The following is a 288,358-nucleotide window of genomic DNA, read 5'->3' on the forward strand; positions in this document are numbered from 1 at the left end:
TACTGTACTGGAGCTCACCCAAATGGTAAACTATTACTACCCAGTTGGAAATTTCTGAAGGCCAGATAATGAACGTGAATAATTGTAAAAAACAACTTGCACACGTTCGCAACATTTTTCAATTACCGCAAGACAGCCCGAAGCAATGAAGTGTGGTCACTATTATGTTGCGGGAATTGCAGCAGCTAATTTACACACAGCAAGCTCCCGTTAATAGCAGTGAATTCATAGTCAGTTGTTGCTTGGAAATGTTGCTTGAGGGATATGTATTGAGCAGGACACTGGACAGAATACTGAGCCTTCCCTCAACGAAGTGCCAGATCTTTTCCTTCACCAGAAAGGCACCTTGATTTAATGTTTCCTTTGAAAGCTATTCCCTCCAACACTGCTGCACTCCCTCAGTGCTGTGGAAAGGGACTTGAACCTTCATACTCTGGTGTAAGTGAAAATCCCACAGAGCCACAACCTGAATGGAACAGGCTTTGATCATGTTGCGGAGATAGTAGGAACTGCAGATGCTGGAGAATCTGAGATAACAAGGTGTACAGCTGGATGAACACAGATGTGTTCAGAAAATTTTCTGATGAAGGGTCTAGGCCTGAAACATCAGCTTTCCTGCTCCTCTGATGCTGCTTGGCCTGCTGTGTTCATCCAGCTCTACACCTTGTTATCTTTGATCATGTTGAGACTGGCAATAAGCCGTTTCCTATGTAATCCAAGCATGTCTCTAGTTGTAGAACACACATTGCTGCTGTTGAGACCTTGCTGCACATGACTTTGTTCTCCTATTTCCAACAATGATGAGTGAATGTACTTCGACAGCACTTCACTGGGCTGTAAAAGCATTCGGCAGTTCCCGGAAGTCATGAAAAATCACGGGACGTGTGTCATTTACTCCAATAAAGGATTCCAGTTTGCAGTTTCTGAAACGTTCCACCAGGGGGAACCTATTTCTTCTCAAGCCACTTTGGCCGGAACAATGACCACTTCAGCGATGAGGTTTCCGAATGGTAGGCTGTCGGGTCACCCATGCAGTGAGGTTAGAGCTGAGGGAGCTGAATGATGCCCGTGGGTCTAAATTATAAAAATCCAAGCAACAGGTACCAGGGGACTCAGTGACAGCTGCCAGCCTGTTCCCCAAGACACTGATGCAAGCACTCAAATTTTATTCACTCAAAACCCATTCACAGGCACAGACAAAAGCATGCCCTCAGTAGTTAAATATGAATGTTCATAAATGGGCAAGCAAAGTGAGGAATATACAAACAAATGCAACTGACAGACCAGTTCATCAAGCCTGTTCCACAGTATAAGGGTTAAAAAGGAAGCCAGGATGGTAAATGACTTGGAGGGTGACATGCAACGAGTGACGGGGCTGCTTTAGCTCACTTGGCTGAATGGCTGGCTCACGTTGCAGAGTGATGCTAACAATACAGTTCAATTCCTGCAACAGCTGAGGTTACCATGAAGGATTTCCCTTCTCAGCCTTCAGGTTCAGCTACTACCAGCAGAGCATTTCTAGTGATAGAGCTGCCTTATTTTCCTGTAAGATTATGGCACCTTTAGCTCACCTATGCATCTGCTGCTCTTTCTATCTGGGTAGTCGAGGTTGTGAAGGAAGCCTTGACTTGCGGATGGTACACACACTGCTGCCACTCTGCATTGATAGTGGTGGGACTGCATGTTTAAAGTGGGGGGTTAGGTGCCAGTCAAATAAGCTGCTTTGCACTGGATGGTCTCAAGTTTCTTCGGTGTTTTTGGACCTGCACCCATCCATGTAAGTGGGTAACCAACGGCATTCTTTGGTTTTACTGTTTTGTTTCAAACAATGACAAACAAAAGTATTGCATTTATATAGTCCTTTTACTGACCAGATGCCCTAAATGGCTACATGGCGAATGAGGTACTTTTGATGAGCAATCACTGATGTGCTTCAGGAAACACAACTATTCATTTGCACTTAGTAAGGAACCAGAGGAAGAGAAGAATAATCAAATAAACTTGTTTTAAAGAAGGCACCAGAAAGCAGGACTGGGAATGCTTCTGTTTTTAGTATTACATACACCAGTATTATTTTCAGCACAAAATTAAATCAGTCAGACCACTGGCTATCTATACAGGTCTCCTTCCAACTCTTTTTGACTCATCTTATGAGATGATGTTTTATTCCTTTCTCATGCACTGACCTTTCCCCTGATTTACATTTATCAAATGCACCCAATGGTATTGAGCTCCTCATTCTGACCACTACCTGGATAAAAATACTCCTCCTGAATGTCTTCTTGTACTTGTTATTTATTTCATGTAAGGATCCTAGTTCTAGCCTCCTGCCCCAGCAAAATGAAAAGGAAACATCTGCTTCATGTGGGCTGTATCAAACCCTTTCATAATCTGAATGATGCCCATCGAATCACACTTTAGTATTCCCATTGGAAAGCTAAAGACACTTTGGAGAAAATTAGGGTAATGTTTATCAGTGATGGTGAGCCTGAGAGTATTATACGGTGATGAGTAGGAAATGCTATCTTCAAAACTTGGGAGGAACACAAGGAGGATTGAGGTGCAGATGATGAGGAACAATTGAATAAGGTCATGGAATAGGAGATGAGGTTATGGTCTAGACAAGGAACAACCCTTTCGCTCAAAGAAAGATGACTGTGATTGTTTCGAGAATATGTTCAGAAGCTGGAATACTTTCAAGATACTTTCAAGGATGAAGAGCTTCAGTTACTGCCAAACGCTGAAGATGCTGGGGCTGATGCTGGGTGGGGGGGTTGATAATAAGGATGGTGATAAAAAAGCCACATTGGGACAAGGATCGAGAGCCAGAGGGCATGTAAGCTAATTGTGACAGAAACAAAGCCGGCATGGGGGATAACAAGATTGATGGATAGGATATGGAAAGCACTGCTCCAGGGGATGGTAGAGGCAGGGTAAATGGAGGCTTTGAATCATTTTCTGAAAGGGAACAAAAAAGCAGGGCTAGAAGGAGTGATAATGGAAACTGCAGATGCTGGAGAATCCAAGATAATAAAATGTGAGACTGGATGAACACAGCAGGCCCAGCAGCATCTCAGGAGCACAAAAGCTGACGTTTTGGGCCTAGACCCTTCATCAGAGAGGGGGATGGGGTGAGGGTTCTGGAATAAATAGGGAGAGAGGGGGAGGCGGACTGAAGATGGAGAGAAAAGAAGATAGGTGGAGAGGAGAGTATAGGTGGGGAGGTAGGGAGGGGATAGGTCAGTCCAGGGAAGACGGACAGTCAAGGAGGTGGGATGAGGTTAGTAGGTAGGAGATAGAGGTGCGGCTTGGGGTGGGAGGAAAGGATGGGTGAGAGGAAGAACAGGTTAGGGAGGCAGAGACAGGTTGGACTGGTTTTGGGATGCAGTGGGTGGAGGGGAAGAGCTGGGCTGGTTGTGTGGTGCAGTGGGGGGAGGGGATGAACTGGGCTGGTTTTGGGATGCGGTGGGGGAAGGGGAGATTTTGAAGCTGGTGAAGTCCATATTGGTACCATTAGGCTGCAGGGTTCCCAAGCGGAATATGAATTGCTGTTCCTGCAACCTTCGGGTGGCATCATTGTGGCACTGCAGGAGGCCCATGATGGACATGTCATCTAAAGAATGGGAGGGGGAGTGGAAATGGTTTGCGACTGGGAGGTGCAGTTGTTTATTGTGAACTGAGCGGAGGTGTTCTGCAAAGTGGTCCCCAAGCCTCCGCTTGGTTTCCCCAATGTAGAGGAAGCCACACCGGGTACAATGGATGCAGTATACCACATTGGCAGATGTGCAGGTGAACCTCTGCTTAATGTGGAATGTCATCTTGGGGCCTGGGATAGGGGTGAGGGAGGAGGTGTGGGGGCAGGTGTCGCACTTCTTGCGGTTGCAGGGGAAGGTGCCGGGTGTGGTGGGGTTGGAGGGCAGTGTGGAGCGAACAAGGGAGTCACAGAGAGAGTGGTCTCTCCGGAAAGCAGACAGGGGTGGGGATGGAAAAATGTCTTGGGTGGTGGGGTCGGATTGTAGATGGCGGAAGTGTCGAAGGATGATGTGTTGTATCCGGAGGTTGGCGGGGTGGTGTGTGAGAACGAGGGGGATCCTCTTTGAGCGGTTGTGGCGGGGTCAGGGTGTGAGGGATGTGTTGCGGGAAATGCGGGAGACGCGGTCAAGGGCGTTCTTGACCACTGTGGGGGGAAAGTTGCGGTCCTTGAAGAACTTGGACATCTGGGATGTGCGGAAGTGGAATGCCTCATCGTGGGAGCTAGAAGGAAACAGGCCAGCGCTGACACTGAGCAAACGACTTCAGACACAGACACAGTGGGCTGAATGGCCCCCTCTTCGCTTTAAAAGTGTGTGCCCCCATGTCCAGCATGGAACTTCCCACGTATTGATCCAATACCCTCCTGAATTTGCTTCCAATGCTCGACTAGACTCTGCTTTCAGATCCAGGCGAAATAAACCACAGATTAAACCTCTCCTCTAGGCCCTTATCAAACACCTTCAATCTGGATTCTCTGATCACAGATCCCGCCCCCCCAACCCAATCCTGACCATTGGAAGCAAATTCTCCGTAACACCCTCTTCATAATAGAAGTTATCGCCTTGAAGTTGCGTGACAAGTGAGTTAACTGCAGGCTGGCTTCCAGCGTGAATGAGCAGTAATTGAGAAATCCTCCTGCTGCTGTGTAATATATATAATATACAATATATATAATTGGGACTTTGTGGCTGTTTCTGACACTGAGTGCAGATGTTGCTGGGTTCTGGCCAGCAGTTAGTTCAGAGGCAGATGTGAGTTAAGGTTCAGTTCCCCCCCACCCCCACATACTTTGGGATCTGCAGAAAGCATCAACAGGTCTGTGTGTGTGTGTTTGCAGACTTGGCCCAGATAGACAGAGCTCTCACTCCCTCTCTCCAGTATGAAGCTGCTGAGAGTTGGCCGGTCTACCCTCCAGCTCCTGCTCCCATCCCGGGGAGCTGCTAACTCCCACCGGCTCAGGGCTTGCTGCACTTTCATTGTCACAGCCTACATGCCCGAAGCGGCGGCTTTCCCCGGGGTCAGGGATTACACCGGGCTCCGCGATCACTCGGTGCAACAGCCCGACAACTTCTGGGGAGCCCTAGCCCGGGGCAGACTCTCCTGGATCAGCCCCTTCCACACGGTCAGCGACTGCGACCTGAGCCGAGGGATCATCCGCTGGTTCCAGGGAGGGCGCCTCAATGTCTCAGGTGAGTGGATCCCACGGACACTGACCCCCCCTCCCCAAATTTTCCCCTTCCATGTCGCCCTCCCCCCATCTTTCCCCTCCCTCCAAACTTCCCCTTCCCCCAAACTTACCCCTCCCTCCAAACTTCCCCCTTCCCCCAACTTTCCCCTTCCCCCAAACTTACCCCTCCCTCCAAACTTCCCCTTCCCCCAAACTTACCCCTTCCATGTCAACCCCTCAAAATTGCCCCTTCCCCCAAACTTACCCCTTCCTCCCAAACTTTCCTCTTCCACCTCTCTGCCCCTAGACTTTCCGCTTCCACTGCTCCACCTCCAAACTTTCCCCTTCCATCTCTCCTCCCCCACACAATCTTTTTCCCTTCCACTGCTCCACCAAACTTTCCACTTCCATTGCTCCCCCTTAAACTTTCCCCTTCCGCCTCCCCCCACTCCCCTCGCCATTCCACTTCCTCCCCTCTCCCCCTTCCATTTATCCCTCCTCCTCTCCACTGTCTCTATTCACCCCCTCCATCACTAACCCTCCACCTCACTTCCCCATTTTCCCCTTCCACAATCCCCTTAACTCCCCTCGCCCCACTTCCTTTCCATCGCCCCAGTTCAATCTCCCCTTCTTCCCTGCCATTTCTCCACTCCACTTCTATATAATTCCACTGCAGTCCTCATTGCCTCTTCTTTTCCTCCCTGTCTACATATTCTCTCTCTCTCTATCCTCATTCCTTCCTCCACTCCTTTTCATCCCTCTTCCATTCGTCCTCCCTCCTCTGCGCTCTCCTCTACCCACATTTCCTGCCCACTTTTCATCCTCTCTATCCCCTTCCTCTTCTCCTCCCCTCCCGCTTGCCTCCCTCTCCCTTTTCCCGTCTCTCTGTTTCCTTCCCCTTTAGTTTCTTTTTAAATTTACAATGCCATAACTCAGATATCAAAACAAAATCTGAAAGTTACAGGATTGGTTGGAAAGTTGTTGACATGCATTTAAATGAGGCTTTAAAAAAACTTGAGGTGAATAGCTCATTGTTTTACAAAGCAAAGAGTAAAAAGTTGTAGTGAAATCAAAACAAATTGTTGTATAAGGTATCCTTTGAGATAGGGAGGTAGACACTGAAAAAAAGATAGTTTAAAAAGACAGAACCATCTAGATTAGTGCATGGGTAGTAATGAGGTTTCCATGAGGGAGAAGCAGGTCATTCAGAGGAAATGAGACTTGTAACATCAGCGTACAGTTTAGCAGTCTCCAAGACAGTCAGGGTAGAAGAAAAAATGCTACAGGTGTCTCAGAAGTTAGTAAGAGTAAAGTATCAGAAGATGTTACGATGTCAGAAAGGAAGAGATTCTGTAAGGTTGTTGAAGACATTAGGTTAAGGAACATGTTACAAAATAAATGAGCTGTGTTGACAATTTGTTTAATAGTCTCAGGAAGAAATATTACCTAAAGAAGATAGCATATAGTGAATGCAGACATTTGCTGGAAAGAAACCAGATTCAGCTGTGCCAGTTGAACGGGGAACTTTAATGAGGTCTGAGTATCTGTTAAATTGTTGCTGAGAGTAAAAAGTGTTAAGTTTTTATTTCTGATATTTGATACAAGGCTGTTTTACTTAGTTCTTCAAGTAAAGTAGTTTGGCTTAGTGTTCTTTCTGAGAGTAATGAACCTTGATGTTCATCTGTTAGAAGTTCATTAGCAGCCTCTTGTGCTTTGATTGACCACCATCATAAACAAGTTTCAAAAATAAAAGTTAGGTTCTATCAAACCAAGTTTCTCTTTGGAATCTACCTTGTCCAGCACTAACATCAACTGTGATGGTAACAAAGTAGAATTTCATCAGGGATAGAGGTAAGTTGTATTCAAGAATGATCTAAGAAACTATAAAAATGAGTTCATTGGGGTAGTGATCATTAACAAGGAAATTATTATGAAGTACATTGCAGCATTTGGAATTTCAAAATGGCTTTGTCTGTTGCAGAGACTTTTCCGGGGGTGGAAAATGTGACAGTGAATTATTTGAAATCTTTGTCTAACATTATACTGACAAAATGACCAAATAAATGAAAAAATAAAGTACAAGCAGAACGTATCAGAGACAACAGGAACTGCAGATGCTAGAGAATCTGAGATTACAAGGTGTAGAGCTGGATGAACACAGCAGGCTAAGCAGCATCAGAGGAGCAGGAAAGCTGACATTTCGGGGCTAAACCCTTCATCAGAAAAGTGGGAGGGGAAGGGGAATCTGAACTAATTAGGGAGACAGGGGGAGACAGATCAAAGATGGATAGAGGAGAAGATAGGTGGAGAGGATACAGACAGGCCAAAGAGGCGGAGATGGAGTGTAGTGTGGAGTGTAGGTGGGGAGGTAGGGAAGAGATAGGTCAGTCCAGGGAGGACGACAGGACAAGGGGCGGGATGAGGTTAATAAGTAAAGTTTGCAGACGACACAAAGGTCGGAGGTGTCGTTGACAGTGTAGAGGGCTGTTGTAGGCTGCAGCGGGACATTGACAGGATGCAGAGATGGGCTGAGAGGTGGCAGATGGAGTTCAACCTGGATAAATGCGAGGTGATGCATTTTGGAAGGTCGAATTTGAAAGCTGAGTACAGGATTAAGGATAGGATTCTTGGCAGCGTGGAGGAACAGAGGGATCTTGGTGTGCAGATACATAGATCCCTTAAAATGGCCACCCAAGTGGACAGGGTTGTTAAGAAAGCATATGGTGTTTTGGCTTTCATTAACAGGGGGATTGAGTTTAAGAGTCGTGAGATCTTGTTGCAGCTCTATAAAACTTTGGTTAGACCGCACTTGGAATACTGCGTCCAGTTCTGGGCGCCCTATTATAGGAAAGATGTGGATGCTTTGGAGAGGGTTCAGAGGAGGTTTACCAGGATGCTGCCTGGACTGGAGGGCTTATCTTATGAAGAGAGGTTGACTGAGCTCGGTCTCTTTTCATTGGAGAAAAGGAGGAGGAGAGGGGACCTAATTGAGGTATACAAGATAATGAGAGGCATAGATAGAGTTGATAGCCAGAGACTATTTCCCAGGGCAGAAATGGCTAGTACGAGGGGTCATAGTTTTAAGCTGGTTGGTGGAAAGTATAGAGGGGATGTCAGAGGCAGGTTCTTTACGCAGAGAGTTGTGAGAGCATGGAATGCGTTGCCAGCAGCAGTTGTGGAAGCAAGGTCATTGGGGTCATTTAAGAGACTGCTGGACATGTATATGGTCACAGAAATTTGAGGGTGCATACATGAGGATCAATGGTCGGCACAACATTGTGGGCTGAAGAGCCTGTTCTGTGCTGTACTGTTCTATGTTCTATGTTCTATGTTCTAAGTAGGAAATGGGGATGTGGCTGGATGTAGGAGAAGGGGATAGGTGAGAGGAGGAACAGGTTAGGGAGGCAGGGACGAGCTGGGCTGGTTTTGGAATGTGGTAGGGGGAGGGGAGATTTTGAAGCTTGTGAAGTCCACATTGATCCCATTGGGCCGCAGGGTTCCCAAGCTGATTATAAGTTGCTGTTCCTGCAACCTTCGGGTAGCATCATTGTGGCACTGCAGGAGGCCCAGGATGGACATGTCATCTGAGGAATGGAGGGGGAGTTGCCGAATTTTCGATGAAGTGCCTAGGCCTGAAACGTCGGCTTTCCTGCTCCTAAGATGCTGCTTGGCCTACTGTGTTCATCCAGCTCTACGCCTTGTTATGTCTACAAGTGGAATGTGTTTCCTCAGAATCTGCTAGGAAGGGGGAGATGTCTCCGGACAGTTAAACAAATTGTTTTTTGATTGTTGATGAAGAAGGTCAAACCACTGGAGGTTCTGAATATTTTGTTTTAAAGGCCAATTCTTTCCTGATTCTTTAATTGAGGAGCAACCAAAGAAAGATTTTGAGCGATACTGGTGTAAGTCAATTGTTGATGCGAGGTGCTGATATAATTTGTCTTCCACATGGGATAATGAAGCAGGAATATTAATTGGATATATACACTAAGGTTACAAACCAGTACCCTTATATGGGGTTAGTTAAGGAGTGATATAGTAGTTGGAGTTGGAGTAGGAAGGAACCGATTCAAAACTGGTTCAACATTCAAAATTGAACTGGTTCAAAAATACTGGCATCACTGAAGGTGGTGGAACAACTCGCGGTCATATTAGTAACTACAGGAACAATATCCTGGATTGTTTTCCGGACTGTATTGTGACTAGATCTCAGGCACATAGAATTAGACAGGAAGAGAAAGACACTGTGAAAAAGGGAGATGAAATGGAAATTCGGTTATCTGATTTTGTTTTTAAGATTGAGTAAAGCAGGGGAATTTAAATGAGCCTGAGGCGGATGTAGTTAGCCCCTCTTCTTTGATAGGAATGTTACAGATTGATAAAAATCTCTTCATTCAGATCGATCAGCATTCTCAGAAATTAAATCAGCACCAGTATCTGTGTGTTATCATTTGAAAGAAAAAGGTTCACTGAGCAAATGGGCACCTTCAAATACTCCCTGATGAGGGTTGTGCAGTAGATCACATTTGATCCTACCAGAGATCCTCCAGCTCTGCCATTTACTGCCAGTACCCCAAAACTCTCCAGTTCTGCATTTGTCTTCCCTCCTTCCAGCCCCTCCTCAAACTTCACCTCTGTCTCAACATTTAGGCCTGAATGGGTCTCTGTCAAATGTGAAATGTTGCTGCAAAGCACCATGGGATGTTTTATTGTGATGTGAAAGTGCCAGTGTTGGACTGGGGCAGACAAAGTCAGAAGTCACACTACAGTCCAACAGGTTTATTTGAAATCCTCCTTTGAAGGAGCAGCGCTCCAAAAGCTTGTGATTAAAAATAAACCTGTTGGACTATAACCTGGTGTTGTCTGAGTTCTGACTATGGATTATTGTGATCTGGGGCTATATAAAGCTAAATTGTTGTTGTTAATATGCAGTGGCCGTGAGCGTGAATCCTACAGGGACAATCTGAACTGAATTTGTCCAGTGGAAAACCAGCAGGGTTGAGCTGTCACTGAATTGCCAATCAACTCTCCTCTGAAGCAACCAGCAAGCAGAGTTTCGGGCAGAGTGTAACACTAGTGGACCAGCCCCCCTGTGCCTGGCAATGTGCCATTCAGCTATCTGTCCAAAAGAAGCACAATGTTGTATGAGATCGGGAAAGTGAATGAACTGACGATTGTATTTGGAAATCACGCGACATAACCCTTCTAACAGGCTGTCCTTTCATATGTTTCACATGCTGAATTGCACCCATTAACTGCTTGCAATGACTTAGGCATTTAGTGATCGGAATAATTTATTTTCAGATACTGGTTAGTTTTGGGTTTAAAGTGTAGGAATATTGGCCCCGGATCCTCAGTTCTTCTGATGTAGCATTGCAAGAATATGCTTAGAATTGGTTTCATGGCTCCAGGGACTAGTGCAAAGCTTTCTAATATCAGGGGAAGGTAGGAGGTGAAGTACACCATCCTCAATCTGTTGTTCATCCTGTTTCTGATTTTGGCTATTGGTATACTAGGGAGAAGCAGTCACCAGGACGCTGGTACACTTCCAATACAATCACACATTCAGTTTCCGGCAGAAGTACTTTTGTGAATGATCACCCTCCTCACTCCAGCTCTGCCCATCTCCAGAAGAGGAACCATATAGGAGATTTCATCCTGCCCACTATTTGGAGTGAAATTTCATACACACAACCGAACAGCTCCCAATGTCTGTTGTGTCTGTTTGAACCAGCAGCTTGAGATCACTATAGTAGAAGTGTATATTTAACTGTTAACAATTGCCTCTGTATTCACTTATACAAACAAGCAGCTTCGTTCAAAAGGTCAAATGTACCTTGTCAACACACAGGCTGTAGATCGACAGATAAAGAAGCAGCTAAATGATAAATTCTTATCAACAGCTTCAAAACATTTTTAAACAGTGCGAAACTTGTAACTGTTGATGTTGAAATGGATTTGCATATACTCGAACAAGCAAGGCAGGAAGTTAGTTAATAGAGTCATAGAGTCACACAGGACAGAAACAGGCCATTTGGCCCAACTCGTCCATACTGTTCAGGTTTCCTAAGCTGAACTGGTCCCATTTGCCTGTTTTTGGCCCATATCCCTCTAAACCTTTCCTATTTGTACCTGTCCAAATGTCTTTCAACTGTTGTAATTATAACCGCTTCTACCACTTCTCCAGCAGGTCGGGCCATGCATGTACTGTTTGCGGGTACAGCAATCCATTAGGAAGACACCGAATCAATAGGTTCTAACAGTAGACTGTAATAGTCTTGGTCAGTTCCTCCACATACTGTTGATGGAGACAATCATAGAAATTTTACGATACAGGAGGCCACTGGCCCCATCGTGCCACCAGTGGCTCTTCAGGTGAGCGTCATCACCTCGTGCCAATCTCCTGCCTTTACATTCTTTTTATCCAATCCAAAAAAAAAACAGACATTGCCGGAAGTTCTCAGCAGGTAGGGCAGCATCTATGGAGAGAAATCAGAGTTAATGTTTCGGGTCAAGTGACCCTTCCTCAGATGCTGCCAGACCCGCTGAGATCATCCACCAATTTCTGTTTTTGTGTCTGATTTCCAGCATCTGCAGTGCTTTCAGTTTTTCTTTTAATCCAATCATCCCGTATCCCTCTTAGTACTAGACAAGTTTGTATTCCTACCTTTAACTGCACATTTATGACCAGATATAACAGCCAGTATCATGGGATTTTGACAATCTGTGCTGATAGGTTGTTGTCTATATAACAGTAAAATCTGGAGCACAGAATCAAAGATAAAGTCACTATTGCCTAAGCAGACCATAGGACAGAATCACAGAGACTTACAAACCAGGAACAATTCTTCATCCCAGCTTCTGGGTTTCTGCCAGCCACTCCAGTTTCCTCCCACAGTCCAAGGATGTGCATGTTAGGTGGATTGGACATGCTAAACTGCCCAGAGTGTCAGGGATGTGCAGGCTGGGTGATTTGCCATGGGGAATGTGGGTTATGGGAATAGGGAATGTGTCTGTGTGGGATGCTCTTAGGAGGGTACATGCAAACTCGATGAACACACTGTAGGCATTCTATGATTCTCTAGCTTGTTGCCTTTCTGTATAAGCACAATCCTGCTAATATTTCTATTTATCAAACAGCAGTCTTAATTGCCTTGTAACAGAGTTAAAAACCTTTATTGCAGCAATGACTTTCTGCACAGAATTTCACTTCTTGAACCACCCACTGCAAATCCTTTAAATCTATTGATAAATATTAACAACCGTTAGAAACCATCTTCCCCTATATCCTTGAGCCACTGGCCCAGGTTCTCTGGTCATAGTGAGGAAGAAGCAAATATTGTTGTTTGCTACCATTGCCCCACTAAAGCTGTCAATTTCTAGAGTCAGTATTTATTGCGCATTGCTAATTGCTTGTTGTGAGAAGCAGCCTTCTTGAACAACTGCCAGTCCCAATGGTGTGTGTTTCACAGAGGAACTTGCAAGTGGTGGTGTTCAGAAATACCTGCTATCATCTGACTTCACATGTACCTTTCAATGATCTGCATATTTGTAACTCAGAGTCCCTACTCCATTGGTGACCACACCTGGCAAAATCTGAAGAAGGATCCCGACCCAAAACATCAACATTTGTGCTCCTCTGTTGCTACCTAACCTGCTGTGTTCCCCTAGCTCCACACGGTGTTATCCCTGCTCCAGCATCAGCAGTTCTTACTATCTCTGATAAAATGTATTTCCCTATTCATATTTACTGTTTAAAGAAATAGGTTTTTATTCCCCTATATTTGTAGAAGTGGTACACCGGTATGGTGATGTCATCTATTTGGGCAGTTTACTAAACTAGGCACTGGAATTAAGCTGAGCAAATGCTCATATGGTAGAAATAGTCTGATTGTACAGTTTTATCCTGAATTATAAATTCCTTTGTCCACTGAATTACAATCTCATAGTTTGAAACTCTGGCCAGGCTTGTATCTCAGTGCCATACTGAGTGAGCACTGCGTTATTGAGACATCCTCTGGACATGGTGCTAAATCCAGGTCTTACTGTTTCTTGTTGCTGTTAACTACCTCAAGGGGCTACTCAAAGCAGAGTGACTGCTAATCTGAATCATCTGTTTCCCCTCAACCATTGTGATTAACCTCGTACCAAAGGCAAAATGCTGTAGCTGCTGCAAATACCTGGATAAATGCGAGGTGATGCATTTTGGAAGGTCGAATTTGAAAGCTGAGTACAGGATTAAGGATAGGATTCTTGGCAGCGTGGAGGAACAGAGGGATCTTGGTGTGCAGATACATAGATCCCTTAAAATGGCCACCCAAGTGGACAGGGTTGTTAAGAAAGCATATGGTGTTTTGGCTTTCATTAACAGGGGGATTGAGTTTAAGAGTCGTGAGATCTTGTTGCAGCTCTATAAAACTTTGGTTAGACCGCACTTGGAATACTGCGTCCAGTTCTGGGCGCCCTATTATAGGAAAGATGTGGATGCTTTGGAGAGGGTTCAGAGGAGGTTTACCAGGATGCTGCCTGGACTGGAGGGCTTATCTTATGAAGAGAGGTTGACTGAGCTCGGTCTCTTTTCATTGGAGAAAAGGAGGAGGAGAGGGGACCTAATTGAGGTATACAAGATAATGAGAGGCATAGATAGAGTTGATAGCCAGAGACTATTTCCCAGGGCAGAAATGGCTAGTACGAGGGGTCATAGTTTTAAGCTGGTTGGTGGAAAGTATAGAGGGGATGTCAGAGGCAGGTTCTTTACGCAGAGAGTTGTGAGAGCATGGAATGCGTTGCCAGCAGCAGTTGTGGAAGCAAGGTCATTGGAGTCATTTAAGAGACTGCTGGACATGTATATGGTCACAGAAATTTGAGGGTGCATACATGAGGATCAATGGTCGGCACAACATTGTGGGCTGAAGGGCCCGTTCTGTGCTGTACTGTTCTATGTTCTATGTTCTATCTAAATCTGACATGAAAGGCGGAAATTTCTGGAAATGTTCTGCAGCTTTCAGATGGAGGAAATCATATCTGGTGAATGTGCAGGAAATCTTTGAAGGTGCACCACTTGTAGCCTCATCCATCGAAGATCTAAATGGTCAACTTCTGCTCAGTAAGAGTGAAGGTGTGAGTGATATCTCAATGTGATTGAGTATCTGCAAAGGGTATTGCTGGGAAAATGGTTAGCTTTGTTTGCTGTTTATGATAGGATCTTTCAAAAGTGTCGTAAAAATAGATTTTTTTATTCTTTTGCGCAATAAACTTATGATCTTTCCTTAAAAGTACAATGACTGTCTCATGTGAATAAATCCAGTGGCTGGTAACCACATTGCAAAAATAAAATTTATGGTGAGGAGAGAAACAGAATTTAAAAACACTTCAGATCGCAGCTCTTCCTTTAGCTGCAGGTGTGTACCTCATTTCTGCTTGTCAGCTTTTAGTGTTTGCAATTACCACAGTAATCTCCATGGTGTTCAGAACTGTGCTTCAATATAACTCATTTTCTTTAATAGGGAGTGGGCATCATTGGAAAGGCCTGCAATTGTTGCCTGTCCCTAATTGCTCTTGATCTGAGAGACTTTTTGGAGCCACTTCAGAGTGTACTTAAGAGAGAACCACATTACTGTAGGTCTGTAGGTCAGACCAGGTAAGGATGGCAGATTTCCCTCCCCAAAGGGCATTAGTGAATCAAGTGGATTCATACAAGAAGTGATAGTTATCACCAAGACTGACTTTTTAATTACTGAGTTTATTATTTGAGATACTGTGATGGTAGCTGTTCCCAAACCTATAGCCTGGTTCTCTGGATGGCTAATTCAGTGACGAGACTGACCTTCTCTGCAACCCTCTCGCTCACAATTGACTGTGTACTTTGGGAGAACCCATGTCGAGGTCAGAAGGGCAGGTCCATTATAACAGAAGGAAAACTTTTAGTTTGTTGGAATTTTAAAGTCATCAGAGCTGTTTTTAAAAAAATCTTACGCCCTCTTAGCACCTCAAAATGATCAAAGTCAGAGAAAAATGATTGAGTCAGCCCTTGCATGAGTGTCGGGAAAAGCAGCAATTGAGAATATCACTAAAATGTGGTAAATAAGTATGGATACTAGAAATCTGAAACAAGAACAGAAATTGCTGGAGAAATTCAGGTAGTCTGACAGCATCTGTGAAGAGAAAGCAGAGTTAGTGTTTCAAGTCCAGCAAGCCTTCATCAGAATTTCAGATGGAGGGAATCACATCTGGTAAATGGACACCACTTGCAACCTCATCCATCCAGCATCCAAATAGTCCATGTCTGCTCCTATTTTGTAACTCAGTAAGAAATATCAAAGTGAAAATGTGAGTGATATCTCAATATGGGGTTGAGTGTCTGCAAAGGCTATTGCTAGGAAAAATGAGTAGTTTTGTTTGCTGTTTATGGTAAGGTCTTTCAAAATTGCCATAAAAATAGCTTTTTTTATAATTTTGTGTAATAAACTTACATTATTTTCTTAAAAGTAGATTGACTGCCTCATGCGAATACTTTCAGTGATTGGTGATCAAATTGCAAAAATAAAGATTACAGGGTATCAAGCCAAGTCTTGTTGTGGAACTTGACCTGCCCACTATTGCCATCAGCTGGGATCATAACATCGATTGGCCCCTTTTCTTTCCACTTTACCTTCCTACAAAACTATCAGGTACTTGTTCCAACAAGGATTAATCCTTTCCTTTGTGATTTCGCACAAACAGTGAACTGCGTAGACCGCCATGTCCACACCTCTCCAGACAAGGTGGCTTTAATCTGGGAGAGAGATGAACCTGGTGCTCAAGTGAAGATTACCTACAGGTCAGTGTGGAGACAGGCATGTTAAGATTATTAGAGTTGGTAACAAACCCAGAGATTTGAAATGCGGAGTACTTTTTTAAAAACGATGGCTAAGTTGCTAAATGTTCAAGGGCTGGCCATGTACAGGGTGTGAAGAATGTTAGCACGCAGGTCCAATAAGCAATTAGGGAGGCAAATAGTATGTTGGCCTTTATTGCAAGAGGATTGGAATACAAAATGATGAAGCCTCATTACAAATTTTTTGTTATTCATTCTCTGGCGAGGCCAGCATTTATTATCCGTCCCTAATTTCCCAGAGGGCAGATAAGTGTCACCTATACTGCTGTAGGTCTGAAGTCAAATATGAGCCAGACCAGGTAAGGGTGGCCGTTTCCAGATGGGTTTTTCAATCAGCAACCAATTCATGGCCATCATTAGACTCCTAATTGCAGATTTTTATTGAATTCAAATTCCACCAAATGCTGTGGTGGGATTCCAACCTGTGTCCCCAATACATTAGAGATAACAAGGTGTAGAGCTGGATGAACACAGCAGGCCAAGCAGCATCAGAGGAGCAGGAAGGCTGACGTTTTGGGCCAAGACCCTTTTTCAGAAATCTGAAGGGTCTAGGCCCAAAATGTCAGCCTTCCTGCTCCTCTGATGCTGCTTGGCCTGCTGTGTTCATCCAGCTCTACACCTTGTTGCCTCAGATTCTTCAGCATCTGCAGTTCCCACTATCTCTGTCCCCAGTACATTACTTGGGATCTCTGGATTAACAGTCGAGCGATGATACCACTGGGTCGCTGCCTCCCCCAGGCTCTTACAAAGTCCTATCTAGAGCACTGTTTGCAGATTTGCTTTCTATCTTTGTGGAAAGGTCTACTTGTCTTGGAGAAGGTATAGCGAGGGTTTACTAGATTGACAGCTACGACATGCCTAGGTTTAATTTCGAGACTCAGAATGAAACTCCAGTTTGCTGCTTGTTCATCCAGACTCTCATCTGGGATGCTGGGCAGCTATCCACCATGACCACCAGGTTAGACTGACAATTTGAGGCAAATGATAGGAGCAGCAGTAGATGACCAGAGCTTGTTCATGTGTATGGCTGATCTTTAGACTTGGTGCCACTGCACAGAGGTCCTTGCAGTAGCAAACACTTCTGCCTGTGGTTCATGGGAGAATCCAGTGAATGGGGCGCTGTAGGAACATAGTGCATGGACGAGTTTGGGAAGAGAGTATGAGAAACCTCCCTTGGGCTCATGGAGAGAACATACTGTATACCCTGGCAAAACCGACCCTGAGCTGACATCTGTTAACACTCAGCCCGAGAGGGTTGTCCTGTGTTGAATGGCCAAGCAAATTGGGGCTGACATTTGCCAGAGTTTTAGAAGAACGTGAGGAAACATGACAGAGGCATGCATTGGTCTGACTGGGGCTTGATAGGGTAGTGCCAGTGCTTTAGGACTGAGATGGGAAGATGTTAGTTCACTTTGTGAACTTTTGGAGTTTGGAGGGTTCGTCAACTGTCCCAAAATGACCAAGCACCTCAGGAAATTGGCATCAATCTCCCGGTGGCTAAAGAGAGTGCTCTGGGAGGCTTTAAACTGCAATATCATGGAATAACTTGCCAAGGCAACTTTGCTTATCTCTTAGACATAGTAGGAACTGCTGATGCTGGAGCCTGAGATAACAAGTTGTAGAGTTGGAGGAACACAGCAGGCCGAGCAGCATTGGAGGAGCAGGAAGGCTGACATTGTGGGGCAGGACCCTTCTTCAGGGATCTTTTCTGAAGAAGGCTCCAGACCCAAAACGTCAGCTTTCCTGCACCTCTGTTGCTGCCTGGCCTGCTGTGTTCCTCCAGCTCCACACTGTGTTATATCTTCTCCTCTGTGCCATCCCTCTTGCAGGTAGCACATGCTGCACATGTAGATGGACCAGGCTTTTGCCCTTAGTGCTTGTGGTGTCAATGGCCACAGACTTTGGGTGCTGTCCCTGGATATCACTGAGATTCAAAACTGAATGCAAATGACAATTGTTGAACTTAAGCTTTCCAACTGATTATTCATCTAATTATGACTTTGAATCTCTGAACCAATGCTGAGAATTACAGAGCAATAGGTTTTGATTTATTTGAACGGTGTTTAGATTTGCTTTTAATTCATTTCCGGGATGAGGGCCTCGCTGGCCAGGCAGCATTTATTGCCCATTACTAATTGCCCAGGGGACAGTTAAGAGTCAAACACATTGCTGTGGGTTTGGAGTCACATGTAGATTGCTAGACCGCAGTTTCCTTCTCTGAAGGACATTAGTGAACCAGATGCTGTTTGTTTGTATCCTCAACGGTCGGCATTAGATTCATAAAAACCAAAAGAACTGTGGATTCTGTAAATCAGGAACAAAAACAAAGTTGCTGGAACAGCTCAGCAGGTCTGGCAGCATCTGTGAAGGCAAAGACAGAGTTAATGTTTTGTGTCTGGTGGCCCTTCCTCAGAGCCCTTCCTTCATTATACTCTTAATTCCAGATATTTATTGAATTCAAACTCCACCCTCTGCTGTGGCAGGATTCAAACCCAGGTCACTGGTTATCTTGGTGATATTACCTTGGTAATTAGCAGCCAAGCGATAATACCATTAGGTCATCGCCTCCCCTGATTAGAGACTGAGATCGCCAAACGTCCCTCCCCCCTCCAAGCATTGCTGTTTCTCCAGCATATCAGACTGTACTTTGATCATCCACAGCTCGTGAATAAAATTTGTTTTTTAAAAAAGAATCTGTTGATTTTGGCAGGTTTTTAATCTGGTGAGGTAAGGGTTAACACATGAAAAACACGGAAAGCTATAAAAACTCAGCAGGTCTGTTGCATCTATGGATAGAGGAACAGAGTTAATGTTTCAGATCCAGTGTGACTTCTTCCCAGGAAGACTCAAAACATTAACTCTGTTTCTCCATCCATGGTTCATTCTCTTCTGGGTGATGATATCTCCAACAATACACCACTCACTGAGCACTGCCAGTCTAGTCACTGAATTGTGGTTTGAAACCAAGCCTTTCTGATTTCTGTTCTGAGAGTGCTACCTATTGATTGTAACACCTCAGTTCATGCCTTTGTACTTGTCCAAATGAAGTTGCCAAGCAGTCACAGACAATCTTTTCAACTTCAGTTTCGCCCCAGTGTGTGAGAAAGGCTCGTGTCATGTCAGCCATTGCAATTGCTGTACACGAATGGCAGGCAGCAGATTATCACATCATTGGTCTCAGGTTACAGGAAGACCCGCTGGGCGTCCGTGGGAAGGTGGTGAGAGGTTCACAGGTCACTGACGTCTTAATTCTGTCTGATCAGGCAGCTCCTGGAGGTGACGTGTCGTCTGGCCAACACTCTGAAAAGGCAAGGTGTCCGCAAAGGTGATCGAGTGGTCATCTACATGCCAGCCTCACCAATCGCTGTGGCATCGATGCTGGCCTGTGCCCGAATTGGAGCCATACACACTGTGGTGTTTGCAGGATTCAGTGCAGAGGCTTTAGCTGATAGGATTCGAGATGGTGAGAGACTATCACTTTTATTTATCTTCCTTTTCCACACTTTCTTTATAAGTTCTGTCGGTTTAAGCTTTTTAACACTTTGCCTTTTATTTAAAGATAACTCTCGAGGGCCTATACAAAAACAAAGTTGCTGGAGAAGCTCAGCAGGTCTGGCAGCATCTGTGAAGGAAAAAAGAGTTAACTTCTTCAGAGGAAGGGTCACTGGATCTGAAATGTTAATTCTTTTTTCTTTCACAGATGCTGCCAGACCTGCTGAGCTTTTGCAGCGACTTCATTTATGTTCCTGATTTACAGCATTCGCAGTTCTTTAGGTTCTTCTTTAGGGCCTATTTCTTTGCTACTTTTTGCCAATGCCTCAGATTGCAAAGTAGGAAGCTATAACTAGGAAAAAGCTACAGAATTAGCACATGAGAAACAGGGAAACCTGCTAAAACTCAGCAGGTCCAGCAGCGTCTGTGGAGAGAGAAACAGAGTAAATGATTTGAATATTTCTGGAAAGAAGTCACATTGGATCCAAAACGTTAACTCTGCTTCTGTCTCCACAGATGCTGCCAGACCTGCTGAGTTTCTCTAGCACTTTCTGTTTTTATTTCAGACTTGCAGCATCCGCAGCATTTTAATTGAGGTGTTAGCACATTTTCTACAAATTGCAGTGGTATCTTCAGATGATTATAAATGCACGTGGAGTGGACATGAGAGAGAATTCTGACTTTTTTAGCTGTTGAAAAGGCAGGGTCAGTCTCAGATGGTTAGTCTCGTCAACTGTGAGTCGGAGATGAATGGACATTCATGGGCCCTTATGTCCAGAAGGAGTTGATGCAGCTCTTAGTGTCTGGAAAGGCCATTGACCTAAACAAGTTAGCTCAGTTTCTGTCTGTAGATAACAACTGCCCTGCTGAGTATTGCTGGCATTTTCTGTTTTTACTGAAATGTTCCAACATCTGTGGTGTTTCGCTTCAGTAAATGTGATGGCTGCAATGTCCCTTTATTCTTCAACAACAACAAAACCAGAAGTTGCTGGGAAATCTCAGCAGGTCTGTGAAGAAAAAAAATCAGAGTTAACGTTTCGGGTCCGATGATCCTTCTTCAGAACTGATGATAGCTGGGAAAATGTCAGTTTATCGGCAGAAAAAAAGAATCTTTATTCTTCTACACTTACAAACTTACACAATGGGATTATCAGGCGACCGTTCAGCCCCTCGAGCCTGTTCTGTCATTCAATGAAATTAGTCGATCAGTTTGTGTTTTGAGTTCCACATTCCCTGACTATCCCTGATATTAATTGATACGCCTACCTCCACCTTACAAGTGTTCAATGACCACCACCCCCCCCCCCCACCCCCCAACCTCCACTGTCTTCTGAGGCAGAGCTCCAAAGTCCCACCATTCCCTCGGAGTAAAAAAACAGTCATGTCTGACCTAAAAGGGTGACCTCTAATTATAAAACAGTCAGGACTCACCCACAGGAGGAAGCATCATTTCTGCATGCAGCTTGTTGATGGAAAGTGATGGCCTAGTGATGTTGTCATTATGCTATTAATTTTAACACCTAAGTCACATCCAGGGATCTGAGTTCAAACTCCCCCATGGCAGATGATTAGAGTTTGAATTCCATTAAAAAAAAACTGGACAGGAAGACAGGAGTTCATTCATGTCCAATTTAGGGAAAAAAATCTGCCAACTTTACGTGGTCTGGCCTACATACACCTGCAGATCCACTGCAATGTCGTTGACTGTGAGCTGTATTGACATCCTTGCTTAAATATGGATTTCACAATGGATTTTACTTTAAGGAGCTACAGGGTGAATTGAAAAAAAGAAAATAAGGAAGCAAAGAGGGATCACAAAATAAGTAATGACTGGTAAAATTAGGGAAAAATCCAGAGCTGTTTTATCAGTACATTAAGAGGACATGATGACTGTAAAAAATGGTTGGTCCTATCAGAGAAATACATGGTAACTTGTGCATGGAGGCAAAAGATGGGGTGGCGCGGTGGCTCAGTGGTTAGCACCAGGGACCTGGGTTTGATCCCAGCCTTTGGCGACTGCCTGTGTGGAGTTTGCACATTCTCCCTGTGCCTGCCTGGGTGCTCCGGCTTCCTCCCAAAGTCCAGAGATGTGCAGGTTAGGTGGATTGGCCGTGGGAAATTGCTCCAGAGTGGCCAGTGATGTGCAGGCTATGTGCATTAGCCATGAGTATTGCAGGATTGTAAGGATAGGGCAGGGGGATGAGTCTGGGTGGGATACTCTTTAGAGGGTTGGTATGGATTAGATGGGCCAAATGGCCGGCTTCCACACTGTAGGAATTCTAAGGTGTGACAGGATTCCATATTCCTTTGGCCTCACAAAGACGAGGGATGATGCAAACATTCTGGTTACAAAAGAGGAATGTGAAATCGCAGGTAAGATAAGCAAAATATGAAGGAACGTATGGGAGGAACTGCCCACCTTGAAGGTGGATAAATCACAGTGGCCCAATGAATTGTATCCCAGGCTGTCAAAGGAAGCCAAGGAGGAAATAACCTATGCCTGACAGCCATTTTCAAATTCTCATTCAGTACAGGAGAGATACCAGAGGAGTAGTAATCTGTTAAACATAATTAAAAAGGGTGAAGGGGATAGGGCAAATAACCATAGGCTGGTCAGTCTGAAATTATTATTGAGAGATAGAATTGACTGTCATTTAGCAAGACATGGATTAAACAAGGACAGTCAGTATGGTTTCAGTAAGGGAATGTTGCATCTTGCTAACTTAATTGTGTTTTTTTGAGGAAGTAACAAGGAGGATAGGTGAGGATAGTGTGGCGGATGCTGTCTCCGTGGATTTTACTAAGGCATTTGACAAAGTTTCACATGGTAGACTTGCCAGAAAAACTAAAGCCCATGGGATAATGGGAATGTGGCAAGTTGGATCCAAAATTAGGTCAGTGACAGGAAACAAAGGATAATGGTCAGTTGGCTGTTTTTGCAAAAGGAGAGTGGTTTCCAGCGATATTCCACAGGGATAAGTCTGAGGTCCCTTGTTGTTTATGCTATATATTAATTATTTGGAATTGATTGGGAAATCTGCAGATAACACAAAACTTGGTCACATCGTTGGTACAGGATGGCTGGATGATATCAATGATTTGGTTGAATGGGCAGAAAAGTGGCAAATGGAATGCAGGCTAGGAAAATGCAAGGTTATGCATTTGGGAAGAGCAAACTAAACAAGGGAAGTGATCAAGAGGGATAGAAGAAGTGAGAAACTTTGGAGCCCATGTCCACAGATCCTGGAAGGTGGTGGGGCAGGTGGTTAAGGTGATAAGGAAGGAATATTGGACATTTTCCTTCATTGTGTGAAGTGTTGAATAAAATGCTGGAGAGACACTGATGAGACTATGTGAGACACTGGCTAGGTCACAGCTAGCTTTTTAGTTCTTGTCTTTGCTTTACAAGGAGGACATAATTATTCTGGACAGAATACAGAAGAGATTTATGAGAATGTTGCTCAGCTTGAAAATTGCAGTGGTGAAGAGAGATTGTTTAGACTAGGGTTGTTTTCCTCAGAAGACTATAAGGTGACTCAAGTGAGGTGGAGGAAATAACCGGAGGCTTGGATAAAGTGGATGGGAATGACCTGTTTGCACCAGTAGAGTGGTCAATTCCCAGGAGACACAGATTTAAGGCAATTGGTAGAAGGTTCAGAAGGAACATGGGGAATAGCGTTTTCACCCAGAGTGTGATGGGGCGCCTGGAATTCGACAGTGAACAGGGATCACTGTGCTTGAAACGTTAATTCTGTCTCTGCGTTGATGCCACCTGACCTAATGGGTTTCTCCAGCATGTTCCATCTTTGCTATGGGCTTTCTTTGGGATTTTTCCTCAAGCCGTATGGCCCTGAAAAATGGGAGTGACATACAAACCATAAGCCACTTTTACTGTGTGGTCCTGTAATGGCTATGTTCTCATTTGTAAAGCACAGTGTGAGATTGTGATCACTGCCAACCAGGCCCTGAGGGGTGGACGGATTGTTGAGTTGAAGAAAACTGTGGATCAAGCAGTGAAGCAGTGTCCTTCGGTCAAACGGGTACTGATCACCATGAGAACAGACAACAAGGTCCCGATGTCGGACATTGATATCCCCCTGGAGGAGGTATGTGGCTGGGATGAAAAAGCTTGCTTATACTTTCTATTTGTTTTGTCACAGATCATGAAATATTTACACATTTCCCTTCGCAACTTCAGATGTACTAAACACCTAATCGCACCTTTAGGCTGTGTAGTCACCATCACAAAGCAGCAGTTTGTGTACAGTGTATTGTGATAATAGTCATGTGTTGTTTAGGCGAGGGATAACAGTAATAACCCTCCCCTCGCCGTTTCTTTTCCTCTCTGAAATAGAAAATCTTTCTTTCGGGGATATGGGCATTGCTGGCACAGCCTACCTTGATAGGCTTTGAAGCGCGGGTGGTGAGCCGCCATTTTAAAGATCTGCACGTGGTGTAGATCCTACCCCAGTGATCTGATGTAGCTGAGTGGCTTGCTAAGTCATTTCGGAGGGAAAGTATTGTGGTGCTTCTGGAGTCCATAAAATGGAGAAGCAAAAGCAGACTGTTCATCTTATTGTTGCAACTTAGCTACAAGGGGGACCTGATGATGTCAAATCATATAATCCCTACAGGGCAGATACGGGAGGCCATTTGGCCCTTGGAGTCTGTACTGATCCTCCAAACAGCAATGCACCCAGGCTCAATCCCTTACCCTATTCCTGCTAACCCTGCATTTCCCATGGCTAATCCACCCCGCTAGACCATCAGGAGCAATTTATCATATTTAATCCACCTAACCTGCACATCTTTGGACTGTGGGAGAAAACCAGAGCACCTGGAGGAAACCCACACAGACACGGGGAGAACGTGCAAACTCCATACAGACAGCTGGTCAATGCTGGAATTGAACTGGGGACCCTGGTAGTCTGAGGCTGCAGTGCTAACCACCAAGCCACCAGAACAACATTATTGCTCCTTTTTAAACAGCAAACCGATAGTTTCACTGTCGCCATTTTATTCCAGATTTAATTAATGAATTGAATTGAGATTCTCATAAGATTCCATAGTGGGATTTGAATTCTTACCTCAAGAGCATTGGTTCAGGCCTCTGGATTGCTGGTCTGGAAGCATTACTGCTCGACTACCATCCCTCTTTACACCTGCTCGAGCGGTTGAGCAAGAACTAGGTGTAATAATTCATCGAAAAAGATGGAAAACCCAACTGTGTAGCACACTGTCACTCAAGTCGGCCCCTGGTATGTGTTGCTATCCACGGAGCAGACTGTTTTCATTAGAGCAATGTTTAAGTCAGGCACCAGTGACAGGACAGTATGGAGGCCTGGAGTAAGGCACATGAATGTGTAAAGAATTAAATGTCCAATTGTGCATCTGTAAGGTGAACTCAGCCTGCACCATCATTGATTCTGCACATTGGAAAAGAACTGAGCCGAAAAGTTCCGGTTCAGGAATCAACCCTAAACAAGGGCCTACACTATATTCCAACAATTAGTCCCCCAACCTTAGACCACAATGACTCACAGAGTGGTTCATTGCTTCTGCCATTTTTCAAGTTGATATAACTGTTAATCACTTACAGAGTCAGACAGTTTGACTATTTTTTTTTGGTCAAGCTGCCGTTCTGTCATCTGGCTTCCTTCCGTAAGCGAACACGCATTGGCCGACCACATGGTGTTACCGACCACCCTCCCCCTCCTCCACCCCTCTGCTGTTGGCAGCAGCCATCTTTTGCCCAGTGAGTGGGCCAAAACCCTTGATGAAGATGGAGCAAAAGTGAGAGGCCTTTTCTGCGTGTGTGTGCGAAAGTCATAAGTTTCAAATAGGTTCATCACAGTATCTTTGTTGCTCCATTACTTTTATGTATTGCATGGCCAAAGAATGGTTTGTTTTCCAGGAAATGATGAAAGAAGAAGCAGTCTGTGATCCAGTTGCCATGGAGAGTGAGGACATGTTGTTCCTGTTGTACACATCAGGGAGCACTGGGAAGCCAAAGGGTGTGGTACACACGCAGGCAGGTTTCCTGCTGTATGCAGCTCTTACACACAGGGTGAGTAAAGGTCGAATAGGCAGTTGCCCTGAAACTGTGAGAGAAAATGTTGGAAATATGTGCTGAGGTCAGTCAGGGTGCATGAAGACAGGAGAAAGCTTCAAATTTAAAATGTGAATCCCTGACATCGGGAAAAACATTCATAGTCTATTCATCCTACTTCAATTCAGGGGAAGGTGGTGGCCCAGTGGTATTGTTGCTGGGCTGTTAATCCAGAAATCCAGATAATGTTCTGGCGACCAGGGTTCAAATCCTGCCACAGCAGATGGTGGAATTTGAACTCAATAAATATCTGGAATTAAGAGTCTAATGACAATATTGTTGATTGTTGGGGGAAGGAAAAACCCATCTGGTTCATTTATGCCCTTGAGGGAAGGAAACTGCCATCCTCACCAGCCTACATGTGACTGCAGACCCACAGAGATGCCGTTGACTCTGGGCTGTTAGGGATGGGCAATAAATGCTGCCTGGCCAGTGACACTCTCAGTCTGTGAATAAAAAAAAATTCCTGCTTTAAATATTCAATCTTTAGTAAAGAATTACAGTCACCAAAGTCCTACTGGACCATAGGGTGACTCTCTCATTATGGAGAGATGACCAGTGCTGGTTTAATATGAGGGTCACTGCACCTCAGGCGAGGGGAGATGTTGAGAAGGAGGGTCCTTCATGGTAACCTTAGCTGGGAATTGAACTCACCCTGTTGGAAGCCCTCCAACCAACTGAGCTAACTGCCATCCCTACCCCCTTGAGTTAGTGAACAACTAATTCAATTGGTAGACTATGGCTGTGGTACTGAGATTTCCAGAATTGGCAATGAGTCAACGGTGTCACAAACAAAATACTCTGGAATGTTGGAAATAAGAACAGGAAATGTTGGAGTGGGTCATACAGGTGAAGGCTCCATTCTTGTGTGTGGGGCTTCTAATGGTGGGATCTATTGCAAGTGGGGTTTAGGTTGGGGTATATTGTTGTGTAGGGGTGGCCTGGAATTTGGGTGAGGATGGAATGAGCAGGGCAAATGTGGGTGGGGTACACAGTTATGATGGGAATGGAAGAGATGGATTTTTGATGGACAGGGGAGGGGGCCAAAGGGTCTCTTTCTGTGCAGTAAAAACTCTTTGACAAGGACGGGGGGATAGAGTATAGAATGAGCAGGGTGTAATACAGCTGGGGCATTGAGTGACAGCTTGTTTTGCAAGTGGAGTGGAAGTTGTTGGGTTGGCAGAGGCTGAGGAAAATTCTTGAATTTATCATTTTCAGTAACTGCCTGAAATGCAGGACATCTCTGCGTTTAGAATTGTGAATTTCAGGGAAGAGTGGCTGTCAGCCCTTTGAGTGCTCAGCTGTTCATTTTAGCTGTGCAATGAATTGCATTGAGAGGGGGTCCTGGACTAAGAACAATGTCCATCTTGACAGTGTTCTGGTCTCATCAGTTGTTGAGTACAAATGAGCAATCGCAGAGCGGTTGTGGATGGTTTTTTATATTCATTCACAGGATGTGAGCATCACTGGCTCAGCCAGCATTTATTGCCTATTCTCAACAGGACAACCGAGAGACAACCAAATTGCTGTGGGTCTGGAGTCACGTTGAATCTGGCCCATGTAAGAATGGCACATTTTCCATTCCTAAAGGACATTTTTTTTAAAAGCAACTATTAAGCGGGGTTATGTTCCCATTAGGCTGGCATTTTATTCCATGTTTTCATTGCATTTAAATATCACCATCTGCCATGGTAGGATTTGAACCCATGTCCCCAGGACATTAGCTGGGGATCCGGATCCCTAATCTAGTGCCATTGGCATTACAACATCACCACCTACCCCACAATTCCACCCCTACCTTATACTATCATCTATATGCCTATCTAATAGCCGCTTTAATGTCCCTAATGAGGCCGACTCCACTACCCTCTCCAGCAATGCATTCTATGCCCCAACCACTCTCTGATTAAAGAACCTACCTCTGACGTCTCCCCTATATCTACCTCCACTCGCTTTAAAACTATGCCCCCTCATAATAGCTACCTCCACCCTAGGAAAAAGTCTCTGGCTGTCCACTCTATCTATACCTCTGATCATTTTGCACACTTCTATCAAGTCACCTCTCATCCTTCGTCGTTCTAAAGAGAAAAGCCTTGGTTCTCTCAATCTTACCTCGTAAGACGTTCCCTCCATTCCAGGCAACTTCCTGGTAAGTTTCCTCTGCACCTTTTCCAATGCTTCCACATCTTTTCTGTAATGAGGCGACCCGAACTGGACACAATACTCCAGATGTGGCCGAACCAGGAGTTAAGGAAGTACCGTGGGATCCTTTATGCTGGAGACACAGTTTAAAGATAGGGGGTTGACCAAATAGGACAGAAATGAGGAGAAATCTCTACACCCCGAGATTGGTGAGCCTGTCGGATTATCTGCCACACAGAGTAGTTGATGTCAAAACGTTGAATGTTTTCAAGAAGGAGTTAGATATCATTCTTATCCTTACCCAGTCAGTTCACCACCCCACTCCCTCCATGAGTCTCCAGACCTACAGCAGAATGGAGTTGGCTCTTCATAGCCTCGTGGTGACCCATTCAGTTCAAATGCAGTTGGAAACAGGCAACAAATAGCAGCCTTGCCAGTGATGCCCCATAACTCATGAGAAAAATATCCAAAGAACAGACATGTGTCCTTCATTTGATGCCACACCCAAAAGGCTACACTTCCAATAGTGTACTTTTCGCTCGCAGATAGACAGATCATGTCAGCTTACATTTCATCCTTAATTCTCCTGGCAGTAGGACTTGAGCTCACTATTTTCTGCTTTGTTAAGGAGAATGCCGGGTCAATGCTGATGCACTTTCTAGAGTTAATTAACAACAGAGTTGCAAAAAATGATTGAGGTTCAGCTTCTTTACTGGAACGGCAGTGATTGGAATGTTATTTAAAAATAGGAGAAATTGCCTGAACTAATAGCCAGAATTTTTTTCAGTGCTTTGTTGCTTTTAAGCCCCCATCTGTTTATATTATGAAAGCAAAGCATTATGGATGCCAGAAATCAGAGATAAAAACACAGTCCTAGAGAAACTCAACAGCTCTGGCAACATCAGTCAGAAGAGAAAAAGAGTTAGTGTTTTTAGTCTATTATAACTTTACGGAATGCTGTTCAGATTTCAAGCAGGCTGTGTACTTTTCTTTCTGCATTAGTGACCTTCCTGGTTTAATGCCTCCGTGTCAATACGCCTGGTACAGTTGCCGTAGAATTACTTCATATTTTTAGGATAAGATAATGTTGAAATTCTCACTTAGATTAAAGACGTCCACCTCCCAAGTCACCTTACATTGTTAATAATTCATGAGGTGTTTGCATGTGTATGGTAATTCGATCAAAAGGAATGAATTCCCTGGAGTTTGACCCAATTAATTTTTCAGTTTGCTGCAATAAAATGTGGATGTTTAACATTTACTCTGACCAAAGTGCAATGAACGCCTAAAGTTTAGGAATTGCCTGGATAAATCCACAAATCATAGAGATCATGGGAAATGATAAAAGGTAGAATCCCCACAGTGTGGAAGCAGGTCATCTGGCCCATCGAGTCCACACTCCAAAGAGTATCCCACCCAGACCCACTGCCCTGTCCCATCCTCATAACTCTGCATTTACCAGGTCTAATCCACCTAGCCTGCACATGCTTGGACACTATGGGCAATTTAGAAAGTGGGTCAACCAGCAGCATGTGATATAACACTCCCCATGTGCCTGGATGGATGCAGCTTCAACGACACTTGAGAGGTTCAAAGATCTTTCAAGAATATTCATTTCAGCAGCTGATTGAGTAATAATTATTTAATTCCTATCCATAAAACAAAACCATTGAGGTAAAATTGGCACGTCTGTCCTCGGTAAGTAAATACAGGTCAGCAATCCTGGGGACCAACTGGCTTTTCGCTGAAGAAGACTTTCAGCTTTTGGGTCCATTATAGTCTGTTTGAACCCTTTGGCAAAAAGTTTCATTTTTAGATGCATTCAGGTATGTTCAGGTTATGCGAAATCTTTTCCCAAAGGGTACAAACTCAACCCATCTACAGGTCCGTTTGGGTCCATCTCTGAAAAGATCTTCCATTTTTAGGTCATTTCAGAGATGGAGCCAAATGGACAGCTATGGGCCAGTTCAGGTAAGGACAGCAGATTTCCCGACCTCAAAGACATTAATGACCCAGAAGTTTGCAACAATCCACCGTTCTCATATGGTTACAATTAAGTTACATAATCATAAGCCATCAGGCCCATTGAATGCACACTGACCCTCCAAACAGCATCCCAACCAGATTACTCCCAAATCCTTTGTCCTTGTGTGTTGTGTGGTGCGCAGCAGGTGAACGATTACCCACCAACAGTCGTGTATTTTGGGCCCTAATGAGCTGTCAGCTACTTTGCTGCTGCAGTTGGAGTTGACCAGTGCAATCTAATGACTTAACACTTGTGATCATGTTAATTGCACAATTACTTGGTGAGACAGTGAGGCGGTGGCCAAATGGTATTGTCACCGGACTCTTAATGCAGAGACCCAGATAATGTTCTGTGGACCTGGGTTCAAATCCCACCACAGTAGATGGTGAAATTTGAATTGAATAAATATCTGAAATTAAGAATCTAATGATGACCATGAATCCCATTGCTGATTGTTGGGGGAGAAGCCCATCTGGGTCACTAATGTCCTTTAGGGAAGGGAAACTGCCATCCTTACCTCATCAGGCCTACATGTGACTCTAGAACCACAGCAATGTGGTTGACTCTTAACTACCCTCTGGGCAATAAATGCTGCCTGGCCAGCAATGCCCCTCATTCAATGAATGGAAAAAATGTACTGATTGCTGGCAGGAAAAATGCAGACCTTTTATGAAAATTGGAACTCCTAATCCAATATCCACTCCCTCATAACCATGAAACAGCTCTTACTGATGTGAGAATTCACCTCCACCTAGTGATGGAAGCAAAATTTCCTCCATATCCTTCTTGACCTGTCAGAACATTGGGCTCCACTAGCAATCTCCATTTTCTGCCAGCTGGATAGCACTGCTGTCAGGTGTGTCAAATCATTCATTCAATGGGAGGTGGTGGCCTAGGGGTATTATCTCAAGATTATTAACCTGGGAACTAGAATTCAAATCCTGGCACAGTAGTTTGGAAAATTTGAGTTCAAATTTTTAAAATCTGGCTTTAAGAGTTTAATGATGACCCTGAATCCATTGTCGATTGTCAAAAAAAACCATGGTTCACTACTGTTCTTTAGGAAAGGAAAACTACCATCCTCACCTGATCTGGCCTACATGTCATAATGTTGAGGTGCCAATGTTGGACTGGGTGGACAAAGTCAGAAGCAACATGACACCAGGGTGTCCAACAGGTTTATTTGAAGTTGAAGCACTCCAAAAGCTCGTGATTTCAAACAAACCTGTCGGACTATAACCTGATGCCGTGTGACTCTGACTTTGGCCTCCACGTGACTCCAGACCCACAGCAATGTGGATAAATCTCAACTGCCTTCTGGGCAATAAGATGGTCAATAAATGTTGGCCTAGCCCGTGATGGACAGGTTTTGTGAATAAATTGTTTTTAGAATGTCACGGCCAGCCATAACCTGAAATATTGTCACTTCCTTTTCCGGCATCATTATTTCTAATTGAGCATCTATACTTGGCTCGTTCCTGCTTCTCATCCACTCCTGAGGAACTTCACCTAAAAATATCAGTTTGACAGTGTATGTTGATGACAGTCTATTCTATTTCACCATCATTTCTCCACAGTTTCTCTGAATTATCACAATATGTGCCCAGCATTAATTACTGGATGTGCAGACAGTTGCTTCAGTTTAATACCAGGAAGAGTATAGCCATTGTTTTTGACCCTGCCTTTTCCTCCCATAATTCCAGCTCTCTCCCTGGCAATTGTCATAAACAGACAGTACAGTCTCTTGGCATCATACCTTTTGATAAATGTCTGACTGCACACTTGTACCGTCACCAAGATTGATGTTTTCCACATCCATCACTTTATCCAACATCGCCCCTGCCCAAGTTCATCTGCTGCTGAAAATCTTATCCATCTCTTCCTCGACTCTAGACTTGACAGTACAAACACCATCCTGGACAGCCTCCCACACTCTATCCTTGTGGTGACCCAAACCTCAGTAGCTCACCATTTGTCCATCTCCATTGTGCTCAATGACCTACATCAGCCCCCAGTCAAATGACATTTCTATTTCAAAATCTCCACCATTGTTTCCATGGCCCCATCTCTCAATCATCTGCTCCCATTCACAAAGCTCCCCGAAATCTTAGTCCTCTCTTAATTGGCGTCCCAGACTTTAATTTGCTCACCAATTGATGGTGGTGCTTCTCTTGCAGAGGATCCGAGCTCTGGAATTCCCTCCCTAATTCTCTTTGCTTTCCCACCTCTCCATTTAGACACTCCTGAGAATCTTCCACTTTGGCTAAGTCAGTTATCACCAGTTCTGATATCACTTCATCCTATGACACTTTGATGTTCCTGCAGTTTGTGTGGACAACACCAGTGAATGAACTGACTGACCATTGCATCATGGTACGAGGAGCAAAGCAAGTTGAAGAGTTAAAAGAAATATAGTGATAGGGGGATTGACAACTCCCTACCAACTGAGAACAAGACTCCTGAGAGCTGTGTTGCCTTTCAAATGCCAGGGCTCCAGTTTTCTCCACAGGACTGGCGAGGAAACTGCCTTGGGAGGGGGAGGACTCCGGAGTCACGGTGTAGGTACCAACGACATAGTTAGGACAAGGAGAAAAGTTCTGTTTGCGACAGAACTAGGCACTAAATCGCAGAGCAGACCTCAAATGTAATAATCTTTTGGATTGTTATCTGAGTCACGTGCAAATTGGCGTCAGGTAAATCAGAGTAAAGAGATAAATGTTGGCTGTATGGCTGGTGTGAGAGAAGTGGATTCCAGTTTATTGGGCACTGACAGCAGGGCTGGAGAAAGTAATGCAGCACCATTGGGACATCCACACGAAAACCTTGCTGAGACTGATTTCCTACTAAGCCATATAATCGCGGAAGTAGAGATGGCTTTAAATAAAACAGAGGGAAGAAGAAATCATGTTGGGGAAGTGTGAGTAAATTACAGCTCACTGTATAATCAAGGTAGTGAAAACGGTAAAGATGATCAACATAGGAACATAGGCTATTCAGCAATTTGAGCTTACTGTACCATTCAATATGATCATGGCTGATCAAACACTTCAATCATCCCATTCCTATATTCCTATACATCACTGATAATCAGAAATCTATCCATCTACCTTAAGCATCTCTCTACCTTAAACATACTCCAAACACACTCTACGTTAAACATTGATTGCATAATGTTCAGCAACATTTGTGAATCCTTAGGTACTGAAGCAGTCTGTGTGGACAATATCCAAGCTTGTGCTGACAAGGGGTAAGTAACATTTGTGCCACCCAAATGTCAGGCTGTGACCATCACCTACAAGAGACTATCTAATCATCACCCTTTGACACTCAATGGTGTTACCATCACTGAATCCCCACTATCAACATCCTGGGGATTGTCATTGACCAGAAACTCAATTGGACACACCACATTAACACAGTGGCTACAAGAGCAGGCCAGAGGCTAGGAAATACTGTGGTGAGTAACTCACCTCTTGACTCCCCAAAGCCTGCCCACCATCTACAAGGCACGAGTCAGGAGTGTGATGGAATACTCCCCACTTGCCTGGATGGGTGCAGCCCCAGCAACACGTAAGAAGCTTGACACTGTCCAGGACAAAGCTTGATTGGCACTACATTCACAAGCACTCACTCCCTCTACCACCGATGCTCATCAGAGGCAGTGTGTATTATCTACAAGATGCCCTGCAGAAATTCACCAAAAATCCTCAGACAGCACCTTCCCAGCCCATAGTCACTTCCATCTAGAAGGACAAGGGCAGCAGATATATGGGAACACCACTACCTCCAAGTTCCCCTCCAAGCCACTCACCATCCTGACTTGGAAATTTATCACCATTGCTGTACTGTCACTGGGTCAAAATCCTGGAATTCCCTCCCTAATAGCATTGTGGGTCAACTCATAGCAGGGGGACTGCAGTGGTTCAAGAAGGCAGCTCACCATCACCTTCTCAAGGGCAACTAGGGATGGGCAAGAAATGCTGGCCAGCCAGCGACTGGTGAAAAAAACCCACAAAGACTGAGCTTTTGCACCCCTCTGGGATAGAGGTTTTCCAAAGTTCACAATCCTCTGAGATAAGAAAACATACACCTAATCTCAGTTGTAGTGCACTTTGGTTCCAGACTCCCAACTGGGAAATCACAGGACAAACTGAAGAGGCAACATCTCACAGAGATAGCAGGAACTTCAGAAGTTGGAATCAGAGTCCATACGGTGTGGAGCTGGAGGGACACAGCAGGTCAGGCAGCATCAGAGGAGCAGGAAAGTTGATGTTTGGGTTCTTACCCTTCATTAGGACTTCCCGAATGGTGTAGACCTGAAATGTCGACTTTCCTGCTCCTCTGATGCTGCCTGACCTGCTGTGATCCTCCAGGGCAACATCTCATCTTTAGACTAGGCACTTTTCAACATTCTGAGCTCAATTTTGAGTTCAACACCTTCAGATTATGAACACACTCCCATTTCTTCCCTTTCTTTTAGCTTTACTTGTAATATTGCCACCATGTCCTCTCTCCCCTCACCCCCATCCCAGTGGGACTGTCTGTTCTTTCCAGTTTGACAGTTAGACTCACCATTGTTTTGCCATTCTCACATTCTGATCACTTCATCTGAACTATCAACATCCTTTCTCCATAAATGCTGCTCCCTCCAAATTTCACATCAGCTCTGATGAGGAGCCATCTCGACACAAAGCATTAGCTTGTTGTCTCTTCATGGATGCTGTCTGACCTGCTGTGATCTCCAGTTTTTGTTGTTTTCAGAACAGACTCCAGCATCTGCATTAATTTGCTCAATCACCTCACCTGCATCGGTCCTGTTCATCCGACTAAGTATTATTTATGTTTCAATGAGATCACCTCATCACTCTTATAATGCCCAGGCCAGTTTGCTCAATCTGTCTTCATAGAACAAGTCCCTCTATCCCAGGGACAGGACTGGTAAAAGCTCATTGCGGTCCCTTTATGTTGATGATATCTTTCCCAAGATAATGAGGCCAAAACTGCACATACAGTTTCAGTTGGCATCACAAAGTAGGTGAAGGCAGTTTGGAGTATTTCCGAAGTTCTAGTTAAAAGAGTGATTGCATCTGACACCTATCAGTTTCTCAAAAGCGTTAACATTTAAAGAAATTTTGTGGATTAATTAACTGGTTCAGAGCCAAAACCAAACAAAAAAGACTTGACTGGGAGATTGTGGTCGATTTTCAGTATATCTGCGATGTAATTATCTGCGATTGTAATGCGACTTGGTTTGTTTTCTCTTTTCTCCAGTATGTTTTCGATTACCACGATGGTGATGTGTTTGGCTGTGTTGCGGATGTTGGTTGGATCACTGGGCACAGCTACGTGGTGTATGGACCTCTGTGCAATGGAGGAACCACCGTGCTGTTTGAGAGCACTCCAGTCTACCCGAACCCAGGTAACACCACTGGAGGCTCAGTCATGTTGATAACACCCCTCATGTGTACACATCTTGCAGACAGACATGCAGACAGAGCTCTCGAAGAATATAGAGGAAGCAGGAAAGAACTTAAACAAGGGGTTAGGAGGTCTAAAGGGGGCCATGAAATTACCTTGGCAAACAAGGTTAAATAAAATCCCAAGAATTTTTTATATGTGTACAAAGTGCGAGACGAAAGCCAGGGAACAGATAGATCGACTCAAGGACAAAGGAGGGAATTTATGCATGGAACAGGAGGATGTGAGTGAGGTCCTTAATGAATCTGTTTGCATCGGTATTCACAAAGGTGAAGGACATGGTACATGGTAAGTCTAGAGAGGGGTATGTTGCTGAACTACGGCACGTCAATATAAAGAAAGGAAGAGGTGTTGGGTGTTTTGAAAAGCATTAAGGTAGACCTGATAGGACCTATCTCAGAATACTGAAGGAGATAAGGGAGGAAATTGCTGGGGCCTTGTATGAAAGTTTTGTGTCTTTTTAGTCACAGGAGACATCCTAGAAGACTAGAGAAATGAAGGGTCTAGGCCCGAAACGTCAGCTTTTGTGCGCCTGAGATGCTGCTGGGCCTGCTGTGTTCATCCAGCCTCACATTTTATTATCAGAGAAATGTTGTTCCTTTGTTTAGGAAGGGAAACAGGGATAATCTGGGAAATTGAAGGCTGGTGACCCTTACATCAGTGGTAGGGAAATTATTGGAGAAGAGTCTTAGCGTCAGAATTTGTTTACATTTGGAAAAATGTGGAATTTTTAGTGACAGGCAGCGCGGCTTTGTGTGGGAGAGGCCGTGTCTCAAAAATGTGAATGAGTTTTTTGAGGAAGTGACAAAAATGATTGACGAGGGCAGGGCGGTAATGTTGTCCAAATGGACTTTAGCAAAGCCCCTCTTGGCAGGCTGAAACAGAAGTCACATTGGATCTGCAGTGAGCTGGTAAAATGGAAACAAAACTGGCTTGGTCAAAGAAGACAGAGAGTAGCAGTGGAAGCGTATTTTTCTGACCAGTGGTGTTTTGCAGGGATCAGTGCTGGGGCCTGTGTTGTTTGTAATATACATAGAACATAGAACATAGAACATAGAACAGTACAGCACAGAACAGGCCCTTCAGCCCACAATGTTGTGCCGACCATTGATCCTCATGTATGCACCCTCAAATTTCTGTGACCATATACATGTCCAGCAGTCTCTTAAATGACCCCAATGACCTTGCTTCCACAACTGCTGCTGGCAACGCATTCCATGCTCTCACAACTCTCTGCGTAAAGAACCTGCCTCTGACATCCCCTCTATACTTTCCACCAACCAGCTTAAAACTATGACCCCTCGTGCTAGCCATTTCTGCCCTGGGAAATAGTCTCTGGCTATCAACTCTATCTATGCCTCTCATTATCTTGTATACCTCAATTAGGTCCCCTCTCCTCCTCCTTTTCTCCAATGAAAAGAGACCGAGCTCAGTCAACCTCTCTTCATAAGATAAGCCCTCCAGTCCAGGCAGCATCCTGGTAAACCTCCTCTGAACCCTCTCCAAAGCATCCACATCTTTCCTATAATAGGGCGCCCAGAACTGGACGCAGTATTCCAAGTGCGGTCTAACCAAAGTTTTATAGAGCTGCAACAAGATCTCATGACTCTTAAACTCAATCCCCCTGTTAATGAAAGCCAAAACACCATATGCTTTCTTAACAACCCTGTCCACTTGGGTGGCCATTTTAAGGGATCTATGTATCTGCACACCAAGATCCCTCTGTTCCTCCACGCTGCCAAGAATCCTATCCTTAATCCTGTACTCAGCTTTCAAATTCGACCTTCCAAAATGCATCACCTCGCATTTATCCAGGTTGAACTCCATCTGCCACCTCTCAGCCCATCTCTGCATCCTGTCAATGTCCCGCTGCAGCCCACAACAGCCCTCTACACTGTCAACGACACCTCCGACCTTTGTGTCGTCTGCAAACTTGCTGACCCATCCTTCAATCCCCTCATCCAAGTCATTAATAAAAATTACAAACAGTAGAGGCCCGAGGACAGAGCCCTGTGGAACCCCACTCACCACTGACTTCCAGGCAGAATATTTTCCTTCTACTACCACTCGCTGTCTTCTGTTGGCCAGCCAATTCTGTATCCAAGCAGCTAAGTTCCCCTGTATCCCATTCCTCCTGACCTTCTGAATGAGCCTACCATGGGGAACCTTATCAAATGCCTTACTGAAGTCCATATACACCACATCCACAGCTCGACCCTCATCAACTTTTCTAGTCACATCCTCAAAAAACTCGATAAGGTTTGTAAGGCATGACCTACCCCTCACAAAGCCGTGTTGACTGTGTTTGATCAAGCCATGCTCTTCCAGATGGTCATAAATCTTATCCCTCAGAATCCTTTCTAACACCTTGCAGACGACAGACATGAGACTTACCGGTCTATAATTGCCGGGGATTTCCCTATTTCCTTTCTTGAAGAGAGGAATTACATTTGCCTCTCTCCAGTCCTCAGGTACGACTCCAGTGGAGAGCGAGGATGCAAAGATCTTCGCAAGTGGCGAAGCAATTGCATTTCTCGCTTCCCAAAGCAGCCGAGGACAAATCTGGTCTGGGCCTGGCGACTTGTCAATCTTAATGTTTGACAAAATTTTCAGCACATCAGCTTCCTCTATCTCTATCCATTCCAGCATGCACACCTGCTCTTCAAAGGTTTCATTCACTACAAAGTTCGTTTCTTTCGTAAAGACAGAAGCAAAAAACTCATTTAGGGCTTCGCCTACCTCCTCAGGCTCCACACACAAGTTCCCTATGCTATCCCTGATCGGCCCTACTCTTTCTTTGATCATTCTCTTATTCCTCACGTAAGTGTAAAATGCCTTTGTGTTTTCCCGGATTCCTTCTGCCAAGCCTTTCTCGTGCCCCCTCCTGGCTCTCCTCAGACCATTTTTGAGCTCCTTCCTTGCCTGCATGTAATCCTCTCTAGCTGAACTTGACCCTAGCTTCCTGCACCTTATGTAAGCTACCTTCTTCCTTTTCACAAGAAGCTCCACCGCTCTCGTCATCCAAGGTTCTTTTATCTTACCCCTTCTTGCCTGTCTCAGAGGGACATATTTACTCATCACTCCCAACAACTGTTCCTTAAACAGTCTCCACATGTCTATAGTTCCCTTACCATGGAACAACTGCTCCCAGTCCATGCTTCCTAACTCATGTCTAATCGCATCATAGTTTCCTCTTCCCCAATTAAATATCCTCCCATTTTGCCTAATCCTCTCCTTCTCCATAGCTATGTAGAATGTGAGGCAGTTATGGTCACTATCACCAAAATGCTCTCCCACCACAAGATCTGATACCTGCCCCGGCTCGTTTCCGAGCACCAAGTCTAGAATGGCCTCTCCCCTCGTCGGCCTGTCAACGTACTGCGTTAGGAAACCCTCCTGAACACACCTTACAAACACAGCTCCATTCAAATCTTCTGCTCGAAGGAGGTTCCAATCAATATTGGGAAAGTTAAAGTCACCCATTACAACAACCCTACTGCGTGCACACTTTTCCAAAATCTGTCGACCTATGCTTTCTTCAATCTCCCTGCTGCTATTGGGGTCCTGTAGTAAACCCCTAACGAGGTGACTACTCCCTTGCTGTTCCTAATTTCCACCCATACTGACTCAGTAGGCAGATCTTCCTCGACAAAGGAAGCTTCTGTAGCTGTGATACCCTCTCTGATTAGTAGTGCTACACCCCCTCCTCTTTTTCCCCCCTCCCTATTCTTTTTAAATGTTCTAAACCCTGGAAGATCCAGCAACCATTCCTGCCCATGAGAAACCCATGTCTCTGTTATGGCCACAACATCATAGCACCAGCGTATGTAATATATATGATTTGAAGCAGAATGTAGGTGGTCTGATTAGCAAGCTTGTGGACTTCACAAAGATTGGGGAGCTACAGAAAGTGATGAAGATTACCAGAGCATACAGCAGGATGTAGATAGCTGGACAATGCAGACAAATGTGAGGTGATGCATTTTGGAAGGTCTAATGCAGGAGAGAAGCATACAGTAAATGGCTGAACCCTTCGAAGAATTAACACACAGAGGGATCTGGGGGTACAGACCCACAGTCCCTGGGAAGTGGATAAGGTGGTCAAGAAGGCAAAAAGCATGCTTACCTTCCTTGGTCTGGGCATAGAGTATAAAAATTGGCAAGTCACGTTATTGCTGTTTTGAACTTTAGTTTGGCCACATTTGGAATATTGTGTACCATTCTGGTCATCACGCTACCAGAAGAATGTGAAGGCTTTGGACAGGGTTCAGATATGGTTTACTAGGATGGTGCCAGGTTTGGAAAGGATTAGCTACGAGGAGAGATTGGACAGACTTGGTTTGTTTTCACTTGAATGTTGAAGGATGAGGAGTGACCTGATAGAAGTTTACAAAATTATGAGAGGCATGAATAGGGTAGAAATGTCAATTACAACGGAACTTAAGTTTAAGATAAAAGTGGGTGATGTGAGAGGCAGCTTTTTTGCACAGAGGAAGGTAAGTGTCTGGAATGTGCTGCCTCCTTAAAACGTGTAATCTAATCTGATCTGATATCTTTTACGAGACTTGCTGTCACGTTTCGTTTTATAGTGTGCCTGTGAAGCACTTTAGGATGTTTCATTACTTCAAAGGTGCTATATAAATATAGGTTATCGTTTGAAGTCCTTTCATGAAGCCTTCGCAGCATCTACAGCTTTTACAAAGTTTTCAAACTTTACGCTGAACCTTTGGGATGCCAGGACAGTGTTCGTTGTCCTACACACACTTCCCCAGTGTTAAACAGGAGCATTTGGAGATGATGCAGGTGGACGTACAATTGTACAGGGTGGCTTGGAGCAATCTGACTGGCTTCTGAATTATAACGTAACAAGCAGCTGACAAGTAAGCATTACAACCAGTCAATGTGAGCCTTGAATTGATGGCTGCTGTCTCACACCGGGGCAGATTCTGTGTGAATTCTTCGCAACTGATAAAAGCAGAGATAAGACGATTATGCTGGATATATAACTCAAATGGTTACTGCCTGATAAGGTTAGGGAGGGTCCTTTGAAACCTACAAAATGCATTTCATCCTAGGTAATGTGTAGCTGCAATTGAAAAATCTAAGGGAGCATTTGTAAAATCATATGAACAGATCAGATGAGGGAGAGGTAGAGTATTGCCTGACAGAAATTAGGTTAGAGGTAACTGGAGAGAGTGGAACCTGTGAGGTTCCCCTGTTTGGAATTACAGTTTGTGCATGGAGATCGTGAGGTTTTTCAGAATATTGGGCTAATTCTTACTTTTTGATGCCCAAGTGTCAGTTTCACTGAGTTTTTAGAGGGGTTTTTCTCCATGGGGCCCACTGCATCTTACCAAATGCCTTAACTGCAGTCCTCCAGTTCCTGTTGTGCAACTCTTGCTCCATCCTAGCTGCACCTAACCATGTGCTGTTCCCGGAACAGCTCATCATTCACCAACTGCCTGCCAAAAGACCACAGTCCTGGGTGCATGTGCCATACTGAAAAGGCTGCTCTGGGCACAGATGATACTGGGGCGGCACCGTGGCTCAGTGGTTAGCACTGTAGCCTCACAGTGCCAGGGACCTGGGTTCAATCCCATCTTCAGGTGACTGTCTGTGTGGCGTTTGCACGTTCTGTCCCTGTCCTTGCGGGTTTTCCTCCTATTTGCTCCCACAGTCTAAAGATGAGCAGGTTAGGTGGATTGGCTGTGCTTAAATTGCCCGTAGCATCCAGGGGTGTGTGAGTTAGGTGGGTTAGACATGGGGAATGATAGGTTACGGGGGATGCGTCTGGGTGGGATGCCCTTTGGAGGAGCAGTGTGGACTTGTTGGGCCGAATGGCCTTTTCCACACTGTAAACAGTGCCAACGGTTCTCTGATACCACTCCTGGTAGTGCAGAGGTGTCGTCTTCCTGGAGGAGGCCACCTCACCAGACCCTGGCAGGTTGCTCCATCCTGCCTGGGATAGTTTTGGCCTCCATGTGCCACAGGAGTGGCCAACCATGCCACAAGAAGGTGTTTGTTCTTTCTGCTACCTCACACTCACTCTACCACTGTTGCTGCACCTACTACCCACCATGCTCTGCCACTTCCACCGTTACTTATGTTACCTTCCCTCACATGGGCAGTGAATCAAACGGAGAAAGAAACCCATTTGACCCAGCAGTGACTCTGCGCAAGTATCCCTGAACATCGGAGATCGTTCTTAGAGAAATTAACAAACAGCGGACCTTGGAGAAACCTGTGTGGGAGAGCTCACAGCGGGGAAGCAGCGAAGTGGCTTTTTCATACAGAGGGTGGAGTGTGTATGGAATGAGCTGGTGGAGGCTGGTACAACTGCAGCATTAAAAGACGTAACACAGTGTGGAGCTGGAGGAACACAGCAGGCCAGGCAGCATCAGAGGAGCAGTAAAGCTGATGTCTCGGGTTGGGACCCATCTTCAGAAATTTCTGACTCCAGCATCTGCAGTTCTTACTATCTCTACAACATTTAAAAGGCATCTAGATGGGTGTATGAATAAGAAGCAGTTAGAGGGATATGGGCCAAATGCTGGCAAACAGAGCTAGATTTATCTAGGATATCTGGTCGGCATGGATGAGTTGGACCAAAGGGTCTGTTTCTGTGCTGCACATGTCTATGATTCTGTGACTATTTGACTTGTTCCCACCCAGCCTTCCAGACCACTCACTCTAACCCAATCCCTATTGCTGCCTACTCATTTGCTGAGAACACCTCCCCACCTTCCTCCTACCTGCACCAGGACCAATAACAGGCCTAAGGAAGTCCAAGCTAGAGGACATGGGCTTAAGGTGAGACACGGAAAATTTAAAAGGGACTGTGAGGGGCAACCATTACATACAGAGGTTGGTGCATGTATGGAATGAACTGCCAGAGGAAGCGGTAAAGGTGGCTACAATTACAACACTTAAAAGACTTTTGGACAGTTACATAAATAGGAAAGGTGGCCAAATGCAGGCTAGTGTGACTTGTTCAGTTTACTACACTTGCTTGATGTGGACAAGTTGGACCGAAGGGTCTCTTTCTGTGATGTATGACCCTATCTCACTCAATCCTTCGCTTTCTCTTATTCCAGAAGACAGGCCACAAGAGGGCAGAAAGCGCTTGCGTGGGTGCCCCACATCAGACCCCTCAACCCCCACCCCCAACCCCAAAGAGTAGAGAATCCTGGCCTTCACAAGAGAAGTCCTACAAGGGTCATCTGTGTTCCGCTAAATACCATTCTTCATTGCACTCGACTCTCACAGTAACCCAATTCTCAAGTTTTATTCATTGCACGCCATTGCTAACCACTGGCCGTGAAACCTTCTCTCCCTTATATCTTGCAAGTACCAGAGGGATGTCCACGGCCCCAGCAGAGAAAGAGCCTGCTGCCCGGAAACCCTCTGAGGGCATTGAGTACTGAGGGCTTGGAGGAAGCATCGACAAGGTAGCCTACTGCAGTACCCACCACCCCCCTCCCTGCCTCTCCTCCTCCCCCAAATATCGGCACCTTGGTGCGAACGTCAGACCTTGAGAGTGTGGGAACACAATGTAGTGAGCACCTCAGAGTGACAGGCTGGCTGAGGAAGATATGCCCCAGGCCGTTACCACTCGGAGGACTACCAGAGACCAGGCACCTGCTCAACCGCTGGCAGGAATGGGCCCTGAACTGTCAGCAATTGGGGACTTTATCCACATGCACAGGGAGGGAGAGGGATCCCGATGGGATGCCATAGTGATGGAAATGGAAGCTGCAAGGGGAGAGTTAAGGTTGGTAAAGTCATGAGGCTTGAGTGACCAAGTGGCCTTTCTCATCTGGCATTTGTCCATCTTCTCCCACTGTGATGTTGACACCAGCTTAAGTTTGAGGCTGAAACAAGGCCAGGCTTTAGGCCATGTATGTCTTTATTTTATATATTCCTCTGGCATTGACAAATCAGTGAAGCACTGAGCTGATTACTTCAGGTAACTGCTTACGCATTTGGAAATGACACATGATAGACATTAAGCTGCTGTTGAAGTCCCCATGAACTGCTTCCTGGGTGAAAGATCTAAAAGTGTTGCATGAGTAATACTGTGTATCAGTTTCTGGAAGCTCTCTGCACTATTTGTGACTGGAAGGCAGATTTGCTGTTTCCGTTCTCTGGTAGGGATCTGGACTTGGTTATGCATGGTGGAGGAAAACTGCTTGACAGTCTAACTATATCACTGTTGGCCTGGAGTCACGTGAAGTGTAAAGGTAAAGCTATCATAGTCTTACCAGACTATTGGACTGTTCTCTCATTAGTGAGAGAGACAGCTGGTGGTGATTTAACCTGAGGGTCACCACACCTGAGGTGAGGGGGGTGTGTGTCATTGAGGAGGAGAATCTTTCGGGGTAATCCTAGCTGGTACAGGAATTGACCTGTCTTTGCTGGTATCACTTTACATTGCAAACCAGTTGCTAAACCAACCCCCTTCCGGGTGGTCTAATGATAGGCCTGAAACCGTAGTTGACTGTTGTCAAAACTCTCTTGTCCTTTTGGGACGGAAATTTTCACATAGTCTGTCCTACACATGACACCAGACCCACAGCAATGTGGTTGACTTGAGACTGCCCTCTGAAACTGGCCTAGCAAGCCTAAGGGCAAGGGCAGTTAGGGACAGGCAACAAAAGCTGACCTGACCTATGACACCTCCATCCCATGAAAGGGTAAAGGAAAAGTGAAGGAGCCAGATAAATGAAGAGTTATCCAGTTGTGTGACAATGGTGAAGCAGGAGAGTAAAATGCTGTGATCAATCACATTCAAGACAGTAAGGAGGGAAAATCTGCCTTTTTCACTGTGGCGTTGAATCTTTTAATAGTGTAAGAGAACGGCACAGTGTATGGACGGCAGGGTGGCTCAATGGGCAACACGGTGGCTCAGTGGCTAGCACTGCTACCTCACAGCACCAAGAACCTGGGTTCGATTCCACCCTTGGATGACTGTCTGTGTGGAGTTTGCATATTCTCCCCGTGTCTGCGTGGGTTTCCTCTGGGTGCTCTGGTTTCCTCCCACAGTCCAAAGATGTGTGGGCTAGGTGGATTGGCCATGCTAAATTGCCCATAGTGTTCTGAGATGTGTATTTGGGATGGGTTTGGGTGGGATGCTCTGATGGTCAGTGTGGACTTGTTGGGCCAAAGGGCCTGCTTCCACACTGTAGAAATTCTATGATTACATGGTAGGGTGGAAATCTGATTGGAAGCATTCAAACATGGACTTTCAGGAATGATGGGCACACATTCAGGAGGTGACAGCATGTTTGAGCACTTTGGAGAGGAAACAGCGTGAAGGTGGGATGGATACTTACACTGAAGGTGCAGCTAAGGATTAGCGATTTTTGGAGAAGTCAGGGGAGACTTGAGAGAGAACCCTTAACAATATCAGATAATATGAAGATCAGAAGGGGAAGCCTGCTCAGGGGAATAGGATTGAGGAAGATTAGAAGAGTTTTGTGGACAGTGTAAGCTCAGGGAGGTCATGCCAGGAGATAAGACGGAAACTAGAGTTAATAGGAGGGTATGGGGAGTCTTTGGAGATAATTTAACCCAACTATCTGACGGAGAGAAGTGTGTGGCTGGGTCAGCTGATTGGATGGCCTCAATGCTAATGATTCAGAGGTCTGTGAGCTGCTTGCGCTTACCATTCTGTCTGGGGATGTCAGTGGAGAGGGGTTTGCCTTAGAGAAAAGAAGCTAGTGAGCAGATGGGAAAACAGTTAGTTATGTTCTACACGGCCCATTTAAATCTGGCAGTAAATGACTAAACCAATTGTCCACCATATCCTTTCTATTCCTTGGATTTGGAGGAGAGGAGATGACGGCCCTACTGACTGGGATAAATAGCCGAGATGAGAGATAGAAAGGAATGGCTCAGTGGAGACTGTGAGGCTGAGGCAAGGGTGCAGTTCAACTGCGCAGTGGCTACAGAAGTGTTGAGGTGAATGGAGGGTCAATTCTCTTAATGGCCCAAAGTTAAATCCTATACTACTCAATCACTCTTCTCACCAGGCATCATAAGCATTGATGTAAGAGAGGAGTTGATGGCAGTCTTGTGAGTTTGACCATCACAAAGTAATGAATGTAACACTGGAATGTTTGAGGAACCTAGTTCATATCAGGCATACAGGAGCTGCTGCAGCTGTGTCTCCACACTCCATTAACTCAGTGTTATTAACAGACGTGCTCGGACTGGCAATTTTCTTTGACAGATTTGCTGTCCATCTTTAGGGAAGGATGTAAATGTGTTGGAGGTAGCTCCGGACAAATACCTGGAATGGGAGGGGTTTGCCAGTTGCCTTATGAGGAAAGGTTGGAGAGCCTGGGCTTGTATCCTCTGGACTTCAGAAAAGTTATAGATATGAAACTCCTGAGGGGTCATGACAGGGTGGATATAGAACATAGAACAGAACAGCACCGTGGAGAGGATGTTTTCCCCCTCTGGAAGAGTCTAGGACTAGGCCATTACAGTTTAAAAGAAAATGGGCATCCATTTAAGGCAGAGATGAGAAATACTTTTCTCAGAGGATCAAGACCCAATTTTCCTCAAAAGGGAATGGAACGAGAGTCTTTTGATATTATTAAGGCAGACTATTGACCAAAAAGGGGTGAAAGATTATTGGCAGTAGGTGGGACTATGGAGTAGTCAAATTAGCCATGATCTTATAGAATAGGGGAGCAGACTTGAGATGTAGAGTGGCCTGCCCATGCTCCAAATTGATATGTCTTCGACTCACTCTCCAGAATGTTGAAACAGATCATTTTCCTTTACGTAAATATTTCCTGCTGTAGGTTCCTACTTGAGTGCGGAGACACTTCAGTTCGAGGTGAACGACAAAACTATTTTTTACTGGGTAAGAGTGTGAGTGTCAGTGACTCCATCCAACCCGATGAAGAATGGAGTCAGTGATTCTGAAGTCAGAGAGTGTGATCACAGAATGAGGAGTTATTTCTCAAATCAGGAGGAAGCTGCAGGGAAGGGGCTTTGTGTTCCAATCTCTCTCTTGCTTATTAATGAAACAAAATTCAGCTGCTCTAAGCTGGACCCAGAACCATAAAATTATGTACATTGTAGTCACTGATTAACATAATTATAAACTTGTTTATTGACTTTTGCCTCTGTACCTTTCTGGGGTCTAGGAATGACCTCTGGTGCTCTCATTTAGTTATCATACTGTTCACCCTTTCGACACATGCTAACACCTCAGTCAAAAGAACATGGAGGAATGTTAGATTTCTTCAGGGCAGTTAGGGCATCAAATATTGGCCTATCCCTAGATGCCCAACTTCCATGAACAAATATTTATCTAAAATGAATCAATTTGGGAGTTAGTCAGCGAATTAGCTCGGTATTGTTCACAACATTGATCACTGAGACTGATAAGGTATAGATTTTAGGGAACGAAATCCAGCTCTTTGTTAGAAACTCTCAGAGGTTTTCCATTCTGCTTCACCTGGTAACTGCTAGGGTCAGAGATAGTAAGAACTGCCGATGCTGGAGCCAGAGATAACACGGTGTGGAGCTGGAGGAACACAGCACGTTAGGCAGCATCAGAGGAGCAGGAAAAGCTGACATTTCAGGTCGGGACCCTTCTTCAGAAATGGGCTGCTAGGGTCATCCTGTTCCTCGGTGACGTGTGTTTTCAGGTCTGGTTGATAAAAGTGTGTGGGCTCAATGTCACTTTCCACTGCACCTTTACCTCCTTGTTTCACAAAGTGTAATTCATCAGGTTACAGCTAATTTTTGTGAACCATGAATGACTGTTTCCCTTTATGTCCTGAAGAGTAGATCCAAAGGATCTCCTAATCTTGAAGAGATGCTTTGGGGGTCTGGGTGGCGAGCTCAAAGCTAATTGACATTTGATGTGACGGAGTTATTTCCCCTTGTGGGAACATCTAGCAGCAGAGGAGGTCATCTCAGAAGAAGGGACCACCCATTTATGACAGAGATGAGGAGGAATTTCTTCCCCCACCAAGTTGTGAATCTGAGGAATTCTTTACAACAGAGAGCAGATGCCTACTTTAAAGTCATGCTCAGCAGGCATTAAAATTCCCACTCCACCCAATCCGGTGGATCACCCACATGGCGTGTTGAGTTAAAATTACCCCCTGTTTGTCAGTGAGTGAGTGGACGTTTTGGGGAATGAGGGGACAGTGGGTCCATTTGGTATCAATTTATCCACATTCCATGGATTTGTTTCAGGAGACGAGTTAGAGATTAAAATAGAAATTGTTGGGAAAGCTCAGCAGCTCTGGCAGCATCTGTGGGGAGAAATCAGAGTTAATGTTTTGAAATATTAACTCCGATTTCTCTCTGCCAATGCTACCAGACCTGCTGAGCTTTTCCAGCAATTTCTACTTTTAGTTCTCATTTACAACATCGGCAGTTCTTTCAGTTTTCATTTGACTGGTTAGAGATGTGGTCGATGATTAATTCTGAACACATGCATAGCTTAGCATTACTTAGATGGAATAGTTATGGCTCCCAAATCCACCCCCCATCAGTGCATGCTGTGTCTTGTTCAAATTGATAGAGATGAATTGCTGTAATAATTCAATGCTTTATGACAGTTTCATGTGAACAGCAGGATGCTGAGAGGTGAACTAGGTTGATTTTGACCTTTTCTGATTTAGCAGTCCCTATAGTCTGTTGCTGGCATGGGCTCAGTTACTATTGTGAGAGTCAGTGCTGGAGGGAATCAGTCTTCTGCTGTTTGCTGTTTGGTGCATTTGCTCCAAATGCAGCCAGCAGTTACTAGCTGCTTACTGTTACCCTCAACTCTCTGTCTGTGTGCTAAAATCTTCAAACTGGCCCTGCACTGTGTTTGTCAGGTGGGTAACTGATCCGCAATAACAACATTTAAATAGCACCTTTATCATAATAAAAGTTCCAGGACACTTCACAAGAGCAAAAGTGAAATGAAAGGACGCATCCACCGGAATGTTTTTGACTCACTCCCTGTGGAGCTAGCTGTCTTGTCATGGGGCAGCTGTAGAGAGCCCAGCCTTTTAGCTGTGTCATTCTTTGGTCCCAGTACATAATCTAGAACAGTAACCAACAGCAACTTGCATTTCTTCAGTGCTTTCAATGTTGAAAAATATTTCCAAAGACCAGCACAACGTCATAAAGATATCCATCCAATAGTTTGGGAATTCAGTTTGGCTGTGATCCTCCTGTAGTTGAATAGCCTGCAAAGCGCTCACTGTCAAGGCATGTGAATGAAGGACGGTTCTTTTGCTCTCCACCTGGTCCCCTGTGTAGGTCGTTACTGGGAGACAGTTGAAAGGTTAAAGATCAACCAGTTCTATGGGGCGCCCACTGCAATTCGACTCCTGCTGAAGTATGGAGATACCTGGGTGAAGTCACATGACCGGTCTTCTCTGAAAATGCTGGGCACAGGTCAGTACCTAACGTATGTGCTATGTGAGAGAAGGGTGTGTCTGGTCATTGGACCCTGGGCTGGCTAGTGCTACCCTGCTCTGAAAAGCGGCCGTGATACCAGCACATGCCGTGCTCAGCTAATCTCGCACAGAGCTCATCGGCAGGGGAGCTGTCTGCTGCCGGATTGCTTCAGCAACCCTGTCACTCGATACGTGTGAAAATGGACAGAAGATCATTCATTGTGACAGGAGGTAACTGCTGTCTCCTGTACTCTGACGAGAATTATTGACCCAGTATGACAGTGAATTCAGGCACTGAGGGCTTTAGCACCTGTGTTCCTGTAACCTGGCCTCTCGGAAGCTGATCCCCACTTCAGAGAATCATGCAACATAGAAGGTGGTCACTTGGCCCACTTTACCTGTGCTTAATCATTGAAAACATTCCAGATCAGTCCCTGTTCCCTGCACATTCCCTGTGATCTTACAGATTTTTCTTCCATTTCAAGTGTTTATGCAGTTCTCATTCAAAAGTTGCTAGCAAATCGAAAAGCCTTTCAGGCAGTGCCACATCATAACAACACACTGTATGAAACAGTCATGATTCTTCACAGCAGGGGTGGTAGTCTTTGGAATTGTCTACCCTGGAATGCTGTGGGAAGTCAGTCATTGAGTATGTTCAAGATGGCGATTGATAAATCGCTATCTCCTAATGACATCAAAGAGATATGCCGATAGTGTGGGACAAAGGTGTTGAGGTGGATATCTGCCATTGGTGGAGCAGACACAATGGGCTGAATGGTCTAATCCTGCTCCTGTGCTCCTATATTCAAACCTCCTTTAGCTGCTTTGACAATAACTTAAAATCTTTGCACTCTAGTGAGTGACAACGGAAACAGTTTCTAACTTTTTTTTTACCTTAATCAAAACTGCCCTCACAGAGTCATAGAGATGTACAGCAAACAGATCCTTCAGTCCAATTCGCCCATGCTGACCAGATATCCTAAATAAACCTAATCCCATTTGCCAGCATTCGGGCCATATCCCTCCAAACCCTTTCTGTTCATGTACCCATCCGGATGCCTTTTCAATGTTCTAATTGTACCAGCCACCACCACCTCCTCTAGCAGCTCATTCCATACATATACCATCCTCTGCCTGAAAAAGTTGCCCCTTGAGTCCCTTTTAAATCTTTCCTCCCTCACCTTAAATCTATCCCCCTCAGGTTTTGGACTTCCCTATCCTGGGGAAAAGACCTTGGCCTATCTGTGCCCCTCAAGATTTTATACATCTCTACAAGGTCACCCCTCAGGCTCTGATACCGCAGGCAAAATAGCCCCAGTCTATTCAGCCTCCCTGTATAACTTAAGCCCTGCAATCCCAGCAATACCCTTGTAAATCTTTTCTGATCCTTCTCAAGCTGAACGTCGTCTTTCCTATAGCAGGGAGACTAGAATTGAATGCAGCATTCTAAAAGTGGCCTAGTTAATGTCCTGTACAGTCGTACATGGCATCCAAGCTCCAATACGCAATGCACTGACCAACGAAGGCAAGCGTGCCTCATGCCACCTCGTCTACCCGAGACTCCACTTTTAAGGAATTATGCACCTGTACCCGTAGATCTTGTTTGCAACAGACCCCTACCATTAAGTGTATAAGTCCTGCCCTGACTTGCTTTCCAAAATGCTTAACCTCACATTTATCTAAATTAAACTTCATCTGCCCCTCCTCGGCCCATTGGCCCATCTGATCAAGGTCCTCTTGTACTGTGAGGTCGCCTTCTTTGCTGTTCACTACACCACCAACTTTGGTGTCATCTGCAAACTTGCTATCAATATCTCTGAAATTTACATCCAAATTGTGTATATATGATGTAAAGCAATGGACCAAGCAATTATCCATGTGGCACACCGCTGGTCACAGGCCTCCAGTCTGAACAACAACTCTCTACCACCACCCTCTGTCTTCTACCTTCAAGTCAGTTTTGTATCCAGTTGGCTAGTTCCTCCAAATTCCACGTGATCTAACCTTGCTAACATGCAGAACCTTGTCAAACACTTTGCTGAAGCCCATAAAGACATAAATACTGCTCTGCTTCCTTGTCACTTCTTCAAAAGACTCAATTAAGTTGGTGAGACATGATTTCCCAAGCACAAGACCATGTTGACTATCCCTAATCAGTCCCTGCCTTTTCAAATGCATGTAAATTCTGCCCCTCAGAAACCCTCCAAGCACTTACCCAATACTGACGCCAGGCTCAGTGGTCTGTAGTTCCCTGGTGTTTCCTTAGCAGAACAATGACACCACTTTACGCACCCTCTAGCCTTCCGGCACCTCGCTGCTGGCTGTTGATGATGCAGATATCTCAGTGAGGGGTCTAGCAATCTCTTCCCTAGCTTCCCACAAATTCTGGCAAATACCTGATCAGGTCCTGGGGATTGAGAAACCTTTGTGTATTTTAAGACTCCAGCGCCTCCTCCTCTGTATCATAGACACTTTTCAAGCCATCACAATTTATTTCCCCACATTCCCTAACTTCCATGCTGCTCCCTGCAGTAAATACTGACACAAAATATTCGGTTAGTATCTCACCCATCTCCTGTGGTTCCACACATAGTCAACCTCATTGATCATAATTTGGAAACGGTGATTACATCTCACCTTAATGATCTCTGCTTTATGAAGGCAAACTCCAGTTTCTAACATCTCATGAGACAACTGAAGTCTTTATACCCCTAGTTGCAAACTAATAAGTTTCTTTCAGAACCCCTTCAAAACCTCATCATGCTTTCTAAAGTCTAATGGCCTATTATTCTGGCTGAGGCCTAACCAGTATTCCATATTAGAGATAACAATGTGCACAGCTGGATGAACACAGCAGACCAAGCAGCACCAAAGGAGCAGGAAAGCTGACATTTCGGGCCTAGACCCGGAAATTTCTGAAGAAGGGTCCAGACCCGAAACGTCAGCTTTCCTGCTCCTCTGATGCTGCTTGGCCTGCTGTGTTCATCCGGCTTCACACCTTGTTATCTCAGATTCTCCAGCATCTGCAGTTCCGACTCTCTCTGAAACAGTATTCTATATTCATGGTTTTGGTTAAGATGTTGGGTGGCACAGTGACTCAGTGGCTAGCACTGCTGCTTCACAGCACCAGGCACTAAGGTTTGATTCCAACCTTGGGCGACTGTCCGTGTGGAGGTTGCATGTTGTCCCTCTGTCTGCGTGGGTTTCTGCCGGGTGCTCCGGTTTCCTCCCGCAGTCCAAGGATATGCAGGTGAAGTGGATTGGCCATGCCAAATTGCGTGAAGTGTCTGGGGATGTGTAGGTGAGGTGGATTGGCTGTGCTAAATGGCAATAGTGACCAGGGATGTGTAGGTTAGATGGATTGACTGTGCTAAATTGCCCGTGGTGTCTGCGGATGTGAAGGTTAGATGGATTGGCCATGCTAACTGACCAAATAGTGACCAGGGATGTGTAGGTTAGATGGATTGGTCTTGCTAAATGACCAATAGTGACCAGGGATGTGTAGATTAGATGGATAGGTCATGCTAAATGACCAATAGTGACCAGGGATGTGTAGTTTAGATGGATTGACTGTGCTAAATTGCCCGTGGTGTCCGCAGACGTGTAAGTTAGATGGATTGGTCATGCTAAATGACCAATAGTGATCAGGGATGTGTAGGTTAGATGGGTTGACTGTGCTAAATGGCCCATAGAGACCGGGGAGGTGCAAGCTAGCTAGGTTAGCCGTGGGAAATGTAGGGTTACTAGGTTAAGGGAGACATTCTTTGGAGGGTCAGTGTGGACTCAGTGGACTTAATGGCCTGCTTCCGCACTGTTGGGATTCTGTCATGATACTCATTTTGGAATGAATGAAATTAACTATCGCATTCCGTCTGTCCTTGATTTTTCAGTTGGAGAGCCCATTAACCCCGAGGCATGGGACTGGTATTATAGAGTTGTTGGGGATGGCAAATGCCCAGTGGTGGATACTTGGTGGCAGACAGGTAAGACAGTTACAAATTAGTCCTGTCACTGGACGGGCTATCGTGTGGACCACGCCAAAATTCTGGGGCCATGTGTTCAAATTCTACTATGGCAACTAGTGGAATTTAAGTTCAGTTTATGAAATCTGGTATATAAAACTGGTCTCAATCGTAGTGACCATGAAAGTCTCATTGATTGTTGGTAAAACTTCATCTGATTCAAATCTATCTTATAGAGAAGGAAACCTGCCTTCCCTACCCTGCCCAGTGTACATGTGACTCCACGCTTGACTCTGAAATGTCCCATCAAGCCACTCAGTTCAATGGTAATTCACGATAAACAATGAATGCTGATCCTGCCAGGGATGCCTACACTCCCATGAAAGAAAATAAATACTGTACACAGGTAGAATCTGTCATCATAGATACCATGTGATATCGATTGTCCAATGCATATGCTGCTTACCATTGGGCTATGGCTGTAGCCCAAACCTCAGTGTTGTCCAGATCTTTTTGCATTTGAAATGGACTGTTTCATTATCAGAGAAGGCTGCAAATAGTGCTGAACATTGGTGCAATCATCGGCAAACATCCCCACTTCTGACCTTACGATGGATGGAAGGTCATGATGAAGCAGCTGAAGGTGGTTGGGCCTAGGACACTGCCCTGAAGAGCTCCTGCAGAGGTGTGCTGCAGCAGAGATGATTGACCTCCCACAACATGACCATCTCCCTATGTGTCAGGTATGACTCCAACCCTCGGAGAGTTTCCCTCTGATACCCATTGATTCCAATTTTGCTAGGGCTCCTTGATGCCACACTCGGTTGACTACAGCCTTGATATCAAGAGCTGTCACTCTCACCTCACCTCTGGAATTTGACTCTTTTGTCCATGTTTGGGCCAAGGCTGTAATGAGGTCAGGAGCTGAGTGGCCCTGGCAGAACCCAAAATGGGCATCACTGAGCGGGTTATTGCTGAGCAGGTGCTGCTTGATAGCACTGTTATTGACACCTTCCATCACTTTACTGACATTTGGGAGCAGACTGATGGGGTAGTAATTGGCCAGGTTGGATTGGCCCTACTTTTCATGGACAGGACATACCTGGGCAATTTGACACATTTTTGGGTAGATGTCAGTGTTACATGTATACTGGAACAGCTTGGCCAAAGGCACAGCTTCAGAATGAAAGAAATAATTGCATTTGTAGAACATCTTTTAAAGACTTCCGGATACTTTACAGCCATCAGGGGAGTTGATGGTCAAGTGGTATTATAGCTGGGCAGTTAATCCAGAGAGCCAGATAATGTTCTGGCGACCTGGGTTCACGGCAGATGATGGAATTTGAATTCAATAAAATATCTGGAATTAAGAATCATGAATTCATTGTTGATTGTCAGGAAAAACCCATCTGGGTCACTAATGTCCTTTAGGGAAAGAAACTGCCATCCTTACCTGGTCTGGCCTACATGCGACTCCAGATCCACAACAATGTGGTTGACTCTTAACTGCCCTCTGGGCAATTAGGGATGGGCAATAGATGCTACATCGTCAGTGATGCCTTCACCCCGTGAATGAATAAAAACAAATCAAGTAGTTTTTGCCATGCAGTCGCGTTTACAACATGCCGGGCAGTTTGTGCACAGCAAGCTCCCACAGACGACAACATGATAAGGAGGAGGTAAAATTGTATCAGTGATAATGGGAACTGCAGATGCTGGAGAATCCAAGATAATGAAATGTGAGGCTGGATGAACACAGCAGGCCCAGCAGCATCTCAGGAGCAGCTCCTGAGATGCTGCTTGGCCTGCTGTGTTCATCCAGCCTCACATTTCATTATCAAGATGGAGGTAATCTGTTTTTGTGATGTTGATGGGGCTGTTTTCTTGCCCTGGGCCACCAGGGAGAGCTCACCAGCTCGATGTAGAGATGATGACTTCTACAGTTCTAAATGACAAGGGTTTCAGTCAACCCATTTACAAACCTACGTGGTATCTCAGACTGTTCGGAGGCTGTGATGAGGTAACTGTCTGATGGGCGCTCATTGGTGCTCATAAACGTCAGGAAAGGAGAGAACCACTCAAAGCCTGTTCAAATCATCTACCAGAGCTGAACTCCAATTAGTTATGAAACTGATCGCTCTTGAGAGACATAAGTCCTATTCTCCCGAATGTGTTCCTGAAGGATTACATGATTTTTTAAAAAAAAGTATGTTGAAAGCTGAAATATAAAATTAAAATCAATATGCGAGGGAGTAATTTCAATGTCTGAAGCTGTCTCAAAAGTTGTATGTTTTTTTAAAAATGCAACTTTTTGTTCCCTTTCCCACCTAAATTCCTTTCCTCGTTGATACCTTGCTGGGATGTGAGAATTGAGTGCTGTCTAGTTAGTGCGCATGTGAATGCTGTAATATGGAGCCTTCAGTGTTAGAATTTGTGATCTCTTTATACTTCAAGTTCTAACACCCGTCTAAGTCAGAAGTCACTCACACCAGGTTATGGTCCAACAGGTTTATGTGAAATCACAAGGCTTTGAAGCGCTGCCCCTTTGTCCCTTCACCTGACAAAGGAGCAGTGCTCTGAAAACTTGTAATTTCAAATAAAACCGTCGGACTGTAACCTGGTGTCGTGTGATTTCTGACCTTGTCCACCCAATCCAACGCCAATTTCAGTGCTTGGGTTTCTGCCAGTTGTGTGACTGCTAATCAGGGGGACCGCTGTATTATTCATGTATTATTACCACTAAAGCAGCGACAGAGACTTTCCTGAGGCTCTCTTCCCAACAAATAATTATGAGGAGCTGTTGGCTTGGCACGACATCTGGGAATGTCAGACAGAAAGCCTTATTGCATTGAGAGATACACAAACATGGCTATAAAATGCTGCAGTCACAGAGCGGGTTGTGGGGGCATGGGGAGTGGTGAGTGGTGATCTGTGCTGAGATGAGAGACCGCAGCAGCTGTCCAGAGCAGCTGTCTCTGTAACTAAAGTCACCAGCCTTAAAGGAACATCATCTTCCAGGAAGAATGTCTGGCTGGTTTCTTGGAAGAATTTGGGCCTGAACAGTGCTACTAAATGCCCACAGTGGGGAGCACAACAAACAAATCTGTGGGTTGTTATTTGATTATTTATTCAGGGGTCAGTCCAGCGTTTATTGGGTTGAGATGATGGAGGTGAGCTGCCATCTTGAACTGTGTAGACCTATATTGGAACATCCGCACTGACGTTAGGAGTGGGGATTCCAGGAATTTGACCCAGTGAAGGAACAGCGATATATTTCCAAGTCAAGATGCTCAGTGTGGCTCCCAGAGGAATTTTCAGATGGTGGTATTCCTGTGTTTTGCTGCTCCTGTGCTTCTAAATGAAAGTTGGTGCTTGCTATCCAGCATATAGGGGACCTTGTCTCCCACCCACTCAAAAAAATTCAAAGCCCGGCCAAGGGATTCAGCTTCAGGAAGAGAAACAGAAATGGCTGGAAAAACACAGCAGGTCTGGCAGCATCTCTGGAGAGAAAGCAGAGTTAACATTTTGGATCTGACCCCTCTTCAGCATCAGGAAGTAGGTAACTGACTGTGAACTATTGTCTGCCCTCTCCCCTCCCCTGTAATTGTCCCCCTCTCCCCTCCACACAACACCTCCACTTCTGGCAATGGGATCCGGTTTTGCTCCTGGACTTCAGGTGGGTGTCATACCGGCAGTAGCCACTACCTTCCCAGTGGGACTGTTACGCAATAGAGCTGCCAGCTTCTGGTTGACCATAGAAGCTGGGATTTCTGTCCTCTGATGCCAGGAAAGGTCCGGTTTAGTCCTGAGTCTCCCTGGGCCTGTTCCAGGCTCTGCAGCACCATGGTATACTGTCCTAGTATATCAGGTCCATCCTGTTATCACTTAGTTCAAGTAGTTTTCCCAGTACTTACACCAAATTTCTTTAAGTTCCTCACTTTTGACAGACCCTTCGTTCGTTATTATTTCCAGAATATTTCTGGATCTTCAACTTTGAAAACAGACACAAGATATTTGAGATAACAAGGTGTAGAGCTGGATGAACGCAGCAGGCCAAGCAGCATCAGAGGAGTAGGAAAACTGACGTTTCAGGTCTGGACTCTTCTTCAGGAATCTATATTATGGTTACTCTTCCTTTAGAGATCTTTCTAGTACAAGGCTATTAACTAATTGTTTCTCATCACACGATACTAGATCTAAAATACTTTCCCCAACATACTGATGTAGAAAACAATTTTATATTATACTCCATGAACCCATCTGCCACAATTACTGTCAATTTAAAATTTTGGTTTATTAAAGACTCCCAAGATTACTGTATTACCCTTATTACAAACACATCCGATTTGCTGGCTCATACTTTGTCCTACACACTGTTTGAGAGTCAACAAACAACTTTCACCAATTTCTGCCCTTTGCCATTCCTTAGCTCCAGCCAAACAGATTTTCATTCTTGATTTTCTGAGCTAAGATCCTATCCCTCTTTTGTCTTTATCCCCTTCTTTATTTATCTGGTTTATGCCACCTCCATTTCCATTTTGCCCATCTCTTGTGAAAGGCAAGTATCCTGACATATTTAGTCCCCGACATTTGTCACTGTGCAACCATGTCTCCATTGTAGATCAAACGCGTAAATTTCTGTACATGTGCACGTTACCTAATTCCACGTATTTTAGCTCTCACTACATTTTCCAATTGCTCCTGATATCACTGTATTCACTAACGTCCCATTATCGCTTTGCTCAAGTATCTGCTTTGCCAAAGGTTCAATCTTGTTCTCATCAAATCGACAAACAACTTCTTCATTATGCATGTGAATTGAAAATGATTTCATTTGATTGGCTGTTGGTCTCCTTTCCCCTTCCTAGTTTACATTTTACCCCCGAAAATGTTGCTGTTCAACATTCCCCTTGCTGTTCTTGAATTTACCTTTTGTTCAATTCTCCCAGTTTTTATTTAAAGCCCTGCCATTGTCCCTTGTCATTCGATTCACCAAGATGCTGGTCCCAGTCTGGTTTGAGTGAAGCCCATCTGAGTGGAACTGTTGCCTCTTCCCCAGTAATGGCACCAATGTCCCATGAAGCAAAGTCCCTTCCTTATACAACACTCCTGCGGCCACTTATTCAGACTTCTGACTGGGATCTAAAATGGCTGTAATCACAACCCTGACTGATGATAACTGGTGTGCAGCTCAGGTAGCCAATTCTGAGGTGATTATGTTTGAATTTCTTCTTTCTGCTTTGAGCCTTAATTCCTCAAACTTTCTCAGTGGGCCATCCTTCCTCGTTCCATCCGTGTCCTTTGACCCTATGGTGAACCGCAGCTGCTGGATTTTCCCTTAAACTCCAAATTCCTTTCCAGTCGCAAGAATTCGTGAACACTGGCACAGGGCAAGCAAGATTTGTACAGTATCTTTTTTTTTAATGTTTTGTTCATTCACGGGATGAGGGCATCACTGACCAGGCAGCATTCATTGCCCACCTCTATTTGCCCAGAGGGCTATTAAGAGTCAACTACATTGCTGTGGGTCTGGAGTCACATGTAGGCCAGACCAGGTAAGGATGTTAGCTTCCTTCCCTAATTGGTGAACCAGTTGGGTTTTTCCCAACAATCATCAATGGATTCACGGTCATTGTTAATTCTTAATTCCAGATATTTTTTGAATTCAGATTCCACCGTCTGCCGTGGCGGGATTCAAACCCGGGTCCCCAGAGCGTTATATGAGTCTCTGGATTAGCAGCCCAGCGATAATACCACTAGGCCAATGCCTCCACCTCTTCTCCTGACTACTGTTTCCTGTCACAGTTGTATTCTTTATCACTCGTCATCATGCTCCCTCACCCTGCATTTGTATACCCTCCTTCTTGGACTTGCTGCTACAGACTGTTTCTCCCTCCATTCTTCATTGCTTCCTCTCACCTACACATGTATCAAGTACCTCATATCTGTAGGTCAAAATCCATGTCTGGACCTCTGTTTTACCAGACTGATTAACAATCATACTGTCCATTGACCAACTCTAAAGCTGCATTTAACCTGGGATTGCTTCCCAGAACCAAGTCATGAAAACAGAAACAGCTGGGAAACTTCAGCAGGTCTGGCAGCATCTGCGGAGTGAAAGTAACCTTAACACTGCTTTCTCTCCACCCATGTTGCTAGACCTGCCGAGTTTTCCCAGCTATTTCTGTTTTCGTTTCTGATTTCCAGCATCCGCAGTTCCTAGCGTTTTGTCCTTGGAACCAGTTGGCTATAATTCACCACTGCTGCCCCGCCCCAACCAACCTTTGCACTCCACATTGCCTGCAACAATCAGGATTAAAGAAACAGAGCTTTGCCTTTCATAAGCATCTATCACAACCTGCAGATATCTCTACCAAAAGCCTGTTTTTGAAGAACCGCATTATTGTAACGTAAAGAGTGTCGCTTGAATTAATCTGTCATTTTGCACAGAGCAACGTTATAGTGGCCAGATCTATCTGTTTCTCGGTGATGTTTTTTGAGCAATACATACTGACCCGGACACCAAGCAAGTAATTGACTGCAGTACTTCCAAACAGTAGCATTGAAATTCTTGTCAACTCTTGAGAGTTAAGCATTCAGCAGTTTGCCACTAGAGTATCAGCCCAGACATTATGCTCAATTCTTAGGGACAGAAGTCGAGCCTGCACCCTTAGGGTGAGAATTCTGAGGTTGGTGAGCTAAGGAGATTGGCCTAATGGGGTGAGAAACAGTTGGTGTAATCCACATACCCTGTAACAGTGTGGAAATGGGGACTTCCCATCTGGATACATTTCTTTGCGAACAGCTAAGCTTAGCTGACTTATAACAAAATGTGGAGCTGGATGAACACAGCAGGCCAAGCAGCATCTCAGGAGCACAAAAGCTGACGTTTCGGGCCTAGACCCTTCATCAGAGTGCCAGAAATGCCAGCTTTTGTGCTCCTGAGATGCTGCTTGGCCTGCTGTGTTCATCCAGCTCCACACTTTGTTATCTTGGATTCTCCAGCATCTGCAGTTCCCATTATCTCTTAGCTGACATATGTCCTGATGTGATGCATGTATGTGGAAGGTTCTCAACCATTTCAGAGTACAGTACGATAGACACTTCCTGCTCTTCTGGAATGACCTTCCGCCTGTTTCTCAGAATTAATTCATGGGACATAGGCATCGCTGACTGGACCAGCATTTATTGCCCCACCATATGTGCCCTTGAGAAGGTAGCGGTGAACTGCCTTCATGAACTGCTGCAGTCCGTGCGCACTAAGTAGGCCCATAATGCCGTGACGGTGGGAGTTGCAAGATTTTGAGCCAGCAACACCAAAGGAATGTCGTTTATTTCCCAGTCGGTACTGATGAAGAGAGTGTTGTTGTTTTTTCAGAGACTGGCGGTATCTGTATCGCCCCTCGCCCCGCAGACAGAGAGGCGAAGATTCTCCCAGCTATGGCAATGAGACCCTTCTTCGGAATTGACCCAGTACTAATGGATGAGAATGTAATTAGAAAATGTTGACATTTTTCCTTTCATCCTTTGTGCCCTTTACCTGTGGACAGCAGTAAGTATCAAGATTTGCTCAATTGGAGAGGCCTTTTCCAGGCAGGCAAACTGGTTGGCGTGGATAAATGGGCTGAAGGGCCTGATTCCGTGCTGTATGAATCTATTTGGAATGGAGGCTTTAACTTCACTGCATCTGGCTGGGATTCAAGGGGAATATGTGGAATACCTGGTGTATAACTGCTTTGCCTTTCAGTCAGGGAAAAGTGTGGGAATAGCATCCCTGCGAGTTATCCCCTGAGAATGCTGTCATTTGCATTAGTCAATAGATATTGATCAGCTGTACCCAGGTCCAGTGCTGAAGAGCTCAGTGAAGCCTATTATACGTTGGAGAATTATCTGGGATACAAAGCACAGCCATTCAGCACCAACAGTTTGTGCTGCCTTAAACCTGTTTAGAGCCATTCCCAATACACCTCTGCCTCAGTGGAGTTTTAGCAGATCTCCCTGTTCCCTATTCTTTCATATACTCATACAGATTCTTCTGTGCCCCTGTTTTTGACAATGGAGGATTATTCTGAACTGCCATCACTGATTGCACTCTAGGGCCACTCTCCATAGTGTCAATGTCAGGTCTTAGGTAAGATTTCAGAATTCCATTGACCTTTGGTTTGTGCCTGTTCCAGGGTCGGAGATTAACAGGGAACAAAATCTCTGGATCGCTCTGCATCGCACAGCCATGGCCAGGGATGGCTCGGACGATCTACAATGACCATGACCGATTTGTGAGCACCTATTTTAAAGCCTATCCCAGTAAGTGGATGTGTTGAGTTAATAAGAAGAGAACTAGGAGCAGGAGTAGAATGATCAGTCCCTCTAGCCAGCTGCACCATTCAGTACGATCAGGGCTAATCTGATGTGGCCTCAGTTCCAATTTCCAGTCTTTGACTCTCTTGTCAATCGACAATCTGTCTTTATTTACCTTGAATATGTTCAGTGACGTAGTCTCCATTGCTCACAGGGAGAAAGCAATCCCAAAACACGAGCCACCATCTGAGATGAAATTCCTCCATCTTAAACCCCTGATTTTGAAACGGCGCCCCCTAGTTCTAGATTGCCCCAGGAGCAGAAGCATCCGACTCAATATCTACCATGTCAGAATCTTATATGTTTCAATAAGGTCATATCTCATTCTTCTCAGCTCCAGTGAGTTAGGCCAAAGCTGCTCAATCTTTCCTCACCATGGCAAGCCTTCATCCCAGGAATCAGCTGGTTAACCCCCCCCATCTCCAAACTACCTCCAGAGGAAGTACCTTCTTCCTGAAGTTACTAGAATAGCAGGATGGATAGAGGCATCTTCAGCTCTGTGTGATGGGACTGGAGAACCCAGGATCATTCTGCTTAGTTTCAGAATATTTGAGCGAGAATTAATAGGGGCTTTCTGAATTATGAAGGGACTTGACAAAGTAACTATCACAGTGTGAAAGGGTTTGAGAGAGTAACTGTCACAGTGTGAAGGGGTTTGAGAGAGTAACTATCACAGTGTGAAGGGGTTTGAGAGAGTAACTATCACAATGTGAAGGGGTTTGAGAGAGTAACTATCACAGTGTGAAGGGGTTTGAGAGAGTAACTCTCACAGTGTGAAGGGGTTTGAGAGAGTAACTGTCACAGTGTGAAGGGGTTTGAGAGTAACTATCACAGTGTGAAGGGGTTTGAGAGAGTAACTGTCACAGTGTGAAGGGGTTTGAGAGAGTAACTATCACATTGTGAAGGGGTTTGAGAGAGTAACTATCACAGTGTGAGGGGGTTTGAGAGAGTAACTATCACATTGTGAAGGGGTTTGAGAGAGTAACTGTCACAGTGTGAAGGGGTTTGAGAGAGTAACTATCACATTGTGAAGGGGTTTGAGAGAGTAACTGTCACAGTGTGAAGGGGTTTGAGAGAGTAACTGTCACAGTGTGAAGGGGTTTGAGAGAGTAACTATCACAGTGTGAAGTGGTTTGAGAGAGTAACTATCACAGAGTGAAGGGGTTTGAGAGAGTAACTGTCACAGTGTGAAGGGGTTTGAGAGTAACTATCACAGTGTGAAGGGGTTTGAGAGAGTAACTGTCACAGTATGAAGGGGTTTGAGAGAGTAACTGTCACAGTGTGAAGGGGTTTGAGAGAGTAACTATCACAGTGTGAGGGGGTTTGAGAGAGTAACTATCACATTGTGAAGGGGTTTGAGAGAGTAACTGTCACAGTGTGAAGGGGTTTGAGAGAGTAACTATCACAGTGTGAGGGGGTTTGAGAGAGTAACTGTCACAGTGTGAAGGGGTTTGAGAGAGTAACTATCACAGTGTGAAGGGGTTTGAGAGAGTAACTGTCACAGTGTGAAGGGGTTTGAGAGAGTAACTATCACATTGTGAAGGGGTTTGAGAGAGTAACTATCACAGTGTGAAGGGGTTTGAGAGAGTAACTGTCACAGTGTGAAGGTGTTTGAGAGAGTAACTGTCACAGTGTGAAGGGGTTTGAGAGTAACTATCACAGTGTGAAGGGGTTTGAGAGAGTAACTGTCACAGTGTGAAGGGGTTTGAGAGAGTAACTGTCACAGTGTGAAGGGGTTTGAGAGTAACTATCACAGTGTGAAGGGGTTTGAGAGAGTAACTGTCACAGTATGAAGGGGTTTGAGAGAGTAACTGTCACAGTGTGAAGGGGTTTGAGAGAGTAACTATCACAGTGTGAGGGGGTTTGAGAGAGTAACTGTCACAGTGTGAAGGTGTTTGAGAGAGTAACTATCACAGTGTGAAGGGGTTTGAGAGAGTAACTATCACATTGTGAAGGGGTTTGAGAGAGTAACTGTCACAGTGTGAAGGGGTTTGAGAGAGTAACTATCACAGTGTGAGGGGGTTTGAGAGAGTAACTGTCACAGTGTGAAGGGGTTTGAGAGAGTAACTATCACAGTGTGAAGGGGTTTGAGAGAGTAACTGTCACAGTATGAAGGGGTTTGAGAGAGTAACTATCACATTGTGAAGGGGTTTGAGAGAGTAACTATCACAGTGTGAAGGGGTTTGAGAGAGTAACTGTCACAGTATGAAGGGGTTTGAGAGAGTAACTGTCACAGTGTGAAGGGGTTTGAGAGAGTAACTGTCACAGTGTGAAGGGGTTTGAGAGAGTAACTGTCACAGTGTGAAGGGGTTTGAGAGAGTAACTATCACAGTATGAAGGGGTTTGAGAGAGTAACTGTCACAGTGTGAAGGGGTTTGAGAGAGTAACTATCACAGTGTGAACGGGTTTGAGAGAGTAACTATCACAGTGTGAAGGGGTTTGAGAGAGTAACTATCACAGTGTGAAGGGGTTTGAGAGAGTAACTATCACAGTGTGAAGGGGTTTGAGAGAGTAACTATCACAGTGTAAAGGGGTTTGATAGAGTAACTATCACAGTGTGAAGGGGTTTGATAGAGTAACTATCACAGTGTGAAGGGGTTTGAGAGAGTAACTGTCACAGTGTGAAGGGGTTTGATAGAGTAACTATCATAGTGTGAAGGGGTTTGATAGAGTAACTGTCACAGTGTGAAGGGGTTTGAGAGAGTAACTATCACAGTGTGAAGGGGTTTGAGAGAGTAACTGTCACAGTGTGAAGGGGTTTGAGAGAGTAACTGTCACAGTGTGAAGTGGTTTGAGAGAGTAACTGTCACAGTGTGAAGGAGTTTGAGAGAGTAACTGTCACAGTGTGAAGGGGTTTGAGAGAGTAACTGTCACAGTATGAAGGGGTTTGAGAGAGTAACTGTCACAGTGTGAAGGGGTTTGAGAGAGTAACTATCACAGTGTGAAGGTGTTTGAGAGAGTAACTATCACAGTGTGAGGGGGTTTGAGAGAGTAACTATCACATTGTGAAGGGGTTTGAGAGAGTAACTATCACAGTGTGAAGGGGTTTGAGAGAGTAACTATCACAGTATGAAGGGGTTTGAGAGTAACTATCACAGTGTGAACGGGTTTGAGAGAGTAACTATCACAGTGTGAAGGGGTTTGAGAGAGTAACTGTCACAGTGTGAAGGGGTTTGAGAGAGTAACTATCACAGTGTGAAGGGGTTTGAGAGAGCAACTATCACAGTGTAAAGGGGTTTGATAGAGTAACTATCACAGTGTGAAGGGGTTTGAGAGAGTAACTGTCACAGTGTGAAGGGGTTTGAGAGAGTAACTGTCACAGTGTGAAGGGGTTTGAGAGAGTAACTGTCACAGTGTGAAGGGGTTTGAGAGAGTAACTGTCACAGTGTGAAGGGGTTTGATAGAGTAACTATCATAGTGTGAAGGGGTTTGATAGAGTAACTGTCACAGTGTGAAGGGGTTTGAGAGAGTAACTATCACAGTGTGAAGGGGTTTGAGAGAGTAACTGTCACAGTGTGAAGGGGTTTGAGAGAGTAACTGTCACAGTGTGAAGGGGTTTGAGAGAGTAACTATCACAGTGTGAAGGGGTTTGAGAGAGTAACTGTCACAGTGTGAAGGGGTTTGAGAGTAACTATCACAGTGTGAAGGGGTTTGATAGAGTAACTATCACAGTGTAAAGGGGTTTGATAGAGTAACTATCACAGTGTGAAGGGGTTTGATAGAGTAACTATCACAGTGTGAAGGGGTTTGAGAGAGTAACTGTCACAGTGTGAAGGGGTTTGATAGAGTAACTATCATAGTGTGAAGGGGTTTGATAGAGTAACTGTCACAGTGTGAAGGGGTTTGAGAGAGTAACTATCACAGTGTGAAGGGGTTTGAGAGAGTAACTGTCACAGTGTGAAGGGGTTTGAGAGAGTAACTGTCACAGTGTGAAGGTGTTTGAGAGAGTAACTGTCACAGTGTGAAGGGGTTTGAGAGAGTAACTGTCACAGTGTGAAGTGGTTTGAGAGAGTAACTGTCACAGTGTGAAGGAGTTTGAGAGAGTAACTGTCACAGTGTGAAGGGGTTTGAGAGAGTAACTATCACAGTATGAAGGGGTTTGAGAGTAACTATCACAGTGTGAACGGGTTTGAGAGAGTAACTATCACAGTGTGAAGGGGTTTGAGAGAGTAACTATCACAGTATGAAGGGGTTTGAGAGTAACTATCACAGTGTGAAGGGGTTTGAGAGAGTAACTATCACAGTATGAAGGGGTTTGAGAGTAACTATCACAGTGTGAACGGGTTTGAGAGAGTAACTATCACAGTGTGAAGGGGTTTGAGAGAGTAACTATCACAGTGTGAAGGTGTTTGAGAGAGTAACTATCACAGTGTGAAGGGGTTTGAGAGAGTAACTATCACAGTGTGAAGGGGTTTGAGAGTAACTATCACAGTGTGAAGGGGTTTGATAGAGTAACTATCACAGTGTGAAGGGGTTTGAGAGAGTAACTGTCACAGTGTGAAGGGGTTTGATAGAGTAACTATCATAGTGTGAAGGGGTTTGATAGAGTAACTGTCACAGTGTGAAGGGGTTTGAGAGAGTAACTGTCACAGTATGAAGGGGTTTGAGAGAGTAACTATCACAGTGTGAAGGGGTTTGAGAGAGTAACTGTCACAGTGTGAAGGGGTTTGAGAGAGTAACTGTCACAGTGTGAAGTGGTTTGAGAGAGTAACTGTCACAGTGTGAAGGAGTTTGAGAGAGTAACTGTCACAGTGTGAAGGGGTTTGAGAGAGTAACTGTCACAGTATGAAGGGGTTTGAGAGAGTAACTGTCACAGTGTGAAGGGGTTTGAGAGAGTAACTATCACAGTGTGAAGGTGTTTGAGAGAGTAACTATCACAGTGTGAGGGGGTTTGAGAGAGTAACTATCACATTGTGAAGGGGTTTGAGAGAGTAACTATCACAGTGTGAAGGGGTTTGAGAGAGTAACTATCACAGTATGAAGGGGTTTGAGAGTAACTATCACAGTGTGAACGGGTTTGAGAGAGTAACTATCACAGTGTGAAGGGGTTTGAGAGAGTAACTGTCACAGTGTGAAGGGGTTTGAGAGAGTAACTATCACAGTGTGAAGGGGTTTGAGAGAGCAACTATCACAGTGTAAAGGGGTTTGATAGAGTAACTATCACAGTGTGAAGGGGTTTGAGAGAGTAACTGTCACAGTGTGAAGGGGTTTGAGAGAGTAACTGTCACAGTGTGAAGGGGTTTGAGAGAGTAACTGTCACAGTGTGAAGGGGTTTGAGAGAGTAACTGTCACAGTGTGAAGGGGTTTGATAGAGTAACTATCATAGTGTGAAGGGGTTTGATAGAGTAACTGTCACAGTGTGAAGGGGTTTGAGAGAGTAACTATCACAGTGTGAAGGGGTTTGAGAGAGTAACTGTCACAGTGTGAAGGGGTTTGAGAGAGTAACTGTCACAGTGTGAAGGGGTTTGAGAGAGTAACTATCACAGTGTGAAGGGGTTTGAGAGAGTAACTGTCACAGTGTGAAGGGGTTTGAGAGTAACTATCACAGTGTGAAGGGGTTTGATAGAGTAACTATCACAGTGTAAAGGGGTTTGATAGAGTAACTATCACAGTGTGAAGGGGTTTGATAGAGTAACTATCACAGTGTGAAGGGGTTTGAGAGAGTAACTGTCACAGTGTGAAGGGGTTTGATAGAGTAACTATCATAGTGTGAAGGGGTTTGATAGAGTAACTGTCACAGTGTGAAGGGGTTTGAGAGAGTAACTATCACAGTGTGAAGGGGTTTGAGAGAGTAACTGTCACAGTGTGAAGGGGTTTGAGAGAGTAACTGTCACAGTGTGAAGGTGTTTGAGAGAGTAACTGTCACAGTGTGAAGGGGTTTGAGAGAGTAACTGTCACAGTGTGAAGTGGTTTGAGAGAGTAACTGTCACAGTGTGAAGGAGTTTGAGAGAGTAACTGTCACAGTGTGAAGGGGTTTGAGAGAGTAACTATCACAGTATGAAGGGGTTTGAGAGTAACTATCACAGTGTGAACGGGTTTGAGAGAGTAACTATCACAGTGTGAAGGGGTTTGAGAGAGTAACTATCACAGTATGAAGGGGTTTGAGAGTAACTATCACAGTGTGAAGGGGTTTGAGAGAGTAACTATCACAGTATGAAGGGGTTTGAGAGTAACTATCACAGTGTGAACGGGTTTGAGAGAGTAACTATCACAGTGTGAAGGGGTTTGAGAGAGTAACTATCACAGTGTGAAGGTGTTTGAGAGAGTAACTATCACAGTGTGAAGGGGTTTGAGAGAGTAACTATCACAGTGTGAAGGGGTTTGAGAGTAACTATCACAGTGTGAAGGGGTTTGATAGAGTAACTATCACAGTGTGAAGGGGTTTGAGAGAGTAACTGTCACAGTGTGAAGGGGTTTGATAGAGTAACTATCATAGTGTGAAGGGGTTTGATAGAGTAACTGTCACAGTGTGAAGGGGTTTGAGAGAGTAACTGTCACAGTATGAAGGGGTTTGAGAGAGTAACTATCACAGTGTGAAGGGGTTTGAGAGAGTAACTGTCACAGTGTGAAGGGGTTTGAGAGAGTAACTGTCACAGTGTGAAGTGGTTTGAGAGAGTAACTGTCACAGTGTGAAGGAGTTTGAGAGAGTAACTGTCACAGTGTGAAGGGGTTTGAGAGAGTAACTGTCACAGTGTGAAGGGGTTTGAGAGAGTAACTGTCACAGTGTGAAGGGGTTTGAGAGAGTGGACTGTGGGAGGAAACCAGAGCACCTGGAGGAAACCAACGGAGACACAGGGAGAACATGCAAACTCCATACAGTTAGTCGCCTGAGGGTGGAATTGAACTTCGGTCTCTAGCATTGTGAGCCACAGGGCTAACTATTGTAAATGGAAAAGCCCTGGGCAAAATTGATGCATAGAGAGATCTGGGTGTTCAGGTCCATTGTTCCCTGAAGGTGGCAACGCAGGTCGATACAGTGGTCAGCAATGCAATACGGCATGCCTTCCTTCATCGGACAGGATACTGAGTACAAGAGTTGGCAGGTCATGTTACAGTTGTGTAAGACTTTGGTTTGGCCACATTTGGAGTACTGTGTGCAGTTCTGATCACCACATTACCAAAAGGATGTGGATGCTTTGGAGACGGTGCAGAGGAGGTTCACCAGGATGTTGCCTGGTATGGAGGGCGCTAGCTATGAAGAGAGGTTGAGTAGATTAGGATTATTTTCATTAGAAAGACGGAGATTGAAGGGGGACCTGATTGAAGTCTACAAAATCATGAGAGGTATAGACAGGGGGATAGCAAGAAGATGTTCCCAGAGTGGGGGACTCAATTACTAGGGGTCATGAGTTCAAGGTGAGAGGGGAAAGATTTAAGGGAGATATGCGTGGAAGGTTCTTTACACAGAGGGTGGTGGGTGCCTGGAACATGTTGCCAGCGGAGGTGGTAGAGGCGGGCATGATAGCATCATTTAAGATATATTTAGACAGATACATGAATGGGCAGGGAGCCGGGGGATATAGATCCTTGGAAAATAGGTGACAGATTTAGATAGTGGATCTGGATCAATGCAGGCTTGGAGGGCCGAAGGTCCTCTTCCTGTGCTGTACTTTTCTTTGTTCTTTGTTCTTTGCATTGCATAAATCTTTCAAAGAGCCAGCACAATGAGCCAGCACTTTCTGTGCTGTGAGTTATGATTATATATAAACTAGGAGCAGGGGTCGGTCGCTCGGCCCCTCAAGTCTGCTTCATTAAGATCGTGGCTGATCTGACTATTCAACATTCCTGCCTATTCCTAATAATCTTTCACCCCCTTTCTTACCAAGAACCTATCCACCTCTTAAAAATATTCAAAGACTTCCAGCAAGGAAGAGATTTCTGAAGACTCACGGCCTGCAGAGAACAGTGACCCCCTCGGCATTGATAGTCCCACAAGAGGATACATCCTCTTCACATTTACACTGTTAAGAGCACTCGGGACCTTACATGTTTCTGTCAGGTTGACACTTATCCTTCAAACCTCCAGCAGGTACAAGCCTGGCCTGTCCAGTCTCTCCTCACAAGACAATCTGCCCATTCCGGGTATTGGTCTGATGTGTACCATCTACAAGATTCACCACACATATCTATCAAGGCTCCTCAGACAGCACCTTTCAAACTCACAACCACTTCCATCCAGACGGACAAAGGCAGCAGATACATGGGAACACCACCCCCTGCAAGTTCCCCTCCAAGCCACTCACCATCCTGACTTGGAAATAGATCGGTCATTCCTTCACTGTCGCTGGGTCAGAATCCTGGAATTGCCTCCCTAAAAGGTATTGCGGGTCTGCCTACAGCAGGTGGACTGCAGCGGCCCAAGAAGGCAGCTCACCACCACCTTCTCAAGGGCAACTAGGGACAGGCAAGAAATGCTGACCAGCCAGCGACACCCACGAATTAATTTGAAAAAAAGCTTTCACTGATTATACAATAAACCCCATGAAGTATGGCATGGCTGCTCGTGAATTGCTCCAAAGCTGGCCTGCTTTAAATTGAGGTATGAGAACATTGGTGGAATAAGGAAGGGGCAATGATCTGTCATTGAGTCATTGAGATGAACAGCATGGAAACAGACCCTTTGGTCCAACTTGTCGATGCCAGCCAGATATCCTAAATTAATCTAGTCTCATTTGCCAGCATTTGGCCCATTATCCCTCTCAACCCTTCCAATTCATATACACATCCAGATACCTTTTTAAATGTTGTAATTGTACCCACCTCCACCACTTCCTCTGGCAGCTCATTCCATACACGCACCACCCTCTGCATGAAAAAGATGTCCCCTCAGGTCCCTTTTAAATCTTATCCCCCTCACCTTAAACCAATGCCCTTTAGTTTTGGACTCCGCTTCCCTGGGGAAAAGATCTCTATTTACCATATCCATGCCTCTTATGATTTTATAAACCTTTGTAAGGTCACCCCTCATTTCCAGGGAAAATAGCCCCAGCCGGTCCCTGTAGCTCAAACCCTCCGACCCTGGCAACGTCCTTTTAAATCTTTTCTAAACCCTTTCAAGTTTCCCAACATCCTTCCTATAGCAGGGAGACCAGAACTGCACACAGTATTCCGAAAGTGGCCTAACCTACGTCCTGTACTGCTGCAACATGATGTCCCAACTCCTACACTCACCACGCCGAACAAGATAGAGGAAGGTTGTGATACAGAATGTGAGAGAGTGCAGCATTGCCCGCAGCTTTGGAAGTGGGCCCCAATCTGTTGGATCCTGAAGATGGCTGTCCATGGGAGCTGGAAGGCAGAGACAGAAGGAACTGCACAAGATATTCAAGATCGATAAACACACCCACATCTCCTGCAGCAACCCAGTGAGCCGATGTCTAAACGATTTACTTCTGAATGATTTATCCAGATTTGTGACCCTCTTGATCCGTCTCTGTGTCAGTGAAGGGTCAGCCTCAATTGGGCTGTGGGATTTGGACAGAGTACTTTGTCTCGATTGAGCATGTTGGACGAGCTGGAAGATGACAAGCCCACTTGACAAAGCAAAGCTGTCACTTGATGTTGTTAATATTTTTCTCTCAAGGCCAGCTGTCATCTCCAAAGCTCCTGCATGTTAGGTCCTGTCTGATTTATTGAAAACTGTAGGAATTACATTCAGGTCAGATCATCTTTTGACTGTAAGGTGCACAGGACAGTCACTGGTGTGGGTTTTGCACTTCTAATTATAGGATCAGCAGCTGGTACCACATACCAGCAAGCCAATCAGCCCATCAAATTCATGCTAGCTCTTTCCAAAAGCTGTCTAGTTAGTCCCTACTCCCACCCCATATCCAGACAATTTTTTATTCCTACACATAATTATCCAAATCTCTTTTGAATGTCACTGTTGAATCTGTTTCCATAACCCTCATGCATTCCAGATCCTGAGCATTTAATTGAAGAAAATTTATGTTTTATGTCAATTGTGCCTGTGCGTATTTTGGAAACAGAATCTTCCTGGAGTACTGTGTCCAATCCTGGTTGCCCTTTCATAGGAAGGATATTATTCAGCTGGAGAAGTTTTAAAAAGATATTTATCTGGATGTTGCTGGGAGTGGAGGGTGTGAGTTCTAAGGAGAGGCTGAGGGGTGACCTTATAGAGGTTTATAAAATCATGAGGGGTACAGATAAGTGAATAACAAGTGTCCTTTCCCTGGGTTGGGGTGTTTCAAGACAAGAGGCCACATTTTAAGGTGACAGGAGAAAGATTTAAAAAGGACACAAGGGGTAACTTTTTTACTCAGAAAATGGTTTGTGTGTGGGCTGAATTTCCAGAGGAAGTGATGGATGCAGATACAGTCACAATGTTTAAAAGACATTTGGATAAGTTCACGAATAGGAAAGACATGGGATATGGTCCAAACGCAGGCAGGTGGGACTAGTTTAGTTTGGGAACATGGTCAGTATCGACTGGTTGGACCGAAGTGTCTGGCTCCCTGCTGTGTGAGGTATAAAATTCCTTTCAATAATTTCAAATTTGATTCTAACCTTACAGTTTCTGATATAATGGGATACAGAGACTGCGATTGTCAGGAAATGATGGAACCCAGGTAGATCCTGTTGGATGAACTGAGTTCCTTCCAGACCATTCAGCCATTGATTTGTGCGTATTGTCTGCTGTGTTCCCACTGTTTGAGTTCTGACACATACCGCGTTATCCAGTTAACAGTAAGGGTCTAAGAGATGGATGGGCTTTGGTGGAGGGGCAGGGGGTGCGGGGACACAAGGTAAAATTCAACTCAGAGTCCTCATTCTGAACCCTGACCACTATCTCCTGCTGAACAGCAGAGCCGTGTATCACCTCCCGGATCCTGCACTGTAATGTCACTGGCGCATTAGGCAAGTTCTCAAAAATGATGCTCACTTTTAGCTGAGCTGCTGAGCAGTTGCAGCAGGAGGTCCAGGCAAGTGTCTGTGAACATCTGGTTAAGGAAAGGGGATGCATTTAGGGAAGATGATGGCTATACGCTCACCACTTTAATGATCTAGCGACCCAGGTTAATATTCTGAGGCTCTGCATTCAAATCCTACAATAGCAGTTGATACGATTTTAGTCCAATTAGTTAAACCCTGAAATTTAAAGCTAGTGGGTGGCAAGCTATTGCCAACTTTGTTTAAAACCCATCCAGTTCAGTAATGTCACTTAGGGAAGGGAAGTCTGTCATTTTTGTCTGGCCTATATGTGACTCCAAGCACAAAGCAAAATGGTTAACTCTTAACTGCTCACTGAGCGATGGGCACCAAATGCTGGACTAGCCAGCGATGCCCATTTCCCAAGAAAGAACTAGAAGAAAAATCACAATATCCTCTTCTACAGTAACGTCTTGCATTTATAGATATTGTTGATCAAATGTTTTGGATGTGTACACCTCAGGTAGGATTTGAAACCAAATCCTTTACCTTAGAGTCGAGGACACTACTATTGCATCACAAGAGCCAAAATTATATACATTACATCATGGGCGTCACACTTCCAGAGCAGTTGGGGATTAAATCTGGACCTTCTGGCCCAGAGGTAGGGATATAACCACTGTGTTACAAGACCCCTTTAATTTTCAGAGTAAGGCTTGACCCATGACCTTTTAAAATCAGAAGTAAGAGTGCTAACCATTGAGCCATGGCTAAGCTGTGTGAAATGATGTAGTGCCTTTAACACAATAGAATGTTCCAATGTGTTTTGCCTGACTATTAGCAAACTAGATTTGACAGTGAGCCAAATATGTAGATATCAGGTGACCAATAACCAATTAAGAGGGTTTCAGGGAATGGCTTCTGAAGGGAAAGAGAAGTAGAAATCTAATGAGGTATTTCAGTGCTCAGGCAGCTTAGGCCATCCCTGCCGGTGGTGGGATGATGAAGTTTGGGAATGCTGAAGAGTGCAAAAATGGAGAGGTCCAGAATTTTGGCGGGGATTCTAGGATCAGATGTGGCTTCAGAGATAGGGAGGGGCATGGCCAGGGAGAGTTGTGCAAACAAGCACGAGAGTATTAACACTGAGTCCTTGCCTGGCCTCAGTCAAAGGCTCCTCGCACAAATAGTCTCCCTAGTTAAGAGGTTGTAAGGGGTGTCTGGAGGACAGTCAGTGATATAGAACCCAAACCTACATTGCCTGTGAGGATGAGGAGGAAAAGAAATCAATCGGACCAAAGATATGAAAAAGATTTCGAACTGTTATGAAGTTGGGTAGAGTATTCATGAGTTGGAAGGCAGGAAGTTGGAATTTGTCGGGCAAAGAGGGCTGTGGTCCCTTTAAGAGGTTGTGCTTTGTCAGTGTTTGGAAGTTTATAAATACAGGTGTACAGAGAGTGCCCGAATGGAAACATTTTGTATAGAAGAGCCAAGCAACACTGTTTCCAAGACAACAAGTTTGAATTTGACCACTTAAATTAAATTCCCTCCAGTGTGGAAACAGGCCCTGCAGCCCAAAAATCCACACTACCTCTTGAAGCATCCCACCCAGACCCATCCCCCTATAACCCACACACCCCTGCACACTACAGGCAATTTAGCATGACCAATCCACCTAGCCTGCACATCTTTGGACTGTGGGAGGAAACCGGAGCACCCGGAGGAAACCCACGCAGACACGGGAGAATGTGCAAACACCACACAGACAGTCACCCGAGGGTGGGAATCGAACCCGGGTCCCTGGCGCTGTGAGGCTGCAGTGCTAACCACTGAGCCACCGTGCTGCCCAATTAATTTAAACAAAGCACCTAGATACAGAAAGCCAAGTGAATTGAAATCTGATGGTGTTGACAGCTTGAAACCAATTGTATTATAAGAATTTGGTTACGTCATTACGGGTATATAAGACGAGGGCATTTGGAAAATTAGAGAGAGAGCCAATTGCCATCTGAAAGAGAGAACTAGTTGCCATCTGCCAGAATTGGCACCATTCATTTCTCAGAGAAAGCCCCTTGACTTAATCAAAGGTACCATGGTATTTTAGCTCAAAGTCTCCTTTGAAAAAGTTATAGAGATAAAATATCCCTGACAGCAGAATTATTGGAAGAAAGATACTTGTAAAGAGACTGGAGATGGCAGGATATTGCGAAAGCCGGTCTGTATGAACTTGGAGAGATTAAGTTATAATTTATTGTTTTTTATCAGTTGGGTTTTTATTAGTGGGACTTGTCATTATTTAAACAGCATTCAATTAGAATTTAGATCAGTTAGGGAGTAGTAAGTAGTCTCAGGGGGAATTGTTGGTATGTTAGCAATGTTGTTAACTTGGTCATTGTTGGGTTAAATAAATAAATAGTTTTTTAGTAAGTGGAGATCATGGATTTTCTTTCTCTTAACTACTCTTTTAATAGATTGCAAGGGTAAAGATGAGCTTCTCTGGGTGTTTTTGAAGGTAGTTATCAGAGGGGAACCCCTATTCCTGTAATAACAGAACGGGGCTTGTGCTTTAGTTTAATTATCAAAGGGGTTTGGCCTTTCCCCATCGTAACACAGTTTCTTCCTCTGTTCTTTGCAGACCATTTCTTCACTGGTGATGGAGCATACAGATCTGAAGAGGGATATTACCAGATCACGGGCAGGTTGGACGATGTTATTAACATCAGTGGCCATAGGCTGGGCACTGCTGAAATTGAAGGTGCAGTGGTAAGTGAAATGAAAGAACTAAAGTTGCTCCTGTAGATCATTTCTTTAATCCCCAGCAAGTGAGCACTTTTGAAGCTGGCGTTTCAATATCTGTGGGTGCTCTGAGTGTTGGTGGTGATGACAAGTCTACTCGATATTTGCTTACTTTGGCCACTTCAGGGGAATTTGAAAGTTAACCGACATTGATTGATTGATGAGAGGCAGTAAATCTCATAGAAATGAGGTCAAGGACATGGGCGAACCGGCTGAGTTTTTACAACATTCCATGGTCATGTTTATTGATACCATTATTTGTATTGGCATCTCTGTTTCTGTTTAAATGGAATCTACGTTAATCGGGCATGGTGGAAATTGAAGTCATAATTGCGACGTTTCAGTATGAGCTGGTGACACACTTCCATTCTTGTTGGGGTCTGATTGGTGGGATTTTATAAATTCTTCTGGTAAGGGTTTAGACATTGGACAAATAAAAGGGTACGGAGAGAAGGTAGGAATACGTCATTGAGTTAGAGGATCAGCCATGATCATATGGAATGGTGCAGCACAATTGATGGGCTGAATAGCTTACTCCTCTTCCTGTGTTTCTATTGATAATATCCAGGCCACATGTAATACAGATCATCCCCATAGCAAAGCTCTCTTTTGCTTTTTCCCTAACAGAGATTCTTTCAATTTAACATAATTGGATCCATTTGATGGGTCTGGAATTGCTTCTTTGCTCACCACTTTAGCAGGGAAGAGGCTGTACTCAATCAGTGCTGACACTCCAGCCATCGCTAGATTAGGACCTTTTTATAGATTACCCCAGAGACTGCCTGGAATGAGCAGCAGTCTCCTGTGAAAATTGAGCTGTGTTTCCTCAGTGCCCAGTTCACAGCCGGATTACTAAAACTTCTTCAGCCTAGATGGTCACAAAGTGAGGAGCTGGATGAGCACCACAGGCCAAGCAGCATCTGAGGAGTCACAAAAGCTGACGTTTTGACCCTAGGCCTGCTGTGTTCATCCAGCTCCACACTTTGTGATCTCAGATTCTCCCGCATCTGCTGTTCCCATTATCTCAGCCTAGATGGTGCTTGCATTAACCATCTCTGATTGATGTCAGGGTCTGAGCTGCCTGAGCTAGAAGCCTGTTTTGATCTGCCAAGCAAATTAAAATCACTGACTGCAAGATCTGTTTGAACTTTCAGAACCAACACCAAGCTGTGGCCGAATCTGCAGCCATTGGATGTGCCCATGAGGTCAAAGGGCAAGGTAAGGATAGCAATGAGAACATTCTGGTTTCTGTGAAGAAGCAGAAACAGGATAAACAGCGAAGCTGAATGATGGCTGCAGGCACTTTTGCTGCCAAAATTCACTTGGGTGTCAGACCTGAAGCCCCAGGTCCTCAGGGAACGGAGAGTAGTAACGTCGGAATGAGATAAACAAGGAGCCAGTGACCCACGCAATGTTTTCCTGTCTCAAACCCATATGCCTTCTCAATCAGGCGTGGATTAGGTTTACGTTTTGAGCATTTCAGCCACTGTGGGGAAGATCAGTGCTTGGTGTATAACTAACACCCAAATACTCTTGCTTCTTTTCTCAGGGTCCTACGTCTTCATTGTTCTGAAAGATGGGATGGTCATTGCTGAGGACGTCTTTGATAAGGAACTGAAAGACATTGTGTCCCAAAAGATAGCCAAATACGCTGTTCCTGATCAAGTCCAGGTAGTGATCTGATGTCAATCCCTGCTTTCTTGTGCCTGTTGTGCGTTGCGAACAGGATTGGTGCCAACTCCTGCCCAAAAGACTTTTCCCCAGGGCAGGATTGACTGCCACGAGGGGTCATAGTTTTAAGGTGTTAGGAGGAAGGTATAGAGGAGACGTCAGAGGAAGTTTCTTCACCCAGAGAGTTGTGAGTGCATGGAATAGTTTACTCGTGGTAGTCGTGGAAGTGGAGTCATTAGTGACATTTAAGCGACTGCTGGACATGCACATGGACAGCAGTGAATTGAGGGGAATGTAGGTTAGGTTATTTTAATTTTGGATTAGGATTATTCCACGGCACAACATCGTGGGCCGAAGGGCCTGTCCTGTGCTGTACTTTTCTAAAATGTTCATAATCAGTGGGACTGTCCATGTAAAATATCCATGGCATAGAACTACAGGAGCTCAGCAGTCTGATAGGATCATGCTTTGGCTTTCCAGTGGTTTGCACCATGGGGTATGAGGGTCTAAGTTGATGCTTCTGTTTCTTGCAAGTCGAGCTTAAAATGTGGTAATGTCATGTGGACAGATATAATGGTTTAACTGATTGTACTGTACGGTGGATGAAATAGCCTTTTGTCAGTGATGTCAGCTCCAGGACTTCTCTGCAGGAGTTCCTTGGGTTACTGTCCTAGGCCCAACCATCTTCAGCCGCATCATCAATGGCCTTCCCTCCATCATCAGATCAGAACGAAGGATGATTGCTGATGATTGGTGTTTTGTTCCGTTCAGAATTCTACAGATGGTGAAGCGATCGATGTTATCACACAGAAAGGCCAGAAAACATCCAGTTTGGGATAACTGGCAAGCAACATTTGTCCACTAGGATACCAGGCAATGACCATCTCCAACAAGAGAGAATCTAACCAACTTCCTTAATTACCATCATGCAAATGTCTAGCAAGGACAGTCTTTGGCCAAAATCATTCGGAAAGGAGAGAAGGAATGATGGAATGAGGAACCAATCACAGGCCACAAGAACAGATCAGAGGGAGGCTGGCAGTTCTGTGGTGAGCCCATCCATGCATTAAGAGCAGTGTAAGCCAGTCTGAATGGTCAATGTACAGAATCAACCTACTCACTGGGGCAGAACTAACCCAGACTGTGATGCAGAAGGGTCAGCCTAGACTTTGATGCAGAAAGACCAAACTAGACAGTGAGGCAGCAGAGTCAACCCAGACAGTGAAGCAGAGCCAATCTCGACACGAGGAAGGGTCAGTCTTGCTTGGTCTCCATCTACAAGACAAAAATTAAGAGTATGATGGAATACTTTGTACTTCCCTGGATTGGTGCAATTCCAACAACGCTAAGAAAATCAGCACTTTTGTTATGATCCTGGCTCAAGGTAATACTTAGACATGTCAGATTCCAGAGTGAACCCAGACTTGGTAGATTAATCCCCAGTAATATATTCTGCAGTTCATCACTAACAAGCTGTTATGGACTGAGTGAAAAGTACTGTTCTTTAAAGTTTTCACTGGTATTTCCCACCTTAACAGCCCTGTAGCTGTACCTACCTACAGCAGCACATGGTCTGCAGTAGATCGACAAGGCAGCTCCAGGTGACCAAGGAAATAAAAGACAAAATTGTCTATTGTGGATAGTTGTTGCAGGGATAAATGTTGAGCAAAGCATCAGGAAACATCACTCAGCTCTTGTGTGAATAGTTCGTGAGGAAGAAAGTTGGACTTCTGTTCAAGATCTGATCTGAAAACAGATCTCTAAGACCTCCTGAGAGTGTAGCGCACCCTCAGTGCTGCACTGGGAAAGCCTCTGTAGTGTGGCTTTAATCCACAAACTTTCAAACCTGGAGGCTGAATACTGCCTCTCAGCATTGGCTGACACCTAGATTCCTCCCTTAGATTGAGGAGGTTGTTGAGATCAGATGAGGCTGCAGCAATCCTGTCCTGTATGTTGGTTCCTTTCCTTTACTCAGTCCTTGGATGAGGACATTGCTGGTGAGACCAGCAGTTCTGTTTGCAATAACACCTCCGACCTGTTTAACTTTCAAACTTAGTGCACGGTCCTCAACTGTGATCTTCTGTAAGTTGAGTGGATCTGTTCCTTGTCGTCCCTTCCATTATAGTTAAAATATCAGCTATTTTTTAAAGTGATATTTGTGAGTCAATCATATCAATGAGTATCTGGAATCATATGTTGGCAAGGAGAGCAGATAGACTTCCCTATAGGATATTTGTGAATCATACGGGGTGTTACAACTGTGATCAGAGGTAATGGGAACTGCAGATGCTGGGGAATCCAAGATAACAAAGTGTGAAGCTGGATGAACACAGCAGGCCAAGCAGCATCTTAGGAGCACAAAAGCTGACGTTTTGGGCCGACAACAATCGATAATAACTTTAATAGTTAGTTACTGAAATTTAGCTTTCAATTCCAGATTATTACTAAATTCAAACGGCCCTGCCCAAGGTGGGATTTGGACACATGTCCAACAGCCTCAAGTAACACTAATCTGGTGTTACTAATGTAGATTAGTATCATTACTGTGAACACACTCTATCCGAGGGGTAGATCCTACCAGAATGGAAGCACTCTAAGTGAAATAAATGTTACAAGACATGGCATGTAAGACAATGCTCCAAAACATGACCGAATAATCTCAAATCAAAACAACATGCATTTTTGTAGCACCTTTAAAATTGTAAATCACCCTAAAGTCCTTCACCGGTGCATCACCAGACTAAACTTGCAACTAATGTAACCTTCTGTTTTCTGATATTGTATTTTCCTTGTGCCTGTTTAGCCATACCAATTCCACACTGTTCTGTAATAGTCTCGCATTTTATTTTACCCAAGAGCCCACGCTGAACTGCCCAAGAGAAGGCGAAAGCAAAAGCCAGCTTCTTGAATACAATTGAGTTGATTGCTGAGCTATTTCAGGGAGGATGTTAAAAATCAACCACATTGCAGTTAGGCTGGAATCACATATAGGTCAGATGATGGTCAAAACCAGATTGGTTTTTACAACCCAGTCACTTCACATTTAAGATTGCAACAACTAACACTTACATAAAAGATTCCAGGCATTTAATTAAAAAATTGAAGTTCTGCAGCAGGGCCTTTATGGGGAGGTGATCATCCAGTGTTTTTATTGCTATACTTTTAACTCAGACCTGGGTTTGAATCCTGTCACGGCAGATGTTAGAATTTGAATTCAATAAATATCTAGAATTAGGAGTCTAACAATGACCAAGAAAATCATTGCCAATTGTTGGGGGAAAAACTCACCTGGTTCACTAATTCCCTTTTAGGGAAGGAAATTGTCACTGTTACCCAGTCCAGTCTATATGTGACTCCAGACTCACAGCAATCTGGATAACACTTAACTACCCTCTGGGTAATTAAGGATGAGTAATAAGTACCGGCCTAGCCTGTGACACCCACGTACTGTAAATGAATTAAGAAAAAGCAACCAGCTGGGGATTTGAACTTAGGTCAGTATGTAACTACCTTAGGCCTCTAGATTACCCCTTCCAGTGACGTGATCTATGATGCCCATGCTTCTGCGGGTCGTCAAAGGGTCCAAACACTAGGAAACATTAAACCTGACCCTTTTTTTCCTTCTAGATTGTGCACAGACTTCCCAAAACCCGCTCAGGAAAGATAATGCGTCGAGTCCTGAGGAAGATTGTGGAAAATAAAATTGATGAGCTTGGCGATCTTACTACCCTGGACGATCACACAGCTGTGCAGGAAATTATTGATGGGCATAAACAGATCCTGAAGAAAGAAGCTAAAAATTAACTGGGAGACATCACGCTGGGGATTTTAAATGCGCACCAGTTTTATTTTTTGGAAAATTATATTCATGCAAAATATTACGACCAAAACCACCTCATTCCTGTCAGCCCTCAGTGCTAGGATGTGTAATCTTGAATGGAGCTCTGTTTCTTTATATAATGCCCCTGCAATTGAACAATCCAACAGTGGTCTCTGCATCACAGTTCACACGGATACGGTAGCAACTCTGTGGCAGGAACTGTGCTATTCGACACCCAAGGACTAGAGGAGAAAGAATGGAACAAACTGCGGGAAATGTGCAAAGGCTGATGCTTTGGGACTGTGAATGGCTGAGGTTCACAGCTAACCTTGACAATACATTGTGCCCAGGTAGGGAGGAATACCATGGTCCACTCTTAGCATTTTGACAGCATCTGCTAAGTAATTCTGTCCAAACTGCAGATATGCTGCTTCATCTTTGTAAGATAGAGTAAGATCAGCAGGCTAGATTTTTGAAATGGCACCTCATTTGGACTTTGAGTGAAAGTGACTTCGGCACTCCTCTGTTATCACAACATGACCCCTTGACCCAAAATTCTATTTTTTTCCAAACCCATTTGTTTTTGAACAAGTGAAATTAAAGGAACTGTGTACTATGATTAAAACTTAGGTACACTTCACTGTCAGAAGGCAGAGAACATCTTAAAACTGCAATAGGTCAGGTTCTGTTAGACCCTACTCTCTTCTTACCCTGTAGTTGGGTTAACTTGATATGTAGAAAATCCAGGAATGCAGGAACGTTTTTTCCAAAAGCAGGTCATCATGAAGTGTGTATGTAATGATTAGAACCAATGAAAATTTGCAGGCTAAGTTTTGCTGTGGTTGCCTCAGTGACCTCTGGACTCATCATTAAGCACACAACTCCTTGATTTGTGGCCAAAGTAATTAATCCATTACAACACTTTTACTGGAAGCAAGTCTGAAACCTCTCGAATATTCGTGAACTATAATTTCTACTGCAGGTAGAACATGATTCACTTAAACTGGCTTTTATTTTGGACATTTGTTTTCAGCTTCATGGACAAAGCTGTCTCTGGAGCCAATCAGGGATGAGGGGTGGGGACTACAGTTCAAGTCACTTTAGCCCAAGAAAGTAACTTTGTACAAACATTCCTGTTTCCAGCAGCTCATTATACACGGCACTCCTGGGATTTTCTAATGTGGTCTCACCTCAACTGCACTGTTGCAGATTGGAGCAGCCACTCCCATCTCCCCTGAATTTCAGGAGACTAAATATGAGCTTCACAAGGAGTCATGCGTATTGTGGGAGGTACAGGAGGAAATGGTGAGTCAGGTAAATGCGGTTGAGATTACAGTTGGATGAACTATAATCTTGGTGCACAGCAGAATGGGCTTGAAGGGCCAAATGGCCTATTTTTACTTCCAAATCCCATGCTCCTTCCCCCCGCATCAGATTTTCCTACATCTGAATCCAATTTAACCAAGACGACCTTGCTTTAAATTAATTGCCTTTTTTAATGTCAACATTTTGAAAATGCATTAAAAGAAATCAAAGAAACACAACACGATTGATACTTGTGATTTTTTTAATCATTTAAAGCATATAACATGATTAGAGATTCACTATCAGGCACTTAGAAGATTTCATGTTATATACTCTAACACTGTAGTCAAAATTGGAATGCCAGCAATCTCATTCTCTTCATGTCATGTCTTCCTATCTAATCTGTTCCTCTGAAGATAGTGACTCAAAAAGATTCACCCTTGATTATCACTGACTAGCAACGAGCTCTGGATTGTGAATGCCAACAGACATTCGTAAACCAATCCTCACTGAAGAAACAATCTAGTGCATTTTACAGCACTGGTCATTGGAGAAGGGCAGGAGACCGTAATAGTAGTTGGTCAGGAGTTGAGAATGAAAACCTTTGCTAGATGCTGTGTCCAACTGCAGCTCAGCCTGAAGTTATCTTTGCAAAGTTCAAAGCTTGTAATGGAGTCTTGAATGTCTGTATTGGTGATCACGAGACCCACAGAGGCAGTGGCCATGCTCACACATGGCAGGTCTGAATGTCTCCTCTGACTTACTGCCTCCCAGATGTTTGTAATACATATGCTGGTGATACACTAGAATTCACTGCAACACAAAGTTTCTGGGGCAGCATATACTTTGGCATACATGTTGTTGGCTGGAGCTGTAGGTCCAATGTCCTTTCCTTCACACAGCTGATCCAGATCTTAAAGCTAAATGTTGCAAGGGTTTGCAGGTTGATACTTAACCAGTAGTTACATTGTAAATACACTTCCCTTGGACTCTGAGTTCTGGGTGGGATATGAACCTAGAGCTTCTGGTTCTGATGGTATTCACTGTGCACACAATACCCTGCTTTGTGGCACTTACCCCATTCTCTGTAAACTCACAAAATCACAGTAACACATTAGTAGAACCTTCACTAAATTAGACATTGAACACAGTCACTGAGATATGTGAATATTCAAGACCAAGCAGGCTATGTGGTTCTGAAGAAACCAAAAAACGTGGACATTCAAGATCTGAAAATAAAAACTACAAGAGAAACTCAGCAGATCTGGCACCTTCTGTTAAGAGAGGAAAAACGGAAAACATTGAGGTCCATGACTGTTCAAGTTTCACCAACACTTTCAGTTTTATGTGTGTTCTGACAGCAGGAGGTAATTCACACATTCACTGGTGGAGAATAGGGACATTTACTTGACATTTAATCAGCGTCCCAGTGGAGGGTAAGTAGAAAGAGTATTTCATTATCAAACAAAGATATTTCACTTTGAGAAATTCACATGTTCAGCAAAATTGTGGAGGCACTGATTCATCAGAAAACTGAAGAAGAATTAGAATACTCTGAAAATACTATATTCCATCAATTACAGCTCTCAATTTCCAGGTGCTTTTAGAACTGGTTCGCTTTCCTCTCACCACAGCATTCACACGGGTCAAGCAGTAGGAAATAAAAGCAGAATACTGCAGTTGTCAGAAATCTGAAATAAAAACTAAAAGTGCTGGAGATACCCAGCACGTCTGGCAGTATCTATAGAGAAAAACAGTGTTTATGTTTCCAGTCCGGTGTGATTTGCTTCAGAATTCTGAAGAATTAGGGAAACCTGTTCAACTCGATCTATGAGTCCTTCTAGCACCACGCTTCTCTTTAAATGGCCTGGAAGATCTTATCTTTCACAACATTGCACAAGATTATTATTCAGTGAGTGAAGACATCTTTGCTAAACTGCATTTTAGATTTACTTTAAACTTACGTCTTCTGATTCTGCTAGTCTGAGGGTAATATTTCAGGATCACATACTCTGCACTCATTCAGGCTCCAAGTACTTCACTGAGGTCCCATTAAACCTTTTTGGGAAGCAATCAGAAGTCACACAACACAAGGTTATAGTCCAATAGGTTTGTTTTAGATTTCAAGGGCTTTTGGAGCACTCTCCTTCATCAGGTGAAGGATTAGAAGATACTGATACTGAATCTTCACCTGACAAAGACACAGAGTGCCAAAAGCTTGTGATTTCAAGTAAACCTGTCAGAATGTAGCCTGTTGTGTGACTTCTGATTTTGCCACCCCAGTCCAGCACCCCACCTCCACACCATGGAATGTATTGTTCAGCTTTCTCCAGTGTTCCTTCACAGACCATCTCTTCTATGCGTGCTGTCATTCAATGGGCCTTAAGTTAGGGCCATTTTGATTTTCCCCCACATCTAAAAACCATGGATTAAAATATGCCACCTATCCTTGTCCAAGCTACAAACTGAATTCTTGAAGAGTGCTGTGGTTTGCCAAAGCCAGTTATATAATCTTCTGAGCTACCTACATGAGAACCAGTGCAACAGACAGCAATAAAGCTGGAATAGGGAGAATTTGGTGCCAGAAGAAACAGCATCTGGGGAAGACGTTGATGCTCAGTTGTACAGGATGTTCACTACATGCCCAGTAGCTCCAGTGCATTGGGCCGATACTGTAGCTGGCTGCACTCCAGAGACAATTCACTCTGAAGAAAGCTAATGAATTTTATAGCACCAGAGTTTAGGAGTTCAGACCCTCTGCAATGACACAGTGATCGACTACAAATTAGTGCCCAGCCTCGTGTCGCTTGCTCAGTTGCAAGACAATGATACACAAGCCAGAAGTCCCTGGTTTGATTTCTTCGTTCTGCTGATCCTAATTGAGATTGCACAGCAAGATGGGACAGATCATTGTTTTAAAAAATAATCTTTACAGCAGTCAGAAAAGATTTGCATTAAAAATATGAAGCAGTTATTGTTGTCATTAAGAAACAGCATTGTTCTGTTTTTAGCAGCTGGGATAGAATCATTATCACTGGATGGACTGTCAACTGTAAATTAAAGCTACAGAACAGCCGCGTAGCCATGTTGTAGAGTCCACATCCCATAGCTGCAGTCGATCATCTGTCGACACTGATTTTGTTTTGGCTCTAAGATCATCAAAATTAATTATTAAAATTATTAATTATTAAAAACCTTGCTCCAGGAAAACATAACCATGAGGAGAAGGAAACATGAGGTAGAGTTGAAGAGTCTGGCCACACTGCCGAAACTTCCTCATCATCTTCGTCCAGCTTGTGGAATCACGAGCAGCAGCTGGAATGAGTGTGAGCACAGCCATGTTATCTTTCACGTGTGTTTAGTGGATTTCAGTCAGCTCCCACTTTCCATCTCCGAACAGGAATAACATGGAGTCATGGTGCTGTCCAGGGAAAAGGGAGGGAAACAAGCATTGATTTATACATTGAAACTTAAGTGGATCATTTCCTAGTGCTCAGAATGTGCACTGCTAAGAAACAGAAAATTAAAGAATGATTATTATTAATTAAAACCATTCCTCTATCTCCCATCATTTTTTCCACTCCACTCTGACTCCTCAAACTGCTGATACACAATGGGTAATTCAGTGGGCACGAACCTACCACCACTTCACCAGTGCAACTGAGATCAGAGAGATGTCACTGGCTAAAACCCACAGTCCAGCCAGTACTCCCAACCAGCACAGAATGGTAGGGCTGACCTTATCTATAGCATCCTCATCACTGCACAGCATTGTTGGTCTCAACTCGGGACGTATCAGAGAATGGACCCGAGACCTTCCTGCTCTCCACTCAACCAATCATTCCCCATTCATCCCTGGATGGGTCAGAGAACATTTATTGTGAGAAGTTTAAACATCAAATAGAGTTGGTGTGGAGGAGGATTGGTCTGGAGGAATTCCTGAGCAGAACCTGAAGCGAGGACTGAGTTAAACATGCTCATCCCTGGAACCATCCATCTTCAGAATCATTCAATCCTTACAGTGCGAAAAAAGGCCATCTGACCCATCGAATCCACACTGAACCTGCAAAGAGCATCCCACCCAGACCCAACCACCTACCACATCTATGAAATCTTGCATTCCCCATGATAATCCACCTCTGGAAACTATGGGACAGTTTAGCATGGCCAATCCATTTAACCTGACACCTTTGGACTGTGGGAGGCAACCTGGAAACCTGGAGAAACCCACACAGACACAAGGGAGAATGTACAAACCCCACGCTGTCACTGAAGGCTAGAATCAAACCTGCATCCCCAGCGCTGTGCTAACCGCTGAGCTACTGCGACACCCCTGCCTACCTGCTCATGCTGGATTTAGAACATAGAACATAGAAAAGTACAGCAATGTACAGGCCCTTCGGCCCACGATGTTGTGCCGTGGATTAATCCTAATACAAAATTAAAATAACCTAACCTACATTCCCCTCATTCACTGCTGTCCATGTGCATGTCCAGCAGTCGCTTAAATGTCACTAATGACTCCGCTTCCACGACTACCACTGGTAAACTATTCCACATGCTCTCAACTCTCTGGGTGAAGAACCTCCCTCTGACGTCTCCTCTATACCTTCCTCCTAACACCTTAAAACTATGACCCCTCCTGGCAGTCAATCCTGTTCTGGGGAAAAGTTTCTGGCTATCGACTCTATCCATGCCTCTCATTACCTTGTACACCTTGATCATTTCTTTAATATAAAGCCACAGTAACTTCTCCCTTGTGTTTTGATTGTGACCCAGAACTCCTGTGGCAGGGCTTCCCAAACAGTTTTACACCGTGACCCGCATATTGCTGCTGGGATAGAACATAGAACAGTACAGCACAGAACAGGCCCTTCAGCCCACAATGTTGTGCCGACCATTGATCCTCATGTATGCACCCTCAAATTTCTGTGACCATATACATGTCCAGCAGTCTCTTAAATGACCCCAATGACCTTGCTTCCACAACTGCTGCTGGCAACGCATTCCATGCTCTCACAACTCTCTGCGTAAAGAACCTGCCTCTGACATCCCCTCGATACTTTCCACCAACCAGCTTAAAACTATGACCCCTCGTGCTAGCCATTTCTGCCCTGGGAAATAGTCTCTGGCTATCAACTCTATCTATGCCTCTCATTATCTTGTATACCTCAATTAGGTCCCCTCTCCTCCTCCTTTTCTCCAATGAAAAGAGACCGAGCTCAGTCAACCTCTCTTCATAAGATAAGCCCTCCAGTCCAGGCAGCATCCTGGTAAACCTCCTCTGAACCCTCTCCAAAGCATCCACATCTTTCCTATAATAGGGCGCCCAGAACTGGACGCAGTATTCCAAGTGCGGTCTAACCAAAGTTTTATAGAGCTGCAACAAGATCTCACGACTCTTAAACTCAATCCCCCTGTTAATGAAAGCCAAAACACCATATGCTTTCTTAACAACCCTGTCCACTTGGGTGGCCATTTTAAGGGATCTATGTATCTGCACACCAAGATCCCTCTGTTCCTCCACGCTGCCAAGAATCCTATCCTTAATCCTGTACTCAGCTTTCAAATTCGACCTTCCAAAATGCATCACCTCGCATTTATCCAGGTTGAACTCCATCTGCCATCTCTCAGCCCATCTCTGCATCCTGTCAATGTCCCGCTGCAGCCTACAACCGCCCTCTACACTGTCAACGACACCTCCAACCTTTGTGTCGTCTGCAAACTTGCTGACCCATCCTTCAATCCCCTCATCCAAGTCATTAATAAAAATTACAAACAGTAGAGGCCCAAGGACAGAGCCCTGTGGAACCCCACTCACCACTGACTTCCAGGCAGAATATTTTCCTTCTACTACCACTCGCTGTCTTCTGTTGGCCAGCCAATTCTGTATCCAAGCAGCTAAGTTCCCCTGTATCCCATTCCTCCTGACCTTCTGAATGAGCCTACCATGGGGAACCTTATCAAATGCCTTACTGAAGTCCATATACACCACATCCACAGCTCGACCCTCAGCAACTTTTCTAGTCACATCCTCAAAAAACTCGATAAGGTTTGTAAGGCATGACCTACCCCTCACAAAGCCGTGTTGACTGTATTTGATCAAGCCATGCTCTTCCAGATGGTCATAAATCTTATCCCTCAGAATCCTTTCTAACACCTTGCAGACGACAGACGTGAGACTTACTGTTCTAATTTGTAAACAAGATCAAAACAATTAAAAAGTAGGCACCAAACTATGAACCACCTAACTTAAACTGACTGTAAAAAAAAACCACAACTGAATGAAATTTCAACAGCCTGAGGCTTCCATGTCCACTGCTCAAGACTCTATTTCTTGAATTTTATTGATATGTCAGTGCAAGGGGAAGTGCAGACAATTTCCTGTCTCCGAGGAGAGGATGCGAATGGGATTGAGAAACAGCTTTGTTGCTTCTACCAAGATTAAGCAGTGAAGCTAGTGGAGGGGGTGAAGAGACGGCATTCTGAATACAACACAGGGGTGCAGTAAGTGGCTCTCTTACTGGCAGACTTTTCATTCAGACAGTTTACCAGAACAGATCAGAATCACAGGCAGATATTGTTGCAGACCTTTCGGCCCAATGAGCCTGAGTCACCACTCGACACAATCACTTTAATGCTTTTTGACCATCCCAGCCCCATACCCCCGTATGCCATTCGTAATCAGAAATACATCGATCTCTACCTCAAATATGCACAAAGACTGGGCTTCTACAGTCCTCTGAGATTGATAACTCCATAGGTTCACAGCCCTCTGAGTAATAAAACTTCTTATCTTAGACCTAAGTGCCAAGTTTTGAGAGCTAATGAACTGTAATTGTCTATTGCTATCGGCAGAACTTTTGCCAAAGTGCAAGGAACATTCTCACTGCTCAATGACCATCTCCAACAAGAGCCAATCTAACCACTGCCCCTTGACATTTGAGGATGTTACTATCACTAATTCCTTCATTATCAACAACCTGGGGTTTACAATTGACCAGAAACTCAACTGAACCCACCATATAAATACAGTAGGCTAGGAATACTACAAATAACTCCCCTCTTGACTACCCAGAACCCATCCACTGTCTACAAAGCACTCCCAATTGCCTGGGTGGACACAGCTCTGTTGACACTTGATGTCACACTTGATACCATCCAGGACAAAGCGGCCTGCTTGCCTGACACTACATCCACAACCATCCCCTCCCGCCACCATTGGCAAGATGCGCTGTAGAATTCACCACAAATTCTCAGGCAATACCTTCCAAACCCACGACCATTTGAATCTAAAAGGACAAAGGCAGCAAAATGGAGCAGCACCCCCTATAAGTTCCCCTCTCAACTACTCATCATCCTGACTTGGAAATATATCGCCATTCCTACAGTGTCGCTTGGTCAAAATCCTGGAATTCCCTCCCTAAGGGTATTGTGGGTCTACCTACAGCACATGGACTGCAATGGTTCAAGAAGTCAGCTTCTTAAGGGTGACTAGGGACTGGCAATAAATACTGCCAGCCAGTGACGCTCAGGTCTCACAAAAGAATTAAAAATAATTTTATTCCAATAAGAAAAAGGCTACAAACCCGAACCGTGAATGTGAAACACTCAAGCAGCGAGTGGCAAAGCAGTCATGTAATGAGAAGATGGCAGAACACAGACTCCGTATTTCTGTTTCAGGGAGAGAGGTGCCGGTTTTAATTTCTGTATTTGAGGTCATCATCAAACGGCTGCTGTAAATCCCCAGCTTAGCAGCACAGCGCATGGGGAAAAACCAAAGGCAGAATCCACCTCTCCTTCCCCAGCCTGATACAGACTGGCAGCATTCAGCAGATGAGACAGCAGTCCCTAGTTAAAAAAAAGTGTCAAGTGGCCACCCTGCCCTACAAGTTCCCCAAATCATTACAGGAGTCTATAGTGGCATTAGATGCTGTGTGATGCTGCACTCTGGCCTTGTTTGGGGAAGGGGGGGTACTATCAACCACTGCTGATTCAAAGGCTGATGGATTAAGACATCGTCTTCAGCGCAAAATCTAAACTGAACAGTGGAGCAAACTCGAATGACCTACTCTTGATCCATATCTTTCTACCTTGAAAAATTATTTTTTGACTTAATGTAATTTGTTGTGTTAATGTCCTGGAACAAAATGCAAACTGGCCTTTCAACTGGACACCACTCCAAAAAATGGTAATGCGGTTGTGAAGGTCTCTCCAGCCCCCTCACTCTTTGATTGCAGTCAAGAATCCACCACATTGCTGTGGGTGCGGAGTCACATGTAGGCCCGGCCAGTTAAGGATTTCCTTCCCCCAATAGGCTTTTTCCAAAAATCGACCCCGGTTTCATAGGTCATCATTAGATTCTTTACTACAGATTTTTACTGAACTCAAATTCCACCAGCTGCCTTGATGGGTTGCAAATCCAGGTCCCCAGATCATTACCTGGGTCTCTGGATTAACAGCCAAGCAATAAATCATCAGGCCATACTTCCGCACTTAACATGTTCCTCTCTTTCACCACAGGGGACGACCTGACCTGCTGTGTATTTGCAGCCCTTCCTGTTTTGATTTCAGGTATCTACTGTACTTTTCCCTCTTGGAGTAGAAAAATCCTAAAGGTGCAATAACTGGATGCCCCAAAAAAATCGGATTGTGGCAAATGCATTTAACACAGTGAGCTCACTGTGGTCTGATAAGTTAGTGCAAAAGAGGGCAGGGTGACTTACAAAAGGGGGCTGATGGACACAGGCGAAGGATATGTTTGCATAGCAGTGGTCGCGACAGCATGGGGGGACTGGAACTAATGGCACAGCCCTTTCAGTAACTCAGCACAGACATGAGGGTCCAAAGGCTGTGCTGCACAATTCTAACATTATATCAGGAAAGGTCAAAGAATCCTGTAGGCAAACAATCAAAGAGTGAGGCTGTTAAAGAACCGCATTCACATTTTTGGAATGGTGTCCAGTTGAAAAGCCAATCCGCACCCTGTCCCAAGGCATCAACACATAACAAATGCACCCATGGTAACTAAGTGTATAATTGCTAATGTGAGATACCTCTTGGCAAACCTTCTCTAACCGAATAACTCAGCAAGAGCGAGTTTCTGCAAGTTGGCAAGGCTCGCTCAGATACAATAATATGAGAATCTCTGTCCAGATGTCCCTCCCTAATTGCCCCTTGAAAAGGTGGTGGTAAGTTGTCTTTCTGAACTGCTGCAGTCTGTGTGGTGCAAGACACACACAGAGCTGCCAGTGGATTTTAATACGGTGACGCTGAAGGAACAACTGATAGAGTTCCAAGTCAGGATGCAGTGTGGTTCAAAGGTGAACCGGAAGCTGGCAGTGTTCCTATGTGCCTGCTTCCTTTGTTCTTTCAGGTTGCAGTGTCAAACACTGCTCAGAGGGTCACAGTCTCCTCCCACTATCAGAAGGTTCTGAGTCCCAGCCCCATTCTAGGAATTAAGCTCTTAATTCAGGCCGATACTCACAATGCTAGTGCTGAGGGAGTGCTACACTGTCTGTGGGTCAGCACTGAGGGAGCACCACACAGCAGGAGGTTCAGCAGTGTGGAAGCACCACATGGTCAGAGGTTCAGTGCTGAGGGAGCACTGCACTGTTGGTACCAAGGAGGCTACTTACTGTTGGAGGGTCAGTGCTGTGCACCTGTCAGTTGCCATGTCTCCTAGATTTCAACAATGACTGCACTTCATTGGCTATCCTAGGATGGTGAAAAGTGCTACACAAATGCTCGCACCTGTTTAACACTTGAGGCTTCCTGGTGCGTGTTGCAGAGACTCCAGACGTGACAGTGTGGGGAGGGTGTGGGCAGAAGGGGCAACAACGGAGAGGGTGGGGGGGAAGGGGCAACGACGGAGAAACGATGGAGAGTGTGGGGAAGGGGAACGACAGCAAGCGCAGGATGTAGGGAGGGCATTGGAGAGCATCCTCAGGGTTTTTCAGTAAAAAGTACCAACCTTACCATTCGGTTATTTTTAATACAACAGCGAGCAGTGAGGCCACACCCACTATTAAAACATTTAGGAGACTCTGTAGCACTTTGTCAGAGGTCTACTGTTGAATTAGAGCAACTCCACTGGCCTCAGCACCGACAGCCTGGAAAACCCTGCACTATGCAGCGTCTGCATCCACTCACAGTCAACGAAAGGGTGAAGAGGTTCTCTTTTAGGTAGAATTAATTGCCTCCTACCTTCTCCAAGCTGCTGCGGTGACCCACACTGACGACAGTCATACCCAACTGCTTGCAGGTGTGGTACAGCTCTCCTTCTGTCTCCTCTGTCAATGCACTTGTAGCTTCATCCAACACTGGGAAGAGAAGCAGCGCTGCTTAGGAATCAGAAGCTTGCAAATTTCAACCAAAGTGGGGCAACTGGAAGGGCAAGGTTGGGCTGGATGGTGTTCGAAAGAACAAGGGTTGATCCCTTTAAAACATATAAAATTCTTCAAGGGCTTGACAGGGCAGAAACTGAGCTTCCCCCCGGTTGTAGACGCAAGAACTTGTAGAAGTTGGGGGGTGGCACTCCCCCTTCAGCGTCAAAATAAAGGGTTGGCCATGTTTAACAGAAATGAGGAGGAATTTTGAATCAATAAGGTTGTGAATCTTTGGAGCTCTCTAATTGTGAGGCTGTGAATTCTCAGTTGCTGAATCCATGCCAGTATTGAAGGTCTACATGAATCCCTTGAAAGCCAAATGTAATCGACATAATCCTCCATTCCGTTCTCCACTAGGAAATGTCCCCTGTTAAAGGTCCCTACACTATTCCCCTCAATTACTCCATGTGGTAGCAAGATCTCCCTTGTCTAGTCCACATGATAATTGGCATTCAAGTTACATTTGCTGGTGAAAGGGTTCAGGACTGTCCAGGTATATGACACTCACAACAGCAGTGATATTCATGCCACTGTGCTGGGATGGAATTAAGCCAAGTTCTCTTTAAAAAAGAGAAAGGCACTGTCCTGATTCATGCACTCACCAAATTCCACAGCATCATTACTAATGTGACAGAGTTTGAGGAAAGAAACAAATTAGAAATAAATTACAAAAAAAACCAGAAATTGCTGGAGAAATTCAGCAGATTTGACAGATCCTCCCTTCATTAACAGGTCTGAAGTGGGGATACTGAACAATGTTCAGCACTATTCGCGACTCCTCAGATACTGAAGCAATTCGTGTTCAAATGCAACAAGATCAGGACAATATCCAGGATTGGGCAGACACATAGTCAGTATTATTCATGCCACACAAATGCCAGGCAATAACTGTTCCAATAATTGGCAATGTCGCCATCACTCCTTGACATTCAATAGGGTTATCACCACTGAATCCCACACTACCAACATCCTGAGGGTTACACCGACCAGAAACTCCACTGGACTCACCACATTAACATAGTGGCTATAAGAGTAAGTGAGAGGCTAGCAATCATGCAGCTAACTCACCTCCTGACTCTTTAAGTGTGTCCACTATTTACAAGGCAGAAGGCAGGAGTGTGATGGAATACTCTCCGCTTTGCCTGGATGAATACAGCTCCAACAATGAAGCTTGACACCATCCAGGACAAAGCAGCCCTCTTGATTGGCACTACATCAACAAGCATCCACTCCCTCCACCACCGATGTTCAGTAGCAGCATGTGTACTATCTGCAAGATGCACTGCAGAAATTCACCAAAGATTCGCTGAGAGCAAACCCTTGACCACTTCCATCTAGAAGGAAAAGGGCATCAGATACATAACAACATCACCACTTGCGAATTCTCTTCCAAGCCACTCATATGCCTGACTTGGAAATATATCACTGTTGCTACGTCAAAATCCTGGAATTCCTCACTAATTGCATTAATCGTCTACCGAGAGCACATCAAATGTAGCGGTTCAAGAAGATAGCTCATCATTACCTTCTCAAGAGCAACTAGGGACGAGCAATAAATGCTGTCCAGCTAGTGATGCCCATATCCCACAAGAGGATAAAAAAAAAGAGCAAAAACAGATTTAACATTTTGATTCCATGACTCTTCTTTAGTGGCATCTAAGTAGTAAAACACTTTGAAGATTCAGAAGCAAAAAGACCCGTTTCTCAGAGTCATAGAACTGTACAGCATGGAAACAGACCCTTCGGTCCAAATCATCCATGCTGATCAAATGCCCTAAATTCATTTCGTCCCATTAGCCCAATCTTTCCTTCCTATTCATATACCCATCCAGATGCCTTTTAAATGATGTAATTGTACCAACCTTCACCAATTCCTCGGCAGTTCAATTCAATACATGCACCACTCTGTGTGAAAAAGTTGCCCCTTGGGTTTCTTTTAAATCTTTCTCTCTCACCTTAAACCAATGCCCTCTAGTTTTGGAGTGCCCTGCCCTGGGGAAAAGACATAGGGTGTTAGCGAATCCATATCCCTGATTTTATAAACCTCTATAAAAGTCACTCCTCAGCTTCCAACGGTCCTGGGAGAATATCCCCAGTCTATGCAGCCTCTCCCTACAACTCAACCCTCCAACCCCAGCAATATCCTTGTAAATCTTTTCTGAACCCTTTCAAGTTTTGCAACTTCCAATGGCAGGGAAGCAGTTCTGGGCGCCCTATTATAGGAAAGATGTGGATGCTTTGGAGAGGGTTCAGAGGAGGTTTACCAGGATGCTGCCTGGACTGGAGGGCTTATCTTATGAAGAGAGGTTGACTGAGCTCGGTCTCTTTTCATTGGAGAAAAGGAGGAGGAGAGGGGACCTAATTGAGGTATACAAGATAATGAGAGGCATAGATAGAGTCGATAGCCAGAGACTATTTCCCAGGGCAGAAATGGCTAGCACGAGGGGTCATAGTTTTAAGCTGGTTGGTGGAAAGTATAGAGGGGATGTCAGAGGCAGGTTCTTTACGCAGAGAGTTGTGAGAGCATGGAATGCGTTGCCAGCAGCAGTTGTGGAAGCAAGGTCATTGGGGTCATTTAAGAGACTGCTGGACATGCATATGGTCACAGAAATTTGAGGGTGCATCCATGAGGATCAATGGTCGGCACAACATTGTGGGCTGAAGGGCCTGTTCTGTGCTGTACTGTTCTATGTTCTATGTTCTATGTTCTATGAATCACTATTCCAAAAGTGTCCTAACCAATATCCTACACAGCTGCGACATCACCTCACAACTCCGACACTCAATGCATTGACCAATAAAGGCAAGCATACCAAATGCTTTCCTCACTATCCTGTCTACCTGCGACTCTACTTTCAAGGGACTATGAACCTGCACTCAAAAATCTCTTTGTTCAGCAACAAAAGCAGAAGTTTCTGGAACAGCTCAGCAAATCTGTTAGCATTCGTGAAGAAAAAAATCAGAGTTAATGTTTTGGGTCCTGTGACCCTTCCTTCCGTTAACATGGATATTTTCTTAACAGATACTAGCAGAACTGCTGAGTTCCTTGTTCAGCACCACTCCCCAGGACGTTACCATTAAGTGTATAAGTCTTGCCCTGATTTGCCTTTCCAAAATGCAGCACCTCACATTTATCCAAATTCAGCTCCATCTGCTGCCGTCAGCCCACTGGCCCATTTGATCAAGGTCCCATTGTACTCTGAGATAACATTCTTGGTTGTCTGTTACACCAATTTTAGTATCATCTGCAAACTTACTAACCATACCTCCTATGTTCATAGAACATAGAACAGTACAGCACAGAACAGGCCCTTCAGCCCACAATGTTGTGCCGACCATTGATCCTCATGTATGCACCCTCAAATTTCTCTGACCATATACATGTCCAGCAGTCTCTTAAATGACCCCAATGACCTTGCTTCCACAACTGCTGCTGGCAACGCATTCCATGCTCTCACAACTCTCTGCGTAAAGAACCTGCCTCTGACATCCCCTCTATACTTTCCACCAACCAGCTTAAAACTATGACCCCTCGTGCTAGCCATTTCTGCCCTGGGAAATAGTCTCTGGCTATCAACTCTATCCATGCCTCTCATTATCTTGTATACCTCAATTAGGTCCCCTCTCCTCCTCCTTTTCTCCAATGAAAAGAGACCGAGCTCAGTCAACCTCTCTTCATAAGATAAGCCCTCCAGTCCAGGCAGCATCCTGGTAAACCTCCTCTGAACCCTGTCCAAAGCATCCACATCTTTCCTATAATAGGGCGCCCAGAACTGGACGCAGTATTCCAAGTGCGGTCTAACCAAAGTTTTATAGAGCTGCAACAAGATCTCACGACTCTTAAACTCAATCCCCCTGTTAATGAAAGCCAAAACACCATATGCTTTCTTAACAACCCTGTCCACTTGGGTGGCCATTTTAAGGGATCTATGTATCTGCACACCAAGATCCCTCTGTTCCTCCACGCTGCCAAGAATCCTATCCTTAATCCTGTACTCAGCTTTCAAATTCGACCTTCCAAAATGCATCACCTCGCATTTATCCAGGTTGAACTCCATCTGCCACCTCTCAGCCCATCTCTGCATCCTGTCAATGTCCCGCTGCAGCCTACAACAGCCCTCTACACTGTCAACGACACCTCCGACCTTTGTGTCGTCTGCAAACTTGCTGACCCATCCTTCAATCCCCTCATCCAAGTCATTAATAAAAATTACAAACAGTAGAGGCCCAAGGACAGAGCCCTGTGGAACCCCACAGTAGAGGCCCAAGGACAGAGCCCTGTGGAACCCCACAGGGGTCCAAATCATTTACATAAATGACAAAACGCAGTAAATCCAGCATTGATCCTTGTGGCACGCCATTGGTCACAGGCCTCCAGACTGGAAAGCAACCCTCCACCACCACCCTCTGTCTTCTACCTTCGAGCCAGTTCTGTATTCAAAAGGCTAGTTTTCCCTGTATTCCATGTGATCTAACTTTGCTAACCAGTCCACACGCAGAACCTTGTCAAACTACTGACTGAAGTTCATACAGATCACGTCCACCACTCTGCCTTCATCAGTTATTTTTGTTATTTCTTTAAAGAAACTCAGTCAAGTAGTGAAACACAATTTCCCATACACAAGCCATGTTGACTATCCCTTATCAGTCCTTCCCTTTTCAAATCCTGTCCCTCAGGATTCCCTCTAACAACCTGCCCACCACCGATGTCGGGCCCACTTATCTACAGTTCCTCTGCTTTTTCTTGCCACCTTTTTTAAATAATGGCACCACATTAGATGACCTCCAGTCTTTTAACACCTCACCTGTTGCTACCAATGATACAAACATCTCGGCAAGGGGCCCCAGCAATGACTTTCCTAACTTGTCACAAAGTTCTAGGGTATATCTGATCAGGTCCTGGGGATTTATCCACCTTTACGTGTTTTAAGAAGTCCAGCACCATCTCCTCTGTAATACAGAGATAATAGGAACTGCAGATGCTGGAGAATCTGAGATAACAAAGTGTGGAGCTGGATGAACACAGCAGGCCAAGCAGCATCTTAGGAGCAGAAAAGCTGACGTTTCGGGCCTAGACCCTTCATCAGGAATCTGTAATACAGACATTTTTCAAGATGTCACTATTCATTTTCCCCGAGTTCTCTGGCTTCCATGTCCTTCTTCACAGTAAACACTGACATTCAGGCCATCAAATGGATAACACACAGTAGATAGTTCTGTTGCAAGAGTTATTTTGGGAACAGTATAATTCAGGGAAGCTCCACTGGGCTACAAAATAGGGTGACAGTTGATCCTCACATCCTTCATTTGTCTTCATGCGGCACCATATAGGACATTGGGAAATGGACTGTAATCTGACTGTAATGAAATGCACACCTCAGGTGGCTGGTGACAGGGGATAGTCTTTTTTTGGCCCTGCGGCAACTCTTTCAGAGTAGCCTCGGCTGAGATCTGTGTTACCCTAATGCGTTTCTCTTATAGCTCAAGACAGGAACTCACTATGCTGACCTCAACTCTGCACAAACACTGTTCCCCTTTGGCTGGCCCGCCTCGACGAAGTTCCTGGGACTCCATCAACATTAACCAATCTGCCAACCTAGGCTGGCCTGTGGCCCAGAAACTAAATATCACTGAGGTGGGATGGTTAACCTCCTGAGGGCTGATCAACACAAACCTGCATATTTGGGCTGGTGATAAAAGAGTCGAGCGAAGCACAATCTCTGCATTTCTCCGGGAGACAGCACGTCGTACCTGGACAGCAACAACAAGAGGCCAATCAGATCCTGAATACTTCTTCATGACACGTCAGAGAAGAAAGCACGAACAGAATAGACCTCTGAACAAAACTGTTCCACAAGGCATGATTTAACCCACCAAGAAATCGACATAATCTCCTCTCAATCTCCTGAAGGAGGCAATGATCCACTGCAAAAGTGCCCAAGGCAGGGAAATATTTGTGAAATGTCTCCCTGTTTTACCAAAGTAATGCAGTGAAAGCATCCCTCAAATATGCAAATCCCACCTATCAACTCTAATCAGCAGCGTTACACGGGATGTATTACTTCCCATAATGTCACCACTGTTATGAAGGCTCTATACATTTATCCAAAGAATGACAGACCAAACTAAAGCCCCAGCTTCACGCTGAGTTTGTTGATCTTGTGGCTGCTCTAATTAATCTCAGGATCCTGGGACAATATCCACTAGGTGCTATGAAGGCGAGGGTAAGAGACTTACTGGCTGCAAGCTCACTGTAACTCGATGTCAGTTTAATAATAGCTACATGTGACTAGATGGTGCCTGGGCAACTCTGAGTATTTTTAGCCCTTAATTCCAAAATGTGTCTTTTTTTTTGGAAGAGGACTGCTACAGGAAGAAAAGGTAACTGTGTGTGCAAATTCTGTGGCTGGCTGACAAAAAAACGTGGAACCTGAAAATGTCAAAAGAAATTCAAGCAGAGAGAAATAGCATTGAAGAATATTTCTTGCTGTAGACACAAACACACATTACATGAAGAGACCATCAAGGTCCAAAATAACCTGTTATCCCAGATGACAATGTTTACAACTGCTATTTATCTAACAAATACAGGAATGGTTTTCCAATTTACAATCTTTTAAACAGGTATGCTAACTCACCCCGTGATCAGAGATTGTTTAATCCACCTGCACTGAGACTTTCCTGACTGAAACTTTGCATAATTTGCTTCTTTAATTTCAGGCACAATGAAAACTAATCTCTGTTGTCAGTAACAGTGAAACATTGCACAGAAATGTGTCAAGTTTGAAGGTCTGAAACTCGGATGTAAAGTCTAAATAAATCAGTCTCACCAGTTCCAATCCACTCTCTCGTCCAGTCCACCGGTCCTCTTCAGTAGTGACCCCTTAAATGTAAGAAAAAACTAAATCAGTTAAACTGTAACTCTCTGAGGTTCTAAGCTGTTGAGCAACTGCATAGGATTAGAGTCTACAGCAGCCTTGCCTAGTCACTTGATCAGATCGAGCTCAGAACACGCTTTATAACACCAGCCTGGAGAGCTTCCTGAGGGAGCCAAAGACAGAAATATACCACATATCATGCAGCCTCTGTGGAGTCATCAATGTGAAATATTCGCACTGCATCTGTCATGGGGTTGAGTAGCTTATGTTTTAATGTATACTTACGAGCTGGGCTATATTTGGATGGAACAGGGGATGAATTGGATAATTCAGAGCCAGCACTGATCTAATGGCCAAATGGCCATCTTATGTTATCTTTAAAAGGCAGAAAACACACAGAAAGTACACTCTGTTAACTAACAAGCATGAAATCTTAACACATCGCTTGACACAAGGGTCTAACAAACAAATATTATACCTAAAACCAGTTAAAACATCAACCTGACTTAGAGCTTAAAAGCCATCCAAACACCTTGATTTGCTTCCAGCCAGTCATTGCCATGTAACCATTATTCTAAATATAATACAATAAGTATTCATCATCCCATGCACAAACCAGATAGCTGCCGTCCTGTGTGTAAACCATTGGAATCTCACAATTAGACTGCAGTTTATAATTCATATAGAAAAGCAAACTGAATCCTTTGAATATATTCCAATCTGTAAATTACTCTCAGGTATCCATCATTCCATACTTAAACGATCTGAACCTCTTGATTAAATTACATATGTAATCACTCCATTATTCTATATATGAACCAGGTAAAGCCCTCCTGAAACTGCTCAGATGTAAGAACTTTAAATAGGTACTCAGAGAGTCACTCTTCAATCCTGTTGCTTGGTGAACACTGCTTGTTGTAAACCAAAACACACTTTACCAGTGACACTGTCCAGGTCCAAAATTGAAGAAAAAAATGCCACACGTTACCCTTGCTTATAACACAACCATTTTGTTGATTATTAACCCAGACCTCTCATGACTGTATCCATTTCAGAACTAATTTGTTCAAAATATCCCACATCCCCTCAAGCAGTTAAATCTATGCTGCCTGCCTTTCAATGTTAAACCCGTGCCCACAGTGTGTGCAATTAAGTCAAAGGTGTTAGGGTTCTAGGTCCCCTAATTTCATCCCTACAATGAACAGATTAAAAACTGAGCAAATGCAAGGAGTTAAGTTGTTACAGTCCTTCCAGACCATAGGGATGCTGACTCATTGGTGAGAAATGACTGGTCAAGGTTTAACCTGAGGGGCAGCACACCTCAGCTGAAGGGAGAGGTTGTGAAGGACAGCCCTTCATGGTAACCTCAGCCGGAGCGGAAATTGAACCTGTACTGTTGGTGCCTCTCTGGATTGCAAACCAGCCATCCAGCCAACTGAGCTAACCAACCCCCAAAGACCAAATGGTATCAACACCAGAACAATAGAAACACCTAAGCACAGGGATGGTGGGGAAGGAGGTTGTGCAGGGATGTGGGCAGGTGGAGGATATTTCTAAATGTAAAGCACAGGTAGTCCAGGAAGCAACAGCAGACTAATGAGCACAGAGTGATGAGCGGGAGATGTGTGCGGCTGGCGGGGTAGAGCACATAGTTGCCCAGCTTTTAGTTGCAAACATGTGAAATGGGTTTGCTGTAAATGCTGAATCATGAAAACTCTGTTGCTGCCTTTAAAAGGGATGAATATCAATGACTCACCAATCCAGTCACTGTTAAGAAGTGGATGATTCTCTCATCATCCGGCAAACCTGAGGGAAATAATGCATCAAAAGAATCATTGCGATATTTCTGTCAATAAACTGCTGTTGTGAATGGATGGTTTGGCACATTATGCTGTATACGATACCTGTAATCGGGTAGATTTCCTTCAAAGGATAAATCACCTATTCAAAAAAGAAACAGACAAAAACACAAACATTTTTACAAACTGATTTTCAGGGAGTTCATTTCAACACAGTCCTTTCAATCACTTTGTCCTTATAATATTATATGCCCTGCCCCATCTCTGCTCAGTGCACCTGTCTTTTCCTCCTTCCCTTCTCCCTTGCCCTTGATCGTGGTGTTTCCTCTCGAGTTCTTTCATTATAGAACTCTGTTGTTCCTTCTCTGGAGCTCTCACGCCCTGCTTTGGGCTCCCACACTTTCTCTCCCTGTCCAAGGACTCCCGGTCTTTCAGACTGAATAGCTGGATGAAGCAATAGGGGATTTAAGGCTAAGGATGAATTTGAGCTGATATAGACCAGTTGGGCCGAAGGGCCTCTTTGTAACGTCACCGCATTGACGGTCCATGACGTTCACCAAATTAAACAGGAGTGGAGATAAAATGGAAGAAGCCTGTGACAGTGATCTGGATACTCCTTTAGACAGCCGGTATTCAAGAGGTCTCTTCCAGTGAGTCCCCATCTCTAACACACCCATGGAGTTTCTTTAAACTTCCAACTCCCATTTCGTCCCTTCCAACTCCCCGCTGCCCAAACTGCCTTGTTTGACTGGCAACCCTTTGCAACACTCACTTCACTCCTTCTGCAACAGTGACAGCACTGTGCACCAAGTACCAGATACACTGCTGTAACTCAACAAGGCTCCTTCAAAACAGCCTTCCAATCCTGTGACCTCTACCACCTAGAAGGTATTGGATGTATGGGAGTACACTGTCTACAAGCTTTCCTGCAAGCCACACACCAGCCTGACTTGGAAAATAACTGACCATTTCTCCATTGTCGCTAGGTCAGAATCCACAGATTCTCTTCCTAACAGCACTGTGTGTATCCCAACAACAGCAAGGACTGCAGTAAGTCAAGAGGAAAGCTCACAACTACCTTCTCCAGAGCAATAGGGATGAACAATAAATGCTAGCCTACCCAGTGACATCCACATCCCATAAATGGATGAGTAAAACCCACTGTTTTACCTGTTCTCGTAGGGTTCCATCAGTGAAGTATGGTTTCTGGGGAAGAAACATAACTCCACGGGGCCCAAAGGAAGTCAGCATGCGGACAGACCCTACAAATAAAGAGTACAGCCTTTCAACAACCCAACTTTTCAACTAAACTACGATGCACTTGAATCAAGGAACAATGATTTGAATAAAGTTTGAAAAAATATGTAGCTGTGGGGCCAAAAAAATGACTTGCTGATTGGGATCAGCTGTACCACATCTCCTGGTTTATGTGGGGGAGTGAGGTGGGGGATTTGGGGAAGACCACGCCTGGGAGGAGTCAATCAACACCATTCTCCAGCAGAGCTATTACATCTGTCAACAAAACCAAGGCGAGGGGTGGCTCCTCTCTTCACTCTGACTGCTGCTGGACTGAAGTACATGTGTGCTCCACAGAGAGGTGAGGATTCTGCCCTCTTCCTCACCATGGTTTCTCAGACACTCAGCCCCAAAACAAAATCAAGAAAATGCTGGAAACGCTCAACAGGTCAGGAAGCAGCTGTGGAGTTAATGCTAACAACACAAGTAGATATGAACTCTTGCTACAGGAGCAGGAATAAGGCACAGGGCCTTGAGCCTGATGCTCCATACGAGAAGACGTGGTCTCTAATCCACTTTCCTCTGTCTTTTCCTGATCGCCTTTGATGCCTTACTGATCAAGAATTGATCTACCTCTGCCTCAAAAGTATTCAATGAGCCAACTTCCACTGTTCTCTGGGGCAACAGAGCCCCACAGACTCTATACCCTGAGAGAAAGAATTCTCCTCATCCCTATCTTAAATAGGAGGCCCTTTATTTCTACGCCACACTCCCTAGCTCTCGTCCTTTACACAAGGGGAAACACCCTTTCATTGTTCCCGCACATTAATCACCTCAGGACCTTCTCATTCTTGCAAATTTCAAGAGTTTGATTTGCTTTATTGTCATGTGCATCTTGTCACAAAATACAGTGAAAAGTATTGGACAGTGTTGCCACTCTCTGGCGCGACCTTAAAAATAAACCAAAACACAGAATAAAAAGGTAGTAAAATGAAATACAGGAAGTGTCCAATTTTGCAGTTCTTTTTGTTAAGTGCTCCATCATGTGGTATGGGCCTAGCGGCCAATCATGAGTCCCCCTCACTGTGTCGCTGCCATTGGAATAAAATTGCCACTGATCGGCACCATCTCACCTCCACTGACCGCCTCACCACTAAGAATCCTCGCTGCACCTTGCCAATGCAGACACCACTGCTACCACCTTGTACCACACTGGCCCAAACTCAACTCCGCCACCACTGTCTGCTTTGGGCCCACTTCACCAATGCGTACAGGTTCAACCTGTCCAAGCTTTCCTCATTTAATAACCCAACACCCTCACCTGCAATTGTGTCCTTTCTCAAAACAAAAGAGACCAAACTTGTTGCAGCACTCCAGCTGTGATCTTACCAATGTCCTTTTCAACTCTAGCAAACATTTCTACTGTTATACCTCATTCACCCTGCAATAAATGATAACATTTTATTCACCTTCCTAATTACATGGTGTACCAGCTGACTCTTCCAGGACTCTCAGATCCCTCTGTGCCACAGAGTTGGCGATCAGTGCCCAGTGAAAGAAGAGCAACAGCACAGAGGACCATGAGATTCCCTGGTTGGAATGGTTTCACAACATTGGTCAAATCTTACCATGGGCAGTCTCCCATAATCTGTTCAGGACCCGTAACAGAGTGGTCTTTCCAGAGCCGGTGTTGCCTGTTACCAAGAGGTTGTGCCCTGCAGAGACCGTCAGGGTTAGGTTTTTCACCAGCAACTCCTTGGAGGACAGCGCAGTAAAGGAAACCTGTTCCAGATTAAAGGCTATGTCACCAGACTCTTCCTTGTCCTCCCCTTCTGAATCTAAACTGTCCCTGCGGAAGACCACAATGACAATGTCAGCCTATTGTGCTTTGTGATGTTGATAGCCTCCAACACTGCATACAGTATGTGTGCAAACAATAACATACAGTGACATTTAAACACTCATGCCTGTAATAGATATATGAGTGCACCCGGATAGGGATACATTGTTGGGGGGTTGAAACACTTTGAATAGCAGCCAACAGCATCTCACTTATATGTATCAGCCTTGGCTCAGCGGGCAGCACCCCTGTCTCCGAGTCAGAGTGTTGTGGGCTCAAGTGCCACTCAGGAAACTTGAACACAAAAACTAATCTGTGTCTCCACTGTAGCACCAGGCCAGAGAGTGCCATCTTTTACTCAGGAAGTTTCCAAGGACTGGCTTGGCCTCTCAGGTGGATGGTAATATTGTGAATGACAGGTGAACAAATTCTCCACAACATCTTGGCCAATGTTTGGCCCTTGAATAATGTTACAAACAGTTTATCACATTGTTGCTTGTGGAAGCTTGCTATGGGCAAACTGTCTGCCACATTTCCTACATCCCAACTATGACTACACTTCACTGGCTGGGATGTGCTTTGAGAGCCTGAAAGGAGTTACAGAGCTACAAGTGGATAGAGTGGATGTAGAGAAGATGTTTCCACTAGTAGGAGAGATTAGGATCTGAGGGCACAACCTCACAGAGAAGGGATGAACCTTTAGAATTGAGATGAGGAGGAATTTCTTCAGCCAGAGGGTGGTGAATCTATGGAATTCATTGCTGCGGAAAGTTGTGGAGACTAAGTCACCCAGTGTATTTAACACAGAGACAGATAACTTCTTGATTAGTAAGGGGATCAAGGGATATGGGGAGAAGGCAGGAGGATGGGGTTGAGAAACATAGTAGCCACGCTCGAATGGAGGAGCAGACAATGACCTAGTGGTGTTGTCACTCAACTATTAATCCAGAAACTCGGTTGATGTTCTGGGAACCTGGGTTCAAATCTTGCCATGGCAGATGGCGGAATCTGAATTCAATAAAGAATCCAGAATTAAGGATCTAATGGTAAACCCATTGTAAGTTGTTGGACAACCCATCTGGTTCATTAATGTCCTTTAGGGAAGGAAATCTACCATCCTTACTTGGTCTGGCCCAGTTCACATGGAACCCAGACCCACAACAATGTGACTGAGTCTTAACTTCCCTCAGGGGAATTAGTGATGAACAATAAATGCTGGCGAAACCAAAGACTCCTGTAAGTGATGTATCTGGCAGATACATGGGTGGGCAGGGAACAAAGGGATGCAGACCCTTAGAAAATAGATGACAGGTTTAGACAGAGGATCATTATCGGCGCAGGCTTGGAGGGCCGAAGGGCCTGTTCCTGTGCTGTAATTTTCTTTATTCTCGAATTAGAAAAAAATGCCTATTTCTGCTCCTGTATTTTATGGTCGAAGTTTCTGGTTGTTACAGTTTGAGTGAAACCTCCAGCGAAATTAATGCAAAATTTTTAAAGATAAAACAGACAATTTCACATATTGCCATGAGTAGTGTTAAACAGGGTACTATTTGTGACTGTCTAAGATATAACAGTCCTCAATCACCCTACACAGAACGGATAAAGCACTTTCTTTATTGCTGGGTCAGAGGAGACTGGGCCAAGTTGGAGCCTATTTTTTAAACTCTAACTTGTTTTTCTACTTTTCCCAAAGGGGTTGATTTTCTGTCAGTGTACCATTTTATTTACCATCAGAATTGGAACGAAATCGTTGTTCTTTTACTGTCACTGGGTTAAAATCCTGGAACTCCCTAACAGCACTGAGGATGTACCTACACCAAAGGACTGGGAGACAGCTCACTGCCATTGACTGTGGGGTGTGAGCACTGTAGTCTGGCCCAGCTAATGATGGCCACATCAGTGAAGGGATAAACACATAGTCTGAGACAGCGAATGCGTTTGGAAGAGTTGGAGGTCAGGTGGCACTAGACATCACTCACATAAGTAAGGAAGACTGATGCCTTAGGTTGGTTCCTGTCGCCAAAGGGGCAGCTTTTAGAAATAGTATGACAAAGAGGGCAGGGGAGGTGTGTACCACAAGAGGAAAAAGGTGTGGGAGCAGGAAGAGGGATCCTTTCCAGGAATATGCTCACTGCTAATTGATAGATAAGAATGGAACTAAGTGAGAGCAGTCTCACCCAACTAGACAGCAGTGGAGAGGTGTTGAAGGAGGAGGAGGCTGGAGGCCGGCCGAGAAGTACGAGGAAGGAGAGTTCTCCCTTTGTCACACAGTCATGGAGAGGAAGGAAATGGGAAACCACGAGAACAGTTGAACGAGTGGCCACTTTTTCTTTTGAAGAAGGGGGAGAGTGCACAGCTGTCAGATTTGAAGGAGGTTCTGAAAACAGAGAACCATCAATAGTAATCAATGTGGAAAACACACTGGGTGTTCAGCAGTTTAGTGGGGATAGGATCAGGGAAACAGTAGGTGGTACAATGTGAAGAGGGCATGCAGAAAGGAAGGAGAGAACCCACAGAACCGTCCTCTTCAACTCCCAAACAAATCCATGCTGAATCTTCCCAGAGCTCCATGTTTGGGCTCGTGCAATTGGGTTTCTGCCTCTGCTGCAACATCAAGCAATATTCCAGTCACAAGTGACGACCTGTGTGACTGTGTGACAGAGGGACTAGGCCCGAAACGTCAGCTTTTGTGCTCCCGAGATGCTGCTTGGCCTGCTGTGTTCATCCAGCTTCACGCTATTATCTTGGATTCTCCAGCATCCGCAGTTCCCATTATCACTGACAGAGGGAGAACTCTCCTTCCTCATCTTTCTTGGCCGGCCTCCAGCCTCTTCCTCCTTCAACACAATTCCGCTGCCGTCCAGTTGGGTGAGACTGCTCCGACCTGGTTCCAGCTCTGAGGAAGGCTCAGTGGACCCAAACCGGAAATCTGATTTTTATTCACAGATGCTGCCAGAGCTGCTGAGCTTTTCCAACAACCTCTGATCTTGTTCTTGGATTGAGACAAGCCTGGGTTTGGTGGGAACGGTGGGTTGCTGAGGGAAAGATTTAAGGAGACTGACAGCTTGGGAGAAAAAAGGTAAGTTTTAAGAAGAACCACAAAGGAAAAAGAGGGTCTTTTTAGGGAGGGGATTCTAGCTCTTGCTATGCCTGAATGAGTGGCCACACTGTAAAGAGAAACCTTACAATACTTCTTGGTGGAAGGAAACATTAACTCCTGGCAGTGAGTCGGGTGGGAGGAAGAACAATCGGAAGCTTGCACATTCTGTGAGTAGTGTTAAAGTTAGCTGGTGTTTTGGGTGGCAATGAGACAGGGTTATTGCCACTGCTACTCAGTAAAACTTACTTTTCAAAACCCCACAATTCTTTGCATGATGGCTGTCTGCTCGTGCAACATGATTTGGAGAGTTTGAGGATCATCTCTAGCAGCTCTCCAATTCTGTCAGGGATAGAGAACAGAGAAAAACCCAGTAAGTATCAGCCACGATCTCGCTGATCGGAGGAGCAGATTAAACTGGCTGATGGCTTACTTCTGCTCCCTTCCGTGGACCAGCAACAGTCAGCCACATAGTTGCTAATCAACATCATGAGCCATCACTGTCAAAATCTCATAGCAAACATGAATCATCGAGTCACCCTTTATTGCAGGGCTAAGCCGGGTCACAGCATATACACACTCTCTGGATCAATTACTCCTTTTTGAGTGGCACATGTGCCCAAGATTATTGAGTAAAAGCAGCAATAGGTATGAGGATAGCCCAAGGCTCCAATTTAATCCAGCAGCCGCTGCAGGCAGAACATTGTCCAACTCTGCTGCCTTCTGTCTAGATCGACTCTGGCTCACTATCTCGGAGGTCTGTTGTGGACTCAATGAGCTAAACAGCTTGTTTCCACACTGTAGGTCTTCTATGATTCTATTATCCTCTCCAACCCATCCATCTTCCCCAGCACCTCATGCATCTCCCTCTCTCCTCCCATTCCAACACATCATTTTCCCCTCCATCCCTATCCATAGCTATCTTTCCATTCCCACCCTCCCTTTCTCACAGGCCCTTTCTAACCTGTGTGTATAGCCTGCGAGGTCAGACACGGTTGTTGAGAGGTCGATGAGCTGGCTGAAGCAGTGTATCAGATAGATGGATACAAAGGCATTCTGCAAACAAAAACAGCGCACAAAGATCACGAAACAAAAATGCACAGGCCTCAGACGGACTGAAGGTGTGTTTCAGACATCTCAGAGCGATATCGAGAGGTAAGTCATGAACTTTCCAGCATTACTCTGGAGATTTCAGGAATTAAACTTTCAATGTCTGGTAATTGGTGTGGTTCTCTTTGCTTTAGACCGTGTGATATAGGAGTAGAATTATGCCAGTCCATTGAGTCTGCTCCACCATTCAATCATGGCTTATATGTTTCTCAACCCGATTCTCATGTTGTCTCCCCATAACCATTGATCCCCTAACTAATAAGTAACCTATCTCTGTCTTAAATACACTCAATAACTTGGCCTCCGTTTCCTTCTGTGCTAATGAGTTCCATAGATTCACCAGCTTTAGCTGAAGGAATTCCTCCTCATCTCTGTTCTAAAGCCTTGTCCCGTCAGTTTTGGAACTCCTCCCTCCATGGGTTATAGACACAGTGGAGAACAGATAAGAAAATCACCTAGTTTGCCCAAATGGGAAGCCTGATGATAAACTCGCTAGGAAAAGGGCCAAGTAGAGTCTGCAACACCTCCACCCCACCCTGCTTGCCTGGATATTAGGAAAAGGAATGACAAAGTATTTGTGGAAAAATATGTGAATAGTCTGTGCCAACTCTTAACTTCCCAGTAAACGGGATTATATTGCAGGTTTAAATGATCCACAGAAGTGGGGGGCTTGGGATCAATCAGGATTTGGTACAGCTGTGTCTTGTACTGCCACCCAGTGGTGCACTCTGCAAACATCAGCTCACAACCTGAGTACAGACCACACTTTACCACAGGAATACCCCTCTGAGCTTGGCCCAACCTTCAAACTGATCATATATTGATCTGAGTGATCAATTATTATTTCTGTTATGGCCTTATTCGACGTGCCTTCCTTTTTTCAGCTTGTTTTTAACTTTTCACAGGTTGAAATGTCACAAATAAGGACAACATTTATAATCAATCGTCAAGTGTCCAGAGAAGGTGATGGTGAGCTGTCTTTTTGAACTACTGCAGTCTGGAATTAGCTGCATCCACAGTGCTTGTTAGGAAGGGAGTTCAAGGATTTTGACTCAGTAACAGTGAAAGAACAGCGATATGTTTCTAAGTCAGATAATGTGTGGCTTGAAGGTGATGGTGTTCCCACGTACCTGCTGCTTTTGTCCCTCTAGGTGGAAGAAATAAGGGAAGTGCTGTTGAATTGGTTTGGTGAGCTGCTGCAGTGCATCTTGTAGATGGTACACACTGTTATCACTTTATCAGTAGTGCAGGGATTACATGTTAAAGCTGGCGAATTAAGATGTGGTGCCAGTCATGCAGACTGATTCGACCTGGATAGTGTTAAGGCTCTTGACTGTTGTTAGCTGCACTCATCCAAGTAACTGGGGAGTATTCCATCACATTCCTGACCTTTGCCTTCTAGATGGTGGACAGGTTTTGAGGAGTGAGGGGGTGAGTTACTTTGCTTTAAAATTCTCAGTATCTGACCTACTCTTGTAGCCACTGTATGTATATGTGTAGTCCAGGTGAGTGTTTGGTCAATGGTAACCTCCAGGACGACGATAGGTGCAAGGTTCTTCACATCTCCAGCTGTGTCAGTACTTGCTCTTGGCAAAGTTTCAAATTCACATTTTGCTTAAGATCTGATTTAAATCTAACACTAACTGTTGGACTAATTTGGAGATTTTCTTGACAAGCTTGAACTGATTTGGGACAGGATACTCGCTTGTCTTTTTTTTAACAAGTAGAAATGCCAGGCAATGACCATCTCCAACAAAAGAGAATCTAACCATATCCTTTAAAAGCTCAATAGCCTTGTCATCGCTGAATCCTCCATTATCTGTATGTCATAACATTTAACAATATAAAACAACAGCCTTTTTGTGGGAAAACAGACAAGGATAAATTTCATAAAATTAGAATGAAATACAAATAGTATACAAACATTTCAGGATTGCTGCAGGTGCACACAGAGCTGATGAGGTCTGCAAAAAGACTTCCTTTATCTTAAAGCAAGGTTGAGTCATAGACACCTCACCCTCGTAAAAAAAAATTACACTGAACTGTGTCTAACCCGTTCAACAAAGTTTTGTTTGAATATTTATTTTTCTGTTAGATGGATTTGAAAGTTGTGCAGAGTGCTCAAGAGGTTACAGTGGAACTGTGGAAAACATTAGCTTGGTCACAGCTGGAGTATGGTGTACAGTTCTGGAATTCACATTGTAGAAGGGATGTGATTACACTGGAGAAACTGCAACGGAGATTTATCAGGATGTTGCCTGGGATGAAGAGGTGGCTCAGTAGTTAGAACGACTGCCTCACAGCGCCAGGGATCCGTGTTCGGTTCCAGCCTTGGGTCACTGTTTGTGTGGGGTTTGCACATTCTCCCTGTGCCTGCATGGGTTTACTCTGGATGCTCCAGTTTCCTGCCACACTGCAGAGATGTACAATTAGATGCATTGGCCATACTAAATTGCCCCATAGTGTGCAGGGATGTGCAGGCTAAGTGGGTTAGCCATGGTAAATGCAAAGTTGCAGGAACAAAACTAGGTCTGGGTGGGATGGCCTTCAGAGGGTCGCTGGTTATTTGATGGGCTGAATGACCTCTTTCTGCACTGTAGGGATTCTAAGAGAGCTTTAGTTATGAAGAGAGATTGGACAGACTTGGTTGTTTTCCCTAAAGTGGGGAGAAGATTGAGATGCATGAAATGATGTAGACAGAAAGGAACTTATCCCCGAGGTGGAGGGATTAATGACCGGGGGCATAGGTTTAAGATTAGGTTAGGAAGTTTAGAGGGAATAAGAGGAAAAGTGGGAGTCTGGAACACACTGCCTGTTAGTGTGGTAGAGCCAGAGGCCCTCATAACATTTAAGAAGTTATTAGATGTGCACTTATGATGCCAAGGCATACAAGACTAGGTGCCAAGTGCTGGAAAATAGGATTAGAAGAGTAAGGTTGCTGTTTTTGACTGGTGCAGACTTGATGGGCTGCAGGGCCTTTTTCTGTGCCGTGGATCTTTATGACTCTATAAAGGAGAATTATTGTGTTATAGCTATCTTTGATTGACCATATGGCCATCACTCTCTATTCAGGAGATACAGTATGGGATGTTCTTCAGCCAGAGGGTGGTGAATCTGTGCAATGTTATTGCCACAAAAGGCTGTGGAGGCCAAGTCATTAAGTGCATTTAAGATAGAGACAGATGGGTTCTTGATGAGTAAGAGAGTCAAAGGTTACAGCGAGAAGGTAGGAGAATGGGGTTTATGAAACATATCAGAAACGATCAAATGATGGAGGAGACCCAATGGGCCGAATGGCCTTATTGTTTCTTATATCTGATTCTCATAGATTAGTCACTATGCACAGAAGTTAACTGACCATCTTTAATTAACTCACGGTCTATGATGTAGACTCATTGCTATACTCTGAGGTTAGGCTTCTTTGAATAGATGGAGACAGTAACCAGAGAGAAGGAAATAAAATCTGCCAAAGGTTTAAGCTACAGAATCAGAAATGCAGCAGAGATTAGATTAAAAAAAAAGTAATCTCCCTGTGGTTTATTACTCTCACAGTGAGTAAACAAGTGCTGGATCTTTGTGTGAGACAAACAGGAAGATGATTAAGCTCAGGGAGAGTGATCCACATGGACGTTACACATATTAAGAGATTATCATCCAAAAATTTTCAAGTGGACTTTGAGACAAAGCCCTGGACCATACCTTACTGATCAACTCGACAAGGACTGCAGGAGCAAGACCATTGTACTGTCCACCAAAGATGGGAATTGCTATGATGATGTAGCTGATGATACTGCCCAGGTAATCAAAAATGTTCACCCCAACTGAGGGAAAGACACAAGAGAGAGAAATGTATTAACCCACAGTTGAAAGGGAGGAAGGGCACTTGTTGTGAACTGACTTATTCCTAGCATGTTGCAGATTAGATTAAACATCGCTCACGGGACAAAAACAGGCTATTCAGCTGTAATGAACCAAACGAGCCATGTCAGGAAGTGATGTAACTTTACAAAAGTTTGATTTGGCCACAATTGGTTTGGCTTTCAATTCTGGTTGCTACATTATAGTAAGGACGTGGAGACTTTGGAGAGGGTGTAGAAGAGGTTGACCAGGATGCTGCCTGGGTTAGGGGGTATGAGCTATAAGGAAAGGCTAGAAAAACTCAGGTTGTTTTCTCTGGAGTGGAGACTCGACAGAAGTTTGGAAAATTATGAGAAACATTGATAGGGTTGACAGTCAAAAATCCCACCCCCACCCCAGAGTTGAAGTGCCTAATTCTAGGGGGCATGTATTTAAGGTGAGATGGGGAAAATTCAAAGGAGATGAGACAGGCAAGTTTTTTTTACACACACAGTGGCAGGAGTTTGGAATGGACTGCCAGGGGCAGTGGTGGAGGCAGATAGGATAGGAGCATTAAGGGGCTTTTGAATAAGCTAGGAATGGAGGGATATGGACCACAGACAGGCAGAAGGGATTAGTTTAACTTGCCATCATGTTTGGCACAACATTGTGGGCCAAAGGGCCCGTGTCTGTGCTGAACCATTCTATGTTCTATCCATTGCCCAACCCTACTTGCTGCTTGGAAGTGACAACAGTGGGACAGTTCAGTTGTGGAACAGTGTAACCCATCATCTCACCAAACACTCAACATGCATTCTTCACACGTTTTAGGTATGCACACATTCCTCTGTACTTTCTGTACACAGACAGTCTTCACAGACCCACTACTCATGCATATCCACTCTGCACATATGCAGTTGCCACCTATGCATCGCACATACACTGTCTACATGTACTCACTGCAAATACACAGCTCCCATCTAATCACTGTCCCTGTGTACTCACTGTACAGCCACAGTTCCCTCTTCATCAGCTCCCTCTGTGTTTGCAGTAGGTCCTGCAGTTTCCAGTTCGTCCTCATGAGCTCCACGCTTCCTGCTCTGCAACCCAGCATCAAAATAATTCAGTTCACTTTAAGGTATTTCAAGGGGCCCTCTCACATTGACAGCATCTGCAATCAAGCTTCACATCTCCCATCACATCAACCCTCTTGCACATTGCTCCCCTATCAACTCTCCCACGCAGCGCTCCGACATGCCCTGTTGCCCCCTGTCCCCATCAATTCTTTCCGTGGTTCCTCCAGAACAGATGCTTGCAGCTGCAGTTACCCCTGTCCTTGGTCATCATTTGTAGTTATGTACTCTCCAGTAGGAATCAAGGAGCAGGAACTCTGCTCCCCAGGATCAGTAAGACAGTCTGTGTCAATGGAACTAAAAGCCTGGTGTAGCATTCAGGCTATCAGTCCGAGAAAGCTCTTGTTCTGATCAGGCAGCAATGTCAGCCGATCTCCCTGGTGAAGACATGGACATATAGAACATTACAGCACAGTACAGGCCCTTCATCCCTCGATGTTGTGCCGACCTGTCGTACCGATCTCAAGCCCATCTAACCTACACTATTCCATGTATGTCCATATGCTTATCCAATGACGCCTTAAATGTACCCAAAGTTGGCGAATCTACTACCATTGCAGACAAAGCATTCATTCCCTTACTACTCTCTGAGTAAAGAAACTACCTCTGACATCGGTCCTATATTGTCCCCCCCTCAATTTAAAGCTATGCCCCCTCGTGCTCGCCGTCACCATCCTAGGAAAAAGGCTCTCCCTATCCACCCTATCTAACCCTCTGATTATTTTATATGTTTCAGTTAAGTCACCTCTCAACCTTCTTCTCTCTAATGAAAACAGCCTCAAGTCCCTCAGCCTTTCCTCGTAAGACCTTCCCTCCATACCAGGCAACATCCTAGTAAATCTCCTCTGCACCCTTTCCAAAGTTTCCACATCCTTCTGAAAATGCAGTGACCAGAACTGTACACAATATTCCAAGTGCGGCCGCACCAGAGTTTTGTACAGCTTCACCATAACCTCTTTGTTCCGCAACTCGATCCCTCTATTAATAAAAGCTAAAACACTGTATGCCTTCTTAACAGCCCTGTCAACCTGGGTGGCAACTTTCAAGGATCTGTGTACGTGGACACCGAGATCTCTCTGCTCATCTACACTACTAAGAATCTTACCATTAGCCCAGTACTTTGCCTTCTGGTTACTCCTACCAAAGTGCATCACCTCACACTTGTCTGCATTAAACTCCATTTGCCACCTCTCAGCCCAGCTCTGCAGCTTATCTATGTCTCTCTGCAACCCACAGCATCCTTCGTCACTATCCACAACTCCACCGACCTTAGTGTCGTCTAGAAATTTACTAACCCCTCCTTCTATGCCCTCATCCAGGTCATTTATAAAAACGACAAACAGCAGTGGACCCAACACCGACCCTTGCGGTACACCACTAGTAACTGGTCTCCAGGATGAACATTTCCCACCAACAACCACCCTCTGTCTTCTTTCAGCAAGCCAATTTCCGATCCAAACTGCTATGTCTCCCACAATTCCATTCCTCCGCATTTTGTACAATAGCCTATTGTGGGGAACCTTATCAAACGCCTTGCTGAAATCCATATACACCACATCAACCGGTTTACTCTCATCTACCTGCTCAAAGAACTCAATAAGGTTTGTGAGGCACGACCTTCCCTTCACAAAACCGTGCTGACTATCCCTAATCAATTTATTCTTTTCTAGATGATTATAAATCCTATCCCTTATAACCTTTTCCAACACTTTACCAACAACTGAGGTAAGGCTCACTGGTCTATAATTACCAGGGTTGTCTCTACTCCCCTTCTTGAACAGGGGAACCACATTTGCTATCCTCCAGTCATCTGACACTATTCCTGTAGACAATGACGAGTTAAAGATCAATGCCAAAGGCTCGGCAATCTCCTCCCTGGCTTCCCAGAGGATCCGAGGATAAATCCCATCTGGCCCAGGGAACTTATCTATCTTCACCCTCTGAAGGATTTCTAATACCTCTTCCTTGTGAACCTCAATCCCACCTAGTCTAGTAGCCTGTATCTCAGTATTCTCCTCGACAACATTGTCGTTTTCTAGAGTGAATACTGTTGAAAAATATTCATTTAGCACTTCCCCTATCTCATCTGACTCCACACACAACTTACCACACTATCCTTGATTGGGCCTAATCTTACTTTCGTCATTCTTGTATTGCTTACACAGGAACAAGAGTAGACTATTCAGCTCTCCAAAACTATTTCCCCATTCAACTATATTATACCTCAACTCCAGGTACCCTCCTTGGCTCCTCAATCCATTCTAATCTGGCAAAAATCACAGCCTCTAAAATGTCGACTGACTTAGCGTCCACAGCCTTTGATGCACGGGTTAAATTTGCAAGCTTTTATACCCCGCGACAAATGCTCTTGAATCAATGGATAAGGATGAAGTAGGCACTATAGGAGCACATGCAGCATCTACTGATTCCAGATACGGAAGGAAACGATCAGATCTGACACCAACAGTCCTGGTTAGATCCCTGTCAACTCCCATGCGGAAAATGTTCCGCTGAAAACCCTGGAATCTCAGGACACAACCGATTCAAATTGAAGCATGAATTTGGGAAACCCCAAAAAGCTGGACAAGGCACACAGTCTCAACCTTCCCTCAGTTTCATGTTGATGAGTGCAAAGAAAGGAAAACTGGGAGTCTCAGCCTTTCATGACCCCAGAACTGAGGAGTCGTCACCGGACCCGAAACGTTAACTCTGATTTTTTTCTTCACAGTTTCTGCCTGCTGAGCTTTTGCACCAACTTCCATTTTTGTTTCCACTTTTATTCTATTTCGAGTAAAGAATTATGGGATCTTGCTATGCCTAAATTGACAAGCGTACTTCCTACATTACAACAGTGGCTTCACTTCAAAAGCACTTCTGGGCTCCTGAGGATGCTAAAGGTGCAACACAAGTGCAATTATTTCCAACAATTTGTGCTTTCAAAGCAGTGTCTAAAAAATCTCAACAGCTCGGCAGGTAGAAATGATAACATCTTTTTACTGAAGACTGACAGAAACTCACTGGCTCACAAGTCCTCACTACTTACCTGTAGAATGCAGCTGACTCGGCATTAATACGGATCTGCATGTGCTTGAACCTGCTCGAGAAAGAACACAAGGGGTTAAATTCTCCGTTAGTTCCAGAGCAATGTCCCCTTCCACTTCAAACTGAGACATTAAACAGCTGAGGGAAAAAAAAACACATATTCTGTTTTTGCCATGCCCCTCACAACCAGAATGATCGGTGGATTAGCACCTCAGTTCCTACCAGCCTCAGCGAGGTGTTAAAAGGCATGAACATTCTGTCAACTACCCCCATCAAGTCAGACAACATTCTGCGTTAGTAATGTTATGTTACATTACATTATGATACATCAGCAGAGGACTCTGGTCAGGTGCATTTTAAAAGTACACAGTTGCACATAGGATCTACATTATAGTAGGCAAAAAGGTACAATTTTATTTTGAAAACAAAGATGATATGAAAGATTACAACTAGAGGACTTACTGCATGATGGGGTTGGCCAGGAGGAGTTCTGGAAGGAATCCAAAATTAGGAACTCTAACTATAAGCTAGTTATTAATAAATCCAATTGGAAAATAAGGACAAATGTCTTTACTTAATAAAGGTGGTGAATTTGTTGCCATTGCACACAGCTGAGGCAAACCAATCAGATGCTTTGAGAAATAAACTAGATGAGGAACTGAGGGAAAAGTGAATAAAAAACTACACTGAATAGGTGAGATGAAGTAGATCAATTAAGAGAGGGCTTGGATAGTTTGTAACGACTAACAATGAATATTTGGGCAAAATGGTCTTGGATTTGGGAGATGGGAGTTGGGGGGGTGTTGTTGGTGGTGGGGGGATTCCGGAACGTGGGAGTAAGGGCTGCAGGAGTCAAGGGGTTTGGAATTGGGGAGGAGCTAGGTGGGGTGTAAATACCCAAACGAGGGACTAAAGAATATTAAGACCATAAGACATAGGAGCAGAACTTGGGCCATTTGGCCCATCAAAGCTGCTCCGCCATTCAATCATGGCTGATAAGTTCCTCAAGCCCATCCTCCCGCCTTCTCCCTGTGACCCTTGATAATCAAGAACCTATCTATCTAAGTCTTAAATGTTCACAATGACCTGGCCTCCACAGCATTCTGTGGCAGTGAATCCATAAATTCACCACTCTCTGGCTGAAGAAGTTTATCCTTATCACCGGTCTAATAGGTCTTCCCTTTACTCTAAGCCTGTGCCCTCAGGTCCTCGTCTCTCCTACCAATGGAAGCATCTTCCCGACATCCACTCTATCCAGGCCATCCAGTATTCTGTAAGTTTGAATTAGATCCCCCCGCCCCATCCTTCTAAACTCCAATGAGTATAGTCCCAGAGTCCTCAAACGTTCCTTATATGTTAAACTTTCCATTCCTTGGACCATTCTCATGAACCTCCTCTGAACCTGCTCCAAGGCCAGCACATCCTTCCTGCAAAATGGGGTCCAAATCTACACACAATACTCCAAATGTGGCCTGAACAGAGCCTTATAAAGCCTCAGTCGTACATTCCTGCTTTTATATTCAAGTCCTCTCAAAATAATTGCCTTCCTGACTACTGACTCAACCTGCAAGTTTACCCTGAGAGAATCCTGGACTGGAACTCCGAAGTGTCTTTGCGCTTGAGAACATATCACAAAATGAAACCATTCTCACCTGAAGTCTCCCTCCAGCTTCTCCTGCTGGACAAGGGTTGAGACGATCGGTTCCATTAGAATCTTATTGATTACTGAACCAATGAGAAAATAAATGAAGATGCTGATTGGACCCAGCCAGCCTGTACTGAAAACAAATGAAACCTTGAATCAACTTAAAAGCAATGATAATGAAAGTACTTCATCAATAGGATGTGAACATCCATCTACAAAGAGCCTACACTCGGTTAAAAAAAAATTAAGGCTTCTTCCCTTACAGTGAGATTGGTTTGTAAGTTGCATTCTGCGGGAGCCAGCTCTTGACTCCATCATTCTACACCATCAACCTCCCTGCCCCACCCTTCTCTCTCTTTCTCTCTGCATTACCTGGAAAAGCACTGGTAGGTGTAATACGCCAGGGTGAATGGTGAGATGATGAGGTTGCTGGCCATTTTCTTCATTCCTTGGCAGAACCTCTCCACATCTTGGCTGATACGCTGATCCCTGTAAAACACACAGATAAACTTGATGCAAGGGAACTCTCAGTTTTCTGGCTCAGCCTATCATCCAGCACTCAATGTGTCGATTTAAATAATCATTGATTGCCTTTTGAATGCCTTGTCTTAACCTGCTTCCACCAACTTTCAGGCATGTCACACCCTAACTGCTCATTGTGGAAAAAAGTTAATTCTCACATTATATTTGTCTCTTTTACAAATTAAGTCTTTGCCCTCTGGTTCTCCATCTTCTTTTAAGAAGGAAGTTTCTCCCTTTCTCTCTATCCAGACCTCTCATGATTTGGAAAACTTCAATCAAATCTCCTTTTAAATTTCTCTTCAAGAATATGTCCCAACATTTCCAATCTATCCTCATAATTGAAGCTTCTCATCTCTGGAACCAAGGCTCTCCAATGAGTTCACATCCTTCCTATATTTGGCACCCAGAACTACACACAACAGTCCAGGGAAGTCTAACCAGTACCTTGTACAATTTCAGCATAGAACATAGAAAAGTACAGCACAGTACAGGCCCTTCGGCCCAAGATGTGCCGTGGAATATTCCTAATGCAAACATAAAATAACCTAACCTACATTCCCCTCAATTCACTGCTGTCCATGTGCATGTCCAGCAGTCACTTAAATGTCACTAATGACTCCACTTCCACGACTACCGCTGGTAAACTATTCCATGCACTCAACTCTCTGGGTGAAGAACCTCCCTCTGACATCTCCTCTATACCTTCCTCCTAACACCTTAAAACTATGACCCCTCGTGGCAGTCAATCCTGCCCTAGGGAAAAGTCTCTGGCTATCGACTCTATCCATGCATCTCACTACGTTGTACACCTCGATCAGGTCACCTCTCTTCCTCCTTCTCTCCAGAAAGGAAAGTCCGAGCTCAGTCAACCTCTCCTCGTAAGCCCTCCAGTCCAGGCAGCATCCTGGTAAACTTCCTTTGCACCCTCTCCAAAGACTCCACACATCTTTCCTATAAGAGGTCGACCAGAACTGGACACAATATTCCAAGTGTGGTCTCACCAGGGTTTTGTAGAGCTGCAGCATAACCTCGCAGCTCTTAAACTCAATCCCCCGTTAATGAAAGCCAAAACACCATATGCTTTCTTAACAACCTTATCCACCTGGGTGGCAACTTTGAGGGAGCTATGCACTTGAACACCAAGATCCCGCTGTTCCTCCACACTGCTGAGAATCCTGCCTTTAATCCTATATTCAGCATTTAAGTTCGACCTTCCAAAATGCATCACTTCGCATTTATCCAGGTTGAACTCCATCTGCCATTTCTCAGCCCAGCTCTGCATTCTGTCAATGTCTCGCTGAAGCCTGCAATAGCCCTTGATACTATCAACGGCATCTCCAACCTTAGTGTCATCCAACAACATAATAACCCACCCCTCAACCTCCTCATCCAAGTCATTTATAAAAACTACAAAGAGCAGAGGCCCAAGAACAGAGCCCTGCGGGACACCACTCAGCACTGACCTCCAGGCAGAATACTTACCATCTACAACCACTCTCTGCCTTCTGTCAGCCAACGAATTCTGAATCCAGACAGCCAAATCACCCTGTATCCCATATCTCCTGACTTTATGAATGAGTCTGCCATGGTGAACACTATCAAATGGCTTGCTGAAGTCCATGTACACCATATCCACTGCTCGACCCTCGTCAACCTGTCTCGTGACTTCCTCAAAGAACTCAATAAGATTTGTAAGGCATGACCTGCCCCTCACAAAGCCACGCTGACTCCCTTTAATCACGCTATGCTTTTCCAAATAGTCATAAATCCTATCCCTCAGAATTCTTTCCAAAACCTTGCTGACCACAGATGTAAGACTGACTGGTCTGTAATTTCCAGGGATTTCCCTATTCCCTTTCTTGAAAAGAGGAACAACATTTGCCTCCCTCCAATCCTCCGGTACCAGTCCCGTGGAGAGTGAGGAAGCAAAGATCTTTGCCAGCGGCTTAGCAACCTCCCTTCTCGCTTCCCAGAGCAACCTAGGATAAATCTGGTCTGGCCCTGGGGACTTATCAATCTTAATGTTTGCCAAAATTTCCAGCACATCAACTTCCTCAATCTTGATATGTTCAAGCCTGTTTCCCTGCTCCTCAAAGTTCTCATTCACAACGAGGTCCCTTTCCTTAGCATAATCTCCTTGCTCTTTTACTCCATGCCCTACTAAGGTCTGGAGACCGACTGTTTGCCCAGGGAAGGAACCACAGCCAAACCCAATCCTGTCCTCAGCTTTCCAGCAAGGTTACTCAATAGTGTTCCAACCTTGACTTCCACTGGATTTGCCCTCGCATTAACTCCAGTTCATTGGTGGTTGCTTTTGAAACATTCCTGGTTTGCATTGCTCAGTTATTCATTGCTTTATCCAACTGGAGAGCCCCACTTCTTACTCACTGTCCTCCGTCCATTTTAATGGAAAGCTATTTTTAGAATTTGGAAAAAACAAGTCCCATTCAGATTCCACCTACGGATTATCCAACTCAGCATGGAGTACGTTAAGGGTGTAGTAGACTTTCTTCCTGAAGTAGGCCTTGTGGAGGTCCATGGTCAGACTCTGTCTCCATTGCACATACATCAAACTCGAGATGAACTGATCAAAGCTCTTCAACTGAAAGAAAAAAACCCAACACTGGGGGTGAGAAAACAAAACAGACTGATAACATTCACTCTCTGTCACCACATGACGCATAGCCAGGAAGCCACTGTCCTTCCCAAGGTTGTTGTCCATTCTTGATTTTTCCCTCAAAACGAAAGGAACTGGAGCAGCCTCCAGTCAGCCTAAGCTGCTGTCTGTACACCACACAACCTCCTCCCACCTTTATTCACTTAAATCTAACAAAGTAGCCCACTATTCCCTTTTGCCTTATCGCTATCTAGTTTCCATAAGAGGCCTATTATGGAATACTGGACATAGTACTTCATAAGAGGCCTCATCAATGTCCTGTACAACTTCAACAGGACTTCCCAACCCCTATACTCAAAGAGCTGAGCAATGAAGGCAGGTGTGCCAAACACCTTTTTAACCACTCTGTCTTTACGTGATGCAAACATCAAAGAATTATACACCTAAACCCCTAGGTCTCTCTGTTCGACAACACCATCCAAAACACTACTATTTTGGATCATAGGCCCTTCACTTACTATTCAGCTGTTGACACTTTACTCACACCATCTGGCACTCTTGATCACCTTCAGAGACCTATTATTCGGCCTGTTGAGACTCCACTCACAACATCTGTATGATCTTTTGATCTCCCTGATTATGAAGTCCGTGCCTGGGTTTTCTCTTCACTTCACCTGAGGACGGGGCAAAGCTCCAAAAAGGTTAGACTATAACCTGGTGTCAAGTGATTTTTATCTTGTCCACCCCAGTCCAACATCACCTCCACATCATGGCTGCCATTAAATGTACCCTATCCTTGTTTTTTTGTACCTCACATTTATCCAGACTGAATTCCGCGGCCAATTTTCAGCCCATTAAACCATTTGATCAAGATCCCTTTGTAATCTTGGAAAACCTTCATTGTCGGCCGTGCACCAGTTTTGATTTGGTCCGCAAACTTACTATCCATACCTTCTATATTCTCATCCAAATCATTGATATAAATGACAAATAAAAGATAACCAGGAATCGATCCCTGTAGGGCACTGCTGATGACAGGCCTCCAGCCTGAAAAGCAACCCTCCAACACCACTCTCTGTCTCCTGCCAGTAAGCCAATTATGTATCCAAGTGGCAAGTTCACACTGAATCCCATGTGACCTAACTTTACTAATTAGTCTACCATGTGGAACACTATCAAAGGTTTTTCTAAAGTCCAAGTAAACATCTACTGCTCTGCCCTCAATATTTTTGGCAAATTCTTCAAAAAAGAACTCAATCAAATTTGTGCGACACTGTTTTCCTTGCACAAAACCAGGCTGATTATCCCTAATCAATTTTTGCCTCTCTAAATGTTCGTATATACTATCTCTCATGTTCTTGCACCATCTCCAGCATCTCTGCATTCACATAATAACATGGAGACCAGAACTGTACATAGTACTAATCCAATCAAGGTACTATATGTATTTTAGTTCATTCATGGGTGTGGACATTGCTGATCAATTTATTGTCCATCCTTAATTGCCCTGGAGAAGGCGGTGGTGAGCAGCTTTCCTGAACTGCTGCCATCCACGTCCACTCAATTGCTGCCAGGAAGGGCGTGCTAGGGTTATGACCCATCAACAGTGAAGGAACAGCAATGCAATTCCAAGTCAGGATGGCTGCTGGGCAACTTTACAAGTTTATCCCTTTTGAAATTAGCTTTAAGTGTTGGGGCATTTGCCTTTATCTTTTATGACTTTGTTAACCGGTGCTGTTACTTAGGGTGCTCTGTGTAGATGTTCTCCGAGCTCCCTCACTCTTCGGTCTCTTTTAACCCTTGTTTCAGAAGTAAGACAATTGTAATATCATAAAATATGTGAGGTCTTTCTGCACTGCACTGTCCAATCTCATAATGGATGTATATTAGACAGCGACCCAACAGGAAGACTCTGTAATATCAGTGTATTTATTTAGTTTTCTTTCTCTCTTTCACTGAGTAAAGAACTTGATTACTTACCAGAGAGTTGGCCACAATGAGGCAGATGGCTACAATAGTGACTTGTCTGAAGCCAACAACATCTTTCTCACCCAGAACCTTGAAGAAGTGGCTTGGAATAATTCCTACCTGATAGACTACCAGCTGCTCTGTAAAGGAAAAATAACCAAAGCAGTTACACACAGTCACGTTACTTAGGTAGGGATAGGTATTTTTAAAATCAACATCTGAAATGTTATGACACAATTCAGGAGCAGGTGGGACTTGAACACAGGTCTCCTGGCCCAGAGGTAGGGACAATAGCAGAGCATCACAACAGCCCTCCTTCAGCCAATTCAGAGAGGAATCACGTCGCTGAAATTCAAAATGCTCACTCAGCAAGGAATATGGGCTCATGGGTCTCCAATGTGATTACAACCATGTAGTCGAGTAGACCATTCGGCCCATCTTTGATACAGCTATTGAATTAGTTGCTTTGTCGTTATTTTCCCATAATCCTGCGTGGTCCTCTGAGCAAAGTACTAGCTGTGACTCCCATCTGAGCTACCTGGACTGAACTTGGGGGAACCAGAATTTTCTACGGTGTGTTTGGGTTTGTGGAAGGCTTGTGGTGCAGTAGGTAGTGCCTCCACCTCTCAGCTAGAAGGTCTGAGTTCAAATCCCCTCCCGGGATTTGCTAGACAAGGAAGGGGAGGCTGTGGCCTAGTGGTGTTATCGCTGAACTGTTAATCCAGAGATCCAGGTGATGGCCTGGGGACCTGGGTTCAAATCCCGCCATGGCAGGTGGGAATTTGAATTCAATAAAAAAAATCTGGAATTAAGATCTAATGATGACCATGAATCCAATGCTGACTGTCAGGAAAAACCCTAGCCTGGTTCACTAATGCCCTTTAGGGGACGAAACTACCATCCTTACCTTGTCTGGCCTACATGTGACTCCAGACCAATAGCAATGTGGTTGACTCTCAACTGCCTTCTGGGAAATTAGAGATAGGCAATAAATGCTGCCTAGCAGGTTGCTCCCTCGTCCCTTAAATGAATAAAGGGAGGAAAAAATTGATTGATTATCAATCTGCACATCCTTCCTATACACACCGATGGGAGAGTGGAAGAGATTCTTACTGATGGAGCGCACAATGGGAAGTTCCAATCAGTAGCCATAGCTCCTGACAACATGTTTGTAAATATTCCTGCCCCTAATTATTACTCAGAAGTGAGAGAAAAGAAGTGCATCAGGATGTGTACTCTAAATGCGGCCATTGCACATGACCAAAGATCCAGCATAATAAATATGTGAGCTACTGGGGACTATGACAGTGTGAAGGAGACAGAACAAAAATTGCAGAATAACAAATTAAATGGTAAGTTTGCAGATCACACATCCTGGACACCAGAGCAGCTGTGAACAGGATTACAGAAAACAAGGAGGTTTTTCGCAAGTTACACCATCAGTCAACCTGATCTGTGGATGTGACGAGAACAAAATGCAGCGCCCGATTAGACTGCTTGCATAGAACTGATATGGTAAACACAAGTCAGTCACTGTGTTCTTTGCCACTCTCTTAATGCAGCTGGAGTGCGGGAAGATCAAACTCACCGAGGAGAGCAACAAGCAGCAACGTAGTAAACATCAGAACACTCTGAGATGACCAAGATGGGAACAGGATTGCCTGGATATGGCAGAATCGTCTGACAAACAAAAGGTCTAGCTTTGGTCTGGAAGAAGAGAACAATGAGCATACAGTCACACAAAACTGTTATGGTTTTCTCACTGCATCTTTTTTCATCAAAACAGCTGTGTGTGTGTGTGTGTGTGTGTGTGTGTCCACGCACGTGCACGTGCATGTCAGTGGGGGATGGTGGGTTTCCCAGGATATGTGGCCTTAATTCAGCTTTCTTCCTGCAGCAACACAGCAAAGATAGGGAAGGGATGGGAGGTGACTGACTTAACTCTGTTAGTCGGTTAGGAGGAGCACCAAAACCATCATGACAAAAAACAAAAAACATATGAAAGCACTGCAGATGCTGGAAATCTGAAACAAAAAACAGAAATTGCTGGACCATCTCAGCAGGTCTGGCAGCATCTAGAGAGAAATCAGAGTTAATATTCCAGGCCCCGTTCTGAAGAAGGATCACCAGACCCAAATTCTTAACTCTGATGAATATTCTTTTCAGAAAAAATTCAACTTGTATGTTTCTTCACATATTCCCTCGATGGCAAGAGCGTAATTACACATTGTGGTAGGCTACTGTCGGCTCAATGAATTATGCTTGGCCAGGGAGGAACCAGAGAACCCTCAATCCTTTCAATGCTCCTGACTAATGGTGTGGGCAAATCAACTGACCCTGACTGAAAACAGCACTGATCACCGTCATCAATGTATACGCTTGCCATCTTTTCCTAGCTGCTAGCAGTTCTGAAGAAAGGCCACTAGGTTTAAAATGTAACTCCACTTTCCCTCCTCAGAGGCTGCCAGACCTGCTGAGTTTCTCCAGCAATTTCTGTCTTACCACTGAGGCCTGTGAGGCTGGATCATTGATCCGAGATAATGGGAACTGCAGATGCTGGAGAATTCCAGGATAATAAAATGTGAGGCTGGATGAACACAGCAGGCCAAGCAGCATCTCAGGAGCACAAAAGCTGACGTTTCGGGCCTAGACCCTTCATCAGAGAGGGGGATGGGGAGAGGGTTCTGGAATAAATAGGGAGAGAGGGGGAGGTGGACCGAAGATGGAGAGAAAAGAAGATAGGTGGAGAGAGTATAGGTGGGGAGGTAGGGAGGGGATAGGTCAGTCCAGGGAAGATGGGCAGGTCAAGGAGGTGGGATGAGGTTAGTAGGTAGCTGGGGGTGCGGCTTGGGGTGGGAGGAAGGGATGGGTGAGAGGAAGAACCGGTTAGGGAGGTGGGGACAGGTTGGACTGGTTTTGGGATGCAGTGAGTGGAGGGGAAGAGCTGGGCTGGTTGTGTGGTGCAGTGGGGGGAGGGGACGAACTGGGCTGGTTTAGGGATGCAGTGGGGGAAGGGGAGATTTTGAAACTGGTGAAGTCCACATTGATACCATTGGGCTGCAGGGTTCCCAAGCGGAATATGAGTTGATGTTCCTGCAACCTTCGGGTGGTATCATTGTGGCAGTGCAGGAGGCCCATGATGGACATGTCATCTAAAGAATGGGAGGGGGAGTGGAAATGGTTTGCGACTGGGAGGTGCAGTTGTTTGTTGCGAACTGAGCGGAGGTGTTCTGCAAAGCGGTCTCCAAGCCTCCACTTGGTTTCCCCAATGTAGAGGAAGCCACACCGGGTACAGTGGATGCAGTATACCACATTGGCAGATGTGCAGGTGAACCTCTGCTTAATGTGCAAGGTCATCTTGGGGCCTGGGACAGGGGTGAGGGAGGAGGTGTGGGGGCAAGTGTAGCATTTCCTGCGGTTGCAGGGGAAGGTGCCGGGTGTGGTGGGGTTGGAGGGCAGTGTGGAGCGAACAAGGGAGTCACGGAGAGAGTGGTCTCTCCGGAAAGCAGACAGGGGTGGGGATGGAAAAATGTCTTGGGTGGTGGGGTCGGATTGTAGATGGCGGAAGTGTCGGAGGATGATGCGTTGTATCCGGAGGTTGGTGGGGTGGTGTGTGTGAACGAGGGGGATCCTCTTGGGGCGGTCATGGCGGGGGCGGGGTGTGAGGGATGTGTTGTGGGAAATACGGGAGACGCGGTCAAGGGCATTCTCGATCACTGTGGTGGGAGAGTTGCGGTCCTTGAAGAACTTGGACATCTGGGGTGTGCGGGAGTGGAATGTCTTATCGTGGGAGCTGTTATTTGTAATATTTGAAAATGATTTGGATGAAAATGTTGATGGCCCAATTGCTAAGTTTGCAGACATGAAAAGTGAAGGTCATCAAAGGATACAGAGGATATAGGTCAGTTGGAAAGCTGAATCTCTGCCTCTTTGACCTGTCTGTCTCCTCTCTACCTATCTTCTCCTATATCCACCTCCTATCCGTCTCCCCATTTTATTTCAGAACTCCCTTCCCCTCCCCCATTTCTGAAACGTCAGCTTTCCTGCTCCTCTGATTCTGCTTGGCCTGCTGTGTTCATCTTGCTCTACACCTTATTATCTTAGAAAAAAAGGCAGATTTATTTTAATCTGGACAAGTGCGAGGTGATGCATTCTGAGAGGTTAAGCATAAAAGAAAAGTAGACAGCACCCTTAGAATGATTGGTAGACAGAGGGTTCTTGAGTTGCAAGTCCATAGCTCTCTGAAAGGGGCAAGGCAAGTGGCTAAGCAGGAGTATAGCGTACTTTAGAGGGTTATGGGCCAAATGCAGGCAAATGGAACTGACACAAGAGGGCGGCAAATGGATGTCAACGATAGAGGAGGACGGGGGAAGGGGTGGAAATAAAAAAGCTGAGCGCTGATCTGGCAAAATGTAGGTGGGACGGTATGGGTACACGTGAGCAAGGGGGCAGGGGCAAACTAGCAGCGCCTGCGTGAATCCTACAGTTCAGGAAGAGGCCATTCGGCCCATCGAGTCTGTACCGACCGTCCAAAGAGCATCCCACCCTATCCTCACGCTCTATATTTAGTACGGCCAATCCATCCAACCTGCACACCTCAGCTTTAACCACCAGGGTTAGTCACTTTTCCCCTTCGATCGCTTGCGGGCTCCTGCCGCCCCCTACCTGCTATATTTCTGCCCCGAGGGCGGGCCCTGACACCACGGCCGTGGCATCGCTTCCCTCAGCACCGGCTGGGTGTCAGCAGACCGGGTGCGGGCGCAGTGACGTCAGCACGCACCGGCTCTCCCGGGGTGATGTCTTCATGGGTTCTCCTAGGGAGTGAGCGCGATGACGTTTAAAAGCGCGCTTCCGTCCGGCGGGGTATGACGTCGCGCACCGGGATCCCATGCGTAATGACGCTAGTACGTATGGGGTCCCGGAGGCGGACCGAAGATGGAGAGAAGATAGGTAGAGAGGAGACAGACGAGTTAAAGAGACGGGGATGGACAAGAGAGTTGCAGTGGGAGAGAGATCCCCCACCGCCTCCCCCTCTCTCCCTATTTATTCCAGAACCCTCTCTGATGAAGGGTCTATGCCTGAAACGTCAGCTTTTGTGCTCCTGAGGTGCTGCTTGGCCTGCTGTGTTCATCCAGCCCCACACTTTGTTATCTGGGATTCTCCAGCATCTGCAATTCCCATTATCACAGAAGGAAGCTTCTTAGTCTCTACTTTCAGTGCATCTTTCTGTAAGGACAATCTGTTACTCCCACAGTTAGTTGTGGATGACACTGAAACAGGTGGTATTGTGGACAGTGAGGGAGGTTATCAGAAATTGCAGCAGGATCTTGATCAGCTGGGGAAGTGGGCTGAGAAATGGGAAGTGGACTTTAACATAAATAAGTGTGAGGAGTTGCATTTTGGAAAGTCAGATTCAGGTAGGAGTTAAATGGTGAATGGTAGGGCCTTAAGGTATGTAGTGGAAGAGGGGGACCTTGGAGTTCAGGTGCACAGTTCTCTGAAAGTGGACTCACAGGTAGGTAGGTAGGGCAGTGAAGATTGCTTTTGGTGCACTGGCCTTGATCAGTCAGGGTATTGAGTATAGAAGTTGGGAAGTTAGGATGCAGCTGTATATGACGTTGGCTATACAGCACTTGGAATATTGTGGATAACAAAGCCTAGACCCTTCATCGGAGATGGTTCTGGAATAAATAGGGAGAGAGGGTGAGGCGGACCAAAGATGGAGAGAGAAGAAGTTAGGTGGAGAGGAGAGTATAGGTAGGGAGGAGATAGGTCAGTCCAGGGAAGACGGACCGGTCAAGGAGGCGGGATGAGGTTAGTAGGTAGGAAATGGAGGTGCGGCTTGAGGTGGGAGGAAGGGATGGGTCAGCGGAAGAACAGATTAGGGAGGCGGAGACAGGCTGGGCTGGTTTTGGGATGCAGTGGAGGGAGGGGATGAGCTGGGCTGGTTTGGAGTATTGTGTTCAGTTTTTGGTCACCTTGCTAGAAAGGATGTTGTTAAACTGGAAAGAGTGCAGGGAAAATTTACAAAGATGTTGGCAGGACTCAAGGGACTGAGTTATCGGAAGAAGTTAGACAAGTTAGGAATTTTTTCTTTGGTGTGTAGGAGACTGAAGGGGGAATCTTAGAAGTGTAAAAGATTATGAGAAGCTAGGGTGAATGCACTCAATCTTTTTCCCAGGGTTGGGAAATTGAAGACTAGAGGGCATCAGTTTAAGGTAAGAGTGGAACAAATACCTGGAATCTTGATGGGCAACTGTTTTTACACAGAGGGTGGTACGCATGTGGAATGAGCTGCCAGCAGAAGTGGTTGAGGCAGGTACGTTAACAACATTTAAAAGGCATTTGGACAAATACATGGATAGGAAAGATTTAGAAGGATCTGAGCCCAAGTGCAGGGAAATGGGATTAGCGTGGATGGATATTTTGGCCGGCATGGACCAGGTTGGGCTAAAAGGCCTGTCTCCATGCTGTAGGACTCTATGACACTCCTGGCAATTTTCCCTGTAGGCCTGCAGTTTTCTTTAATAATTTTGAAAGCCATGATTGAAACTTCCGAGTTCACTAACTCCAAAGCACTGCATTCCAGATCTGAACCACTTGCTGTGGAAAAATGTAATTTCTGTGTTTCACCATTGGTCCTTTTGCCAATCAATTGAAATCATTATGTTCTCAACATATGTTCAGGGATATACAGCTGCGGATGAAGGACTTGTCATATGAGGAGCAGGTGAAGATCTAAACTCAGAGTTAGGAGGATGAGGGGGGTGATGTCATTGAAACTTACAGATACTAAGAGGCTTGGATACAGTGAACATTGAGAAAATGTTTCCACCAGTAGGAGAGACTAGAACCTGAGGGCACAGCCTCCGAATGTAGGAGTGATCACTCAGAACTGAGATGAGCAGGAGGTTCTTCACCCAAAGTGTGGTGAATCTGTGGAATTCATTGCCACAGTGGCCTGTGAAGGCCAAGTCATTGAGTGTATGTTAGAGATAGGTTCATGATTTGTAAGAGAATTGAAGATTACAGGGAAAAGGCAGGAGAATGGTTTTGAGAAACATATTTGTGATCAAATGGTGGAACAGACTTGATGAGCCAAATGGCAAGTTTTTCTCCTATTTCATGATCTTGCCACCATCCGACCTCTGGTTATATCTCAATGTGCAATTGTTCATTTTAATAGGATGATATAAAGGGGAGGTCAACCCTCCTCTGATAACTAAAACCAAAACACCCAAAGAGACTTGACTTGCTTTATGACCTGTTTAAAAAAAAGTGATATAACCTGCCTCTCACCCATAACCTATTATAAAAGAGTGGTTAAATGAAATGAACTCCTTTCACTCTCTATATAATCAACAATTAACTATTTATTTATCTGACTGCAACAGTGAACAAATTAACTGAACCATTAACACACCAAACAATTCCACCTCAGATACTAACTATTTCTGAGGAAAACAAAAACCTAATGGTATGCTGTTCCAATAAACACAAGTCCCACTTATATAAACCCAAGTAATAAAAAAAATTGAAACTTAGTCTCTCAAAATTACAGCCAGGAAACATCTTCTGGAATGATCTGTGCTGCTGTACCTTAATTTAGATGATGGTTACTCTGAGGGACCAGAGAATTCTGAGAGAGCCAGTGATTTTTTTTTCTCATTAATGCTGATGGTTGTTAACTCTTATCAGATAGCAGTTGCTCTCACATCAATTTTCAAATGCCCTCTTCTTTTATGCCTTTGATGATATATCAATTTCTTACAATGGGATTGGTCAAAACCATCAGATTTAAATTTAATTGGTTTTTATTCCCTAATCGGCTGATATTCAAACTGGTTGCCTTGCTAACAAAACAAAACTGCAGTCTGAATTGCTAATCATCTATACAAAAAATTTAATTTCAGGAGCTCTCTGTGCACCTGTCATTCACAACTTGCCAACAGACATTTTTTTGAACCTCTAAACACAGAAAAAGCACATCATCTTTTAAAAAGACCATGCACTCTTCCTGCCACTCTCATTTTACAAACATCAGATTCTAATGTTCTGCCTTCCCAATCCACAAATACTCTACTCAACTTTGCAACAAAGGAAAAATGAAGAAAAAAGGAACTGTAGCATGAAGGGGATGAGCGATGAGCTTTGAGATGTGAAGGAAACTGGGTTTCCTAAAGCATGAATCACAAAGGTTTAGTATGCAGGTACAGCAAGTAATTAGGAAAGCTAGAAATTTGGCAGTGTTATTTTTTGTAAGGGGAATTAAATACAAAAGTAGGGAGGTTTTGCTGTAGTTGTATGTGAGACTACATACAGAAGACGATGTAGAGTATTGATCACCTTATTTAAGAAAGGATGTAAATGTTTTGGAAGCAGTTTGCATGGGTTTACTATGGTAATACGTGAAACGAGTATGTTGACGTTTGAGGAAAAATTTAACAGGCCAGGCTCGTAGTTGCTGTAATTTATTAAAGTACATGACTTAATTGAAAACTACGTTGCTGAGGAATCTTGACAAGGTGGTCGTGAGGAGGATGTCTCCTCTTATGGGAGAATGTAGAACTAAAGGGTTAATATTTGCAATTTAGGGATCACTGATACAAATCAGATGAGGTGAATCTTTTCCTCTCGGAGGAATGTGAGACTTTAGAACTCATTTCCTGAAAAATTGGCGGACGTGGAGTACTTGAATATTTTTAAGGTATCCCCATGGCGTCTCAGTGGTTAGCACTGCGGTCTTACAGCACCAGTGACCCAGGCTTGACTCCAGTCTTGGCAACTATTGTGTGGCAATTGCACGTTCTCCCTATGTCTGTGTGGGTTTTCGCTGGGTGCTCTGACTTCCTCCCACAGTCCAAAAATGTACAGATTAGGTGGATTAACTGTGGTAAATATGGGTGATGGGCTGGGTCTGGGTGGAATGCTGTTTGGAAGGTCGGTGCAGACTTGATGGGCCGAATAGCCTCTTTATGCGCTGCAGGGATTCTTGATAAGCAAAGGGACGAAAGGTTATCAGTGTAAACAGGAATGTGGATTTGAGATTACCATCAAAATGGCAATGAACTTGTATAGCCTACCACTCCTTGACCATGCAATGTTACATTATATGCCATATATAAAGACTCCAGACTTTACCAACATCCTTTACTGTCTGTTCAATGCCTCTTCTTCCTCAGGCAGCTCAGGAAATTTGGCATGTTCACAACGACCCTCACCAACTTCTACAGATGCACCATTTAAAGCACACTGTCCGGGAGCATAATGGCCTGGTGTGGCAACTGCTGTGCCCAGGACCGTAAGAATCTACAGAATATTGTGTGCGTGGCCCAAATCATAAAGAATGGATTCCGTTTACGTGGCTCGGTGTCGCAGAACGTCTGCCGACATTGTCAAAGACCCATCCCACACTGGTAATGCTCTCCTACAACCTCTTCTGTCAGGCAGAGGATACAGAAGCTTGAACATACACACACACCATCAGGTTCAAAACCAGCTTCTCCCCAGCCGTTACTCGACTGATAAATTGACTCTCTGACATCAAGTAATGCTGATCTTGCTAAGGTTTCACCTGGCAAATGCCATGTGTGATTTAACCTGTTTACCTAAGACCAAGTTTTTTTTGGCCCTGTGATCTGTCTGTCCTTGCTTACTATGATCTGCTCATAAACAAAGCTTCTCTCTGTACTTGGTTACATATGACAGTAAATCAAATCAAATGTTGTTTGCACCTCTCTTAGCACATTTAATGTATAACTCACTTCCTCCTGTTGGGGTCAGTAGAAGAGTAGGAGCTGACAGTCATAGACATATTGAGCACAGAAACAAACCCTTCAGTTCAATTTGTCAATGCCTACTGGATATCCTAAATAAATCTAGTCCCTTTGCCAGCATTTGGCCATATTCCTCTGAATCTTTCCTATTTATATGCCCATACAGATGCCTTTTAAATGTTGTAATCGTGCCAGCCTTCACTACTTCCTCTGGCCGCTCATTCCATACATACACTACTTTCGGTGAAAATGTTGCCCCTTAGTTTCCTTCTAAATCTTTTCCCACTTACCTTAAACCCATGTCCTCTAGTTTTGGACTCCCCTACTCTGGGGAAAGATCTTGTCTATTTACTCCATCCATGCCCCTCATGCTTTTATAAACCTCTATAATATCACCCCTCAAGATAGCCCCAGCCTATTCAGCCTCTCCTGAACGCTCAAACCCTCCAACCCTGATAACATCCTTGTAAATCTTTTCTGAACTCTTTCAAGTTTCACAACTTACTACAGGAGGGAGACCAGTCTGAAAAGCAACCCTCTATCACTATCCTACCCTCTGTCTTGTACCTTTGAATCCATTTTGTTTCCATATGACCCATCCTTGCATTCCATGTGATCTAACCTTACTAACCAGTCTACCATGAAGAGCCTTTCAAACATCTTACTGAAGTCCATAGTGATCACATCCGTGGTTCTGCCCTAACAATCCTCTTTGTTACTTCAAGAAACTCAAAAAGTTGGTGGGACACAATTCCCACACACAAAGCCATGTTGACTACCCCAAATCAGTTTTTGCCTTTCCAAATACATGTAAATCTTGTCACTCAGGATGCCCTCTAGCAACTTGACAATCCAAGATGGCGAATGAGAAAAAATATGCGGCTGTAAGAGCTGCTCCTTTTTTGAGGTATTGTTGGTGTTGGAGCTCATTTCCTTGAATTCTAGGAGCAGTAGTTACCGTTTTATAAGCTGTTGCAGTGTTTTGAAACTTCGGGGGGAAAAATCGAAACAACAGCACTTTAAAAAAGCAGGAAGGGAGAAAAAGGCAGTGTCCCCATGGTGGGAAGTGGATCAATGGAGAAAGAAACTGACTGCTATCTGACCCAGCAGTGAACCTTTGCAGGTACTGCCGCTGAGAATGAGGAACTGCAACTAGAATACATCTGCCACCCATCTTTCTGCAAAAATGCCATCCCCTATTCCCAACTCCTTCGCCTCCACTGCATCTGCTCCCAGGATGTGGCATTCCACTCCGGTACATCTCAGATGTCCTCATTTTCCAAGGACCACAATATCCCTCCCGCAGTGGTCGAGAACATCCTCGACCGTGTCTCCCACATTTCCTGCAACGCATCTCTCACATCCTGTCCCCGCAGTAACAGACAAAATAGAATCTCCCTTGTCCTCATGTACCACCCCACCAACCTCCGGATACAACGCATCATCCTCCGACACATCCGCCATCTGCAATCCGACACCAACACCAAAGACATTTCTCCCTCCTCACCCTTGTCTGCCTTCCGGAGGGACCACTCTCTCTGTGAGTCCCTTGTCCACTCCACACTCCCATCCAACCCCACCACACCCAGCACTTTCTCCTGCAACCACAGCAAGTGCTACACCTGCCCACACACCTCCTCCCTCGCCCCCATCCCAGGCCCCAAGATGACTTTCCACATCAAGCAGATGTTCACCTGAACATCCGCCAATGTGGTATACTGTATCCACTGTACCCGGTGTGGCTTCCTCTACATCGGGGAAACCAAGCAGAGGCTTGGGGATGGCTTTGCAGAACACCTCCGCTTGGTTCGCAATAAACAACTGCACCTCCCAGTCGCGAACCATTTAAACTCCCCCTCCCGTTCCTCAGACGACATGTCCATCCTGGGCCTCCTGCAGTGCCACAATGATGCCACCCGAAGGTTGCAGGAACAGCAACTCATATTCCGCTTGGGAACCCTGCAGCCCAATGGTATCAATGTGGATTTCACAACCTTCAAAATCTCCCCGCCCACTACCGCATCCCAACACCAGCCCAACTCGTCCCCGCCTCCCTAGCCTGCCCTTCCTCTCACCTATCCCCTCGTCCCACCTCAAGCTGCACCCCCATTTCCTACCTACTAACTTCATCCTGCCCCCTTGACGTGTCCTGGACTGACCTATCCACTCCCTACCTCCCCACCTACACTCACCTTTACTGGCTCCATCCCCGCCTCTTTGACTTGTCTGTCTTCTTTCCACCTATCTTCTCCTCTATCCATCTTCGATCCGCCTCCCCCTCTCTCCCTATTTATTTCAGAACCCCCTTCCCCTCCCCCATTTCTGATGAAGGGTCTAGGCCCAAAACGTCAGCTTGTTCATCCAGCTCTACACCTTGTTATCTCGGATTCTCCAGCATCTGCAGTTCCTATTATCTCTGATACAATTTTAAACCAGGATTCAGAAGGGATGGATTCGGGAAAGTGGAAGGGTAGAATGAGATACAGTTCAGAATGGATTAAGGAGAATATGAAAACAGCAGTCAGAATATGTTGTGGGAGTGTCGGACTGCAAAATGAGATTGGTGGATCAGAGAGGCGGCGAAGAATTAAGTGGTTTGGGGAGAGTTGGGAATGGCATTAGGAGAGAGAGAATGGCTCAGGGAGAAGTGGGCTTGGGAATCAGGAAGGATAAAGAGATGGGGTACAGAGCCTGAAGGGGTGGGAATGGAGATCAGTAGAATTGAATAGTGTGTTTGTATGAATTGAGGAAAGAGAGGGTTGTGAGTTTGAGCGAAGGAGACTGGGAAATGGTGTCTTTGATGACTGCGGTGTCCCAATGATAGTGCAATCACTGACCAACAGGAAATGAAATTGTCAATTCGCACATTGTACAAAGGACCGACAAGCAGCAATAATATTTTGCTGGGTAAGCTGTTTAAATGATGCTAACAAATTCAACACAATAGTGCAATAGAATCTTTTATGTATACCAGAGATGGCAGATGTGGCCTTATTTTCACATATAACTGATAAAAGCATCATTTTCAACAGTGCGGCTCTCACCGCAGTTATCAATCAGCATCAGCAGTTCTTACTATCTCTCTGTCTGTGCTGTATCAGTCTACGTTTTGCCCTCAAGTCTTTGGAGTAGGACTAGAGCCATAATTTACTACTTGAGAGGTAGGTTTGTTACCAACTGAGCCATAGAAACATTCAGAACCATTCTATCCAGTTAGAGGCCACCTGCAGAAGGAATGAATAAACAGGGACAGCTGGACGGTGGCAAGTAAAGGCTTTTGAGTTACTGAGACAGGATCTATTTTCGTGCTGTTTAAGGTCTCCTTGTGTGCGAGTGTTTGTGGTTGATGGCAGGTGATCACTGCACACATCTCACAGATTTACTAAGGCCCGGGAAATGACAGCCATAAATACTGTATGCCAAGGTTACTTTGGCAATGCGGCAGGGTCAAGGACGTGAGAAACAGAGGAAGGGTCACCGGACCCAAAACGTTAACTCTGTTTTCTCCTCCACAGATGCTGCCAGACCGGCTGAGCTTTTCCAGCAACTTTGTTTTCGTTCCTGATTTACAGCATCCGCAGTTCTTTTGGTTTTCGTGAGAATCAGAAGCTGTGGCGTGACATTTAATTACAGCAACAACTTGCATTTACGTAGAGCTGACAGGAACAAAAGCAAAAGCCATTCAACATGGAGCCACATGAAAAGGTATTAGGACAGATGAACAAAAGCTGGCCATGGAGGCGAGAGAGGTAGAGATAGTTAAGAGGGAACTCCCGAGCTTAGAACTCAGGCTGATGACTGATTAAAATCAGGAGGCCAGAACTGGCAGAGATCTGGGAGGGTTCGGAGGAGGACTATACAGATAGAGGTGAAAAGAGCCCAGGGAGGAATGGAAATTTTATCCAAAAACAGAAATTGCTGGAGAAAAGCAGCAGGTCTGGCAGTATCTGCAGACAGAAAGCAGAGTTAACGTTTCATGTCCGCTGATCTACGCTGAAGCACTTTCCCCAGCAATTTGTGGTTTAGTTTCAGATCTTCAGCACTGGCAGTTCTTTGTTTCATTTTATGGGACTCTTATAGTGGAGATATTACTGCACTGTGGTGTGAGACAAAGTGTCACCTCAAATGGTGATACAACAGGCTAGGCTCAACCTTGCTCTTCACTGTTTCTAAGTTTCACCCTTCTCCTTTCCCCTCAAAATGTCCACCAATACCACCCCCCCCCACCCCACCCCACCTCCTTCATTCCAGTTTTCCCCCTTAATTCCCCTTCCCTGGCACTAACCTGACCCCACCCTGCAGCAGATGGGGGCCTATGAATGATACATTTTTGCTTATTTTATTTCTGGAGGATGCAGTGGCTATTGTATCGAGAGACAAAAGGAACATTTTTGCACAAGTAAAAAGCAAACTCCTGCTGTGAAAATCCATCAAGTGTATAATAGCTGCCTGTTTGTCCAGGGAGGCCTCACACTGCCAAGATCATGAACAAAGCTGCATATCAACACTCTGGGGCCGGGATCTTTTCTCCATTCTAAACTCCTGCCTCTACTCTTTGAAGCACTCCATGAGCCAGACTCACGGAGCCGGTCCAACCTGCCAGCAATCTGCATCTTTTACAACCCATCCTCCTCTCACAGCAGAAATGATCTCCTTGTGTCCAAGTCTTGTGTACTGCTGATGGAGGAGGGGAGGGACGAGGAAGGGGGCGGTGTATTTAATGCCTAGGTGACAATGCAAGGACAGGAAATCTTTGATCTTGACTCTGCATTGAGAAGACTCTGGGCCAAGGTGTAAACCTTGATAAGGGCTGAATTGCCCAAATTCCTGACAAAATCCAAACAGTTTTTTATTTAAGGATTAATGGGGAATGTGTGATTGTGTGTGTGTACTTGTGCAATTGTGAACAATACCAACAAACAGTAAGTCGAAATGCACTCAAGATTTTCTTTTAAAATCAAAACTAGTTCTAAGTAACATTTAGATAGCTGACAGTCATTTTTAAGTTCTTCATATATAGGATGAAAGCCACAGAGCCCCTCGAGGATGTTTTGTCCTCCTCTCACTCCAGGGATGATTGATGACCATATACGCAATATCAAGTTAAGGCACTGAATCAATCTCCCTTCTTCAGCTGCACTTAGAGCAAACAAATCCAAATTTGGGGAACTAACAGCCCAGTTGCATGCTGTTTTTTACACTTAGTTTAATCCACTGTTTATGCGGTGACCTCCCAGAACAAGGTCCATATAAAAATCGTTGCTCCTAGTTAACTCTGTTCTTTGGACTCTCCAAAGTGTGTGTTCAGAGTCAAGCCCCGATTTTCAGCCAAAAGATTTATTTCATAGATCAGCTGAAAAGAAAGCCATTATATAAAAAAAAGGGGAATGGGCACTTGATGCCATGAACAGTTTGTAGATGGTTTGGCCGCTTTTGGAATAATGTGTTCAATTCTGGTCTCCCTGCCATAGAAAAGATGTTAAACTTGAAAGGGTGCAGAAAAGATTTACAAGGATGTTAGTCAGTTTGGAGAGTTTGAGCTATAGGAGGAGGCTGAATAGACTGGGGCTGTTTTCCCTGGAGCACCAGAGGCTGATGGATGACCTTATGGAGGTTTCTAAATAATGAGGGGCATGGATATGGTGAATAGCCAAGGTTTTTTCCCCAGGGTAGGAAAGTCCAAAACAAGAAGGCATAGCTTTAATGTGATAGGGAAAGATTTAAAAGGGACCTAAGGGACAACATTTTCAGGCACAGGGTTGTGTCTATGGGATGAGCTGCTAGAGGAAATGGTGGAGGCTGGTACAATTACAACCTAAAAGGAATATGGATGGGTTCATGAATAGGAAGGATTTAGAGGGATATGGCCCAAATACTGGCAAATGGGACTAGATTAATTTAGCATACCTGCTTTGTGTGGACAAGTTGGACTGAAGGACTTGTTTCTCTGCCATACTGCTCTATGACTCTATGCCTAGTACCAAGTACCTCAGGACTGATCATGAGAGTAATACTAAATCACATACCAATCAATAGTTAAGCTGGAAATGGGTGCACTACTTAAGGAAAGATAGTGAATGTACAGAGGAGATTATCTCAGGACATGGCTGTAGCTTTCATCATACAATTGTCGAATTATAGAAGTTGCTGGAATAGCTCAGCAGGTCCGAACCTGAAATGGTAATTCTGATTCTTTTCTTCACAGATGCTGCCAGACCTGCTGAGCCTTTCCAGCGACTTCTGTTTTTGTTGCTGATTTACAGCGTCAGTTTTTAAGTTTTTAATCACAGAATTATGTTGTACAGATTGAGAGCATTTGGCCCATTGTGCTTGAGGTAAAACAATCCAGTTACACGCATGTTTCCCATTATCCATAAACTCCCTCTTCAGAAATTTATGCAGTCCTCTTTTGAAAGTTATTATCAAATTTGCCCTTTCACTTGGTGCATTCCAGATCACAGCAGTTATGAGGAAAGACCAGAGAAACTGGAAGTTTTCTTAGTAAAGCGTTGATGATTAGCTGGAGACTGGCCACGAGTTTATTAAAACTATGATGGCATTTGCTTCAAATGAATCACAAAACTATTGCATAGTTGGATGAGTTGGTGAGAGGTGATGGCATAAATGTAAGATAATAAGCAAAAAAAAAATTGAAGCACTGTTTTTATCTAAGCGCTGGCTGGTCTGACATTTATTGCCCATCCTTAGTTACCCTTGAAAAGATGGTGGCAAGCTGCTTTCTTGAAATGTTCTAGTCCATTTGATGTAGGTGCTTTCTCAATGCTGTTTGGATGGAGTTCTAGGATTTTAACCCAGTAATAGTGAAGGTACGACAATATATTTCCAACATATGATGGTGAGTCTCTTAGCGGGGAACTGGCTGGTGGTTTATGCTTATGGATCATGGTGTTGTAATAGTTTGAGATGCTGCCTAAGGAGCTTTCATGAGTCACTGCTGTGTAACTTGTAGATATTACTGCTGCTACTGAGCATTGGTGGTGGAGGGAGTGAATATGTGTTCACATGGTACCAATCAAATAGGTTTCTTTATCCTAGATGGCATCCAGCTTTTTGAGTGTTGTTGGAGCTACACTGGCAGTATTCCATCACAACTCTCATTTTGCTTGTAAGTGGTAGGTTGGCTTTGCAGGGTCAAGAGTTAGTTACTCGCTATAGAATTCCCAGCTTCTTCTGTTGTAGCCACCAAACCCACTTGACCTCTCCAGTTCAGTTTCTGGCCAATAGTGAACCCAGTTGATAGTGGGGGATTTTGTCATAATAATGCATTGCACAATGGTTAGATGCTCGCTTGCTGAAGATGGTCACTTCCCAACTCTTGTGTGATGCTTATACTATTTGCCACTGGTCTTACCAAGCCTTGATACTATCCAGTCCTTGGTACACTTAAATATAGACTGCCTCAGTGTCTGAGTACATGTGAATGATGCTGAACTTTGCACAATCATGAGTGGCTATCACCACTTCTGATCTCATGATGGTGGATGGCAGCTGAAGATGGTTGGATCTAAGGGACTGCCTTGAGGGATTCCTGCAGAGATGTCATGGAACTGAGATGTATGGCCTTCTACAACCAAAACCATCTACCTTTGTGCCAGGTATGGCTCCAAACAGCAGAGAGTTTTCCCCCATTCCCATTGATTCCAGGTTTGTGAGAGCTCCTTGATGCCACACTTGGTCAAATGTAGCCTTCACTTCAGGGACAATCACTCTCACCTTAGCTAAGAACATAGGAACAGGAGGAGCTATTCAACCATTCGAGCCTGTTCCACCATCCAATGAGATCATGTCTGATCTGTGAATTAACGCCATATACCCACTTTTGGCCCGAAACCTTCATATTTCGGCTTAACAAAAAATCTTTTTATTTCAGATTTAATGTCTTCAACTGATCCTGCATCCACTGTTACTGTGGAAGAGAGTTCCAAACATCAACTGCTCTTCATGTGTAGAAGTGGTTCCTAACATCTCACCTGAGCAATCTGACCCTAATTTTCAACTATGCCCCTTAGTGCTAGAACATCTGGATTTCAGCTCTTTTATCTATTTTTGAACCAAATTGGTCAATGTATCCCGGGTGGAACCCAAACAGTGAGGTCGTTACTCATAAGCATTTGCTTCTTATTTTGTACAGGACTTACCGAGACAATTTTCCACATTGTTGGGTAAATGCCAGCGTACAGGGAGAGCATGGTTAGAGCTGTGGTAAGTTGTTGAGTACATGTCCTGAATACTATTGCTGATCTGTTTGTCTTCAATTGTATTCGTCATCTTCAGCCTTTTTTCAATACTGTTTGGAGTGAATTGAGTTTGCTGAAGACTGACATCTATGATGCGGGGTATCTCTGAGGAGGTCAAGGCGCATTATGTATGTGGCATTTATGGCTGAAGATTGTTGTGAATGCCTCATCCTTATCTTTTGGACTGACATGTTGAGCTCTTTCACCATTATGGATCAGGATATTTGTGGGCCCTCCTCTTCCAATGAGCTGTATTCGAGATGACCGTGTGTTCAGGGCAGGTCTGGAGGACGATGGATCCTGAGGCAGATTGAAGTTTGAAGGAGGAGGCATCCGGTGGCAGTAAAGGCTGCACGACGTGGATGTGGCTCCACCCCGGCCAGGGGTCTCCCTGTAAGCGAGGAGCAGGTTTCGGGCTGGCTCCCCGGGCCCGGACCGCGGGCTGGCTCCCCTGGTCTGGACCCGTAGGTTATCCTGAGTCTCCAGGCCAGGGCACCTGATAGAGGAGCACTGTCAGTGGAGGGGGCTGCGGTGGACCCCAGCACCCAATGACCAGCGGCAGCAACTACTGTTACAAAGACCAGGAACAAGAAGAAGAGAGAATGCTAATGCAGTTATGCCTTGCAATTTATTCATTGATTCAAGATGTTGCCGGAGCGTGGTGACACTTTGCACTTTTCACTGTATTTTATGTTACACATCACAATAAATCTGAATGTAATCTAAATCTGTTTAAGTGTACACTGCCATTCGCAGCCGGAAGTGGCAGCTCTATAGATCTAGCCCTGTCTGATGTTTGCTGCTCATGCTGTTTGGTACACGAGTAGTCTGTACGACTCATCCACACAAGTACCTGCAGCTTCATTGGGGTGATGCCTCAGTTTTTGATATGAATGACGCTGCTCCTCGCAAGTTCTCGTGGAATACTATCAAGACATTGTTGCACAGAATCACAGTTATGTTTTTAATCAAAGGATCATTGGATTCTGAAAATGCAGTTGGAAGCTCATTGTATCTGCACTGGAGCTCCAAATGAGTATTTTGACTTAGTCTTGTACTCCTACATTCTCCCCGAATGTCCCATATTCTTCATTTCAAATAAATTTAACTCCCTTTTGGATGCTTCAATGGATATTGCCTCCAGCACACTCTTGGGCAATGCTTCGAGAACCTAACCACTCACAGGGTGCAAAGATTTTTGCTGACGATGCTTTTGCTTCCTTTGCCAATTACTTTAAGCCTGTGCATTCTCATTCTCAATTTTTTCATGAGTGGGAGCAGTTTCTCCCTCCCAACTCAATGCCCTCAGGCAGTAGTGGTGGAATCGGAAGCAATAATATTTTCAAAAGGCAATGGAAGACACAAAAGAGAGATATGTTTTTCTTAAAAGGCTTGGAGGATGGATTAGGCATAGGAGCAGATATTTTGGTCTTTCGGTCTATCGAGTTTGCTTCACCATTCAATCATGGCTGATAAGTTCCTCAACCCCATTCTCCCACTTTCTCCCCATAACCCTTGATCCCCTTGACAATCAAGAACCTATCTACCTCAGTCTTAAATATACTCAATGACCTGGCTTCCACAGCCTTCTGTGGCAATGAATTCCATAGATTCACCACTCTCTGGCTGAAGAAGTTTCTCCTTACCTCCATTCTAAAAGGCCTTCCCTTTACTCTAGGGCCGTGTCCTCGGGTCCTAGTCTCTCCTACCAATGGAAACATCTTCCTAACATTGATGTTGTTGAGGCCATTCGGTATTCTGTAAGGTTCAGTTAGATCCCCCTTCATCCTTCTAAACTCCATCTAGCATAGGCCCAGAGTCTTCAAATATTCCTCGTATGCTAAGCCTTTCATTCCTGGGATCATTCTCGTGAACCTCCTCTGGACCTGTTCCAGGGCCACTACATCCTTCCTGAGGTATGGGGCCCAAAACTGTGCACAATACTCCAAATGTGGCCTGATCAGAGCTTTATAAAGCTTCAGAAGTACATCCCTGCTTTTACATTCTAGTTCTCTCGAAATAAATGCCAACATTGCATTTGCCTTCCTGACTACCAACTCAACCTGCAAGTTTACCTTGAAAGAACTCCCAAGTCCCTTTGCACTTCAGGTTTCTGAATTTTCTCCCCATTTTGAAAATAGTCCATGCCTTCCTACCAAAATAGTCCTTCCTACCAAAGTGCATGACTTTCCTCTTTCCCACAATGCATTCCATGGTGGGGCATAGGATGCCATAATATATTGTTCATCAGAGCTGAAAGGTCAGCAACCTGAAATGTTAACTCTGTTCCTCTCTGTCTGCACAGATGGTATCAGACCTGTTGATATTTTTTAAACCCACTATCTTTATTTCAAATTTCCGACCTCCACAGTACTTTGCATGTAAATCTTCAAATGAGGTGATCCTAATTATGACGGGTCTTAATAGAATGATTTGAAGTACCTATTTCCTGTAAGAGAGTGTTAATAACCAGGGGGCATGAATTAAAAGCCATTGGCAGAAAGATGAGGAGAGAGCTGGGGTATTGATTTTTCAACAAGAGGGTGGTGGAAATTACTGCAGAAAAGGATGGCAGAAGCAGAGATATGCAGAATTCCATCTAAATAAACATGTGGAAATGCAGACAGATGCCACAGTCTACATGGCTAAAGTCCAAAAGAGTGATAGTAGGATTTGTCCGGGCAGCACAGAACTGATAGGCTGAATGATGTGCTGTAAATATTTCTGGGTGGAATCTTGTTGAGGTGTTAAGAATTTTATCAGCTGCTGGAGATCAAATGAGAGACCTCTTCCAGGGATGGTTTGTGAAACTTCACTCCAATTAGACAGTGGTCAGGACACTGGGGACCCTGCCTGTGGAATTAAGACACTGGGCACTCAAGCCCTGGTCACTGAGAGAGCTGTTGGCCAAACAGAGACCAGCAACATTTGTGTTCACCAAAGCCATGAAGGAGGGGAAGGGTAACCACCAGATTCCCAGGGTCACAGACAATGCAGATCAAAGGTAAATGACAACGTGGGAATTGGGGCGAAGAGGAGGGTCTTCTCAGATTTGAGGTCATGGGAAAGGGCGAAGGAGGCTTTGGAAGGAAATGAAGTGGGGTTTCCTTCCAGGGGCAGCTCCATCCCTGATGTCCAAGGGATCTCTTACACTCACCTTACCGAACCACCTGGTCCGAGGTGATAGGCTGTCCACAGGTTAGTGGCAATTGGGAATATCGCATGACAACAGGGATGTACTTCTGAAGCTTTATAGAGCTCTGATCAGGCCACATTTGGAGTATTGTGCACAGTTTTGGGCCCCATACCTCAGGAATGATGTACTGGCCCTGGAGCAGGTCCAGAGGAGGTTCACGAGAATGATCCCAGGAAGAAAGGCTTAGCATCTAGGGTAATCCAAGTAGTGGCTGGCCAAAGCTCTTACTCGGCCAATTATGGACCCCAACTGAAGGTGTGGGAGAAAAGGTGACCATGGGGCTTCCCACCCAGAACTTAATTCCATGGGAAGTGAGAAGGCTAAGGCGTTTGGGTTCACCATCACCATACCTAAAAAATGCCCTTTCCCCTTCCCAGTTAGATGTTCCCAGAAGCAGATCACCCACCCAGCAATTTTCCTGGCGTCAGCCAGCCCTGTCTCTGGGTTGTACTCTAAGCTCAGTCTCAAGATTCTGGGTACAAGTCCCATTCCAATACTTGAGCACAAAAATCTCAGCTGACAGTCTGGCACTACACTACAGTGTTGGATGTGCCAATTTTCAGATGTGATGTCAAACTGATGACCTGCCTGCACACTCAGCTGCATGCAAAACACCTCAATTTGATAAAGAGCAGTGAAGTATTCTCCTCAACTTGACCAGTACATATCCCTTAACCAACGTCACTAATGTCTTTTACAGAAGGGCATCTTAATGCTTACCTGGTCTGGCCTAAGTTTGACTCCAGACCCACAGCGAATTAATTTGATTTGCTTTATTATTGTCACATACTGAGATATAGTGAAAACTACTGTTTTTCATGCTAAACAGACAAAACATACATTACATTAGTACAGGTAATAGAACAGAACGTAGAATATAGTGTTAATGCAGAATATGGTGTTCTAGCAATAGGGTTGACTCTTAACGGCCCAACTGGGCAATTAGTGATGGGCAGTAAATACTAGTCTGGCCAAAGACGGTCATGAATAAAAAAATGAATGAATAAAAAAGTCTCAAAAGTGGACTGAAATAACAAGGTGTAGAGCTGGATGAACACAGCAGGCCAAACAGCATCAGAGGAACAGGAAAGCTGACGTTTTGGGTCGAGACTCTTCAAAAGCGGGCAACTTGCTTTGTTGCGTTTTGTGGGAGTTTGCTCTGCACAAATTGTGTGACTTCTATTTGAGATGGCAGCTCGCTACCACATTCCTAAGGGCAAATAGGAACAGGCAATAAATGCTGGCCTCATGAGTGATGCTCGCATCTCAGGAACGAACAGACCTCCTCTGCACCCTCTGGCTGGACACTTCTTCTGAAGTGTGCACAGTTGCATGAGGTCAAACAAAAAGAAACTGTCTTTGTTATGCACATTTCTAATGGTCTTCCTGATACTACCACTAATCTGCTAAAGAATGTTGCAACTGGTTCCAAAGCTACATTCTACAGGACTAACTTTGCATAGCTTTACAATAGGTTGGTTACTATTCAATTTATAAATGTCACAGTAACAGTGAAGCGAGCTCTTGCTTTTTCCAAGCTAACTTCAAATGATCACCATCAGACTAATGTTTCATGCAAGTTAGATGAAAATTTTGGTGGTATTTTAATAAAACAGAAAGGATACTGATTAAAATCAGCTAACATCAGTACAGCGCAGTACAAGCTGTTGAAAGGAATGATGCTTTCCTTACATTAACCGAGCAGGAAATTGTCAGACATCCCACATTTGATTATTACTCACTGGCACCTGCTGTAAATTGCCCATACTGTAGATAGTGGGTTTGTCTGTGATGCTTCCAGTTGCCAAATAGCCTGCCAACATACAATGCCAAGGTTCACAAAATGAAGAATAACCATGGGGGCTGGACCCCATAAATCGAAACAGGCTAAACAGTCAATGCTATCAGGAGAGGACCTGGGAAGAAAGAAAAACAGAACATGTTTTTGCAGATGATGTAGAAAGGAGACAGTGAGAAAAAGTCAGAAAGGGTCCATCACAACCAGCTGGGCCTACTCAAGGCTCTTAAGCCTGTGCTTTGGCTGCAGGGCATGCAATAATTTGCTTTCATCTCCACCTCACACCAAGCTCAACCACTCAAGCAGTCAGTGAGAGAGGGAAAAATAGCGTAGGAGGTTCTCATTAGCTGACACAGACAAAATAAAACTTTACACTGGAGTATATCTGTATTGTGTTTGCTTTTACATGGCCAATCCCTCAGTGGGCAGAATTGAATACATAAATGAAGTTATTTGTCATTCCTACTGGGTACTGCTGAGACTGAATCTGGAGTACAGTGTGCAGTACTGGTCACCTTATTTAAGAAAGGGTACAAATGTATTGGAGTTAGTCTAGAGAAGGTTTACCTGACTAATTCCGCTTTTTCTTCTGAGGAAGTGTTGAACAGGCTAAGCTCATATTTGTGGGAATTTAGAAGGATGAGGTGATTTGATTGATGCATGTAAGACAATGATGGGTCTTGTACATGGTAGAAGTGGAGACAGCCAGGGGTTACTGGTTAAAAATTATGGGTCACCCATTTAAAACAGAGACAATTTCTTTTTTCTTCCTTAGATGCCATGAATCTTTGGAACACTTGTGCTTTAGAGTGACCTTGAATGTATCCCTATACCTTTTCCTTTGGTCATTCTTTGAACGCTGCCCAACAGAGAGCCGGGAGAAGAGAACCAGCTAAGGGGAGATGATTTTTGGGCATCCAGATGCAATGGTCCATCAATCAATGTTAGTTTTTCAGGAACAGGGCTTTGATGCTGGTAGACAAAGCTTCATGGAGGATGTTTGAGTTGGCAGTTGATGGAGGCATTGTTGCTGGATGTTCTCAAAGGTCCTACTGTCATGTTGGTTGGTGGCTCAGGGTTTGCTGCAGTACAGGAGAGGGGTCAACACAATAGAGGTCACTGTTATCAAAGATGTGTTATTACACCATGAAGAAGGTAGAGTTTCCACAGTGCACTCAGTGCTGGAATTCATTAATGATATCCCTTGGGAGAGGTGGCTTTCAGTATATGCAAAATGCGGCAGATACTCCGAAGCCACCTGCCTATGTTAATGGTGCGAGGGACCCTCACCTGGTACGGAAAGGTTGTTTGGCTTGGTGTTGTTTTGGGGGCAGACCAAGCATCATATACAAGTTGTTGAAAAAAACCAAGTGTCTTTTGTATGTTCTGTGAGGAGGGAGCCATCACACATGAGTTACCTGCAAACTGAAGGTGACGGGTGTCCATGGTAATAAGTGATAACTTAGCCCAGAGTGACAAGACTCTCCCATTGCAACTCTCTTCCTCTGTCTGTCTTCAATCCGCCTCCTCCTCTCTCCCTATTTATTTCAGAACCCTCCCCCCTCCCCCTTTTCTGATGAAGGGTCTAGGACCGAAACGTCAGCTTTTGAGCTCCTAAGATGCTGTGTTCATCCAGCTCCACACTGTGTCAGCTCGAAGAGCACCCTGCCCAGTTTCCCATCTGGCACCAGTTGGTAATTCATTTGGATTGAAGCGGAAGATGGAGCTCAAGTCAATGAGGCGGCCATTTTCACTGGCAGTTTCCTAATACCTGTTCACTGTTTGCAAGAGCGAAGTGAGGAATGTGATGGAATATTCTCCGCTTGCCTGGATGGGTGGAGGTCAAACAACACTCAAGATGCTTGAAACGATCAAAGGAGTTGCTTCATTGGCACCACATCTTTAAGTATTCACTCCATTCACCATCTTCACTAATTATTCTCTTTTCCAATGACATGGCAGCAGGAGTGTATACCATCTGCAAGGTGCACTGCAGCAAGGCTCATTTGACAGCAACGCCAAATCCATGATCCCTGCCACCTAAATGAACAGGGGCAACAGATATATGGGAACACCACCACCAGCAAGTTCCCTTCCAAGCCACACATAAACCAGGCTTGGTAATATATTGAGACAACACAGTGTGCAGCTGGGGGAACACATCAGGCGGGGCAGCATCAGAGGAACAGGAAAGTTGACATTTCAGGTCAGGACCTTTCTTCAGAAACGGGGATGGGGAAGGGATCTGGGAAATAAATAGAGAGAGAAGAGGGGTGGGGCTGAGGTGGGACGGTGAATGAAAATATATTGCCATTACTTTACTGTCACTGGGTCAAAATCCTGGAACTCCTAATACCATAGGTGGTGTCCCTACATATCAAGGAATTGCAACAGCTTGAGAAGGCAGCTTATCATCAACTTCCATAAGGACAACGAATACTACCATAGCCAGTGATGGCCCACATCCTATGAACAAATTATAGAAAAGGATGCATTTACAAGGAAGCTTGATGAAGTCAGGAAGGAGAAGGCAGCAACAGGAGAAGTTAAACGGGACAGGCAAGACCAATCAGAATTGCAGGAGTCTTCGATGAAGTATAAACATTACCATTGATGAAGTGGTCTTCTGTTCAGTAATCTAGTGAGGGAACTCACAAAATTAGAACATAGAAGTGTCTTGTGCATGATACATCCACTGGTCATTTGAAAGGAAGGCTTGCATTTATATACTCCTTTCGCAACCTCAGAAATTCTCAATGTGCTTCACAGCATATGAACTGTGCAGTCACGTTTCCAATATAGGAAGTTGCATATAACAAGCTCTCATGAACAACAAAGCAACACATGACTAGATAATTTTTTTTTGAAGTGTGGGTTGAGGGATGAATGTTGGCCTGGATGCTTTCTCTCAAGCGGACATCTTGCTCTAATATCCATGGGCCATTTCTGAAGAAGGGTTCCGACCCGAAACATCAACTTTCCTGCTCCTCTGATGCTGCTTGGCCTGTTGTGTTCCTCCAACTCCACACTTTGTCATTTCTGGCTCCAGCATCTGCAGTTCTTGCTATCAAGGTCTGAATAAGTGTCTTGATTGAGTTGTGTCCAAACTGTGCCGAGATCCTTCACTAAAATTTGGTCCCTGATGTTCAGACCTCTTTCAGGTTTCTGGCTTTCAATTGGAAGTAATCATTACTGGCTTTGGGGCTGTGGTCTTCTTCGGGCACAGATTTCTGCTATGGCCCTTCTCTCCATGATCAGGTTAGGAGTGGGACTGTTCACTGATAATTGGACAGTGTTCAACACCAGTCATCTCTCCTCAGATTTTGTGGGAATCTCCAACCAAATGCATCAAGACCTGAACAACATCCAAGTTGAAGATTATAAGTGGCAGGCTACTGACTAACACCTTCTCCAGGCCTGTTAGGGATGGGCAAAAAATGCTGGTGAGGCCAGATCTCCTGAACAAACATAAAAAGTGATGATTGGTGATGAGATAGAGAGTGGTTTAAATTTACCAACTACTGCATCTTTCCTTTCCTTAATGGGAGATCCATCCCGACAGTGGAATTGATGGATTTTAGCGTTTAATACCAAGGTGCTTGTAGGATGTAGCAGCAACATGAGCACTTTAAATAAAACACCTGCATGGAGAAAGAAACTGGTGTGACTTCTACATTTCTTTGAGGTGTAAACCACAAAATTAATCGGAAACATGAACACCTGTACGACAGAGACATATTCTCACTGTATGGTACAGGCCTGGAGGCTTGTTATTGAAGATGCCGAAGATGTTATTTCCCTAGTCCATCACTGACTGCAGCAGAGACTTTGCTCACCTGGAGGTGTATATGGGCAGTAACAGCTCACCTGGAAGTGTACTCGGATAGCAGTATCCAGGTTGGAGATGTATATGGGCAGTAACAGCTCACCTGGAAGTGTACACAGATAGCGGTATCCAGGTTGGAGATGTATATGGGCAGTAACAGCTCACCTGGAAGTGTACACAGATAGCGGTATCCAGGTTGGAGATGTATATGGGCAGTAACAACTCACCTAGAAGTGTACGTGGACAGCCACTTCAAGATATATCAGTGATTATGGGAACTGCAGATGCTGGAGAATCCAAGATAATAAAGTGTGGAGCTGGATGAACACAGCAGGCCAAGCAGCATCTCAGGAGCACAAAAGCTGACGTTTCGGGCCTAGACCCTTCATCAGAGAGGGGGATGGGGAGAAGGTTCTGGAATAAATAGGGAGAGAGGGGGAGGCGGACTGAAGATGGAGAGAAAAGAAGATAGGTGGAGAGGAGAGTATAGATGGGGAGGTAGGGAGGGGATAGGTCAGTCCAGGGAAGACTGACAGGTCAAGGAGGTGGGATGAGGTTAGTAGGTAGGAGATGGAGGTGTGGCTTGACGTGAGAAGAAGGGATGGGTGAGAGGAAGAACAGGTTAGGGAAGCAGAGACAGGCGTAACCTACAAAGAGGCAGGCATAGCTTGGGCCCATGCGGGTGCCCATGGCCACCCCCTTTGTCTGTAGGAAGTGGGAGGAATCGAAAGAGAAGTTGTTGAGGGTGAGGACGAGTTTGGCTTGGCTGATGAGGGTGTCGGTGGAGGGGGACTGGTCGGGCCTGCGGGACAGGAAGAAGCGGAGGGCCTTGAGGCCATCTGCATGAGGAATACAAGTGTATAGGGACTGGATGCCTATGGTTTTGGGATGCAGTGGGGGGAGGGGAGATTTTGAAGCTTGTGAAGTCCACATTGATACCATTGGGCTGCAGGGTTCCCAAGCGGAATATGAGTTGCTGTTCTTGCAACCTTCGGGTGGCATCATTGTGGCACTGCAGGAGGCCCATGATGCACATGTCATCTGAGGAATGGGAGGGGGAGTGGAAATGGTTCGCGACTGGGAGGTGCAGTTGTTTACTGCGAACCGAGCGGATGTGTTCTGCAAAGCGGTCCCCAAGCCTAATGTAGAGGAAGCCACACTGGGTACAATGGATACAGTATACCACATTGGCAGATGTTCAGGTGAACATCTGCTTAATATGGAAGGTCATCTTGGGACCTGGGATGGGGGTGAGGGAGGTGGTGTGGGGGCAAGTGTAGCACTTCCTGCGGTTGCAGGGGAAGGTGCCGGGTGTGGTGGGGTTGGAGGGCAGTGTGGAGCGAACAAGGGAGTCACGGAGAGAGTGGTCTCTCCAGAAGGCAGACAAGGGTGGGGATGGAAAAATGTCTTGGGTGGTGGGGTCGGATTGTAGATGGTGGAAATGTCGGAGGATGATGTGTTGTATCCGGAGGTTGGTGGGGTGGTATGTGAGAACGAGGGGGATCCTCTTGGGGCGGTTGTGGCGGGGGCGGGGTGTGTGGGATGTGTTGCGGGAGACGCGGTTGAGGGCGTTCTCGACCACTGCAGGGGGCAAGTTGCGGTCCTTGAAGAACGTGGAAATCTGGGATGCGCGGGAGTGGAATGCCTCATCCTGGGAGCAGATGTGGCGGAAGTGGAGGAATTGGGAATAGGGGATGGAATTTTTGCAGGGCGGTGGGTGGGAGGAGGTGTATTCTAGGTAGCTGTGGGAGTCTGTGGGCTTCAAAAGGACATCAGTTTCCTGCTGGTTACCTGAGATGGAGACTGAGAAGTCCAGGAAGGTGAGGGATGTGTTGGAGATGGCCCAGGTGAACATGAGGTTGGGGTGGAAGGCGTTGGTGAAGTGGATGAACTGTTCGAGCTCCTCTGGGGAGCAAGAGGCGGCGCCGATGCAGTCATCAATGTAATGGAGGAAGAGGTGGGGTTTGGGGCCTGTTTAGGAGTGGAAGAGGGACTGTTCCACGTAACCTACAAAGAGGCAGGCATAGCTTGGGCCCATGCGGGTGCCCATGGCCACCCCCTTTGTCTGTAGGAAGTGGGAGGAATCGAAAGAGAAGTTGTTGAGGGTGAGGACGAGTTTGGCTTGGCTGATGAGGGTGTCGGTGGAGGGGGACTGGTCGGGCCTGCGGGACAGGAAGAAGCGGAGGGCCTTGAGGCCATCTGCATGAGGAATACAAGTGTATAGGGACTGGATGCCTATGGTAAAAATGAGCTGTTGGGGGCCAGCGAATTGGAAGTTCTGGAGGAGGTGGAGGGCATGGGTGGTGTCACGGGCGTAGGTAGGGAGTTCCTGGGCCAAAGGGGAGAAAATGGAGTCCAGATAGGTGGAGATGAGTTCAGTGGGGCAGGAACAGGCTGAGACAATGGGTCGACCAGGGCAGGCGGGTTTGTGGATTTTGGGAAGGAGATAGAAACGGGCCGTGTGGGGTTGGGGAACAATGAGGTTGGAGGCTGTGGGTGGGAGGTCCCCTGAGGTGATGAGGTCCGCCGAACTCGTCCTCACCCTCAACAACTTCTCTTTCGATTCCTCCCACTTCCTACAGACAAAGTGGATGGCCATGGGCACTGAGTGTCGGTGGTGGAGGCAATGAGTGTTTGTAGATGTGATGCCAATTAAACGGGCAGCTTTGTCCTTCATGACGTCAAGCTTCTTGAGTGTTGCTGGGGCTGTACCCATCCAGGCAAGTGGGGAGTATTCCATCACACTCCTGACTCGTGCCTTGTAGATGTTGACAGGCTTTGGAGAGTCAGGAAGTGAGTTATTCGCTGCAGTATTCCTAGCCTCTGACCTTCTCCTGTAGCCTTTGTACTTCTGTGGTGAGTCCAGTTTAATTTCTGGTCAATTGTAACCCTGGGACGTTAATAGTGGCAGATTCAGGAATGGTAATGCCATTGAACATCAAGAAGTGGTGGTTTGATTCGATCTTAGTGGAGATAGTGTTGCCTGGCATTTGTGTGGCATGAACATTACTTGCCACTTGTCAGCATTTTCTGGACCTTATTGCATTTGAATTTGTAACGCTTCTGTATCTGAGGACAGGGACAGCATAGTCATGAAGGAGGTAAGGATGAGAAAGGGCATATTTAAGTCATGGGCCATCATCACCTAACTCTTTCCAAATCAAATGGGAGCGAGCGGTCTGGGAGATCAATGAAGGAGCTAGCACCAAAGAGCAGGTAACAGAGCTGGAAATAGTTCGATGAACTCACCTGGGTGATCAGGGTCAGTGAATAAATCTTTAAAGGATATCTCTTTGCCTCCACCAGGCTGGTCCGTGCCCTACGTCCCTCATCATTCAGCTATCAGTATTCCCTGACACTCTGGACTCAGGACATGCATTCAGATGCTCAATGCCAACCTCACACACATTCCAGTGATAACGGCCACACAGCCAACTGTAGTTAATCATACACGCTCACTGACATTCCCCACTCAGTCTCTCTCTGCAGTGTAAGGGGGTACACACTAGAAAACAGCAGAGTCAGTGGGGTTGAGCAGAGGATTCCCTGCATCTCCTGACCCCTTTGGAGGATATGATTCTATCATCGGTCTGCTTGCAACACAGATCACAACATGGTGCATTGCCGCAGACGCTGAGAATGCCCTCCTCTGATCCCACTCACCCACATCCTGCTGCTTGGGATAGATGGCAAGATGCACACGGTATGACTGTGGACCTTTTACTTACCTCCGGCCCTCTGAGCAATGCATTAGCAGCCTGGTAATTACTGTCGATTGTCCTAAAACCCACGCTCATCAAGTTCACTAATGTCCTTTAGGGAAGGAAATCTGCTGTGTTAACTTGGCCTGGCCTATGTGTGAGTCCAGGTCAAGGGTGACATTGTGTCTCTATTCGATTCCAGGTGTGTGTGTGTGTGTGTGTGTGTGTGTGTGTGTGTGTGTGTGTGTGTAGTGTCCAGGAATGTGCAGCATGGGAAATGTGGGGTTACAGGGATAGGGTAGGCGGCAGCACTGGGAGGGATGCTGTTTAGAGGGTCTGTGCAGGCTTAATGGGCTACACGGTGGCTCTGAGATTGATTGAAGTTTGATTCCAGCCTCGGGCAACTGTCCTTGTAGAGTTTGCATGTCTATGTTAGTTTCCTCTCTGTACTCCAGTTTCCTCCCACAGTTCAAAGATTAGTGTTAGTTGGATTAACAGTAGGAAACACAGGGTTACAGGGATAGGATGGAGCTGTAGTGTGTATGAGTGGAGTGCTTTTTGGGGAGTCAGTATGGGCTCAATGGGCCAAATAGCCTGCTTCCATTCTGTAGGGATTCAATGAAAATCCCATTATCCGAGGTGAGTGGGTAATGGATCTTCACTGCACTGCTTCACTGGCAGGTACAACTTTAAAGTAAGGCAGCTAAGGGATGGGACAGTGGCTCGGTGGTTAGCACTGCTGCCTCACCGCACCAGGGATCTGGGTTCAACTCCAGCCTCAGGTAATTCTCTGATCCAGTTGCACATTCTACCTGTTCCTGTGTGGATTTCCTCCCACAGTCCAGAGGTGTGCAGGTTAGGTGGACTATCCATGTTAAATTGCCTGTAGTGTTCACAAATGTGTAGGAGAAGTGGATTAGCCATGGGTGTTGCAGGGATAGGTTGGGGGAGGGTGTAGTGAGTCTGGCTGGGATGTTCTTTGGATAGTTAGTGGGCACTTGTTGGGCTGAATGGCCTATGTCCACAGTGTAGGGCTTTTATTCTATTGTATGAAGTCACTCAGATCAGGGGGCTATTAAGGATAGATAATAAATGCTGGCCTGAGCAGAGCACCACGAACAAATTTAACAGACACTCAGAATGACTGATAGATCTGACAGTCTGACCACTTGATAGATGGTATGCTTCCTTCCCAACAAATGTGGGACATGGTTTTTCTTGAATGGTATGGTGCAGGTACCAACAGCCCTCTCTAGCCCCCTCCCCAGGCTAATGAAGAAGCCTTGCATAATCCTGGAACAGGGCCAGTGGAAAGCACTTGGATCCGTGGCTGACTAGTGCATCAGTGACAATCCTCATTATCACCTACCATTGGAATTGACCTATCATCGGACTGAGGAATCCTTTCATCCCAAGGACAGAAAGGGGGGTGGGGGGAATAGAGTGACTACATCCTCGTGGGGGTGGGGTTTGACACAGCTCTGATCCGTTTCTCATTCCCTCATTAAACTGGTAAGCTCCAGATTTGGGACTCTTCACTCAGTCTCAATTTGGTACTGACGAGGGTCAGAAAACAAACTTACAAACAGCCAGAAGAGACAGAGAGGGCCAGCACAAGACTTTAACAACCGAATCCTCTTTAAAGTTGATCTGGGAGTTGATTCATCTGGGGTGAGTATCATTATTTACTTGCTTTATTGTTGAAGACCACGGTCAGAGAATCAACAATGGTAAAGTGTTTTGGTTTGATGGGAATGCGTCTGTTTAAACTTTTTTATTGAACAAAAGAGGGGAAAATGTGGAGTGTTTGGTAAACACTTGCCTGCGAATTCGTTAAAAACATTATATACGGTTCCCTTGTTTTCCGGAATCTCGAAAGAAATGTGCCTGTGTCTTTGGAATGTTTTAATTTAAGAATAGGGTTGTCTTTCTAAAACAGACAGATCAGGCCCTGCGCTGTGCATGTGCCTGGGAAACTGAATAGGTTCCTTTTCATTCATCAATTGTAGTATTTCTTCATTCTCCCAGAGTGGGTTAGCATTACTTTCAGTTCCCAGCTTCGCTGTCTTTTTTTTGGGAGGAGCAGAAAAAAAAGTAACTGCATAGATCGGCTGTATATTTAAAACCAAATGCACCGTGCACTATTTGAGTTACCCAATCGCTGTCTGGAAGTTTCCAACCAAACGATATTCTGATTTGTGCTGGGATTCTAACGAATTGCACATTTGTGTTTATGGTTTAACCCTTTTTAACGTTTCCGGAACTTTGAGACTGGGGGAGAAGACGAAAGAAGGGAGAGGGAGAGAGAGAGAAACAAGTCTGTGGGGACGGTGCAGCTAATTCCGTGAGTACCAACACATTCCCACATTTTTGTAAGTTTTCCACTGCTTGTAAATAAAAATGCAAACGCAAATCCTGTGTCTTGCTTCAGCTCCTCAGGAGAATTAAACCCAGAGACAGTTTGAAAAAACTCCCTTAGTCTAGAATCCCCACAGTGGGGAAGCAGGCCATTCGGCCCGTCGAGTTCTCACGGGCCTCCAAACAGTATCCCACCCAACCTCTGCGACCCTGCATTTACTACGACTGGAACACGCAACCTGCACATCGTTGGAGTGGGGGAGGAAACTGGAGCTCTTGGAAGAAATTTATAAAGACGTGGGGAGGATGTGCAAACTCCTCGCTGTTCCCAAAGGCTGGGATCGAACCTGGGTGACAGTGCTGTGAGGCGGCAGTGCTGACCACAGAGCCACTGAGAAACCTCCGACACCACCCCCACCCCGCGCCACTACCCCACCATGGTGGAGACAGCAGATTGACTTGGGAAGCCCCCACACAGATTTATTGGTGGGTGGTATCCAAGGATATTTCTGAACCAGCAGCAGTTGGGAAAAGTGATCTGAATGTGGATCAGATCAGGGAAGAGATTCCTTGAAGACACCGAGATCTGTGTAGGCCTCAGCGCAGGCGTGCCTGAGCTGAGGGTCGCTGATATTCCAGATGTTAACAAACATATTTTTAGAAGTGTGTGCTCTTCCATCAAGGTCTTGATTTCAAAATTCCCCCTTCAGTGCCTTGCCTCTGTGGCCCCACAACCCTTCAGGGACCCTCTGATCTCTTTGCACACCCTCCACTTCCATTGCCTCGCACATGGGCAATTGGGCTTCAACTCTGCAATGCCTTTCCTAAAAGTCTCAGCCTCTCCAGCTGTTCCCTCTCTTCCCACCCCTCCCTTTAGCCAAGCTATTGAGTCTCATTCTCTTTCAGAATTTAGCTCTTGAAGCACTTCCACTTTGGTATTTTGCTCTTTTTTGAGATATGGCCAGCCAGTGGCATTGGGCAGTTGTGATGTGGAGGTGTTGGACTGGGCTGGACAAGGGCAAAAATCACTCTGCACCGGTTATGGTCCAACAAGCTTATTTGAAATTGTAAGCTTTCGGAGTCTTTAGATTGCCGAGCCTTTGGCATTGATCTTTAACTCGTCATTGTCTACAGGAATAGTGTCAGATGACTGGAGGATAGCAAATGTGGTTCCCCTGTTCAAGAAGGGGAGTAGAGACAACCCTGGTAATTATAGACCAGTGAGCCTTACCTCAGTTGTTGGTAAAGTGTTGGAAAAGGTTATAAGGGATAGGATTTATAATCATCTAGAAAAGAATAAATTGATTAGGGATAGTCAGCACGGTTTTGTGAAGGGAAGGTCGTGCCTCACAAACGTTTCTGAGTTCTTTGAGAAGGTGACCAAACAGGTCGATGAGAGTAAACCGGTTGATGTGGTGTATATGGATTTCAGCAAGGCGTTCGATAAGCTTCCCCACAGTAGGCTATTGTACAAAATGTGGAGGAATGGAATTGTGGGAGATATAGCAGTTTGGATCGGAAATTGGCTTGCTGAAAGAAGACAGAGGGTGGTAGTTGATGGGAAATGTTCATCCTGGAGACCAGTTCCTAGTGGTGTACCGCAAGGGTTGGCGTTGGGTCCACTGCTGTTTGTCATTTTTGTAAATGACCTGGATGAGGGCGTAGAAGGATGGCTTAGTAAATTTGCAGACGACACTAAGGTTGGTGGAGTTGTGGATAGTGACGAAGGATGCTGTAGGTTGCAGAGAGACTTAGATAAGCTGCAGAGCTGGGCTGAGAAGTGGCAAATGGAGTTTAATGCAGACAAGTGTGAGGTGATGCACTTTGGTAGGAGTAACCAGAAGGCAAAGTACAGGGCTAATGGTAAGATTCTTAGCAGTGTAGATGAGCAGAGAGATCTCGGTGTCCATGTACACAGATCCTTGAAAGTTGCCACCCAGGTTGACAGGGTTGTTAAGAAGGCGTACAGTGTTTTAGCTTTTATTAATAGAGGGATCGAGTTCTGGAACCAAGAGGTTATGGTGAAGCTGCACAAAACTCTGGTGCGGCCGCACTTGGAGTATTGCGTACAGTTCTGGTCACCGCATTATAAGAAGCATGTGGAAGCTTTGGAAAAGTTGCAGAGGAGATTTACTAGGATGTTGCCTGGTATGGAGGGAAGGTCTTATGCGGAAGGGCTGAGGGACTTGAGGCTGTTTTCATTAGAGAGAAGAAGGTTGAGAGGTGACTTAATTGAGACATATAAAATAATCAGAGGGTTAGATAGGGTGGATAGGGAGAGCCTTTTTCCTAGGATGGTGACGGCGAGCACGAGGGGGCATAGCTTTAAATTGAGGGGTGAAAGATATAGGACAGATGTGAGAGGTAGTTTTTTTACTCAGAGTAGTAAGGGAACGGAACGCTTTGTCTGCAACGGTAGTAGATTTGTCAACTTTAGGTACATTTAAGTTGTCATTGGACAAGCATATGGCCGTACATGGAATAGTGTAGGTTAGATGGGCTTGAGATCGGTATGACAGGTCGGCACAACATTGAGGGCCGAAAGGCCTGTACTGTGCTGTAATGTTCTATGTTCTATGTTCTGACTCCTGAAGAACGTGTAAGACTCTGAACGCTTGTGTCTTCAAATAAACCTGTTTGACTGTAACCTGGTGTGGTGTGATTTTTGACATCAGGCAGTTATGGGGTGATGATAATTTGGGTTTACAGAGAATAGCACAGAAGTGGCAGGGATCTGGGCTGTTGAGTCATAGAGTGAATGGAAACAGACCCTTTGGTCCAACTTATCTTGCTGACCAGCCATCCTAAATTAATCTAGTCCTATTAGCATTTGACCGATATTCCTCTAAACACTTTCTATTCATATACCCATCCAGATGTCTTTTAAATATTGTAATTGTACCAGCCTCCACCACTTGGTGCACCACCCTCCGCGAGGAAAAAGTTACCCTTAGGTCCCTTTTAAATCTTACTGCTCTCATCTTAAACCTATGCCCTCTGGTTTCCGCTACCCTGGGGAAAAGACCTTGGCTAATCACCCTTCAAGGTCACCCCTATACCTCTAACAATCCTAAAGTAGCCCCAGCCTATTCTTGATGCTATTCGACTGGAGGGGCATCATAGCTGGACATCTGCTGAATAAAGCACTGTCACTGCTTGAATGTAGCAGGACCCAGAATCTGCTGGCATGTTGTTCCAGGGCTGAAAGGATGTGTATGAACAGCACTACAAATTTTAAATGCCCCATTTCTAGGTGATTGCCCTGTAACCACGCACTAGATTTTGTCAAAACTGCTGGAGGCCACTGCCTGTATTGGTATCGGGACTTGTATTAGATTAGGCCTTAAATAATGGGCATCATTTAGTTATAGCAGAAGAACCCTGTGCCGAATGGAAGAGAATCTTCCACATGGTTAGTCCAGCTTGGGTTTGTTACTCCAAATGCAGAGGTTAAATAAATAATATGCTGAGCTGCTGCAGTATCCAGTCCAGGCAGTTTTATATTTTCAGGCAGCTTTAATTTCTGTACATCTGCAGAAAGGTTTTTTCCCTCAGCCTGTCGCTGCTGAAATTGATGATGCACTTTGCATGAGTGCTCTACTGCATGCCTTAACGCCTCACCCAAACAACCTGCCTTCAAGTATAACCTTGGACAGAGAGGATATGCTTTTGTTTCTCTGTAGAGTCATCCTCTCCAATGGAAGCTGCTAATTTTTTTTATATATGTTGTCAGTGGCTTCACAAAGAATGTACATTGGCCATACTGCTGAGTGTTAATAAAAAAGGAGCTTGAATGAGCAGACTGTATCATCACAGCCTTTGGTCTTATCTCCCAATGTCTATCAGCTAGCATTCTCCAGTTGAAGTGTGAAAGCCTGGAAAAGATAGTGATCCAGAACAGGACTGTGAAATCATCAGAGCTGACAGGGCTGGGTCTCAGTTTAATGCAAGAATCAGCAAACTTAATAACAAGAAGAAAGACTTTTTTTAACATATAGTCAGTTATAAGAATGATATCTGAAAAGCTGCAGTGCTGTTACTCAAATACTCTTACGAGTAAGAAAAATAAACTGATATAATAAAAACCGAAAGAACTGCGGATGCTATAAATCAGGAGCAAAAACAGAAGTTGCTGGAAAAACTCAGCAGGTCTGGCAGCACCTGTGGAGAGAAATCAGAGTTAACATTTCGGGTCTGTTCTGAGGATGGATGACTCAACCCAAAATGTCAACTCTGATTTCTCTCCACAGGTGCTGCCAGACCTGCTGAGCCTTTCCAGCAATTTCTGTTTTAATAGTCTTTTGGGAAAGGCAATATGTTCTTCTGTCAAATACCTTTCAAGATTTAAGTTTTTTCTTGCTGGCAAATTTTTCATTGCATTAACAACACACATGGCTGGCTGGATGTATGGGATGAATGTGAGTGAATGAAGACCTTTTTGAAATTATTGAATCTCATTTTCATTTTTTCTTTGTAGTCATTTCAGCTCTTAATTCAGCTGCAATTTTTTCTAATTAATTGCAAATGCTAATCAGTTTAAAGAAAGACAATGATAATCAACATGGTGCTGCTGATTGATGTTTTATGTTAAAAACTATATAATTTTCAGAGCAAACTAACCCCGAAAGAAAACCCATAGTTAGTTCCTCTGTCAGCCTCCATGAGTGACCCACATGCTTGAACTAGTGAGCAATGAATTAGCGGAATGAAGAGATCTCATTTATATCCAAAGATGTACAGGTTGGGTGGATTGGTCATGCCAATATGGCACAAAGTGTCCAGAGATGTGCAGGCTAAGTGGGTTAGCCATGGGAAATGCTGGGTTACAGGCGTAAGGTAGGGCGGTGGTCTGGGTAGGATGCTCCAGGGAGGACAGACAGGTCAAGGAGGCTGGATGAGGTTAGTGGGTAGGAGATGGGGGTGGGGCTTGATGTGGGAGGAATGGTTAGGGAGGCAGGGACTAGCTGGGCTGGTTTTGGGATGCGCTTGGAGGAGGGGAGATTTTGAAGCTTGTGAAGTCCACATTGATACTCTTGGACTGCAGGGTTCCCAAGCGAAATATGAGATGCTGTTCCTGCAGCTTTCGGGTGGCATCATTGTGGCACTGCAGGAGGCCCAGGATGGACATGTCGTCCGAAGAGTGGGGAGGGGGGAAATTGAAATGGTTCGTGACTGGGAGGTGCAGTTGTTTGTTGTGTAGGTGTTCCGCAAAGTGGTCCCCAAGCCTCCGCTTGGTTTCCCCAATGTAGAGGAGGACACAGCGGGAACAGTGGATACAGTAGCAGATGTGCAGGTGAACATCTGCTTGATGTGGAAAGTCTTAGGGCGTGGGATGGGAGTGAGGGGGGAGGTACAGGGTCAGGTGTAGCACTTGCTTCGGTTGCAGGGGCAAGTGCCGGGGGTGGTGGGGCTGGAGGGGAGTGTGGAGCGGACATGGAAGTCACGCAGAGAGTAGTCCCTCCGGAAAGCACGTAAGGGTGGGGAGGGAAAAATGTCTTTGGTGGAGGGGTCGGATTGCAGATGTCGGAAATGTCAGAGGATGATGCGTTGGATTTGGAGGTTGGTGGGGTGGTATGTGAGGATGAGGGGGATTCTGTTTTGGTTATTCTTGCGATGGGGGTGTGAGGGATGAGATGCGGGAGACACGGTTGAGGGTATTTTCGATCACTGTCGAGGGGAAGTTGCGTTCTTGGAAAAAAGAGGACATCTGGGATGTTCGGGAGTGGAATGCCTCATCTGGGGAGCAGATGCGGCGGAGACAAAGGAATTGGGAATAGGGGATGGCCTTTTTACAGGAACACTCCTCATGAACATTAGTGAATCGGGCGGGTTCACTGTTCCATGGTCACCATTACTGAGGCTAGTTTTCAAATCCAGGTTTAACAATTGAGCTCAAATCCCACAATGTTTGAATCCATGTCCCAAGTATTTTAGCCTAGGCCTCTGGATGACCAGTAAAGTCATATTAGCAATACATCACGGTCTCCCCTACGGAATGGAGAAAACAGCAGAGCCCTAATGCACAGAGTAATCTGGGTTGCAGATGCTGGAAAATCTGAGATAACAAGGTGTAGAGCTAGATGATCACAGCAGGCCAAGCAGCATCAAAGGAGCAGGAAGGCTGACGTTTCGGGCCTCGACCCTTCTTCAGAAATTTCTTAAACATAAATGTTTCTTATTCTTCTGTACTCCATTTGAGTCCCAACCTGTTTAACCTTTGCGTCATACCAGGGTACTTTCAAGAAAGGGCCTAATTGCATCTAAGACAAGGTTTATGCGACAGCTACAAAACCAGAGTTTGCTGAAGATATTCAGCAGTTCTGGCAACATTTGTGGAGAGCAAAACACTCAACTGATTCCCGGGAAGAAGGGGGTTCCCTTGGGAGGTAAAGTTGAACAGTTGTGCCTATACACAAAGGAGTTTAGAAGAATGAGAGGTGAATCCATACCGACCCTCAATGCATCCCACTGAGACCTAACCCCCCTATAACCCACCTAATCTACACATCCCTGAATACTATGGGCAATTTAGCAGGGCCAATCCACCCAACCTGCTCATCTTTGGATTGTGGGAGGAAACCGGAGCACCCAGTGGAATCCTATGCACACACTGGGAGAATGTGCAAACTCCACACAGACAGTCGCCTGAGGGTGGTATAGAACTCAAGCTCCTGGCATGGTGAGGCAGCAGGGCTAAGCATTGACCACTATTCCCCCCACCACCGCTGTGGGGTATTCACCATCCCTTCTAACCTTCCACTGTCTGATGCTGAATGCTCTGTACTCGGGAGTTCCAAGGCAGAGTGACTGCACCTGAAAAGTTAACTCTTGTTTTCTCCTTCACAGATGCTTCCAGACCTGCTGAGCTTTTCTAGCAACTTTGTTTTTGTTCCTCACCACTGAGCCACTGTGATGCCCATGCTAGATTCTGAAAGGATGGTTTTCCTTGTAGGAGAGACTATAACTAGGGGACATAGTTTTTCAAAAGATGCGTCCTCATTATGATGGCAATGAAGTGAAATTATTTGTTTCGGAGAGACATGAATTTATGGAATTCCCCTTCTCAGAGAATGGTAGCGTTGTGATCAGTGAATATTTCTAAGGCAGAAGTAGGAAGGTCCTTAATTGAAAGGTGGAGTTAAAGGCATATATAGGAATGTTAGCTACGCCACTGTAAGGTCAGCTATGATCTCATGTAATGGCAGAGTGGGCTCAAGAGACTGACTTTTCCTACTGCAGTCCTAACTCTTAGTTAGATATGAACTTCAGGGTCAGACTGAGAAATCTAGTGAAGAGTTTTGGAAGGGAATGAGTCACTTAAAATCAAATTATTCAACTGGAAGGACTCCAGCTGTAGCTCAGGATTATACAATAAACAGTGACCCATTCTCATGGCCAGATGTATTGAAGGACAGCTTATCAAACTCAACTTTTGCCTTTTCTAAAATTCATTAGTTGGATGTGGGCATCACTGGCTTAGCTGGCACTTATTGCCATTTCCTAATTGCCCCGGAGGGCACTTCAGAGTCAACTCACATTGCTGTGGGTCTAGAGTCACATATGGGCCAGACCAGGTGAGGATGGCAGATTTCCTTCCTTAAAGGACATTATTGAACCTGATGAGTTGATTTTACAACAATTGACAATGGTTGCAATTAAACTACCTTTTTAATTCAAGATTGTTTATTTTTCTATATGTTGAACTCAAATTTCCCCATCTGCTACGGCAGTATTTGAACCCATGTTCTTAGAACACTGAACAAAAACAAAACTCCAAAGAACTGATGATGGTGGAAGTCAATAACTAAAACAAAACTTGCTGGAAAAATTCAGCAGGCCTGGCAACATCTGTAGAGAGAGAGAGTTAACACTTCGGTTCCAATTTAGTACACCCGAAACATTCTTCTCCACAGGTGCTTGCAGACGTGTTAAGTTTTTCCTGCAGTTTTTGTCTTCCTTCCTCGGCGTTCTGGTCTGAGCCTCTGGGTTGCTAATCAAGTGGCATTAACACCACGCTACCACCTCCTAGAGATTTTGCTGGGCATTGCAATGAGAATTCTGTTTTATTTCCACAGGAATGCCTCAAAGGAGTGAATTAATAGAAGCCTTACATTGTAGACTGCAGGAAGCCACTGAATGTGCAGAGTTTGATTTCCTCCGAGCTGTGACCGTCGATGTGGAGAAGTTGCTGTCAAGCTTGCCTGTGCCCCTGCTGTCCAGGAGAACGCTCCCCCCAGAGACTGAGCCGGACGCCAAGGCTAGAGCTCTCTACCCCGAGGATGCCCCAGCGGGTATGGTGCCATTGGCCTGTGTTGGGGAGGGGAACCACCTGTTTGAGGCGGCCAGCATGCTGTTGAAGGGGGACACCAGCCTGAGCACAGAGCTGCAGCTGAGAACAATGGTGGAGATGGTCCTCCACAAGCAGTACTACCTGAAGGGCATGATAGACTCCAAGGTGATGCTGCAGGCTGCCAGGTACTCCCTGTGCACTGAGGAATCGGCTGAGAAGATGAACCTGCCCTTGGACATCCTGGAGGCCATCTTTGACGCCGATGTCAAGGCGACCTGCTTCCCGGGCACCTTCGCCAACATGTGGCACGTCTACGCCCTGGCGTCGGTCCTGCAGAGCAACGTTTACTCCATCTACCCCATGAGCAACCTGAAGATCCGCCCGTACTTCAACCGCCTGATTCGTCCCCGGAGCCACGCCCCAGGGGCGGAGCTGCAGACGCTGCACATCATGTGGGCAGGTGAGCCTCTCTCTCGGGCCGTCTTCAAGCCCCAGTATTTTGCGCCAGTCGTCGCTGCCCAGGACCTGAGGGGCCAAGAGGCGGGTGAGAGCCTGCTGCCCCTGAAGACCCTGGAGCTTCTGAATGCGGACCCAGATATCTCCTACTCCGTCCTCCGGGAGAAGTACAGCATCACCAAGAGTACGTTCTACCGCTGGAAGAAGCAGTCCCGTGAGCGTCGGCAGAAAGCGGCCACTCGCTATGAAGCCAAGCACTACCTGCAGGAAGCCTTTGCTGGTGGTAACTTCCTGCCTCTGCAGCAGTTCCGAAGCCACTTCCCCGAAATCTCCCGCTCCACCTATTATGCCTGGAAGCACGAAATGCTAACGGCGGGCGCTAGGCCGGGAGGTGGGCACCAACCCACGCGGGGCCAGGTGTTGGACCAGAGCATGGGCCTTGGGCAGGACTGCGAGTCTCCACGGCCCAACGCCTTGCAGAGTGAGACCACGGACCTCTCCGAGATGGCCTGCATCAGCAGCCCCGGTCCATTCAACGGTCAGAGGTCACCTTCAAAGCAGCTGGCCAAACGCTTCCTCAGGGAGTGCGTCCTCCTCAACGTGTGTCCCCCTTACAAAAGCTTCAAGAAGAGTTACCCCTGGGTCTCCAGGTCCAGCTATTACAATTGGAGGAGGGAGGCGATGAGCCACGTGGACACAAGCGGCACCCTGGCCAATTCCGGGCTGCACAGGGTCCGCCACCGTGACTTTGGCACGCCTGGCCTTGTGTCCGGCACTGCGGATAGGGTGGCGCTGAGCGGCAGAGCCAGAAATGGCCCGCTCTGCTCTGGAGGGAACGCCGCCGCCGGGTCCCCCTTCCGGCACAAGGCGAGGCCGGGGGAAGCCAAGAAACGGGCGCAGATGTGGCAGATCCCCCTGTCGACCTTCCGGGTGAGGTACCCGGCCATCTCCGCCCTGACCTTCCTGTGGTGGAGAAGCTCATCCGCCTCCAGGAGGACCAAGATGAGGGTCAGCGACCTGCACAAAGAGGGGGTCTCAGTTGGACCCAGAGAGGGCATGCGATGGGCACGGGTGGAGTCTGAGGAGGGAGCCTTGAGTCCTGGTGGAGTGACGGTCTCGGACGGTCCAACCCCGCGGGAGCAGGTCAAGCACCCACTTGTTGTGGGAACTTTACACAGCACAGCGTCCAAAGCCAAGGCCAAGCTTTTCCTTCAGCGCCGGTACGTGTCGAAGAACTTCCCGACATTCCGGGAGTTCAACAGCTATTTCCCCCTGACACCGCGTTCGACGTATTACATGTGGAAGCGAGCTCTGAGTAACGGGATGATGCTGATGGATTGCTGAGACCCAAAGGTCAGTGGCGGGCTGCCAATTGAGTGGAACAGTCAACGACGCAGTTGGCCACTGATGCCAATGGGACGCTGATTCCCTTTGCCCCTTAAAGCTACCAGAATCCCAGAGAACCTCACTGTTTGAACAGCAAAACCGTGACAAATAAGATCTGTAGCATGTTCGCTGAATTTCTGATGTATCTTATTACCTCATGGGACACTCTACTAAATGATGTGAGAAATTTTGGTGAAGTGTTGAAGATTAATGGAGATCAGTGGTTGGATGATTTTGTTTGAGAGATAGCAGAGTGAACAGTGTGAATCTGGCCTTCATGAAACTCCAGTTCCCCACACGAAGTAATAGCAGGGCTACAAGGGGCAGGTAATGACTGCTGTCTAACCAGGATCGAATTCATTAAAGATCCCATTGCGCACACTAATTCACGTAACAGTTGAAACAATATTGATGCAAAGTACAGCTGACTTGAAAAGTTTGGCCCGATCGGTCACCAACTATAGCTTTAAACAGTTTCAGGTCATTGGCCAGTTTTGGTGAAAGGTCATTGGCCTTTTTAGCAATGTTTTCCCATGAGTTGTGAGAATGGCTCACTAGGCCAGCAAATCCCTAATTGAAGAGCAAAGCCAACAGTGATATTGGAGTCACATGTAGTCCAGAGCAGGGAAGGATGGCAGATTTCCTTCCCAAAAAGACATGAGTGAACTAGGTGTGTTTTTAATCACAATGGTTACATAGTCGCAACAAAGTTGGCTTTTAACTCCAAATTTTTACATAGAGCATAGAAAATAGAACATTACAGCACAGTAAAGGCCCTTCGGCCCTCGATGTTGTGCCGACCTGTCATACCAATCTGAGGCCCATCTAACCTACACTATTCCATGTATGTCCATATGCTTACCCAATGACGACTTAAATGTTCCTAAAGTTGGTGAATCTACTACCGTTGCAGACAAAGCATTCCATTCCCTCACTACTCTCTGAGTAAAGAAACTACCTCTGACATCTGTCCTATATCTTTCACCCCTCAATTTAAAGCTATGCCCCCTCGTGCTCGCTGTCACCATCCCAGGAAAAAGGCTCACCCTATCTAATCCTCTGATTATCTTACTTGTCTCAATTAAGTCACCTCTCAACCTTCTTCTCTCTAACGAAAACAGCTTCAAGTCCCTCAGCCTTTCCTCGTAAGACCTTCCCTCCATACCAGGCAACATCCTAGTAAATCTCCTCTGCACCCTTTCCAAAGCTTCCACACCCTTCTTATAATGTGGCAATACTCCAAGTACGGCTGCACCAGAGTTTTGTACAGCTGCAGCATAACCTCATGGTTCTGGAACTCCATCACTCTAAAAGCTAAAACACTGTATGCCTTCTTAACAGCCCTGTCAACCTGGGTGGCAACTTTTAAGGATCTGTGTACAGAATCTTGCCATTAGCCCAGTACTTTGCATTCTGGTTACTCCTACCAGAGTGCATCACCTCACACTTGTCCGCATTAAACTCCATTTGCCACCTCTCAGCCCAGCTCTGCAGCTTATCTATGTCTGTCTGTAACCTACAACATCCTTCGTCACTATCCACAACTCCACCGACCTTAGTGTCGTCTGCACGTTTACTAACCCATCCTTCTATGCCCTCATCCTGGCCATTTATAAAAATGACAAACAGCAGTGGACCCAACACCGACCCTTGCAGTACACCACTAGTAACTGGTCTCCAGGATGAACATTTCCCATCAACCATCACCCTCTGTCTTCGTTCAGCAAGCCAATTTCTGACCCAAACTGCTATATCTCCCACAATCCCATTCCTCCGCATTTTGTACAATAGCCTACTGTGGGGAACCTTATCAAACGCCTTGCTGAAATCCATATAACACCACATCAACCGGTTTACTCTCATCTACCTGTTTGGTTACCTTCTCAAAGAACTCAATAAGGTTTGTGAGGCACGACCTACCCTTCACAAAACCGTGCTGACTATCCCTAATCAATTTATTCTTTTCAAGATGATTATAAATCTTATCTCTTATAACCTTTTCCAACACTTTACCAACAACTGAAGTAAGGCTCACTGGTCTATAATTACCAGGGTTGTCTCTACTCCTCTTCTTGAACAGGGGAACCACATTTGCTATCCTCCAGTCATCTGGCACTATTTCTGTAGACAATGACGAGTTAAAGATCAATGCCAAAGGCTCGGCAATCTCCTCCCTGGCTTCCCAGAGGATCCTAGGATAAATCCCATCCGGCCCAGGGGACTTACCTATTTTCACACTCTGTCGGATTTCTAATACCTCTTCCTTGTGAACCTCAATCCCACCTAGTCTAGTAGCCTGTATCTCAGTATTCTCCTCGACAACATTGTCGTTTTCTAGAGTGAATACTGTTGAAAAATATTCATTTAGTGCTTCCCCTATCTCCTTTGACTCCACACACAATCTCCCACTGCTATCCTTGATTGGGCCTAATCTTACTCTCGTCATTCTTTTGTTCCTTAAATACCTATAGAAAGCCTTAGGGTTTACCCTGATCCTATCCGCCAACAACTTCTCATGTCTCCTCCTGGCTCTTCTGAGCTCTCTCTTTAGGTCTTTCCTGGCTACCTTGTAACCCTCGAGTGCCCTAACTGAGCCTTCACATCTCATCCTGACATAAGCCTTCTTCTTCCTCTTGACCAGAGATTTCACTTCCTTCATAAACCATGGCTCCCGCGCTCTGTGGCTTCCTCCCTGCCTGACATGTACATACTTATCTCGGACACACAGGAGTTCTTCCTTGAATAAGCTCCACATTTCTAATGTGCCCATCCCCTACAGTTTCCTTCCCCATCCTATGCTCCCTAAATCTTGCCTAATCTCATCGTAATTGCCTTTCCCCCAGCTATAACTCTTGCCCAGAGGTATACACCTATCCCTTTTCATCACTAAAGTAAACATAACAGAATTGTGATCGCTATCACCAAAGTGCTCCCCTACTTCCAAATCTAACACTTGGCCGGGCTCATTACCCAGTACCAAATCTAATGTGGCTTTGCCCCTTGTTGGCCTGTCTACATACTGTGTCAGGAAGCCCTCCTGCACACACTGGACAAAAACTGACCCATCTATAGTACTCGAACTATAGTATTCCCAGTCAATATTTGGAAAGTTGAACTCTCCCTTGACAACTACCCTGTCTCTCTCACTCCTATCGAGAATCATCTTTGCTGTCCTTTCCTCTACATCTCTGGAACTATTCAGAGGCCCATAGAAAACTCCCAACAGGGTGACCTCTCCTTTCCTGTTTCTAACCTCTGCCCATATTTCCTCAGTTGACGAGTCCCCAAACATCCTTTCTGCAACTGTAATACTGTCCTTTACTGAATTCACATGTCACCATCGTTTAATTTGTACCCCATGTCCCACAGGACATTAGGCTGGGGTCCTTGATCACCTAAACCAGTGACCTTACCGCTACCTGACCGAAAATGTCAACAGTTGCTGCCTGAGAACTCCCAGCTTTATGTACTTCAACAGAAGTTTTTCCGCTTGCTTCTCAGTGACCAGCGGTTCTAATTTACAATTGATCATACAGTTTTACTCAAAGATTATTTTAGGGCTAAGAATTGCAGTTTCATCTCAGGTTTAGCAGTTCATCAATGCTTTTATAACTCAGGGTGCCGGGACACTTTTAGCCCTGTCATGAGTTCACACAAACACTACTTGTAGAATTATCCTGGGTTAGCATTGAATAACTGCAACACACAGGAGGCTATTCATCCCATTGCACCCGTACTGGCTCTCTGTAAGAGCAACTCAGTGTGTTCTCTGTCCTTGCAGTTAGCTCAGTTGGCTGGATGGTGATGCTAATAGAATATATTCAATTTCTGTAACTGCTGAGGTTACAACAAAGGTAACCATCTCAATCTTGCCGCAGGCACGGTGTCCCTCAGGTTAAACTCATCATAAGTCATCTCTGTTTCTAATGAGAGAGTGGGTCTATGGTGACTTCACCTATTTCTCCTGCGCTGCGGAGAAATTAATTGAAGTACTTTAAACTGTATGCTGTATTTTCTAAATACCTTAGATTTTAATGTACTGAAAACTTCAGAATTCTTTAGTTGTCCTACCTCACGTTATTTAATTTTAACTTTATCCTTTAGGTCTGATTAATCAGTTGAACAGTGATTGTAATTATTGCGCACTGATTGTGATGTTGGCTGTGAATTATTCTGCTTCTACAACATCAAAAAATTTCTATTTATACATTTCCTTGCAATAATAAAATTGCATGGTGTAAAACAGGCAGCCTGAAACAAAATTTGGCACTGAACCACTTGAGGTATTCAGGCAGTTGATCAAAATCTTGATGAAAGGGATGGTTTTTACAGTGTCTGAAAGGGAGAAAGTGAAGTGGAGATGTTCAAGTTGGCTTCTCTTGAACTTGTGGGAGTGGAAATGAGGGCCCTGCCAGGGGAGCAACTAGGATGAGAGAGAGCCTAATGGCTTTAATAAGGGACGAGGACATCATTCTCTCTTCACAAATGCTGGCAGACCTGCCAAGGGTTTACATGTTTTCTGTTTCTTTTTCCAATATGTCTGCTAAAACACTAATTTCCTGCTGGTGGCGATACTTAGCTTTGAGGGTGAACCAAGCTGAGCAGTGATAACTGTAGGAAAGCAGCTATTCTGGCATAAGCTGTTCTAAATTTGTGTGTGTGTGCGCGCTAATTAACCTGCCCCTTTTAAACACACATAGCAATTACTGTGAAACTGCACACATGATCATGCAAGGAGACCGCTTGAGCCTGCTGTTCAATGGGATGCGATCATGGCTGATGGTGACCTCAACTTCACTTTCTTGACTACCCCCTACACCCTTCATTTCCCTTGTTAGTCAAGAATCTATTGAACTTTGCCTGAAAAATATTCAATGATCCTGCTTCTACTGCACTGTTGGGAAGGTGAATTGCATTGCACAGATCTGATAGATAAAAGTTCACAGCCCTGCTTTAAACATGAGATCCCTTATTTTTAAACTGTTCCCTAGTTGTCTGTTCCACAAGAGAAAACATCCATGCAGTATCCACCCTATCAAGATCCTTCAGGATGCAGTATTTTAACATAATTGCCTCTCATGATTCTAAACCTCAGTGGACACTGGCTAAGCTGTCTAAGCTTTCTTCATAACTAAAAATTCTTCATCCAATAACAAGTCTCTCAACTGCTTCTAATGTGATTGTGTGCTTTCTTAAACGAAGTCTCGTCAAAAAGCTGTATTGGAAGCTCCCTAGTTTTATATTTTATTTCCCTTCTACTGAATCATCCCATTTGCTGCCCTGCTAAGTTGCTGTACCTTCGTACTAAAGTTATGGTATTCATGCATTGGGACTCCCAGATCCCTCTGCACAGTGGCATTCTGTTCAAATAATATGCTGCTTTTTCTTATTAATCATGCCAAAGTGGATGTTTTCACATTTCCCCACATTGTACTCCATTTGCTAAATCTTTACCCACTCACTTCACTAACTGATGTCCCTTAGGTCCTCTTCACAATTTATTTTTGTTCCTATATTTGCATCATCAACAAATTTAACAGCCATGCATTCACAAGTCGTTACAACAGATTGTAAACAATTGAAGCCTGTTGCAGGTTCTGTACAGCCTGTGGAGGATTGGATGAGCTCAAATTTACGAAGGAAACATTATGCATCCAGGCAGCAAGTCAAAATTAACATAAGCAGTTGAGGCCCCTGAGTTTCCTGGAGGGCCTTGTAGTGGTTTTCCATTACTTCGTGCCTCAACTGTCATGTTCACATCAGATGTCAATGAGAGACTCCTTTATAGTGCTATTTATAATGATTATGCAGAAAACATACAATAATCTGTCTGTGCACAGCATGCTCCCGCAAGCAACAATGAGGCGAAAGACTTCATAATCTGTTTTAATGATGTCGGTTGAACAGTGGGTTTTGCAGTGCAGTGGGTAGTGTTCTTTCCTCTGAGCTAGAATTCTGGGTTCAAGCCTCATTAAAGGACTGGATGGCACATCAGGACATACAGTCCAAGTATCAAGTTGTAAATGTCTGTAATGTGTGTCTGTGGCAGGCATGAGAATGGAAGGGACTCCCTGGTCAGTCAACCATCTGCAGGTGCCAATGGCGAGTCAATATTGTACCTTCCTAAACACTATTACAGACTGGCACGGACGTCCATGGTTGCCAAAGACCTTTTCAGTGTGTGGCATCTGGGGAGAGGCATTGATTGAGGAGCAAATACATGATATAAGGGAGAAATCAGCTACTGTTTGAGATGGTGCAAACCCCTTGAGTAGACATTTGTTGATGTCTCCTCCAACAGACATCACCGTAGGTGCTACAGTACTCCCTCAGCAGACCCTGAGTACATTGGGATTCTATTTCTTGGAGCTCAGAAGAATGAGAGATCGTCTCATTGAAGTAGACAAGATTCTGAAGGGATTTGATGGGATAGATGCTGAGAAATTGTTTCTGCTGGTCAGAGAATTCAGAAAGTGGGTGTACAACCTCAGATCATTTAGGACTGGGATGAAGAGAAACTTCTTCACACAAAGACCTGTGAATCTTTGGAGTTCTCAGCCCCAGGGGGTTGAGAATGCTCCATCCTTGAACGTATTTTAAGGTTTGATATGGACAGAGTTTTGCTTTCTCAGGAAATGTGGGAAAATGGAGTTGAAATTCATGGTCAGTCGTGGTTGTCTTGAATGGTGGAGCAGACTTGATGTGTTATATAACAAAGTGTGGAGCTGGATGAACACAGCAGGCCAAGCGGCACCTTAGGAGCACAAAAGCTGACGTTTCAGGCTTAGACCCTTCATCAGAAAGTTCCCATTTTCTTTGATGTGTTGTATGGTCTGCTCCTGTTTCTTGCATTCTTGGCTGGATTACAGATGGAGCAGGAAACTCAGAATTGGTATGGCGCTGAAAGAGGCCATTCAGCCCAACATGTCTCCACTCTGATGAGCCCTCAACCTTATGACTGAACATTGAGATGGCGCCTCCATCAACAGCTTATACCCAGGGAAGAGGAGCCAGCCCATGAAGTGGCTGCCTTAATCAGTACAAGCACGAATCTGTCTCCCATTGATTGACGATGACTACTGATTGCTTATTATATTCACTTCTCTTTCAGTGGTAATTCATGGCTTTGAGTGATTCTAATAGCTGCTACAAGGTGTAATTACACACTATTTCAATTACATCAAAGTAAAGTAACAGACTCAAGTAACACATTGAGTTCTCATTTTAAATTCATTTAACAATGTGTGAAATTACTCTTACACAGAGGATGAAAGGTTTCTTTGAACATGATGTTGGAACCAAAAAAAAATTGAAATCCTTTTTTAGAGGCTTGACTGCCAGGAGCTCATACAGGTAAAAAGGAATTTGCCAAGTGCTTAATTTCAACATGGCCCTATGTGTGATCCTAACTAGGGAGTTAGGGATAGGCTATTTGGCCCTTAAAGCCTACCCCCGTTCAGGGTAAGAGTAAGGCTGATCTCTCTCTTCCCATTTTTGTTGTGTATTAAGTAGTGCCCTCTCTCAGCAAAAATGTACTGTTTCCTAGTTTTGAAAGCTTCAGTGAGCTTCCAGTTATGGATCCCACCTGATATTTCTGTGTCCAAGTCATACTCCAGGTTTTGAGGATAGAGTGCAAGGCTGGCCTGCTTTTTTTCCCTTATTCATCAGCAGGATGTGGACATCACTTTTAGGCAGCATTTATTGCCCATCCCTAAATGCCCAGAGGACAGTTTACTCACCCACATTGCTGTGGGTCTGGAGCCACACATTGGCCAGACCAGGTAAGGCTAGCAGTTTCTTTCCCGAAAGGACATTAGTCAACCAGGTGGGTTTTTCCTGACAATCGATTCTCAGTAATCATTAGATTCTTAATTCCAGATATTTATTGAATTCACATTCCACTATCCGCAGTGGCGGCGTTCGAACCAGGTCCCCAGAATGTTATCTGGATTAACAATCCAGCCATAATACCACTAGGCCATTGCAGACTTTGGGGCAAGATGTCAGATTGGAACCCATCCATTTGTTGGGTGAGTGTGAGAAGTGGGAAAAGAAAGATCCCATGGCACACTTGTCATGATAATTGAGTGCCAGGCCAATATTTGCCCTTTAATTGGCATCACAAGAATAGATTATCTGGTTATTATTGCATTACTGTTTGTAGCGGTGCAAAATTGGCAGCTCTGTTTCCTAGATTATGAATGTGTCCATAAAACCATAAGACATTGGAGCAAAATCAGGCCATTCAACCCATTGAGTCTGCTCCACTAGCCAATGAGACCATGGCTGGTCAGTGGTCAGGTGATCCTCAATTCCACTTTCCTGCCTTTTCATTGAACGGTACAACACAGTACAGGCCCTTCGGCCTACGATGTTGTGCTGGCCTATTATCTTACTCTGGGTCAAACTACCTTCCAACCCTATTTTTTACTGTCATCCATGTATCTAAGAGTCGCTTAAATGTCCTTATAGTATCTGACTCTACTACCACTGCTGGCAGCGCATTCCACGCACCCACCACTCTCTGTGTAAAGAACCAATCTCTGACATCTCCCCTATACCTTCCTCCAATCACTTTCAAATTATGCCCCCTTGTAATAGTCATTTCCGTCCTGGGAAAAAGTCTCTGGCTAGCCACTTTATCTATGCCTCATCACCTTGTACGCCTCTATCAAGTCACCTCTCATCCTTCGCTACAATGAGAAAAGCCCTAGCTCCCTCAACCTTTCCTCATAAGACCTGTGCTCCAGTCCATTCTCCATAACCCTTGATTCAATTATTCATTAAAAATTGTTTAGTTTAGCCTTTCAACTCTTCAACAGTACCTCATTGTCAGTAAGGCCCTTTGAAATGTCCAGTGGCCATGGAAACTGTTATATTGATATTCTTTAAAGGGACCTTCTAAGCCAGTGACCTCTACCATTTGGAACAAGGGCGGCAGCTATTTGAGAACATCACCACTTCAAATTCCCTTCCAAAACACCAACCCAACAGGGAATTATATTGCTGTTCCTTCAGTATGCACTAGGTCTAATTCCTGGAGCTCCCTCACTAACAGGGTGTACCTAAAGGAACTGTGAAATGGTGGCTCACCTCCACATTCTCCAAGGCAGTTGCCCAGCCAATGACACCTGTTTGAGAATAGGCGCTCGAGGGTGCTTGCAGAAGCTCAGTCCAGACTTCTTTAATAACAGTTGAACTGTATTCACTGTGACGTCCAGCTGATCTGTACATCAAACTGTATGGATTCCAACCTGGGAGTAGATCATTAACCCATGACCATGAAAGTCGAAAGTGCCCTTACAGCTCACTTCAGCGACCCACCTATATAACTGCCAAACTCTATCACTACAACGCTTACATCCAAGGGACAAATATTTAACATGAGAATAAAAAAGTTTCTTTTATCCCAACTGGATGACCTCACATTCCGCCACATAAACTCACAATTGGGCTACTTACTGAGTTCAATATCTTCCTGTTCCTACCAGCATACAATACCCTGGCTCTAATTTATTGCTATCTGTAAATCACAACAGACACTGGCTCCTAGATAACAAGGTGTAGAGCTGGATGAACACAGCAGGCCAAGCAGTATCAGAGGAGCAGGAAGGTGGATGTTTCGGGCCTAGACTCTTCCATTTCTGATGAATGGTTTAGTCCCAAAACGTCAACTTCCCTGCTCCTAAGATGCTGCTTGGCTTGCTGTGTTCATCCAGCTCCACACCTTGTTGTCTCAGATTCTCCAGCATCTGCAGTTCCTACTATCTCAGACACTGACACCTGACTCTTTAAGTCTATATTGTTTACTCTAAACTAATAATGTACATGGTCAAAGATTGACCTGTATAAGAAGATCAAGTTGCATCTGCACTGGAAGGGGACTAAATACTGGCAGAGAGATTTGCTAGAGCCACGCGGGAGGACTTTAGCGAGTAAAGGGGGAGTGGGACTCAGATAATGAGAAAATAGATCAGTCTGAGTCTTGTGCAATTGTGAAAAGGAGCAAGTCAAAAAGTCAAGGCAGGCAGGAACAAAGCAGAGAACGAGGTGGGACTGATAAACTGCATTTATTTCAATGCAAGAGGCCTAACAAGTAAAGCAGATGAACTCGGGGTTGGGAACACATGACTGGGGATATCATAGCTATTACAGAGACACAACTCATAGATGGACAGAGATAGTAAGAACTGCCGATGCTGGAGTCAGAGGTAACACAGTGTGGAGCTGGGGGAACACAGCAGGCCAGGCAGCATCAGAGGACCAGGAACAAGAAACAGAAATGTCAGCTTTCCTGTTCCTCTGATGCTGCGTGGCCTGCTGTATTCCTCCAGCTCCACGCTGTTATCTCAGCTTAATGTTCCAGGGTATAGATGCTATAGGAAGAATAGAAATGGGGGCAAAGGAGGAGGGTGAGTGGCATTTTTGATTAGGGATAACATTACTGCTATATTTAGGAAGTATATTCCAGGGAATATGTCCAGTGGGTGCAGCTGAGAAATAGAAATGGATGTCACCTTATTGGGATTGTACTATAAACCCCCCAAAAGTGAGAAATCGAGAAACAAATTTATATGTAGGTCTCTGTAAGAATATTAGGGTGGTCAAGGTAGGAGATTTAAAATTTCCAGACATAGACTGGGACTGCCATTGTGTTAAGGGATAGGATGGAGAGGAATTTGTTAAGTATGCACAAGAAAACTTTCTAATTCAGTAGGTGGATGTACCTGCTAGAGAAGGAGCAATACCTGAACTTCTGTTGTGAAATAAGGCAGGGCAAGTGACCAAGGTGTCAGCTGGGGAGAGCTCTGGAGCAAATGATTGTAATTCTATTAATTATGGAAAAGGATAGACCTGATCTAAAAGTTAAAGTTCTAAAATGGCTGAAGGCCAATTTTGATGGTATTAGGCAAGAACTTTCAAAATTTGTTTTGTGGGGGGCAGATATTTGCAGGTAAAGGGATGGTTGGAAAGTGGGAAGCTTTCAAAAATGTGATAATGAGAGTCCAGATACTGTATGTTCCTGTTAGAGTGAAGGGCAAGGCTGGTAGGTGTAGGGAATGTTGGATGAGTGGAGAAATTGAGATTCTGGTCGAGAAAAAGAAGGAAGCAGATGTCGGATATAGACAGCAGGGATCTAGTTAATTCCTAGAGGAGTATAAGGGCAGTAGGAGTATATTTAAGAGAGAAACCAGGAGGGCTGAAAGGGGCCCAAAGGTTTCTACAAATGCATTAAGGACAAAACAGTAACTAGGAAATGTACCCTAGAACTTTGTGGGAAGTGAGGGAAGGGATTGCTGGGGCCCTTGCTGAGATATTTATATCATTGATCGCCATGGGTGAGGTGTCGGAAGTTTGAGGGTTGGCTAAAGAAAGGTGGTAAGGAAAAGCCAGGGAATTATAGACAAGTGAGCCTGACATCGGTGGTGGGCAAGTTATTGGAGGAAATGCTGAGGGACAGGATTTACATGCATTTGGAAAGGCAAGGACTGATTAGGCATAGTCAATGTGGGTTTGTGCATGGGAAATCATGTCTCACTAACTTGTTTCTCGAGTTTTTTGAAGAAGTAATGAAGAGGATAGATGAAGGCAGAGTGGTGAACATTGTCTATGTGGACTTCAGTTAGGCATTCAACAAGGTTCTGCATGGTAGACTGGCTAGCAAGGTTAGATCCCATGGAATAGAGGGACATCTAGCCGTTTGGATACAAAATTGGCTCAGAGGTAGGAGACAGAGGGTGATAATAGAGGATTCCTTGTGGACTGAAGGCATCTGACCAGTGGTGTGCCATAAGGATTGGTACAGGGTCCAGTGCTTTTTATTATTTATGTAAATGTTTTTCATGTGAACATAGGAGGTTTGGTTAGTGAGTTTGAATATGACACCAAATTGGTGATGTAGTGGGCAGCGAAGAAAGTTACCTCAGAGCAATGCGGCATCTAGATCAAATGGGCCAATGGGCTGAGGAGTGGCAGATGGAGTTTAATTTAAATACATGCGAGATCTGCATTCTGGGAAGGCAAATCAGGACAGGACTTAATGGTAAGGTCTTGGGGAGTGTTGCTGAACAAAGAGACCTTTCAGTGCAGGTTCATAGTTCCTTGAAAGTAGAGTCACAGGTAGACAGGATGGTAAAGAAGGCATTTGATATGCTTGCCTTTATTGGTCAGTGCATTGAGTAAAGGAGTTGGGAGGTCATGTTGCAGCTGTACAGGACAGTGGCTCATCCAGTTTTTGAATACTGCGTGTAATCCTGGTCTCCCTGCTATAGAAAAGATGCCGTTAAACTTGGAAGGGTTTAGAAAAGATTTACAAGGATGTTGCTAGGTTTGGAGGGTTTGTCCTATATGGAGAGGCTGAATAGCATGGCACTATTTTCCCTGGAGTGTCAGACGTTGAGGGGGTGACCTTATTGGACGTTTATGAAATCATGGGGGGCACGGGTAGGGTAAACAGGCAAGGTCCTTTCTACAATACTTGAGGGCATAGATTTAATGTGAGAGGAGAAAGATTTAAAAGAGACCTAAGGGGCAACATGGGTGGTGTGTGTGTATGGAACGAGCTGCCAGAGGAGGTGATGGAGACTGGCACAATTACAGCATTAAAAAGGCATCTGGATTGGTGTATAGACTGAAAGGGTTTAGAGGGTTATGGGCCAAATGCTGACCAATGGGACTAGATTAATTTAGGCTATTTGGTCGGCATGGATGAGTTGGACCGAAGGCTCTATTTCTGCGCTGTATTATTGTGTGGCTCTATGACTCTATTAGGTCACAATATAGGTTCCTGGAGAAAATTTATCACATATCAATGAGCAGAATATTAATAATACTTCCCTGCTCTGTGCCCCCATTTGCCCATGAGTCATGCCCCATATTTACTTCTGAATCTAGCTTCTCACATGTTTGTTAATATTCTCTGTTGTGGAAACTTACAAACCTGCCCCCTGATAACCAAACACAGAATCTCCCTCAACATTCACCATCCATTACCCCTTTGTGACATTGTGCTGGATCTTTGTGTCCTGTCCTCATATTATCCCCCATCAGTAACATTGAGCTGGATGATCAAATTTATACCTCACCTCCCTCCTCCAACTACCTTAGAGCTTGAAGTTTGGGATCACAAATGGCACTAGTTCAGCCTTGTTCGGTTTGTCTCCTGTTCTCTGTGCAGCATTGTGTGTGGTACAGGCCTTAATCCTTCACCTATGGCTGTCTGTGAATACAGCCCTATCTCTTTCACTATTGTGTGAATTGTGAGTTGATGTGGAGCTGCCCTTGGTGTGAAAGAGACAGGACCCAGGGTTGCCCTGTTTGGCTGAACCAACAAATGCGGATACTGGAAATCAAACATAAATTGCTAGAAGAACTCTGATCGTTTGATAATGATGCTAATTAGCTACCCTTTCCACCACCTCCAGTGGGATGTCACCACCAGATACATATTTCATTTTTCTCCCTTGTCAGCCTTCCACAGGTCTGTTCCCTCCTGGACACCCTGGTCATTAACTCCTTCACGCCAGTATGTCCCCACCGCCCCATGGCACCTTCCCCTATAAACTCAGAAGGTATAACATTTGCCCATTTACTTCCTCCCTCCTTACTATCCAAGGCCTCAGTCATACCTTCCAGGTGAAGCTGCGATTTACCAGCACTTCACTCAATCTGGTCTACTAGCTTTGCTGCTCACAATGGGGGCTCCTCTACATAGTGGAGACAAAACACAGACTAGGTTGACCACATTGTAGGACACCTACGTTCTGCCTGCAGAAAAGACCCTGAGCTTCCAGCTACCTGCCAGTTCAAGATACCACTGTGTTCCCTGGCCAACATCTCTGTCTCACTGCAGTGCTCCAAAAAAGATCAGTGCAAGCTGACAGAACAGCTTCTCATTTTCCACTTGGGAACATTACAGCCTTGGGGATTCAATATAGGGTTCAATACTTCTAGGGCCTAAGCATCTTCTCCCATGTCCGTATCTCAACCCCACACACCAGACCTTGTCATCACATGGGCTGCGATCAAAACCAATCCATTGTCAGCCATTAATGGTACCCATTCGCAGCTACTTTTTCTCCCAGGCTGACCTTTGCTCATCCCTTTATCTGCCCAGCTATTTTACTCTCTCTCTCTCTCTCTCTCTCTCAGGGCTTCACCTCCACCTTACTTCTCCCCGCTACCCCCTCACGCCATCTTCATAAATATAACAACCCTTTCTTAGCTACTATCAGTTCTGCAGAGGGGTCACTGGACCCGAAACGTTAACTCTGCCTTCTCTCCACAGATTTTGATTTGATTTATTACTGTCTCGTGTATCGAGTTACAGTGAAAAGTGATGTTTTATGTGTCACACAGGCAGATCGTACTATATAAGTCCACCAAGGTAACAGAACAGCGTGCAGGATGCAGTGTTACAGCTGCTGAGAAGGTGCGGAGATCGACATTAACATTAAAGAGGTCTATTAAAAAATCAGCAGGGAAGAAGCTTTTCTTGAATTTGTTTGTACAAACATTTCCATCTCTTGCTCAACAGGAGTGGGCGGAAGAGAGTATAATCAGGGTGGGGGGAGGGGTCTTTGATTATGCTTTCCCAAGGCAGTGAGAAATATAGCTGCAGTCAATGGAAGAGAGGCCGCTTCGCGAGACAGACCGTGCTGTGCTCACAGCTGTGTTGTGTACAAAGAACAAAGAAAATTACAGCACAGGAACAGGCCCTTCGGCCCTCCAAGCCTGCGCCGATCAAGATCCTCTGTCTAACCTGTCATCTATTTTCTAACGGTCTGTGTCCATTTGCTCCCTGCCCATCCATGTACCTGTCCAAATATATCTTAAATGAAGCCAACGTGTCTGCGTCTACCACCTCTGCTGGCAACGCGTTCCAGGCACCCACCACCCTCTGTGTAAAGAACTTTCCTCGCATATCTCGCATATTTACGCAGAGAGTTGTGAGAGCATGGAATGCGTTGCCAGCAGCAGTTGTGGAAGCAAGGTCATTGGGGTCATTTAAGAGACTGCTGGACATGCATATGGTCACAGAAATTTGAGGGTGCATCCATGAGGATCAATGGTCGGCACAACATTGTGGGCTGAAGGGCCTGTTCTGTGCTGTACTGTTCTATGTTCTATGTTCTATGTTCTATCTCCCTTAAACTTTCCTCCTCTCACTTTGAAATCATGACCCCTAGTAATTGAGTCCCCCACTCTGGGAAAAAACTTTTTGCTATCCACCCTGTCTATACCCCTCATGATTTTGTAGACCTCAATCAGGTCCCCCCTCAATCTCCGTCTTTCTAATGAAAATAATCCTAATCTACTCAACCTCTCTTCATAGCTAGCACACTCCATACCAGGCAACATCCTGGTGAACCTCCTCTGCACCCTCGCCAAAGCATCCACATCCTTTTGGTAATGTGGTGACCAGAACTGTACACAGTACTCCAAATGTGGATGAATCAAAGTCCTATACAACTGCAACATGACCTGCCAACTCTTGTACTCAATAGATGTGATAATGGGAACTGCAGATGCTGGAGAATCCAAGATAATAAAATGTGAGGCTGGATGAACACAGCAGGCCAAGCAGCATCTCAGGAGCACAAAAGCTGACGTTTTGGGCCTAGACCTTCATCAGCGAGGGGGATGGGGTGAGGGTTCTGGAATAAATAGGGAGAGGGGGGAGGCGGACCGAAGATGGAGAGAAAAGAAGATAGGTGGAGAGGAGAGGATAGGTGGGGAGGTAGGGAGGGGATAGGCCAGTCCAGGGAAGACGGACAGGTCAGGAAGGTGGGATGAGGTTAGTAGGTAGGAGATGGAGATGCGGCTTGGGCGGGGAGGAAGGGATGGGGTGAGAGGAAGAACAGGTTAGGGAGGCAGGGACAGGTTGGACTGGTTTTGGGATGCAGTGGGTGGAGGGGAAGAGCTGGGCTGGTTGTGTAGTGCAGTGGGGGAGGGGGCAAACTGGGCTGGTTTTGGGGTGCGGTGGGGGAAGGGGAGATTTTGAAGCTGGTGAAGTCCACATTGATACCATTGGGCTGCAGGGTTCCCAAGCGGAATATGAGTTGCTGTTCCTGCAACCTTCGGGTGGCATCATTGTGCACTGCAGGAGGCCCATAATGGACATGTCATCTAAAGAATGGGAGGGGGAGTGGAAATGGTTTGCGACTGGGAGGTGCAGTTGTTTACTGCGAACTGAGCGGAGGTGTTCTGCAAAGCGGCCCCCAAGCCTCCGCTTGGTTTCCTCAATGTAGAGGAAGCCACACCGGGTACAATGGATGCAGTATACCACATTGGCAGATGTGCAGGTGAACCTCTGCTTAATATGGAAAGTCATCTTGGGGCCTGGGATGGGGGTGAGGGAGGAGGTGTGGGGGCAAGTATAGCATTTCCTGCGGTTGCAGGGGAAGGTGCCGGGTGTGGTGGGGTTGGAGGGCAGTGTGGAGCGAACAAGGGATTCACAGAGAGAGTGGTCTCTCCAGAAAGCAGACAAGGGTGGGGATGGAAAAATGTCTTGGGTGGTGGGGTCGGATTGTAAATGGCGGAAGTGTCGGAGGATGATGCGTTGTATCTGGATGTTGGTGGGGTGGTGTGTGAGAACGAGGGGGATCCTCTATGGTCGGTTGTGGCGGGGGCGGGCTGTGAGGGATGTGTTGCGGGAAATACGGGAGACGCGGTCAAGGGCGTTCTCGACCACTGTGGGGGGAAAGTTGCTGTTTCTCGACCGCAACTTTCCCCCCACAGTGGCCGAGAACGCCCTTGACCGCGTCTCCTGCATTTCCCGCAACACATCCCTCACAGCCTGCCCCCGCCACAACCGCCCAAAGAGGATCCCCCTCGTTCTCACACACCACCCCACCAACCTCCAGATACAACGCATCATCCTCCGACACTTCCGCCATCTACAATCCGACCCCACCACCCAAGACATTTTTCCATCCCCACCCTTGTCTGCTTTCTGGAAAGACCACTCTGTCCGTGACTCCCTTGTTCGCTCCACACTGCCCTCCAACCCCACCACACCCGGCACCTTCCCCTGCAACCGCAGGAAATGCTACATTTGCCCCCACACCTCCTCCTCACCCCTATCCCAGGCCCCAAGATGACTTTCCGTATTAAGCAGAGGTTCACCTGCACATCTGCCAATGTGGTATATTGTATCCATTGTACCCGGTGTGGCTTCCTCTACATTGGGGAAACCAAGCGGAGGCTTGTGGACTGCTTTGCAGAATACCTCCGCTCGGTTCACAATAAACAACTGCACCTCCCAGTCGCAAACCATTTTCACTCCCCCTCCCATTCTTTAGATGACATGTCCATCATAGGCCTCCTGCAGTGCCACAATGATGCCACCCGAAGGTTGCAGGAACAGCAACTCAGATTCTGCTTGGGCACCCTGCAGCCCAATGGTATCAATGTGGACTTCACCAGCTTCAAAATCTCCCCTTCCCCCACCGCACCCCAAAACCAGCCCAGTTCGTCCCCTCCCCCCACTTCACCACACAACCAGCCCAGCTCTTCCCCTCCACCCACTGCACCCCAAAAAGTCCAACCTGTCTCTGCCTCCCTAACCTGTTCTTCCTCTCACCCATCCCTTCCTCCCCCGCCAAGCCGCACCTCCATCTCCTACCTACAAACCTCATCCCACCTCCTTGCCCCGTCTGTCTTCCCTGGACTGACCTATCCCCTCCCTAACTCCCCACCTATACTCTCCTCTCCACCTATCTTCTTTTCTCTTCATCTTCGGTCCGCCTCCCCCTCTCTCCCTATTTATTCCAGAACCCTCACCCCATCCCCCTCTCTGATGAAGGGTCTAGGCCCAAAACGTCAGCTTTTGTGCTCCTGAGATGCTGCTGGGCCTGCTGTGTTCATCCAGCCTCACATTTTATTATCTTGTACTCAATACCCTGCCCAATGAAGGAAAGCATGTCATATGCCTTCTTGACCACCCTGTTGACTTGCGTTTTCACCTTCAGGGAACAATGGACCTGAACACCCATATCTGTCTGTTCATCAATTTTCCCTTGGGCTTTTCCATTGACTGTATAGTTTGCCCTTGAATTTGATCTTCCAAAATGCATCACCTCGCATTTGCCCGGATTGAACTTCACCTGCCATTTATCTGCCCAACTCTCCAGTCTATCTATATTCTGCTGTAATTTCTGACAGTCCCCTTCACTATCAGCTACTCCACCAATCTTAGTGTCATCAGCAAACTTGCTGATCAGACCACCTACACCTTCTTCCAGATCATTTACATATGTCACAAACAACAGTGGCCCCAGCACAGATCCCTGGGGAACACCACCGGCTACAGGTCTCCAATTTGAGAAACTCCCTTCTACTACTACCCTCTGTCTGCTGTTGCCCAGCCAGTATTTTTATTCATCTAGCTAGCACACCCTGGACCCCATGTGACTTCACTTTCTGCATCAGCCTGCCATGGGGAACCTTATCAAATGCCTTACTGAAGTCCATGTATATGACATCTACAGCCTTTCCCTCATCAATCAACTTTGTTACGTCCTCAAAGATTTCTATTAAGTTGGTAAGACATGACCTTCCCTGCACAAAACCATGTTGCCTATCACTGATAAGCCCATTTTCTTCCAAATGGGAATAGATCCTATCCCTCAGTATCTTCTCCAGTAGGTTCCCTACCACTGATGTCAGGCTCACTGATCGATAACTACCTGGATTATCCTTGCTGCCCTTCTTAAACAAGGGGATCACATTAGCAAGTCTCCAGCCCTCCGGGACCTAACCAGTGTCTAAGGACACTGCAAAGATATATGTCAGTGCCCCGGCTATTTCCTCTCTCGCTTCCCTCATAACCCTGGGATAGATCCCATCCTGACCTGGGGACTTGTCCACCTTAATGTGTTTTAGGATATCTAACACTTCCTCCTTCCTTATGTCAACTTGACCTAGACTAAGCGAACATCTATCCCTAACCTCAACATCCGTCATGTCCCTCTCCTTGGTGAATACCGATGCAAAGTACTCGTTAAGAATGTCACCCATTTTCTCTGACTCAGCGCATGACTGCCACCCAGGTTGACAGGGCTGTTAAGAAGGCATACAGTGTTTTAGCTTTTATTAATAGAGGGATCGAGTTCCGGAACCAAGAGGTTATGGTGAAGCTGTACAAAACTCTGGTGCGGCCGCACTTGGAGTATTGTGTACAGTTCCGGTCACCGCATTATAAGAAGGATGTGGAAGCTTTGGAAAGGGTGCAGAGGAGATTTACTAGGATGTTGCCTGGTATGGAGGGAAGGTCTTACGAGGAAATGCTGAGGGACTTGAGGCTGTTTTCATTAGAGAGAAGAAGGTTGAGAGGTGACTTAATAGAAACATATAAAATAATCAGAGGGTTAGATAGGGTGGATAGGGAGAGCCTTTTTCCTAGCTAGGATGGTGACGGCGAGCACGAGGGGGCATAGCTTTAAATTGAGGGGTGAAAGATATAGGACAGATGTCAGAGGTAGTTTTTTTACTCAGAGAGTAGTAAGGGAATGGAACGCTTTGCCTGCAACAGTAGTAGATTCGCCAACTTTAGGTACATTTAAGTCGTCATTGGACAAGCATATGGACGTACATGGAATAGTGTAGGTTAGATGGGCTTGAGATTGGTATGACAGGTCAGCACAACATCGGGGGCCGAAGGGCCTGTACTGTGCTGTAATGTTCTATGTTCTATGACTTTCCTTCTTTGTCCTTAAGTGGGCCAATCCTTTCTCTAGTTACCCTCTTGCTCTTTATATACGAATAAAAGGCTTTGGAATTTTCCTTAACCACGTTTGCCAGCAATATCTCATGTCCTCTCTTAGCCCTCTTAATCCCTTTTTTCAGATTCGCTCTACATTCCTGATATTCTTGCAAAGCTTCGTCTGTCTTCAGTCGCCTAGACCTCATATATGCTTCCTTTTTTCTCTTGGCTAGTCTCACAATTTCACCTGTCATCCATGGTTCCCTAGCCTTGCCTTTTCTATTCCTCATTTTCACAGGAACATGTCTCTCCTGCATGCTAATCAACCTGTCCTTAAAAGCCTCCCACATATCAAACGTGGATTTAGCTTCAAAACGTTTCTCCCAATCTACATTCCTCAGATCCTGCTGAATCTTGGTATAGTCGGCCTTCCCCCAGTTTAGTACTCTTCCTTTAGGACGACTCCTATCCTTGTCCATGAGTATTGTAAAACTTACGGAATTGTGGTCGCTATTTCCAAAGTAGTGCCCTACTGTAATATCAACACCATTCCCCAGCACCAGGTCCAGTATGGCCCTTTCCCGAGTTCGACTACATACACACTGCTCTAGAAAACCCTCCTGGACACACCTTACAAATTCTGCTCCGTCTTGACCCCTAACACTGAGTGAATCCCAGTCAATGTTGGGAAAATTAAACTCTCCCATCACCACCACCCTGTTTCTCCTACACCTTTCCATTATCTGTTCACATATTTGTACCTCTATCTCACGCTCGCTGTTGGGAGGCCTGTAGTACAGCCCCAACATTGTTACTGCATCCTTCCTATTTCTGAGTTCTACCCATATGCCTCACTGCTTGAGTCCTCCATGGGGCCCTCCTTCAGTGCGGCTGTGATATCGTCTTTGACCATTACTGCAACTCCTCCACCCCTTTTACCTCCCTCTCTATCCCGCCTGAAGCATCGATATCCTGAGACAACTAGTTGCCAGTCACGCCCTTCCCTCAACCAAGTCTCAGTAATAGCAATAACATCATACCTCCAGGTACTGATCCAAGCCCTAAGCTCATCTGCCTTACCTACTACACTTCTCGCATTAAAACAAATGCACCTCAGACCACCTGTCCCTTTGTGTTCATCATCTGCTCCCCGACTACTATTCCCTTCAGTCACACTGACTCCATTATCTAGTTCCCTAGAGGCTTTCGTTTCTCCCTCTTTTCTGTAGTTTCCTTCGGTCTTGGGAAGACCAATTGCCTTACCGTGACGCTGTCGGACCTGCAAGATTTTCCAGCAAGTCCTGTTTTTGTTTCTGTTTGGCATTAGGCTGCCTCTCTTCTTTCATTCACTGGATGGCAGCATTTCCACATCTTACAAATAACAGGTATGCCTTTAACAGCAACATCAGGAAAAAGAGCTAGCCACTGCCTGGATGTGCACATTCTGTCCCATACTGTTTCGATCTTCTACATGAAGGCAGAATATCCCCAAAGAATATTATCACTGATATCAAACTAGGCTTTCTGTATTGATTGTAACAAGGGACCTCATAGAATGTGTGTCCCTGACTGGGGCTGTTAATCCAGCCCAACCAGGAAATCCTGGCTGATAGATATAAACAGGACTGTCAGACATTTTGATCACTTTGAGAGCTGGCTCTGAGGGAGCTGGATCAGTGTCAAGGCCCCTCCATGTGTAAATGAATGTTGACTTGGTCGTGGGATACCGGCCTCTGTGGAGTTATTACAGTCTTGATTGTTCGAAAATCAGTTTGTGTTTCTCTCTGCCCACATCTCTCTCTACCTCTAATTAAAATGTCCACTTCTTCCACCTCATGAAAGGACAGCGTTCTCTCCAGCTCCCTCATCAGTACATCTCTGTTGGAGTGGTCTCCCTCATTAAGGTGTTCAGGTAGCCTACCATTATGTCAAATTTTCAGCTCCACTCTGGCCTCAACTTGCAAAGTCTTTGATCCAGTCAAACCCCTCAGTGTCCCTCATCCCTTACTGACCCTACAAGTCCCTCAGTGTCCCTCAGTCCTCATTGACCCTCCGAGCCTCTAACTGTCCCTCAGTCCTCCACTGATCCTCGGAGCCCCTCACTGTCCCTTAGTACCTCACTGACCCTCCGAGCACCTCACTGTCCCTAAGGCCCCCACTGACCCTTCAAGCCCCTCATTGTCCCTCTGTCCCAACACTGACCCTCCAATCCCCACACTGTCCCTCAGTTCCTCACAACTCTCTGAGCCCCTCACTTTTCCTCAGTCTCTCAGGGGGTCAGTGTTGGAACTGAGGGACAGTGAGCGTCTCAGAGGGTTAGTGCTGGAACTGGGGGATACTGAGGTGCTCAGAGGGTTGGTGCTGGGACTGAGGGACAATGAGGAGATTGAAGGGCCAGGGCTGGAATTGAGGGACAGTGAGGGGCTTGGAGGGTCAGTGCTGGAACTGAGGGACAGTGAGGGGCTCGGAGGGTCGGTGTTGGAACTGAGGGACTCTCTGAGCCCCTCACTTTCCCTCAGTCTCTCACTGACCGTCTGACCTCCTTACTATCCCTCAGCTACAGCACTGACCCTCCAAGCCCCTCATTGTCCCTCAGTTCCAGCACTGACCCTTCAATCCCCTCATTGTCCCTCAGTTCCAGCACTGACCCTTCAATCCCCTCATTGTCCCTCAGTTTCAGCACTGACCCTTAAAGCCCCTCAGTATCCCTCAGTTCCAGCACTAACCCTCCGAGATCCTTACTGTCCCTCAGTTCCAACACTGACCTTCCGAGCCCCTCACTGTCCATCAGTTCCAGCAATGACCCTCTGAGCCCCTCACTGTCCCTCAGTTCCAGCACTAACCCTCCGAGACCCTCACTGTACCTCAGTTCAGGCGCTGACCCTCCGAGACCCTCACTGTCCCTCAGTTCCAGCACTGACCATCCGAGACCCTCACTGTCCCTCAGTTCCAACGCTGACCCTCTGAGCTCCTCACTGTCCCTCAGTTCCAGCACTGGCCCTTCGATTTCCTCATTGTGCCTCAGTCCCAGCACTGACCCTCTGAGCCCCTCATTGTCCCTCAGTTCCAGCACCAACCCTCCGAGCCCCTCACTGTTCCTAAGTTCCAACATTGATCCTCCAAGGCCCTCACAAGCTCCCAGTCCCTCACTGACCCTCTGAGCCCCTCACTATCCCTCAGTTCCGGCACTGACCCTCCAAGCCCCTCACTGTCCCTCAGTCCCTCACTGACCCTCCATGCCCCTCAGTTACTAGTGACTCTAGACAGACAACAATAGAGCAGTTAGGGATCGGCAATAAAGACTGGCCATCCCCTGGTTCCCAAACATCGAAGATTAAAGAGGCTAAAAACTGAAACACTTGTTTCCCTCTGGGTATGACTTAACGTCATGTTTATCCTTTTGGCCTCAGAGCATTATGTTATTTGAGCAAATCTAAGATGCAACACTTGTTCACCTTTGAGGTGGATATCTCTGAAAAGATCCCATTAGTTGCTGTGTAGATGCTGGGCTGTTCATAAAGAACCTTTGTTACAGCAGCAGTGGGGTCAAAGTTATTGTTAGTTGACCTGGCTAAGCATGTTATGACATATCTCTGGGGCAGGTGGGCATTGAATTGGGACTGCTTGGTCCAGAGTGCAGGATGTAACCATTGTACAAGACCTTTGCTGTGGGATTGTTCACTGTTTTCTTTGTGAATTCTTCTTTCAGAGTGCTGGTGATTAAATCTTTCTGTTACAGACGGAGAGAAGCTACGGCAGTAGGTGGTAGTGGGGCAGGAGTGGAGATTGTTGGGTGGAGCTTTGGAGTTGCAACTGTACAAGACTGTATGTACACCTCTGGAAATTCCAATGCAGTTTGTCAGCTCTGTGGGCTACAAATCATAATTATCTCACTACTGATTTCACCCACTCACATTCCACACCGTCCAACACACAAACCTCCTGCTGTTTCCCTTCTTTGTGTCTGTCCATATCCACTGAGAACATCCTCCAAGCGACCATTCCTGGGTTCACATGATTGTTACGGCACAGGAGTAGACTATCCACAACATTGTCACTGGGCTGCTTCCTTGAACAATTAATTCATCTTGTGTCACACCCCGTCTTCTCCCGATAACTCTGCGCATTCTTCCTTTTCAGATAGCAGTCTAATTCCCTCAATCCACAGTATCTCTGCCAGACTCTCAGGCCATGCGTCTCAGGCCTTAAGCCAATTGCTGCATGAACAAAGTTTTCCTCATATTTTCTGAAGAAAGGTCCAGACCCGAAACGTCAGCCTTCCTGCTCCTCTGGTGCTGCTTGGCCTGCTGTGTTCATCCAGCTCTACACCTTCCTCATGTTACTGTTTTGCTGCATTTTCCAATTACTTTAAGTGTGTGCTCTCTCAATCCTTTCATGATAGGAAACAGTTTTCCCCTCCCTACTCTTCTGCTCATAAATTCAAACATCTCCAGCAAATGGTGGGCCTTCCTTTCTCCAAGAAAACCTCTCCTGACTTCTCTGGTCTCTCTTCATAAATGAAGTTCCTCAGCAGGGGAGACAACAGCCTAGTGGTATTATCGCTGTTAGCCAGAGACCCGGATCCATGCTTAAATCATGCTATGGAGGATGGTGGAATTTGATTTCAATAAAATATCTGGAATTGAGAATCTAATGATGACAATGAATCCATTGCTGATTGTCGGAAAAAAACCCATCTGGTCCACTAATGTCCTTTAGGGAAGGAAACTGCCATCCTTATCTGGTCTGATCTACATGTGATGCCAGACCCAAAGCAATGTGGTTGAGTCTCATATGCACTCAGGGCAATTAAGGATGGGCAATAAATGCTGGCTGGCCAGCAATGCCCTCATCAACGTGAATGAATAAAGGATTCTCCTGGTGTTACCGCATTATAAGAAGGATGTGGAAGCTTTGGAAAGAGTGCAGAGGAGATTTACTAGGATGTTGCCTGGTATGGAGGGAATGTCTTACGAGGAAAGGCTGAGGGACTTGAGGCTGTTTTCATTAGAGAAAAGAAGGTTGAGAGGTGACTTAATTGAGACATATAAAATAATCAGAGGGTTGGATAGGGTGGATAGGGAGAGCCTTTTTCCTAGGATGGTGACGGCGAGCACGAGGGGGCATAGCTTTAAATTGAGGGGGGGACAATATAGGACAGATGTCAGAGGTAGTTTCTTTACTCAAAGTAGTAAGGGAATGGAACGCTTTGCCTGCAACGGTAGTAGATATGCCAACTTTAGGTACATTTAAGTCATCATTGGATAAGCATATGGATGTACATGGGATAGTGTAAGTTAGATGGGCTTCAGATTGCTGTGACAGGTCAGCACAACATCGAGGGCTGAAGGGCCTGTACTGTGCTGTAATGTTCTAATGTTCTGTGTTCTATGTTCTATGTTAGTGCCAATGACCTTGGTGGGGCAAAGCTGGCTGAGGAGAGGGGATGGGCAAACAGAGCTGGGTGGGCGTCAGAGGAAACAGTTGCTTGATAAAGGACCCATGCTTGGAAATGTTCAGGAAACATCATTGGGGCAAATTCATGGGAATCCTCCTCACAACAGCAGGGTGTGATTGAGAATTCAGCAGTGACTACTTTTTAATGTAGCAAATTTTTGATCAGTATGGTTGCTCTTGCAAGTTTTTCTCTCTTGCCTGACCCTTCCCTAATAGCAAAAGTTAAAGACTTACATTTCTTTTATGAGATAATAAAGTGTGAAGCTGGATGAACACAGCAGGCCAAGGAGCATCTCAGGAGCACCAAAGCTGACGTTTCGGTCCTCGATCCTTCATCACAGAGGGGGATGGAGAGAGGGTTCTGAAATAAATAGGGAGAGAGGGAGAGGCGGACCGAAGATGGAGAGAAAAGAAGATAGGTGGAGAGGAGAGTATAGGTGGGGAGGTAGGGAGGGGAGAGGTCAGTCCAGGGAAGACGGACAGGTCAAGGAGGCGGGATGAAGTAGTAGGTAGGAAATGGAGGTGCGGTTTGAGGTGGGAGGAAGGGATGGGTGAGAGGAAGAACAGGTTAGGGAGGCAGAGACAGGCTGGGCTGGTTTTGGGATGCAGTGGGGGGAGGGGAAGAGCTGGGCTGGTTGTGTGGTGCAGTGGGGGGAGGGGAAGAACTGGGCTGGTTTTGGGATGTGGTGGGGGGAGGGGAGATTTTGAAGCTTGTGAAGTCCACATTGATACCATTGGGCTGCAGGGTTCCCAAGCGGAATATGAGTTGCTGTCCCTGCAACCTTCGGGTGGCATCATTGTGGCACTGCAGGAGGCCCATGATGGATATGTCATCTAAAGAATGGAAGAGGGAATTAAAATGGTTCGCGACTGAGAGGTGCAGTTGTTTATTGCGAACCGAGCGAAGGTGTTCTGCAAAGCAGTCCCCAAGCCTCTGCTTGGTTTCCCCAATGTAGAGGAAGCCACACCGGGTACAATACAGTATACCACATTGGCAGATGTGCAGGTGAACATCTGCTTAATATGGAAAGTCATCTTGGGGCCTGGGATAGAGGTGAGGGAGGAGGTGTGGGGGCAAGTGTAGTATTTCCTGCGGTTGCAGGGGAAGGTGCCGAGCGTGGTGGGGTCGGAGGGCAGTGTGGAGCGAACAAGGGAGTCACGGAGAGAGTGGTCTCTCCGGAAAGCAGACAAGGGTGGGGATGGAAAAATGTCTTGGGTGGTGGGGTCGGATTGTAGATGGCGGAAATGTCGGAGGATGACGCGTTGTATCCGGAGGTTGGAGGGGTGGTGTGTGAGAACGAGGGGGATCCTCTTTGGGCGGTTGTGGCGGGGGTGGGGTGTGATGGATGTGTTGTGGGAAATGCGGGAGACGCGGTCAAGGGCGTTCTCGACCACTGTGCGGGGAAAGTTGCGGCCCTTGAAGAAGTTGGACCTCTGGGATGTACGGGAGTGGAATGCCTCATTGTGGGAGCAGATGCGGCGTAGGCGGAGGAATTGGGAATAGGGGATGGAATTTTTGCAGGAGGGTGGTTGGCACGAGGTGCTTTTCTAGGTAGCTGTGGGAGTCGGTGGGCTTGAAATGGACATCAGTTTTGAGCTGGTTGCCTGAGATGGAGACTGAGAGATCCAGGAAGGTGAGGGATGTGTTGGAGATGGCCCAGGTGAACTTGAGGTTGGGGTGGAAGGTGTTGGTGAAGTGGATGAACTGTTCAAGCTCCTCTGGGGAGCAAGAGGCGGCGCCGATACACTCATCAATGTAACGGAGGAAGAGGTGGGGTTTGGGGCCTGTGTTGATGATTTTGCTTCACAGATGCTGCCAGACCTGCTTAGCTTTTCCAGCAACTTCTGTTTTTGCATTTCTTTAGTGCCTCTGAAAATCTCAGGACTTTCCAAAGTACCTTACTTTTATTTTTGATGTGCAGTCACTACTGTAAAGTAGCATCAGTGAATTTGTGTACAGGAGCAGCAATTTGACTGTGATTTTGATTTGAATTTTGATAATCTGTGTTTTTGTGATGTTTTCAGAGCCAGTGATTGGTATGATGGCTGAAATGACACACCGGCTCAGTGGTTAGCACTGCTACTTCACAGTGGCAGGGGCCCCAGGTCCGATTCCACCCTCGGGTGACTGCCTGTGTGGGGTTTGCATGTTCTCCCCGTGTCTGCAGGGGTTTCCTCCATGTGCTCTGGTTTCCTCCCACAGTCCAAAGATGTGCAAGTTAGGTGGATTGGTCATGCTAAATCGTCTCTGGTGTCCATGGATATGCAGGTTAGGTGGGTTAGCCTTGGGAAATATAGGGCTTATAGGGATAGTGTAGGGTCCTGGGTAAGATGCTCTTAGGAGGGTTGGTGCAGACTTGATGGGCCAAATGGCCCCTTTCTGCATTGTAGAGATTTTATGATGTAACAGCAATATTTGCGGTCACATCTTAGAGATTGAGGAGACAGGAGTGGTCTCTACCAGAGAGAGAGATATAAAGTCATTGAGTTGTACAGCATGGAAACAGACCCTTCAGTCCAACTTGTCCATGCTGACCAGCTATCCTAAATTAATCTAGTTGCATTATGCCTATATCCCTCTGAACCCTTCCTATTCATGTTCCCATCCAGATGCCATTTAAATGTTGTAATTGGAGAGGAATGCACTTACCTACGTGTGTAAATGAAGAAGTTTTTGCAGAAACCAGTCTTGGTAACACAGTCCCTCCACTTCTGGGATCAACTTAGTGAAGCTTCTTTAGATTACCAACAATATCAGTATGTCATGCCTTTGATAAGGGGGGCCAAAACTATTCACTGTATTCCAGCTGTGGTCTGCCTCGTGCCATGTATAATTGTAACAAAACATCCCCAACTGTTATTCTCCATTCCCTTTAAAATAAGATCTATTTGTCTTCCCTGTTACCGGCTAGACTCAGATGCTGGCCCTTTGTGAGTCATGGACATGCTTTCTCAAATCCCTCTGTGCCGTGGCTTTTTACAATCTTTTTCTACTTTAATAATATTCTATTTTGACTTTAGAGGAAGAACATTTTCGATCCCAGTGAATCATTATTCATGTGGCTAGAAGCTACCAGACTGTACACAACAAGAGTTGAAACTGCGGTAGGAGCATTAAAAGAATCTCTCTTCAACCAATGGTCTTCCAGTGGTTAACGCCTGATGCGGACTGCCTGAGTGTGTGGTGGAGGCACTGTGAATTGAAGTCTTTAAAAGGGAATTAAATGCTCATCGGGAAAACAAGAACGTGCAGGCTTATAGGGAGGCATTGGATCATGGTGTGATCTAAAGTGTGGAAACAGGTCCTTTGGCCTTACAATTTCACAGCGACCCTTGGAGCATCCCACCCAGACCTATTCCGTTATAACCCACCTAATCGACACATCCCTGAACACTATGGGGCAATTTAGCATGGCCAATCCACTTAACCTGCACGTCTTTGGATTGTGTGAGGAAACTGGACCACCCAGAGGAAGCCCATGCAGACGCGGGGAGAACATGTAACTTCCACACACACAGTTGCCCGAGGCTAGAATTGAACCAGGCCCCTGGTGCTGTGAGGTAGCAGTGCTCACCACTGAGCCACCGTGCCACCCCATTGTCTTGGACAACAGTCCATGCTTCATACGGAAGTACTTAAAGGAATGTGCATGAGGCTATGGTGCCAATCACACTGCCTTTACCCCCCCCCCACCCCACCTCAGGCTAATGGGGAGGCTGTGAGAACAGTGATCACAACTAAGATGCTAGTGTAACTAAGAATGGTGATTGGGATTTAATCGTGTTGCATTAAAAAGTGAGTCACTGGATTTTCACTAGCAGAATTGCTGCTAGAGTATAACGAGGGTCCATTCAGTTGTCAGACTCTCTTACAATGGACATAAATAGTTTCCTGCTGAAATAGAAAACATCCTTGCTTTTTTGCAGTGTTTTGTTGATCTTATTTTCTCTGCAAAAGCTGTCAAGGCTAATTTCAGACATTTGTATGTACTGATAGATGATTTTTATGAATAACGTATTGTGCTGAAATATAAAAAAAATTGCTCACGGGCTTGAGGCCTGCAAATACAATTCCACTGTTGACGTGGAACCTAAAACCGAATATTGTATCAGATGACCAGGAGGGTTTTACGCAGCACTTCCTGAACATTTCTCCACTTACCTAGTCTGGCCTGCATGTGACCCTGAGACACCGCAATGTGATTGACTCTTAATGGTCCCTTCAAATGGCTCTGGCAAACCACTCAACTCAAGGGCAATTAGTCAGTGATGGCCATTTCGGCAATGGCTACAGAGCATGAATTAATAGAGAAGGAAACAAAAATTGTTGAGAGAGTTACCAGAGTGTGTGAAGTGGTCGTCGCTGCACAGCCCATTCAACCGTGAGAAACATCAGATGTTTCCAATGATCCCGTTCTGAGATCGGCTGGATCAGAGATTTCATCGCTTTCTGGTGTGACCTGGACACCTCACTGGATAAAAATAAAGACTGCATCTTCAGTGATGGGAGAGTGGGATAGCAAAATCAGAACAATGCCGATGAGAAGGAAACTGTAAACGCAGGCAGGCAACATTCTGTGTGGAATGAGAGAAAGAGAGAGGAAAGTAAGAACTAACATTTCATGGAAGTGATTGCTGGGCCTTGTGCTGAGATATTTGTATCAGCGATAGCCACAGGTGAGGTGCTGGAAGACCAGAGGTTGGATAATGTGGTGTCACTAAGAAAGGTGGAAAGGAAAATCCAGGGGACTATAGACTGATGAGCCCGACATCAGTGGTAGGCACATTGCTGGAGGGAATCCTGACAGACAGGATTTACATGTATTTGGAAAGGCAAGGACTGATTAGGGATAGTCGACATGACTTGGTGCATGGGGAATTGGATCTCACTACCTTGAATGAGTTTTTTGAAGGAGTAACGAAGAGGATTGATGAGGGCAGAGTGGTGGATGTGAGCTATCTGAACTTCAGTAAAGTGTTCAACAAGGTAACTTATGGTAGACAGGTTAGCGAGGTTAGATCACACACTATAGAAGGAGAACTAGCTATCTGGATATAGAACTGGCTTAAAGGTAGAAGGTAGAGGGTGGTAGTGGAGGGTTGTTTTTCAGACTGGAGGCCTGTGACCAGTGGTGTGCCACAAGGATCAGTGCAAGAGTCCACTGCTTTTTGTCATTTATATAATTTCTTACGCCTGAATAGACTTGGCTATTTTCCCTGGACCATTGGAGGGTGAAGGGTGACATTATAGAGGTTTATAAAATCATGAAGGGCATGGATAGGATGAATAGTCAAGGTTGATCCCCAAGGTGGGGGAGTCCAAAACTAGAAGGCTTTGGATTAAAGTGAGAAGGAAAGATTTAAAAGGGATCTAAGGGGCAACATTTTTGGGCAGAAGGTGGTGTGTGTATGGAATGAGCTACCAGAGGAAGTGATGGAGGCTGGTACAATTTCAACATTTAAAAGACATCTGGATGTGTATATGAATAAGAAGGATTTAGAGGAATATGGACCAAATACAGGCAAATGGACTAAATTTATTTAGAATAGATGGTCAGCATGGATGAGTTGGACCAAAGGATCTGTTTCTGTACTGTACATCCCTGCGACTCTATGACTTTATGAGAAAGAGAGAGAGAAAAGTAAGAACTAATATTTCATTAGATTTACTGGCCTTCATTTTCCTGGCTTATGTTTGTGAGCTTAGAGGTGAGGGGGGTGGATGGGAAACTAAAGTTCCCCGACACAATCCTGACACCGGCAATGTTTTCCAGGAATGGCCTCGGAAGTGGATTGATTGACTTCATGGGGAAAAGCCAGAGAACTATAGACTGACGAGCCCGACATCAGTGGTAGGCACATTGCTGGAGGGAATCCTGATGGACAGGATTTACATGTATTTGGAAAGGCAAGGACTGATTAGGGATAGTCAACATGACTTTGTGCATGGGGAATTGGGTTAAACCAACTTGAATGAGTTTTTTGTTGGTTCACATGGTTGAGTGGCCATTATCGCAGCCATTTTCAATCCCTTCGAATGCAGTGTCCCCACTGTTAAACAGGTCTGAGCAAGTTGGTGACATGAAATTAGACACATATTTTGATATTCACGGAATGCAGCATTATAAATCTCTGCTTCCGACTCAGTGACACAGCATCCCAGCATGTCCTCGTTACACTCTGAAAAACAAATTAACTTGAACACCTAATTAACTAATTAATTGAGGAATTAGCCCTTAAAGGAACTCAATGACAAAATAAAACTTTGAAAATAAACACATTTAAATTAAAATAACATTCTGTTTGTGAACGATGAACTCCAGAATCTGTTTTGCAGAAGGCCAAATTGATGTGGGCTTTGTCTCCAGCAGGATATTTTACTCAATGTGGTAATGTTTGTATTAGCCCTTGGAACACAAGACAGTAGGTGCAGACCAAGTAGTATTGAAAAGTCCAACAGACATTCATTACAACTGATTATTAATTACAGATATTACATCCATAGACACATTAGTGCCTGGGCTATTACTATGCAATTAAGTTAAACAGAACAGTATGTTTTCAACAGTGCATCATGCTTCAAGTATGAGATGGCATCAGAGACCTCATACCCTCAGGTAACATGCTCTGATGCAATGATGATATCATGAGCACATCTCTTAAAGGTACACTGTCATACTGATCATGACATAAACCATTAAATTCCCTCAATTTTCTGAAGATAAAAGAAAGATTCCAAAAAGATACACATATTTATAGAACATAGAACATAGCAAAGTACAGCACAGTACAGGCCCTTCGGCCCACGATGTTATGCCGGGGAATAATCCTAATCCAAAAATAAAATAACCTAACCTACATTCCCCTCAATTCACTGCTGTCCATGTGCATGTCCAGCAGTCGCTTAAATGTCACTAATGACTCCGCTTCCATGACTACCACTGGTAAACTATTCCATGCGCTCACAACTCTGTACACAGGCATAAGTTGCCTCCACAATAATTTTACAAACAGAGTTTATGAGATAAACATTTCAAATTTTAATGTTAACACATTGGGGGCTTTGATGACTGGTGATTATATACTTGCCTGGAGAGGTACATGTTAATGTTTGATAACTTTGTTCGTTTGTAGCTAGTTAGTGCCACTCAATATCACTGCACAGTCTTCATTGTTGGAGTGTTCATCCTCACGCTCTTTGTGCAAGTTGTACATGGATGTAAACTGGCTTCACTTCCACGATCATTAAAGGTTTCGTATTATCTGGGTTGGTTGCATATTTTCAAAATCTTTGTTAGTTTCAAATATTTGTATTTGTGTTTGTAACTTGCAGTCTCCGCCTGGTTTGCACCTGTGTTAGATCTCTACCTCGCTGGGCATCTCTTTCAATCAGACCTGTCTCTGAGGGACAAGGACTAAAGAGAGAATGCCTGTGATAGGGTGGAGCTCAGAGCAAGTAATAACAATAAAGGGATGACGAAAAGTGGCAAAAAGGCAGTGGGAATGGGTTAAGTAAATGTGAGACAGGAGAACAGTTTGGTGATGGCAGCAATTGGTGGGTGCAGTCTGTGCAGTTTACATAAAGAGAAACTGGGGAGAAGTTGTGTTAGATGAGGTTCCATGTGAATTCTAGCTATCAGGATAACACAACACGAGCATGGGCTGGAGAGCTGCGATAAGCACTTCTAATGACATCAATATTGCATGTTAAATTGGCAGAAAGATTCCATTTTAGATTATCGGGTAGGGGTGGACGGAGGATGTGATCCAGTATTATCGATTGCTTTTTTTTTAAAAAGAAGCTTAAAGAGACCAGCAGAGCAAGAGCATCCATGATTACCGATTAGCACTAGGAGTAGAGAGTGCCTCTCAACATCAGATAGCAGCCCCACTCTCCACCTTCTGTGATTCTCTCTGCAATTCACTCAGACTGTGTTTTAAATCTGTGTGGGCTCAATTGGATAACTGCTAGAAGTAGGTGTTAGGATCACAACTAGCCCACGGCTGTGTTTTGCAAAGTAGCTAGCTTTTTGAACCTTTTAAACTTCACTGCCCAGATCACCGAGTATAGGAGTTGCGATGTTATGTTGTGGCTGTACAGGACATTGGCAAGGCCACTTTTGAAGTACTGTGTGCCGTTCTGGTTCCTTTGCAGTAGGAAAGATATAATTAAATTGGAGAGGGTGCAGAAAAGATTTATAAGGACATGATAAAGACAAGAGGGTTTGAGTTATAAGGAGAGGCTGGATAGGCTGGGACTTTCTTACTGGAGCATTGGAGGCTGAGGGATGACCTTACAGACATTTATACGATAATGAAGAGCATAGATAATGTGAGTCGCAAAGATCTTTTATCCAGGGTAGGGAAGTCCAAAACTAGGTTTGTAATTTTAATATAAGATAGGAAAGATTTAAAAGGAATCTGAGGGGCAACTTTTTCACACAAAAGGTGATTTGTGCGTGGAATGAACTGCCAGAGGAAGTGGCAGATACAGGTACGGTTACAGCGTTTAAAACAAATTTGAACAGGTATTTGATTAGGAAAGGTTTAGAGGGATATGGGGCAATTGCAGGCAAATGGGATGAGTTTAGTTTGGGAATCCTAATTGGCAGGGACTTGGACTGAAGGTTCTGTTTCCAGACTATGTTCGATGACCCTAAGCCCATGATATTTAGACCTATTTAACAGCAGCCTGCACCTCACCTCTTCAAAGGAGATGGACACTGTGACTTCAGGAAGTTAATTTTTGTTCATTCATGGAATGTGGATGTCACTGGCTGAGCCAGCATTTCTTGCACATCTCTAATCACCCTTGAGAAGTTGGTGGTGAGCTGTCTCCTTGAGCTCCTGCAATCCATTACTATATTCCTGTTCCAGGACTGGCCATGACAGATCCTCAACACTGCTCATCCTGGTGAAAAACACACCTTACGGATTTCCTGCCACAATCTGTATTCCTGGTCGGTCCTGTGTGGCAAGGAAAACCATTTGACATTTCTAATGAGAAGAGGCATTAGTCTTAAACAAGACGTGGTTAGATAGAGGTGAGGTACACGTTACACTGGGGTCAATAACCAGGAAGCACAGTTTAAAAATAAGGAGCAGGAGGTTTCGAGGTGTTGTGGGAAATAATGTTTCATCCAGACCTGCCATCCTAGCCCTCAGCTAGATGTTTTCTTTACTCAGAGAGTGGTCGGGGTGTGGAATGCATTACCGGAGAGGGAAGTGGAGTCAGCCTCATTAGGGGACTTTAATTAGATAGACATATGGATGATAGTATAAGGTAGAGATGGAGGTTAGATAGACCTTTGGATTAAGGTAAACTTTCGGCACAACATTGTGGGCCGAAGGGCCTGTACTGTGCTGAACTGTTCTATGTTCTATGTTCTAACCACTTGCCATCCCTAAGTCCTTAGTCTCCTGGTGCCCTACCCAATTAACAACCTAGCACTTTACCAACTTACCCATTACCCGCCTGTGTTCCATCTGCCACTTGCCTGACACCTTTACCTTCTCTCAGTAGCTGTCCAAGAGGCTTTGGGCTTTAAACATTTCACTTCCTGGAATGTAGCAGATACTGCTATTAAGAAAAAGGGCAGGCCTTTCAGCGATGATCCAGACCAAGACTGCCTGTGTGCTCTGCCGCACTGCTCCTGTTGTAATGGCTACTGCTTCGGATGTAAAATGGGCAAGTGGAAACATGGATTCCATCTGATAAAGTTTGTCGACAATCTCGGCTGCCACATCAGTACAATGCAGTACTCTTTTGGCCCTGTGTGGTGGACTGTAGGCTCATTGTGTTGGACTCTCGGCTCAGTGTGGTGGTCTCTGGGCTCAATGTGGTGGATTTTCGGCTCAATGTGGTGGTCTCTCGGCTCAGTGTGGTGGACTCTCGGCTCAGTGTGGTGGTTTCTCGGCTCAGTGTGGTGGATTCTCGGCTCAATGTGGTGGTCTTTCGGCTCAATGTGGTGGTCTCTCGGACCAGTGTGGTGGTCTCTCGGCTCAATGTGGTGGTCTCTCGGCTCAATGTGGTGGACTCTCGGCTCAGTGTGGTGGACTCTCGGCTCAATGTGGTGGACTCTCGGCTCAATGTGGTGGTCTCTCGGCTCAGTGTGGTGGTCTCTCGGCTCAGTGTGGTGGACTCTCGGCTCAGTGTGGTGGTCTCTCGGCCCTGTGTGGTGGACTCTCGGCTCAGTGTGGTGGACTCTCGGCTCAGTGTGGTGGTCTCTCGGACCAGTGTGGTGGACTCTCGGCTCAGTGTGGTGGACTCTCGGCTCAGTGTGGTGGTCTCTCGGACCAGTGTGGTGGACTCTCGGCTCAGTGTGGTGGATTCTCGGCTCAGTGTAGTGGTCTCGCGGCCCTGTGTGGTGGACTCTCGGCTCAGTGTGGTGGACTCTCGGCTCAGTGTGGTGGTCTCTCGGACCAGTGTGGTGGACTCTCGGCTCAGTGTGGTGGATTCTCGGCTCAGTGTGGTGGTCTCGCGGCCCTGTGTGGTGGACTCTCGGCTCAGTGTGGTGGTCTCTCGGCCCTGTGTGGTGGTCTCTCGGCTCAGTGTGGTGGATTCTCGGCTCAGTGTGGTGGTCTCGCGGCCCTGTGTGGTGGACTCTCGGCTCAGTGTGGTGGACTCTCGGCTCAGTGTGGTGGTCTCTCGGCTCGGTGTGGTGGACTCTTGGACCTGTGTGGTGGACTCTCGGACCTATGTGGTGGACTCTTGGCCCTGTGTGGTGGTCTCTTGGCCCTGTGTGGTGGTCTCTCGGCTCAGTGTGGTGGTCTCTTGGCCCTGTGTGGTGGACTCTCGGCTCAGTGTAGGGGACTCTTGGCTCAGTGTGGTGGACTCTCGGCCCTGTGTGGTGGCCTCTTGGCCCTGTGTGGTGGCCTCTTGGCCCTGTGTGGTGGTCTCTCGGCTCAGTGTGCTGGTGTCTCGGCTCAGTGTGGTGGACTCTCGGCCCTTTGCGGTGGACACTCGGCCCTGTGTGTTGACCTCTTTGCTCAATGTGGTGGACTTTCAGCTCAGTGTGATGGACTCTCAGCTTGGTGTGGTGGACTTTTGGCTAAGTGTGGTGGACTCTCAGCTTGGTGTGGTGGACTTTTGGCTAAGTGTGGTGGTCTCTCAGTTCAGTATGGTGGTCTCTTGGTTTGGTGTGGTGGTCTGTCAGCTCGGTGTGGTGGTCTCTCAGCTCGGTGTGGTGGTCTCTCAGCCCTGTGTGACCTCACTGTGGATTTCTGGTCTTGAGGTGATTCCTCAAAGTGTGGTCCCATTGTGGCTGAGTACTTAAGAAATGCTGAAATGTTTGAACTCTCAGCTTTAATTCTTTTATTTTCTATTGAAAACTGAGCAGGTTTATAATGTGTAACCTTTAGCCTAAATCTGTTTGTTTTACACTGTACTATAATTCCTGCCAATACTTAATTTTGTTTTTCCTTACTACCTTGTCATTAAGACTCTGTAGGTAGGTATAGAGGTAGGTATAGAAGGCGAATTATGCGGTGACATGATACACTTTTCACTGAACTCCTAAACTTGAGAACACGTGAGAATAAAATCAAACCCAATCCAAAATCTTCTATATGGTTAATGACCAAATTTAAGAACATCTTCTTCCAGCTGACAATGACGATCTGCAGAATTTCCCATCCATTTCATTTGGGTTGTGTAATGGGAAAACATTATCTATTCTTGCCTTTGTCTGGTTTATCCTAACACTTCGAAAACAGGCTTATTGTCTCATCCTTGTGTTATATATTCAAAACGTTGCTGTATGCATAAGATTTAACAATAGCCTTGAGTGAATCTGTTCAGACAGACATGCCTGACACCAGTGCACTCCTTGGATACTCACTGCTAACGGTGGAAGAGAATTAAAGCCTTCCCCACTGTTCACCTTAACATTTCTCTTCAAATCAAATCACTGACTCTAACCTGTAGCGGAAGAAACTGCATTAATCATTCATGCAGGGAGCCCTCTTCACTATTACAGGATATTATAAGAATCAAAGGAAAATATTCCCTCACCAACCACTCACCCCTCTTTTGTGATGATTCTGACTCCTTCCTGATGTTCAGAACTGACGGCTGTCTCTATCTCTCTATCTCTCTTCTCACGTCTCTTGTGAGCGAACCTCTGTAAAAATAAACAAGGGAATTGAAGATATAATTTCTGTCTGCATCTTAGTGCCAGCTGTGTAGAAATCTACTGCTTAAATTATTCACTGTCAAAAAGAATTTTTTTTCTCTAGTGAAAAGGCCCCAGACAGTGGAGTGAAACAGGTAGGAGGTATAAAGATGTTTTCTGGTCTCTGACAATGTGACAATGTTGGTGCTAATGGATTGAGTATTCAGTGCAGCCATGTTATCCACTGCATTCAATTTTTCAAACAAGCTATTAAGTTAATTAACTCCTTAATCAATGCAATTTGGCAGAAGTGGGCTGGGAATGGTCACTTAAAGGAAAAAAACAGCAGCAGATCATTGGACGAGAGAAGGAATGTTTAAAGAGAAAGGATAGGATCTGCAGATCCGGAAGAACCTAGTGTCCCAGAGAATAGTGAGTAGGAGGAGGCAAAATAATGCCTTCCAGGAAGGAAATCTGCCATCCTGACATTGTCTGGCCCATATATATTCTGGAATGGCAACATTGCCATCTCTTAACTACTCTCTGAAGTAGTCTAGCAGGTAGGTCAAGTACAGTCGGTTCTGCTAAAACATGATAGTCACGTTCCTGTGCAATGTTGCTATATAGAAAATCGCACTATAGAAATAATGGGAAAAATGAGCGGACTACAAAAAATAATTACTCATAATCGCTCACAAATCACTCAAAAGTCTAGCACAAAGGATAGCACAATTTGAGTAAATGTTTAATTCATATCTAATAATGAAATAGAAGTATTAATACTTTATCTTAAAAAAGATGCCAAGATGACTCGATGGGGTAGAAGGTTGTGCTGTACCTCTCACAGAAAGCACTTCACGACAAAGCCCGTGAAATGATCACGTAATGGTGGTGTGGAGACTCTTTTGGCCCTAACATTGTACATATTCATGACAAAGCCCATGAAACAATTATGTGATGTTGACATGTACTCCTCTGCACACAGCACAAGTTTGCGTTCTAAAATAATGCTCTCCTATTCATCAGTCACATTGTAGCCAATTCACGTTGGCCGGAACGCATGTTATAGCAGAGCCAACCATAGATCGAATGTTTTGAGAAATTTGGAGAGGGAAAGAAACCAGATGGACCATCTGGCATTGACTTAGGCACAGGAAATGACACCATCTCCACTGATCTAAATTGGGACAGCTGTCCCAGAGACTGGTCAAGCCACAGCTTACATCATTGTTGTCATGGAATCAGAGCTTACAATGTCTCAGCCATCTCCATCACGATTCCTGGGTATGTCCTCTCCTTGGCCACTGGAAGAATGGAGCCAGGAGAGGAAGTAGTGTACAGGCAGGAAGGAGCTGCATTTGGAGCTGATGCCACCCTTGATTGACAGTGCCAACATATCACGGAGTTCTTCTTCTTCTCATCAGCCAACCACCATGTCTCCATAATAGTAGGAACTGCCGATGCTGGAGTCAGAGCTAACACAGTGTGGAGCTGGATGAACACAGCAGGCCAGGCAGCATCAGAGGAGCAGGAAAGCTGACACTTTGGGTCAGGACCCTTCTTCAGAAATGCAATGTCTTCGTAATGGCTGTCGAGATCATATTTACTTCCCTCAAAGTGTTCTACAAAGTTGCAAACGTTGTTTTGCATGCTAAAGAGTCTTTATATTTGTCTTTTTGCCCTTCCTGTTGGTATGAATATTTTCCTGAATTGATGTGTTCAGAGTTGATATTTCCGGAGCAGGCAGGAATTGAACCTGGGTCTGCGGACCCAGAGGTAGGAATGCTGCCAAAGTGCCACAAGAGCCCTGCTTACTGTTGGCACATTTCGAGATTTATTCTCTCTGTGCCTTCCTGCTATTCTCCGACCTTCATTTCTCATGCAGATATTTTATAGGATCTTGATGATTGATGCTTTCATTGGTCTATGGGGAAAGCAACTATTTCTAAAGAAAATGAAAAGTTATGAGTGAATAAATGACCAGTGCTTTGAAAAGTGTTTAGAGACAAAGAAAAACTGCAGGTGCTGGAATCCAAGGTAGACAATCAGGAAGCTGGAAAAGCACAGCAAGCCAGGCAGCATCTGGAGGAAAGGAGCAGTCAATGTTTTGGGTATTACCCTTCTTCAGGGCTGGATGTGGGGCTAGAGGGAGCTGCAGATAAAGCAGGGGAGGGGTGGACGCAGAATGGTGGTAATAGGTAGATATTGGTAGGAGGTACGATCTGGTTGGTTGATAGGAGAGATGGATCCAGTTGGTGGCTGGAAGGGAGGGTCAGCGGGTGGAATGAGAGGGAAGAGACGGGATTGGAAAGGAAGCCAGGGGATGGGTGGGAATGCAGTTTGAAATTGGAGAATTCAACGTTGAGTCCTCCAGCTGTAGCATGCCCAGGCAGAAGGTAAGGTGTTGTTCTTCAAATTTGTGTTGGTTAAAATGATACATTGTCGCTGTAGGGCCTATTGCTTTGATAGTATTGTGAATAAATAGGCATTGGAGTGATGTACTGAACATGTGGTGCCATTGCCCAGCTGGTGCCCACTAACACCATTTAATCCATTGTGTGTAAACTAGTAACAGGAACAAAATCAATGGCACCTTTAATGCTGGCCCTGGCTCCTGTCCGTCAGCACCTTGAAGATGGTGCATTTCTGATTCCTTTGCAACTGCTGCTTCGCCGAAATCACAATCAGAATTATTTCTAAGCTCCAGTGAAGGCCATTCAATACTTGAATGGAATGATTGCTGTCGCTTGTTGATGGCAATTATTATTTGTTCTGCAATTACTTTTTCTTTCTGTTTCATTCAACAGTCTAGGATTTCCCTTTCTGGGTTGGACACCAAGGGTTTTATAAATGTAATGCGAAATGAACAAACAGCTACTGGGGAAAAATATCTCATTACTCTGAACTGGTTGCCATGAAAAACGTTAACAAACAGAGACTTGGCTTGAATTGGTATTCTGATGGCAGAAATGATTTTGCATCGCCTCTTTCCTCATCACTGCTGTTTTCTTCCCTATCACTTTATCTCCTTGAGAAGCGTTCCTGTGAATTGGAAACTTGATGCAACCAAGAAACATCTTACAATGTATTATCTCCTTCCTTGCACTGTATCTGGATTGCATAGGATTATATTGGATACACAGCAGAGGGAGGCAGGCCATTCTGCCCAATTAGTTCATGCCCCATTTAGACCTCCTCCCATCTTTCCTTGTTTTAATTTATCAGCAGAACCATCTCTTCCTCTCTCCCCGTTCAATTTCCCTTTTACTAAATCTATCATAGACCATTGTTCTGAGTTCCATATTCTCATTTGCTTTTTGCGTGGAGAAGGTTCTGCTAAAATCCCTAATAACACAGTGTTATCTCTGACTCCAGCGTCTGCAGTTCTTACTATCTCTTCTAGATTCCCTGGTGGAGTTCTCGGTGACTGCCTCATAGTTCAGTTCTTTGCTCACAAGAAGAAACACTCTGCATCTGCTCTATCAGTACCTTTTGTAAAGACCCATATCAGGCTACCTCTCAGCCTTCTTTGATCCCTAAGAGGAGAAACCCAGCTTGCCATGTTTTTTTTTGATATTTATGCCTGTGGATTTATGGTATTATCCTCATAAACCTTTCAAGCATCGTCTCCTATTGCTCCAATATCCTTTTCATAACATGGCAATGAGAATTGCACACTGCGCTCTAAGTGAGATTTAACCAAGATTGCTGAAAAGGCTCAGCAGGTCTGGTAGCATTTAAAGAGAGAAATGTTCGCTACCGTTTCAGGTCGTGACCCTTCCTCAGTACCGGAGGCAGCACATTTTGAAATTTGGAGCCATTCCAATGAGCTTGAGAGTTGATGGGCTTTTGCACTTTTGATTAGATTAGATTCCCTACAGTGTGGAAACAGGCCCTTTGGCCCAACAAGTCACACCGCACCCTGGTGCATCCCAAACAGACCCATCCCACTATAACCCACATACCCCTGAACACTACGGGCAATTTAGCATGGCCGATTCACCTAGCCTGCACATCTTTCGACTAAGGAAGGTAACTGGAGCACCCGGAGGAAACCCATGCAGACACGGGGAGAATGTGCAAACTCCGCACAGACAGTTACCCAAGGCTGGAATCGAACTCGGGTCCCTGGTGCTGTGAGGCTGCAGTGCTAACCACTGAGCCACCGTGCCACCCTACATTCTGTACATTCATATCTACATTTAACAACTTCATCTCTTCAAAAGACTGTGTAAAGTGTTATTACCATTTCTAACCTAAGCAACTTGGATTATTACTTAGGTCACCAAATCTGACATGACTGCAACAGCTGCTGATGTTACAGAGAGAGTTACCTCTGCACACTATGTATGCATGAAACATGACTCACCCTATTCCTGCCCCTGTGGAAGTAGTACTGGCTGTGTTTGGGACAGCACTAATGATTTTAAGCCTCCTCTGCCATTTTCATTCTTGAGAAAATCAGCTCAGTGGCTCATGCACTGGGGGTCGGATTGAATATGGATGGACGGTAACTTTAGGGGTAGGAAGTCAAGAGTAAAGATGAATGAGGCACTTTCAAAATTTAGTTATTTTTCAATCCATATCAAAGAGGAGAGATCGACTTCATTGGGATTGTTTTCACTGAAGTTCAGATGAATGAGGGGGGAATCTCATCAAGACTTATAAAATCCTAACAGAACTGGACAGGGTAGGTGCAGGGGGGATGTTCCGGATGGTGGCAGTATCCAGAACCAGGAGTCACAGTCTGATGATTTAGGATGGAGATGAGGAGACATTTCTTCAACCAAGGAGCGGTGAGCCTGTGGAATTCATTACCACAGGAAGTAGTTGATGCCAAAACATTGAATGTATTCAAGAAGCAATTAGATATCGCACTTGGGGCTAATGGGATCAAAGGTTTTGGGGAGAAAGCATGTTTAGGCTATTGAGTTGGACAATCAGCCTTGACTGAGAAGAATGGTGGAGCAGGCTTGAAGGGCTGAATGGCCTCCTCCTGCTGCTATCTTCTATGTTTTTATGCCATAGACAAGGAGACTGAGAGTCAAATACTGCTCTCCCCGAGTCCATCTGACGCTACACTTGCTGAGGCCTGGATTTGACTAACCTGACACCAACGTTCCCTGGCGCTACCTGCTCAGACCCTCCCCAAGACCCTGCCTCAATCTGATCCCTTCAACCCTGACAACTACCCCAACCTCAAACTGATGGGCTTGGACCTGGCTAGTGCTGACCCCTGTACCCCCCATGCCAGCCTTAACATACTCGAGGGACTCATCTATTTAACTGGAACCTTTTGCACCTTTTTAGCCTGGTCCCTAAACATTTGGCCATTTAGCATCCCACGCCCCCTCAACTTGACTGCTACCGATCACTCATCCACTGAAACCCCTACCTGGAATGCCACTCACTCACCTACCTGGCATCCTGCTCCACCAGTCTACCCGTTACCCTACACTCTTGCCTAGCTGGCATGCAACACCCACCTAACTGAACTGCCCACCTGCCGGCTACCCCACACAGTCACCTCATACACTGACCGTTTCTTAGTCGCTGTCAAAGTGGCTTTGGGAACTTCACTCCCAAATCCTGCAGGAAATGACACAAAAACAGGACATGGTTTGGCTGCAATGCAACATTTCTTACAGTCTCTCCTGAAGTACACATTCGGATCAGGCCCAAAAGTCGCCAAAATGTAAGTGGGTCACCTTAAAGAGGATTATCATCGGCGAAAGCTGCTCTAGGCCAAAAACTAGGTCAATGAACGTTTTGTTAGTGAGCAGGTAAGGTAGCAGGCTGGATATTACATGTCTCTGCTGGTGTGACTTTGTGTGGTGGGGGCATGGAAATATAAGGTAGGAAGGGTACCCAACCCCTCCGAGATTGAGCTCACCTCATAATATTTTGTGTATCTGAGTGTGTGTGTGTGTGTGTGTGTGTGTGTGTGTGTGTGTGTGTGTGTGTGTGTGTGTGTGTGTGTGTGTGTGTGTGTGCGCGCGCACACGTGCGCGCATGTATGAGCATATGAGCATGAGTGTGTGTGTATGTATGAGTGTGTGTGAGTGTGTGTGTGTGTGTGTGTGTGTGTGTGAGTGTGTGTGTGTGTGAGAGCGTATGTGTGAGTGTATGTGTGTGTGTGTGAGTGTGTGTGTGCGTGTGTGTGAGAGCGTATGTGTGAGTGTGTGAGTGTGTGTGTGTGTGTGAGAGCGTATGTGTGAGTGTGTGAGTGTGTGTGTGTGTGTGTGTGTGTGTGTGTGTGTGTGAGAGTGTGTGTGTGCGTGTGTGTGAGAGCGGAGCTTACAGGGAGAGAGTTGGTGAGACTGGATGGGCTGAATGGCCTCTATCTGCACTGTAGGTATTCTGTGATTCAAAGTTAGTACCTCCTTCCTTACTACCTATACAGCTTTTAAAGCCTCTCTCCTCCCACCTTGAAATCCCTGCAGAGGTAGCAAAATCCCGCCTGTATGTAAAAAAATAGGAACAGGAGCAGGCCATTCAGCCCCTCAAGTCTATTCCACTATTCAATGAAATCATGGCTGGTATGTGGCTGAACTCTATATGGTCCATATTTGGCCCATATTCCTTACTACATTTGCTGAGCAAAAAAAAATTTGTCTAAGATTTAAGATTAACAACTGACCCAGAACCCCCTGCCATTTGTGGAAGAGAGTTCCAAACATTTACCATCCTTCGTGTGTGGAAGTGCTTCCTAACATCTCTGCTGAACCAAAATCCCGCTCAGAATTATCTGGATCGGGGGGGTGCCCATTGGTGCTTCCTTCATGCAGTCCCAGCAATGACCACTATGGGAGAGAGAGAGATAATGGGAACTGCAGATGCTGGAGATTCCAAGATAATAAAATGTGAGGCTGGATGAACACAGCAGGCCAAGCAGCATCTCAGGAGCACAAAAGCTGACGTTTCGGGCCTAGACCCTTCATCAGAGAGGGGGATGGGGGGAGGGAACTGGAATAAATAGGGAGAGAGGGGGAGGCGGACCGAAGATGGAGAGTAAAGAAGATAGGTGGAGAGAGTGTAGGTGGGGAGGTAGGGAGGGGATAGGTCAGTCCAGGGAAGACGGACAGGTCAAGGAGGTGGGATGAGGTTAGTAGGTAGCTGGGGGTGCGGCATGGGGTGGGAGGAAGGGATGGGTGAGAGGAAGAACCGGTTAGGGAGGCAGAGACAGGTTGGACTGGTTTTGGGATGCAGTGGGTGGGGGTGGGGGGGGTGGGGGGGAAGAGCTGGGCTGGTTGTGTGGTGCAGTGGGGGGAGGGAATGAACTGGGCTGGTTTAGGGATGCAGTAGGGGAAGGGGAGATTTTGAAACTGGTGAAGTCCACATTGATACCATATGGCTGCAGGGTTCCCAGGCGGAATATGACCCTGGCACTGTCAGAAATGCTGTCCATGGTGATTGCCCAGCAGTTCCAGAGTGGGTCATCTCCTGCCAACGAGGGGGCAGAAATCCCCCATCTCTACTAATTTAATCCTCCCATCGTGCTTTAAGCCACTGGCGGTGGACCGGCTCTCCCTCTGTCATCTTTTATTGTACGTTTCTGCCCAATGATCATTCAGTGTTGACTGTGAGGGCAGAATTTTAATGCTGTCCCTGAGAAAGACTCAGTGGTGAACCACCAGACCCTACAGAAAGACAAAGAGCGCTGGTGAAACTAGGCAGCAACTGTGAGGAGAAACAGAGTTAACGTTTCGAATCTAGTATGACACTTCTTTAGAACTCTGCACAAGCTGTGGGTGGGCTAAATGGTGCAGGGTGGTACTCCTGCTCCTTGGAGCGACTCTCAGCTCCAACAGTCCTGGAAAAACTGTTACAGGGCCATGGATGCTGCCAGGGCCTTAGGCCTGTCCCGAGTAAATGGGTCCAATGGATCCAGGGACCCAGGTAATTTTAAGACTTTGAGTGCCGCGGGGAGTCTTTCCATCTTGGGGAGGGGTGTCTCAAAATGGAGGGACTGGAGAAGTGGAGTGGTGTTGGAAGCAGGCTGTATTTTCTGAGGCAGTGTTCCAATGCGCACAAAGCGCTGTCTGAGGTTAGTACCCCTTTCCTTTCTACTCTCTTAAAAACTGGGCTAGTGAGGCGAGGATCAGCGAGAGAGTACAGTTGAACATATGGATACAGAGCAGGTGTAGGAGGGAGGGCTTTAGATATATGGGTCATTGGGATGTCTTCTGGGAAGGTAGGATCTGAACAAGGATGCCTAACCTGAAGAAGTTACCCTCCCCCCTCCGGACCAACCTCAGGGAATCTCCTCTCCACCTATCTTCTTTTCTCTCCATCTTCGGTCCGCCTCCCCCTCTCTCCCTATTTATTCCAGTTCCCTCTCCCCATCCCCCTCTCTGATGAAGGGTCTAGGCCCAAAACATCAGCTTTTGTGCACCTGAGATGCTGCTTGACCTGCTGTGTTCATCCAGCTCCACACTTTGTTATCTGAACAGGAAGGATGGGTTTGCGCCTGAACTGGAGGGGCACCAATATCCTGGGTGGGAGGTTTGCTAGAGATCTCCGGGATAATTTAAACTAGTGGGGGCTCGGAATTGGAACAACAGGCCAGTAAGTGCAAGGACTGGGGACAAAAGTGAAAGTGAGATATGCTTAGTGCAGAGTAAGAGCAGGCAGAGAGAGGTCACGGGGCGCAGAGAGACTGGAGATCTGGAGTGCATTTACTTCAATTCAAGAAGTATAACAGATAAGACAAATGAACCAAGAGCCAGGATTACTGCATGGAATTATTATATTATTGCCATTACGGAAACATTGTTAAACGAGGGACAGGACCGGCAGCTTAACCTTCCAGGATATTGCTGTTTTAGATGGGATAGAAAAGGAAACAAAAGAAGTGGGGGAGTTGCATTGCTGATTAGGGATCACTTCACAGCAGTGTTGAGTGAGGGCACATCGAAGGGATCTTGCAGTGAGGCATTATGGGTGAAGCTCAGGAATAAGAAGGGTGAAATCATAATATTGGCAGTTTTCTAAGATCTCCCAACAGCCCATGGGAGACCGAGGAAGAGATACATAGTCAGATACTGGAAAGGTGTGAAAAAATGTGGTGGATGACTTCAACTTTCCTCTTATTGACTGGGACTCGCTTAGATCCAGGGGCTCGAATGGAGAACAATTTATTAGATGTGTCCAGGAGAGCTTTTGGAGGCAGTATGTTGACAATCCAACCAGAGAGGAGGCCATACTAGACTTTGCCTTAGGGAATGAGCCAGGACATGTGATTGATGTTTCAGTAGGAGAGCATTTTGGGCTTAGTGACCATAACTCCGTGAGATTTTGAGTCGTCATAGACAAGGACAAGAATGGGCCTCGGCTGAGGGTGTTTAATTGGGCAAGGGTCAATTACACCCAAATTAGACAGGAACTGAGGAAGATAAATTGGGAGCAGTTTTTTGAGGACAAATCTACATCTGGCATGTGGGAGGCTTTTAAAGACCCAGTTGATTAAAATGCAGAACACGCATGTACCTGTAAAACTGAGGGATCAGAATGGCAGGATTCAGGAAACAAGAGAAATGGTAAGCTTAGTCAAAAGATAAAAGGGAGCATACAATAGGCCTAGGCAGCTATAAACTGACAAAGCCCTTAAGGAGTATAGAGAATTTAGGAAGGAACTTAAACGCAGAATTAGGAAGGCTAAAAGGGGCCATGAAATGTCTTTAGCAAACAGGGTCAAGGAGAATCCCAAGGCTTTTTATGCAAATAGTAGAAGAAAGAGGGTGGCAAGGCATAGAGGAGGCTCACTCAAGGACTAAGAAGGGAAGTTATGTGTGGAGCCACAGGAAGTGGGAGAAATCCTTAATCACTACGTTATACCAGTATTCAACAAGGAAAAGGACATGACTGGTACTGAGGTCAGGGATGAGTGTGCAACTATTCTAGACAATGTCAATATATTGAAGGAGGAAGTTTTGGGTATCCTAAATTGCATTAAGTTAGACAAGCCCCCAGGGCCAGAAGGGATCAATCTCAGGTTACTGCAACAGACAAGGAGAGAAATAGTTGGGGCATTAGCAGATGTCTTCACATCCTCTTTGACCACAGGTGAGGTTCCAGAGGACTGCAGATTAGCCAACGTTGTTCCCTTGTTTAATAAAAGAAGCAGGGATAATCCAGGAAATTATAGGCTGGTAAGTCTGATGTCTGTGGTGGAGAAGCTCTTGGAGAAGATACTGAGGGACGAGATATTTGCACATTTGGAAGAAAGTGGACTAGTTAGTGACAGGCAGCATGGCTTTGTGTGGGGATAGTCATGTCTCACCAAACTGATTGAAGTTTTTGAAGGGTACCAAAGATGATTGATGAGGGAAGGGTGGTGGATGTAGCTTATATGGACTTTAGTAAGGTATTTGATAAAGTCCTACATGGCAGATTGGTATAAAAAAAACTCACATGGGATTTGGGAGAGGCTGGGTAGATGGAGTATTGTGCGCAGTTTTGGTCATTACATTACCAGATGGAGGTGGAAGTTTTGGAGCGAGCACAGAGAAGGTTTACCAGGATGTTGCCCAGTCTAAAGGGCATTGCCTATGAGGAAAGGTTAATAAGACTAGGATTGTTTTCACTGGAAAAATGGCGGCTGAGAGGAGACCCAATAAAAATCTAAAAAACATTATGAGAATTATAGAGAGGGTGATTAGTCAGAGGTTTTTTTTCCCCGCGGGTTGACGTTTCAATTATAACGGGGCACAGGTTCAAGTTGAGAGGCGGAAAGTTGAAGGGAGATGTGCGAGGGAAGTTTTTCACGCAGTGAGTGAGAGGAGCCTGTGATGTACTTCCAGAGGAGGGAGTAAAAGTGGACACATTGGTGACATTTAAGAGATATCTGGATGGTTACATGAATGGGGAGGGAATAGAGGGATACAGACCAAATAAGAGTAGAAGTTTTGTTTTTTTTAGCTTAGTCAGAGCATGATGATCAGCACAGACTTGGAGGCTGAAGGGCCTGTTCCTGTGCCATACTTCCCTTTTGTTTCTTTTGCTCTATAAAATGGATGTCTTCTTCTGTAGGCTTGCTTTTTAGACTCAATTGACTCCTAGGGTAGGTTGCTGATTTTTAGTACCCTTCCACCCACTGTCTTATCAGGGTCAGCTCAGTGGGTGGGAATAAGTTTGCGAGCTGGGTACTTGCTGTATTTTACATTTCCCTGTGCCAAAAACAATCCTGGCTGCGGCATGCAAAGTCCAGCCCCTTCTCATGCACATGAAATAAATCCAAGTCAACAGGCAAATCGCTGACTGCGTTGTAAGTGGATCATTGCAGTCAAGGCTAATTCTATCCAAATCTTAGTGACACTGAATCAATGGAACTCATTAAAACTCTATCTCATTTTTGAGGAATTGCTAATCTTCACTTTTAAGCACTTACCTTCAAAGGCTTTCTGACTAGGACTGCCTCAACAACTGGTCACCTTGTGATAGTTCAATCTCTTCTCCTGAGTCTGAGTTACCCAGAGCTCCAATGTTCCCAAACACCTAATGTCCAGCAGAACTTTAGCTTTTATTAAACAGCTTCACTGAGCTGTCTCTGAATTTATCCAAGCTTCAACCGGCTGTATCCAGTGAAAACTGCAGGTTTCGTTAACCCCACTGTCAGCATTACTGCCAAGTCACTGGCTTCCAGAGGTTGATTTTATCCCTAACGTCTTTCCGCAACTTGGAGACACTACTCTCTGGAACATTGCCTGAACCCAAGCTTTTACAGCAACTTCTGTTGTGGTTCGTTAGCCCAAAATGCTTGGAGTGAACTAACAACAGCACTTGAGCTGCTTAGAGCCATACCTATTTTGCTTTGATCAGCACTCTCCCAGTAAACATGTACATAGAGAAAACAAAACCAGAGAACCTTCTCAACAGCACCAACTTCCCCTTCTACAATCGCATAGTCTGTTCTGAATTGTTATTCAGCTGACTTTTAGTTTTAATACCACTTAATTCTAATTTCCTTCTTTGACCCAATGAAATAAATTTGTTTTCTAGCCTTTTAGAGTTCACTGAATTAATTTACTAATTTAGTTCTAGCTTCCAAAAGAAACAATTTTTCTGGACTGCCATTAATGAAAACAGTGCAGAGTCCACAGCTGTAGCTCAGCAAGTCCATTTGCTGTTTCTGGTCCTTCCTCCTTAGCGCTTAACCTTTTAAAGCCACATGATCCCAACCTTTTAAATGTAATATACCTCTGTCTTTTGAATGTTAGACCAATGCCCAGTCAGCCTATTTGTTTGCCTATTAAAGATGCCAAGACACATTCCATAGAAAAGCACAGAAGTTCTTGCCACTGTCCAGATCAAGATTTATCCCTCAATGAACATAACGTAAACACATTATTCGGCCATTGTAGTACTGCTCTTTGTGGGAGCTTTACACTGCACAAGTTAGCAGCTGCTTTTCCACATTATAACAGTGACTATACTTCAAAAAGTACTTTATTCCTTGCAAAGTGCTGTGGATGTCATGATGTTGTGAAAGATGCTATGCAAATTGGGTTTAATTCATTAAATCAATTGGTCAGATTACTCTCGCAGTAAATTCAGGTGGCTCACAATTCCATAAGCCTCGACCTTCACCATCAATCAGCATCTGAGACCTTGCCAAAAATTTCCTGCTATTTCAAGTGTAACATGTCAGCTGCATTTTTTCCCACTCTGCTGAATAGCTTCAAAATGTTCGGTAATTTTGTCTTCATCACATTTGAAGGAAATGAGGAAAAAGTTCATCAGCACTCAAATCACCTGAAGGCATTTGCAAAATATTTATAGAAGAGCTGTAGCATGTTTGAGAGGAATTTAAAAAAATATTACAAGGATACATTTCTCACACTCTCATTCTCTCAATTCTTTTTCTTTCATCTTTCTTTCTCTGATGTTCCCATTATTATATCTTTCTCTCTATCAGAGCGCTTTCTTTGATGACTTTAACCACAGTGCCGAGAGGAGAATTGTAAAGTTAATTTTAATTGAATCAAACGTGATTGTAAACCAAGAAATGGAGATACAGAGATTTCTCCAAGGACTTTCAGAGGTAAAATAAGCAAGCTCACACTGATGACAGCAAGGCTATTTTGGGCACAATAGCACAAGAAATAGTTTAAACAAAAAGACTTGTATAAAAAGGTGACACTGCTTAAAATTTGATTGGATTTAGATTAAGTTATAATGGACAGGTGGAACTGTAGCTGACTGCACTTGAAGGAGGCAGGAGATTGAAGAGTGACACCTTGGGTCATGCCATTTAATTGCGCTGCCTTGTGCTCACTCACAAACCGCTACAGTCGTTTTCCATTATCATGATTGCTACAGGATGATACTTTAATATTTAAACAAATGTTCTCCAGGGCATTCGCATGCACACAGTGCGGAAAAAACTTTTCCGCATAAAGGGTGAAGAACAATGGAGTCAATTATCAGTCGGGCCGCATTAAAGATAGATTATCAGAGAGGTTTACCAGGGTCAGTGTTAAGTAAAGTCAGAGAAGGGTCAGCAAGGCCAGAGAGTGAGGTATCGAGGTCAAAGCTGATTCAGTAGGGTTAGAGATAGTTTGTTGATGTCAGAGACGGTTCAGTAGGGTCAGAGAGAGAGAGAGAGGTTGTTAAGGCCAGAGATGATTCAATAGGATCAGAGGTAGGCTATGAGGTTACTGAGGTCATAAATGGTTCAGTAGGGTCAAAAATAGGTTTCTGAGGTCAGAAATGGTTCAGCAAGGTCAGGGATAGGTTTCTGAGGTCAGAAATTGTTCAGTGGGGTCAGAAATAGGTTTCTGATGTCAGAAATGGCTCAGTAGGGTCAGAGATAGGTTTCCAACGTCAGAAATGGTTCAGTGGGGTCAGAAATAGGTTTCTGAGGTCAGAAAAGGTTCAGCAGGGTCAGAGATGGGTGTCTGAGGTCAGAAATGGTTCACTAGGTAGGGGATAGGTTTCTGAGGTCAGAAATGGTTCAGTAGTGTCAAGAATAGTATTCTGAGGTCAGAAATGGCTCAGTAGGGTCAAAAATAGGTTTCCAAGGGGAGAAGTGGTTTGGTAGGGTTGTGGATAGATTTTTGAGGTCAGAGATAGCTCAGTAGGATCAGAGATAGTTTTTTAAGGTCAGAAATGATTCAATAGGGTCATTGAAAGCTTTCTACGGTCAGGGATGGTTCAGTAGGGTCGGGGATAAGTTTTTTGACATAAGAGATGGTCCAGTAGGGTCAGAAACAGAGTGATAAGGTCAGAGAGAAGTCATGAAGGTCAAAGATAGTTTGGTGTGTCAAGGAGAAATTATCAGGGTAAGGGACATGTTGAGATATGGAGAAGGTTTGATGATTCAGAGACAGAATAAGAATATCAGAAAGGAGTTGACTTAGCCAGGGACAACTTGGTTAGATTAAAGAAAGGATCATCAGGGTCAGAAATGTGTCAGAAAGGTCAAAGAGAAGGAAGCCAGCTCAGAAATGTTGGACGTTTCTAAGGGTTTGCAAGGAGCTCATGGACCTGGAGCAGGCTGATAAGATGGCTGTACAATGTTTAGTGTTCGGACATGGGATGTGTTGGTGCTGAGGAATGGAGGACAGTGGTAGCACTTCCAGACTTCTTAGTGCTGTATAAGGTAATAGTTCTGAAAGAGTTTAGATGAGGTGGCATTAGCTGTACCCAATCTAATGAAATCACACACTGTCTTAGGGTGGAGTTTGGGAGTTTCGCACTAGATTTCACAGGGACCAAATATATTCTGTACAGCTTCTGGGTATCTGAACAATTATACCTGACTAGTAATGTAATTGTTTATTTATTTATTTATTTTTTGTTTATTTTCTTGAGAAGTGGGTGTCGCTGGCTGGCCAGCATTTCTCGCCTGTCCTTTGTTGCCCTTGAGAAGGTGGCGGTGAGCTACCTTCTTGAACCACTGCCGACCACCTGATGTGGATTGACTCACAATTGAATTTGGGAGGGAGTTCCAGGATTTTGACCCAGTGACAATGAAGGAACAGCAATATATTTCAAAGTCAGGATGGTGAGTGACTTGGAGGGGAAGTTCGAGGTGGTGGTGTTCCCACATGTCTTCTGACCTTGCCCTTCTAGATGGAAGTGGTCATGGGTTCAGAAGATGCTGTGTGAGGATCTTCAGTGAATTTCTGCAGTACATCTTGTAGACAGTACACACTGCTGCTACTGAGCATCGGTGGTGAAGGGATTGGATGCTTTTGGATGTGGTACCAATCAAGCGGGCTGCTTTATCTTGGATGGTGTCAAGCTTCTTGAGTGATGTTAGCTCTGCACTCATCCAGGCAAATGGCGATTATTCCATCACACTCCTGACTTGTGCCATGTCACCTGGTAAGGGGACAAAGCATTTGCTATCAAACCTCCCAGCTCGGCGAACACACCAACATCTACAACCAGAGGTAACATGGTGTAGAGCTGGATGAACACAGCAGGCCAAGCAGCGCCAGACGAGCAGGAAGGCTGACTTTTCGGCAATGGGGGAGGGGAAGGGGATTCTGAAATAAATAGGGAGAGGGGGAGATGGATAGAGGATGCATAAAGGAGAAGATATGTGGAGAGGAGATAGACAGGTCAAAGAGGCGGGGTTGGAGCCAGTGAAGGTGAATGTAGTTGGGGAGTTAGGGAGGGGATAGGTTGGTCCAGGGAGGATGCACAGTTTAAGGAGGTGGGATGATGTTGGTGGGTCGGAGATGGGGGTGAGGCTTGAGGTTGGAGGAATGTTTAGGGAGGCAGGGACTAGCTGGGCTTGTTTTGGGATGTCGTCGGAGGAGGGGAGATTTTGAAGCTTATGAAGTCCACATTGATTCAGGCATGGGGAACACACCAACATCTACAACCAGCACCCGAGCTACAATTCTTCATTCAAACCCTGAATACTAACTGTAAAACAGAATATGACAATGACTTCATAATGAAACCACAATTTTGGCAGGAAGACCCAAAAGATCTGCAGCCAGAGTACTTTATTTTTAAAGAATATTGTCTAGGTGAAAGTGCTTAGTGTTGTCGATTGTGAAAAGTAGTTAAACATCCATTCTGCTTGGGAAGATGGGGCACTCTTCCAAATTGGCTGAAGAAGGTGGGAAAACCTGGAAAATGCCGGGAAACCCAGTAAAGAACTCAAAGATGCAATATTCCAAAGGAACAGAATTTTAAACCATCACAGAATGCCACTGTGGGTCGATCTTCACCAACTGGGCTGCAGCAGCTCAAGAAGGCAGCTCGCCACCACCTTTTAAAGGGCATCTAGCGATGGGCAATAAATGCTGGGCCAGATATCAGTGCCCACATCCTACAAGTGAATTGAGAAAAAAGCTATTAGGATTTACAGCTTTATTAAAAGACCAGCAAATAAAGAAAATACTGAACAGAACCTAATGAGTTCTACAGCAATCGAAATTAAAATAACATTGAATGCAAACAGAAGGAAGAACAGATTGCAAGCAGTATTGTGGATGGTACAGTTTTAAAATAATGTTACAGTTGTAAGAATAAATATTAAGAAAAGGAGTAAGCACATTAAGAAAAGCTGGAAGGAGACATCAAACTTCCAGAAGAAATGAAAATTAGATGTCAGCCTATCTTCTCATTTATCCATCTTCTAACCCCCCCTCCCTATTTATTTCAGGATCCCCTTGCCCTCCCCCATTTCTGAAGAAGGGTCTCGACCTGAAACGTCAACTTCCCTGCTCCTCCGATGCCACTTGGCCTGCTGTGTTCATTCAGCTTTGCACCGTGTTATCTCAGATTCTCCAGCATCGGCAGTTCCTACTATCTCTGTAACAATTGTTACCCCCATACAAACAGCAGTTTGGATGTCATGGAGGAAGCAACACTTAAAAGACACAATTGCTTCAAATGCAAACAAAAGTACAGATGTTTGACACAGCATTAGAACAATAAAAAGCCAAATGTTTATTCATACAAAGAGCTTACTATGATTGGAACTCTCATTGGTAAAGATACCAGAGGGATTCATAGATGCAACTGATGATCCTAATGATTCAAGATTCACATAAACTGTTTGTTCAATGGACAACCTGTTAATTCAACATTGATATGGGGCTGAGCATTACTGTCCTTTCAGATCAGTTATCATGGGTATTAGAAGTCACAGCTTAGAGAGACAAAAATATGTGGTTTATGTGTAACAACTGTCAAGAGTGAAAATACGACAAATCATACTAGAACATGGGAACTATAAGCCAGTTGAAAAGCTTTACACAATGTACAGTCAACTGTCCTCAAGTATTAACGTTTCGGCAGCAATATTCTTAAGAAATCTGAACGAGTCCTTGAACTACCAAGGGATCAACTGATTCAGAAACAAATAGGTTTGGTCATTTGGTGTAATCGAATACTTTGTCAAAGAATTTCAACTCATACTTGTCAGGACAATTTGCAAGATATACCGTGCAATGGGTAAACAACCTTCATACTGTATGGTATGGAGAGGAGACGGTTGATTAGTTGACAAGTGCAACCTGATTGGACCAGGTGTCTCATGGAGAATTCATACGTGAGTGATGATTGACAGTTAACTGTCAGGCTTAGTTTAAATTTTAAAATAGGCAGTTTGTTCTGATTGGTCATGACATTATCCTGAGAAATCAGCCAATGAATGACTGGACTATTTTGCTCAATGAAAACAAGAGGAATATGCATACAAGATAACAAAGTGTGGAGCTGGAAGAACACAGCAGGCCAAGCAGCATCTCAGGAGCACAAAAGCTGACGTTTCGGGCCTAGACCCTTCATCAAAAAAGGAGGATGGGGAGAAGGTTCTGAAATAAATAGGGAGAGAGGGGGAGGTGGACTGAAGATGGATAGAGGAGAAGATAGGTGGAGAGGAGAGTATGGGTGGGGAGGTAGGGAGGGGATAGGTCAGTCCGGGGAGGACGGACAGGTCAAGGGGACAGGATGAGTTTAGCAGGTAGGAAGTGGAGGTGCAGCTTAAGGTGGGAGGAGGGGATGCGAGACAGTAAGAAGAAGTTAGGGAGGTGGGCATGAGCTGGGCTGGTTTTGGGATGCATTGGGGGGAGGGGAGATTTTGAAGCTTGTGAAGTCCACATTGATACCATTGGGCTGCAGGGTTCCCAAGCGGAATATGAGTTGCTGTTCCTGCAACCTATGGGTGGCATCATTATGGCACTGCAGGAGGCCCAGGATGGACATGTCATCTGAGGAATGGGAGGGGGAGTTAAAATGGTTCGCGACTGGGAGGTGCAGTTGTTTATTGCGAACCGAGTGTGTTCTGCAAAGCGGTCCCCAAGTCTCCAAGATAATGAAATGTGAGGCTGGATGAACACAGCAGGCCCAGCAGCATCTCAGGAGCACAAAAGCTGACGTTTTGGGCCTAGACCCTTCATCAGAGAGGCTCTCTGTGTTCATCCAGCCTCACATTTCATTATCTTGGATTGTCCAGCATCTGCAGTTCCCATTATCACTGGTCCCCAAGTCTCCGCTTGGTTTCCCCAATGTAGAGGAAGCCGCACCGGGTGCATTGGATACAGTATACCACATTGGCAGATGTGCAGGTGAACATCTGCTTGATGTGGAAAGTCTTCTTGGGGCGTGGGATGGGGGTGAGGGAGGAGGTGTGGGGGCAAGTGTAGCACTTCCTGCGGTTGCAGGGGAACATGCCGGGTGTGGTGGGGTTGGAGGGGAGTGTGGAGTGAACAAGGGAGTTGCAGAGAGAGTCACCCCCGGTCCGCCTAGCCGAACTCGTCCGGAAGGCAGACAAAGATGGGGATGGAAAAATGTCTTTGGTGGTGGGGTCGTATTGTAGATGGCAGAAGTGTCGGATGATGATGCGTTGTCTCCAGAGGTTAGTGGGGCGGTATGTGTGGATGAGGAGGATTCACTTTTGGCGGTTATTGCGAAGGTGGGGTGTGAGGGATGTGTTGTGGGAAATGCGGGAGACATGGTCGACGGCGTTGTCGACCACTGAGGGGGGGTTGTTGCGGTCCTTGAAGAATGTGGGCATCTGGGATGTGCCGGAGTGGAATGCGTCATCCTGGGAGCAGATGTGGTGGAGGCGAAGGAATTGGGAATAGGGGATGGAATTTTTGCAGGGGGTTGGGTGGGAGGAGGTGTATTCTAGGTAGCTGTGGGAGTTGGTGGGGTTTAAATGGACATCGATTTGTAGGTGGCTGCCTGAGATGGAGACAGAGAGGTCCGGGAAGGTGAGGGATGTTTTAGAGATGGCCCAGGTGAACTTGAGGTTGGGGTGGAAGGTGTTGGTGAAGTGGATGAACTGTTTGAGCTCCTCGTGGGAGCACGAGGCAGCGCCGATGCAGTCATCAATGTAACGGAGGAAGAGGTGGGGTTTGGGGCCTGTGTAGGTGCAGAAGATGGGCTGTTCCACGTAACCTACAAAGAGGCAGGCATAGCTTGGGCCCATGCGGGTACCCATGGCCACTCCCTTTGTCTGTAGGAGGTGGGAGGAATCGAAAGAGAAGTTGTTGAGGGTGAGGACGAGTTCGGCTAGGCGGATGAGGGTGTCGGTGGAGGGGGTTGTTCAGGCCTGCGGGACAGGAAGAAGCGGAGGGCCTTCAGGCCATCTGCATGGTGAATGCAGGTATACAGGGACTGGACGCCCATGGTGAAAATGAGCTGTTGGGGACCGGGGGTGGAATTGGAAGTTCTGGAGGAGGTGGAGGGCGTGGGTGGTGTCACGGAAGTAGGTACGGAGCTCCTGGACCAAGGAGGAGAAAATGGAGTCCAGATAGGTGGAGATGAGTTCGGTGGGGCAGGAGCAGGTGGAGACAATAGATCGACCAGGGCAGGCAGGTTTGTGGATTTTGGGAAGGAGATAGAAGCGGGCTGAGTGGGGTTGGGGAACAATGAGGTTGGAGGCTGTGGGCGGGAGGTGACCTGAGGTGATGAGGTTGTGAATGGTTTGGGAGATGATGCATACAGCTTCCTTTTGTTTGCAAAGAATAGAGCCCTGTGTATTATCCCTGTGCGCCCCACTATGAGTCTAATTGATAACATTGGATTGGTCACTTGTTCTATATTCAGGATTATTCAGTCAATATTGCTCAATTACTGAATCACATCTAACGTTGGACACTGTTGCAAGTTTTGTAAGTGTGGACTGTAGGTGCAGTCAGTACTTTGCTTGAAGTGATCATCTGAAGGCTTATGCTCTTTGATACGACCTGCTAACCTTGTCATATACTTGGCAGCACTCTGACATTGAAATTACACCCTACATTACTCATTTGTGCCACAGGCAGAGCTGCTTTGCGGCTTGATTGCAGCACTCTGTAAGTGGTGAGCATCTATCTTGTTCCTGCTGTATAGTGGCTGTGTGAAACAGCTAGCTTTATTTGTTACTCAAACCTTTGAGACACCTTAGTTTCTTGGGATAATCTGCGGTAGATTGGGGCATTTTCCAGGGCTGAAAGTAACAACCTTAGAGTTTGTACAAAATGATCTGATCAGGGTAGCCTGTATCCCCCAGGGTGGTAATGGGTTGCTCTATTTCAGCATCAACCTTAATGAGCAACTGGCTTGGGTCGTATTTATGATATGTTCACTTTACAAGTTTGATGTTGAAATGGGGCACAATCACATGTAAAGTGACCTTGACTATTCAGTGCTCTGAGCTGTGACTAGCTGCTGGCCTGTCCCTCTGTGCAAAAGAGCAGTGCAAGAAAGAGAGGTTGGCAACTTACAAGTCAGCACAAAATGTGTGAGTGAGTGCTAAGAAAGTGAGCTCAGTGCTGCAGGAGAGTACAGGAACACGAATCCATCTCGTATTCACACAGGGGACTTGTTATACACAGGAGAGACCACCTTATCAAAACCTGTGTGAGTACAAGATGCCTCTGTGTTCCTGTCGCGGCTCAGTAGGTCATACTGTTACCTCACAGTATTCACGATCCCAGTTCGATTTGAACCTTGCGTGGCTCTCTGTGTGGAGTTTCAACATTGTGTGTGTGTGTGTGTGTGTGTGTGTGTGTGTGTGTGTGTGTGTGTGAATGAGTGTGACAGTGTGTGTGCCTGTGCGTGTGTGTGTCAGAGAGTGTGTATGTGTGTGTGAGCATGTGAGCGTGTGGGTGTGCGAGTGAGTGTGTGTGTGTGTGTGTGTGTGTGTGTGTGTGTGGATGTGTGAGTGTGTGTGAGAGTGTGTGTGTGTGTGTGAGCATGTGAGTGTGTGGGTGTGTGAGTGAGTGTGTGGGTGTGTGAGTGAGCGTGTGAGCATGTGAGTGTATGTGTGTGTGTGTGTGAGTGTATGTGTGTGTGTGTGTGTGTGTGTGTGTGTGCGTGTGTGTGTGTGTGTGTGAGCGTGTAAGTATGTGAGTGGGTGTGGTTGTGTGAGTGTGTGTGTGAGTGTGTGTGAGTGTGTGTTTCTGCTGGGTGCTCTGGTTTTCTCCTACAGCCCACTCCACTTGATTTTTTCCCCAAATAACTCCACTAATATGCGATTTTTGCTCATACACAACTGAAAACTTATTTTCTAATCCAATGATTCAATCAGGAAGACTAAAGGCTTCAATTTAATAAATAGCCTTTTATGTTGAACTTTTCAAATCTCTTTTTGAGGGCAGAATGCATGTGGATCTTTCCACAACCCACTTTTTTCTCCTGTGCCATCTCCTGTGTATTATAATACTCACGGTTTCATGGAGCTGGTCTCTCTTGTGTATTACAATTCTCCCTCTTTTAGATCTCTCTCTCGCTCTCTCTCTCTCTCCTATATATTGTACTAGTCCTTGCTTCGCTGGGATGGCCGCTTGTGTATAATATGGTACTCACTGTTTTACTAGACCAGTTTCTCCTGTATATCCCAATAATATTCCCAGTATTACTGGGCCAGCCTCTCCATTGTATATTATAATGCTCACTGTTTTATTGGACTGGTCCCTCTCCTGTGTGTTTTATGTTCTTTGTTTTACTAAGCCAGTCTCTCTCTGGTGTATCATAATACTCACTGTTTTACTGGTTTGGTCTCTACCTTGTATATTATGTTACTCCCAGTATTACAGGATGCTGTGTCTCCTCTGTGTTGTAATACTCTCTGTTTCACTGGGCCATTCTATTTCCTGTATAGTGCAATACTCCCTGTTTTATGGGCTGTTCTCACTCGTGTGCAAATCTATATAATGCATTTTGCTTTTACAGGACCCGTTACTCTTCAAGATTAATGCCCAGTATGATTGATGTGCTTTTCTTTTTCTTATGTATTGCTTTGCTTTATTTAAACTAAGCAATAAATCAATGTATCTGCAGAGGAGCTGTGATTGGAATTGTGTGTTTGTTCTCCCTTCCATTTGTTAACCTGCAGTGTAATTTCTTTGATCAGGCTGGATGTGTGATGAGAGGGGCCAGTGCATCTTTACTGTGATAGATCAGTGCTATTACTGTTCCTGAGCGATTCACAGCCAATGTGATTACAAGCGGCAGTGGATGAAAAATATTCCGTGCGTAATCAAAATTGCCTCACAGGTCCTTTTCTTTGTGGAGTCGGTGATGCTTTGAATTGTGCTCGATGTTTGTCAAAGAACCATTTTATGTGGTTTGTGGTGAAGTATTTTGACAGTGAGAAACAGGTAGAGAAGAAGCATGATGCCCAGTTACATGCCAGCTGCCAAATCAATGACCATGAAGGAACACAGGGGCACTTGTTCCATGTTGGATATGAGTTCCTTGCCACAATTGTATCAGACATCTCCTTGAACATTCTAGACACATGGCAGAGCTGTGTAACACAATGTCTTAAATATTTAGATTAGGATTCCTATTAGAGGACTCCTTTATGGTGTTGAGCCTCCTCAGTCTCTGATTCACCATAAGATAAACTTGCCCTGAAAAGCACTGTGTTTCTTGTTGCAGCAAAACCCCGTTCACTGTTTACGGGCAGCTCACAATGGACAAGTGAAACTGAGGTAAGGAATCAGCCATGACCCTATTGAAGCTGCACAGGAAATTCAACAAGCTTACTCCTGTTTCAGTGTTCCATGCAATTGATTTAAAGGATGAGGGCATCACTGGCTGGACCAGTATTTATTTCCTGGTCGCTAATTGCCTTGGGGAAGGTGTCTGTGCAATGCTTTGTTGAACCTCTGTAGCCCACATGGTGTCAGCACTAACCAGGGAGGGGTTCCCGAACCTTTACCCAATCATATTGAAAGAATGGCGATATATTTCCAAGTGGGGAATTTGTTGGCAGTGATGTTCCCATGTACCTGCTGCCTTTATCCTTGAGAGATAATGAGAACTGCAGATGCTGGAGAATTCCAAGATAATAAAATGTGAGGCTGGATGAACACAGCAGGCCAAGCAGCATCTCAGGAGCACAAAAGCTGCCAAGCAGCATCTCAGGAGCACAAAAGCTGACGTTTCGGGCCTAGACCCTTATCCTTCTAGTTAGCTGTGGTTTTGAGTTTGGAATGTGCTACCAAAGGAGCCTTGATAAAATCCTACAGTACACCATTCTTACACTTGAGGCTAATTACTCACTTCTGGGCATTTTCCTGGAGTCACATATTGGACAAGTAAGGTGGCACTCTCCTTCCCTAAAAAATATTAGTGAACCAAATGGGCTTTTCCTGACCATTGTTTCATCATAGAACGCTGAATTTTTATTGAATTAAAATCCACTATTGATGGCAGGATTTGAGCATGGGTCACCCAGAACATTGCCTGGGCCTCTGGGCTAACAATGCCACTAGGCCATCACCCCCTGTTGAGCAGAATGATTTCCATGTCCTGGGTCAGCTAAACTTCTAAACACCATTCTTGTGCCCAAGTTCATCCACACTCACTTCATTTAGTTTTTGTTTTGTGAATTTTGCTGCCAGTGTCTGTGGGTTGGGTGAAGGGTTGCAGGGTCCCCGCTCTGACAAAGGAAAGATTGATAATTCAAATCTCAATGAGACTTTGTCAGCCTTTGTGTTATTTACTGCAGAAACAGCCCTCTACCTCTCAATCATTGCCAAGCAGCTGTGTGTGTATGTGTATGCATGTGTGTGTAACTTCCTCTCTTCATTTAAACATAAACACACCACCTCCCCTTTCTAAAACTTTTCACACCAGCCAATTAATTAATGACCCTGAAAACCTCAGTAGGCCCAGGGGAGGTGAATGTAAAAAGTAACAGACCACAAAAAATAGTATCCCATTTTAATTCCAGTGCTGTGGATGCCTTGTTTTTCAATGTCAATTACTTTATAGAGGCTAAGAAAAGTCATACAACACGTGAGTTTCACTCTGCCATAGGTAGATAAGACTGGGAAGGAGTTATTCATTCTCTGTCTGTTGTTAAAAATGGGTATGTTACACTTGTTCTAATTGTTATAAGCAGCCTAGTTTCTGAATGCAATGCAGATAAATACTTCGATGAGTTTCTATTCTGCTGTTTTCTTTCATGGCTTTTATCTTTTGAGGTCAGCACAATGAAACCCTTGGAGACCAGGGCTTCTTATGTTAATGATTCCCATCTTATATACTCAAGGCCACCTTACATGAAACCTTTTAACATCACTGAGCCATTAGATCACCTGCTTATCAGATAGGTCTGTTCTGTAGAATGATAACTGTATAGACAGCGAGGTAGCTTGTTTCTTTTTAATGCACTTTCCTACTTTCCTTTTTTAAAAAAAAACTTTCATCTCCCCCTTTGATAGAAGTTCATCAGTTTGCACCCATTGTCTCCACTGCCTCTTGGCCCTGTCAAATCTATTCTGTTTGGAAAGAATGAAAATGAAACACGCTGGAGATACCCAACAGCATTTGTGCAAAGGGGTAAACAGCAGAGGTTTAAGGCTGATGACTCCCCATTGGTACTGTCAGGGACAACTTGCCTTGCAAACCCATCTTCAGTTGCTTGACAATGAATTACTCAGAAGCACAATTGCTGATGGATGTTGGAGATCAGTTATATCATCTCCGCAAGAGTTCCTCAGGGTAATGGCTTAGACCCAGCCATTTTCAACTTCTTCATCAATGACCTTACCCCCATCATAAGGCCATAATTAGGGATGGTCACTGACGATTGTTCAAATGCAACAAGATCTGGACAATATTCAGGCTTGGGCTGGCAAATGGCAAATAACATTCAGGCCACAAAAATGCCAGCCTATGACCATCTCCAATGGGAGACAATCTAACCAACATCCCTTTGCGTCCAATGGCATAGGCCATCACTGAATCCCCTGCTATCAATATCCTGGCAATTGACCAACAATTCAACTGGACTCACCACATAAACACAATGGCTACAAGAGCTAGTGAGAGGCTGGGAATACTACAATGACTAACTCACATCCTGACTCCTCAAAGCTTGTCCTCTTTCGACAAGGCACAAACCAGAAGTGAGATTGAATACTCCCCACTTGCCTGGATGAGCGCAGCCCCAACAACACTCAAGAAGCTTGTCACAATCTAGGACAAAGCAGCCCACTTGATTGGCACTACATCCACAAGCATTCACTCCCTCCACCACCAATGCTCAGTAGCAGCAGTGCGTACTATCGACTAGATGCACTGCAGAAGTTCACCAAAGATCCTCAGACAGCACCTTCCAAAGCCATGACCATTTTCACCTAGAAGAACAAGAGCATCAGATAAATGGGAACACCACCACCTCCAAGTTCTCCTCCACGCCACTCACCATCTGGACTTGGAAATATATTGCTGTTACTTTACAGTAACTTGGTTAAAATCCTGGAATTCCCTCCCTGAGGGCAATGTGGGTCTACCTGTAGAAGGGGGATTGCAGCAACTCAAGACAGCAGCTCACCACCTCCCCCTCAAGGTCAAGTAGGGACTGGCAATCAATGTTGGCCTGTCAGCGACACCCATGTCCCACAAGTGAATAAAAAAATGTAAAAATGACAACAAATTTACACTTGGCAAGGTTCCACGAGCATTGATGGAATGAATGACCCAGAAATCTGCTTTTGGTCCCATTGATGAAGGTAGAATATAGGTCATATCCATGGGAGAAACCTAGTCTGGAACCTGGAACAGTCCTATAATGGCAATGAATATTCTCTCATAGTGAGAAAGTGAAATTTACCAATAGTATCAATTCTTGACAATTAAGTTAACAATAAAATTGATAATGGCAAGATAATAGATGTAGTATATTTGGATTTCAGGAGGTTTTTGATAAAGTCCCCCATAGGAATTTTGTTAGCAAAGTTAAAACAAATAAGAATGAATGTATTGGGCTGGCATTGATTAAGAATTTATTAACATATAGTAAACAGAGATAAGGCACAAATGTGCTTTTCTTGTGTTGGCATTCTGCGACTAGTGAGTTCCAGCAAGGAACAATATTTGGGGTGCATCTGTTTATAATGTATATTAATGATTTGGAGGTGGCGTCCAAATGTAATTTTTCCAAATTTGCAGATGATGCACAGCTCTTCAGGAATGTATGTTGTCAGGATGGTGAAACGCAATTACAGGAGGAATTGGTCAGATTTAGTGAATGGGAAAATAATGGCAGATTGAATATAGTGTAGAAAAATATGAGGTTATCTAATGTGTTGGGAGAAACAGATATTCAGTGCATTTCTTAAATGGTTAGAAACCTAGGTGTTTTTGCTCATAAATCACTGAAGGCTAACATGCAGGTCCAGCAAGCTGTTAGGAAGACTAATGGGAGGTTAGGCTTATTGCAAGACCATTTGAGCACAGGAGAGGTGAACTGTTGCTTCAGTTATATTAAAGATTGGTTGGATCGCATTTGGATTGTTAGGTGCAGTTTTCATTCCCTTAACTCAGGAAGGAAATTATTGCCATAGAAGGACTGCAATGAGTGTTTGCCGGACTTGTTTCAGAGATGGACGGACTACCCTACGAAGAGAGTTTGGGCAGACTTGGTCTGGGCTGATCTCACCAAAACTGACAAAATACTTAGAGAGACAGACAGGGTAGACACAGGTAAGACATTTCCCTTGTTCGTGAAGTCTACATCCGTGAAGGGACAATTTAAAACTAAGGGAAAGGCAATTTAGGGTGGTGATGTGGAGAAATGCTTTCACTCAGAGGATTGTATATCTTTGGAATTCCCTATCTCAGAGGGTCGTGGAAGCTCAGTAATTGAGTATGTTTAGGTAAAGATTGATGGATTTCATATTATTGTTGGGGATAGTGTGGGTAAAGGCATTGAAGTGTTTGATTGGCCATGAAAGGATGGAGCAGGCTCAATGGCTTGAATGACTTTCTCCTGTTCTCATATTCGTACATTGAGATAACTCAAAGGGATGACACTTAAATTTAATTCATCAAGTTTGGACTAAAACCAAAATTCCACAAATGGAAGTGCGCCTCAAGATTGGTTTATGACTTTTCTTCAAATTTGCACCCAGCTCACGTGCATCACTGACAGGGACAGCTTTTATTGTTCATCCCTAATTGACCCAGAGAAGGTGTTGGTGAGCTGCTTCTTGAACCACTGCAGTCCATGTGCCGTAGAAGACCCACAATGCTCTTTGTGTGGGAAATCCAGGATTTTAACGCGGCGGTAGTGAAAGAACAGCGATATGTTTCCAAGTCGGGATGGTGAGTGGCTTGGAGGGGAGCTTGCAGGTTAGGGCTAGAGTTGAGGTTGGCATTTGGGTAAACGATATTCCCATTAATTTGCCACCTTGTCCTTTTAGATGTATTGCTGTGAGTTTGAAGTTTGAAGGAGTACGGTAAGATAACGCAATGTATCTTGTAGGTGGTTCATGATGATGAAGAGGGCGTTGTATAATTAAAAGCCATTCAAGAAATTAATCTGTTTCATTAATATTCTGTTGGTTTTTATGCCATTTTTAGCTCATGTTTAAGCCAAGGCTATGATATTGTTAGTGAATGAACAAATTAGCTTTATTGTCATGTGCTCAAATGAGTACAGTGAAAAGTTTATAAGTTACACTTACGGCACTATTATAGATACAAAGTACGTGGGTACGGATTCTTGAGTACAAGTTATCTGGAAAAACAATTAGAAAAATGAAGAATTAAGAAGCCCAGCGTTGCAGATGTTTGGAATAGATTAGAAAATAGGGTAATAAAAATTTCAAAACAACAATTCCTCCAACCCAGTGCACACTGGCACCAAGGCTTTAGACTACTCTGGGCCTTGACTCCAAACCATGCCGGGTTTCACCTCGAGACTCCTGAGGCCAGGAGATTGTTCTGGAATCACTTGACGTCTATGTTGAGGCCACACTGAGCTGAAAGACCACCACAGGTTGCCGTAAGACCACTATGCTGGGCCAAGCGGCCACCACCTTGGGCCACCAAAAGACCACCACGACAGGCCGGAGAGAGTACCATTCTGGACCACTGAGAGACTACCAAGCCAGCGCGGTGAGAATTACCAATGGTCCTGCACTGCCCTGCAGTCTCCAGTAATTGCCAGGGTACACAAGCAATCCGTGGGAACGAATCACTGAGGACTTACACTTGATCAGTGGCGGACTTTCCATTGATCAGTGGGAGATGGGGTCACCGTGACTGGACCAGAGGCCCAGGTTAGTGCTTTGGGTCAAATTCCACCCCAGCAATCAGGGAATTTAAAGTCATTTGATAAGGCTGAGAATTGAAAGCTGGTTTCAGTAATGATGGCTTGATTGTTGTTTGAAAATAAATGCACTTTAGAGATGAAAATCTGCCAGCCTTATCTGTTACCCACATATAGCTGCGGGCCCCCAGCAGGGTAGTTAATTCTGAAATGGCCTTCCATTCGATGAATAATTAAAACAAAAATCATTTTTCATATATAACTATGATACGGTCTACAGATCTACAGCACAGAAAAAAAAGGCACTTTGGCCCACTACATCTGTGCTGGTCAAAAACAGCCATCTACCTATTCTAATTCCATTTTCCAGCACTTGGATCATAGCGTTGTATACCCTGAGAAGTGCACATCTAAATATTCCTTAAATATTATAAGGGTTTCTGTCTGAATCACCCTTACAGGCAGTGAGTTCCAGATTCCACCACCCTCTGAGTGAAAAAGCTTTACCTCGCATCTCCCTGAAACCTCCTGCTCCTTACAATAAACCTATGGCTCTAGTCGTTGATCTTTCCACCAAGGGGAAAAGTTTTTTCCTGTCAACCCCCATGTACCTCATAGTCTTACGCATCACAATCAAATCCCTTGTCAATCCCTTCTGCTGCCTGGAAACAACCCCCAGTTTGTCCAAGGTAACACAGCGTGGAGCTGGAGGAACACAGCAGGCCAGGCGGCATCAGAGAAGCAGGAAAGCTGACGTTTTGGGTTGGGAAACTTCTTCAGGAGCGGGGGAATGGGGGAAGGGGGCTCTGAAATAAATAGAGAGGGGGAGGCGATGATAGCAGGTAGATAGTGGAGTGGATTGCAGGTGGAAGAGAAGGCAGACAGGTCAAGGAGGTGGGGATGAAGCTTGTAAAGGTGAGTGTAGGTATGCCCAATCTCTCTTCATAACTGAAACTTTCTAGGCCAGGCAACATCCTGGGACATCTCCTCTGCACCCTCTTCAGTGCTATCCTGCCCCTCCTATGACGTGGCTTCCAGAACTGCATACTAGTTGTGGCCTAACAACTGTTTCGTACAATTCCAGCATTACGACCTTGCAGATAAACTTTTGGCCTTAGCTAATAAAGGCAAGTATCCATATTCCTTCGAAGTTACTTTATTCACCTATTCTGATACAATAAACATCAGTGGAGACATAGTCTTTATCACCCAGATGAGTTTTCTTTGTAAGAGATCTGTGAACATACCAATATTTTCTCAAACATGCCTCTGACAGGCCGTATGCAAAATAGCCAATATTTGTAAACTTGGGTGGTCCAGAAGACCTGCCAATCAATCAACTTTTAAAATTCATTCATGGGATGAGGACATTACTGGCTGGGCCAGCATTTATTACACATCCCTAATTGCCTAGAGAGCAGTTAAGAGTCAACCACATTGCTGTGGACCTGGAGTCACATGTAGCCCAGACCAAGGAAGGATGGCAGTTATTTTCCCGAGAGGGCATTAGTGAACCAGAGGGGCATTTCCTGGCAATGGATTCACAGTCATCATTGCACTCCTAATTCCTGAATATTTCCTTTTAAATTGAATTCAAATGCCACTTTCTGCCAGAGTGGGATTCAAACTTGGGTCCCAGAACATTACCTGTATCTTTTTCCTGCATTAATACAGCAACAATTATACCACTAGGCCATCACCTTCCCTTGGAGTCATTAGGGTTAATGGTACAATGATTGATATTCTTCTCCTTTGAATCAGTGAAACTCTACATCAGTACCTACAGCAACATCTAGAATATAATTAATGCAGGATTGTAGATAAAAACATCAAACTGATGTGTGGTGAAATGGTAATCAATTTTAAAAAATTCTGAATGGAAGTCCTGTTGGTGGAAGCTAATGCCTCATTAAATGTCTCTCTCTCTCTCTGAGAGGGAGGTTGCTGCGGGCAGTGAGTTGGGAGGGCAGGCGACATTATATTCAGTACCAAGCCATGCTGTGTAATGGAAGAGGACGGAAGATTTGAGACATCAATCAACTGGTGGGTAATTAGTTGTGTGAACATTCGCGTCTCCAGCTGTCTGAAAGGAAAGGCCAATTTGAGAAAGTCAGTTTTATTTCCCTCACACTAGCCTGTGAGCACATATGCAGTGCAGAGCAGAATGTGTGCCAGGTTTCGGATGGAGTGCAGTCTGACTGACATGGCTAATTGGTTTAGTGCGGTCTTCCTCAGGAGAGAGTTCATGGCCTCATCTGGATCCAGGGAGGCCCTAGTGAGGCAGGACATTGAGCCTTTAGTTCGAATCAGCATGTACATGGTTAGGAGAAAATTAAAACTCGTATGCACATGCAATTACTCAGCTCATTTGTCTAAAAAGATTCTAAATTACTTTTACACCAACATAGCTGTGGATTCTGGTGTCCCATTCAATTAATGGCTCTTCCACATTAAAACAAAAGCAAGGTAAGCATCATTAATATTGTTCATGATGCAGTTTTACCTCATAAGTAGGCCATTTTATTTCAGCACCGTTTTATTCTTAAACGGTGGCCCATTTCTTGAGTGCTGCTGTTGTAGTCAAGCTGTATAGTGCTGCGTTCCTTCAGGCACCTGCCTGCAATCTTCCATCTGCCAGTAAGGGTTTGAGAGCCGAGGAAATGAGCCAGGGATTTCAGAATTTGCAACTCTGCCCTGTTGGCTGATGAGGAGAGTCACAGAATCATAGAATCCCTACGGTGTGGCCCATCTAGTCCACACTGACCGTCCAAAGAGCATCCCACTCAGATCCACTCTGCTACCCTATCCCCATAACCCTGCAATTTGCCACGTAACGTACACATCTTTGATTTAATTTGATTTATTATTGTTACACGTATTGAGGTACAGTGAAAAGTTTTGTTTCATGAGTGGTACAGGCAAATCATACTATACAAAATGCATTAGGGTAATAGAGCAGAGCGAAGAATACAATAATATGGCTGCAGACATTAAATGTGAAATTTGAGAGTACCATTCAGAAATCTACTAACAGTGGGAAAGAAGCTGTTCTTGAATCTATGCAAGCTTTTACATCATGGGAGAAAAGCCAGAGGAAATGCACACAGGTACAGGGAGAGCATACAGACTCTGCCAACATTCCCAAGGGTGGAATTGAAGTCAGATCTCTGGTGCTGTGAAGCAGCAGAGCTAGCCACTGAGCCACATACCACTGCAAGTAGATGGTTCCACTTAGATTCTGTACACTTGCATGCTGATCGTCAAGGGCAGCTGTACCAGCAGTGGTAGAACATAGAACGTCACAGCACAGTACAGGCCCTTCGGCCCTCGATGTTGTGCTGACCTGTCATACCAATCTGAAGCCCATCTAATCTACACTATTCCATGTACGTCCATATGCTTGCCCAATGACGACATAAATGTACCTAAAGTTGGCGAATCTACTACCGTTGCAGGCAAAGCGTTCCATTCCCTTACTACTCTGAGTAAAGAAACTACCTCTGACATCTGTCCTATATCTTTCACCCCTCAATTTAAAGCTATGTCCCCTCATGCTCGCCGTCACCATCCTAGGAAAAAGGCTCTCCCTATCCACCCCATCTAACCCTCTGATTATTTTATATGTTTCAATTAAGTCACCTCTCAACCTTCTTCTCTTTAATGAAAACAGCCTCAAGTCCCTCAGCCTTTCCTCGTAAGACCTTCCCTCCATACCGGGCAACATCCTAGTAAATCTCCTCTGCACCCTTTCCAAAGCTTCCACATCCTTCCTATAATGCGGTGACCAGAACTGTACACAATACTCCAAGTGCGGCCGCACCAGAGTTTTGTACAGCTGCGGCGTAAAAAGTTCAAGGAAACATCCTTTAAACATGGAAAACTGAACCAGTGGCTCTTCAAAATCAGAAAGGGCAAACTGAAGCATCGTCTCAAAATGCTAACTCTGTTTCTCTCTCCGCAGAGGCCGGCTGAGTTTCTCCAGCATTTTGTTTCAGCTCTCCAGCATCCGTAGCATTTTGCTTTTATTAGAATAGACCCAGTGATGCTGTAGATGTAATTTATCTGGATTTTCAAAGGACCTTTGGAAATAATATGATTGATAGGGTCAGGGAAGGTGAAGTCAGTGGCAGAGTGGGTTTCTAGCTCAAAGTCAAAGTAGAGAAATGGGGTTGTCTGCTTTGGCAGGAAGGAAATGGAAGTTTCAATTTATTTGGGATGTGGAATTTCAGCATTAGTGAAGGAACAAAGGGTCAGAAACAGAAATTGCTGGAGAAACTCAGATCTGGCAGCATACGTGGACAGAAAACAGCTTTAATACTTCGAGTCCAGTGCCCCCTGTTCAGAACCGGACTCTAAATGTTAACTCTGTTTTTCCTCTACAGAAGGTGCCAGACCTGCTGAGTTTCTCCAGCACTTTCCGTTTTAAGTTCAGATCTTCAGCATCTGCTGTCGTTTGTTTTACTTTAAGGACCAAAAGGATCTTGGAATACTAATGCACTTATCATTCAAAGTTGTGCCATAAGTTAACAAGGGCATAAAAAAAAGCAATGCAAATGCGAGGTATTACTCCCAGAGGGATAGTCTTGAATGTTTATGCCAACCTGTATTGAACCTTTGTTCGACTACATTTGGAGAAATGTGTGTGGTTCCGATTGTTGTCATATAGAAAGAGGATAGAGGATAAAGAATATTTGCAGAAATGTGAGAATCATAAAATGATAAGAAATAGGACCTAAAGTCGGCCATTAAGCTCATATCTGATTGTGGCCTTAACTCCAATTTCCTACCTGCTCCAGCCTCTTCTGTCGTCTACCCTTGACTTCCATGCCAATCAAAAATCTGTGTATCCACGCATACACTACATTTACGTTTCAGGAAAGGACTGACAACCAGAATCCTTTTACTCTTGAATGAAAGAAGGCTGCCGAGAATCATCTAACTGAGGAGCCTCAAGTGGACTCAAAACACTGACAGTTGGCTGATTGGGCTAGTTTCTGTGTTGTATATCCAATGCTAACCCCTGTAAATTACTGCTAGAGCACAATGCTAGGACCTGCAAGTTGCTATTCCATCCTTTATATACTGCATTAAAACAGTGATGTCGCAGAGTGATAATAAAGTACAATTAAGCATGCTTAATAGTTTCGAGCCGACTGCTTTCGCAGTTGGAAAAACTGCTTGAATTGCTTTTTAAAAGTGTAAATTACCTGTGAATAATTGTTTAAAAGGCTGTAATTATTTCAGGGTTTTCAATCTCTCAGAGATTTTGCTTGCATAGGACTCTCTTTCACTTCACACATGCCCTTTGCAAGGACCACCCCCATTACCAAAAATGGGCGGGTTAGATGGATTGGCCATGCTAAGTTGCCCTCATCTTCTAGGAATGAGCTGTGGTCAATGCAGGGGTACAGGGGTAGGGTGGATCTGAGTGGGATGCTGTTTGGAGGGCTGACGTTGGGCCAAACAGCCTGCTTCCACACTGTAGGGACTCTGTGATTGATAAAAGCAGTCCACAACAATCTGACATTCTCTGTTATGTTGATGCGTCCTCCACAGCCAGCATTCACATTTAAATCATGAGTTGAATTCATGGGATTCTTTGCAATGCTGTACAGTAACATGAGCAAGCAAGAAAGTAGCCAATCACATTGAAGGATTCTCATGGACAGCAAACCAGGAAGTTAACAGCAGTTAATTACTAACTTAACTTTTCAGATAATGAAATAAATCCTTATGTTGGGGTAAGATAGAAGCCATTGATTTACACGAATCTCCTTTGACTATGATAATGGGAACTGCAGATGCTGGAGAATCCAAGATAATAAAATGTGAGGCTGGATGAACACTGCAGGCCCAGCAGCATCTCAGGAGCACAAAAGCTGACGTTTCGGGCCTAGACCCTTCATCAGAGAGGGGGATGGGGCGAGGGTTCTGGAATAAATAGGGAGAGAGGGGGAGGTGGACCGAAGATGGAGAGAAAAGAAGATAGGTGGAGAGGAGAGTATAGGTGGGGAGGTAGGGAGGGGATAGGTCAGTCCAGGGAAGACGGACAGGTCAAGGAGGTGGGATGAGGTTAGTAGGTAGGAGATGGAGGTGCAGCTTGGGGTGGGAGGAAGGAATGGGTGAGAGGAAGAACAGGTTAGGGAGGCAGAGACAGGTTGGACTGGTTTTGGGATGCACTGGGTAGAGGGGAAGAGCTGGGCTGGTTGTGTGGTGCAGTCGGGGGGGGGGACGAACTGGGCTGGTTTTGGGATGGGTGGGGGAAGGGGAGATTTTGAAGCTGGTGAAGTCCACATTGATACCATTGGGCTGCAGGGTTCCCAAGTGGAATATGAGTTGCTGTTCCTGCAACCTTCGGGTGGCATCATTGTGGGAATATCCCCCCAGACCTCCCACTAACTGAGGACGAACGGTCAGTCCTTAGTAAGGGGCTCACCTTTGTCCCCCTACAACCACACATCAACGAATACCAGTCACGATTGGATATAGAACAGTTTTTCTGCTGCCTTCGTCTCCACGCCTACTTCTTCAACCGGGAACCTAACCCTCCCTCCACTGACCCCTTCACCTGCTTCCAACACAAGTCCTCCTCCTGGACACCACCCCCAGGCCTCCTACCCTCTTTCGACCTCTTCATCTCTAACTGCCGTCGAGACATTAACCGCCTCAACCTCCCCACCCCTCTCACCCACTCCAACCTCTCCCCCACAGAACGGGCAGCCCTCTGCTCCAACCCCAACCTCACCATCAAACCCGCAGACAAGGGTGGTGCAGTGGTAGTATGGCGCACTGACCTCTACATCGCTGAGGCCAGATGCCAACTCTCCGACACCACCTCCTACCGCCCCCTCGATCATGACCCCACACCCGAGCACCAAACCATCATCTCCAACACCATTCATGACCTCATCACCTCAGGGGACCTCCCATCCACAGCCTCCAACCTCGTTGTTCCCCAACCCCGCACGGCCCGTTTCTATCTCCTTCCCAAAATCCACAAACCTGCCTGCCCCGATCGACCCATCGTCTCAGCCTGCTCCTGCCCCACCGAACTCATCTCCACCTATCTGGACTCCATTTTCTCCCCTTTGGTCCAGGAACTCCCACCTACGTCCATGACACCACCCATGCCCTCCACCTCCTCCAGGACTTCCAATTCCCTGGCCCCCAACACTTCATTTTCACCATGGACGTCCAGTCCCTATACACCTGCATTCCACATGCAGATGGCCTCAAGGCCCTCCGCTTCTTCCTGTCCCGCAGGCCCGACCAGTCCCCCTCCACCGACACCCTCATCCGCCTACAGACTAAGGGGGTGGCCATGGGCACCCGCATGGGCACCAGCTATGCCTGCCTCTTTGCAGGTTACGTGGAACAGTCACTCTTCCGCACCTACACAGGCCCCAAACCCCACCTCTTCCTCCGGTACATTGATGACTGTATCGGCGCCGCCTCTTGCTCCCCAGAGGAGCTCGAACAGTTCATCCACTTCACCAACACCTTCCACCCCAACGTTCAGTTCACCTGGGCCATCTCCAGCACATCCCTCACCTTCCTGGATCTCTCAGTCTCCATCTCAGGCAACCAGCTTGTAACTGATGTCCATTTCAAGCCCACCGACTCCCACAGCTACCTAGAATACACCTCCTCCCACCCACCCTCCTGCAAAAATTCCATCCCCTATTCCCAATTCCTCCGCCTCCGCCACATCTGCTCCCACGATGAGGCATTCCACTCCTGCACATCCAGGTATCCATGTTCTTCAAGGACCACAACTTTCCTCCCACAGTGTTCGAGAACACCCTTGACCGCGTCTCCCGCATTTCCCGCAACACATCCCTCACACCCCGCCCCCGCCACAACTGCCCAAAGAGGATCCCCCGAGTTCTCACACACCACCCCACCAACCTCCGGATACAACGCATCATCCTCCGACACTTCCGCCATCTACAATTCGACCCCACCACCCAAGACATTTTTCCATCCCCACTCCTGTCTGCTTTCCAGAGAGACCACTCTCTCCGTGACTCCCTTGTTCGCTCCACACTGCCCTCCAACCCCACCACACCCAGCACCTTCCCCTGCAACCGCAGGAAATGCTACACTTGCCCCCACACCTCCTCCCTCACCCCTATCCCAGGCCCCAAGATGACTTTCCACATTAAGCAGAGGTTCACCTGCACATCTGCCAATGTGGTATACTGCATCCACTGTACCCGGTGTGGCTTCCTCTACATTGGGGAAACCAAGCGGAGGCTTGGGGACTGCTTTGCAGAACACCTCCGCTCGGTTCGCAATAAACAACTGCACCTCCCAGTCACAAACCATTTCCACTCCCCCTCCCATTCTTTAGATGACATGTCCATCATGGGCCTCCTGCAGTGCCACAATGATACCACCCGAAGGTTGCAGGAACAGCAACTCATATTCCGCTTGGGAACCCTGCAGCCCAATGGTATCAATGTGGACTTCACCAGCTTCAAAATCTCCCCTTCCCCCACTGCATCCCAAAACCAGCCCAGTTCATCCCCTCCCCCCACTGCACCACACAACCAGCCCAGCTCTTCCCCTCTACCCACTGCATCCCAAAACCAGTCCAACCTGTCTCTGCCTCCCTAACCTGTTCTTCCTCTCACCCGTCCCTTCCTCCCACCCCAAGCCGCACCTCCATCTCCTACCTACTAACCTCATCCCACCTCCTTGACCTGTCCGTCTTCCCTGGACTGACCTATCCCCTCCCTACCTCCCCACATATACTCTCCTCTCCACCTATCTTCTTTTCTCTCCATCTTCGGTCCGCCTCCCCCTCTCTCCCTATTTATTTCAGAACCCTCTCCCCATCCCCCTCTCTGATGAAGGGTCTAGGCCCGAAACGTCAGCTTTTGTGCTCGTGAGATGCTGCTGGGCCTGCAGTGTTCATCCAGTGTTTTATTATCTCGTATTCCAGATTCCTACCACTCTCACCCTAAAACTATGCCCTCTCATTGTTGACTGCTCAGTCAAGGGGAACAGCTGCTCTCCATTCACACTGTCCATACTGCTCAAAATCTTATACACCTCAATCGTGTTATCCCCTCAGTCTTCTCTGATCTAAAGAAAACAACCTTAGCCTGTCTAGTCTCTCCTTATAGCTCAATTTCTCCATCCCAGGCAAAATTCTGATGAACCTCCTCTATACTACCTTTGTACTATCACATTCTTCCTATAGTGGGATGGCCAGAGCTGCACACAGTACTCCAACGTCTTCCAAAGTGCTTCAGGCTATATAGAGGTACAAGGGAATTTCCCAAGATTCACGGCCAGAACAACTGTTGATTTGATGAAGATGATTTGATGATGATGTTGATTTGATTTTCTGATGAAGGGTCTCGGCCCGAAACATCAGCCTTCCTGCCCCTCTGATGCTGCTTGGCCTGCTGTGTTCATCCAGCTCTACACCTTGTTCTCTCTGTTGATTTGATGATTTGGGTTTTAGGAGTAGAGGGCAGAATTTTGAAATCAGTCAGTCAATGACAGCAAGTTTTGGAGCTGTAATCTGCAAGACAACTGGGGTAGGGTCATGGAGGAGGTAGTTCCAGAGCAGATGAAATTCAGTGCAGATGTAGCATCAAGTGAAGGGTGATTTTTTTTTATAAGAAACATAGAACATAGAACATAGAACATAGAACAGTACAGCACAGAACAGGCCCTTCAGCCCACAATGTTGTGCCGACCATTGATCCTCATGGATGCACCCTCAAATTTCTGTGACCATATGCATGTCCAGCAGTCTCTTAAATGACCCCAATGACCTTGCTTCCACAACTGCTGCTGGCAACGCATTCCATGCTCTCACAACTCTCTGCGTAAAGAACCTGCCTCTGACATCCCCTCTATACTTTCCACCAACCAGCTTAAAACTATGACCCCTCGTGCTAGCCATTTCTGCCCTGGGAAATAGTCTCTGGCTATCGACTCTATCTATGCCTCTCATTATCTTGTATACCTCAATTAGGTCACCTCTCCTCCTCCTTTTCTCCAATGAAAAGAGACCGAGCTCAGTCAACCTCTCTTCATAAGATAAGCCCTCCAGTCCAGGCAGCATCCTGGTAAACCTCCTCTGAACCCTCTCCAAAGCATCCACATCTTTCCTATAATAGGGCGCCCAGAACTGGACGCAGTATTCCAAGTGCGGTCTAACCAAAGTTTTATAGAGCTGCAACAAGATCTCACGACTCTTAAACTCAATCCCCCTGTTAATGAAAGCCAAAACACCATATGCTTTCTTAACAACCCTGTCCACTTGGGTGGCCATTTTAAGGGATCTATGTATCTGCACACCAAGATCCCTCTGTTCCTCCACGCTGCCAAGAATCCTATCCTTAATCCTGTACTCAGTTTTCAAATTCGACCTTCCAAAATGCATCACCTCGCATTTATCCAGGTTGAACTCCATCTGCCACCTCTCAGCCCATCTCTGCATCCTGTCAATGTCCCGCTGCAGCCTACAACAGCCCTCTACACTGTCAACGACACCTCCGACCTTTGTGTCGTCTGCAAACTTGCTGACCCATCCTTCAATTCCCTCGTCCAAGTCATTAATAAAAATTACAAACAGTAGAGGCCCAAGGACAGAGCCCTGTGGAACCCCACTCACCACTGACTTCCAGGCAGAATATTTTCCTTCTACTACCACTCGCTGTCTTCTGTTGGCCAGCCAATTCTGTATCCAAGCAGCTAAGTTCCCCTGTATCCCATTCCTCCTGACCTTCTGAATGAGCCTTCCATGGGGAACCTTATCAAATGCCTTACTGAAGTCCATATACACCACATCCACAGCTTGACCCTCATCAACCTTACTAGTCACATCCTCAAAAAACTCGATAAGGTTTGTAAGGCATGACCTACCCCTCACAAAGCCGTGTTGACTGTATTTGATCAAGCCATGCTCTTCCAGATGGTCATAAATCTTATCCCTCAGAATCCTTTCTAACACCTTGCAGACGACAGACGAGAGACTTACCGGTCTATAATTGCCGGGGATTTCCCTATTTCCTTTCTTGAAGAGAGGAATTACATTTGCCTCTCTCCAGTCCTCAGGTACGACTCCAGTGGAGAGCGAGGATGCAAAGATCTTCGCAAGTGGCGAAGCAATTGCATTTCTCGCTTCCCAAAGCAGCCGAGGACAAATCTGATCCGGGCCTGGCGACTTGTCAATCTTAATGTTTGACAAAATTTTCAGTACATCAGCTTCCTCTATCTCTATCCATTCCAGCATGCACACCTGCTCTTCAAAGGTTTCATTCACTACACAGGTCGTTTCTTTCGTAAAGACAGAAGCAAAAAACTCATTTAGGGCTTCCCCTACCTCCTCAGGCTCCACACACAAGTTCCCTATGCTATCCCTGATCGGCCCTACTCTTTCTTTGACCATTCTCTTATTCCTCACGTAAGTGTAAAATGCCTTTGTGTTTTCCCGGATTCCTTCTGCCAAGCCTTTCTCGTGCCCCCTCCTGGCTCTCCTCAGACCATTTTTGAGCTCCTTCCTTGCCTGCATGTAATCCTCTCTAGCTGAACTTGACCCTAGCTTCCTCCACCTTATGTAAGCTACCTTCTTCCTTTTCACTAGAAGCTCCACCGCTCTCGTCATCCAAGGTTCCTTTATCTTACCCCGTCTTGCCTGTCTCAGAGGGACATATTTACTCATCACTCCCAACAACTGTTCCTTAAACCATCTCCACATGTCTATAGTTCCCTTACCATGGAACAACTGCTCCCAGTCCATGCTTCCTAACTCGTGTCTAATCGCATCATAGTTTCCTCTTCCCCAATTAAATATCCTCCCATTCTGCCTAATCCTCTCCTTCTCCATAGCTATGTAGAATGAGAGAGTGTTATGGTCACTATCACCAAAATGCTCTCCCACCACAAGATCTGATACCTGCCCCGGCTCGTTTCCGAGCACCAAGTCTAGAATGGCCTCTTCCCTCGTCGGCCTGTCAACGTACTGCGTTAGGAAACCCTCCTGAACACACCTTACAAAAACAGCTCCATTCAAATCTTCTGCTCGAAGGAGGTTCCAATCAATATTAGGAAAGTTAAAGTCACCCATTACAACAACCCGACTGCGTCCACACTTTTCCAAAATCTGTCGACCTATGCTTTCTACAATCTCCCTGCTGCTATTGGGGGGCCTGTAGTAAACCCCTAACGAGGTGACTACTCCCTTGCTGTTCCTAATTTCCACCCATACTGACTCAGTAGGCAGATCTTCCTCGACAATGGAAGCTTCTGTAGCTGTGATACCCTGTCTGATTAGTAGTGCTACACCCCCTCCTCTTTTTCCCCCCTCCCTATTCTTTTTAAATGTTCTAAACCCTGGAATATCCAGCAACCATTCCAGCCCATGAGAAACCCATGTCTCTGTTATGGCCACAACATCATAGCACCAGGTACTGATCCATGCTCTAAGTTCATCACTTTTATTCCTGATACTCCTTGCATTAAAGCAAACACACTTTAACCGATCCCTTGGTTCCTTCCCAGGAAAATCCTTCCCACTAGCTGGTCTACCTCTTGCTACTGCCTCACCTGCATCAACGCTCACCTCTGGTATACAGCTCAGGTTCCCACCCCCCTGCCATACTAGTTTAAACCCTCTCGAACTACTCGAGCAAACCTTCCACCCAGGACATTGGTCCCCTTCCAGTTCAGATGCAACCCGTCCTTCTTGTACAGGTCCCACCTTCCCCAGAAGGCATCCCAATTATCAACATATCTGAAACCCTCCCTCCTACACCAGCTGCGTAGCCACGTGTTCAGCTGCACCCGCTCCCTGTTCCTCACCTCGCTATCTCGTGGCACCGGTAGTAAACCACAGAACACTACTCTGTTCGTCCTGCTCTGCAGCTTCCATCCTAACTCCCTGAAATCACTTTTTATATCCTCAAACCTATTTCTGGCTATATCATTTGTGCCAATATGTAACACGATTTCTGGCTGTTCACCCTCCCCTTTCAGAACTTTATACACCCGATCGGAGACGTCCCGGACCCTGGCACCAGGGAGGCAACATACCTTCCGGGAATCCCGATCTTGCCCACAAAATCTCCTGTCGATTCCCCTAACAAGAGGATTACATTGATGACTGTATCGGCGCTGCCTCTTGCTCCCCAGAGGAGCTCGAACAGTTCATCCACTTAACCAACACCTTCCACCCCAACCTTCAGTTCACCTGGGCCATCTCCAGCACATCCCTCACCTTTCTGGACCTCTCAGTCTCCATCTCAGGCAACCAGCTTGTAACTGATGTCCATTCTAAGCCCACCGACTCCCACAGCTACCCAGAATACACTTCCTCCCACCCACCCTCCTGCAAAAATTCCATCCCCTATTCCCAATTCCTCCGCCTCCGCCGCATCTGCTCCCACAATGCAGCATTCCACTCCTGCACATCCCAGATGTCCAAGTTTTTCAAGGACCGCAACTTTCCCCCCACAGTGGTCGAGTACACCCTTGACCGCATCTCCCGTATTTCCCGCAACACATACCCCACACCCCGGCCCCGCCACAACCGCCCAAAGAGGATCCCCCTAGTTCTCACACACCACCCCTCCAACCTCCGGATACAACGCATCATCCTCGGACACTTCCGCCATCTACAATCCGACCCCACCACCCAAGACATTTTTCCATCCCCACCCTTGTCTGCTTTTCGGAGAGACCACTCGCTCCATGACTCCCTTGTTCGCTCCACACTGCCCTCCAACCCCACCACACCCGGCACCTTCCTCTGCAACCGCAGGAAATGCTACACTTGCCCCCACACCTCCTCCCTCACCCCTATCCCAGGCCCCAAGATGACTTTCCACATTAAGCAGAGGTTCACCTGCACATCTGCCAATGTGGTATACTGTATCCATTGTACCCGGTGTGGCTTCCTCTACATTGGGGAAACCAAGCGGAGGCTTGGGGACTGCTTTGCAGAACACCTCTGCTCGGTTCGCAATAAACAACCGCACCTCCCAGTCGCGAACCATTTCCACTCCCCCTCCCATTCTTTAGATGACATATCCATCATGGGCCTCCTGCAGTGCCACAATGATGCCACCCGAAGGTTGCAGGAACATCAACTCATATTCCGCTTGGGAACCCTGCAGCCCAATGGTATCAATGTGGACTTCACCAGCTTCAAAATCTCCCCTTCCCCCACTGCATCCCAAAACCAGCCCAGTTCGTCCCCTCCCCCCACTGCACCACACAACCAGCCCAGCTCTTCCCCTCCACCCACTGCATCCCAAAACCAGTCCAGCCTGTCTCTGCCTCCCTAACCTGTTCTTCCTCTCACCCATCCCTTCCTCCCACCCCAAGCTGCACCTCCATCTCCTACCTTCTAACTTCATCCCACCTCCTTGACCTGTCCGTCTTCCCTGGACTGACCTATCCCCTCCCTACCTCCCCACCTATACTCTCTTCTCCACCTATCCTCTTTTCTCTCCATCTTCGGTCCGCCTCCCCCCTCTCCCTATTTATTCCAGAACCCTCACCCCATCCCCCGCTCTGATGAAGGGTCTAGGCCCAAAACGTCAGTTTTTGTGCTCCTGAGATGCTGCTGGGCCTGCTGTGTTCATCCAGCCTCACATTTTATTATCTTGGATTCTCCAGCATCTGCAGTACCCATTATCACTATATCTGATACCTCTGTTTACATCCCCTACTCATATGCCATGTCTCTGATACTTCGACGACAACTTGGTGCCTACATCCACCCACCTCCCTTTTCCCTTCACCTCTGGTGCTATCTCACCAAGGATTCACAAGTACCCAATCACAGGAGGAAACAAAGTTCTGTTCTCTTTAATTTCCATATCACGGATTACACTCTATTGAAAAAAACTTGTAAAATAATACACATTTTGTGACATATTTTAAACTCTGGACAGGCATTGCCACTTCTTGTCAGTTTTGACAGTTCTTGACAGGTTTGATACATTATAAAATTCATTCATGCATCCTTGTTAATGTGGTGATGAGCTGCCTACTTAAACTGCATCTGACAGGAAGTGCACCTACAGAGTTGTCAGGAAGAGAGTTCCATGAATTTGAACCCGTGAAAGTGAAAGAAGAGATTATTCTGTTCCGAATTCAGCTGTGTATGTCCTGAGGTGGTGCACCTGTGTATCTGCTACCCTTGTCCTTCTAATGTGTGGAGATCTTGGGCTTGGAAGGTTCTGCAGATGAAGTCTTCATGAGTTTAGGAGGTGCATCTCGCAGATGGTACGCACTCATCAGTGGTGAGGGATTGAATTCTGAAGGTACATATTAGGGTTCCAATCAAGTGGTCTGTTTCAACTTGGATGGTGTTGAGTTCTTGATTGCTTTTGGACGGCATCACTCAAGTAAGTGGAAAATAATCCATCACATACCTGTCCAGTGTCTTGTAGGCAGTGAACATGCTTTGGCTAGCCTGGAGATGGGTTTCTCACCACCGAATTCTCAGATTCTGACCTGCTGTTGTAGCTAATGTATTTATATGATTGGCTCACCTCAGTTTCTGGTTAATGGTGTAGGATCAAGCAAAAATCCCCACCATCTAAAATACTGGACAAGACATGGGCCTTTTCAATATCTAAAATACTTGGAAAAACCCTGGACTGAGGCTGCAGCAAACACGCAAAAGTCAGCAGACTGGGGATTTATTTCTGGAACTATTGTTCAGCGCAGAATTCCAATTTACGTCTTCTCTCCAAAAGAACAATCAACTGGCACTAGTTGACTCTAGCCCGAGGCAGTTTTTACGCCTCAGGCTTCCCAACACAGACAACATGGGGTTCTGAAGAAGGGTCCAGACCTGAAATGTTAGCTTTCCCGTTCCTCTGATGCTGCCTGGCCTGCTGGTTCATCCAGCTCTATACCTTGTTATCACAGACAGCATGGGGCCTGCAGAGACACTGGGCATTCAACTGCAGTCGAATTCACACATACCATTAATGATCAGGAAACCAATTGACTTTGGAAGGAACAGCAGAAACACATTGGAAAGCACAGGTCTAGTGTGAAGATAAGGGGCCCACAGACAGTATAATTGCAGGCCCCAACCTCACCTGAAACGAACATTCCAGAGATCAATCCAAGAGAAATCCAACAGCTATCCGAGAGCTTCCAATGAAGAGCTACCAGACACAGATCCATTCTGAACCAGGAGAACTGACCACGATCATCAGATCGAAGAACTGACATGCCCAGCTGACACGACTGACACAAAGGCTTCAGACACATCCTGAGGTGAAAATTGGACCTGCAAAAACCAATACACACCTTACTGTGATAACAAGGTGTAGAGCTGGATGAACACAGCAGGCCAAGCAGCATCAGAGGAGCAGGAAAGCTGACGTTTCGGGCCTCGACCCTTCTTGAAGAGTCTAGGCCCAAAACGTCAGCCTTCCTGCTTCTCTGATGCTGCTTGGCCTGCTGTGTTCATCCAGCTCTATACCTTGTTATCTCAGATTCTCCAGCAACTGCAGTTCTTACTATGTCTGACTATCTTACTGCACCTGCCAACTCAACCCAAACTGAAAAACCTACACAGCCTGAAGTCTTAACATAAGTAAGCTGCAGAACTGGGCTGAGAGGTGGCAAATGGAGTTTAATGCAGACAAGTGTGAGGTGATGCACTTTGGTAGGAGTAACCAGAAGGCAAAGTACAGGGCTAATGGTAAGATTCTTAGCAGTGTAGATAAGCAGAGAGTTGTCCATGTACACAGATCCTTGAAAGTTGCCACCCAGGTTGACAGGGCTGTTAAGAAGGCATACAGTGTTTTAGGTTTTATTAATAGAGGGATTGAGTTCTGGAACCAAGAGGTTATGGTGAAGCTGTACAAAACTCTGGTGTGGCTGCACTTGGAGTATTGTGTACAGTTCTGGTCACCGCATTATAAGAAGGATGTGGAAGCTTTGGAAAGGGTGCAGAGAAGATTTACTAGGATGTTGCCTGGTATGGAGGGAAGGTCTTATGAGGAAGGGCTGAGGGACTTGAGGCTGTTTTCATTAGTGAGAAGAAGGTTGAGAGGTGACTTAATTGAAACATATAAAATAATCAGAGGGTTAGATAGGGTGGATAGGGAGAGCCTTTTTCCTAGGATGGTGACGGCGAGCACGAGGGGGCATAGCTTTAAATTGAGGGGTGAAAGATATAGGACAGATGTCAGAGGTAGTTTCTTTACTCAGGGAGTAGTAAGGGAATGGAACGCTTTGCCTGCAATGGTAGTAGATTCACCAACTTTGGGTACATTCAAGGCGTCATTGGATAAGCATATGGACGTACATGGAATAGTGTAGGTTAGATGGGCTTGAGATCGGTATGACAGGTCGGCACAACATCGAGGGCCGAAGGGCTTGTACTGTGCTGTAATGTTCTACGTTCTATGCTCTTCATCCAGGCTCTAGGTACGACAAGTTGGAACACCCAGGCATATTTCAAAACCAGATTTTTCTCAGTGGTGAGCTTAAACTCCTGAGACCCCAAAAAGGAGTTGATAGCGGATGGTGACAGAGCGTGGGAGCCCAAGGGTAGGAGGTTTGACCTAAAGATTCTGTAATTAACACTCTTGTTTTTCTGTGTTGTCATTAGGATAAAGTTCTAATAGTGTTAATCCAAAAAATAGTGTATTTAGTAGTATTACTCTTCTCTGCGTATTTTTGTGTCAATTTCCTTGTTATTGCAATTATTTATTTTTGTTGTATTATACTTACCGTTTGCATTTTAAATAAATGCAGGTTCTTTTGCCCTGAAAGACATGCCTACTGCCTTCTCCATTTCACATTCCCTGAGTCAGTCCAGTATCTAAAACCAAGGATCCGAAGATCATTTAAACCACCTAAAATCAGCAAATTACTGATTGCAGGCCAGAACACTACAACAGTAACTGCCAAGATGTTGATAATGGGAGATTCAGTGATAGTAATGTCATTGAATGCCAAGGGATAGTGGTTATATTCTGTTTAGTTTGAGATGATAATTGCTTGGCATTTTGTGTGGCACCAATTTTACTTGCTTTTTATCAGCTCAAACCTGGATATTGTCCAGGTCTTGTTGCATTTGAACATGGATTGCTTCAGTATCTGTGGAGTCCAATGTTGCTGAACATTGTGCAATCACTGGTGAATGTCCGTCCAATGTTGCTGAACATTGTGCAATCACTGGTGAATGTCCTCACTTCTGACCCTATGGAGAAGAGACAATCATTGATGAAACGGTTGGGCCGAGGACGCTAACCTGAGGAACTCCTGCACAGATGTCCTGGAGCTGAGATGATAGACCCCCAACAATCATGACCATTTTGCTTTGTGCCAGGTATGACATCAACCAATGGAGAATTTTCTTCCTGATCCCCACCGATTATAGCTTTGCTCCTTAATATCACACTTATTCAAAAGCGACGTTGACATCAATAGCAGTCTCTCTCACCTCACATCTGGAATTCAGCCTTTTTGAACCAAAGCTGTAATTTTATCAGGAACTGTGTACCCGAGAGGAACTAAACTAAGCATAAGTGAATGCTTGGTGGCACTGTTGATGACCACTTCCACATTGTTTTGCTGATGATAGGGAAGTAATTGGCTGGGTTGTGTTTATCTGCTATTTGGGGAGAGGGCTTACCCAGACTATTTTCCACATTGTCAGGTAAATGCTGGCTCTTGTGTACGAGAACAGCTCATCTAGGCGTGTGGCAAGTTTTGGAACACATATCTTCAGTACTATTGCTGGAATGTTGTCAGGGCCCATTGCCTTTTAAGTATTGAGTATCTTTAGCCATTTCTTGATACCCTGTAGAGTGAATTAAACTGGTCAAAGACTGGTATCTGTGACGTTGGGGACCACCGAGAGATCGATCATCTTCTCTAGAATTGTGGCTGAAGGTTGTGGCACGCACTCCAGCCTTATGTTTTGTACTGATGTGCTGGGGGCCCCATCATTGATGGTGGGGATATTTGTGGAGATATATTCCTTCTCAAGTAAGTTGTTTAATTGTCCACCACCATTCATTCCTGGATGTGGCATGACTTCAGAGCTTAGATCTGATCCTCTGTTTGTGGAATAGCTTATATCTGTCTATCACTTGCTGCTTGTGCTGTTTGGCTTGTAAGTCCTGCTTGGTTGCTTCACCAGGTTGTCATTTCCCATTTGGATATGCCTGGTGCTGCTCCTGGCATACCCTCCTACAGGCCTCATTCCAGTAGGGGTGATGGTAAGTTAGAATGGGGATATAATACAAGCTGTTGCAAATTGTGTTTTAGTACAGTTCTATTGTTACTGATGGCCCACAACTCCTCGTGGAAGTACAGGTCTGAGCTCCTAGACTTGTTTGAAATCTATCCCAATTGGTACCAGGTGGTTGTGTGACACAACACATCGGAGGCTATCCTCAATGTGAAGGCCAAAAGGCCTCTTACCAGTGCTGTTATGGAGAGACTGATGAGAATAAGGTCTAGTATGTTTTTCCACTTGTTGTTTCACACACTACCTAGCAGCGAGCAGCTATGTCCTTTAGGACTTGACCAGCTGAGCCATTCTGGATGTTGACTTTGAAGTACCCCTTCCAACACACATTCTGCATGCTTGCCACCCCTAGTGTTAAATATGAATGCGTAGTGATTCATCAGCTAAGGGTGGGTAATAGGCCACAATCAGTAGGAGGTTTCCTGGTCCAGTCTGCACCTAATGCTGTGAGATTTCATAGGGTCCAGGCTAAAAGTTGAGGACTCTGAGGCAATTTCATCCTGACCCATATAGCGCAGATCTGCCAAATCTGGGCAGCCGGTCTGTCCCCTGCTATCACCCCTGGACGTACCCTGAGATGAGGGTGGTGGTGGCTGGAGCATTGTCCCTAAGGTATAATTCCGTGAGTATGAATATATCAGACTGTTACTTGACTAATCTGAGGGGCAATTCTTTCAATTTGGGAGAATTTAGAAAGGAAGACCCTGTGGTGTCGACAATGCTGTGTTTGTCATTGTCCTTTCCTGAGCTGCAATCATTCCTGTTGATCTGGATTCCATTTCTTCTTTTAGGCTTTGTAACAGTTTGATACAACTAAGTCACTTGCTAGGACATTTCAGGGTGTAGTTAGGAGTCAAGTGCATTACTGCAGGTGAGGATCATATACTGGCCACACTATGTGGGGATGACAGATTTCCTTTCCTAAAGGACACTAGTGACCAAGGTGTTTTTTTACATCAATAGGCAACAGTTACCATTGGTCTAGACTATGATTTCTAATTTTTTTTTACTGAATTTAAATTTCACCCTCTGCTGTGGTGAGATTTGAGCCTATGTGTCCAAAGCATTAGCCTAAAGCATTGGATTATTAATATAGTGGTAGCATCACCACCTCCTCATTTCTTGACAGTCCTTGATAATTAGACAGATCTTGACAGTTCCTGACAGGCCCAACACTTCTTGAAGGATTTATCAAGTGTTTAACAGTTTCATAGTTTATGCTTTTTTAGTTTGCATAATCTTCTCTACAGATAACAATCAAAATTGATACTTGAACTGCCCCATCTGATATAAAACAAAATTGTACCTGATCGTCAACATGGATACCTGAGTCTTGCTTCTGAGACCTCTGTATGGGTACCTCAGGTCTCCAAAAGAGTGCTGCAGCTATCCAAAAGAAATGTGGTGAGCCCAGACTAACTCCGAGCTGCTCGGTCTTCCACACTTCAAGTGGAGGTGACCAAAGTAGGATTTCAATGGAGATAGCTGAACATTTGAATGGAATCTGGGATCTGTACATGTGTTAAACCTGACCTGACTCCTGGAGTAAGACTGAAATTTCTGGCCATCATTGCCATGTTGAAAATACTTTCCAATATAGCAAAGATCTGGGCCATAAACAGAAAATCCAGGATGTTTTGCTCAAGAACATTCAAGACTCAGGCAAATCCTGTTGGAGCTCTCTGTCCAATTCTGGCCATTGACTTTTTGATAGGAATTGCAGCTTTTAGTTTGGATGTGGTGAAAATTTACCAATGCAGTTCCATACGGAATGACGGTTACAGTGAAGGACTGGGAAAACTGGGGTTAGTCTCCAGGCAGCAGCAAAAGTTATGGATATTGTGGCTTTTAAAATCTTGAAGGATTTAGAATGTAAGTCTGCCCAGTCTATCTGCACCACCACATGCTGCCCTCGAAGCAACTGTGGGGCTTAGAGACTGTCACACACCTCCATCTGGAATGTTCCTTTGCGAAGGAAGTCTGGAGAAAGATGAAGTGGTTTTTGAGAAGCTCTGTGATGCAGGACTCTGAGCTCTATGGTCTGTTCCCTGGGGCACAAACTGAGGCTGTGCCTGAATGACCAGCAACTTGGTGAAAGGTGCTCTCTGGTCTGCCCGAAACTTGTTGGTCTTCCAGAGCAAGGAGTTGACCCAACTGAGTGTTGCCGACTGGCATGTTCTAACATCCAGAACTACGTTCTCAGGGAAGAACTAAAGGTTACGGCAGCTACAGCCAGGCTCAGTGAGGAAGGACCAGTGCCTGAGGTCTTTCTGCTGAAGGTAAATGGGGGTCCTTCCAGTTATTGGACCCGCCTAGTGCCTCGAATGCCTGTAAATATAGTCTGGTTCAAGTAAGAGATGCCTTTGGATTGTTTGGATAGACTTGAACTCCAGTGGTGGTTTAAAAAAGGGAAAGAACAGCAGATGCAGCAAATCAGAAGCAAAAACAGAAGTTGATGGAAAAGCTCATCAGGCCTGGCAGCATTGGTGAAGAGAAATCAGAGTCAACGTTTTAGACCCGAAACATTAATTCTGATTTCTCTCCTCAGATGCTTCTAAAACTTTTTGAAGTTTTCTTTATTTCCTTGATACGCTACTGTACTGAACAAAACTGCATTTGTCCCTATGTGAATAATACATATATGAATAAAGTATGTTTTTGAAATAAAAAAAGGGAAATGATGAGAAATTATTTCCAACAGCTGAAAGATTGATAAGTATAAAGTGGGGATTTGACTAAGCTTTTGACTTCAATCACTCTATAACTCTTCACGAAAGAACTACAGGAAATGTTTGAAACTAAAATTGAAACTGCTGGAGAAGTTCAACAGATCTGGCAGCATCTGTGGAGGGAGAAACAGAATAAACATTTCGAGTCCTTTGACCCTTCTTCAGAACTTTGTTTTATTTTACAGCAAATTTTTGTTTTACACGATAAGGGGCTTAGAATTTGGAATGCACTGTCTGATGGACAAGGATTCAGATTCAATAGCCTACCAAAAAGGAATTAGATAAGTACTTGTAAAAGTAAAAATGTTGGGAGCTGGGTAAAAGAGCTGGGGAGTAGGACTAAGTGGATTATACTCTGAAACAGCTAGTGCAGTTGCAAGAGGCTTAAACAGGCACTCAGTACAGAAAGGTTAAACATTACAGATTTCGGAAATTCAAAATTCCGGACTTTCAAGCTGCTTTATCTCTCTTGTCAGAGATATTCAATCAGAAAGAGAGCGTTATATCCCAGAAGACTTCCGGCCCTCTGAGTATCCTACCACTCAAATCCAATGTTGCGAAATTTGAATTAATCTGATCTCGGGCTTGTAACAGATTTGAAATAAGCTGTGAACTTGCAGCTGGTTTCCAGACTCTTTGTGCGCTGCGACTTGATTGCAAGTGACAATCGCTAAAGTGGACTGAGCCAGGAAATGCTCATTTCTCTCACAAGTACTGTAGTGAGTGTTTAAAAGTTAAAAAAGTAAAATATTAAATAAAAATTAATCTTCAAACACACAAATCCAGTGAGGTGGGGAAGGGGGAGGCTGGTCGGGATTTCAAATCGAAAGGAAAATTTATTCAGATCCTCCACTGAGTTAGTTGGCTAAGATTGTTATGATCTGTTCTGGTGCCCACGAGAGAGTGTGCCATGGCAAACTGTCAGCAGGTGTAACAGGTTGAAAACTAGAATTTCCAAAACCTGAACGTCTTGGGAAAGCTCAGCATCTATGATAGAAGGCTAGAGAGTAATGAGAAATGTTGGTCAGTTGAATCCTTCCTTATTCTGAGGGAGCTATGTAAAGTCGTTGTCTTTCATTCTGTCGATATGTGCTGAGGCCAACCAGCATTGGTTACTGACCCATTTCACGCAGAAGATACAGATCCTTTCCAATGTAGAACTGTTGAAAGAGTGATTGAGGCAGAGGTAAAAAGATATATTTATAGGGTTCAATGAAGTGATGTATGAAGAAGTTTATGTTTAGTCTGCACCAGACAGGCTGAGTGGCCTGCTTCCATGTGACAAAGGCCTATTTAATTTTCCATCATTGACTATGTTTTTCCAAAGTGTAGCGCAGGGATTGCCAGCTTTTACATGAAATATTAAACTGAGTTGGACCCATCCCTCCACCCAGCTGTTGCACTGTTGAAGTACAAAAGCTCATAGCAATATTTGCAAGATGAGAAAAAGAATTCTCCCAGTGACCTGTGTAATGAACAAGACCAAACCCCCTCAAAATATATTAAAAACATTACCCAGACCTTAACTTTTTCTTATCTTAAAGACCAGTACCGGGTGTGACGCTCCCAATGCAATTCGATTGGTTAAACTACGAGGTTTGAAGCAAAACATACTTTGTACATACAGTATAGTCAGAATATGACAAAAGAAAGAAAAATGTGCAACATAATAATCAATTTAAGTTTCTTGAGTAGATTTGTAGCTCGGGTTGTGGATGCCCTTGTTGGTTCACTCGCTGAGCTGGTTCGTTAGTTTGCAGAAGTTTCATTACCCTGCTGGGTAACATCATCAGTGCAGCCTCTGATGAAGCACTGTTGTGTTTTCCTGCCTGGTTTTTAAACTCTGGGGTCCATTCGTGATGATTACTTTATTTCTGGCTTTTCCTTGTATATAAAGTGTCCAATTCTATGTGTTTATTGATGGCCTTCTTGGTGGAGAACCAGGCCTCCACAAATTCCCGTGGACAAAACTATGGAGAGAACCAACGTAATACACAAGATTCCACACAAAGACGGTGACAAACATTACATTGGCAGTCAGGAAGGAAACTGGCGTGAGAATACATGAACACCAAATCTCAACAAAAAGACACGACCAATACTCACTCAGTTCCATTCACACGGGTAAGGGGAACCATCAGTTCGATTGGGACAATGTCAGGATCCTAGGACAGGCCAATAGAGACAAGCACAGGAATTCAAGAGGCCTGATTCTCCATCAAGAAAGCCACAATAGATACATAGAATTAGACTCTATATATACACTGCTGTGAAGGAAAACCGAAAATGAGGTAATCAACTCCAGTAGACCCCAGAGTTTAAATTCCAGGCAGGAAAACTCAACATTGCTTCATCGGAGGCTGCACTGATGATGTTACCCAGCAGGGTAATGAAACTTCTGCAAACTAACGAACCAGCTCAGCATGTAAACCAACCATAGAATAACATATTATTTAACTACTAAACAATAACTGTTTCAATGTAGTAACATCCCACGAACACACCCTAGTGAATTCCATGACCCTTGTGTGTTCATGGGATTGCAAAGGCAAATTCAGCAAAATAGATTGTGTCACAGACAATTCAGGAGAGAGAGAGTAGCTGGGAGAGATGTACTGCAATTCAGGAGAGAGAGAAACAGAGAGACAGAGTAGCTGGGAGATATGTACTGCAGCTTCCAAACCCAGTTTCAAGACCCAATAACTGCTAATGAAAAACTAAAACTAAAATCCCTGGTTCTGTGGGAGCTTGACCCCACCCATTCAGGCTGTTTCCACTGTTCCAACTTTAAATAAAATCCCAAGACCTTGCAAGCTCTTTCCTTCATTGAATACAAATAGACAGCTCACCGCCTCTGTCTTTAAACCTCGCTTCAAAAATAAAGGACAAAACACACCTCTTAAAGCCATAGTATTATCAACACATAGTCCTCAATCAACATTATTTGCAGGAACTTGCTCTGTGTAAATTGGCTGCTGAGTTTGTCACATTGCAACCATATGACTACATAACAATACACAGTTGAAAAGAAAACAAAGAACTACAGATGCTGGGGATCTGAAGAAAAAGACAGAAATTGTTGGAAAATTTCAGCAGGTCTGGCAGCATCAGTGGAGAGTGAAACAGAGTCAAGTTTTGGGTGGGACCCGAAATGTTATCTCTGTTTCCCTCTCAACAGATGCTGTCAGACTTGCTGATTTTTCAAACAATTTCTGTTTTTGTAAGAGTACACAATCTTTCCTCTGAATGCCATGGAGCATCTTGAAATGTATATGTCAGTTTCTTATTTTAACAAAAACGTTTCCCAAGTTATGAAGTTCAGAACTGATCGGTAATGTTATTGTCATACAAATCAACAGCACTGATGAAGATCCCTTGGCACATTGTGTTTGCACTGGTTAAAATCAACCACCTAGCTATGTTCTAATCCCATTTTCCAGCACTTGGCACATAGCCTTATATGCTTTGGCACTACAACTACACATCTAAAACATTGTGAGGATTTCTATCTCAATCCTGCTCACGATATGGAGGTACCGATGTTGGACTGAGGTGGACAAGGTCAGAAATCACTCAACACCAGGTTACAGTCCGACAGTTTTATTTGAAATCACAAGCTTTCAGAGCCTTGCTCCTATTAGTTCACCAGGAGAAGGCGAGACGCACCAAAAGCTTGTGTTTTCAAATAAACCTGTCAAACTATAACCTGGAGTTGTATGCTTTCTGACCTTATTCCACTCACAGCAAGTGAGTTCCAGATAACCACCACCCTCTGGGTGAAAAACGGTTGCCTCACCCAACCTCCAAACTTCATAACTCGGTCTCCCGGCCTCAGCATGGGTTCAGACTCCCAGCCTCAGGGCGGACCTGACCTCCCAGCCTCAGCGTGGACTCAAATCCTGGCAATGAGATGAAGCCTGGCACAGTCTGGGTTGGAAGGATTGTTACTTTGATCTCTAATTTCTCTATTTTGTTATCTGCTACTGGACTTTATTTCTTTATTTTTCTACTTTCCCCTAAGAATTCGTACTTGAGAATCTTGGTACCTAAGAAGGTGTCATTAGTGGCAACTTGTAAACTTTTCACTATGCTTATGTGAATACATGTGACAATAAAGCTAATTTAATTCAATTCAATTAAATCTATTCCCCTGGTCATTTATCCCTCTATCAAAAGGAAAAGTTTCTTCCTGTCTACCTTATCTATACCCCTCATAACTTCATACATCAAATCATGTCCCCTCTCAATCTCCTCTACCCTAAGGAAAACAACCGCAGTCTGTTCAACTTCTCTTCATAATCAAAACTTTCCAGGCCAGGCAACATCCTTTTAAATCTCCTCTGCACCCTCACCTTCCTTTAATATGGACTCTAGAATTGCACACCATACTCGAGCTGTTGCCTAATCGATGTTTTATACAGTTCCAGCATAACCTCCCTGCACATAAACTCTGCCTTGACTAGTAGAGAAAAGTATACTGTCTGCCTTCAGAACCATTTCATCTACCTGCCCTGATATCTTGCAGGATTTGTGGAAATGCGCGTCAAGGTTCATCTGATCCTCGGAGCTTCCCGGGGTCTTATCATTCATCGTGTCTTCCTTCCTGATATAGCTGCCCTACATAATTGAAACATTGCTGTCATTTTTATATTCCCATCCTCAGCTGATTTTGAGATTTGTTTTGTAAAATATACCGCGTTCATCAAATTTGTAAGGGAGTTACAAAATTGTTTCAACTTGAATCTTACAAAATTTGCAATTATATTCAGCATGTCCTTGTACAGCTTGTTCTATCAAATATATCTGCAATAGACTTAATATTTACAAAATGCATTCCATGTCTGGATGAAAACAATGCAAATTGAAAATTATAGGAAGTGCCCTAACCCCTCTTGAGATAATGAAAGACTTGCCCCAGTGAATGGCGGCATACAAGTCTCATTAATATTACGGTAATTGAAGGTCTGTTATTTATTACACACTTTTAAGTGACAAGGGATCTCACCTGACTCTGCTGCAATTGACAATGGAGCTGTTATTGATTATGTACAACCCTATTGTCTGACGGATCCCATTATTTAAAATATAATCCATTAAAGTGCACTGCAAATATTGCCATTTTGCCAGGCTTTTCATATAACTTGCTGCAGTGAGAGGAAATATTCCTCAAGGATCTCAAATATGTTCACAGGTTGTTTTCACCAAAAGCTGTGACTGGGCTGTTTAAACAGTATTATAATGAGATGAACAATTAAAGGTGAGAGAGAAAAGTAGTAATGAAAAATTATGCTAATTTCTGGAAATAAACTGTGTTGTCAGTACTCAGTAGACTGAACTGATGAATTATTAATCTTCCTACAAAGTCTTTGGTGAGCATCTAAGTTACATGACTGGAGCACATATCTGGATGACTGAAATTTGGAGTGACAATGGGTCTCCAGGCAGCGTTGAGGAGCAGCTGCCAATGTTTGACAGTCATTTTTGCAGCAGCAGAGTATTAAATTGCTTCTTGATAAGGTACTAGAACTGTTTCTCTCTCCACACTTTCCTGTATCCAACCACCGTCTCTGAACAGGCTTGGAAGTAATGCCCCCTGACTTCCAGTTACATCCATGAATGTGAAGTAGTGAAGAAACCCCTGGCAATGATAACATTTCCTCCATCTTCCTGCTAGCCTCTTGTTTCTATGGCGATGGGGAGTTTGGGGATCTCATTGTCTTCTTCCTTTGCCCAAATGTCACCCCCTTTTACACGAAAGTAATGGCCCATGATGAAGAAGATAGGAGCAAATGGAGTTCATCAAACACATTACATCATTCACCAACATCGCCATTAACTCATGTGATATTATAGACTTCAGAACTTTAATAACTGTTCATGAATTGATTGAATCTACAAAAGATAAACTGTTACACACAGAAAGAAGCAACATTAACTCTGTCTGGAATAAGTTGTTAAAGAACTAAGCCAAGCTATCATGTAAAGATTGAGAGCAATTAACCAGGTCTGAGAGGTTAAGGAGTTGAGATTACATAAACAAAACTATTTTGACATCTGCTTGATAACTGGCTGTTTTATTGCTGCAAGGGCAAGAATTGTCCTGCAGAAGAACTTAAGGATTTAATCACAGAAATGCTGTGTCTCCAAACAGACAGTTAAGGCCAAATGTAACAAGGAACAGGGGAGTTGCTTCTGATAAGGAAGCAAGCAGCCGCCTCATGGGCTGCAGAAGAATAATCAATACATTGGATGAAAGGACTCTGAAGAATCATCAATAATATCACATCATGGACCTGAAGGAAGAAAATCCATATAAGAATCGAGACACTATAACTCCCTCTTTGGCAGAACTCCAGAGAACAATTTTGTACAAGGATCAGTCCCTGGACACATCTGGAGACAGACACTGTTGGTGCAATTGTAGCTAATTTCCACCATCGATCAGCAAAGAGCCAAGATGTGTTGGAGGATTAACTTGCTTACTTGAGGGATCTTATTCTGGTTGCTATATGCAAAGTTTAAACATCGCTTCAGTACTTGATTATCTGTAAGATTTCTTAATAAATAGCTGAATTAAAGGTAACCCACAATACTCATCTGTTTCAACTTCAATTCCCTGCTTTAGCATCGCTGCTACCTACTGCCTGGCCTGTGGTTACAAATGGGCATAGGTTTGAATTGTTGACATGGTTAATCAGTGCTGACCAGCCCATGTGACTGGTTCGAGGGGAGAGATTGAACTACTTTTGGGTCGCTGCTTTCCCTCCATGGATACTGCCAAAGCTGTTGAATTTTGCCTATAATTTCTGTTTTTGTTTCAGATTTCCTGCATCCAAAGTTGTGAATTTTCTTTCAACGATTTATGTTGTTACGCTGTTAAACACTTGGAATCCACATTAGAAGAGATATAGCGTAAACAGCTCCCCGTTGTTTTCTAACATATCAGCAGAATTGAAGAATTCCAACTTGGTACGGATACAAAAGATTTATTTTCTCTGATCTTATGGAGAGCAGATGATCTCCAATCCTTTGTTCTGTCATGAGTTATTCGGACATTCCCTATGAAGGCCGTTTGACATCCAGGATTCATTCTCATCCAATCAATACTATGTGCCATGAGGTCAAAACATTGAACATTTTCAAGAAAGAGTTAGATATGGTACTTTGGGCTAAAGGGATCAGAGGGTATGGGGAGAAAGCAGGAACAAGGTAATGAGTTATCTCAAATAGGATGGAGAGGATGCTTGATGGGCTGAATGGCCTTTCCTGTCCCTATTTTCTATGTTTCAGCGTTTCAATATTACCTCTATTACGCTAAACAAAGAAACAAAGAAACAAAGAAACCTACAGCACAGGAACAGGCCCTTTGGCCCTCCAAGCCTGCGCCGATCAAGATCCTCTGTCTAACCTGTCATCTATTTTCTAATGGTAGGCGTCCATTTGCTCCCTGCCCATCCATGTACCTGTCCAAATATACCTTAAAAGATGCTAACGTGTCTGCGTCTAGCACCTCCACTGGCAACGCGTTCCAAGCGCCCACCACCCTCTGTCTAAAGAACTTTCCACGCATATCTCCCTTAAACTTTCCTCCTCTCACTTTGAGCTCATGACCCCTAGTAATTGAGTCCCCCACTCTGGGAAAAAGCTTTTTGCTATCCACCCTGTCTATACCCCTCATGATTTTGTAGACCTCAAATCAGGTCCCCCCTCAATCTCTGTCTTTCTAATGAAAATAATCCTAATCTACTCAACCTCTCTTCATAGCTAGCACCCTCCATACCAGGCAACATCCTGGTGAACCTCCTCTGCACCCTCTCCAAAGCATCCACATCCTTTTGGTAATGTGGCAACCAGAACTGTACACAGTACTCCAAATGTGGCCGAACCAAAGTTCTATACAACTGTAACATGACCTGCCAACTCTTGTACTCAATACCCTGCCAATGAAGGAAAGCATGCCATATGCCTTCTTGACCACCCTGTTGACCTGTGTTGTCACCTTCAGGGAACAATGGACCTGAACACCCAGATCTCTCTGTTCATCAATTTTCCCTAGGACTTTTCCATTTACTGTATAGTTCGCCCTTGAATTTGATCTTCCAAAATGCACCACCTTGCATTTGCCCAGATTGAACTCCATCTGCCATTTATCTGCCCAACTCTCCAGTAAATCTATATTCTGCTGGAAATGTATATTTATATGCACATTTATATGTTTCCATTTATCTCCTCCCTGACTACTTACAGCAGATTTTCTGTAGATGCAACTTTCAACAGGTGTGGTGAGGTTTATTTAATGTGATAAGTATGAGACTTTGTAAGATAGTCATGTTTTAAACTGTCTCTTTTAAATCAAAGTAAAATGGAGAAGTTGACAGGATCATGTGACCTTCCTGTAGTTCTACCCAAACATAAAGGTACGTGCTTTGGCTACCCTTGGGGGACAGGTTGAGTTTGATTGAAACTCGTGCCAGCTTTCATGCCAAGACACAAATAAATAGCGGCTGGCTTTGCTATGGATTAAGGACAATGCAGAAGAACCCCGAATCACTTAGAGGGGTATTGAACTTTTAGTTACAACATACTTTCTTATTTAAAAACAGGGCGTACAGACAGAAGATAACAGCAAATGTAATTTCAGTGGCTGTCTGGAGACAGAGAGAGAAAGAGAGAGAGAGAGATGCCACCTAGCCAACAAGCCAATAAAACAGAAACAAGACAAAAGGATTTCAACTCATCTGCAACGCCAAGAATGCTGAAATTGACTGCTTAACTATTAGTGTGCCACTATGTATTGGGCCCATTGCTGTTTGTTTTCTTTAGCAATGATTTGGATGAGAATGTACGAGGCATGATTAGTAACTTTACGATGACACGAGTATAGGTGGCATCACGGACAGTGAGGAAAACTGTCAGAAATTTCAGCAGGATCTTGATCAGCTGAAGAAGTGGGCTGAGAAACGGCAAATGGAATTTAATATTGGTAAGCATGAGGTGTTGCATTTGGGAAAGTCAAATCAAGGTAGGAGTTTCATGGTGAATGGTAGGGCCTTAAGGAGTGTGGTAGAACAGAGAGACCTCGGAGTTCAGGTTCACAGTTCTCTGAAAGTGGACTTACAGGTAGACAGAGCAGTATGGAATATGGAATGAGCTGCCAGCGGAAGTGGTTGAGGTATACACATTAACAACATTTAAAAGGCATCTGGATGAATACATGGATAGGCATTTGATAAGGTTCCCCATGGTAGGCTCATTCAGAAGGTCAGGAGGAATGGGATACGGGGGAACTTAGCTGCCTGGATATAGAATTGGCTGGCCAACAGAAGACAGCGAGTGGTAGTAGAAGGAAAATATTCTGCCTGGAAGTCAGTGGTGAGTGGGGTTCCACAGGGCTCTGTCCTTGGGCCTCTACTGTTTGTAATTTTTATTAATGACTTGGATGAGGGGATTGAAGGATGGGTCAGCAAGTTTGCAGATGACACAAAGGTTGGAGGTGTCGTTGACAGTGTAGAGGGCTGTTGTAGGCTGCAGCGGGACATTGACAGGATGCAGAGATGGGCTGAGAGGTGGCAGATGGAGTTCAACCTGGATAAATGTGAGGTGATGCATTTTGGAAGGTCGAATTTGAAAGCTGAGTACAGGATTAAGGATAGGATTCTTGGCAGTGTGGAGGAACAGAGGGATCTTGGTGTGCAGATACATAGATCCCTTAAAATGGCCACCCAAGTGGACAGGGTTGTTAAGAAAGCATATGGTGTTTTGGCTTTCATTAACAGGGGGATTGAGTTTAAGAGTCGTGAGATCTTGTTGCAGCTCTATAAAACTTTGGTTAGACCGCACTTGGAATACTGCGTCCAGTTCTGGTCGCCCTATTATAGGAAAGATGTGGATGCTTGGAGAGGGTTCAGAGGAGGTTTACCAGGATGCTGCCTGGACTGGAGGGCTTATCTTATGAAGAGAGGTTGACTGACCTTGGTCTCTTTTCATTGGAGAAAAGGAGGAGGAGAGGGGACCTAATTGAGGTATACAAGATAATGAGAGGCATAGATAGAGTTGATAGCCAGAGACTATTTCCCAGGGCAGAAATGGCTAGCACAAGGGGTCATAGTTTTAAGCTGGTTGGAGGAAAGTATAGAGGGATTGTCAGAGTCGGGTTCTTTACATAGAGAGTTGTGAGAGCATGGAATGCGTTGCCAGCAGCAGTTGTGGAAGCAAGGTCATTGGGGTCATTTAAGAGACTGGTGGACATGCATATGGTCACAGAAATTTGAGGGTGCATACATGAGGAACAATGGTCGGCACAACATTGTGGGCTGAAGGGCCTGTTCTGTGCTGTACTGTTCTATGTTCTATGTTCTATGAAACGTTTAGAGGGATGTAGGACAAGTGCAGAGAAATGGGGTTAGCGTGGATGTACATTTTGGTTGGCATGGGCCAGTTTCTGAAGGCCCTGTCACTGTGCTGTAAGACTCTATGATGCTATGATTCTATGATCTACTTTTCATGAAAGACTGGACAACAATCTATATATAGAGTCATGGAGTCATACAACAAGGAAACAAACCGATGGTCCAACTCACATGTGCTGACCAGACAACCCAATCTGACATGGCTCCATTTGACAGCATTTGGCCTAAATCCCTCTAAACGTTTCCTATTCATATACCCATCCAGATGCCTTTTAAATGTTGCAATGTTAAATGTTGCCTCCAACACTCCCTCTGGCAGCTAGTCCTATGCAGGCACCACCATCTGCATGAAACAGTGACTCGTCAGGTCCTTTTTAAATCTTTCCCCTCTTGCCTTAAAACTACACCCTCTAGTTTTGGACTCTCTCACCCCAGGATGAAAGACCTCAGGATTTTAGAAACCTCCATAAGGCCACCTCTTTACTACTGTTTTTATTGCCTTTCCCTGTAAGGCTCATTTATTTATTGTGCGTCACAGGCTTGATGCAGATGGCTGTTATGTCTTAATCACTGTAGAATGATCTCTGCTCCCCGAAATTCTCAAAAATCTTTGGACTTGCCAAATTGTTGCAATCATGAGGCTTGATTGACACTTGGGCTGTATTAATAAGGACGTACTGTCGCTGAGATGCTGGGATCTCATTAAGCTGCAACTCACTCCCTTATGCAAAAAAAAGGAGCATTCTTGACAAATTACAGACCTGTCAAATCTCGGTGCCAGAGATGAAAACAAAATAACATAATCTGGGTTTAACACAAAAAGAAATGTAACATAAACTGCCTGGAATGCATCAGTAATTGGGACCAGAAGGTAAATATTCTGAATCTGGGCAATGCTGATGCAGGACCGATGAGTAACTTGTCAACATTTTTCCTTTTTTATATATTTTTAAGGAACATTACCTGAGATGGAATCACAGATTCCAAAGAGGCCATTCAGCCCATTATGTCTGTGCTACCATTTTTTGACAGAAGCTGCTTTTTCTTCATCTCCGTGCAAATTTGTTCCCTTCAATTAATTACCATTTGTTTTTTGGCCAGTGTATTCCAGATTTTAACAACTCTCTGGGTTGAGAAAATAAATGTCTCTTTGTGTCACCTTTGGCACTTTTAACAATTGTAAATCTGTGGTGACTTGTTATTGGTCCTCCCAGATCGGAGAATAATAGTTTCTCTGTACTTTGTCTTCAAAACCGATAATGAACACATCTATCAAATCTCCGCTGTTTTAAGGAGACCAGTCCTAGCTTCCTCAGTCACTCCAAATAACTGAAATCTTATTTGATTACTAATTCAAGCTCGTAAGCTGGCTCATTAATGCTTGATAGCATCAACATACGTTCATAAGCAGTGACATATTCATCGAAAACAGGAGGCATATGTGCAATGAGAAAGAAAAACACATAATAGTTGTTCTGAAGTGAAAAAATGCTGGAGAAATTCAGCAGGTCTGGCAGCATCAGTGGAAAGAGAAACTGCTTGCCTCCATTGCTCAATCCTTTGAGTACACGAGTTGGGAAGTCATGTTGAGTTTGTACAGGACATTGATGAGGCTTCTTCTGGAAAACTGCATCCAGCTCTGATTGCCCTGTTGGAGGAAGGATATTATTAAGCTGGTGAGGGTTCAGCACAGACTTACCAGGATGTTACCGGGTATGTAAGGTTTGAGTTATAAAGAAAGTCTGGGTATGCTAGGTGTTTTTTCACTGGAACATACGAAATTGACAGGTGGCCACATAGAGGTTTATAAAATCATGTGAGACATCGATAGCATTAATGGTAGTTGTTTTTTTTCCCCTAGGATGGGGTATTTCAAGGCTAGGAGACATATTTTTAAGGTGAGAGGAGAGAGGTTTAAGAAAGGCATGGGGGCAATTTTTTACACTGACGGTGGTTCATGTGTGAAAGAAACTTTCTGAGGAAGTGGTGGATATGGGTACAATTACAATGTTGAAAAGATACTCAGGTAAGAAAATGAATACAAAAGGTTGTGGGGATATGGGCCAGGAGCAAGCAGGTGGGACTAGAATACTTTGGGATTCTGGTTGGCATGGACAGGATGGACCGAAGGGTTTGCTTCCGTGCTGTATAACTCTACGGCTCTATGTTTCAAGTCTGGTATGACTCTTCTTTGAAACTAAAGAAATGTGCTCAAGCTTCCTGGTTTTTTGAATTACTCAGGAGCTTGGGGAGCCTGTAGTTTCCTACTGTTGTCTCCATGGTAAACCTTGGCTGACTGTAGTTGGATTGGAAATCATCAGCCCTTTTCTCCTGTCATTTAAATTGTTGTGAATGAACTTTGTCATTCATTGCATTTGTCTTGATGAATGCAGGAAGCGAAGCTTCAGGAACGTGCCTCACTTCTCAGCAATAGTCTGTTGATGGTTTGTAACTTTAAGTCTCCACCACAATGCTTTATACAATGCTGTGTGTGTGTGTGTGTGTGTGTGTGTGTGTGTGTGTGTGTGTGCGTGTGTGTTTGTGCATGTGTGTGTGTGTGTATGTGTTTCTGTGTGTCTGTGTGTGTGTGTGTGTGTGTGTGTGTGTGCGTGTGTGTGTATCTGTGTGTGTGTGTGTGTGTGTTTGTGCGCATGTGTGTGTGTGTGTGTGTGTTTGTGCATGTGTGTGTGTGTATGTGTTTCTGTGTGTCTCTGTGTGTGTTTGTGTGTGTCTCTGTGAGTGTGTATGTGTCTCTGTGTGTGTGTGTGTGTGTGTGTGTGTGTGTGTGTGTGTGTGTGTGTGTGTGTCGCTAATTTGCTCATAAACATGGTGCATAGTTGAGATCCTAACGTGAATCCTGGCAGAAGAATACAAGTTACATCCTCGCGATCTGAGTTTCTGTCCATTATTCCACGTCTCTGCTCTCTGCCATTGAGCTAATTTCCAACACAGGAACATATTTATTTATTCGAAAGAGGCATAACATTTAAACAAGAATTGCTTTAAAAATTAGTTTTATAGAAAGTATTTTAAATTTGCATACATCTTGCTGCATTTTAAATTCATGTTCAACCCTTTGAAATATGAACCATTCTGAAATGCCACAGTTCGACAAATGATTTAATTGCCATAATTTTAAGCATACAGAATGTTTAACTGCTGGAAAGAAACTTTGTATTTCCAAATGATTACATTTTAAAGCACTTTAAATCTTGCATGAAAATTTCATTGTTTCCAACAGAATCTGCCTCAGCTGCTCTAAGCTCCTTTTTGAAACATAATCTCTGCCAGGGAGCTATGTAGCATGACTATTACAACACCCTTTGTTCCACACACTGACTGAACATGTTTGTCCTTATTGAGGAGCTTTGTTACTTTAGGACTTCTGGCAATTTGCTCCTTTTAACTGTGCTCCTTGCCAGTCGAATTGAGGCAGGGTGATTCCTCTGTCCCTTCTTAACGCCTCCCTTCACTGCTCTTTATGCCCCTGAAGTGCTCATCATCCTGTGGCATTCTGTCAATATCCCTGCATCTCCCATGTCAACTGGAGAATGAAGATCTCTACAGTCAGATACTGTCTTCACTGCTTGATGAGATCCGTTCTCCATGCTGATCTTGTCACAGAATCTCTGGACACTGGACAGAGGCTATTTGGCCCAGTGAATCCTCACTGACCCTTCAGATAGCACCTCGCCCAGATCCAACTCTCTTTCCTTGTACTCCCTGTGGCTAATCCACCTAGGCTGAACACTATGGGGCAATTTATAACGGCCAAATCGACCTAATTTGTACATCTTTGGACTGTGGGAGGAATCCAGAGCACTCGCCAGAGACCCCCGCAGAAAATGACTTCACACTGACCGTCGCCCGAGACTGGAATTGAACCCGGGTCCCTGGCGCTGTGAGGCAGCCGTGCTAACCACTGAGTCACCGTGCCGCCCCACAGCAATGGATCTTTAAATGCAATCCTCATTTCATGTGGAAATCCTATAACCCTTCCTAAACAATTGCTTACACTCACACCGATTGCAGAGTGAGATTCGAAATGTTGCGCCCAGTGTGTGAAAGAGAGTGAGCCCAGTGTGTTAGCAGGTGATCACTGCACGAATGGATGCCCTGCGATTAGCCGTCTGGGCTTGCATAGAGCTTATGTTGTAACGTGTTGGAGCCATCATTCCCAATCTCTAAGAGGGAGGATGTAACCACTTGGATGCACTGCACTGTTAAATGGGCAAAGTTACTTTCCTGTTGTTTTCCACACCACGGCAGCAGACATTTGATTTTTTTTTACAGCTTTCCGAGGGAAATCAGGCATCGTTCAGCACGCTAAATAGGTGTTGTCTTTGTATCACATCAAGTTGGTCCTCAAATAACATTTCTCTTCGCAGGCTGCGGAAATTGAGAGCGCTCATTTTAAATGGGTGCTGTAGAATTGTGAAGTAAAAACAATTGGCCACAAGAACAGTCTGTGCTCCTAGGTGTGAGCTAGAGGACAGCACTCCTTTTGTGTCCCGTCACTACTGGTGTGCGTGAGAACACTGGCTCTGCATGACTTGACCATCCAGACACGGCCTCATGTGATAATGGGAACTGCAGATGCTGGAGAATCCAAGATAACAAAGTGTGGAGCTGGATGAACACAGCAGGCCAAGTAGCATCTCAGGAGCACAAAAGCTGACGTTTCAGGCCTAGACCCTTCATCAGAGAGCTAGGCCTGAAATGTCAGCTTCTGTGCTCCTGAGATGTTGCTTGGCCTGCTGTGTTCATCCAGCTCCACACTTTGTTATCACAGCCTCATGTGAATTGTGCATCTTCTGGAACATATGTTGAATAAATACGCACGCTCACTTGAGAATTTAAAAGGGTGTCATAGAAGTCTAATTGCAGAAAAAGGCCATTCAGCCCATCGAGTCAACAAGTGGTCAAAAACAATCAGTGTGTCCAAGATGGTGGAGGAGTAGGGCCTCTTGAACTGGAGACTGTTCACTCCGACCACTTTTCATTCTTTTTTCCTCACTTTTTGCTTTCTTTTTTGCCTGCTTTTTGTTTTCCCCAGCTTCTCTTCTGCAGGGAGCTTGGTCATAGAGGCAGTGGCCGGGAGCCCAGAGCGGGGACTTTACCAGTAGGCCATGAGGGGATTGGTGTGCCCAGGCAGTACTCTGGCAGTTGGCGGCATCGTGGAAGGGGCCTAGACCAGCATCAGAGCAGGACTCGGGAGGCCTTTGGCAATGCGTCTGGTGAGACTGGGTGACGGTCACTGGGGAGACGGCAGCATGAGGGCATGGCATGAAGGGATTGAACCCAGTGTGGGAGAGAGCTCGAGCCCAGTGTGTGAGAGTGATCACGCCCAGTATGGGAGAGAGATCGAGCTCAGTGTGGGAGAGAGATCAAGCTCAGTGTGGGAGAGAGATCGAGCCCAGTGTGGGAGAGAGATCGAGCTCAGTGTGGGAGAGAGATCAAGCTCAGTGTGGGAGAGAGATCAAGCTCAGTGTGGCAGAAGCTCAGTGTGGGAGAGAGATCGAGCCTAGTGTGGGAGAGAGATCGAGCTCAGTGTGGAAGAGAGATCGAGCCCAGTGTGGGAGAGAGATCGAGCTCAGTGTGGGAGAGAGATCAAGCTCAGTGTGGGAGAGAGATCGAGCTCAGTGTGGCAGAAGCTCAGTGTGGGAGAGAGATCGAGCCCAGTGTGGGAGAGAGATCGAGCTCAGTGTGGCAGAAGCTCAGTGTGGGAGAGAGATCAAGCTCAGTGTGGCAGAAGCTCAGTGTGGGAGAGAGATCGAGCCCAGTGTGGGAGAGAGATCGAGTTCAGTGTGGGAGAGAGATCGAGCTCAGTGTGGCAGAAGCTCAGTGTGGGAGAGAGATCGAGCCCAGTGTGGGAGAGAGATCGAGCTCAGTGTGGCAGAAGCTCAGTGTGGGAGAGAGATCGAGCTCAGTGTGGCAGAAGCTCAGTGTGTGAGAGAGATCGTGCCCAGTATGGAGGAGAGATCGATCTCAGTGTGGGAGAGAGATCAAGCTCAGTGTGGGAGAAAGATCGAGCTCAGTGTGGGAGAGAGATTGGGCTCAGTGTGGGAGAGAGATCGAGCTCAGTGTGGGAGAGAGATTGGGCTCAGTGTGGGAGAGAGATCAAGCTCAGTGTGTGAGAGAGATTGGGCTCAGTGTGGGAGAGAGATCGAGCCCAGAGTGGGAGAGAGATCGAGCTCAGTGTGGGAGAGGGATTGGGCTCAGTGTGGGAGAGAGATCGAGCCCAATGTGGGAGAGAGATCGAGCCCAGTGTGGGAGAGAGAGCTAGCTCAGTGTGGCAGTAGCTCAGTGTGGGAGAGAGATCGAGCCCAGTGTGGGAGAGAGATCGAACTCAGTGTGGCAGAAGCTCAGTGTGGGAGAGAGATCGAGCCCAGTGTGGCTATAGCTCAGTGTGGGAGAGAGATCCAGCCCAGTGTGGGAGAGAGATCGAGCCCAGTGTGGGAGAGAGATCGAGCCCAGTGTGGCAGAAGCTCAGCGTGGGAGAAAGATCGAGCCCAGTGTGGGAGAGAGATCATGGCCAGTGTGTGAGCGAAATCGCACCCAGTGTGTGAGAGAGATCGCGCCCAGTGTGTGAGAGAGATCACGCCCAGTATGGGAGAGAGATCGAGCTCAGTGTGGCAGAGAGATCAAGCTCGGTGTGAGAGAGAGATCGAGCCTAGTGTGGGAGAGAGATCGCGCCCAGTGTGTGAGAGATATCGTGCCCAGTGTGTGAGAGATATCGCGCCCAGTGTGTGAGAGAGATCACGCCCAGTATGGGAGAGAGATCAAGCTCAGTGTGGGAGAGAGATCAAGCCCAGTGTGTGAGAGAGATCGCGCCCAGTGTGTGAGAGAGACCGCGCCCAGTATGGGAGAGAGATCAAGCCCAGTGTGGGAGAGAGATCGAGCCCAGTGTGGGAGAGGGATTGAGCTCAGTGTGGCAGAAGCTCAGTGTGGGAGAGAGATTGTGCCCAGTGTGTGACAGAGATCGCGCACAGTATGGGAGAGAGATCGACCTCAGTGCGGGAGATAGATCAAGCTCAGTGTGGGAGAGAGATCGAGCCCAGTGTGTGAGAGAGATCGTGCCCAGTGTGTGAGAGAGATCGCGCCCCGTGTGTGAGAGAGACCGCGCCCAGTATGGGAGAGAGATCAAGCTCAGTGTGGGAGAGAGATCGAGCCCAGTGTGTGAGAGAGATTGCGTCCAGTGTGAGAGAAAGCTTGAGCCCAGTGGGAGAGAGATCGAGCCCAGTGTGTGAGAGAGATCGTGCTCAGTGTGGGAGAGAGATCGCGCCCAGTGTATGAAAGAGATCGTGCCCAGTGTGGGAGAGAGATCGAGCTCAATGTGGGAGAGAGATGGTGCCCAGTGTGGGAGAGAGATCGAACTTAATGTGGGAGAGAGATCGAGCTCAGTGTGGGAGAGAGATCGTGCCCAGTGTGGGAGAAAGATCGAGCTTAATCTGGGAGAGAGATCGAACTCAATGTGGGAGAGAGATCATGCCCAGTGTGTGAGAGAGATCGAGCTCAGGGTATGAGAGAGATGGAGCCCAATGTGTGAGACAGATCGAGCTCAGGGTATGAGAGTGATGGTGCCCAATGTGTAAGAGAGTTCGAGATCAGGGTATGGGAGAGATGGTGCCCAGTGAGTGAGAGAGATCGACCTGAGTGCGTGAGAGAGATCAAGCTCAGGGTGTGAGAGAGATCGAGTCCAGAGCGTGGAGGAGAGATCGAGTCCTTCTGAGGAAAGCCCAGCATGTAGTGAATGCGGGCCCATAGCTAAAGAAGCACTGTAATTTGGAAATTTACACTTTTTAAAAATTTGCTACCTTTCTTTATTTTTCTCCTTTATATGTAAGAGTTTGTACCTCGGTACCTGGGACCTAAGATGGTGGTGGGAATTGCGACTTTACATTTTTCACTGTACTCCTCTATTGCTACACTTGAGTACATGACAGTAATACCTAACTGCAATTCTAATTCTCGTTCTAACTATTTTAATCCCATTTTCCAGCACTTAGCCCATTGCCTCATATGCCTTGGCATCGCATGTGCATACCTGAATACTTCTTCGATGTTATGAGGGTTCCTGCCTCGGCCCTCCCCTTACAGGCAGAAAGTTCCAGATTCCCGCCTTCCTCTGGGTGAAAATATTTCCTCCCCTGTCCCCTCTAAATCTCATGCTCCCTCACCTTAAACCTATACCCCATGGTCTTTGACCCCTCTACCAAGGGGAAAAATTTCTTTCCGTACACCCAATCTATACTGTACCATTATATTATTGGGGCCACAATGGCCTAGTGGTATTATCGCTGAACTGTTAATTCAGGGTTCGAATCCTGCCACAGCAGATGGTGGAATTTGAAATCAGTAAATATCTGGAATTAACAGTCTAATGATGACCACGAATCCATTGCCGATTGTCGGAAAAACCCATCTGGTTCACTAATGTCCTTTAGGGAAGGAAGCTGCCATCATTACCTGGTCTGGCCTACATGTGACTCCAGATGCACAGCAAAGTGGTTGACACTTAACTGCCCTCTGGGCAATTAGGGATGGGCAAAAAAATGCTGCCCTAGCCAGTGACACCCTCATGCCGTGAATGAATAAAGGAAAAAAAAAACTGATAGATTTATTCATCTCAAACTGTGTCCCCTTTCAGTATCCTCCGATGTCATCCAGCCATCTTTCTATCCCCAGCTAGTGGATTTGAAGCTGGAGTGTTAGATTAGATCAAGCCCCAGGCCTTTTCACTGACTCACATGGTTAGATGACCATCCTTTGACAGCTGGAGGATTCTGAAGTCGCTTTAAGACTGAAGTGGGAAGATTGTACACCTGTCTCGTTCTGCCCAGCCACAGTAGGATTTGAGATGAGCCAGCCAGCTCAGTTTTGTGAAGCTGGGCAAAGAAACGGTGCTTCGAAAAGAAAAACAAAATTGGCTTCGATCAGTGTCCCAGGGAGTTCAAGATGAGCTTTCCCAGGATGTTGCTGGGTGTGAAGGGTTTGAGTTATAAGCAGAGGCCGGGTCGGCTGGGACTCCTTTCACTGGAGCATTGGAGGTTGAGGGGTGACCTTATAGAGGTTTATAAAATCATGAGGTCTATGGATAAGAGTAACGGTTGGTATCTTCTCCCTAAGGTGGGGTATTTCAACACAAGGGGGCAAATTTTAAAGGTGAGAGGAGAGAGATTTAAATAAGACATGGGATGCAATTTTTTACACAGAGGGTGGTTGGTGTGTAGAATGAAGTTCCTCAGGAAGTGGTGGATGTGATCACAATTAAAACATTTGAAAGACTTCTGGGTAAGTACATGAATAGGAAAAGTTTGGAGGAATATAGGCCAGGAGCAGGAAGGTGGGGCTGGTTTAGTTTGGGATTATGTTTGGCATGGATTGGTCAGACTGAAGCGTCTATTCTTGTGCTGTATGCCTGTATGACTCTATGAAGAGGCCATTCAGCATATCAAGTCTCTACACCAAAATTATACTAAATGGACATTAGTTCCTCATTCCAGCACTTAATATTTTGACTGTCATGAAGGGTGCTTGTGTATGGTGGAAACATTTGGTTCCATAAACCCAGCTAATGAATTTGTCATGCAGCTTTATTAAATACCTGCTAAGTGTCTGAGTAAATCATATCTACTGCCAGACACACCAATCTAATTCCATTTCACAAAAGGCTTGTGAGACTCGACCTGCTGCTTGTACAGAGATAATGGGCACTGCAGGTGCTGGAGAATCTAAGACAACAAAATGTGAGGCTGGATGAACACAGCAGGCCAAGCAGCATCTCAGGAGCACAAAAGCTGACGTTTCGGGCCTAGACCCTTCATCAGAGAGGGGGATGGGGTGAGGGTTCTGGAATAAATAGGGAGAGAGGGGGAGGCGGACCGAAGATGGAGAGAAAAGAAGATAGGTGGAGAGAGTATAGGTGGGGAGGTAGGGAGGGGATAGGTCAATCCAGGGAAGACGGACAGGTCAAGGAGATGGGATGAGGTTAGTAGGTAGATGGGGGTGCGGCTTGGGGTGGGAGGAAGGGATGGATGAGAGGAAGAACAGGTTGGACTGGTTTTGGGATGCAGTGGGTGGAGTGGAAGTGCTGGGCTGGTTGTGTGGTGCAGTGGGGGGAGGGGACGAACTGGGCTGGTTTAGGGATGCAGTTGGGAAAGGGGAGATTTTGAAACTGGTGAAGTCCACATTGATACCATTAGGCTGCAGGGTTCCCAGGCGGAATATGAGTTGCTGTTCCTGCAACCTTCGGGTGGCATCATTGTGGCACACCCGGCACCTTCCCCTGCAACCGCAGGAAATGCTACACTTGCGCCCACACCTCCCCCCTCACCCCTATCCCAGGCCCCAAGATGACATTCCACATTAAGCAGAGGTTCACCTGCACATCTGCCAATGTGGTATACTGCATCCACCGTACCCGGTGTGGCTACCTCTACATTGGGGAAACCAAGCGGAGGCTTGGAGACCGCTTTGCAGAACACCTCCGCTCAGTTCGCAACAAACTACTGCACCTCCCAGTCGCAAACCATTTCCACTCCCCCTCCCATTCTTTAGATGACATGTCCATCATGGGCCTCCTGCATTGCCACAATGATGCCACCCGAAGGTTGCAGGAACAGCAACTCATATTCCACCTGGGAACCCTGCAGCCTAATGGTATCAATGTGGACTTCACCAGTTTCAAAATCTCCCCTTCCCCAACTGCATCCCTAAACCAGCCCAGTTCGTCCCCTCCCCCCACTGCACCACACAACCAGCCCAGCTCTTCCACTCCACCCACTGCATCCCAAAACCAGTCCAACCTGTTCTTCCTCTCATCCATCCCTTCCTCCCACCCCAAGCCGCACCCCCATCTACCTACTAACCTCATCCCACCTCCTTGACCTGTCCGTCTTCCCTGGACTGACATATCCCCTCCCTACCTCCCCACCTATACTCTCTCCACCTATCTTCTTTTCTCTCCATCTTCGGTCCGCCTCCCCCTCTCTCCCTATTTATTCCAGAACCCTCACCCCATCCCCCTCTCTGATGAAGGGTCTAGGCCCGAAACGTCAGCTTTTGTGCTCCTGAGATGCTGCTTGGACTGCTGTGTTCATCCAGCCTCACATTTTGTTGTCTGTTGCTTGTACAGGTTTTTTCTGAGTGAGCTGTCATCATTTGCTTGTGTATATTTTAAACAGTTTGTTGGGCTTCATATGAATGGTATTTTGTTTCTGCTTGAAGAATTTCATGTCATTTTGTTGAAAGATTTTTTTAATGGAAAGAAGTTTACAAGGTGATATTACTTCAGCTAATCTTCCTGCACAGCAGTCGGCTTTCATTAGTCGCTGCTGCTTTCAAGTATTTTGTTCTGATTGACCAGCTTTGGTTCCGATATATTCAGTTCAATTAGCAGCAAAGAAATTGTCTCCTTTATATGAGGAAATCTTGGTCTGCAATTCCTTCATAAATCTGACCTTTGTAGTTCATTGTGAGCTGAGATCATTCACATCAAACCCAATCGATCAATCAATCATTGGGAAAATTCATACTAAACCATTGTTATTTTGAGAACTGGTGTTCTAAAGTAGAAGAAAATGGATTTTAGCCTTTCAGTTCTGTGAAGGTCTGACCCCTTTGTAATTGGCAGAATTTCTTTTTGAACATTTGCATTCAAAACAATGTTTACAACAAGTTCTCTGTGTTTTCACACAAGGATTCAGCAAATTGGGATTCAACGGTGAAGACAGCTTGCTGGCTTGAATTTACTGAGAGACACAGGAGCCAGAGCAGATTCTTCAGAGAAAAGAGATCCATAACCGCATCTCTAAGTAATTCAGGCTGCTGAAGAAGTCCTGAGATGCTTTTAAGACAATGAGAAGAGAGCTGTGGAGCTGTCAGAGAGGAAAACATCTTGCAAGTCTGTTGAAGCCATGAGTTAAAGAAACCCATGTTAAAGAATAGTGAGTAGAGTTAGCAGTTTGTTTCAAAGGTCTCAAAGGGAGAGACATTAACTGTAGAAAATAGAATATGGCTATTGCACAGAAGTTTGTCGATAGGAAACTGATTACAGATGTGCCAGCAGCAGAGAAGCTTTAACATGGATGGGGAGTAAGTTTCATGCTTTACCGAAATTCCGGTGCCTGTCAAGGTATTGCTGGGATAAAAGGGGTGAATCTTTCTTTCCGATATTTATAATGAGATTGCTCCGGTAAGCCTTGACTAGCGCAGGTTGTGATCAGAGATCAGGGGAACTGCAGACACTGGAGAATCCAAGATAACTAAGTGTGAAGCTGGATGAACACTGCAGGCCCAGCAGCATGTTAGGAGCACAAAAGCTCACGTTTCGGGCCTAGATCCTTCATCAGAAGGGTCTAGGCCCGAAACGTCAGCTTCTGTGCTCCTCTGATGCTGCTTGGCCCGCGTTGTACATCCAGCTCCACACTTTATTATCTTTAATGCAGGTTGTGTCTTTTTCCGTTTGTGTAATGCATGTTCATGTTTATGAGTGACATAAAATTTGAAATTCCTCTGTAAATAATAAATTGGCAACCTCTGGTTCAAACGCATTCAGTGCCTGAGCACCACAGAAACCTAAAAATGAGAATAACATTTATGGTCTATAAAGCCAGGTCTCAAGGAATCAAACTTATACAGTATTGCCATCAGCTGGGATCAAAGCACAATGACTCTGTCTGTCACAACACATGCTGGAACATTGTTCCTCTGGTGTAAAAGATAAACACCAACCACTTCATTTGGTTTATGCTTCGAGTATAAATTGGCCGTTGACTTTCAGCTAAAATATCCAAATGTTTTGTGTCTATTGGAGATAATAAGGACTGCAGATGCTGGCTGCCAGACTCTATAGGTGTGAGGCTGGAAAAGCACATCAGGCCAGACAGCACCCAAGGATCAGGCAAGTCAATGTTTCAGGCCAAAGCCCTTTGTACTTATTGCTCTCTTGTCACTGCTGTCAAACTTGTCCTTCTGCAGGCTATTTATAGAATAATAGAAAAGGACAATATTGGAGATGGCTGTTCAACTCTTTGTGTTTGAGTGCTCCAACATCACGTAAATTCACACCGTCTTCTAATCCCACCTTTTAATATAGCAACATGAATGTAGGAAAAAGGAGCCCAGTTCAAACTTCAAGTTGTTGTGACTGCAGAGCGCTGAAGTAAGTGTGCAGCAACAAGACAATTCAAGATTTTGGAGAAGGTCCTGCCTCAGACAGATGCCTAAGAATAAATGAACAAGCAGAACTGAACTGTGAAGCAACAGTGATAATGGGAACTGCAGATGCTGGAGAATTCCAAGATAATAAAATGTGAGGCTGGATGAACACAGCAGGCCAAGCAGCATCTCAGGAGCACAAAAGCTGACGCTTCGGGCCTAGACCCTTCATCAGAGAGGGGGATGCGGAGAGGGAACTGGAATAAATAGGGAGAGAGGGGGAGGCGGACCGAAGATGGAGAGTACCTGGTTTGCTTCAGGACATGGTCGAGCAGTTTCAAGGCCGAAGAGATTACAACAGAGTTGCAGTGGGAGAGAGATTCCCTGAGGTTGGTCCGGAGGGAGGAGGGTAACTTCTTCAGGTTAGGCATCCCTGGAAGAGGCTTCGCAGTGAGGTTAAAATAGTATCAGAGATAATGGGAACTGCAGATGCTGGAGAATTCCAAGATAATAAAATGTGTGGCTGGATGAACACAGCAGGCCAAGCAGCATCTCAGGAGCACAAAAGCTGACGTTTCGGGCCTAGACCCTTCATCAGAGAGGGGGATGCGGAGAGGGAACTGGAATAAATAGGGAGAGAGGGGGAGGCGGACCGAAGATGGAGAGTACCTGGTTTGCTTCAGGACATGGTCGAGCAGTTTCAAGGCCGAAGAGATTACAAGAGAGTTGCAGTGGGAGAGAGATTCCCTGAGGTTGGTCCATCCCCCTCTCTGATGAAGGGTCTAGGCCCGAAACATCAGCTTTTGTGCTCTTGAGATGCTGCTTGGCCTGCTGTGTTCATCCAGCCTCACATTTTATTATCTTGGAATTCTCCAGCATCTGCAGTTCCCATTATCTCTGATACTATTTTAACCTCACTGCGAAGCCTCTTCCAGGGACGCCTAACCTGAAGAAGTTACCCTCCTCCCTCCGGACCAACCTCAGGGAATCTCTCTCCCACTGCAACTCTGTTGTAATCTCTTCGGCCTTGAAACTGCTCGACCATGTCCTGAAGCAAACCAGGTACTCTCCATCTTCGGTCCGCCTCCCCCCTCTCCCTATTTATTCCAGTTCCCTCTCTCCATCCCCCTCTCTGATGAAGGGTCTAGGCCCGAAACGTCAGCTTTTGTGCTCCTGAGATGCTGCTTGGCCTGCTGTGTTCATCCAGCCTCACATTTTATTATCTGTGAAGCAACAGTGCTAACCGCTGAGCCACCATGCTGGCCCAGCTTGATTAAGTTTTTCGATGAGGCAATTGAGGTAGTGGATGAGGGAATGCTGTGGATGTTGTACATTTGGACTTTCAGAAAGCATTTGATATGGTGTCACATGACAGGTTGGTTAGCAAATTAGGTATGTTTGTGATTGATGAGCCCTCGGCAGCACAGATTAGAAGTTGTTGAAAGATCAGAGATGTGGGATAGGTTTACATGGGCATTTCTCAGACTGAAGACAAGTTGAAGTGACATTCCCCAGGGATTGGTGTTGAAACCCTTGCCTTTTCTGATTGATATAAACAATCTGGAGATGGGTGTCGAGGGCAAAATCTCTAAATTTGCAGATGATACTACGCTAAGGAGAATAGTGAATTGTGAAGAAGATGCTGAGTGACTTCAGAGGGGCATTGACAAGTTGGCCAAATGGGCAGAGACCTAGCAGATGAATTTCAATACAAAGAAATGTGAGACAATCCATTTTGATAAAAGAAACACAGGGAGTCAGTTCAGATTCAATGATATAGCTTTGAGGGGAGTACAGGAGCGGAGAGAGCTCAGGGTTCATGAATGTGATTCTCTGAAGATGGGTCAAGCAAGTTGAAACAGTTGTTATGAGGTTTGAAGAGTCGAGAGTTTATAAATAGGGGCATAGAGCATAAAAGCAAGGAAGTGGTGCTACACCTCCACAAATTGTTCGTCAGACTGTATTTGGAGTACAGTGTTCAGTTCTGGGCATCTTATTTAAGGAAGGATGTTAAAGCCCTGGAGAGAGTGTTGAGAGATTTACCAGAATGATAGCAGGAATGAGGGATTGTAAATACAAGGAAGAATGAGAGAAATTAGGCTTATTCCCCTGAGATCAGAGAAGATTAAGAGTTGACCTTATTGACATGTTCAAAACTATGAACAACTTTGACAGTAGGATGTTCCATTTCTAGCCAGCATATTAATAACTAGGGATCACAATTTCACGATTGTCAGCAAGAGAGCTAGGAGAGAGATAAGGAGAAATTTCACTAATCAGAGAGTTGCTAAGATTTGGAATGTGTTGCCTGAGTGAGTGTGGAGGTGGATTCCACAGGAGGTTTCAAAAGACATTTGGATAATTATATTTGAAAGTAATGAATCTAAAAGGCTACAGAGATAGGGCTGGAGAATGGGATGAGCTGGGTAGCTGTTTTGGGAGCGGTACAGGTATGATGGGTTGAAAGGCCTCCTGTTGTGCTGTAATAATCTATGATTCTACGACTCCAGTGACGTCACCATAATCCCATTACCTCCTTGTATAATACAGTCGCTTTCTTCTTTGCCCATCCTTGGGATCCATATTTGTTGTCTGCTCACCCATGTCTCAGTTTTGCCTCTTGCAATTGCCTTCTTCTCCTGTAATCACCTCTAATAGAATATAATCTTTCAATCTTTACTCATTCTGATTCTTCATCCACGTGTTGGCTCAGATTCTACCTTGAAATGGTCACTACTGTTATTTTTGTGGCACTGCTCATGATTCCATAGCTGGTCCCCATGCCGTTTGTTGACTGATTTGATTTCAAGTTATGGATCAACCAGAACATCTCACTGCTCACTGTGAGTTAGACTGAAATCATCCTGTGTTGGGCTTAGTGAAACTTTACAGCTTGATCCTGTGCTAACTGAGTATCGGTTAGAACTTCATACTTGACCCTGTTCAACTTCAGTTCTTGGGTCCATCACAAAAGGTGCTTAGTTATCCCTTTAATATTTCTGCCTCCTGGCACCCCCTCCCTCTAGATCAATGCAAATTCTCGTCACTGCCAATATGACGTCCAACTTTGAGTTGTCCAAAGTTGCATTCCTTTGTCAATCCCACCAAGTTTCCATAACCTGGAATATTCCCCTGGAGTGTAGGAGACTGATGGGTGACCTTATAAAGTCATGAGAGGCATAGATAAGGTAGATAGCCAACAGCTTTTCTCCATGTTAGGCGAGTCTAAAACTAGGTGCCATAGTTTTAAGGTCAGAGGCAAGAGATACAAAAGGGTTCAGATGGGCAATTCTTTCACACAGAGGCTGGTCAGTGTCTCGAATGGGCTGCCAGAGGTAGTGGTGGAAGCAAGTACAGTTTCATCATTTAAGAAACGTTTAGACAGGTACATGGATGGGATAGGTATGGAGGGATATGGACCAAACGTAGGAAAATGGGACTAGTTTTATTGTGAAAACTGTGTGGCATGGGCAAGTTGGCTCGAACGGCTGTTTGCATGCTATAGACCTCAAGAAAAGATTAACTACCTGACAGCAATTTTCACTCACCTCAATTGGGTAATCATTTCAAAAATCCTACCTTTGTCCTTGTATCTCTACAGGGTTTTTGAAGCTCCTTCAACCCTCTGCAACTGCACACTGTCCCACTCTTTAAACAATGTGCTGGAGAATCTCGCCCCTCCACGCTACCATCTTACTGTCATGCCTTAACTCCCTGGTCAGCATCAAAGCTTACTTAAAATCTGGCCTTTGGAAAAGCCTGCATCAACTGTGTCTCATGTTTCATTCTGTTCTTCTTGGTGACTGTGGGGATTCTCAGTGCCTGTATTATTCAGTCACACTGAGCACAGTCAGCTAGCTACATGCCATGTGAACAAGGAAATGGTTGAAGATGCCATCAAACTAATTTCACGTGGAACATCTGTGGCCAGGAAGGGAATCTGTTGCCCTCTCCGGAGAGGATTACAGTTTACGTTCCAAGGCAAAAACGGAGTGCCAATCTAACACCTTCGCTTGCGCAGGAAAGTTATTTTGCTCACTGCTGTTCATCCTTGAGCTGGTGGAAATGAAATTACAGCTTTTTGATTAACATTAAATTAACATAAATCTGTTTCACTGTCATTTCAGTCAGGCATTTGAAAGGGATCGCAACCTCTCCGTTGGCTGCTGATCCTGGTTGCAAATACCAGCAATTTTTTTTAGAAAAGTGATTTAAAAAATCAATCCTCATAAATCACCGTTCACATCTCAGTTTTACAGGGTCTCTTTGAAAGCAGTGCAGGAGTATGCACGGCTCTCAGTGAGGGACAGGAAATGAACAGAAACATTGCTGGCTTGATTTTGGTTAATGAGTTGATCATTGACATTAAGGCTGATTGAAATGTATTTCTCTTTTACGACCCTCACTGGAAGGGATGTGATGGGAGAGCTACCGATGACATCTCAAGGCTAAGGCTGTCAGGCAATAAGTCTTTACTATAGTAAGCTGTGCATACAGCCTTGGCATGCAAATATCAAATGCTTAATGTCTGCCTGTTCCTGGGTTGTGAATGATGGATCTGGCCATTTTGACTTGGAATACTCCAAGTAGTTGGACCATCTTTTATCACCTATCGCTTATAGAAATGTTTGAACAGAAAAACACAAGTCCATCAGGCAGTGGTCAATATGTAATGTCTTCAAGACCCTGCAGAATAAGGAGATGGTTGATCTTTTTGAATAGCTCCCTAAGCAGACACTCAATAACATTTGGCAGGATGCCTCATCGCTAGGACATTCCAACAAGCATTGAGATATGGCTTCCCTGGTGATGAGGAGGTCATTTCCCATTAGACCACCCAAGCACCCCCAGAATCTCTGTACCAACATGCACTGACCTTGAGGGGGCTATGGAGGTGAAGAGACAGTCGCACATCTCCTTCTGGAATGTGCCTTTGCAAAGAAGGATAGAGATGCAGTCATTGCTGCTGAGGTTCACCCTGAGCTGCTCTGCGATGCAGGACACTGTGCTCTGCGGGCAGTTCCCTGGGATGCACACTGAACAAACGTTGATTGTGCCTGAGGGCCATCCACTTGGTGAAAGGTGCTCTTTGGTCTCACTTAAACTGGATGATCTTCAGGGTGAGTGTTGTAGACTGGCATATTCCAAGGTGTAGGATTAAGTATCGAGGGATGCACTAAAGCTTGGGATAACCATTGTCAAGGCACAACAGGAAAAGGCCACTATCGAAGGCCTTTCTGCCATAATGTACCAAGGGAGTATTGTACCTTCGTAACTAGTATTGCAATGGACACAGTTCCTGGTCTTAATTAGTAAATGTTCTACTTTGCATTTTATTTGAGGCACTAAAGAGTGCAATGTTTAAATGAGAAATGTTGTATGTTTATTGTAATTTCTGTATTGCATGACATAATTGTTTTGTCATGCACTTGTTGATTATTTATGAAGAAAGTATATTTTTTCAACATAAAACAAGATCTTTACTCTATCTTTCTGTCACTAGTGTTTATCCTCTCCCTCAGGCTAACCCCAAATAGTTCCTTGGTAACACTACGAGGCCAAGTGTCACAGCAGAAAAGTCTATAGAAATCACAGAGGGAAGTTTTTTTTTATTCTTTCAGATCATGGTCCCTTTTAAGCACCTTATGAATGTTTGGAAAAATTCTAGGGAATGCAGAAACAGGAATAGGCTATTCAGTCCTTCCAGTTTGTTCAATGAAATCATGGCTGATCTGTGGCCGAACTTTATCTACTGCCTATGGCCCTTATAAACACAGCAACACTGGAACTCTTGATGATCACGCCTGGTCTCATACACAGCCAGGCACAAAGAAACTTAACTGGGTGAGAAATTCCCACTTCTGAGATTCAGGGCATAATGATAAAGTTTTTAAAATGTGAGGCTGGATGAACACAGCAGGCCCAGCAGCATCTCAGGAGCACAAAAGCTGACATTTCGGGCCTAGACCCTTCATCAGAGAAGGGTCTAGGCCCGAAACATCAGCTTTTGTGCTCCTGAGATGCTGCTGGGCCTGCTGTGTTCATCCAGCCTCACATTTTATTATCTTGGATTCTCCAGCATCTGCAGTTCCCATTATCAATGATAAAGTTTTTTATCTCTTTAGAAAATGCATGGTGCTGGGGAACACAAAGCATGGGAGAGTAAAGTTCATCTCAATCCCAAATAGAATATTGAAGTAGTCTAAAGAGTCATATAATTGTTTGAAGAGCTAAGGAAGTTTTTAAAGATATTTTTCATATCTTAGGGCATTAGCTTGAAAGAAGAAACAATCTGAGCAAAACAGGAAGTGTGTAACTCATCTCATGGCCCCCTCCTTCATTATGGCATCTTACATGGCCCTCAGTCATTCACTTGGGACCAAACAGTTTGTAAGTTGAAAGGTTTCTCCATAGGTGAAGTGTTGAGCTTAAGGGTCTATGATTGGAAGGGTGTGAGTAGACCATTCCTTTTTGGATGGTGGAGAAATGGTTGCCCTCAACTGAAGAACTCTGGGGTCAGATTTCAGTGTCTGTGTCTATCTGGGAACAGTGATGAGGGAATGTTGATTGCACATGGAGGAAGCAGGCATTATATCCATGCATGCAATTGGGATGATAGAGATGTGATAGCAGTTACTCCAGCCAAGCATAACAGGAGGAAATTTGACAGGCTTGGCAATATCTGTGGCCAGGAAGGACTAAGTAACTGAGTGGTAAATATGAAAACAATACCCATCACTTCAGCCAAGAGTCAGTCTTAAGTCCTTACAATACTTTCATAAGGGCTTTTAAGAATTAGTTGGAATCCTGGGTCCTGAACGATTGTGGGATTCAAGGAATGGCAACAAACATCTTTAAGAAGAAAAATAAGTTAAAATGAGGATATTACAGGCCTAAGAATTTAAATTCAGTGATAGTCAAATTAGAAGGCACTATTATTAGTGATGTATTATAACAAAGCATATCAATAGTCTGAAAATCATGAAGCAAGTTTCTTTCATCCACTAACATCAGCTATTTAGAAAAGTGATGGAAAATTAGATTCAACCAGGAAAATGGAATATTCAGTTGGAGTTAAGCTTGTAAGTCACATCATGTTAAGGAAATCCATTCCTTGTGTCTCTTTCCCCTCTCCATTTGGCTTCCTTCTGACAACAACACCTTTTCCTCCAGAGAGGGTCTGTTCTCAGCAAAATTTCTGAAAAAAAAGCAATCAGGTCTCATCGACTTGATTAAATTCTTTTCGTGAAGTTGTAGAATTGCTGACCTACGAAAGCCCAGTTAAAGTTATGTTTTGGAACTCCCAAACACACCTTTTATGTTGTTTTTGGACAGAAATCAAATCTGGCTACTTCAGACCTGAGGCGTGTTCGCATCGCTGAATCATCAGAGGTTTACGATCCAGATTATGATGTTGGTGGTAAAAGCGTTAGTATTCACTGATAAGACAATTAAATACAAAACTAGAAACACAATTCTTTCCTCCGCCAGGATTACTGTGTTTGTCTTTAGTCCTGTGACAAAGCAAAGGCTCAAAGAAGAGTGGGTGATGCTGACTTTATAGATTCACCATTGGCAGAGTAGATAGACACAGAGGTCTCTTTGAATGGAAAGTGACCAGCTTTGAGGAGGGTTGGGCTCCTGCTTCAGATTTTTGCACTTTAACCTTTGTTATGAACACAATCCACTCCTTCCTTGTATGTTCGCATGTTTGTTCATTCAAATCTTGTCACAAACGCCTATAAAGTCATAGAGTCATATGGTCGTGTGGCATGGAAATAGACTTTGGTCCAACTTTAAATTTGGGACTGGCGCCAGAGGGACCATTGTTGTGTTGGAAACAGTTGTCTTCGCTGGAGCGTCCCTGTTAATTTGCTGTAGTTTAACCTCTACCACCTTCTCTGCTTTGTCCTGTTTCAACAGAAGGACACAAAAAACAGGACAAATTGCTTGAAGTGTCAGACCTAACAGTCTCCTTCCCAACACCAACTTGTAGTTATATAACATCTTCATATATGAAATAAATTTCCCAAGGCAATTCACTAAGAACTTCCCAAGGGAATTATCTACCAAACCTAAACCATTAAGAGTCATAGAATCATACTAACAGCCTGACATTATCTACTCTTCGTGAAAGACAGGAGAATGATCGATACATAAAGTCAGCACATAGAGATACATAGATACATCAATACATAGAGTCATAGGGTCAAACAGTATGGAAACAGGTGCTCCAGTCCAACTCATCTGGCATTCCAATCTGGCCTAGTTCCATTTGCCAGCATTTGGCCCATATCCCTCTAAATCCTTCCTATTCACCTACCCATCCAGATGCCTCTTCAATATTGTAATTGCACTAGCAGCTCGCTCCATACACCACTCTCTGCTTGAAAAAATTGCCGCTTATGTCCCCAAGAATCTTTCCTCAAATAACCTTAAATTTAAGCCCTTTAGTTTTGTACTCCCCAACCCTGGGGAAAAAAAAGAGACAATATTAGTGATCAAAGGTTTAATTGAAGAGATAGGATTTAAGGATGAGAGTTTTAAATTCAAGACATTGTCAGATCAAGAGGCATTTAGGTTAGTGAGCGCAGGAATAGGACTGGATATGGGCTACACTTCATCCATCTGTGGTGCTCCCTCGACCCAGGGAGGTGATGTCCCAGTGGTATTATTGCTGACCTGATAATCCAGAGACCCAGGTAATATTCTGGAGATCTAGGTTTGAATCCTGCCATGGCACCTGGTGGAAATTGAATTCAATAACTTGGATCAAATGATGACCATGAATCTGTTGCTGATTGTCAGGGGATTAAAAAAACCCATCTAGCTCATTTAATGGCCTTGAGGGAAGGAAACTGCCATCCTACATGTGACTCTCGACCACAGCAATGTGGTTGACTCTGAACTGCCCTCTGGGCAATTAGGGGCATGGGCAATAAATGCTGCTGAGCCAGTGATGCCCTCATCCTGTAAATGAATTTTTAAAAAATGTTGCAGAAGGGCCTTGAATTGGAGAAATTCACCAGGCCCAGATTTAGATTTTGCCACATGACCTCAGAATGGGCAGTAATGTGATGAGTAGGGTCTACAGAGAAAATGTCAGCTGAGTTGGAGTTATGCCAGTAAATGTACTGCCCCATTTTGTTCTTTTTAAGCTGCAAAAAACATCCAAACAGAGAGTTTCAGGAAAAGTAATCCACCTCTAATTCTTCAGCATTACATTTCTTGCTGTAATTTATTTCAGTTTCACGTCTGACCAATCAACCTGTCATCTCTCAATCCCTGCCTGTGATACAGGCTCTCATATACAATTCCTTGAGTGAAACTATAAACAGGCACATTGAACAAAGCGCTCTCCACGCTCTGCTGTGATTACACTGAAATTGCTGCTCTGATGCTCTGTCTCTTGCTGTTAGGCAGAGATCATAGTTTATTTTTAAGGCAAATCTTTATCGCCCTTACTTATGTCAGAAATTTCAGCTGCAATGTTGCAGAAAATCTATCCATTACACTGCTTCGTTGTCACAAATATTTCTTATTAAACGTTAGGACAAAATATCTGTGTGCTTGCTAGAAAGACATGTGTCCATGCATATGAACGTGCCAGTGAAATTTTTTTGGCTGTGTCTATATTTCTGTTTGTATGTGTGCGCTTTTGTTTGTGTGTATCTTTGTGTTGTCTGTCTCTGTGTGTTTTGATCTGTGCATTTTTGTCTGTGGATGTGTGTGTGCGTATTTCTGTCTGTGCCTGTGCATATATGCCTGAGTCTGTCTGCTTATATCTGTGCCTGTGAGTCGGTATGCTAATTTCTCTGTCCACTTTTTGAAGCTACAGGTTCAACCTTCCCTGCATCATCGCCAATTGTGGCCCTTAAGTGATCCCATTACTGGCCTCTTAAGAGCCGATTCCTGCCTGGGCTGCAATGATGTCAGCTCCAGGTTTGACAAAAGAAAGCTTCAAGCAGCCCGGTAAACTGGTGTGTGTGAGACATCAGTGAGACAGCGTCGGTTAAGGACAGTGTGGTCTGCGCTAACTGAGCGACTGGACAGAAGGCATGCATGTGGCTATTGAAAGCCAACTTGTCCTCTGACTCCCTCCTGCCTTGAGCACCCTCCCCCAATGCCAGTAACCAGCCTCCCATTCTCTCCTCGACCTGACGGAAATCATTCATCTGAGGCCTTGATCCTCAGGATGTTCAGTGTCCTCCTGACAGCAGCCATATCCCTGAGTTTTATAGCAAAAATTAGCAGGGAACCGGGTAAGATCCCAATCTATGTGTGTCCTCAATCCCTTCTCTCAAAGCGTTCTGATTTATGATACATCCATCAAAGTAATGGCATGAAACACAGCCTTTTTCAAATATCCTGCCCCATGAAATGCCAGTAAAGCCATGTACAGAAATGAATAAGTAATAAGGGAAAATAATTAATAAGCAAAATGGGGACATAATGAATATGTAATAAGATTTCTCCAGGAATATGGCTGTGCCCAATGGCAGCTATTTGGACTGTTAATTGTGGACCACTAATAATTTCTGTTTGCTTGTTACAGAATGCTCAAAGTGTCAGTTTGATGACTTTTGGAGCCACCTTTTGAGTCAGGCCCTACTCTCGGCCTCGAGCAACAGAAATGTCTGTGACTGACTGAGCAATGCCGTTTAGAAAGTGTTGCAAGTACAGCCAAGGTGTTAATCCTTGCCCCAATCTGTCTGGTGCTCTCTGATGAAGATGTGGACACCTTTTCGATATCCTTCCTTCCTTTGCCAGCAAAAATCAGATGGCCCACTTGTATGATCGCTGGATAATTCATCCAGAGACCTGAGCAGTACCCTGGAGACCTGGGTTCGAATCCTGCCATGGCAAATGGTGAAATTTGAATCTAATTAAAAAAAGAGTCTTGAATTAAGATGACAGTGAAATGGTTGTTGGGAAAAAACCCATCTGGTTCACGAATGCCCTTTAGGGAAGGAAACTGCCATCCTTATCTGGTCTGACCTACATGTGACTCCAGACCCACAGCAATTTGGTTGACCCTTTGAGTGCAGTTAGGGATGGGTAATAAATACTGGCCCAATAAGTGACAACTACACCATGTGAATGAATGAAGGAAAAAACAATGGCAGACGTCTGAGTGAGGTTCACCGGACCTGGAACATTAGATGTGGTTTCTTCATCACAGATGCTGCCAGATCTGCTGAGCTTTTGCATCAACTTCTGTTTTTATTCCTGATTTACAGCATCCGCAGTCCTTTTTATTTAAAAGAAAAAAAAATGGTGATTATGAAAGTGACCAGGTATCTTTGCATTTTGAAATGATTTATTGTGTTTGGAATAGTCTGGAGGGATGCAAGA

The 288,358-nt window shown here is 45.1% G+C and overlaps 3 protein-coding genes across 8 annotated transcripts; 2 read left to right on the top strand and 1 right to left on the bottom strand.

Annotated features, from left to right (window-relative positions):
- The first annotated feature begins 4,594 nt into the window (after positions 1-4,594).
- Positions 4,595-81,772, top strand: LOC125455530 (acetyl-coenzyme A synthetase 2-like, mitochondrial). Of its 2 annotated transcripts, XM_059649033.1 has the most exons (14): positions 4,596-5,222; positions 15,923-16,019; positions 19,340-19,539; positions 23,499-23,674; positions 25,483-25,635; positions 35,117-35,264; positions 48,605-48,742; positions 52,635-52,727; positions 60,085-60,197; positions 60,884-61,010; positions 74,587-74,714; positions 75,902-75,965; positions 76,297-76,418; positions 80,046-81,772. In XM_059649033.1, exons 1-14 carry the CDS (start codon positions 4,913-4,915, stop codon positions 80,220-80,222), a joined length of 2,046 nt encoding a protein of 681 aa, XP_059505016.1. In that variant the 5' UTR covers positions 4,596-4,912; the 3' UTR covers positions 80,223-81,772. The 2 variants fall into 2 exon arrangements, with proteins under 2 accessions (XP_059505017.1, XP_059505016.1); XM_059649034.1 differs by lacking the exon at positions 48,605-48,742 and having other exon boundaries at positions 4,595-5,222.
- On the bottom strand, positions 81,715-127,471 carry abcd4 (ATP-binding cassette, sub-family D (ALD), member 4). 5 transcript variants are annotated; one of them, XM_048537179.2, is made up of 19 exons: positions 127,321-127,471; positions 124,244-124,362; positions 122,668-122,795; positions 120,533-120,672; positions 117,921-118,037; positions 117,556-117,681; positions 115,905-115,955; positions 112,734-112,828; positions 111,591-111,712; positions 107,746-107,837; positions 107,031-107,123; positions 103,473-103,693; positions 101,779-101,870; positions 100,714-100,750; positions 100,566-100,615; positions 98,762-98,814; positions 97,606-97,682; positions 91,750-91,865; positions 81,715-84,964 (listed from the first exon to the last, which is right to left on the bottom strand). In XM_048537179.2, exons 1-19 carry the CDS (start codon positions 127,368-127,370, stop codon positions 84,902-84,904), a joined length of 1,842 nt encoding a protein of 613 aa, XP_048393136.1. In that variant the 5' UTR covers positions 127,371-127,471; the 3' UTR covers positions 81,715-84,901. The 5 variants fall into 5 exon arrangements, with proteins under 5 accessions (XP_048393136.1, XP_048393137.1, XP_059505019.1 ...); XM_048537180.2 differs by lacking the exon at positions 91,750-91,865; XM_059649036.1 differs by lacking the exons at positions 124,244-124,362; positions 127,321-127,471 and adding an exon at positions 123,563-123,638.
- Positions 127,472-154,768: 27,297 nt separating this feature from the next.
- vrtn (vertebrae development associated) lies at positions 154,769-165,819 on the top strand. Its single transcript, XM_048537639.2, has 3 exons — positions 154,769-154,881; positions 155,481-155,554; positions 163,644-165,819. The coding sequence occupies exon 3, from the start codon at positions 163,646-163,648 to the stop codon at positions 165,656-165,658; it is 2,013 nt and encodes a 670-aa protein (XP_048393596.2). The 5' UTR covers positions 154,769-154,881; positions 155,481-155,554; positions 163,644-163,645; the 3' UTR covers positions 165,659-165,819.
- The last annotated feature ends 122,539 nt before the right edge of the window (positions 165,820-288,358 follow it).

The sequence above is a fragment of the Stegostoma tigrinum genome, chromosome 10 (genome assembly GCF_030684315.1).
Source record: "Stegostoma tigrinum isolate sSteTig4 chromosome 10, sSteTig4.hap1, whole genome shotgun sequence".
NCBI classification, from domain to species: Eukaryota; Metazoa; Chordata; class Chondrichthyes; order Orectolobiformes; family Stegostomatidae; genus Stegostoma; species Stegostoma tigrinum.

Excerpts from the sequence above, each read along its gene's own strand:
- LOC125455530 (XM_059649033.1), top strand. The coding sequence starts at position 4,913 with ATGAAGCTGCTGAGAGTTGGCCGGTCTACCCTCCAGCTCCTGCTCCCA. Across the intron at positions 5,223-15,922 it reads AGGGCGCCTCAATGTCTCAG|TGAACTGCGTAGACCGCCAT; the intron begins GTGAGTGGATCC and ends TCGCACAAACAG. Across the intron at positions 19,540-23,498 it reads AGCTGATAGGATTCGAGATG|CACAGTGTGAGATTGTGATC; the intron begins GTGAGAGACTAT and ends TCATTTGTAAAG.
- abcd4 (XM_048537179.2), bottom strand. The coding sequence starts at position 127,370 with ATGCCACGGCCGTGGTGTCAGGGCCCGCCCTCGGGGCAGAAATATAGC. Across the intron at positions 118,038-120,532 it reads CATGCTGAGTTGGATAATCC|GGATCAGCGTATCAGCCAAG; the intron begins GTAGGTGGAATC and ends TGTGTTTTACAG. Across the intron at positions 111,713-112,733 it reads GAGGGAACTGTGGCTGTACA|TTGGGGTGAACATTTTTGAT; the intron begins GTGAGTACACAG and ends TCTTTCCCTCAG.
- vrtn (XM_048537639.2), top strand. The coding sequence starts at position 163,646 with ATGCCTCAAAGGAGTGAATTAATAGAAGCCTTACATTGTAGACTGCAG.